At 38.5% G+C, this 288,358-nt stretch overlaps 6 protein-coding genes and 3 long non-coding RNA genes across 14 annotated transcripts; 4 read left to right on the top strand and 5 right to left on the bottom strand.

Annotated features, from left to right (window-relative positions):
• Positions 1-7,734: 7,734 nt before the first annotated feature.
• Positions 7,735-27,793, top strand: LOC127423198 (polycomb group RING finger protein 5-B). Of its 3 annotated transcripts, none has more exons than XM_051667341.1 (9): positions 7,735-7,885; positions 8,749-9,016; positions 12,847-12,943; positions 16,697-16,752; positions 16,874-16,933; positions 18,880-19,025; positions 20,045-20,143; positions 20,403-20,492; positions 25,365-27,793. In XM_051667341.1, the coding sequence occupies exons 2-9, from the start codon at positions 8,905-8,907 to the stop codon at positions 25,410-25,412; spliced, it is 708 nt and encodes a 235-aa protein (XP_051523301.1). In that variant the 5' UTR covers positions 7,735-7,885; positions 8,749-8,904; the 3' UTR covers positions 25,413-27,793. The 3 variants fall into 3 exon arrangements, with proteins under 3 accessions (XP_051523301.1, XP_051523302.1, XP_051523300.1); XM_051667342.1 differs by having other exon boundaries at positions 8,749-9,037; positions 20,407-20,492; XM_051667340.1 differs by having other exon boundaries at positions 8,749-9,037.
• A 14,416-nt stretch (positions 27,794-42,209) lies between these two features.
• On the top strand, positions 42,210-76,991 carry LOC127423401 (probable E3 ubiquitin-protein ligase HECTD2). The gene is made up of 21 exons (XM_051667660.1): positions 42,210-42,670; positions 44,963-45,086; positions 50,433-50,571; positions 50,661-50,763; positions 51,397-51,486; positions 51,596-51,660; positions 51,763-51,808; positions 53,069-53,178; positions 54,685-54,833; positions 54,969-55,092; positions 55,574-55,670; positions 56,802-56,909; positions 57,203-57,335; positions 57,990-58,078; positions 61,334-61,492; positions 66,130-66,204; positions 66,383-66,470; positions 66,590-66,696; positions 74,309-74,424; positions 74,512-74,655; positions 74,783-76,991. The coding sequence occupies exons 1-21, from the start codon at positions 42,593-42,595 to the stop codon at positions 74,901-74,903; spliced, it is 2,265 nt and encodes a 754-aa protein (XP_051523620.1). The 5' UTR covers positions 42,210-42,592; the 3' UTR covers positions 74,904-76,991.
• Positions 76,992-102,298: 25,307 nt separating this feature from the next.
• On the bottom strand, positions 102,299-108,895 carry ppp1r3cb (protein phosphatase 1, regulatory subunit 3Cb). Of its 2 annotated transcripts, none has more exons than XM_051667486.1 (2): positions 108,776-108,895; positions 102,299-105,348 (listed from the first exon to the last, which is right to left on the bottom strand). In XM_051667486.1, the coding sequence occupies exon 2, from the start codon at positions 105,318-105,320 to the stop codon at positions 104,406-104,408; it is 915 nt and encodes a 304-aa protein (XP_051523446.1). In that variant the 5' UTR covers positions 105,321-105,348; positions 108,776-108,895; the 3' UTR covers positions 102,299-104,405. The 2 variants fall into 2 exon arrangements, with proteins under 2 accessions (XP_051523446.1, XP_051523445.1); XM_051667485.1 differs by lacking the exon at positions 108,776-108,895 and adding an exon at positions 105,977-107,012.
• Positions 108,896-109,471: 576 nt separating this feature from the next.
• On the top strand, positions 109,472-143,501 carry LOC127423302 (uncharacterized). The gene is made up of 6 exons (XR_007894297.1): positions 109,472-109,697; positions 123,235-123,408; positions 123,716-124,315; positions 131,295-131,389; positions 132,549-132,665; positions 143,367-143,501. It is a non-coding gene; the product is annotated as an uncharacterized LOC127423302 (long non-coding RNA).
• Positions 115,733-143,373, bottom strand: mpp3b (MAGUK p55 scaffold protein 3b). Of its 3 annotated transcripts, none has more exons than XM_051667461.1 (20): positions 142,628-143,373; positions 138,854-138,980; positions 138,246-138,364; positions 137,538-137,615; positions 137,316-137,396; positions 132,508-132,645; positions 131,909-131,990; positions 128,530-128,615; positions 128,326-128,400; positions 127,521-127,717; positions 127,288-127,352; positions 126,840-126,860; positions 124,446-124,481; positions 123,957-124,022; positions 121,292-121,453; positions 121,107-121,187; positions 120,347-120,440; positions 119,005-119,113; positions 118,477-118,605; positions 115,733-118,154 (listed from the first exon to the last, which is right to left on the bottom strand). In XM_051667461.1, exons 2-20 carry the CDS (start codon positions 138,876-138,878, stop codon positions 117,975-117,977), a joined length of 1,824 nt encoding a protein of 607 aa, XP_051523421.1. In that variant the 5' UTR covers positions 138,879-138,980; positions 142,628-143,373; the 3' UTR covers positions 115,733-117,974. The 3 variants fall into 3 exon arrangements, with proteins under 3 accessions (XP_051523421.1, XP_051523420.1, XP_051523423.1); XM_051667460.1 differs by lacking the exon at positions 142,628-143,373 and adding an exon at positions 142,446-142,613; XM_051667463.1 differs by lacking the exons at positions 123,957-124,022; positions 142,628-143,373 and adding an exon at positions 142,446-142,612.
• A 675-nt stretch (positions 143,502-144,176) lies between the features above and the next one.
• Positions 144,177-213,939, bottom strand: lrp2b (low density lipoprotein receptor-related protein 2b). The gene is made up of 79 exons (XM_051667432.1): positions 213,873-213,939; positions 212,976-213,086; positions 212,706-212,828; positions 212,479-212,595; positions 211,688-211,807; positions 211,462-211,575; positions 210,350-210,466; positions 210,062-210,205; positions 208,919-209,035; positions 208,633-208,761; positions 202,293-202,462; positions 201,970-202,193; positions 201,512-201,718; positions 201,154-201,356; positions 200,532-200,672; positions 199,856-200,065; positions 199,156-199,348; positions 198,541-198,666; positions 198,217-198,347; positions 197,802-197,939; positions 195,732-196,010; positions 194,914-195,153; positions 193,280-193,402; positions 193,073-193,189; positions 191,448-191,825; positions 184,759-185,007; positions 184,362-184,570; positions 183,209-183,393; positions 182,824-183,052; positions 182,359-182,536; positions 182,135-182,263; positions 180,060-180,226; positions 179,645-179,788; positions 179,449-179,558; positions 179,182-179,359; positions 178,719-178,932; positions 178,185-178,421; positions 176,743-176,931; positions 175,450-176,370; positions 175,177-175,342; positions 174,486-174,644; positions 174,085-174,374; positions 173,450-173,653; positions 172,530-172,772; positions 171,055-171,180; positions 170,800-170,919; positions 170,431-170,562; positions 170,080-170,281; positions 169,252-169,547; positions 167,921-168,437; positions 166,988-167,140; positions 166,715-166,885; positions 166,288-166,511; positions 166,028-166,205; positions 164,651-164,847; positions 163,838-164,083; positions 163,606-163,734; positions 162,200-162,319; positions 161,962-162,078; positions 161,240-161,356; positions 161,013-161,150; positions 159,548-159,670; positions 158,804-158,932; positions 158,296-158,427; positions 157,226-157,351; positions 156,900-157,043; positions 156,602-156,767; positions 156,026-156,154; positions 155,714-155,934; positions 154,795-154,977; positions 154,475-154,594; positions 154,140-154,227; positions 153,011-153,075; positions 152,694-152,835; positions 152,511-152,586; positions 152,170-152,307; positions 151,414-151,536; positions 146,930-146,995; positions 144,177-145,137 (listed from the first exon to the last, which is right to left on the bottom strand). Exons 1-79 carry the CDS (start codon positions 213,937-213,939, stop codon positions 145,096-145,098), a joined length of 13,836 nt encoding a protein of 4,611 aa, XP_051523392.1. The 3' UTR covers positions 144,177-145,095.
• On the top strand, positions 158,326-161,191 carry LOC127423305 (uncharacterized). The gene is made up of 3 exons (XR_007894300.1): positions 158,326-158,371; positions 159,583-159,714; positions 161,005-161,191. It is a non-coding gene; the product is annotated as an uncharacterized LOC127423305 (long non-coding RNA).
• A 2,618-nt stretch (positions 213,940-216,557) lies between the features above and the next one.
• Positions 216,558-217,869, bottom strand: LOC127423304 (uncharacterized). The gene is made up of 3 exons (XR_007894299.1): positions 217,783-217,869; positions 217,572-217,675; positions 216,558-216,879 (listed from the first exon to the last, which is right to left on the bottom strand). It is a non-coding gene; the product is annotated as an uncharacterized LOC127423304 (long non-coding RNA).
• A 42,310-nt stretch (positions 217,870-260,179) lies between these two features.
• Positions 260,180-286,630, bottom strand: muc13b (mucin 13b, cell surface associated). Its single transcript, XM_051667455.1, has 12 exons — positions 286,465-286,630; positions 273,975-274,904; positions 273,449-273,568; positions 270,080-270,186; positions 269,833-269,888; positions 269,444-269,574; positions 269,197-269,319; positions 269,032-269,077; positions 268,768-268,805; positions 268,558-268,645; positions 268,256-268,448; positions 260,180-260,818 (listed from the first exon to the last, which is right to left on the bottom strand). Exons 1-12 carry the CDS (start codon positions 286,520-286,522, stop codon positions 260,663-260,665), a joined length of 2,046 nt encoding a protein of 681 aa, XP_051523415.1. The 5' UTR covers positions 286,523-286,630; the 3' UTR covers positions 260,180-260,662.
• Positions 286,631-288,358: the final 1,728 nt, after the last annotated feature.

The raw sequence follows: 288,358 nt of genomic DNA, 5'->3' as shown, positions 1-288,358 counted from the left end.
GTGAGGAAGACCAAATCTGCATGCATTAAATGAAAGTTTAGACTTTCTGATCATTTGGTTTTAATGTTCCTGAACAGAACCACATTGTTCCCCAAGCTGATGGCTCATAGTCATCACTCTGCACAGAGCATGCTTTAGATTTCTCAGGTTGGCTAGCTTATCACAATTTACAACTGTAATGGAAATGTTCATATTTTTTTTGCTATCTACAGTATATGGTTGTAATAGTATTTGCACAGTCTGATCATTGTGACTGATGTGAGGTACTGAGTGAGCAGCCAGCAGTGGGACTGGAATGTGTGGTATGCTTCCTAATGTGGTGAGCCGCTGAGAGGGAATCAGAACAGAACAGAACCTTCTCTGCATGACACTGGCAAAAAGTAGTTCAAAGTGCTCAAAAGTTACTTTTAGTTAACTTACATTCATTTTCACATCGGTTTTAACAGTTCAAGTTTATGCATCATTAAATTATAGTAGTTATTGTTTAAAAAATATTTGATTTGCAATAGGCTAATTCAAGTAGAATTGATCTTTCATAAATACACCTATTTGATTAAGGTCTTTAAGTTTGCATTGTGCATATTCTGCTCGTCATATTTAATTTTTAATAGTCAATCCTAGTGCATTTTTGTGTCATTTTATATATTGTTAGAATTGGATTTGTTCTTGGCAGCTCCATTTTTGGTGGTTTTAAGCAGCCATGTTGAGTCATGTCCTTCTTATCTAGTTCTTGTGAACTGTTTTCTGTTGGTCACCAACAGTGGGGAAATTACAACAGTCAGATTTGGGTGGTTCCTTTTGGTCCATGTGTCAGAATCTGTCCCACCCACCACTTGTCTTGAACTTGTCAAAGATGCCAAATACAGGAGTCATTAGCTTAAGACACTATTTGTCCAGTGATGTTCTATATATAAATCACAAATTGTAAAGTATTTTGCCAAGGCCCATTTACAAATACATTCACAAATACATCTATGTAGAGAAATCTATGTTAGATGTTAGATAGTGCTCTAATGAGTTTATGTTTTAAGCTACTTTTTCACATTTTGTCGTTCTTATCAAACAAAATATTTTCACAAACCAGTTACAACATATACTAAAAAGGATTAACTTCATAAGAGTATGTTTGTAATGTATTAATCATATCTCAGTTACCGTTGGTTTGATGATTACCCTGCTCTTCCAGAGCCCCAGATACATGAGGAATGGCATCTGAGTTAGAGACCCTGAAAAACACAGAGAATTATTTTTTGTTATGGTGTTTGCAATGCATTAAGGGGAATCCGCCATGTAAGACAGAGCCTTTATGTGAACAATTAAACAATGTAAACATATATTTACTTGTTCCACCATCAAGTGTCAGTATGAAACATTTCAAAGGTGTTGTTAATTACACACTATAAAAAGTTAATTACACATTCAAATTTTGACCCAATAACACAGAATGAATGAACTCTTTTGAGGTATTATTATTTTGTCAATAATAAACAAATGGTATTTTTGTATTTGTACTTCTTTGTGACTGAACACATGTACTGTATATAAATGTAGCAAGATTCCTGTCATAATGGATTTTTGATGGTTTGAGTTTACAATGATGCATCATGTTTCTCACCTTGCAATCAGACAACTGTGTGTATAATGTATAAGAGGCTCTGTGGTACCTCAAAAGTCTGTATGCAATGCCCGACAAAAGCCACTCTAAAATATGCCCTCTCTGACCCACCGTAGCCCCTAGTATCAGAGGTGCCTTAACAATCAGTCTTTGTCAGGGTGTGAATCAACCAGTGGTTGTCAAAACGAATAGCCTAATACGTCTCACTTTGTTTTCAGTAAGAAAATGTCTAGCAATAGGAGACACAATTGGTTTAACTTTTGTTTAAAAAGGAGAGAAATAAAAGAGCTTTTAATAAGAGCAGATAAAGAGCTGATTAACAGACAAATGGATGGAAATGTAAGAGACAACAATGGTTATCAGAATCAGAAGAATCAGAATCAGCTTTATTGCCAAGTATGCCTACACATACAAGGAATTTGTCTTGGTGACAGGAGCTTCCAGTGTACAACAATACAAAAACAATACAAAAACAGCAGCAAGACATAGATAATAATAAAAAATAAAAAATAGTTATACATATACGTACAGATACACACATACACACACATACATACATACAGACATACACATACGTAGTGCAATCTAATACAAATCTGTTATGTACAGTGTAAATGTTTTTTTTTTTTGTTGTTGTTTGTTTTTTCCAGAAGAATGAAATGGCAGAAGAGGTTGGATGTGTTGGAAAAATATAAAAAAAGACTAAGCTGTGTATTGCACATTAATTATTGCTCAAAGGGGCAGTTTTAACTGTTCATGAGATGGATAGCCTGAGGGGAAAAACTGTTCCTGTGCCTGACGGTTCTGGTGCTCAGAGCTCTGAAGCGTCGGCCAGAAGGCAACAGTTCAAAAAGGTAATGGGCAGGGTGAGTGGGGTCCAGAGTGATTTTTCCAGCCTTTTTCCTCACTCTGGAAATGTATAGTTCTTGAAGGGGGGGCAGGGGGCAACCAATAATCCTCTCAGCAGTCCGAACTGTCCTTTGTAGTCTTCTGATGTCTGATTTCGTAGCTGAACCAAACCAGACAGATATTTTTCAAGTGCAGAGGACAGACTCAATGACCGCTGAATAAAACTGTATCAGCAGCGCCTGTGGCAGGTTGAACTTCCTTAGCTGGTGAAGGAAGTACAACCTCTGCTGGGCCTTTTTCACAATGGAGTCAATGTGGGTCTCCCACTTCAGGTCCTGTGAGATGGTAGTGCCCAGGAAACTGAATGACTCCACTGCTGCCACAGTGCTGTTTAGAATGGTGAGGGGGGTCAGTGTTGGGGTGTTTCTCCTAAAGTCCACAATCATCTCCACTGTTTTGAGCATGTTCAGCTCAAGGTTGTTTTGACTGCACCAGACAGCTAGCTGTTCAACCTCCCTTCTGTATGCAGACTCATCGTCATCTCGGATGAGGCCGATGACAGTGGTGTCATCTGCAAACTTCAGGAGCTTGACAGAGGGGTCCTTGGCGATGCAGTCATTGGTGTAGAGGGAGAAGAGTAGTGGGGAGAGCACACATCCCTGGGGGGCACCAGTGCTGATTGTACAGTTGCTGGAAGTGAGTTTCCGCTGTCTCACAAGCTGCTGCCTGTCCGTCAGAAAGCTGGTAATCCACTGACAGATAGATGTGGGAACAGAGAGTTGGTGTAATTTAGTCCGGAGAATAGCTGGGATGATGGTGTTGAAAGCTGAACTGAAGTCCACAAAAAGGATCCTTGCATATGTCCCTGGTCTGTCCAGGTGTTGCAGGATATGATGCAATCCTATGTTGACTGCATCATCCACAGACCTGTTTGCTCGATAAGCAAATTGAAGGGGATCTAGAAAGGGTCCAGTGATGTTCTTCAGGTGGGCCAACACCAGTCTGTCAAATGATTTCATGACCTCAGGGCGACAGCTCTGTAGTCATTAAATCTTGTGATTTTTGGTTTGTTTGGGACAGGAATAATGATTGAGCATTTGAAGCAGCATGGGACTTCACACTGCTCCAGTGATTTATTGAAGATCTGTGTGAAGATGGGGGCCAGCTGGTTAGCACAGGATCTGAAGACATGCAGGTGAGATGCCATCTGGGCCTGAAGCCTTCCTTGTCTTTTGTTTCCGAAAGATGTGGCTCACATCATCTTCACAGATCTTAAGTGCAGGTTGAGTAGCAGGAGTGGGGAGGAGGGGGGTTGCAGGAGGTGCTGGTGTTTGTGTGAAGTGAAGGTAAGAGTGGGTGTGGGGTGTGAGATTGGGCCTTTCAAATCTGCAGTAGAACACATTCAGGTCATCAGCCAGTTGTTGGTCCACCACAGGGTTGGGGGTAGGAGTCCTGTAATTTGTAATTATGGTGCAATTACAGATAAATTTCAGCTTTACTGTGTACAGAGAGAAGAAATGCAAGGTGATGGCGAAGCTCAAAAGTCTAAGAAGTTTGTGTCAAAAAACAAAAGACCACAATGAGTGGAGTGACTCCAGAGTGATATATTTATTTATTTATTTTTAGGAAAATCTAATGGTCAGCCTGTAAATCATCATTTCTTTGAAGCATTTTTCCTACCTGAACAACACGAAAAACATGAAAATGATCAATGACACAGAAGGCAACATGCTGTCACAAATGTAACTGAGTGTATTATGAAGCACACACTGAACACTAATTTCAAATTTCAGATTTTGTATTCATCCTTCCATAATTTTACTGTCATGTTTAAAACATACACTGAAAAAAATATTTTGTGGTGAAGTAAATATAGCAGAAAATATTAAGTACTTTCTCAATTAAATAAGTTAAACCATGAACTTGAAAATATTAAGTAAATTCTACATTGGTACTTAAATTCAAAGCTCTAGCTTATGAGCATATATTATTCATGATTGTCTGTTATCTTTACAATGCGTCATCATGTATCAGTCTTAAAGTAGAAAACCATGTCATATTTATTTGCTAATTTGAGTAAGTTTCCCAGGTAAATATAATGAGTAAATTTTACTTAACTTTTCGAAGCTGGTGTTCCCAGCATGGTCCGGGCTTGAATCATTTATGAGTTTGCATTGTTTCACTGTTTGCAAGTTGATATACACCGTTTTTATTGTTGATTTTGCTGTTACATTTGGTAACTTCTTGTTTTGTGAAGTCTTTTTCATGATAAAAAGAATTACCTTATGATTGTTACCATCATCATGTTTTGCACACCAAATGTTGAAGTCTGCGTGTGCAGCCCTGCATCTTATTTCTGTTGCCTATAATGCAGGTTGGTGTTGTCTAATAGACTGCATAGCATGCATTAAACTTCCCCGTGGAAGACTTTTGTATGTCATGTGGTACATTGTTAAACATGTTTATAAGGAAAGTCCAAAATGTGAAATATTCCAATAAAATGTTCATTTAAAATTTTTCAGATTTGTAAGTAAATCGAAATGTTTAAAGGAATATTCCCTAGTTCAAAAAAAGTTAAGCTCAGTCGATAGCATTTGTGGTGTAATATTGATTACCACAAAAATTTATTTTTACTTGTCCCTTTTCTTTAAAGAGGCCCTATTATGCTTTTTGGGATTTTACCTTTCCTTTAGTGTGTAAAATAGCTCTTTGTGCATGTAAAAGGTCTGCAATGTTACAAAGCACAAAGTCCTCGCAAAAGGGGGTTATTGTCTCCCACAGACAACACGGCTCAAGAACTACAAGAAACGGGCTGTTTGTAGTCCAGCCATTTCTTTCGTAAAGTATCTACGTCACTATGTAACACATATGCATAATGCCCGCCTAAGGTCTACTTTGGCCCGCCCTCAAACCAACGTAGTTATAACAGAGGCCAGGATGAGTTGGGTTAGTGTTGTCGCCATGTCGAGAAGACGCTGTTTTCTTCACTGCAAAAGCAAAACCTCTTTGTTTGGACTTCCAAAGGTAGATGAATTAAAGTATCAATGGTTAAAATTTATTTTTACCACTATTCCTCAGCAGTACAACCACAACCAATGCCAGATTTTCAAGATGGTTACTCCTGAAAGACAGTGCAGTTCCCACTTTGTTGGGACAATCTGGTGCTTCAGGATCACAACCTGTAAGTATGCTTGATTATTTGTGGATTTATCTGCTACCGAGAGTTCATATGCAGAGTTTTGTGTTGTAGCTACGGTGTACACCCACTGCACAGCTGTAGACCTCTGCTAACCTGATAGCTATGTTATTGTGGTGAAATAGTTTTGCTAATCACTTTTACCTACAATTGTGTAGAATTATGCAGATTGTTTGTCATTCTTACTATCATGAATAGTGATCAAGTGTGGATATGGATTTATTTTTACAAAATAATCCACGGTAGTGCTCAGCTGACCTGCTATGTAACGTTTTTGTTTTGGTAAGGGTTTACTATTCAGCTGTGGGCTGGCTTTTACCTAAAACTGTGTAAAAAAATGGTCGATCTCAAGAGTCTTATATAATTATATAATTACAAGCTGTAACGTTACGGCCGCTATCCACGGTAGTCCACGGCTAACTTGCTCACTAACTCTCTAATATCCCTGTTCATATCTCGGGCGAAAAAAGTTCGGCTACACCTATTCCAGCAAAAGATGACTAACTTAGATGCACTACTTGTCTTTTACTTGAAGCTTTGTTAGGTTCACAATAATCAACAGTGTACCTGTAAAAAAGCTACTAAATTAAAACTTACCACTGTGAAACATCCTGCTCAAGTCGTGCTTGCGAATGTGTTTCAGGTCAATCAGCTTGTCCTTCCAAACTTTCATTATTTCATTCATTATCGGACTCGGGCTAGAGCTGGTATGGCAAAAACCGATGCCACTGTTACCATAGTTACAGTAGTGTTTACAAAGCTGCCCAGGAAGACTCGGGAGCTGAAACTCGGTTATGGTAAGGGCCGTTACATTTCCAACACACACTCTACGCGGTTGACCAATCACAACAGTCTAGGCCAGCTGACCAATCAGAGCAGACTGGGCTTTTCGGAACGGGGCTTTAAAGAGACAGGAGGTAAATCAGAGCGTTTGAGCCAGAGTATGAAGAGCGGGGAAAATAAATGTACAGTATGAGAAAAATAATGTGTTTTTTGAACATTAAAGCATGTAAACCTATTCTAGTAGACCCCCAAAATAAAATTATGAACCTGTAAATTAGCATAATATGGGCTCTTAAAAAAAAAAAGGAGCAGAAATTTAGGTTACAGGCACATACAATGGAAATGACCAGGGCAAATTTTTAGTGGGTTTAAAATCGTCTTTATTTACGGTCGTTTTAGGATTTATGACATTTCATCATCATGGCAACGAAGTTGTAAAATTGGATATAACTTTACACAGAAAAGGTTAGTAAGTGATTTCATCACACTAAAATCATGTTAACACGCATATTGTTTATGTCTTGTGGCTATACTTTTGAAACAGTGTTTCAGCGTTAACAGATTTACCCCATTTACTTCCTTTAAATGCCTCACTGTAACCTCGATTTTTGCTTTTTTAATGAAACAGAGGGACGAGTCCAAATGATTTTTTGTTGTATTCAACATTATGCCACAAATGCTGTCGATTGAGCTTAACTTGTATTGAACTAGGGAATATTCCTTTAAGTTACATTTACTCACTTTAATTAATATTATGTCATGAAGTTAAGTAGATTTGACTTAATGTTATACCAATAAAATCTACTTAAAAAAAAACTGTGCAAAAACTTGCAAAATAAACATTTTGTAAATCTTACTAGTCATTTTTGTCTTAAAACTATTTTCAGTTGTAAGTCTTATGTAAATGAATTTGTGCAGCATTAAACCGTCTGTGTTGATGCCTCTTATTATGGTATAGCCTCTATGCTGCTTCAGATGCAGCTTCTGCAAGAAATGCATCAGATATGCCAGTTGTACTTTTTTCATGATTCAAGAAATTCTCTCACAAGTGCAAACCTGTCTGCTGCTGTGCTACTGGCAAGTCTCGTGTTCATATCAGGTACCCAAATTCAAAAACTGAACCGGTCATAATCATATTAATGAACCAGAGCTGGCACATGCATGTGTCTTCATTGATAAAATGGTTCTACTGGGCTCTGTCATTCACATCTGAAAAACAACTGTTACTGGACTGGATGGTAATTGAAGGCTGCGCTCTAGTTTATGTCCAATCAGAGACTGTCTGCCATGGAATGAATAAAACAGCAATGCGTAAACAAGAACTGGAAAGACCTCCGCCCCCTTCCCCATATCATCTCAAATGAAACCAGTTCCGTATTCGTTCAACCCTCTGTTGTAAAAATCAATGCGCATCATCAACATGGACCCATGACATGTAGAAGGTAAGAGATGGTCGTTACTGTCTAGAGCGAGATCACGCAATGCAGCTGCGTATCGTTTTCACGCTCTCCCTTCATCGTAAACTTTCGGGTGGGATGGGAATGCGGTCTTGTGTCATATATCAAGTTCGTCAGCATGTCTGTGTCTCTAGGATTCTAGTTGTCAGGGTAGTGTTGGTTATTTAGTGCACACTGGTGAGCGCTGAAGTGACACTACAAATGGCAGGAAGTTGTAACGAGTGCGTTACGATGCTTTACGCAACGCTAACTAGCTAAACGCAACGATGCTTTTACAGGAAGATGTCGCATATAGATTGACGCTGACCATATAGACAAGTGCGGATAAACCAGATAACAGATAAACCCCCTCGCCCGGTAGTTTCGGTAGTACACTTCAAAAATAATTATATTTCCTTGAGAACTTCGTGATAAACGACGTAATGGGGATCCGTGGAGACATTTTTCTACAGTACAAAATGCCTCAGTTCCCCCACTTTCCACATGACTTTTTATAAGTTGCTATGTAAGGATAAAATAAGTTATATAATTAGACATGCAATGGGTGAGTCAGAAATGTCGTTTGAGAAGCGCCTCTGCACTTTAACCATCGCTTTCGATTTGATCAGGGGCGGGGCTTAATACTCACGCATCATGATGCACCTGTACACCAAACAAATCCAAGTTCATGCAGTTTCTGCTGCATTAGAAAGCAACCAAAGTTAGACACAAACATGTCCTGCTCAAAAAGCAATGAAATAAATTATTATTAAATTATTCTAATGTTTTATTAAAATAGAATATTTAGTAAAAGCTATTATAAATGATATGAAATCAGTTGCTCATAATTGTTTAATCCTCACTGACAGGTTTGTCTTAAGGACATGTAGTGCCAATGATGTCATGAAGGAAGAGGAAGCCAGGGGCCTTTCTGCAGAGTTGAACCTTGATTCATAAAGTGCTTGAATCTGCATCCTACTTCATCCTTGCATCATCTGTTGCCCCACCATTGGCCCTTTGTGACAATGACATCACAGAGGAAACACCTGGTGAGGGACTTCAACCATTTCATCACCTGTTTTGTCTGTAAAGGGTACCTGATCAAGCCCACCACCGTGACAGAGTGCCTGCACACCTGTGAGTACCTTGAGTCTCAATGTAAGTTTGGTGTCAAAACGCAGAACTGTAAGGATTTAAAGAACAGCATAGATTTGTTACATTGAGATGTAAGTATTGATAGTAAGCCCTGTCATCAGTCACCATGACAACAGATATCTTCCTCTATGCAAAAGCTATTTGTGCTCAATTTTCTTGATTAAGTTAGTTTCTTATCTGTTTTTTTATTTTTATGGCATGTCATATGTGAATTATATGTAAAATTGACCATGCTTGAGTATTATGTCTTCTGAAATATATGATTTGGAGAATGTGGCCGGTAGGATAAGTGTAAATAAGGATGAGACAATTAACTTGAATTTTTTGTAGACAGACTTGCTACATATTACAGAGCTCTTAAAGGGATAGTTCACCCAAAAATGAAAATTCTCTTTTCATTTACTCACCCTCATGCCATCCCAGATGTGCATGACTTTCTTTCTTCTGCTGAACACAAACAAAGATATTTAGAAGAATATCTCAGCTCTGCAGGTCCATACAATGCAAGTGAATGGCGATCAAGCCTTTGAAGCTCCAAAAAGCAAATAAAGTCAGCATAACAGTAATCCATACACCTCCAGTGGATTAATTAATGTCTTCTGAAGTGATTTAACTGATTTGGGGTAAGAACAGACCAAAGTGTAACTCATTTACTTTACATCTTGCCATTGCAGTCTCTAGGCAAGATCATGATGTCAAGCTCAGTTACACTTCCTAGTGCTTGAGGCATGCGCAGAGTGCTAGATGGAGCTATAGGAAGTGCAATCGAGCATGAAATCATGATTGCCAAAGAGACTGCTGATTTATAGTGAAAAAGGATATTTTGGTCTGTTCTCACCCAAAACCAGAGTTGGGTAGAGTAGCCAAAAACTGTACTCAAGTAAAAGTACTAAGTCTTTTAAAAATTAATTACTCAAGTAGAAGTAAAAGTACTAATGTTAATAATTACTTGAGTAAGAGTAAGAAAGTATCAAATTAAAAGATTATTCAAGTAGCAAGTAACTAGTTGCATTCCAAATTATACTGAAAATATCTGAATATTAATTTTAACACCTTGCGTGCATGAATCACGTGCCTATGTCATCCTTTATACCTACTGTTACAGTGATAGTTTAAAAATGAAAATGATGATGTCATTATAAACCCTCATGTTCTAAACCAGTATGACTTGGACACAATGAACACAATTTAGGAGAAGTTAGACAGAATTTTAGCCTCAGTCACCATTCACTTCCATTTGTTTGTAATTTTTGAAAGTGAATGGTGACTGAGGATGTCAGTCCCTAACATTCTGCCTAACACCTTGTTTTTGGTTCCAGAGAAGACAAAGACACAAAGGTTTGGAACATCGAGAGTGAGTCTAAATGATGACAGAATATTCATTTATGGGCGACCTATCACTTTTAGGATGCTTGACAGATCGGGTTTGAAAATTAGAAGAAAAGATTGGAAACATTCCTAGTAATGATTACAGAAAATATTATTATCAATTATATTATTCTGTATAATATTGTATATTCTTAGTTATGATTCACAGAAAGAACATGCATTATTAACGCCTAATGTCGCTATTTCACAACCTTTTTTGGGGAATTTTTCCACTTTTTCTCCCAATTTGGAATGGCCAATTCCCAATGTGCTTTTAAGTCCTCGTGGTCACATAGTGATTCGCCTCAGTCCAGGTGGCGGAGGACGAATCCCAGTTGCCTCCATGTCTGAGATTGTCAGCCCACGCATCTTATCACATGGCTTGTTGAGCGTGTTGCCACGGAGACATAGCGCGTGTGGAGGCTTCACGCCACCCATCGTGGCATCCGCACTCAACTCACCACGCGCCCCACCGAGAACGAACCACATTATAGCGATCATGAGGAGGTTACCCCATGTGACTCTACCCTCCCTAGCAACCGGGCCAATTTGGTTGCTTAGGAGACCTGGCTGGAGTCACTCAGCATGCCCTGGAATTCGAACTAGCGAACTAGCGAACTCCAGGGGTGGTAGCCAGTGTCTTTACCACTGAGCTACCCAGGCCCCCATTTCACAACTTTTTAAAGTCCTGCATGGATTCTTAGTTCAGTATATTCCGTAGCTTACAGTATATACACTGACAAAATAATTTAGATCATTAGTTTTGTGCAATAAAAAGTGAAGTTGCACCTAATCTCTGTGTTTAGAAGCACGTTTAGGCTTATTTAAGTTCAGAGCTTGATTTATAATGCATATGGTTGTATGCTTGTGCTGCATTATCAAGCATGCGACCAGCAGAGCAAAATACCATATGAGATGCGAGCAGCACGGCAGGATGCGACAAAAACAACTTGCTCCCATTATAATCAATGATGCAGTGGTTAGCACTGTCGCCTCACAGCAAGAACGTCCCGGGTTTGAGTCCCAGTGCTGTGCTGAAATCGGTGACCTATCGAAATCGGTTACTAGAGGTCGCTGTTCAGTAAGTTTTCGTGTGAGAACGTATCCGGTGCTTGTGCTCAGTGAGCGTCACCGTACGCTGACAAGTGATGAGAAAAACGTGCGTAGAGGTGGTGGGGCTGTTTAATGTGAACAGATTTCTTAAAGACTTATGCTACGCCAAGCAATCCATATACCATTGTGTGTTTTACTTTTAAAATTGATGTTCTTAATGACTTGTATTATTCCGTTTATTTATGCAAGAAATACATTTATTTGTAATATTTGTATTATTTGCTTTGTTATTCATCTTGCATCTATTCACCACACATACTCTGGTGATATATCCACATTGGTCTATGAAAAGCAGGTACATTTAGCATGTTTAATGATCACCAAACTCATTCAGGTGATGTCTAATCTCATTAGATTTAGACATTAGACATTAGATTTAGATTAGATTTCACTTGAGTAATAGTAAAAATTACCCATCATTAAATCTACTCTTAAAAGTACATTTTCTACAAAAAAGTTAATCAAGTAAATGTAACGGAGTAAATGTAGCGCATTACTATCCACCTCTGCCCAAAACTGATTGGATCACTTCAGAAGATATGGATTAAACCACTGGAGTCTTATGGATTACTTTTATGCTGCCTTTATGTGATTTCTGGGGGGTTGCTCTTTCTGAGAAAACATGCTCTTTTTCACAGTTCACTCATAACAGCAGATCAGCCATGAGGTAAGGCAGTTGGACACTGTTTATGTGTGTTGACAGCTATGTGTGTGTGTGTGTATGTTTGTGTGTGTGTGTGTGTATGCAGAGCAATAATGTAATGTTCACTGCTGCGGTTTTGCTGGTAGAAATTTGATAGCCGTTTCTCTGGCCAGACAGCATCAGCTAAAACTTTATCTAAATGCCAGTTTGTAGACTTTATTTTAATTGTAGTCTGTGGTTATTCTTGCAGAAAGTCTCAGTAACCTGCACAACGGAGGTTGGGATCAGAGAGATTGAGGGATAAAAAATATACCTTACCCTGGCAGTCATTCAAATGACCATAAGGCAGAGAGTTGATAGAGTGTGTGGTTACATTTACTTGTATGTACTGTATTTGGCAGGCACTTTTATCCAAAGCAGCTTACAGTGCAATAAAACTATACATACTATACATCACAATGTGAGTTCCCTGGGAACTGAACCCATGACCTTGGTGTTGCTAGCACCATGCTCTGCCATTTGAGCTACAGGTTGGGTTGGAGCCCATCATTATGTAATTACTGCACAGATACAGCTTGATAAGTTTCAAATAAATGTTCATTGAACAAGAAAGATTGTATGTTCCTTCACAACAATTTCTCCTTTTTTGTCCTCTTGATCTCTGTCCCACCCTTTCATTTCTGAACAGTTTGTAAAAGCTGTATAGTCCAGCATTTTGAGGACAGCAATGAGTGTCCAAAATGTGGTATCCAGGTTCATGAAACAAACCCCCTGGAGATGTTAAGGTAAACCACATTGATCCATTACAGCCGAGCCTACTACTAAAACAATTCCTCTTCTACTGGTTTGAGATCAGATGCAGCGCTGCATTGCAGAACAGGTCACAAAGATAAAGTAAAAACCATTCGACAGTTAATTAACAGGTTTAAATTTTGATAGAGAAGAGAAATAGAAGTGTAGGCCAGAACACAACTCTGCATACTTTGCATACAGTGGATGTGAACACTGCACATTTAAGTATGTTTCTCTTGTTTTCCTGTAAAAATATCTGAACATTCGTAAAACAAGATAACTTAACTTGAGAAGCAATATTGCATAAACTATGAGGATATTTTCAGAGAATAGGGGCCCTATTTTTAGAGCGCTAGCGCTAAGCGCAGCGCTATATGCTTAAGTCATACGTGCAAAGTCAGTGGGCAAACTAGGAAGTTTTGGTATTTTCGTGCAAACAGGCGCTAAGTCTTGGCACAAGTGGGTTTGGTGAAATTGCGGGCTGGGTCAAGTCCAACTTAATTCTATATAAAGGATCTGGCACCGTCTGTGTCCTATTATATAGTCCATTCCCTGTAAAGCACCAGCGATATAAACAAAGACAGCACATACATAAGAAGTCATTGTGTAAATGGACTCTATGCAGTTAATTAAAAGAATAGAAATATATACTTATGTTCTTTTGTGCATTAACTCCGTCCTTGTTGAATGTCAGGCAAATATTTATGACAGTGCCATGCTCCTTTTATAAAAATAGAAAATGTATATGCGTCAGGATTTCGATGCAGGTTCCATTAAATTATAGAGAATGTAAGTATTATTAATAATTTTTATCTACTGACACACAAATCATGGCTAGTAATAACAGTGATTGTATCAGCATGCACTTCACTTCTACTGGTCAATTTTGATTTTTAAAAATTAAATTAATTTATTGAAACATGAAAATATTAAACCAAATATATTTTCTAAATTCAAATTACACTTTAAACTAAACGAAAATGTTCGAAACATTGAAGTGGTCAGCAAAATCGTACCAAATCCAAACATTTTACTCTGTCCATCTTCTTCCACTGGCCCCTTGGACTTTTTTTTCAAATGACATTTTTCTCTGGAAAATAGCAAACTGCGCTTTGGGCCACTTAATTTACAAACAATACACTCCCAGTTTGCGTGCACACACCCACAGATAGTGTAAACACTCCCACCCACGGCCACTCACGCTTTGCACTAGCACAAAAATTGTGCTTAGAATCAGTGCTCTCACGAAAATTGGATAAGACATAGCACACAATCGTTGCACGTAGTGCTGCGCTTAGTGCGGTTATGAAAATAGAGCCCCTATCTTGAATTAAGTTTATTTTTCTTATTGCATTGTTGTAACCCAGTTTTTCTTGTTTTAAGTATAAATTTAACAAAATCAAGTGAGTCTGTGCTTAAAACAAGAAAATGAAAAAATGAAAAAAAAAATAAAAAAATTACTTTAAGATACAGTACTGTGCAAAAGTTTTAGGCACATAAGATGTTTCACAAAAACATTTGTCTTAAGATGGTTATTTATATCTTCAGCTTTAGTGTGTCAATAAGAAATATAAATGTTAGACTCCCCTAACATTACTTTTGCAAATAGAATAGAAGAACAGGGAGCCCTGCAACAGATGTCATGGCCCCCACAAAGCCCCCCACTGAACATCGTGTCAGTCTGATATTACATGAAGAGACAGAAGCAATTGAGACAGCCTAAATAGATAGAAGAACTGTGGTGAATTCTCCAAGAAGCTTGGAACATCCTATCTGCCAACAACCAAGAAAAACTGTATCAAGGTGTACCTAGGAGAATTGGTGCTGTTTTAAAGGCAAAGGTGGTCACACCAAATATTGATTTAGCTTTTTTATGTTTATTGGACTTTGTATGATGTTAATTGATTAATGAAAACTATTTATGTCATCATTGTTGAAGACATCCTCACTATGCAAAATTTTTCACAAGTGCCTAAAACTTTTGCACAGTACTGTACATTCTCTGAATACATGTCTTATTATTTTGCACAATTTTGCTTTTCAAGTAATTTTTCTTGTTTTAAAGGTGCACTCAGTAACTTTTGTCTTTGTGTCATCTTGGACTTACACTGACACCTAGCGGCTTGGATGCAACATCATTTAAAATCAGTAGTTTTCCGTTTCAGATGCTATTGTAGAAATTTAGTATTCACAGTCAGCCATGATTACTTAAATCAAGGAGTGAAAGTGTCAAATAACAGGATGGTTACTGAGATTAAAGGTGCAATATGTAACAATTTTCATGTAATATTCGCCTTTTTTTTTGCCAATGTGTGAACGGCTTGTAACGCAACTTAAAAAATTAGCCCTTCCCAGACTTCCTAGGTTGCCTATTAAAGCCTATTGACTGATTTTCATGCGAAGGGAGTGGGTCAATTTCGCCGGGAAAATCCAAAGGATGTGATGATTATGCGCGCTCCCGAGAGCCTTGCCTCAGTAATAGCTTCTCTTCCGCGTCAACAGACAGACTGCAACACTAGGTAACGATATCTTAGAGATGGAATCCAGCAAACGTCCGGCTCCCAGCACAACACTGACAACAAAAAAAAAACAACAACTTATGTTAGCTGATAAGTAGTTTTAGTTTAGTCTCAAAGTTTGTAGTAAAACAATCATAACTGTGTAATTTTAATTATGCTACCTCACCTGTCAGCATGATGCCAGTGAATCACGTTCAGTCTCTTTGTTCGTTACGTCATTGCTTTGGATGCTCGCTCGCTCACGTCCCTATGAAGTGTGTGCACGAGCGTGAGCACGAGCAACATGTAGCTGGCTGCAGTTCACTTAACGGCCACAGGTGTCGTTAATAACAAGGGTTTCTGAATCTTACATACTGCACCTTTAAGCGAGTAGTATTCGGCTGGTCATGTAATTCTAACATGGCAGCCCCATGTGTGGACCCTCTCGAAGTAGAATAAAAGTGCTTTTATAAGGTTACTGATATGACTGGAGTCTTCATTTTAATGTAAATGGTCATGATAGCCTACTGTGATGAGGAGGAGGGCGTGGCCGGTCCGTAACGATGGACGCCCGGTGCCGAATCAGCCCAACCAGCAGGAGAGGGATGAAGAGGAGCCAGGGACGCCAGTTCAAGAGAGTGAGAGACACATGTGGCTGCTATGCATGTATGTGTTTGTGTTTGTTTAAGTTCATTAAATTTTCGTTGACTGCTCAGCTGGTTCCCGCCTCCTGCTTGCCCATCTTCTACCCATTACACCTACATGTATTGCAACATTACAGTTCATGACTTTAGTAGTTAATCTTTTTTAACGAGAAAATAATTGCTGAGTGCACCTTTAAGAATGTTTAGATAAGTCAAAAATCCTGATCAGGAAAAGAGTTTTTGACCCACAGTTACATGGTTTAGGGTAGTGTGGGGTCGTAAAGTGGCAGTGAATTTGATCCTTGTTGGGAAGCATTCCAGGCAACAGCCAGACTGATTGCTGGAGCCAGAGTGTCAGCTGTGAGACTGACCCAGTGCAGTATTGCCTCTCCACACCTTTGATGCATCTCCACCCCAACACCAGACAGAATAATAACAAGATAACAAGAGCATATAGCAGTATCTAACAGATGTGACAGTTCTCAGTGTTGAAAGTATGTTAGTATGGCTCACATGTAAGGGCTCTGGTAGCTCACATTCCTGGGCTCTGCTATGGTACCATCTTTTCTTTCCCTGTATACTTAATTTGTCTTTTTCTTTAAAGGCTGGATAACACTTTAGAAGAAATCATTTTCAAACTTGTGCCTGGTCTTAGAGAAAGTAAGCATTTGCTTGATATGACACATTCTCAGTCAAGTAAACTTTGTCTCATACACAAATACAAAATATCCACAGAAATTTTAATTCATTTAATTTTTTCTCCCATTTTTCTTCTATCCAGAGGAACAGCAGCAAGAGATTGAATTCTGGAGAAGAAACAAGTCAAAGGAAAATGCTGATGGTATGTGACAGACTAGCCATCCTTCCTATTAAGCTGCTGTGCTATTTTTTTATTTTATTTTCTTATTTTTTTATTTTTGCCTTTGGCTCACCTGGCTTTGAGTTAGTCCTGTGTGGGCTCATGGGCCAGGTTACTTTAAACTTATCATGTCATTAGACTTCTAGTGTCAAGTTTGAAGCAATGTCTTCACAGCTAATACAAATCTATCACAGTCTGTAGCTCTGTTCCAAAACCTAATGAGCGGCCTACCTAGACAGAATTTTTAGGAATCATAGGTGCCATAATTTAATTTAAAACTGAAATGTATTGATAAATTTAGTTCCGTCTAATAAAACTTTACTAGTTCGTCCAATATTTCTGTGTGCAATTGAATTAGTAGAGTAGTATGGCTTGAGGTTAGCAGTGCTAATACCTGGAATCTGGAACTGCGAGTATAGTCAAGTCTTATGTGTGCTTCACGTGAATAACCAGTCACTGCCTATGTAGAATCCTTCAGATAAGTTACTTAGAAGATTCCATGATGGTTAGGATGCAGTCTTAGAAAGTAGCTGCGTATGTTGGCAGTAGACAGCAATTTAGCTCACTAGCTTTTAGAACAGAGCTTGTGCCTCTGACCTTGACTCACAGGTGGTAGAACTATGTGAGTCAGCTGGCATGGAAGTATCTAGTATGTTCCTTGCTTCCTTGTCTTTAGAGGAAACCACAGAGCTTTGACTAGACCCACACTGTAGAGCTATTTTATATACCAGAATAAGGAGAGTCAAAAATTGTTTTGGCCAGCAGAGGTTTATTCAAGAGCTGGGAGCTGGATGTAGTGTCCTCTTTTTTAAACAACATCTTACTTGTGGTGTGTTGCAAATGGTAAGGAGTGTATGACTTTCTTTTAGAAGAATATTTCAGCTCTGTATGTCCATACAATGCAAGTGAATGGTGACCAGACCTTTGAAGGTCCAAAAAGCACATAAAGGCAGCTTTAACGTAATCCATACAACTCCAGTGGTTAAATCTTTATCTTCAGAAGCGATATGATAAGTGTAGGTGAGAAACAGATACATTTTTAACTTCTTTTTTTATATAAATCTCCACCTTTGAGCAGCCCCAACCAGTAGATGGCTGAATGTGAAAGTGAAAGTGGAGATTTATCATAAAAAGGACTTATATATTGATCTGTTTCTCACCCACACCTATCATATCCCTTCTGAGGATATGGATTTAACCACTGGAGCCGTATGGATTATTTCTATGCTGCCTTTATGTGATTTTTGGACCTTCAAAGTTCTGTCACCATTCACTTGCATTGTATGGACCTACAGAGCTGAGATATTTTTCTAAAAGTCTTTGTTTCTGCTCTGCTAAAGAAAGAAAGTCATACACATCAGAGATGGCATGAGGGTGAGTAAAGGATGAGATAATTGTCATTTTTGGGTGAACTATCCCTTTAACCAACATGAATGACTTTCATAATGGTTGGAGTCTCCAAGGCAACTTGTGTCTGCAGTCCAGAAGTTCTTAATGATGAGATAATGACCACATTTTGTAATTTTCCCATGAGCATCTTTTTGAATATCATCTATTTTGTATAAAAGAAAGACTGGGCAAAGATGCAGATGCTGCTTTGCATTAGCTTATCTATTCAGCTTTGTCTAAAATGTTTTGCACCCTGTACTGTCAGAAGAGCATATAATGTAGCACATAATTATTTTTTTTATGCAATTTTCACAGGAAGTCCAATTGATGCCTGTTGAGCTTTTTGTCAAGGAAACATTCTCTATGTGCTTTTTAGCTGATATTATCATGATGTGCTACACATTTATATTGCTTAGTTACAGAGATTTTATGCTTTAACAAATTTGGAAGGAGTCAGAAATTGTTTTTTTAATGTAAAATCTACTATTTTTAAATTACATTTATTTAGCTTTTGCACCACTGGTTTTGTCTTATTCCAGAGGATGGCCATTTATGTAAGAGAGCCAAACTAGATGAAGAGGAGGATGATAAAGGTGATGGAGACTATCACAGGAGTGATCCGCAGATAGCCATCTGTCTAGACTGCTTGCGCAACAATGGCCAGATGGGAGAGAACATTGTTAAGGTCAGCCATGTTGAATTATACATCTCCCCTCCTCCTGTCTGTCTTTCTGGGTGTCACTTCATGTCTTCTGTTCTTTTTTCTTCTCTCTGTGTTGGTCTTGCCCTCTGTTCCCATCTAAGGCAGAGGTGATCTGGGATCAGATGTTTCCAATAAAACAAAACTCCAAATCTCAATCCTTTCTCAGCTCCAACCTTGTCATTCTCTCCCTGCTTCTTAAGAATCTTTCTTTCTTTCTTTCTTTCTTTCTTTCTTTCTTTCTTTCTTCCTCCAGATCAAATTCAGCTTAATTTCACTGTTTTATCTTTTGTATTCAACCCATTGCTGGAACCTTAGCGACACTACCAGTACACATTAATTTGGGCTGATGCTGTAAAAGTCAGTTGCACTTTTTGTATGGCTGAATATATTTATCATCAAAACTCAACAAGTATGAGATTTAAGTGTAACACCATCAATATTACATTATGTTTTCACTCAATGAATTGCTAGAAAGGCTTTGTTTTTACACAGTTTTTTGTTTTAGTCATTTTGTTTTGGTTTTAATCTTTTAATGTTTTGAAAAGAAAATTAGTCAATATTTCATCATGTCACATTTAATTAATTCATTTTAATCACTTTTACTCTGACTAAAATGCCATAGAGTTTTAGTCAACGAAAATAATATCTTTGAATATGTAAAAGGGGCAGTAGTATTGAATTTCGGTAAGCACAGACCGATTTAAGAAGCAGAGCTTTTGACCTACTATCTTTGAATTCATAGTATGATCAGTCTGGTGTGTGCGTGCTGTCACAGAACATCATAAAACAATGTTATATGGTCAAATTAGGGAAATACATTGACTGCATAAAACCTGTTGCCGTTAAACATTTTTCATGAATCTAATTTAATATGAATACAATTTAATTAACATATGAATTCCATTAATTGTATGAAAAATGTTTGACTGCTGACTAATGTTTAAAAGTTGTTGAGCAGGCCAAAAACCTCTGACAGTTTTTCTTTTTTCTTTGTTTTCCAGGGCTTAATGAAAAAATTTATTCGCTGCTCAACAAGGGTGACTGTTGGAACGATCAAAAAGTTCCTAAGTCTGAAGTTAAAGCTTCCGAGTTCTTATGAGGTAACACCTGAACATCTTTTAAACGCCTATTTCAGTGACCACTATTCCTTTACTGCACATTAAAAAGCATAGGCCTAATGTTACAACTGGGACATCAGATGTTGCTTTTTTTATTTTGTTTAAATCTCTTTAGCTTACATGTGCATGTAGATTTGTAGAGTTGGCATCGTGCTTATGTTTTGGTTGTGTGAGCTTTTAATCTTAGGCTTAATCTTCTCTTCAGTTAAATTAATCTGACAGTCATTAACTCTTTCTGCAGCTAGACGTTCTATGCAATGGTGAGATCATGGGCAAAGACCACACAATGGAGTTCATCTACATGACTCGCTGGAGGCTTCGGGGAGAAAATGTAAGCCATGAGAATACCAGTATCTCCTCCTCTCCACTCGTGTGTAGTCTAAAGCCTCTCAGTGGTCTGTTACAATGCTGTTGATTCTCAAGTGCAAAACCATTCTGTAATAGGCTGGCACAGCTATGGCCCTACCTCTGATGCAACACTGAACACCCACTCAACACAGACCACCCCAAAATACTATAAAAAATCATTTTAAATTACAAAAAAAAAACTGGCAAATATGGTTGCCAGAAATGCAAAAAAAAAAAAAAAAAAAATACAAATAATAATCATGGTGAAATTTATGTTGACTACTTAAATGTAAGAAGTACAGATGTTTCATACTGTAAATTTAGACAATTGTCCCTCATGGCTGCCTAAGATCCTTAGATAAACATCTGAATTACAAGAATAATTCACATAATCAACTGTGGGATTCATGTCCTCTAAGGCTGACAAAAAAATTGCAAAAATCTTTTTCTGACCTGCTCCTTCAGTTATGAAGTTAGCTAGGTGAGGTTAAAATGATTTAATTGTGGAATGAAATGGCACAGAACTGGGTCAGAAAGAGCCTGCACCTCATCTCAGGAGAGAAATCTCCTTCCCCTCCTTTGTAAAAATAAGTCTGTGATAGGGCCCAGCGTGTCGTGTGAGTGTACTTGTGAATAATTGTGTGTGTTTGTTCACGTGACTCACCTGGTACCGCTATGAAGATGTTCTCACATTCTAAAAGAAAGAAATAGAAATACGTTTTTTTTAACAAAGAGACGAAGACTGTCTTGCACAGTATTACCCATTTTCAGATTAGATGACAACTATTATAATTATCACCAGTTTACAATTTTCAATCAATAAATAACAATAACATACCATTGTTTTCTTGATGAAAGATACATTAAATAGGGATGTGCACAAGTAATCAATTAATCGAATACTCGTTCAGCTCTAAATATTCGACTTGTAAAAACACTACTTGAATATTACAATTTGATTTTCCTTTGTGCCTTGACCTGCTGCGGGAAACATTGAAACTGTTTCTTGCTGTTAGTTCTCCCAAAAAGAAAATTCTGCCATTATTTAAAGTGTTTGTATCACTTCAGAAGACTTGGAATGTATGTTTCTATGTGTGAGTGCAAATGTTTTTTTGTTTTTTTTCTTGTTTTTTTACTTATTTATCTAGATCTGGTTGTTAATGCATAGTGTTAAAAAAAAAAAAATATATATATATATGTAAGAAAAACAGGTTAAAAAGTTGAAGGTTGAACTTAAATTCAAAATTTCAAGTAATCGATTACTCGTTTTTTTGTGTGTGTGTAAGAGTACTTTATTACAAAATTACTAGAAATGCCCATCCCTAATATAAAAACCTAACATAATATGTCAGGGATCCCACATGGAAAACCCTTAAAAATTTAAGGAATATTAAAATTGTGGTTTCCAGGCCTGAAAAAGTTATGGAAATGAACAAAATCATAAAAAAGTTATGTATATTTTTATAACATACACACACACACACACACACACACACACATATGTATATATGTATATACTACCAGTCAAAAATGTTGTTTACATTTTTTTTTTTTTTTTTTTCACATTTTAAAATAATAGTAAAGTCATCACAACTATGGAATAATAGAAATGGGAATATGGGAATTATGTTGTTATTAAACAAAATCCAAAATAACTCAAAACTGTGTTATATTTTAGCATCTTCAAAGTAGTCACCCTTTACCTAGAATTTGCAGACATGTACTCTTGACATTTTCTCAACCAACTTCTTGAGGTATCACCCTGGGATGCTTTTTAAACAGTATTGAAGGAATTCCCATCTATTTGGCTTATTGGCAGCTTTTCTTTATTATTTGGTCCAAGTCATCAATTTCAAAAAAGTTTTTTTTATTTTTATTACATTTTAGTTTTATAATGAAATAAATTAATATGGTGGCACAATTATAATTTTGTCTACAAAACTAATTTCAAACATTTAATCATACGCCTTCAGGTCAAAAGATTTTTAAGATCATGAGAAACATTTCAGACAAGTGTTTCAAAACTTTTGACCGGTAGTGTATGTGTGTGTATATATATATATATATATATATATTCTAGTTATGCTAAACTTTTTTTAATTTTCACTGGCTACACTGTAAAAAAAAATCTCCAGTTAAATTTCCAATAAAATACTGACAGCTGTGGTTGCCAGAAATGTCCCATAAAAAACACTGTGAACACATTTCAGGCTTTATGAGATGTAATTTTGATGCCTGCCTATTTTACGGTTCACTACTGTTTATTAAGTGATATAATCTTGATATATTTACATTCTGGAACTATAAAAGTCTGCTTTTCACTTTAAAATGCATTGTTAATCCCTGTAGTAACTACAAAAGGCCACATGATGACTTAAAGTTTATCAAGAGTGGCACTTCCAGTAGCAATAACCAAACACGTGTAGAGACAGTTCACAGTGTTACTCTCACAAACACAAAACACCATCAGGGTAACACATGTGACATTGAAATAATGCAATAAGCGGTAACTAAACTGCATAAAATAGAACACAGAACACCCCAAGGTACATACTGTAAGAGATATTTGAAATAAGAAGGAACATAACTATTTGCTATAAAATATAATGAAATGTCATGGGTCACACGGGGACTTTTGGCACGCTCGACTATTGTTTTTCACCACAATTTTAACAATGGTTTACTGTAAAAAAAAAAATTTACTTTCTTGTTAAACATAAAACAAATTTTTAACGTTAATTATACAGTAAAATCATACCTTTTATATCTAAAATTTCTTTATTTTTTACAATATTGTTGCGAAAAAATTACATGTATTCTCTTGTTAAAAATATTAAAATTTTTACAGTATATGATAAGGTAACTACCCGTTAACCAATTAAAGTTTTTTTACTGTTGCATTTTTACATTCTTTTACCATTAAAATTACAAAACAAATTTTTTACAGTGTGAGTGCAATCTCTATAAGGCCGTGTGTCCACCAAAGCCTTTTTTGCAGCTGAAAATGCCAGGCACTCTTCTGAAAATGCCCAGCTGGGAGCGCTTGAGCATGCTTTGGTTGCTATGATACGGAATATCCGCAGAAGTAATGTGTTGCAAGTACCTTATTTCGCAGATAGTTTGTGTTATCAACAAGTACTGAATGTAAAAATGTCGGCATAAGGAAGAGTACTTGCTCTGGCCCTTGCTCTGGATGAAGGGAAGGCTGAAGCATTATTTTTCATATTAATATTGTGGTAGACCAGCAAACTTCTCCTCCATTGTTGTTCAGTCGTTGTACAAGTAGGATGTGACGGTTGGTTTGTGTGGTATTTGTCCTGCCCCTCCTCCACTGTGATTGCACGGCTGGGTAAAAAGTGACAGTGACGAGTGCTGCGTTTTAGCCAAAGTTAAAAAAATGTCAACTCTCCAGAAAAAAGCACCAAGCACGCAGCACTCTGCGTGGAATAGACGCTCAGTGCCTCGTCATGCTGCTGGCTTTTTAAATACACTGCGCTCCCATTGCAAACAATTTAAAAAATACGCTGGCCTCAGGAAAAATATGCTTTGGTGGACACACGGCCTAAAGGATTTGTATTATCCAGTAATCATGATTGATTGAAAATGTCATGGAAATGTATTTCCCAAGTGTGGGAAGCCAGATATGTAGAATATAACAATAATAGGTTCCTGATAGGGCTGTCAGTCGATTACAATTTTTAATCACGATTAATCGCATTTTTAAATTTTTTTTATTTTTTTTATTGTGATTAATAGCAGATGCTAATGCTAATGCTAATAGAAAATGCTGAAATTTGACACCATATATACTTATTTTCCTGTCAAAATGCATTTATTTCCATCTTAGGAATGAAAACAAAACAATATGTAACAATATAATGCTTTATTAACCTTTTATAAAGCCTTTCACAATATTAAGACAGAAATGCTCTAAAATAACTTTTCAAGTAACATTAAACGTTTCCCAAGTCTAATTGGGAGGTTGACTTTTTGAATGTATTAGTCCCCATAGGTTGAATATTCTTTCATATTTTCATTCATTTCATATTTCTATATACATACTTTTTTTTTACATTTAAAATATCTCATAACATTATTTATGCATTTGCAACTGCTGTGTAAAATGCATTTATTCCTGCTCTGTGAAAATACACTTTATTGCCACTTCAAATGCAGCTTCTGTGCCACCGCTGCTGTGTAAAGATGGCTTTAGTCCCCATAGGTTTAGTATTCATTGCAAAGGGCATTAAATCTCTTAAACTGTCATCCTCCACAATATTAATATGCCGGTAGACTGTGACTATTCACTTTTTTACAGCAATTGTGAAGCTGCTTTCATAATTCGTGTCAGAGTGTCAACACCAGCATCCAGCGCTGCTTTGAACTCCACAGGAAAAGTGGAGTGATAGTTAAGACTTGGCGTGCTTTAGTGGTACTTAAAATGTGCTGAAAATACTTGATTTCTGTCACAAGTCCCATCTGGGCTTGTTTTGTACATCAAATAATAGCGCTAAGAGCTCATTTCTCCATCATTTAATCATTGACAGAGAAGCGCTGTTGTGGTGTGTGTGTCAGTGTAATGACTCCGGGCGGACACATTACAAAGGTTCTGCCCTCCCAAGAAGTGTTTATGCTGGTTTATGCTGTATTAACGGTAAATGCGTTAATCGCGATTAAGAAAAATTAACGCTTTACACTTTTTAAATTAACGCATTAATCCTGACAGCTCTAGTTCCTGATTGTAAAATGTTTAATTGCAAACCTTGTCATTACAGACTTTGTATGTGCAATTATTCCCTGAATACTGTCATAAAGAAAAATTTCAATTTTAAATCTTATATGTCCCTTTCTCCAGGCCTACCCAATGGTACTTGAATATCGACCACGCATTGACTTTGGCTAGGCTGAAATAGCCTGCACTAATTCCAGCCTATCAACAGACAGCAAATTGAATGGACGTGTTCAGTTTGGAAGATGTACTCTTCCAGTCTCTTGTGTTCAATATCTCACAGTTGCTCTCTTTATTGGGATATCCAACAACATGTTCACTGTCCAACATAGAGACGAATACTGTTAGAAAGACCTGTTAGCTTAATGCAGCCTGTGAAATGATTGTCACTAACCACATATCAGTCTGTGATTCGTGTCTTATTCCATGCCGTAGTTTATTTACCAAATTGGCACAACAGTCATGTTTAAGGGCCTTCATCAGTTTGCACATGACAGGAGAATAGGATTTGAAAATGGATATGATTGTGCCTTTTCCAGTACTTACATTGTCTTATTAAGAGATTTTTTTTAAAATTTTTTTAATTGTTTTTTGGGCTGGATAGTTAAGAGAGACAGGAAGTTAAAGGAGAGATGGGGGGTTTGATCAGGGCATGACCCAGTCTGGACTTTAACCTGGGTTCCCGTGAGCCAGTGGCTCATATATGTCAAGAGCACCACACACTGCACCACAGCTCTGACTTATTAATAGCATTTATTGACAGATTTTGAGCATACAAAGAGTTGTTTTTTAAGTAAAAGATGTGCAGAGGTGTCCTGTTATATAGGCTTCATTATTCAACGTAGGCTCTTTGCTTCCATTTCGGATTTCTTTTACTGGCTTACCTGTTTGGGAACAAAGTATGTTGTTGGTTAGGAAAAGGGTTGGGGTTAAGGAAAGGGTAAGGTTAGGGGCTCACTACATGTTTGCTGCCGGTTTGGAGCTCCTGCACCTTTTTGGTGCTCTGTCTGCAGCTATATCCTTCTCCAGAATTCTGTAGTGTACCTTTAAGAGTATTAATATTAGTCTCCTGCTATAGAAGGTTCTTAGCTAGGATAGAACCAGTTGGCAGGAGTTTTGAAAGATAGTCTGTTTTTGATTATTTAAAGGGGTTTAAATTTATTATGGGCCATATCTCTGTGCTCACACAAATGCCTTTTTTCTTTTAAGGGTTTTGGTGACTTATCTCCACTTGTGCCTAATTTTTTCAAATCAGAGTTCATTGGTGAACCTAACTTAGAGGTTTTGTGATATGACTTAAGGGATCCTGATTGAAAAAGAGTTTAGCTTTATTGTCATTGTGTAATTGTTAGATTTTTGGTTGGCAATCAGTCTCTCAATTGTAATACTTTGGATTTTACTTTGCATGGCGAAATGGGTATAATGCTCAAAATTGCTGTCTTGAATCTAAGCTTTAAATGAGTCATTCTTGCCTGTAACATGTCAAAAATAAGTCCTCTGTGTTTAAGTAAATGTTAAAGTAAACAGGAAATAGTCATAGTATTCTCTTGAAAAGTAGAAATAAGGGATTTGGTTGACCACATAAAAAGACATCCTTACAGTACATTAGTCTTGTCATATTACACCAAAGACACTCTACAACATCTGACCACATGGAATAAATAGGCTAAAAACCTGTTGCGTTACAACTACAACACTCATAAAACAGAGGCCATGTGGATAAAGATAATGCTTGAATATTTGTACGTGGAAAAAACTACCTAACCTCTAAAACGGAGTGCAAAATAGACTATATGTTTTGCCAATATTCAGCTGCATATTTGTGCTTTTGTTTTGATTTTGGAAAGCTGGTAACACTTTATGATAAGGTTGTATTAGTTAACATGAACTAACAATGAACAAAACTTTAACAGCATTTATTAATCTTGGTTAATGTTAATCTCAACATATACTAATATATTTTTTTTAACATACTTTATATGTGAATGTAAGATGAACATGAACCAACAATGAACAGTCATATTATTTATAAATTAACATGAACCAAGATAAAAAAAAAAAAAATGCAGTTTAATGATACCTAATGCATTTACTAATGTGAACAAATAGAATCTTATTGTTAACTGTTTCCAAAAAAGTCTTCTCAAATCTCTCTGAAAATACAATCACAAGACATTTGATGGAACCCTGTTGGAAAAATACCTTTTTAATGTATTTTGGGATTGTGTTTGCAAAAAAGGTTATTTCAAAGAATATTGTTCTGTGGAAGCAGAACTTAATGTGTTTAGAATAGAAAACGTCCTTGTGCTGCAATGATCAACATGTATTTTTTTAAGAAGCCGTTGTAGGTATTTTATCTTTAAAAATGGAAATGTATGTTGTTTGTTTAACAAACACAAAAATGCTGCTTAAATAATCTATTCTATTTTTCAGTGTAATGTCCCTAAGGGGATTCCTATAGAGATTAGTCATGTATATATAACATATGCCAGTTATTGTACTGTATTTGTGTGTCTTTGTTCAGAAAAAAAATACACTTTTGAATTTTGATGAAATCTCTGTGTGTATTTTTTGATTTCATAGACATCTCATGGTGTTTAAAAGTGATACAACAATATTTGTTACATTAGATTTGTTACAGACACTTAAGTTCTCTCTCCCTGGTGTCATTACACTGCGGTGTGTGGTGCTCTGGGCTCGGCAACACAGCCTCATATTTTTTCAGTGATTTCATCTAAGGTTAATCTGCCAAGGGTAGAATTTCTCCCCTGCTAAAATCCATTTTACTGCTTTTGGTGAGGAGAAAATGCTGCCAAAAGTTTATTGGAAAATGATATAGCTGTTCTCACAAACACATACGCACACATTCAGTTTGAAAGTTGATGAGGGAATGTGACTATCTAGCTGGTATGTGTGTGTCCATCACTGTCTCTCATAAATGGGAAGGTTGAATTGCCAGCCAGCCGGCCTGACTGCGGCTCACACAGCCGGTGGTTAGCTGTGCTTTGTGTCAGTTGTAATCCTCTGAAAAAAACCACTGCCTGGGCTTTATGAAAAGTCCTCATCCCTCATGAAAGTGGATTTCCCCCTCTTTCTCAAACAGGTTGGTCACATCTTTGCCTAAGCCAGACAGTCAGTTTTTCCAAACATGCTCTATTCCATTCAGCTACTGGTGTAGGAAAGTGTCTCTCCTACCTGTGCCAAATTCATTCTCCATCTGGACAATAGAGAAATACTGTAACCTTTGTGTCTTTTATTCTTCAAGGCTCCCTTTTTCCATAAAGGAATAGTGACTTCAGGGCACCAGTAACTAAAAACACAATTCCATGCCCGGAGGGTCAATGCTGCACCATGTACTCTGCAAGTACTGTAGTTTTGCTTTTCAAATTGGCCTAATTAGTGTCTTTATTTGCACAGCTGTTTCAATTTATATGTCAGTGTTGGCTCTCCAAACTTTTAACCAAACATTTGTGTCACACTTTTAACTGAGGTGCTTTTCAGTATTTGACTGCATTGAATAAACATTTGGGAAAATTTCTCTAGATGGGATGGGTCTGAAAAAGATCAACCTCCATACAAAGCCAGAGATATTGTGCAACAGCAGTGTGTCTCCAAGATGTGCTGTGTAATCTATCATTAGGGTTCAGTGTTATGTCTCTCCTTGTCAGTTTTCATTACCAACAAACGGTAACATGTATGCATGCTGTGTGAAGTTTCAGCGGCTTGATATTTGCCAGTCATACATTCAGGATCCAGCTTGGAGAAAGGGCATACAGATCCATCTAACCCATTGGCACTTTGAAGTATAAGAGTATATCCAATCCCTCAGAGCCCTTAGTAGATTCATCCACCAAGTTTCTTGTCATGGGTAGATAATCGTGATAATGTTGACTGTTATCAGCAGTATAGTTTAACCTCTTAAACTCTGGTGCATTTTTGAGCTGCCGCCTGCCATATTTCACCCTCAAATTTAAAAGCTCACCATTTACACATACATATGTATGAAATCAAAATGTTATCATCAATAGTCGACAACAAATTTTTCAGATGACTTGTGTAGCATACTTTTCCCACAGGACTGCATATTTTGTTCTGGAAATCTTAGATATAAAATCCATTAAGAAAACAAGTGACAAGCCCAAGGGATGCAAGTAAATGGTTGCTGTTTATACAATCTTCCATCTGCATGATCTTGACGTGACTGGGAGCAGATTTCTTGGTTGGATGCCCAGTGAGCCCCAATGAACTTTCTATCTTATCTCAAATAAATAAATAAATAAAATGATTCTTCCACCTCCAAAGAGTCCCTTTATGAAATGATAGTGCAGTAAATTTTGAGAAAAAGAGGGCTCATATCTTTCTATAGTGACCAGACAGAAAGGACATTTTGTACTGGCCAGCAGTGGCTCATCATGCACTTGGTAGGTAGTCATTGCAGGCTTGTGACAGAGGACAACAGAGCATTTTATATAAATATTGAAAGCTGCAACATGGTTCTCAGATTAGTCTTACAGACTTTTTAGATAATGGTTCACATAATTATGGTTTGCATAAAATATGACAAAGTGTGCATTGCCTGAATGATTGCGAACAATTTGCTTTACAAACAACTTTACAAAAATATTACAACAGTACTATTAATTTTAAATGGTACAAAAGATCAAAAACCCATGGGAGAGTAAGCATCTTTGCTGATGGGCACTCCATTCTGTATCCAGTTTTTTTTTTTTTTGAGCCAATTACATAGGCTGTAAATGTCATGTGACTAATTACTCTGGTGCTGCAGAACAATGGTACCCTGAATTCATCGACAGAGGGTGCGTTCTATTCCGAAGTGCTCATGCCTATGCCCTAATCCCTTGAGAGGGTCCACCCTCCAGAGTGAGAGCTTCAGAGGGTTGACGGGTGTAGGGCTAAAAAATATCATTAATTCGGAACACACTTCACGCCATCTATCCAAGCCAAAGGAGCTGCTGCCGTTGCACAAAGGCTGACGCCAATGAACATCACTTGCACCTAATCGGAAAATATTTACACATGATTTCGCATCATTAACTGCTTTCAGAATAGAAACTTAAAAAAAAAAAAAAAAAAAGATTTAAATCTTTATGACTTAAATTTTTTTTTACATTTATTTTAATAAACGAAACCAATAAACAAATGTACGGTGCATTTATTAAATAAATAAAATGCCACTTTGTATTAATATTTTATTTAAACTCGAATTTACATTAAAATAACACATGCATTAACAAAAAGCCAGGGGTTCAAAATCATTTTTAAAAGTTCATTATAATAATTAGAAGCTTTTATAGACTATGGAGTTGAAGGGATGTCACATGTTTTTGTTTATAGTAAAAGACTGCATTTGTAGCTGGGTTAATTTACACTAAATTACACTTGACAAACCTCCATATTTGTGACGTATGCTCCGGTTCCGGTCCGCTTGACAGCGAAGTGTCCATCTGTTGAACCCTAAAAAATGCCCGTTTCGAAGGGCCCTTCGAAGCAGCTATTTATGAGCCCTTTGGTTTGGAATGACCAAGGCAGATTTATCCCATTTGGAATGCAGGGAGTAATGCTGCCTTCATGTGCTATCAGAATTTTCCTACTTCCCACTACTGAAGTGGTAATTACGAGAACGTTCTGTTCAAATGCTTTGTTGTCGGAAAGAACAGGAAACATGGATGACGCCAGGTTCATTCATTCATATTTCTTGAGGAACTTTTATTTTGACACCATAATACATATCACTCAGTTAGCTTGCTGATGATAATGGAATTTTTGTCAAATTCAAGCTATTTTCACAGTGTAAAAATATACAACATGCATAGAATGGTATACATAAATGAATATGACCAAAACGGCAAGCACTAACAATTAACAGCTAACAAAGCTGTATTTAGAAAAATTAACAAAACCTGTCATTCAATTCAGAAACTGAACATTCCTCTGCCATGTTGAAATTTCAGGACTCCTTCCATCTCGGCAACTCAGGTATCATCTAGAATTCCGAGTTTCCCACTTGAACTTCCGACTTCGCTGGGTCATTCATGTGCTCGGAACTCGTAATTATGATATATCTGTGTCCACTTGAAGGGTAAATATGTCAAAAGTTCTGCTGCTGAAATCATCTGTGCTTACTGAAATTTCAGCCACTGCCCCCAGTGAGTGAAGCTGGAAATGTTGCTAAATGTATGGGCACGTGTGAAGATGTCCACAGAGTGGTACCAAAAGTGAGTTGTATTTTTAGATGTAAATTGTGTAATACAGTAAACAGGAATGCATATTTTAATATCCCTATACTCTAACCCAACAACATGATCACACAGGAAGTCGGCATGTTTTGTCCGAGAGTTCAGTACCCTAGATCAGCCACATTATGTTGACTCACTGACATCTGCTCCAATGTGTTTATCCTCCGTTGTTGCGCAACCGGAAGCGCATTGCGTCAGCAGCGTAGACCTGAGTTCGGATCTTTTAGCTAAAGAATAGTCTTGTTTCTGATTTGTTAGCATCATGTTGATTTCCCGAGTGATCATGTTGGACAATGCTGACTGGCTGATGCCGCCACAAGAACATGCACATTTCCAAGCCCTACATATACTGTAAATTAAGCATTGAGCATTGCAGTAACTCTCAGCACTGTGTTATTTTTAGGTCTTTAGAAGAAACAATATGAATGCAGATGAAATGTTGTGCAACATAGCTTAAGTTGTTGTAAATGCTTACGGAATGAGTGAAATGTCAGTATTGTGTCCTTCTGTGCTAAATCGCCAAACAGATCTACTAACAAAAGCCATTAATGTAAGTGTCAAAAAGAGTGATCTCTGAACTGACCAGCTCAGCCATAACATTACAACCTCAAGGCAATTGATAGCTGTCAGCATGTTTTCTGGACAGGTGTCTCCTGCTGGGTTTGGCTCCCTCAGCCAGGGTCCAGCATGACTTTGGAATGGCATCCAGCCAAGCAGGATACCTCACATAATAAGGCCGATGAATGAGGCCTCTTGTCACTCTCTGGCCCTCATGACACACCCATTGTGTCATGTTAAAGGCATGTGAAACAGCTGTGTTGCATCATGCATGGTGTCAGTTCATGTATGTCAAGGATATACTATATGTCCTTTTTGGTGCTGTTTTCAAATGTTTAAATACAGAATATTGTGCAACAGTAACCGTTCACTTTTTCAGTGTCCTGGGTTCTAGACAACATGATCACATGTGAAATCAACATTTTAAAACATGAAAGTTCATGTACCCTGAAATCAACCCCATTCAGCCAATTTACATTTTACATTTACATTTATTCATTTGGCAGACACTTTTATCCAAAGCAACTTACAAGAGAGGAATAATACATCATACAATAATACATCAAGGAGACAGTGGTACGAAAAGTGCTGCATTACAAAGTTTCACTAGCATCAGAATAGTAGTATCCAAGACAGATTTTATTTTTTTTTATTTTATTTTTATGAGTGCATGGTTAAGTGCTCATGGAAAAGATGTGTTTTTAGCAATTTTTTGAAGACAGAGAGTGATTCTGCTTCACGGATGGAGTTGGGAAGGTCATTCCACCAACGTAGTACAGTGAAACCGAAAGTCCGGGAAAGTGTTTTGGTGCATCTTTGTGTTGGTTCAACAAGGCGCCGCTCATTAGCCAACCGCAGGCTTCTGGTGTGAACGTAGCTCTGCACAAATGATTTTAGGTATGCTGGAGCAGACCCAGTGACTGTTCTGTATGCCAGCATCAGAGCCTTGAATTTGATTCGTGCATCAACCAGCAGCCAGTGAAGAGAGACAAGGATTGGTGTAACATGCGCTCTATTTGGTTCATTAAAGACCAGACATGCTGCTGCATTCTGGATAATTTACAGGGGCCTAATTGCACATGCAGGGAGTCTAGTTATGACAAGCGACTGAACAAGAAGTTGTGTGGCATGTTTAGAGAGGAAGGGTCTAATTTTCTTGATACTGTATAGTGTAAATCTACATGATCATGCTGCCTTTGAGATGTGGTCTGTGAAATTGAGTTGGTTATTGATTGTTACCCCTAGATTTCTGGCCATTTTGGAAGGCGTTACAGTAGTTGAACCCAGCTGAATGGTGATGTTGTGTTCAACAGCAGGGTTGGCTGGAAAGACGAGGAGCTCAGTCTTCGCTGGGTTAAGTTGCAGGTGGTATTCCTTCATCCAGGCCGAGATGTCTGCCAAACAGGCCGAGATTCGAGCAGTCACCGTGGTGTCACTGGGCTGGAAAGACAAGTAGATCTGTGTGTCATCAGCATAGCAGTGGTAAAAGAACTCATGAGCCTGAATGATGGGTCTCAGTGATGTTGTGTATATAGAGAAGAGAAGTAGCCCAAGCACTGAGCCCTGAGGTACCCCAGTAAGTAGCTGATATGACTTGGACACCTCACCTCTCCAGGCTACCTTGAAGGACCTACCTGAGAGATAGGACTTAAACCAGTCAAGCACAGTTCCTGTGATGCCCAGAGTAAAGAGGGTGGAGAGTAGGATCTGATGGTTGACTGTGTCAAAGGCTGCAGAAAGGTCCGGTAGAATCAGGATGGATGATCTGGATCCAGCTCTTGCCTGTCTCAGTGACTCAGTGACAGACAGCATTGCAGTCTCGGTGGAATGTCCACCCTGACTGATTGTCATCCAGCAGCTTGTTCTGCAAGAGATAGGCAGAGATCTGACTGAAAACTGCCCTTTCAAGTGTTTTCGCCATGAATGGGATGAGAGAGACTGTCTGTAGTGTTCTACTTGTGTGGGGTTAAGTGCAGGTGTTTTAAGCAGTGGGGTTACTCAAGCCTCCTTAAATATAGTGGAAAAAATGCCTGTAAGTAGAGATGTGTTAATTATATGTGAGTGCAGGTAGGATAGATGGAGAGATGGCTTGGAGAAGGTTGGAAGGAACAGAGTCAAGGGGACAGGTGGTGGGGTGGTTGGAGAAGAGGAGTTTAGAGACCTCAGTGTCAGTCATCGGAGAGTGCATACGAGAGAACATATAGATAGAGATTTACTGACAAGCACCACCCCCATTAGACATTTCTGCATCCATTCAAATGCAATCACATATCCCTCTGACATTACTAACAGCCCGTTGCATGAGCAACCCTGAGACACAAGTTCTGGTCCCGTGGGAACCAGGAAGTAATCACGTTAACAAAGGTAAGCATAATTCAAAGGTTGCATTTTTGCTCTAAAATTTAATTTTGACTCTACTAATGATGGGGTTTGGGTTAGGGGTAGAGTTAATAAAATACACTCACTGAGAAATTTATTAGGAACATTATGGTCTTAATAACATTCAATAAGTGCCTGACTTGGTCTTCTGCTTTTGTAGCCCACTGGCTCAAGGTTCGACGTGTTGTGCATTCTTGGATGCTATTCTGCTCAATACAATTGTACAGAGGGGTTATCTGAGTTACCGTAGCCTTTCTGTCAGCTCAAACCAGTCTGGCCATTCTCCATTGACCTCTCTCATCAACAAGGTGTTGCCATCCGCAGAACTGTCACTCACTGGATGTTTTTTGTTTTAGGCACCATTCTGAGTAAACTCTGGAGACAGCTGTGCATGAAAATCCCAGGAGATCAGCAGTTACAGAAATACTCAAACCAGCCCGTCTGGCACCAACAATCATGCCACGGTTGAAATCACTGAGATCACATTCTTTCCCCATTCTAATGGTTGATGTGAACATTAACTGAAGCTCCTGACCCATATCTGCATGATTTTATGCATTGCACTGCTGCCAAACGATTGGCTGATTAAATAATTGCATAAATAAGTAGGGGGTGTTCCTAATAAAGTTCTCAGTGAGTGTATGTATTCCTGTTGACTATTACGCCATTTACAACAATAACAAAAACTTACTTTGGTGCTACTCTATGGACATTGCACTTGGAAACAAGAGCTCACACATGTCCATACGTTCAACAACACTTCCAGCTTCTACCGCTGGGGACAGCGATTCAAATTTCAGTAAGCACAAACCAATTTCAGCAGCAAAACTTTTGATCTGTTGTTGCTGATTCATTAATTTTCTCCACTGGCATTTTAGAAAACAATATTACAACATTTGTTTCAGATTTTGTTTTAAAGAAATTTTATTATTATTTTAAACAATAACAAAAGACAAAATTACAGGGCCTACAAACACTTTGATGTCATGAAAGGAGTCCTTGTTTCACGAAAGTACAAACCCTGCATTATAGAATGTAAATAGTTTGGATTTTGGAATTTATTTTTTACAAAGTTATCGTACTAAGTTATATTACACATCAAAGTTTATTCAAAGCCTCAGCTTTGTTGTGATTTTAAACTGATCCCGGACAGCACAGCAAATATGGGTGATTTGTATTGCTACAAAGCACCATATCTGACTGAAAGCCACATTACAGGTGGGTTATTTAAAGAGTCCAGATCACCTGAAAAGAATCTATAAAGGAAAAGTGCATTAAACACTAGTTCAAAAGAATGCTTATCTGGTATGCCTATCTGATGGGCTAATGCCACAATGGAGATTTTGAAAAGACTTCTGGAATTCTATTGACTCTGCAGAGATAGCAGCTGAGAGGATTTGAAGTCTTCACTCTTACTTGGCCAGTCACTTTATTTTAGCCTGGGATCATCTCTTTTTCTTGTTCTTCACACTTCTTATCTAATACAATGCCCGTAATCTTTTTAATATAATTTCCATCCATATATTTGTTTAAAAATTCAAGAAGTGACATGAACTTCTTAGAATCATGGGTTTCTGTGGTTAATGAAAATGATATATCCTGTATGTTCTTTTCTTTTCACAGTTGAGTCACGTGGATAGCTGTAACATGCTGTAAATGTAGAGGGGAAGTGGTGTAATGGAAGAAGTAACTGAAATTGTTTTTGGTAGTACAAGGCATACAACTTGGAACTGATGCTATCTGAGACACACAAGAGTAAATCATCACCTTTCAAACACGTATGCATGTTACATCACAAAGGTGAAGCATACTGCCAGGCAGCCTGAATAATTAAGGTTATGGGTGGTCAGGAATTAACAAAATAATAACTAGTATGAGGACTAATGTTTTTGTCCAGCAGACTCATTTTGCATCTCTAATGGCAGAATATATTGTGTTACCTATATACTTGAGTTTCTCGATAATGCAAAAGGCTGGCCATGCTTACGGAACCAAATCAATTGTGTCATAAGTGATTAATCACATTAAAATAGGATTTTAAGGGAAAGGCAAACTCCCTAAGATTGATTTCCTTAGTCTGCATGGTTGGTATCTTCATGGAAAAGCTTGTAAGGACCTGTCTTGTTAATTAAGATTTTACAATCTTGTTGCAGTCTGTTCCATCAATTTTTAAAATATGGTAAACTGAAGACATAAACAGATCAAACCGTAAAGCATGGTGTTAGTCTATGGCTTAATGTCTTGCTGACAGGGTCAGCTGTACGACAGGGTGTCTATCCAGTTCTAAGAGTTGCCAATGGCACCTGAGCCATATTTGTCAATGCCAACCGCAGAATCCAAGTCGTGTACTCAAATGCTCATGTTACTGTACAGGAATGCTTGTCTGAGTGGCAGGAGACAGTGTAGCCAGGGTGCCTGATATGGTCAAAACAAGCAGTGGATATCTATCACCAGGGACTAAAAACGAAATTTTTTTCATTTCGGTTCGTTCTGAGCAGAAACAATATTTTGTTCGTTACCGTTCCAGTGTTCCGCAGCCTCCTTTAAAATTGGTAACCGGATAAAACATAATAAAAGAATGGTTAATAATGTTCTTTTTAAAATGACAGTACCCTGTGCTAAGGAGTGGGTGATGTACAGTACCAGTTGCAGTGTAGCCAGATCTCACAAGAGAAACAAGTGACCTGGTCTGGAAAAAAAAAGCTCAAAATAAGGGACTTGCCTCACTCAAAATAAGCGAAAATATAAGCAATTTTATTTTTTTTTTCATGTGGGGGAATTATCAGCATAGCAAGCATAGTATACAGTAGCCTATTCAAAATCAAGTCTTTTCAATAAATGTATTCTTAATATTAAATATACCCACAAAACACATCTGACCATCTAAAATCAATTAATAGCCTAAATCTCTCTTTCCTCCATACACGCACACACTGTGTGGGCACGTTTGGACTAAACAACATCTAATGCAATTTATTTTAATTATTTAATAAATCTTTAATAATTTTATTTTATTAATTTGTTTTAATTACAGATCTGCTTCTCAGTCAAAACCCGGCAGCATCAAATCCGTATTAATGCATTATAGCTAACAATAATTCAGTGAAGAATCAACTGAGAAATGTACTTTTTACCTCAATATTTTTCCTTGCATCTGGATTAATCATGCATGTATATGCAGTAATTATATGTAGTTAAAAAAAAAGGTGTTCAGCATGTCACAGAAGGCTACATCCACAACGTGCAATTAGGCGAATAAATGTGTAATGCAGCAGTTTTCTTCAGAATCAGAGCACATGCTTATCATGTTCTACTAAAAAGAGTGAAGCCCCGTTTTTTTGGGCAACAGGAAGTGGTGTAATTTGGAAAATGTCTTTGGTTTCAGGAAAAAAACAGATATCAGAACAGAATTAACCAGTTATTAACTGGTTAGCAGTTACCAGCATTTAACAATTTCACTCTGGAACAATCGAAAGGGACTTTGTTCCCATTTTCAGTTACTTTCTGCAAAACATATGTTCGTTTTCGGTTTCGTTCCTTTTATCAGTCCCTGTCTATCACATGTAGGAATAGTGTGATTGTTTAGTTGAATGTTGGAAATCGGTTAAATATACTCTTGTATAGTTTGAGTAATGAGAAATGGACTTTGCTTTTACTTTGAAATAGATAACTGTAACCATTGAGAAAAAAAACTTAAATGTTGCCATGTAAAGGTTATTAAGGCCATTAATACATTTGGTTATATTTTAGTTCTAAAGAATGTTTTTTTTTTTTTTTTTTTTTTTTTCCGTCCTTGTCTTAATACTTTTTTATTTAAATAGCAGGGTTGTTCACCATTCAGAATTTTATAAAGAATGCCAATTCAATTCCTGAATTTGGACTGAATTTGAATTGAGGTAGCAAAAAGGATGTAGAATTGCTATTCGAATTTGAATTTAAGGAAGTAGAATTAAATCTGAATGAAATTCAAATAAATTCTTGCTGTTTTTTCAGACTGTTTTTTTAGTTTATTTTTTAATAATACATTTGATGTTTCAATATAACATGAAACATGTTATCATATTACCATATGCATAAAAAAATTGCATATTTCCAGAAACATTACACTGTAAAAATATTTCTTTTTGTATCAAATAATGCTAAAAAAAAAAAAAAAAAAAAACTGAAAGATTTACTTGAATATTGTAATTTGTTTTTTTGTTTTGGCAATTTTCAGGAACGCATAACAGGGAGTTGGATTAATGCATTTATTTGAGTTTAAATTGGCATACACAAAATGTTTATGTGGTTCAGTCCAATTTACCTTCTTCCCAGCATGCACTGGGGCATGAATAAAATGGTTGCATTGTTTGGCCATTTGCATGTTTTTATTTACATTGTTGTTGTTGATTCTGTTGTCATGGTAGGTAACTTGTTTTCTTTCTTTTTTTTTTTTTTTTTTTCCGCAATGTCAGGATGAGTTTGTTTCTCTAATAAAATGATCAATTTGTTGATTGTTACCCTTGTCGTGTTTAATGTACCAAGTGTTGAGGTCAGTGCATGCCATTTTAAAATACTTTATATGTTTGTGTGTTATGATTAAAAGTGTTAATGTGATGAGTAAAACTGATATAATTGTTTTAAGACAGCAAGCACATTTCTTTCCATTAAATATATGTTTATAGAAATGTCCATGAGATGTTCAAAATATTGAACAGTTTAAAACCATGTAAATAAAGGAAGCAAATTTCATCAGACTGTAAGTTGGCAGAGTTAAAGAAATCTTAAAGTTACTTAATTTAAATTTGTATTTATTAAATATATAATATGTACAGCTAATATGTCAAAGTCATGGCAGGTTGACATTTTAAGTTCAATTAATTTACTTAAAAAGAGGTAGATGTATTCAACTTAATAAAAAATCAATGCAAACTTAATTTACAGACAGCCACTAAAGAAAATCCCTTTAGAACACTTTTAAATACTATATGAAGATTAACGGTTACTAAAATGATTTTGTGCATTTCACATCTTTCAAATGTCTTTTGTTCTATTTTAATGAATTAATTTAATGAATTTGGGGGGAATTTTCAAGGAAGATTTTTCGATTAATGTTAATAACATTGTGAAATGTCATAGACATAATATTTCCCTGTGTATTGTACACTTCAAGTGCATTGCAGACTATTTGTACCTTCACATTTTCCAAGGACAGATCTCTCCCTCCACCTACTGGCTGAAAGTTAAAATTAGCATTACAATATGAAGAGAAATAAAGCCTAGATAGAGTTAATTATGAAACATTTCCTCTTGTTTTGTTTAGTAAGGTATAACAAAGCAAAAGGTATGTTGAGGTAAGTTGATTTAACATGTGATTATTTTTAAATGCTTTAAAAAAATAAAAAGATTTATGTAGTAAATGTGAATCCCTAAAATTATCACTTGTATTTTGAGTCATAACATTTGTTTAGGATTATTAATTTCATCCAAGTTATTAAATCAACAGTTTTTCAGCTAAATAAGTCAAAGGACAGTATTTTGGGGGGAAATCCCACTTGATGTTGTGGCTTAAGAATATACCTGTGGCTAGAAAGGCACCCAAAACACAGTTAGGTTGGCAGAGGGGGGACATGTATAATAAAATAGAATGCCTGTCTTGCAATGAATTATTTTACATGATGAACGTATGTGTTAAAAAAGGATGTGCAGAGTGAGCCCACGCTGACTGTTCCAGTCACAATGGAGATTTGTTTGTTAAATATTCTATAACATTGTGTCTCGAAGATGTAGCCTACACTGTTTGATTACTAAAAGCAGAACAATACAGAAATTGTTATAAAACACTTGATAGAAATGCCAAAAGTAACTGACATAGGTATACTGTAATCAGGACATTTACATAATCCCCATGCCATAATGATTATTTTGAGTAATTTATATGGTTTAAAGTGTTTTATATGGTCTTGCAAGTATTTACTTAAAGATATTTTTGAGCACCATTTAAAGGGATAGTTCATCCAAAAATGAAAACTCTCTCATAATTTACTCACCCTCATGTCATCCCAGATGTGTTTGACTTTCTCTCTATACAGAAAACAAAGCTGTTTAGAAGAATATCTCAGCTCTGTTTCTCCTTTCAGTGCAAGTGAATGGTGGCCAGAACTTTGACGCTCAAAAAAGCACATAAAGGCAGCATAAAAGTAATCCATATGACTCCAGTAGTTAAATTAATATATTCAGAAGTGATATGATAAGTGTGGGTGAGAAACAGATCAATATTTAAGTCCTTTTTTTTTTACTATAAATCTCCACTTTCACACTCTTCTTATTTTGTTTTTTTGCGATTCACATTCTTGTGCATATCGCCACCTACTGGAAAGGGAGGAGAATTTATAGTAAAACAGGTCTTAAATATTGATCTGTTTCTCATCCACACCTATCATATCACTTCTGAAGACATGGATTAAACCACTGGAGTCATATGGATTATGTTTTAAGCTGCCTTTATGTGCTTTTTGGACCTTAAAAGGTCTGGTCACCATTCACTTGCATTGTATGGACCTTCAGAGCTGAAATATTCTTCTAAAAATCATAATTTGTGTTCAGCAGAAGAAAGAAAGTCATCCACATCTGGGATGGCATGAGGGTGAGTAAATTATGAGAGAGTTATAATTCTTTGGTGAACTATCCCTTTAAATGTTGCTCAAAAATATCTTGGTAAATCAAAAGTATTTGCAAATTGTGCTGGTTTTTGCCCTATTGCAGATAAATATTCACTACAGTTTCCCCAGGGACCTTTCTAACCCATTTCCCTTGCTAACTTTATATTTACATGATTTTTAATTAAGCTAATTTTGCTTAACAGGGACTCCACTCGCCACTGTAAATGTTGTTTTATTAAACATAAGGATTTACTTTATTAATATTTTAAGACATTTATTAGTGTTATCTATTTAAAATCTGTTATATGTTCAGAATGCATCCAATCTGATCTAGTGAATATGAATTTAAAGCCTTAAAAAAAAAAATTTCTCATAATCATTGTTGATTATTTATATTATTTTTCAGTTTTCTTCAAAAACTCATTCAATGGCACATGTCATATTTGCCTAAAGAGTAGTTCAGTAGCTGGAGATTTTCATATTTGCACTAAGACAAAGTATTAATTTGTATAATTCTATATTACATAGCCTATATTTTATTAACATATGACTTTTATTTTATTTTAAATATAAAAGTAAAACGATAGCCTATTTATATTCCTATTACATTATATTATAGCTACTGTAAATATTACATATTGGCTACAAACCCAAACATTTGGTGTAACAGAAAAGCTCAGAATGTCCTACAATAGGACATTACACATACAGAGATATTAACAAAACATACAGAATATGAATTGTTAAGTCTCAATTACATCCTTCTGACTTTTGCACGTGCTGGGACAATCTCAAGCAGGGCCATAGCTAGTGGGGTGAAAAGTGGTAATGATTCTAGGGGCCCAAAGGTCCAGGGGGGCCCACAACATATTCTAAACTGTATTTTTTAATAGGAAAGGGGCCCAGAGCAAGATACAGCCAGGGGGCCCAGATTACCTTGCTATGGCCCTGATCTCAAGTATTTTATTCCACAAACAAATGCTCGTTTTATGCTACATACAAACAGACTTTTTGCTGGGTGTATGTTTAATTCCAGGAAAGATCTTAATTCGAGGTGTGCAATAAATCTGACTCGGCACAGCAGGACTCCTCTCTTCTTACGTAGAGGCAGTGGCCGTCTCCAAGTCCGTAACTACAGACCTCATCATCCTCAACAACATGGCGCCAGCATACAGCTGGATCGCACATACACGCCAGGGCATTTTTTCACCAAGTTAGCCAACTAACTAAACGCGGCGTCGCGAAGATTTCTTCTAGTCTTTCTTTATACTGTTAATGTAGCCTAGTTCGTTTCTATCTTTTGAAAGCGAAAATCGTCAGTTTTTGGTCATCGTTGGTCACCAAACTCACCTGCTTACCAGAAAGAACAGACCGTTCTGAGTCTGAACTGGACTCACGTACTGTTGCTGTATTTCAAAAAGTGAAAAGAAAGAGAAGACTGAGATTACGCAGACGCGGAAAGTATTTTTTCCCAGAGAAATAAGCCATGTAACTGCTCGAAAGTTACATTTCAGAGGAGATGCTTCTAAACATGAGTGAAAATAACTGTCCACTAGAAGAAAGGGATAGAGACAGACTTCCTCCAATACTAAGTCATGTGAGTATTCTTCTCTCCTTTTTATACATTATGAATATATTGATGCACATGGTTGTTATTGTTGTATATACAGTACATATATAAGTATCTTTTCTATTGGCTATTGTTTTTGTTGCTTTTGTGATTTTCTATATGGTTGTTATTGCTGTATATGCATATAGAAGTAGATATTTGCTGTTTTTGTTTTGTTTTTGTTTTTTTAATAATTTATGGTTTAGCCTAATGGATTGTTGCTTTTATTTTTCCATTAATCTTTGCTTTGACTTTGGCTACTGGTGTGATTAATCTAATGTATATTATTAAGACTGGTTGTGACTGGTCAGCCCACCGCTGAGACAACACACATTTTCTACTATAAAATAAATCACTTGGTCATAGTGAAAGCTCAGTGTGAGTCATGGAATATTTTGCTCAACTCACTGCACATAGCCTATATTTCCCTCTTAAAGTAACTTTGAATTTGTTTGTGTTGAGGTAAAGCACACAGCCATTGATGTTGTTTCTGAAAAACCAAAAAAACCAAATGTTAATGATGACGTAATGAACGAGACGACTTAATTAACTTTGTATTATCCACTTCTGTTGAAGGCAAAACAGTTTTGGCTTTTTTTCTTTTCCTTTTTGGTTATACACTGTTAAACATATTTCAGCCTGCTTGACTTTTTTTTTCTGGTTCTTGTTGTTATTCAGCTTTTTTTTATTTTTATTATTGTGCAACTTACACAAGTGCAAATAGCAACAAAATGCATCTTTGCACTAAGTGCAAATAGTGTTAGATGCTATTTGCACCCTTAATTAAATATTAACATACAGTATCACTGCAGCGTGTTCATTGTGTTTATTTAGAGTCCCACAGACACTCTATATCAACCCTTTCTCCTAAACCTTACCCTAACCTCCCCTTACAAAAATTAACCATGGTTTTACTACAGTAACCAGAGTATCACTATGGTATTGTGTAGTAAAATCATAGTAACCACAAAATTTAACATGGTTACTCTATTAACACCATATTACTGTAGTAATACCATGATTAACTGGATTAAAATTATGGCTTCCGCAAAAAAACATGGTTACAACAGTATTACTATAGTGAAACCATGGTTCATTTTACCCAGATCAGACCTTTCTTGCAACTCCCCGATCTTCACCTTGGACAAATCACTGCAAGGCAATCAATCTTTATATTCATTTTTATTTATTATTGTAGTGTTAAAGGAAATATTAATAGTGGAGACAGGAAACAGGATGGGAAAAAGTGGGACAAAAGGCAGAATCGAACCCGGGTTGTCCACACGAGAAGCTCATCCATACCGTTGTTACACCCCATATGCACCACTGCTGCGACACTGGGGGTGCAGTTTGTTGTAAATTTCTCTATTTCTCTATTGTAGTGCAAATAGCAGCTCTGTGTGGCAGGTGCTTTTTACACCTAGTGCATATAGTCACTCCATTTATTTTATTTTTCATTGTTACATTATATCTAATGTAACGATAATTTACATTGTAGCTAATCTACTATGAGGCAACTAATTTAAAGTTTTCAGTTTAGTATAGTAAGTATAGTATAGTTTATTCATTTATTGTAGTATATTAAACACTCACTGAGCACTTTATTAGGAACACTATGGTCCTAATAACTTTCACTAAGTGCCTGATGTGGTCTTCTGCTCTTGTAGCCCATCTGCCTGAAGGTTCGATGTGTTGTGCATTCAGAGATGCTATTCTGCTCACTACAATTGTACAGAGTGTTTATCTGAGTTACCGTAGCCTTTCTGTCAGCTCGAACCAATCCAGCCATTCTCCGTTGACCTCTCTCATCAACAAGGCATTTTCGTCTGCAGAACTGCCGCTCACTGGATGTTTGTTGTTACTGGCATCATTCTGAGTAAATTCTAGAGACTGTTGTGTGTGAAAATCCCAGGAGATCAGCAGTTACAGAAATACTCAAACCAGCCCATCTGGCACCAACAATCATGCCACGGTCGAAATCAATGAGATCACGTCCCCCCCCCCCCCCGTTCTGATGGTTGATGTGAACATTAACCAAAGCTCCTGACCCGTATCTGCAAGATTTTACGCTTTGCACTGCTGCTACACGATTGAATAAGTACGTGTACAGATCTTCCTAATAAAGTGCTCAGTGAGTGTAGTTTATTATCTTTTTTCTAATGTATAATGTGCACAATTTTCACAGCAACATACAGGTATATTGCAGTCACTGTGTATTTTCTATAGAAATGTTTGTATAATTGTTTCTGTTAATGGATATGTGGATTGTTTCATTGACAGGGCCTGTATCGTGGTCCGAAGCTCCCTTTCCCCTCTTACGGAAGCTTCATCTCCACCCTGAATCACAAGAGAGAATCTGGAAGCCACAGTTTCTCCTCACCACTCCTGTTACCGGCAGTTAAAGGTCAGGCCCCCTCCAGTGCCACCACTTTTGGCTAATTTTTTTTAGATGTGAATATCTTGCTTCTGTTTGAATTATCAAACAAGCCCAAGAGTTGAAATGTATCCATCTGCAGTCTTTGCTTTAGGTTTACAAGCAAGCAACCCAAGCAAATCCTCCAAAGGTTACTGTGTCCTTAAAATGATATTCATTGTTGATATGAAGGTAAATCCTTTTTAAATTGAAGGCAAAAAAGAAAAAAAACTCATTGCATTTCAAAGCAGTTCATTCGGCTGCTTTGAATTAATAACCACTTCACTGTTTCTAGCAGATGTGTTTTCCTTTCTTTGTCTTGGAGATCAAAGATTTTGTCAGAAGATGAATGCATCACATAGACAAGGCAGAGGAGTGTTCACGCCCAGCATGTCTTTAGAAGAGATAAATTGGGGACTTGTAATGAAGATACTACTTGGGCTGGGGCATGACGCTGTTTTGAAGCTTGTTAAATCTTCTCACTTTTCCTTGTAAATTCAGAAGGCTAACAGTGAAATATCAGTTGTTACTACACTAGACCACAAGTCTCTGTGAATTTTAAGTAATCAGCCCTAATCAGTAGTTTTGTTGCGAATTAGAGAACTATGGTACCAACTTTAAATACACTCACTGAGCACTTTATTAGGAACACTATGGTCCTAATAAAGTGTCCTACGTGGTTGATGTAAACATTAACTGAAGCTCCTGACCCTTATCTGCATAACTGTATGCATTGCACTGCTGCCACACGATTGACTGATTAGATAAGATTGCCAAAATCTCCCTGGAAAACATGATGAATGGCACGCTGTATATTTTTCTAATATTTCCTAATATTTTCCTAAAATTGGTTAATATTAAACCAAAGGTTGTAGGTTGGGTTTAGTTGTGACATTTTAAGGGTAGGGATGTTTTAAAACAAATTCGATGCACCTTGTTTTCACCTACACTGTGAAATGTGTGCCTGTGACAGCTGATCAGTTGCTCATGTGTGCTCCTTTTGTACACTGCATAAAATTGCCCAAACAATACAATGAAGATTGTTTTTATTTTATAAGGTGTGTACTCCGTCAGTGCTGGTTCGTGTGTGAGCAAATGCCTCAAGCATAAACATGGCATAGTTTGCGCACAAGAATTTCCTGTAGTCTAGTCTTAACTAGATCGTAACTGTTTATATAATTTATAAAGGGGAGTAAAATATTTTATTTTACAAATGGAAACATGAGAAACTTACAGTACTTAAACGGAGTGACTATTTGCACCTGCCACACAGCGCGGCTACTTGCACTCCAATAGTCTGGTGGAAATGCAGAAAATGAAGACAAACTGTGCCCCTAGTGTCGCTAAAGTGGCGTGGGGTATAATGACAGTGTGTATGTGCTTTTTCATGTAGGCGACCTGGGTTCGATTCCGCCTTTAGTCCCACTTTTCCTATCCTGTTTCCTGTCTCTTAATTCAGTATTTCCTTTAATACTACTACTACTACTACTACTATTAAAAAATGAATATAAAGGTTGATTTCCTTGCAGTGATTTGGTCATGGTGAATGTCGGGGAGTTGAGAGGAAGGTTTGATCCGGGTAAAATTAACCATGGTTTTACTATAGTAACCATGTTTTTTTTTTTTTTTTTTTTTTTTTTTGCGGAAGCCATAGTTTTAATGAAATTATCCATGGTGTTACTAGTGTAATATGGTGAAGCCCTGGGGCCTGTGGCTGCAGGGGGGCCCCAAACTCCCAGGGGGGCTGGTTGCGGCATCCGCCACTGTATTCTCCCCAGTCTACGCTCACAGGAGGACGTGTATGTAAATGTGTTCAGCGGAAGTCGCTGATGTAAACACAGAGACGGTGTGCAAAAGCTAAACCCGTCTGTGTAGTACATGGTCATAGAGTGACAACGTTCTGCCTCAACACCCCAAGATTTGGTGCATAATGTGGGACTTTTAACTGTAAACAGGCCCAAAACACACAAGGGAATCTATATTTAAGTATTTACCAAATTAAGCTTTTTATACCCTATATATTAACCAAATTAAGAGTTTGTATATATATTTCACCAGATGAGGTTTAATGAGGAATAAGGTTTAGTATTATTCACAAGATATGAAGTTGGAGACACAATGTACTGTATGTATGTGCTGACAGGGCATGTTTTCATATAGTCACATTTTTCTTTGCCTTTTAACTTAGATTACTTGATTATCTAATCAAAGTAGCGCTGGCCACGGAGAAATAATCATAATAAAAAAACGGCAATACTTTCTATGAAGCCCATATTTATAATGCATTTTAAAGGCATTATAAATGCATTATACTGCATTCATAATGTCTCATAGTACACTTTATAATAAGTTATAATTTCTCATAAATAATTATAACTACAGTTATAATACATTATAAGACTTCTGTTCATAGTTAGAGTATAATGCATTATAACACAAGCAACATCTAATTTTAACGCAGCAGAATCTAATAAAGTTAATCGTATAAGTGCTGTATTGTGTAAACAGTCAAAAGGCTTTATGAAGTGATCATATTATGTTAAAGTGGTCTTTGCCTGCTTAAAGTAAAGTTATAAAAGCAATATCTTCTTATAAACAGCCATAACATAAACTTGTATCATACAATACATAATAAGTCAAAGTTATATAATGGAAGTTACAGTTGAAGTCAGAAGCTTACATACACATTGGCCAAATACATTTAAACTCAGTTTTTCACGATTCCTGACATTTAATCGTCGAAAACATTCCCTGTCTTACGTCAGTTAGGATCACTACTTTATTTTAAGAATGTGAAATTTCAGAATAATAGTAGAGAGAATTATTTATTTCAGCTTTTATTTCTTTCATCGCATTGGGTCAGAAGCTTACGTACAATTTGTTGGTATTTGGAAGCATTGCCTTTATATTGTTTAACTTGGGTCAAACATTTTGGGTAGCCTTCCACAAGCTTCTCACAATAAGTTGCTGGAATTTTTGACCATTCCTCCAGACAGAACTGGTGTAACTGAGTCAGGTTTGTAGGCCTCCTTGCTCACACACGCTTTTTCAGTTCTGCCCACAAATGTTCTATCGGACTGAGGTCAGGGCTTTGTGATGGCCACTCCAATACCTTGACTTTGTTGTCCTTAAGCCATTTTGCCACAGCTTTGGAGGTATTCTTGGAGTCATTGTCCATTTGGAAGACCTATTTGCGACCAAGCTTTAACTTCATGGCTGATGTCTTGAGATGTTGCTTTAATATATAAACAAAATTTTCCTTCCTCATGATGCCATCTATTTTGTGAAGTGCACCAGTCCCTCCTGCAGCAAAGCACCCCCACAACATGATGCTGCCACCCCCATGCTTCACAGTTGGGATGGTGTTCTTTGGCTTGCAAGCCTCAACCTTTTTCCTCCAAACATAACGACGGTCATTATGGCCAAAAATGTCCATTTTTGTTTCATCAGACCAGAGAAAATTTCTTCAAAAAAATAAGATCTTTGTCCTCATGTGCACTGGCAAACTGTAGTCTGGCTTTTTTATGGTGGTTATGGAGCATTGGCTTCTTCCTTGCTGAGCAGCCTTTCAGTTTATGTCGATATAGGGCTCGTTTTACTGTGGATATAGATACTTGTCTACCTATTTCCTCCAGCATCTTCACAAAGTCCTTTGCTGCTGTTCTGGGATTGATTTGCACTTTTCGCACCAAACTACGTTCATCTCTAGGAGACAGAGTGCGTACCTTCCTGAGCGGTATGATGGCTACGTGATCCCATGGTGTTTATACTTGCGCACTATTGTTTGTACAGATGAACGTGGTACCTTCAGGCGTTTGGAAATTGCTCCCAAGGATGAACCAGACTTGTGGAGATCCACAGTTTTATTTTCTGAGGTCTTGGCTGATTTCTTTTGATTTTCCCATGATGTCAAGCAAAGAGGCACTGAGTTTGAAGGTAGGCCTTAAAATACATCCATAGGTACATCTCCAATTCAGTACACCTCCTGTCAGAAGCTAATTGCCTAAAGGCTTGACATCATTTTCTGGAATTTGGAGCAAAGCTTTTTGCCACTCCTGGTGCAGAAATGTAAGCATCTCAGCTTTGTTTGATGGCTTGTGACCATCCATCTTCCTCTTGATCACATTCCAGAGGTTTTCAATGGGGTTCAGGTCTGGAGATTGGGCTGGCCATGACATGGTCTTGATCTGGTGCTCCTCCATCCACACCTTGATTGACCTGGCTTGTGGCATGTAGCATTGTCCTGCTGGAAAAACCAGTCATCAGAGTCGGAGAACATTGTCAGAGCAGAAGGAAGAAAGTTATCTTCCAGGATAACCTTGTAAGTGGCTTGATTCATGCGTCCTTTACAAAGATGAATCTGCCCTATTCTAGCCTTGCTGAAGCACCCCCAGATCATCACCGATCCTCCACCTGGTCGTGTAATGGTTTTCCACAGTGTCACGCACCCACTGTGAAATTTGGTGGAGGATGTGATGATCTGTGGGTGCTTCAGTCACCCAACAGCAATGTGAAAGACTGGTAGAGAGCATGCCAAGACCCATGAAAACTGTGATTGGAAATCAAGGTTATTCCACTAAATATTGATTTCTGAACTCTTCCTAAGTTAAAACATTAGTATTGTGTTGTTTAAAAATGAATATGAACTTTTTTCTTTGCAGTATTCGAGGTCTGAAAACACAGCATCTTTTTTGTTATTCTGATCAGTTGTCAATTTCTGCAAATAAATGCTCTAAATGACAATATTTGTCTTTGGAATTTGGGAGAAATGTTGTCAGTACTTTATAGAATAAAACAAAAATATAATTTTACTTAAACACATACATATAAATAGTAAATCCAGAGAAACTGATAATTTTGCAGTGGTCTCTTAATTTTTTCCAGAGCTGTATATATAATACATTATAACTGCAGATGAAATTGGATGTTGCTTGTGTTATAATGCATTAATACTCTAAGATATAACTATGAATAGTTAAGTATTATAATTATAATTGTGGTTACATTTATTTATGAGAAGTTTTAACATATTATAAGGTGTGTTATGAGACATTACTAATGCAGTATAATGCCTTTACAATGCATTATAAATATGGGCTTCATAGAAAGTGTTATCAAAAAAACTTTTGGCAAATATAGGCATAGATTTTTGCCAGTAAATGATAGTACCAAAAACAGCTATCTGCACTGTTTAATCAGTAAAACCATCAGACTACCTCTACTTTTAACTTTGGTTTGGTAGGAACATGTTCCTACCATCCATACCCAAACCTAAGCCCCTGATTGTAGCTGCTATGTAATCCATTCTGTTTGTGCGTTTGACTCTTTTTTTTTCAGTGAGAGTGCTTCCCCCAATATGTCCAGATGTGAGACAGAAGCATCGTATCTCTATTGATGTTCTCCCTCCAGAAGTGAAAGCTCGTTTCGTCTCAGAACCCATTATTCCCATTCGGACCAAAACTGCCAAAGAGTTTCAGTACTTACTCCTCTTTCACTCAGTTACACTGCAGTATTGTCTTTCCAGGCCAATTACATTATGTTTAACAGTGTCTTTATCTGCTATAGGGACGATGTTGAAAGGGCAACTATCTCAGGGGATTGGAAGCAAGTCCATGAATTCTACTTGACCACATTTGACTCCTTTTTGGAACTCAATGCTGCCTTTAAGGTGTGTTGACGCTCCTAATGCAGTTTTAAGTACTTATGATAAAAATACAGTGTTTTGTTCATGTTTGAAGCCTTTTTTTAAATAGCTTTTGATTGTTTTCGTATTGCTTGAAGTCTCATTTATAAGCATAAGCTTACTTTTCCTTACCACAACCCGCTGTAAATTATCAGTTCATTTAGCGTGTGTAAAATTTAAAAACAATCAGTTATAATGTAATTGTGTTTTGAATATTTCTGTAGTTATGCAATTGATAATGACTTATAATACTTGTCTACAGGTTTTTTGTTATTTGCTTTTGAATAATGTTAATTTTATGAGTGACTGTTTGTTTAAAGTGAAGCCAATATTTTAACGATAACTCTTGGAATTCTGTGGAAAAAGTGACCATAAACGTCTGGAAAAGAGGAAAACTGAACATTTTGGTCTCCTAATGAATCAGTGAGCTCATTCAGGGAGTTATTAAAAACAACATCTGCATATGGTTTCATCAGAAAATGTTATTCTTAAATGAGGTGAATGTTTTACCATCCATTTTATATGGAGGTGTTATATAAAATGGACCTTAGAAAAAGGATGGTAAAAAGTGTTCTTGATACATGAATCATTTGTTTCGTGTTATTATATTCTCCTCAGAAAGAAGCAAATGCTCCCTTCAATACGATTGAAGACTCAGGAATAAACATCAAATTTGTCAACATTGTTTATGATGCCTTGCTCCACATGGTATGTAACTCCCCATTGCAAGAAATTACCAAAGTCCTCTTACAGTGAATTTACACAATAAGCCATTGTCTGTTGTTTTAAAAATCAGTTTAATCTGGCAAATTTACAGCCCCCGGACACACAGAAATCTGTCCTAAAGGGAATCATTAATAGCTTATTAAGAGAATGGAAAGGGTGAGTACTGCATTGTATTCTCTCAGTGAACCACTAAAAGAGGACATTAAGTCATTAGAGGGAACTGTGTTCAAACTGTCAGCTTTGTTTATGTATTTTTAGGCCTCGCACAAAGGATGACCTTCGAGCATATTTTGTTCTTGTGCAGGTAATATTTATTTTTATTTTTTATTTTTTTGAGTGCATGATTATTTGTATTGTTTTGTTTATTCTCTAAGGAACCAATGTTCTCTTTTACCACTCGCCTTACTAATGACCAAACCCAGGACATTAATACAAAACTACCTTCATTATAGGGACCCCAAAGACATGAGATACTTTTCTGTAATACCTGTAATTTCCCCTCCCAAACCAAGGTGGTTATCTGAATGCGAGCCTATAGATGTGCAGTTACACAGTAAAATTGCTCTAATCTGTCTTCGAGTTGCCCTTTGTGTTGGCAGCCATGTTAAACACCCCGGGCTGAGTAAGAGGTGAATTGGAGTTACAGTAAACTGTTGATCTCCTCTCTCACCACATGGTCCATTGACTCCAGCCATAGCTCTGCTCTGCTGCAGATAGATTGTGAGCTAAGTGTTTACCTCTCACATGATGAGTGCAGACTGGCCTGGGACTCTCCAAATAAGGGCACAGCCACTGGATTTAAGTCTGGGAAGCCCTGGGCAGTTTCTTAGGGATAATTAATCCAAAACCCTTATGTTGATCCAAACCTATGGCACACATAAAGTGATATCTTGAAGAATATCCTTGCCACTTTTCTTATGATGAAAGTGAATGAGAGTTGGAGTTATCAAACTACAAATTGACAACCATAAAAGTATCACAAAAGTGGCCCAATCTACTCTATTTCTGTCTTTTTCTCACTCAATTGCTATCATATGGCTTTAGATGACTCGAATATAGAGCACAATTTGTATGGACCAGTTTTATGATACTTTTAAGGCACTTTTTGTTGTAATTCTGGAGCTTAGCAGCCCCAGTCCTCATTCACTTTATATGGAAAAGAGTTTAAGATATGTCTTTTTTTCCCTCCCTTAATGGGGATCTGTGGTGGTGGGAGTTAGACATTTTCATAAACAGAAGCATGTACAGTACTGAGGTTTTTCTTTTTCAAAGTTAGCATATAATGTTGATGGGCTCCCTGACCTACATTTCTCTTGAGGACATGGTGAAATTGAAAAGAAGAGGCAATTATTGGGCTGATCTGCGTGCCACTAATGTCAGACGGCCTCTGTATTATTTGCCTTCACTGTGTATAAAGGAAGGGATGAGGTCATACTGGAGAGGAAAAGAGCTGGTTTCCGCTGCAATGCCACTCTTTATTAAAAGCCAGACTTCTTTCTCTGCTCCTAAGCGAAAAGTTATATTTCCTTTTTGAAGTATGCTGAAGTGCTTCTCTGTGTCGCAGAACCCTCAGTATACCAGCCCAGCCACATATGTCATCTATGCACACTTACTGAGGCAAATAGCAGCCCTGGCTGAAGCGGACCACTATTTCCTGATGTACTGGTTTAAAAAGTGAGTCTGGCTGCACTGCAGTCTGCATAAGGGAGCAAATCACGAAGGACAAGTTTAGCTTTCTTTGGCCTTTTTGTATTTCATTTGAAAGATGTAATAAATTAGTTATTTGGCTTATTGTTTTTTTAAAACAATAGTTCTCAACTGGTGGGATGCAGATCTGTTCTAAAAAGGTCAAAGACATCAATGCAAAATAGAAGTAATAAAATAACTAGGCTTATCAGCTTTTAAAAGGGAGGATGAATCTCTTTCTATATCTTTTGTTGTTGACATCATGTTGCTGACTACAAAAGGTAAAATAAAATATGACCCAGACTACAGTTATTGTGAGAATAAACATAGTTTGTACTGACCACAACATGATTAGTGCATTAAACAATTTGATTTTTGCTGCTTGTTCAGTTTACTTAATTAAAATGAACTAAGGCAACACATTTCTTGAACATTTTGTCACAACTTGATTTCATTGCGTTCTATCCATTTAAATTTGTAAAACAGAAGTTTACTGAATCCTTTCGGGTTGGGACTACATGAACACTTTTTGTGGTGTTGAAAGGTGCTGTAAGGGATTTTAGCCATTCTGGAATTTCCACAAGTTTAGCTGTTGGATTAGCCACACCCCCTCTTTCCAAAACACCACACTCCAAAGATACCAAATAAGCTTTATTGGGACACAGAGCAGAAGCAGATGTAAAAAACAACAGCAGCAAAACAGCACCCTCAGCTGACAATTGTTATGAACAACATGGAATAAAAATGGCATTAAGCCTCAATAATTTTGCTATAACTACAACACTATGAGAATGCGCAAAATTATTGACAGGCAGAAAGAATCAGAGACAACGGCCCGCAGACATATTTTTGTTTGCTGTTTTCAGAGTCTAGTGCTGTCACAGAGACTGGTGAGATATCTCAGGACACTTATTTCATTAATATCTTTCAGGCAGTAGGAAAATGTTTTGCATACCTTTAAATGAAAAAAATCACTTACAGCACCTTTAATGTAGTATTGATGAATGTAGTTGAGTTACAACTGCTAGTACATTAATTTGACCTATTCTGAATGAAAGAGACATTTAATTTTGTGTAAAAACTTTCTATAAGTTAATTATATTTTTTGTGTGTGTTAAGTGTGCTAAGGTGAATTATTGGCTTACAAAATATTCAAATAAATAAAATAACATTTTTATTATTTTTGCACGATAAATATACAGGTATGTGGTACTGTGTAGCATTGCAGCTTGAAATCCAATATAAAATCTGGGTCCTGAAGCAAAACCAGATGAGATCCATTGTATTAAAACATTGTGAAATTGTGAAAGTCATTTATTGTGAAAGGTTCTTTTTGGGCACTTTTGCACAAACCTCAGTGGACTATAAAACAGGCAAGCAGACCTTTATGTCAGGGCATTACATAAAATGACAGTAAAAGGAAAGCAATGGTTTCTCACAAAAAGGCATGTATACAGATTTACTTTTTTTGCTTATGAGATGTTTCATTTTCAGGCTGCCTCAGAAGCGTTTCAAACAGCTGGTGGAGCGCTTGCAGCTCTTCATCACAACCCGCCTATTTCCTGCTAAGCCAGAAGAGTTGCCGCCCATGGCCAAATGCTCCTGGTGGATTCCCTCAGCCACCAAAGTCCTCTCGCTGCTCAGTGAGTACTACTGTGCTGGACTGTAAGATCACTAGAGAAGGGTTGGAGAAAGTCAGAATGCTTCATGTAGTCCTTTCAAACTGATTTAGAAAAAATATCTTCACATGGATCTTGGTGTGCCCTTTATTTTAACAGATGCGGCAAACAGCATTTCTTCTTCCCCTATCGTACCTTTCTCTGATTTCTACAACCTAACGTTGGACCATATTGATTTTATGGAGGATTACCAGACATGGCAAGCTCATGGAAATTCAAACAGGTGCGACAGCAAAAATATAATTCAGAACATTTTCATAATGAGTCTCAGACAACACAAACCACTTAAGCTTTGTTCACACTGCACAAAAACCAAATCTTTAGGACTGACTTATTCTGAATGAAAGACATTCCATCTATATGGGTTGCTTTAGTATTGATGTAAGTGTCAGGGCATTGCCAAGTGACTTCCTCTTACAAAAACTGAGAGTAGCTGTCAGTGTGGTGAGAGATAATGGAAAACCAGAATAATGACATCTTACTGTGGCGTTGAACTCATGAGGCAGTAACAGAGCATTTTACTGTGTTTAAAACTATGCAATCTAAAACAGTATTGTTTAAAAAAAAATAATAATTTTTTAATAGGGATCAGGTTTTTAAAAATCAGATTTTTGTGTTTTCTGCTGTTCAGACATGAGTTGGATATGCCCAAAAATAGTTTTTTTGCTTCCTGTCCACAGCATTTTTGACTTAAATCTTCTCAGGTTCAGCTTCTGTCAGTTCCCCTTCATCCTGTCTACGGTGGTGAAGAAGGCCATCATCCAGAGAGACTCTGAGCAGCAGATGATCAGCATGGCCAGGGTGAGAATTCACCTGCCCCAGAATCAAACACAATCACATAAATTAACTCTACTAAAGACTAAACCCACTTAAGATTCATTCAGCTACATCAAGTTTAATCAGAATGTCTCTGTTTGGGAGAATATGTCTTCTAGTATGTTCTGATAGCAATCCTTGGATGGGTGGAGCAGAATTTAATCGGTCATTCCTATGGCTCCCTCCCAAACATATGTGTCCAGACTGTAGAATAAACAGACACGTGGCCGGCAAATAAATGTAGTGTCCTGAAAGCAATGGGAAAGTGTTGCCGGTCTGAGTTTTCATCATTTACTAAAATAGAAGGACATCTAGGCCTATCTAAGATGTTAACAGGATAGTTCACCCAAAAATGAAAATTCCCTCATTTACTCAACCTCATGACATCCCAGATGTGTATGACTTTCTTTGTTCTGCAGAACACAAACAAAGATTTTTAGAAGAATATTTCAGCTCTGTAGGTCCATACAATGCAAGTGAATAGTAACCAAAAATGTGAAGCTTCAAAAAACACATAAAGGAAGCATAAAAGTAAACCATAAGACTATAGTGTTTAAATCCATGTCTTCAGAAGCGATATGATAGGTGTGGGAGAGAAACAGATCAATATTTTTTTATTATAAATTCTCCTCCCTGCCCAGTAGGTGGTGATATGCATGAAGCATGCAAATTGCCAAAAACAAAAGAAGAAGAATGTGAAAGTGGGGAGTGATTGTAAAAAAAAAGGACTGAAATATTGATTTGTTTCTCACCCACACTTATCATATCTCTTCTGAAGACATGATTAAACCTCTGGAGTCATATATATTACTTTTACTCTGCCTTTATCTGCTTTTTGGTACCTTTTGGTACCTATTCACTTGCATTTTATGGATCTACAGAGCTGAGATATTCTTCTAAATATCTTCGTTTGTGTTCAGCAGAAGAAAGAAAGTCCACATCTGGGATAGCATGAGGGTGAGTAAATGATGAGAGAATTTTCATTTTTGGGTGAACTATTCCTTAAACAAGAAATCTAGAGGCACAGAATAAAACCTAGATAGGATTGTTATATAAGCATCTTTCTAGCATGGGAATGTTGACTGATAAATGCATTCCTCTCCATTTTTGATGCAGCAAACACTGGTGGACAAGGTCTCTCGAAGGCAAAGGGTGGATATGAGTCTGCTGTTTCTCAACATTAAAGTTAGGCGTCTGCAGCTGGTCAGTGACTCACTGGATGAGGTAATAGTGTGGTCCAAATCTGTGAACGTTAAAAATTGTCTGTTCCTGGAGACGTTACCAAGCACTCCACGGAGCCGCTGAAAACTATTTGAAGTTCTATAGGAGGGAATGTGTAGGGATTTATTGGTGCTACAATGCTCTGTACAAAGTAACACCATCTACATTTTGTTTTCCTATGCTTAGAGTGCTTTCAGTCGAAAAGCATGTACAATCTGTTCTGGAAAGTTCTAAGTCTGGCTAAGGCGTAATTTGGAAAAACTGCCCCACCATAAATGTGTTCCTTTTTTTAATAGCTTTCGAGAAAGCGAGCAGACCTGAAGAAAAAACTGAAAGTGACGTTTGTTGGAGAAGCTGGATTGGACATGGGTGGACTAACAAAAGAGTGGTTTCTTCTCCTGATTCGGCAGATTTTTCACACTGATTATGGTAAGACAGTCTGGAGAAATAGTGCCAGTCTTGTGCCAGAGCTTTCTCAATATATAGCTGCTGTATGAACTAAGCCATGATTAGTCTTTTCATACACCGTATCTTAACCAGACACAATGTGATAAAGCACTGAGCGACTGGACATTTTGTTAAAAACTCTGTTTTCTATTTCTGACTGGGTAGCCCCACCCACCACGAAATCTTATTGGTCCAAAATCCCATGCCACAGAACTGTACATTACACATCACATATGTTCTGATTGGCTGTAATTGTGTCACTTCATGCAGCAGTTTTGAGTTTAGTGTGAAAAAACAAATTGCTTGGGGCTGTAAACAAAAGCACTCCCTTATATATTGTGTTATTCATCACTATACAGTGTCAATCTTGCTATTAACCCAAATGGATTGAATTTCTCTAATAATGTTATATGCTTAAAAATGTAACTTTAGTTGCTTTATATAGTTTCTATACTCTTCTATAGTTTATATGCTCATTGGTTCGTACAGTCAATGGGGCTTCCATCGTGATATTACAAATACATTACCCTTTATTCTAATAGGATACAATTTGAGATTTAACCACTGATGTTGCAATGATTTTACTTACAGTATGTGTTGTCTCATTAAATGTTAGTGTCTATGTGTCATTTACAGGCATGTTCACATATGTAAAGGAGTCCCAGTGTCATTGGTTCAGCAGCTTGAAATGTGACAACTACTCTGAGTTTCGATTGGTTGGAGCCGTATCCTTTCATTTGCCTGCATGTTTTACAGTATAGGTGGTCACGTGTGGGTGTGACGAACTTAAAATAGCTCATAAATATATAGTCAGCTCCCATTTGGTTCATTCTTGTCCTCCCATTTCTAAACAGTGGTGAGAAATGGATTTTCTGCTACCAATCTGTGCTATTTGTATCGCTGATGATGCGAAAATGGAGCATGAGCTATTTTTTCATACTAAGTAATTTGCAAATGCCAAGTACACAGGCTTAAAATGCAATATGACACTAATGAAAGATGCAAAGATGTAGTTATTGTTCTGAGAGTCACTTGGTGATTAGTGTGCAAGACTTGGCGGTGTGAGTGGGCATGTGTCAGCAGGGTTGTTATAGTTTAAATCCCAGTAAAAATCCCATAAATTTTCTCCATAGGAAAATGGATTCTTAACGATAACTTATAAAACTTTAAAAACTGACCTACCATGATCTCCAAGGTTGTAAATCGATGGTATATTCTTCTGTTAAAGCCAGCAATCTGCATAAAGTGTAACTTAATAATACAAAAATCATATTTAATAGCAGAATTCCTGGTTAGGATCTACACTACGCATGCTGCTGTAGAGAAAAGCTCCACCAATCAGAGAAGTGCGTCAAAACAGCTCTGCAGCAACCACTCTCTTCCATGATGCACTGTGAATGACGCAATAGAGTTGGTGTTCCTAAACTGTCAAACTACTTATACATTTGTATAAATCTGAATATCTTTCTATAAAATTAAAATATATTGTTTCTATGCTTATATTAAACTTTTATATTTGCCATTGTTTATACAGTATTTTGATTGTCATTCGCAATGCTTCATGGGATTTTAGTTTATTCCCTCACTAAAGACGTTAAGCAGAGTTCTGCACGGGTCCTATTTAGTAAACCTGCACTAGCAGTTCTTAACAGAACACCCGACCTGTTATCTGAGAGCAGCACTAATTTAATTCCGTACCCGACCCATTAAAAAATAAAGACTGCGATCGGAACCGCATCTGCATTCAAATAAATCGACTACATCAGGTGGACAAAAACTTTTATTTGCTCATGTCACACAAGCAATCAAACTAACATTAAGCACTCAGAGTTGGAACATTTAAGAAAAATAGACACGTAGCCTAACATTGTGGTGACAATTAACAGAAAAAAGATGAAAAAGATGAACATAGCGTTGGCTACTTGACCTGCAGTCCACTATGACTATTGTTTCCCGACCCACACCCGCATAGCAAATGTCAATGTAAATATTTTTCCACCCGTTACATCAAATATTAGCGGTTTACTTGTCAGGTACCTGCCCATGTGCAGGACTCTGATGTTAAGCTCACAGTCTTGTACCTTTGTTTTTTTGTTTCAATTTTTAAATACTTCTCTGCTTCAAATCAAAGTTTTTAATTGTGTGATTCACCTCGGAGCTGGTTGTTTCGGTTCATGGCTCAGCATTCTTTTATGAAGAATTTTATGAGATCCCTATGGAAAAAATTAATGGTAAAAATACTTCCGGAACCAAGATGAATGAAAAAGTGGGTGGGCACTATTGCACTCTATTTTAATGGATAATGTGTAACAAAATCTAAAACGCAGTTTTTGTTAATTTTTATTTTAAATAAATAAATTCCTTTTGGAGTCCTGAAAATGTACTGTATTTTAGTTTCGTTTTCAATTTTTCCAATTAAATTAGTTGTTAAATTATTTCAGTTAATGAAAATGTTTTCATTTAGTTTTCATTATAGTTTTTGTTGAAAATAAACCGCTTCATGTCAGCTGTGAACTGCTCTATACGATGCTCTCTGGGATGTGTGGGGAGAGACACGGTGGCAGCCAAAACCTGCCATGTCCTGCCGTTACCCCTCTAATTGTCCCCTCTGGCTCTGTCTTCTCAACGCAGATGGCTGCCAGTCCAGCACTTGGCCACTGTGTATGCCCTTTGCCTTGAACACTGAGAGCCCTGTGCCTGAGCGCTCTGCTCTCCCCTTCTTTCCAGCTGTGCTGCAAAGAAGTGCTGTGTCACATCAGTGAAAAATTATGAAATAAAGATTCTTTTGTTTTGTCTCGTTAGGAACAGCCTGGGCCCGGTTTGTGTTGTCTCATTGCTGCAGTCCTCATGGAAACTGTCTGCTCTGTCTCCTCTCTCTCTCGCTCTCTCTCACTTGCTCTCTCTTTCTCTCTCTCCTGTGTGGAGGACTTTTTCCATCGCCCTCACTACACATATGGAGAGCACATGGAGCTGAATTGTCTGTTACAGCTGAAAGCACTTATGAGCAGGGCTCTTCACATTTTCCTCTAAATATATTGTACACCTGTTGGGTGTTCTTCCATGCATCTTGGAGTGCTACTATAGGCGACGGGTTGCAATACTAGCAAATATCAAATTGGAAGAACATTAAAGACCCCAAGAAGTAGGCTGGCTTGACAAGCACAGTTTTCCTTCCTGTGTTGATATATTTTCCATTGAAACAGGAAATTGGTGCAGGACATATCGAAGGGCTTCCTTTTTAAAAATAGCCAATAACTTTTAGTTTATGTCACAGAATCAGGATTTGTCACTTGCTATAGAGCGCAACAGTGCCCTCCCACTTTTTCATCCATCTTGGTTCCGGAAGTATTTTTCATATAATTTTTTCTTCAGGAATTTCATAAAATCCTTCATAAAAGAGTTCTAAGCCATGAACCAAACCAACCAGCTCTGAGTTGAATCACAACATTACAAACTTTGATTTGAGGCAAAAATTATTTGAAAGTCAGTGAACTACAATCCCATTGCGAATTATTTAATCAAATTAAAAACTATGGGAAAATATAAAAAACAGATTTTAAGTTGTTGTTTAATAGTCTATACTGTAAACAATATATTTTAAGTTTATTGCAAGATATTCAGATATGAACATGCAAATAAATAAGTAGTTTGAGAATATAGGGAGACCAACTCTGTTGCGTTGTTCACAGTTCGTCATATGGGAGTGGGCGGACGCTGCAGAGCTTGTTTGGCGCGCTTTGTTGGCCATAAATCTAATGGAAGTTGAAAGAAGTGAACTTCAGTATATGTAATGATATGATGCCTTGTAAGTCTCTTTGAAATACTTTTTTTTTTTAAGATGCCTTCTCACATAAACAAAGCCTGTGAAGTCATTGACTGTCTGGGCAACAAGGCAGCTGGCTTCAGTTGGAGGTGTGTGTCAGGTCTGTGTATAGACTCAGTGAATCTCCACAGCTGTGTACACTTAACTCCTCTGTCAGCTCATGGGCTTGGCTGTGTACAACAGCATCACACTGGACATTCGCTTTCCCCCCTGCGTCTACAAGAAGCTGCTGACCCCGCCCATTGTGCCGTGTGACTTTGACACTCCCGTCGGCATGGCGACCCTCACCCTGGACGACCTCCAGCAGATAATGCCTGTATGTACACAAGCTGTGACACACTACATGGCGTAATATTCCATCAGCTTTCTTACATCTGCGTGACTATGCTTTTGTCAATCACAGATACATTTGATGGGCAAACCAACAGCTGTCATTTGGAAACACATTATGCTCATACACTGCACTTTTTTAATCAGTAAGCAAGATTGCATAAAATGAAAAGACTTGTTTTCCTAAGAATATTACAGACCCCTTAGAGGACTGGGCAGAATTATGTTTGTTTTCTGAAAGTTTTCACAATAAGTTTTGCGTTCCATCACAATTAGTTTTGCATTCACAATAGTTTGTGCTTACTTGCTATAGTTCGTGCTTCCTCGCAATACGTTTTGCATTCCCTCACAATAGTTTGCGTTTCCTCGCAATAAGTTTTGCGTTCCCTCGCAATACATTTTGCATTCCCTCGCAATAGTTTGCGTTTCCTTGCAATTAGTTTTACGTTCCCTCTGCAAAAAATTTTGTTCCCTCGCAATAGTTTGCGTTCCCTCGCAATATGTTTTACGTTCCCTCGGAATAGTTTGCATTCCCTCACAATAAGTTTTGCATTGCCTCGCAATAGTTTGCATTCCCTCCAATAAGTTTTGCGTTTCCTCGCAATAAGATTTGCATTCCCTTGCAATAGTTTGCATTCCCTCGCAATAGGTTTTGCATTACCTCGCAATACATTTTACGTTCCCTCTGCAAAAGTTTTCGTTCCCTCGCAGTAGTTTGTGTTCCCTCGCAATACGTTTTTTGTTCCTTCAGAAAAAGTTTTTGCGTTCTCTCGCAGTAGTTTGCGTTTCCTCACATTAGTTTGCGTTCTCTCGCAATACGTTTTGCATTCCCTCGCAGTAGTTTGTGTTCCCTCGCAATAAGATTTGCGTTCCCTCGCAATACATTTTACGTTCCTTCGGAAAAAGTTTTTCATTCCCTTGCAATAGTTCGTGTTCCCTCGCAACAAGTTTTGCATTCCCTTGCAGTAGTTTGCGTTCCCTCGCAGTAGTTTGCGTTCCCTCGCAATAAGTTTTGCGTTCTCTCGCAATACGTTTTGCGTTCCCTCGCAGTAGTTTGCGTTCCTCGCAGTAGTTTGCGTTCCCTCGCAATAAGTTTTGCGTTCCCTCGCAGTAGTTTGCGTTCCCTCGCAGTAGTTTGCGTTCTCTCGCAATACGTTTTGCATTTCCTCGCAGTAGTTTGCGTTCCCTCACAGTAGTTTGCGTTCTCTCGCAATACGTTTTGCGTTTCCTCGCAATAAATTTTGCGTTCCCTGGCAATAGTTTGCTTTTCCACGCAATAGTTTGCTTTCCCTCTCAATATTTTTGCGTTCCCTGGCAATAGTTTGCTTTTCCATGCAATAGTCTGCTTTCCCTCTCAATAGTTTTGCGTTCCCTGGCAATAGTTTGCTTTTCCATGCAATAGTCTGCTTTCCCTCTCAATAGTTTTGCGTTCTCTTACAATAAGTTCCCTTAAGTTGGTCATTTAAATACTGCGTCACTGCATCAGCAATGACGCAGCATTTCATTCCCTCCTTTCAGGGAACCGTGGTTACAGTCGTAACCTTATTGTTTTACTTTCCCTCGGAATATGTTTTTCGTTCCCTCACAATAGTTTGTGTTCCCTTGCAATAATCTAGCATTCTCTCTTAATGTTTTGCGTTCCCTTGCTATAGTTTTCGCGTTCCCTCACCTTTTGTGTTCCCTTGCAATAGTTTAGCATTCCCTCTTAATGTTTTGCATTCCCTTGCTATAGTTTTGTGTTCCCTCACCTTTTGCTATAGTTTTGCATTCCCTCACAATAGTTTGCGTTCCCTCACAATGCTTTGCGTTCCTTTGCTATAGTTTTGTGTTCCCTCACCTTTTGTGTTCCCTTGCAATAGTTTTGCATTCCCTCACAATAGTTTGCGTTCCCTCTCAATGTTTTGCATTCCTTTGCTATAGTTTTGTGTTCCCTCACCTTTTGTGTTCCCTTGCTATAGTTTTGCATTCCCTCGCAATAGTTTGCATTCCCTCTCAATGTTTTGCATTCCTTTGCAATAGTTTGCGTTCCGTTACAAATATGTTTTGTGTTCCCTCTCAATAGTTTGATTTCCCTCGCAATAAGTTTTGTGTTCCCTCGCAATAGTTTGAGTTCCCTCACATTAATTTTTGCGTTACCTTGCAAAAATGTTTGCGTGCACTCGCAATAGTTTTGTGTTCCCTCGCAATAAATTTACCATGGTTTTACTACAGTAACCATACTTTAACCTTGATATTCATAGTGAAAACATAGTAACCACAAGATTAACCATGGTTAATCTATAGTAAAGCCATGGTTACTATATGGATACAGTATACTGTATTAAAACCATGGTACATAACTTAATTTTCATAGTTACTACAATATTACTATAGTAAAACCATGATGTCTTCCAAAAACTATGGTTATTACAGTCTACAATATTACTATAGTAAAACATTGTTAAACTATGGTATTTGTATAGTAAAACCACACAATTATGATTTTTATTACCATAGTTTTTGTCCATGGTTTCACTACAAATATAATGGTTAAAGTATGGTTACTGTAGTGACACCATGGTAAATTTATTGTGAGGCAATGCAAACTATTGCAGTGGAACACAAAAATATTTCAGAAAAAAAAAAAATCCAGCCCTGTCCTCTAAGGGGCTCTGTAGAATATACTGTATATCTCAAATTAAGTTTATTTTTTAAACCCCATTGGCAGATTTTGTTCTCGTTTTAATCATAAATGAATAGGGGACAAATGGGTTTTTGGCATTAGATAATGTGATTTTCTTTAAATTATATTTCTATCCACATTTTTCGTTTTGAAATGTTTCTGTATAGAACAGTTCACAATGTGAATAGTTAATTTTGTGTTAATCGACCAAATCTGTGTTCTTTTCCTGTCCAGCCAAATGATGAAAATAAAAGAGATCAAATGAATTGTTTTTTGTTTGTGGACGGTGAAACTACACATCACTAAAACTGTCTGTATGTCCTTTTTTTTTTGTGCAATTTTTATTACGTTTAGTAAGATCACAGATAGAGAGACATTTTTAACTGTACTTAAAGGGATAGTTCACCCCACAATTGAAATTCTTTCATCGTTTACTCACCCTCATGCCATCACAGATGTGTATGATTTTTTTTTTCTTCTGCTGAACACAAATGAAGATTTTTTGAAGAATATTTCAGCTCGGTTGGTCCATACAATGCAAGTGAATGGTGACCAAAATTTATAAGCACCGAAAGGACTTAAAGGCAGCATAAAAGTCATCCAGATGACTACAGTGGTTAAATCAATATTTAAGTCCCTTTTTACTATAAATCTCCACTTACACATTCGTTTGTTTTTGCCAATTAACATTCTTTGTGCATATCGCCACATACTGGGCAGGGAGGAGAATTTATACAAAAAAATGTATACGTACTTAAATATTGGTCTGTTTCTCACCCACACTTATCATATCACTTCTGAATATATAGATTTAACCACTGGAGTCTTATAGATTACCTTTATGTGCATTTTGGAGTTTCAACATTTTGATACCCATTCACTTGCATTTTATGGACCTACAGAGCTAAAATATTCTTCTAAACATCTTCGTTTGTGTTCTGCAGGAGAAAGTAAGTCATGCACATCTGGGATGCCATGAGGGTGAGTAAATGATGAGAGAATTTTAATTTTTTGGTGAACTATTCCTTTAAGTAACGATATGTGCATATTCCAAAATCTTTTGTCCACTTTTGTTCAGCAGAGGGCGCCCAATATTAGCTATTACCTCTGCAGGAACTCTGTCATAAGAAAGACTATATGTATGCTGAAATATAATGTTCATTAGGTTGAGTGTATCTTTGAAATAAGTCTTCATCTAGTTAAGATCAGCTTTCTTGTTTATTTCCTTTCATTTTCGTGTTATTGCAGAGTCTGATTTAAATGAGCCAAATGTTCTGTTATAATGGTCTTTGGCTTCCTCTAAACTTACATAACTGCCTCTGGGCATTTTTTGCTTTCTTGTTTCAAACTTTTTCCAAAGGTAATGTGGACGTGGTAGCTCTAAGCTACTTTCTTAAATTGGAAAAAAGAAAAAAAAAGCAAGGTTTCCACAGCCTGTGTCAAACAGCACAGACATCTCTTTCAAATCTCATCTGCTATTATTTTAGCAGAAGCACAAATATTTGCACTAAAATGAAATGCTGTCTGTAAAGTGCAGCCCTTATCATAAAACAGTGGTAAGTCAGTAGAGTAATTTGATGCTCTTACATTATAGATGTTTATTTACATATCTTGGGACACTAGAAACCTACTTGGGGGATTGGGGTAGAAAAGTCTGAGGCCACGAGTAAAAATGCTTCTATTTTACATGTTTCTAAATTAGATTTTTTTTTTCATTACTAATTATGTTTGTAATTACTATTTATATCTAAAATATTACTTATCACTTTTACATCATACATTTTATTTGTTCTAAATCATTAAAAATCTTAAAACTTTCTGTTTATTTGCTGGTTTGATTGGGATTTGCATTTAAAGAGTCCCTAATACTGCAGTGTTGCCCTAATTAGAAATGTATAGTATGCAGCATAAACAAAGCTAGAAATAGCTGTCAGATGTTAACACTTCTGTGTACTTTTCAGGACCTTGCTCATGGACTTGGGGAGCTCCTCAGTTATGAAGAAAATGTTGAAGAGGACTTCTATACCACCTTTCAGGTGTGTGACATTCTCAGACTACCTTCTACACTAAACTTGACCTATACAGTGTTTGCCCTTATAGATTTCTCACTCATTCTATATTATCTCGTAAATAATAAGGTTTGTCTGATTGAACTAGAAGATAAACCTTGCAGAAGGTGGAAGCTGAGGTCATTTCTGGAAGTTTTGTTTCTAGGTTTTTCAGGAAGAACTTGGAGTGGTCAAGTCATATAACCTGAAACCAGGAGGGGACAAGATTCCTGTTACCAACCTAAACAGAAAAGGTGAGCACGAGTCACAGTTAAAATAAATGTATGTGCATGACTGGACTTTCCCTTTCAACACGAATTGCCTCTTGTCTTATTCTCACTTCTGAATGATCAATCTGTATGTCTCTGCACAGAATACGTTCAGCTCTACATTGATTTCCTGCTGAATAAGTCCATCTACAGGCAGTTTGCTGCTTTTTATCATGGTTTTCACAGTGTATGTGCCTCCAATGCCCTGATGGTGAGTTATAGTTTTTGATCCACTTGCAATGACAAAATCCTCATTGAACTGGTTGGTTGCTAGGGAGTTGCCAGGTTGTAGGCCATTGGCAAGCAGTTGCTAGAGTATACTGGATGGTTGCCAGGGTGTTACCCTTTTCAATGGAAGTCTATGGGATTTTAAATATATTTAAAAAATGGTCGCAATTGCTTAATTTAATACAATGGCTGTTGTTAATTACTCATTTCAAAGCTTAAACAGAGCACCCTAAAAGGTCTGTTTCGAGGAGGAGGGCGAGGGGAGAGGGATAAACCTTGCAAGGGGCAGAGACAGAGAGCGCCCCCTAGCAGTTGGCAGCGGTTCCTCCGCAACCCGGTAGACGGCAGTGACCCCTCCATCCCCTGGCAGATGGCAACGGCTCCTCCGCCCTCTGGCGGATGGCAGCGGCGAGTTTTCCCGGACAGCGTGCTCTTCCTCTTTCCCGGGTTTCGGCACCAGTGTAACGAGGTTCTTACGTTGGGCAAGGAGGAGGCGGGAACGAGCTGAACATTCAACGTAAAACTTTAATAACAAACTGAACTCAAACATAAAATAAACTGCAAATAGGGTTGCAACGGTATGACATTTTCACGGTACGATAACCGTCTCAGAAAATATCATGGTTTCACGGTATCATGGTATACGGTATTACACAATTATTATTATCAGTTACAATGACCCTTAAAGGAGTGAAAACAGAAGGTTTTTTTGGGGGGGTTGAACAAACACTTTATTATAATTTAAATTTGAAACCATTTTTTTTTTTAATGGAAGTATGTGTAAAAAAAGTCTCCCTTTTGAAAATAAATAAAATAAATAGAGTAAATAAGAAAGCTAACAGAATTATAATAATAAACCAAATTATAAACATGTAACTATAACATGTTATATAACTAAAGCATAGCATGTTAAATTAACTACTAAATGAAAAATAACATCAGCTGTGTGAGCTTTTAAAGTAATGTCCTATGATTATTAATAATTAACATATACTGTAGGTGCACAACAGCGCAGCCAGACTGCTCCTGTCTGTACCTTTAACTCAGTGGTTCTCAACTGGTTTTGCTTCAGGACCCAAATTTTACATTAGAAATCAAGTGGCAACCCATCATAGTAAAAAAGTAACTTGTATTTAATGTATCCTGGGTCGCATTTCCTTTTATGTTGCATAGTTTTGTTCATGGTTTTCAAGGACAAGGGCATGCATCAAGTGACATTATTTTTTCTATTGATGTCAACAACAAAAGTGACAGGAATTTTTCTCTCCCCCCTTTTAAAAGTTGAAGAGCATATTTACTTACATGAGCCCATTATTATCCCATTTGTTTCCTAATTTCAAACATTATTCAAACAGAATTACACCGGTGGAAAGGCTCTTCGTTACCATGGTTAGGTCAGTGTAGCTAGTCTTAAATAATAGTAATTATAATAATAGTAAATTATAGTATTTATGAAACAATAAATACTAGCTGAAACACATTTTGAAACTTTAACTACAACTGCCACTGTTGATATAAAAATGAGGTCTAATAGATTCTACCTTTAGATTATTTCATAAGAAAATATTACCTTTTGTCAAAATATAACAGTTACTTTTACTCATGTAAAATCGTGAAACAATTTTGTAAAGGTGATGATGTATAATAAAACATAAAAAAAAATGTGCGCATAGCACAGTGTTGCTCTTTTCCTCCTCAGTGCTGTTTGGCATGTCAGCCTACTGTTTGAGAGGTTCGACTTGACTTTCTCCGTAATGCTTTAAACTAGAAAAATCTCACTAGAATTGAAATTGGTCACATCAGTTTTGAGGTCTGCCCTCCGCAATATCGAGGGAAGCCCGGTAGTTGCACGCGTGCGCCAGAGAGAGGAGTAGGCTATATCTTGATCGCGAGCTGGTTCCGTTACACTTGTGCGAAAGTGCAGATGAGAAGCCTTTAGCAGATTGCGAGATTATCATTAAATCTGCCTCGGCAGTCCTAAATAGGCTATCACTTGGGTGGCCGCAGAAATATCTTCAATGGGAGAACCATGGCATTGTTATTTCCCTGCTGTCCACGACCCAGTCCGAATAGACCTGCGACCCACCAGTTGAGAAACACTGCTTTAACTCACACACACACACACACACACACACACTCACTCACTTATGTCAGACCCCCTCGCCTCGTTTCTCTTTTACATTTTCTCCACTGCATGTGTGTGTGTGTGTGTGGGGCAAGTTGACGAGTCTGAAAGGCAGACGAGGAGGAAAGGAGATGCGCACGCGCAGGTGAGATTCTCTGTCCAGTTGCATTTTTTTTCTCAATACCGTAGATAAGCAAATGTACATGATATGATAACCGTCAATTTTCATACCGTGTTATACCGTGAAACCGGTATACCGCTGCAACCCTAACTGCAAAACAAACAAAGACACACACACACACACAGCTTCGTGCGTCTCGCTCTCACTGGCGTCTCCGGCTTGTCCTTATCCCCCTCCCTGCTGATTAGGACGATTCAGCACCGAGCATGCGTCCTCACGGCCCGGACACACCCTTCTCCTTGTCACAGAGTCAAAAAAGTTGTCCATACAACTTATGCACTATATTACAAGTCTTCTGAAGGCATACGATCACTTTGCTTGATGAACAGACCAAAATTTAAGTCATTATTCACAATCAAGTCAAACTACATTAATTACCAAACCTAACTGGTTCTTGGACTTCGTGACCAATCATGATGATGTCGTGACTCAAGAACCAGTGAGGTTTGATGGGACTCTATTGATGTAGTCGCCATATTTGAATTGGGCTCTGTATACAGGAGTTATTCAAAGATTTTATTTTATTTGATTTCGACTTTCAGTCACTCTCTCACACAAAGGGATGGTATGCCTTTCAGAAGACTTGTAAAATAGTGCATGAGACATATCGACTACTTCTACTGTGGTTTTTTCCTTAATGGGACTTGAGAGCCTGGAGTCACTACTCATTTTAATTATGTAACGAAAAGATATTTGTTTTCCTTGGAAGAAAGTCATACAGGTTTGAAACAATGTGAGGGTGAGTAAATAATGTAAGAACTTTCTTTATTGAATGAACTATCCCTTAAAGGGATAGTTCCCTTAAAGGGATAGTTCACCCAAAAATGAAAATTCTCTCATCATTTACTCACCCTCATGCCATCCCAGATGTGTATGACTTTCTTTCTTCAGCAGAACACAAACAAAGATGTTTAGAAGAATATCTCAGCTATGTCGGTCCATACAATGCAAGTGAATGGTGGCAAGAATTTTGAAGATCCAAAAAGCACATGAAGGCAGGATAAAGGTAATCCATATGACTCCAGTGATTAAATCCATGTCTTTAAAAGTGATATGATAGGTGTGTGTAAGAAACAGATCAATTTTTAAGTCCTTTAACTATAAATTCTCTTCCCTGCCCAGTAGGTGGTGATATGCACAAAGAATGCGAATCGCCAAAAACAAAGAATATGAAAGTGAAAGTGGAGATTTATAGTAAAAAAGGATTTAAATATTGATTTTGTTTTCTCAACCACACTTATTGCTTCTGAAGACATGGATTGAACAACTTTATATGCTTTTTGATCCTTCAAAGTTCTGGCCACCATTCACTTGCATTGTAAGGATGTACAGGGCTGAGATATTCTTCTAAAAATCTTTGTTTGTATTCAGAAAGAAAGCCATACAAATCCTGGATGGCATGAGGGTGAGTAAATGATGAGAGAATTTAAATTTTTGGGTGAACTATCCCTTTAAGTACAGTTAAAAATGTCTCTCTATCTGTGATCTTACTAAACGTAATAAAAATTGCAAAAACAAAAAAAACAAGGACATACAGACAGTTTTAGTGATGTGTAGTTTCACTGTCCACAAACAAAAAACAATTCATTTGATCTCTTTTATTTTCATCATTTGGCTGGACAGGAAAAGAACACAGATTTGGTCGATTAACACAAAATTAACTATTCACATTGTGAACTGTTCTATACAGAAACGTTTCAAAACAAAAAATGTGGATAGAAATATAATTTAAAGAAAATTACATTATCTAATGCCAAAAACCCATTTGTCCCCTATTCATTCATGATTATGGTTTTTAAACGTGCCTAATTTAGTTTTAAAGGTCTCATACAATAGATTTACATGCATCCAAGGTCAAAAAACACTTTAATTTCCTCATAATTTAAATTGCAGCATTACCTTTTTTCCCCCAGTGTCAAAAACGACTCGTTCAATGATCCGTTCTAAAGGATTCATTCTAAACTCCTCCTTTCAGAGAGCCTACTCTGCTCTGATTGGTCAGATGTCCCAGTCTGTTGTGATTGGTCTACCGCTTAGTGTAGTGTTTGAGGGCGGGTCAAAGCTTTTCGCGAGCAGCCAATGAAGACCAGAGGCGTTTTTTTTTTTTTTTCAAATTATGTAGGTTATTACAGGAAGTAAGTCTGGAATTACTAACGACTCGTTTCAGGTGTTCAGAATCGTTTTTTTCTTTTGGGAGTCAATAACTCCATTTGTCGTGCACTTTGGTTTTTGAAACTTTGCAGAATTTTTTACATTGACAAACAGCTATATAACACACTACATCAAAGGTAATATTTGAAAAACCATAATGGTGCTCTTTAAAGTCAGATCGCTTAGAAAAGTGAAGGCACACTTCTTCCTCAACAAGCTGCACGATTTGAGCCACATTCACAGCCATATCTCAAAAGGTGTGGTGCAAGTTACATGCCTATGGTTTTGTCTGGGAAATGCAACAAGTATGACAAATTGTAATAGTGATGTTTGCCTAAGCAAGCACCACTAATGAGGAATTCTAGGGGAAGGTATTTGGAAGCAAGTGAGTAGAAGATCTCTGTGTCAAGAAACAGCTCAACATATAACTACAGCTTGTAATTTCTAACAGTTGCAGCCCTAGAATATTCTACAAGTGGCTTTCGAACAGAGAGAGTTTCACAGGCAAGGGAGAGGGCAGGGTCTGTGGGCCATTTTGTATGTGTTTGTGAAGGCTGCGTCTGTGTATAGGCTGTCCCTTCCCCCTCTGTTGGCAGGCTGCCTTGTAACTGGGCCTGCTTTGTTTGTTCAATCTCCATACCATATAGAGGCTCTTCAGCTACTGACTAGGAGAGAACCCCCGACTTCAGGGTCGCATAGATTTAATACATAGAGGCCCTCAGAAAATTGCAAGTCTCTTGCTCTGCTTAGCATGTCAGTTGGATTCTAAACAAAGATATAGTTGTCTTGCAGACTTTGCACAGCTCATGATGAGTATGTCACTTTACATCCTCATCCATTGTTTAAACACAGCCAAAGCTAAGTCAAATAACAGAGTTTATAGGACTTAATGAATCTTATCTTTTTAAGGAAATAGTTCACCCAAAAGTGAAAATTCTGTCATTATTTACTTAGCCTCAGGTTGGTTCATGCTATTTTTCAGTGAAACACAAAAGAAGTTGTGAAGAATCTTTATGCAGGTCTTTTCACTACAACAGAAGTTCATAGTGGCAATGTCTGTGAAGTTCCAAATATCACAAAAAAAAAAACAACAAAAGATCCTCTGAATGACTTTAGAACACTTGGAATATAATGCATTAGTTACAGTATATGGATTACTTTTATGGACTTTACCACAGCTTTTTTAACCTTTTTGGAAATTGACAGCCCATGGTCACTATTAACTCTCATTATGTGGAAAAGACCTGCATTGAGATTTATCAAAATTTATCTTTTTGATTTCCCTGGAAAAAAATAAGTGCATTTGTGGTTGGAACCACGTGGGGGTGAGTAAATAATGACAGAATTTTCATTTTTGGGTGAACTATTCCTTTAATGCAAAACTCCACTGTTTTATTGCTTTAACGTGGGGAAAATTTGACTACTGTGATTTTGAAAAACAAAATATATATAGTTCAGTATCAGCAGAAGACAGAAGTTGAAGGACTTTATTGTTGCTTTTTTGGGAGTTTTTTTAATGGTTCTTGATTAACATTCCTGTGTTTTTTTTAACACAGGCTAAGGCTACAGTATTTCAAATTGTGTACTGGAATAGTCCCCATAAGCAACCACATTTACCAATCTTGTTTTTTTTTCTTCTTGCAAAACTTTGTAAGAATAACAGTAGTTTTCAAAAATGGTTGAAAGAGTGGTCAGTGTGATTGTGATCATTGTTTAATGTTGCTCGCCATGCACCAGGAAATATCTAAAATTGCACTTCTGTTTGTCTCCCTGATGATCCAGTCTTGATTTTCACTTCCCAATATGGTGATATCTAAGACTGCTCTCTTAATCAAAATACATGTGAAGAAAAAAAGAACAGCAGTGATTTTCATCTGACCATTTTAAGGAATTTTCAGGCTCAGAGTCATTCGTCATGTTGGTGAAATGGTGCCATGATGGTGAAAAAAGATCAATACGATTTCAGACCTCTTTTGGCTGGATTCCAGTGGTCAGGATCAGCTTTAGACCCTTCTCCCTGTCTTTGGTGGTTATGCAACCATTGACTGTGTCCCTGGCTGCTTATGTAAGAGGCTTGGTAATGACAATATCTCACTCGCTGTTTCTGGTGTGGTGTAAAACAGGGAGGGGCGATTGGGGGGTTAGGGCAAAGGAAGGATGTAGCAGGTCAGTTTGGTTCATAACTACTTATTCTGCAGGCTTATAGGCCTATCTTTGTCTTTCTGACTCTCACACACACTGTCTATCTCTTTCTCTACATATTGCAAAGCGTAGGTGTAGGTGTATGTGCGGCAATCAGGGGGTGTGGCAAAATTTGGATTTTGATAAGATGGTAGCTTGAGTTTAACAGTGCAGATGGCAGGTGCAGCACAAACAGACATCCATTTTTTGGAGTCCATTTTAAATAAGGAATCAGAAATGTGTGCTAATATAAAACCTGACAAGCACAAATGCAAAACAAACAACATTTCCTGCAAAACACTCATCATTTCATTTAATCCATTAAAGGGATAGTTCTCCCAAAAATACTCTATATCATTATTTACTCACCCACATTTCATTTCTCATTTCAATTCATTCAGAACTTTTTCTATGCAGAAAAAAAGACATTTTGAGGAATGTACTGGTCGCTCTTTTCCATGCTATTACAATGAATAGGGACTGGAGCGTTCAAGTCTCCAAAAGATTGCAAAAGCACACACACACAAAGTAGAAAGTAGTCCATATGTATTTTTGTGCTATATACCAAGTCCTCTGAAGCCATATGACTTTAAGTGGGGAACAGACCGAAATTTTAGTTGTTATTCACTGAAAATCTCGGCATCCATCCTAAATCCTAGGCATTGTTCTTTTTAGTCAACAAAACCATTCTGAAAGAATGGGTCTGATTTGACTCACCTTTGTGTTCAAAAGTCATACTGGTTTGGAATGGCATGTGAGTGAGTATATAATGATAGAATTTAAATTTTTAGGTGAACTGTCCCTTTAAATCATTATATTTTCATATGCAAATCTGACTGCTGCTTCTGTATAATGTTTTTTTTATTTTTTTTATGCATCTTACAACCATGGCAGCACTGTATCTTACAACCATGGCGGCACTGTAAGGACTCATTCATCTTTGTCATTTCACTGTAGCTCTTGAGGCCAGAGGAGGTTGAGATCCTGGTTTGTGGAAGTCCTAATCTAGACATGAGCTCTCTGCAGCGAGTGGTACAGTATGAGGGCTACAGCAAGACTGACCCCACCATCCGGTACATGTTCTGTTTACAATATTTAATGGTCCTACTCTCATATGAATACAAACGGTGGGAGTGTTATTATATGGTCTGGCATTACAGGGCCTTCTGGGACGTGGTCCTGGCCTTTCCTTTGGAATTACAGAAGAAACTTCTCCACTTTACAACAGGAAGTGACCGTGTTCCTGTGGGAGGAATGGCTGACCTTGACTTCAAGATCTCCAAGATTGATGTATCCACTGACTGGTAATCATCAACCTGGATGATTCAAACAAAATTAGTGTGCATGCATGAGTGTTTTCATTAGCCTTTGTGAGCATGTTTATTTTCTGTTGTCTTCAGTTTAATCACGTTTTCTGTGTTTTCTCTACAGGCTGCCAGTGTCTCACACATGCTTCAACCAGATCTGTCTACCTCCATACAAGAGCAAGAAAGAACTAAGGCAAAAGTTAACAATTGCCATTTCAAATGCAGAAGGCTTTGGATTGGAGTAGATTATAGTTGTCTCAATATCAGGCTGATCTCATGAAAATTATATTAAGTGGCTCCTTATGTGTATTGCAGCAGTTCTGACATGAAATGTCCACTGAGTGGCGCTAAAAGTGAGTTACATTTTACCCAAACAGATAAGGTTTTGAAGGTTTATGCTCTATCAAGTTTTAAATCAACAAAACCTAAACCTTAAACCTAAACCTAGCTGATAGTGTCATAAAAAGCAAACGTGACATGAAAGATGAAATGCTGAAACAACCATGTAATTTTGTGGCGCTTCTATGACACTTTTGACTCACGTGTTGACTCGCATGCTCTTCAGGACTCGTTCTCTGGTACTTTACATCGCAGAACAAACATGTAAATGTAGTTGTTCATGTAATGCAAACATTAAAATGTATCGCCTATCAAGTCATGCACTATAATAAAATGTGTTGATGTCATAAGATAGCATTGTGTGAGGAACAGGGTGAAAGTAGCTGTTTTTGAACAGATAATCTGTCATTTTACTCATTGTTTTAGTGCTTTTAGTGTTCATTTCACTAGGAAACTGCCGTGATACATACAATAAGCCACAGTAAAATAATTTAGCAAAACTGTAGCAAGAAAGACCAAGTTGCTCTATAGATATTAGGGTTGCGCACAATTAAGAAATGAATTTGCACTGAGGTTGCAAACAGAATGGAGAATTTTAATTTGAACTTGAAGTAGAATTAAAATGGAATTTCATTGAAAGAAGTTCACGTAACTGCCATAAGTGTAATTTTTTTTTTAATAATAAATGTAATTTTTTATGTATCAATTTTTTAAAATTATTTATGAAAATTAACTTGGAAGAACACTTAATTTCCCAGAATGCCATTATTGCCTGCGTTGAATTTCTTTGAATTGCAATTCAGTATCCCAAATCAACATCCTTTGGTCAGTTCAGTTCAAATTCTCATGAACTGATATAACCCAAGTTCTCAGTATGCGTTTGGTGAAAGACATTTTAAAATGTGTTAACCATATCAGGTAAGCATGAGGATTATGCACAGCAATAAAAATGTAAGCTCTAGATGTAAAATTTCAGAAGTAGCCAATCTAATTGTATTGTATTGTGGATTGTGTGAACTGTGTTGTAATTTTTTGGTGAACCAGGATTCTATGAGGAATCCAGTTAAGCTGTTTGTCAGTAATTTGGACTCATCAGAGTTGACTGCTTTGTCTGAGTGATGGACCAAACATTTTATGTTGTATTAGAATATTTGGACTATATGAATAATACAGAATGGTGATCATGGAGTTTATTTTAACTGCATATTGCTGACATATGAATTTAAAACTAATATGTTAAGGATTTTCTCTTTAACATGAGCCTGGTTTTATGTCCCATGCTCCCCTATTTAAATGGTGGTGTAAGTAGGTCAGTAAGGGGCTTGGTCTCAGCTAAAATAGCTGGGCAAACAGTCTGTCAAACCAGCCCTGCATTCTTAAAGAGACAGCACTCTGTCTCCCGGGTTACAAGAGTCCACAGTTAATAAAAGCTTCTGTGTGAAACGTTACCGAACTCAAAGCATGTATTCCGTTTCAAATGTTGCAGTTTGGTAATCATTGACAATCCTTTCTTAACCTCTCTTGGGCATGAAGGGAATATTGCTAAAGTGACTGTTGTGAATTATTTGTGTGTCAGTGAATGTTGTCATGTTTGACAGACTTGTAGGCAGCAGTATTAGACAAAACAAACAATTAAAGATTTATTTATTTTATGACTCATGCTCTGCCTTGTGAAAGTAGTATGAACTAATCTTTGAGGTTCCTTGGTCATTCTCGCCTTCTAGCTTGGCTCCTGTTGATGCTAATAGGTGTCATGTTTTCACATATTTCTGCCTTATCATTGGTCACTGCCAGGAGTGTTGGATTATGTTATATGATTTGTATTGGACTCATGCAGTGGCTTAAATTGTATTTATCTCATCTATGAACCTGAATCACTCCAGTGTTCATGCTATGGTTTTATGTTCTTTAATGACTGAATACAAATGTATTTACCATGTATTTATTTCAACTTTGCTCATTTGTTAATGAATAAAGTTATACAGTAAAGTGTTTTTTATGCACCAGAGCATTTATTACAGTATGTAATACTGAAAGAGGGATCCCATGGACTACAATACTTTTTGTTGTTGTTGAAAGCTTAAGGTTATTGCCAATTCCTGAATGAAATTTGAGGCACTTTAAAAGTCATTAGAAGAATCTGAAGGTCAAATGAAGAGCTGCAGAGAGCATAGCTTGAGTCAGCCTATATTTGACCTATTTATGTTTAAACATCTAGGATTTGATTTGAGAATAAACTAATTGTTTTTGCTTTTATAATTTGTGCTATTTCACAGGTTTCTACATATAAAATTATAATCACATGACTCAAAATGAAATAGTAGATTACTTACTTTTGGGGAGTTGATATGTCCAGAGGTGTGACTTGATATACTCCATCACTAACTATTTTTAACAGTATCATGTTAAATAATTATGCTGTTTTTATGACTATTTTAACCAAGAAACTATATGGAATATTTGTAATAATACTTTTAAAAATGCATTTTTCATACTGCAGGATCATTTAAAAACTAGTGTAGACAAAAAGTTCAGTGAAATGGTGACCAGGTAATAGCACCTAAAACATACATTTTCCCTTCTAAATTTATGTAAATTTTATCTTAAAATCTTTATGTTGCTTGAAGGGAAACTTCTCTTATTATTTACTCACCCTAATAATGCTATCCCTGATGTGTGACTTTCTTTCTTCTGCTAAACACAAAGATTTTTAGAAGAATATTTCAGCTCTGTAGGTTCATACAATGCAAGTGAATGGTGACCAGACTTTTGAAGCTCCAAAAATCAAATAAAGGCACCATAAAAGTAATCCATAAGACTCCTGTGGTTAAATCTATATATTCAGAAACTATATGATAGGTGTGGGTGAGAAACATCAATATTTAAGTCCTTTTGTTAATATCAATCTCCACTTTAACTTTCACATTCTTCATTTTTTTTCACGATTTGCATTCTTTGTGCATATCGCCACCTATTGGGCAGGAGGATAATTTAGTAAAAACGGACTTAAATATTGATCTGTTTCTTACCCACATCTACTGTATCATATCGCTTCAGAAGACAGATTAACCACTCGTATGGATTACTTTAACGCTGCATTTAATTGCATTTTGGAGCTTTAAAATTTTGGCACCATTCAGCTGCATTGGACCTACAGAGCTGAAATATTCTTCCAAAAATCTTCATTTGTGTTCAGCAGAAGAAAGAATCTGGGATGCCATGAGGGTGAGTAAATAATGAGAGAATTTTCATTTTTGGTTGAACCATCAATTTAACACTCAGAGATTCAGTGTAGCAAATAACAACGTTTGTTTACAGCAATTAAACAATACTTAAATTTGATTAAAAATGGTCAAATAAATAAAATAAAAAAAAAAACACATAAAAGTTCAGTAGGTGACACTTTGAACTATATCACAAGTACAGTTTTGGTGGGCAAAAATGCATATTGAATGTGCAGAATGCTAAGTCACACGATAGTCCCCTCAAAGCAAAATGTGTTTAGAAATCAACACTTTCCTGTAGATTGCCATTGCCTTTATATGATATATACCAAAAATGTTGTTTCTTGTGCTGAAATGGCGCTTGTTTCACAAAACCAGAGTAGATTATTTTCACAGTTGTTATTACATCATATATTTGGGTCACAGGTCAAAATCCATGTCCCTGAATAAAGTATGTCCAAAATCTATTCATACTACTCTCATGCGTACCTAAAGAACGTTCTGTTTTACCGGACGAGAAGTGCATACTTCATCAAATACTGTACATACTGGCAGTGTCTCATTTCAAAGGCTGTGTGCTCCGGAGGTCGCATTTGTCGGCCGCATATGTCATCGAGGCTGTCTCATTTCAGAAAAGTGAGTAGGACACTCCGAATCCAGCCTTCTTTCACGGGAATTCGGAGGATGCATGAGGTGTATCCTTCGTTGGCACTCACAACCCACAATTCTTTGCTTCAATGGAAACTTACAGTTTCTCTGAAAAAATTATGCAGATTTAACTGAAAATATGATGTTCAAATGCAAGTAATTTTAATGTCCAAGTTGAACTACCTATATTTGGAAGTAAAATATATCATATGTAAAATTATAGTAATAATGTAAATAAAGAATTATGAAGTAAATACAAAAGTACAGCCGCAAAATCCATATTCTTTTTTCTCTCCGTTGTTATAACTCTCCTAAAGTTCTCCCTTCTCACCCAGAGCACTCATGCAGGTTGAGAGCGATGGATGCTGTTGTCACCAGTCCTACTCGACCCACCCTGAGCTGGATTTAAACCAGCGAACCCCAGCATGGGAGTCAGACACGCTAGCAAGGAGGCTATAAAAGCCATGGCCTCTAGCCTAGGTCTCTAGTTTGTCTCTTAAGGCCAGGAGAGTGAGGTTTACACACTGCACAGCTACGTACCAGCTGGCTACCATACACTGTCATAGCAAACATGATACGTTCTGTTTCAGTTTGTCCTACAAAGGCCATCTCATTTAAACGAAGCTAGTCTCGCATAGCCAGAACTATGACTACGGCATAGGTCTGGGTTCTATAGCCATTTCAATTGGCCAAGAACTGCCCATTTAGACAGGAAAAGCCATCTAACTGACATGTAAAGCAAACAATCACAGTCATAGTCACAGTTTTGTCATTACGGGCTTTTTAGGTGGGGGGTTTATGGAGATGTATAATAAAAGGTCGATATGGAGAAAATATTATTTTTATAATAGCGTGTGAGTCTCCGCGAATCTCCATGAAAAGATTTGATGCCAGAAACCTGGCAAACTTGGGCAAATGCTGTGATTATTTAGTCCTCAAAAGTGCTCATTCTATCAACGCGGAAACTTGTGAACACAACTCGGCTTCAAGGCGGACTTATAAAACATCTTGTGTCTGTCTTCTCACAAATGTTCCATCAAACCAGACAATCAGATTTGCACTGAGTTGATCGAGAAAGCGTTTTCCAGTTTTGTGTGCTATAAACATCTGACGGTTAGTGCACAGACTGTGGGCAGTCCGTGGGCGTGCCGTCTGAGGCTGAGGCAAAAACGAAACTAAGTCGAAGTTGAGGATGCTCGGTATACCACTGCGTACAGAGCGCGCGTCCTACCTAGCACCAACCTTCGAAAAAAGACACAGCCACTAGCAACCGCTAGACCGGAACTTCAAAGACAACATTTTCAAGATAGCTGCATGCTATTTTCACTGGTGAATATGGTCATTTGGTTTACAGCATCACCAACTAATACTGAAAAAAAACAAAAATGCCATTAGAAAATAATAAACCATGAGATAGCAAAGTAGCATTAGAAAGGAATGCAAAAATAATGAGATAACTGTTGAGACTATCGCTGAAACATAAATGGAGTAATGTTTTACTCCAGTAGTTTTACTAGTAGTGTTTTGCTCTGTAACCCCTAGTGAGTTCACTTCATGTTCTGCAGCTGCTGTTGTCTAATGGGGCTTTAGGGCTGTATTTGTTTGAGCACCAGACACTTTTTGGGCAAAGATTTGAGAGATAAAGGGATAGTTCTCCCAAAAATGAAAATTCTCACCCTCATGTTGCTCCAAAAACTGTATGACTTTCTTTATTCTGTCTAATATAAAAGGCGATGTTACCAGAATGTTAGTCTGTCATCACCCTTTACAAAAAATGCAATGAAATTAAATGACATTCGGCCTAACTTCTCCTTTTGTGGTCCATGGAAGACAGAAAGTCATATGGGTTAAGAACAACATTAGGGTGAGTAATTGATAACAGAATTTTCATTTTTGGGTGAACTATCCCTTTAAGGTGCCACACAGACAGGCATCAGGCCAATCTTCAGTTCAGCTAAGTTCAACAGCAGTTCAGATCAGAGGGCTCCAACTGCCCTCACCTAAAGGTGAGAGCACCTGGTGAACAAAACAACTCCCGAAATTTGATTGAGATTTTACAAAGGTCAAGGGCAGCCATTTAGAAGGCCTTATCAGAGGTTGCCGATTTAGTTTGACAGATCATCACATCACGAATCTAAATGGTGGGTAAGAATATAACTTGCCAGCATATTCCAGAAATCTACTCTATGTGGGGCCTGGCTTTTGTCCAGGCTGGTTTGATGAGCTGACATTCAAGGGGGAAATAGATCCCCATAGTGTGGAGCTGAGGGATGGGATGGGCAGGTGATAAGCTGGATTAACAGGTGTTCTCTGTGTGCCTTTGCTGTGTGGTGAGTTGTTAAAAAAGGTGAACTGACAGGTTTCAACCAAGGTCACAGACAGCAAGTGTGTATACATTTATCTGACTTGTCCCCTAGAACAGTAATTCCCAAGTGGGGTAGGCCTATGTAAGCAGGTTCCAGGTGTACGTGAAAAGAACTGATTCTTGCTATATTGAACCTACCAAAATCACATGTATGGCTTAAAATAGAAATAATAAGGATTAGGGATGGGTAAAAATATTGATTTTCCAAATAATCACGACCTTCATATGAAAAATCTCGATATCAGTCTTTTACTTTATGCGAAGTTTGTCACCGAGATCTTTTCACTGCGTGTTGAGAGAAAAAGTTCGGTTTGACTCGTTCCGTGTAACGTGTATCCAAAGATGAGATTCACACAATTCATTTGTTATAAATATTCTCTTTTAAAACCCTTTCTGTTCTTTACAAAAACTACAAAAAAGAAACCATGCACGTTATCTCTCATTAATATGTGCTCAATGGCTGAACTGCCGGTAGTCTTAAAGAGACATCATTTTTATTGATGGAATACATGGAATATGAATTTCTAAAAAGCTAAAATGTGACCAAAATTATGAAAAAAATAGTGATAAAATAAAATTGGTAAAATTAATATTCTGTAATGTAACAAGTTAGAAGGACCACTGTTTTATAAACAGCATTAGCTGAAAGAGAATATCTTTCATATGTAAACAAAATGGAAAGTATTTCTACACTGGGCGTGTCTGTTGAAGCTATGCGATGCAATGGCTTGAGGCGGTCTACACTGGACGCATTGACACGAATGTTCTAAACCGTTTTTTTGTGTTGTTGGCAGTTGTAGCACCAGCAAGTGCAGCGCAAAATGGAACTAGACACCTGTTTACTGTCGACGTGATGGACGTGCAGAAATTGATGCTTCTAGTGTAGACAGCATCATTGATTACAATAAGGGTGTATTATGACGTGACTGTTGTAGACTGGGTGTAACTGAAATATGCCCAAATTATTCTGAATATAATCCGAATAAAATCAGTATGGGAAATCTTATACTCAACCCTAATGAGTATTTATAAAGGTATGTCAATAAATAAAACCAATACTGGTTGATCAATAATTATCAACGTTAATGATAGTGTTAAATTATATTTAGGCATTGGTACACATCTTTGGTTCAGGGGTACTTCAGCCTTACTAATGGTTCTTTGTGGGTACTTATGGCAAAAAAGGTTGGGAAACACTGCTCTTGAATGATTTTAAAGAAACAATGCTGTAAAAAGCAATCATTTAGATTTACAACAGATTATAACAGCTCTACACTGTTTATTGTGTCTATTTAATTATTTCCCCTAATTTGTAGTGTTTAAACTTTGACAGGCATTATCTATTTTGAGCTTATCCCCCAAAACACTTTTAACTTGCCCCCCATAATAAATGTTTAAAAAGTGTTAAAATCAGGGAAATTCTTATTTGATTTTTTTTTTATAAAAAAAAATATTTTTTTGTTAATTCATCAATGTATCACCACAAATTAATCTCAGAGAATGCATCACAACTTAACTGTATCCTTTTATAATATTTTATGATATTTAATTTTTTTCTCCAATGTGCAATGTGTTATGACTGTTGTTGCTGTCAAATTTTAATTGTGCTTTCCATACGTATCTGCGATATCACCAGGGGATTACTGTTGTCATATACAGGCACAATCTTTGCTTAGTAGGTGATCACTAAGGAATCTACAATGAAGTGAGTTGGACTTCGGTTACAGGAGACCATGTAAAACAGACTGTGAAGGAAATTACTACAATTTCCCTGTTCTCCCTGTGGAGGACAGTCTACCATAGGCTGCAAGCTCTGTAAATGAGGCAAATAGAATACATTCAGAAAACAAAAAAATGTTATGGTCATATTTAATTTAAGGAACAAACGATTTTAACTGCATTTGAACTCTTAATTTAACTCAAATTATGTTTAGACTATTGTTGCTAACAAAAATACCCCATCATTTGAAATTGCCCAATAATATTATATTCTAGGGTCAGTTTTGCACAGTATTGCATACAATTATTTATGTAGATAACATTTCATATAGTAACAGCTTATTTATTCAGATTTAAAAAAATATTTTTTTTTAATAAATGGATCAATTAAATTGTTTGACGTGAAATAATGTATATTTTATATGGTTAGAAAAATATGCCCTAAAAAATATGCCATCTTAAAGTTACAAATGCCCCTGAAAAACAAACCCTGGGAACAAATAATGGCCCTTAATGGGAAAGTTAATTAATGAACAGTGCTGGGTAGATTACTTCTCAGTTGTTATCTGGTACATATTACAAATTACATTGCTAAAATTGTAGTCAGTAACATAATCTCTTGGATTACATTTTTAAAGTAAAATAATCTGATTGCTTTTGGATTACTTTTGGATTACTTCTGACCTAATTCTTGCTTAATTTATGTCACTTTCATTTGAGCAGAATAAGATTGTACTATTTTGACAATGTTGGCAAATGCATTAATGGATCAAAATATGAAAATTGCTAAGATTTTTTTGTGTGTGTTTACATGCTATTTGTCTGTTTCTGAGTGAAATAAAAAAGGCACTTAAAATGTTCTTACCCCGGCAATTTGTGCATTACAAACGCCATCCATGTGTGGTAACAGATTAGACCAGTTATATTTGTGAATCTTCGAAAACAGTGTCACAAAAGCAAAAGCACATTAATGTCCATTTGTTAAACTGAGTAAAAAAGCAATTTGCAAAACAAAAACTAACTTCAACTCACTAAGATGTGAAACTCACGAATGAAGCATTTTAAATATATATATATATAAAAAGAACTACAGGGATCAATAAATTATAAACATGTAATCATGTAATCCATGAAAAAGTAACTGTAATCTGATGAGTATTTTCAAATGTAATTTAATCTTCTAACATGTACTTGATTTGTGTAATCTGATAACATAATACAGATTACATGTAATCCATTACTACCCAACACTGTTTATGACATTTCAGGGTTTAAACTACAGAGATCCAAGGCAAGACATGTACATCCAGTCTGCACAACTCTGTACTGATCAAACCCATTAAAGTACGTTTGTTTGACATTGAATGAAACAACAGTCTCTCTTTCATTGCCTTTCAACAGCACAGCTGAAATGCATAGATTGATTTTCCATGACAACACATTGATCAAATAGCAGATTCTGTGATGACTTCATCTTTTGCTTTTAATCAAAAAGCATTCATCAAGCTCAACTGCCCTCTTATTTTAAAAGAATAATCCTCATCGTTACAGGCTTATTCACTGCTTCTGAGGTGTGAAATATTGCTGACATCCCTGCTTTAAATAACCAGCACTGCTTTCGCAGGCAGAGCTCTGTGACTGTGACACAGCATGGCAGAGGAATAGAAAGCCAAGTTCTGCTCTCTCCCTCTGTGATTCAGAGGCACTGTGGGGTGGGTAAAAGAGACATAGCCCTTAAGAATAGAGATTGTGTTCAGCACATTATGAGAAACAGGTGCCCCTTCCTTCAGTTGAGATGGCTTTATATCAAATACATCAGATTTTCGGTTCCCCTGTTCTTGAGGTTGTACTTAGCTTTTTGTTCGGGGGTGGTATTAAAGGTAAACTCTCTTGCAGATATGAATGCTCTTCAAAAATATTAGTCATTCTAGCCAAGTCAGAATAGTGCTCTAGAAGTCTGGATAAGTCTGGTTTGCACTTCTGACCCTAAAGTTTACTGTCATAACATCATTACATTTGCGCATTCTATGGTTCATATTCTGCACATAGTTGCACAACTGTACAGCTCCTTTATTAAAACCAGTCAGTTTACTTTTTTCTCTATATATTGTATCTCAAATAAAGTTTATTATTTATCTTACTATGTTTATTGTTATTGTATGCATCAAACACCAAAGCAAATTCCTTATATGTGAAAACTTACTTGGCAATAAAATCAATTCTGATTCTGATTCTGATAAAATAAATCATATTAAAAATAAATTATGTTAATAGCACTCATTATTGCATATGACTTATTTTCAGTTGTAAAATGAGTTTACCATAACTACATGATTTACGGTGGTCATTATAATCAGGGTTAATAGTGTGCAGCTACTCATCACATGATTGTTCTATGAGATTATGGAACAGTGTGAAAACTGCTTCTGCGTCCCAACAATATACTTATGATGAATTGAGCGCATGTGAATGTCATGCGTTAACAAGACAAAACAATTATATCTATAATCTGTTTTTCGAAATAGGTTGTGATTTAACATACAGAACATAAAAAATGATTGTAGAATTTTTTTGTTCTGAAATTTTTGATGTGAGGAGTTCCCTACTTTGCCAGGAACAAATCCTGTATACAAATATTATAAGGTAATGTACTTTTAATTTGCTAGTAGTCTGAATCGGACCATGTGTTCAGGGCATGTACTGTATGTATAGATAATTTGTGGAGAGTCTCAGAATGTTCTGGATAACTTAAGTTTAATAAGCCACTATTCTGGAACAATTCAGAATTCTATCAATATAAACTTTTCTCTCATTCTAAAGTATTGCTCTGTAATTAAACAATAGCCCTATAGATTATAGCAACCACATTACGTGTTGACAGATCACCTTACCCAACCCTGTCCGGGACTAAGATTAGACCAAAATCTGATACCCTTTCTCTGCAACAAGCCAGCCCCAGTCTGATATGCTGCTATTGCTATATGTAAGCACATTCAGAGCCTCATGTTGGAAATGTTGTTGCACATCATGGTCTTTCTATTTAAGGTCAACACCACAATTACATCAGTACATCCATATGAACTAATTAATTATTGCATATGCTTAATGATATCCTAACTAATAAAATAGATTGTGCGAATACCCACAACCTTATTTAATATACATCTTTACTAGTTTTTAATATTTTTGTTGAATGAATGTTATGGTGCACTTGCTGAGTTGCAAAATCTATTTGAGACTCCTGGGTAACCCATGATGTTAATTCATAAGGTAATTGCTTGAACTCTGAAATTCTATTCATTCATTAATTCATTAGGAGTTTTCTCAAAAACTGCATGGCCTGAAATCACTACACCATTTCTATGTTTCAGTCTGCATACTATAAACTGCAATATTTACATGGCCTTCTCTAGCATCAGGCATCAACACATGCTGCCCAAGCATTAATCATGATTTCACATGGTTATAGATGCGACCACAGATGCGTTTCAATAGAAAGTCATGCATGAACTGTGAATTGCATTCCTTCAAAGCAATGTCCTTTACAAATCATCTTTGTCATTTGCCTGTGGCAAGGTCGGGATTTTGAACACATTTCCTGCTCATGTGGAATTTGTGCCAAAGATTTTATATTATGGTTGAATAAAAAAAGCAAGATATTGAAAGAAGCATTTAGAAAAGATTCTATATGCATTATTGTTTTATATATTATTCGTGCTTGATGAGCAATGTACATTTTCTGCAGTCAATCAACAAATAGCAATGATACAGAGTAAAATATGTTGAAGTTTTAAGAAGTTACTGTCAAAGATGTATATTCGCATCAATGCTCAGATCTTCAGGAGTCTAATTAACACATTGTCTATTTAATGCAAAATAATCACAATTTAGGAGGAGGAATCACTGTCGACAGTGGTGTCACCCCTCATTCATCAGCTCTTTTGAGCTGGGTCCTGCCTCATTGCTGAAGTCAGATTCAATCATGTACTGATGTTCTGTGAAGCAGCAGATTTTTGGCTGTGCCAGCCTCAATCACTGAGGTGCTGTTTCTAAACCCTCCCTAAATTAGTCTTTTTCTGTAGCTCTCTCTCTCTGTAAACATAGGGAGAGGCTGCCTATCCTGTTTTTTTATGTCAACATGTAGTCTACATGACAAGTAGTGTTTATAGTCACGATTATCACTAAAATCTGAACTGTGGAAATGAATACTGCATTGCAGCGCAAATGAATGTTTCTACACTAATTCAAGCATTTGACTGGAGGTTTGTTACTAAAATGGATAATCATGCCAGGTTTTTGGGCGAAATTGTGTGAGCACAAACTCGTATGTGTTTTTTTCTCTATCCTCTTGGGCCAGCCACCATAGACATAGATGGGGACATGTACCCCCAATTTTGTGCCAATTTCATTATAACAGGCTCGAGGAATGAGGAAGCGGGAGACGGCAAATCCAACTCAAAGGTAAGTTTATTCTTCACACAAACACGTTCGCTTGACCGCATGGTAAAGCTTCATGTAAACACTCAAAACGCTCTATTTCATGGGACTGGCAGCTTCCAACACACTCAAAGCTTCAGCTGGGCTCTCTCCCCTCACTCTGAGGTCTGGCCCCTTTTATTTCCTCTGTCTCTCACTGTGAACAGCAATTACCAGCAATTCATCTCAGGTGAAAACCCTTACCGCTTTCTCTCTACCCAGACGAATGCTCGACAACGCCCTCGCTTCCACATACCCCCAATGCCCAATTCAGTCTCAGGGAACTGTCCAGTCTGCGACAGCCATCTGCGCCCCCAGCCTGTTGACCACCTCGAAATTAAATGGCTGGAGTGCCAGATACCAACGAGTGATCTGGGCGTTGGCATCCTTCATGTGGTGTAGCCATTGGAGCGGGGCATGGTCTGAACAGAGGGTGAATGCTCATCCCAACAAATAGTAGCGGAGAGTGAGGACCGCCCACTTGATGGCCAAGCACTCCTTCTCTATGGTGCTGTACTTCATCCCTCTCATAGAGAGCTTCCGGCTAATGTACTGCACTGGGCACTCCACCCTCTCCACAACTTGGGCCAGTACAGCACCCAGCCCCCTGTCCGATGTGTCCATCTGCAAAGCAAAATGGAGAAAGAAGTCAGGGGAATGTAGAAGGCTTTCCACAAAGTGCAGCTTTTACCTGCGTGAATGCTTGTTGGAATGGATCCGTTCACTGGACCATGTCTGGAGCTCCCTTTTCAGTGAGATCAGTCAGCGGGCTGGTGACGTCCGAATAATTAGGCACAAACCTTCGATAATAGCCAACCAGCCCCAAGAATTGTCTCACCTCCTTTTTGGTCTTGGGTCTCGGGTAATCGCTGCGGTTTTACCAATTTGGGGCTGCACCTGACCAGGACCCAAGTGGAACCCCAGATACCTTACCTTCACCCACCTAATTGCACACTTTTTGGGTTTGCTGTGAGCCCCGCTCATCGCAGCGATCTCAGAACGGCCCCCAGATGCAGATACCCCAAATAGGCAGCGGCATATGAAGCGTGTGGTCTTTGTCCATAAGACTCTGAAACATAGCCAGGGCCCAAAACAAACCGAACAGAAGGGTCACAAATTGGTGTAAGCCAAACGATGTGAAGAAGGCAGTTTTTCACAGGACATTGGCATTAAGGGGATCTGCCAATATCCCTTTGTTAAATCCAGTGTCGAATAAAAGCGAGCTGTGCCCATCCAACCGAGCAGTTCGTCAATACGAGGCATTGGATAAGCATAAAATTTCGACACCGCATTAAATTTTCTATAATCCACTCAGAACTGGACTGAGCCGTCGCTCTTCGGTACCAACACCACCGGGCTGTCCCAGTCACTGTGGGATTCTTCTATTAACCCCATATCGATCATAGCCTTTAATTCTTCCAGTACTACCTGTTTTTTGTGTTGGGTAAGCGGTGTGGACGACCACGTACCACTACCCCTGGGGTTGTCTCAGTGTGGTGTTTTATGAGATTAGTGTGGCTGGGGAGAGGCCAGAACACATCAGAGTAATTATTTTGCAACCTGCCAACCTCTGTACATTGTGATGGTGAGAGGTAGATGTACAGAGGTAGAGAGTGATTGGCTTTTAGATTCACCTCTGGTCCGAGCTCCTCCCTCTCCGGAACTACCATCTCTCCATGGTTTTAATAGGCTGAGATGATAAATCTGACATGCCCCTTCCCTATCCATATGTACTACCTCATAATCGAATTCTCCAACTTGCCGTGTGACCTCAAATGGCCCTTGCCACTTTGCGAGTAATTTTGAGCTCGATGTGGACAGTAATACAAGTACTTTATCTCCCTGTGCAAACTCCCATAGCCAAAATCCCCTGTTATACAGCCGAGACTGACATTCTTGCTCCTGTAGCAAATTCTCCTGTGATAGTTGCCCCAATGTGTGGAGTTTTGCTCTCAGGTCAAGAATGTATTGAATTTCAGTTTTGCTCTGTGAAGGTCCCTCATCCCAATTTTCCTTCATGTCATCTAACATGCCACGGGGGTTACGCCTATATAACAGTTCAAATGGGGAAAACCTCGTGGTGGCTTTCGGGACCTTTTGCAATGCAGATAACAGGGGTTTGAGCCACTTATCCCAGTTCCAAGCATCTTTGTGCATGAACTTACGAATCATATTCTTTAAGGTCTTATTAAATCGTTCGACCAAGCCATCCATTTGTGAATGGTACACGCTTGTCCGAATTGATTTAATACCCAATAATTTGTACAGCTCACGTAGTGTACATGACATGAAAGCCGTGCCCTGATTAGTGAGGGTTTCTTTCGGAATCCCCACTCAGGAGATAATTTTGAAGAGTGCCTTCCCAACACTACATGCTGAGATATTGTACAACAGCACTGCTTCTGGATATCGCGTTACGTAATCTGCCCACGTGCTGTCCGTTCTAATGGCCCAACGAGGTCCATGCCAATTAGTTCGAAAGGAACCTTGATCAATGGAAGGGGGTGCAATGGTGCTTTTGGAGCTGCCGGTGGATTCACCAGCTGACATTCATGGCTGCACACCACTGGCAAACGCCCAGCCAATAGAAATGGGCCCTGAGATGACTTAGTGTTTTCCCCTGTCCCAAGTGGCCTGCCATTGGATTATGATGAGCCGCCTGGAATAACATTTCCCGACGGCTCTTTGGTATCAACAACTGGGTTGTATTTTCATTTGTCCGGGTGTCCTGTGTCACTCTATACAACCTATCTTTTATAATTGAAAAATATGGATATGTGAGTGCGATGCCCAGCTGGAGACATTGACCACAAGTACTTTCACTTGGTCAAACACGTGCTTCAGGGTTTCGTCTCGTGACACACCTCCCCTTCCCAAGCATCAGCCTGACGCAGAGCAGCCATAGATGGCACAGGCCACACCTCCCCAGCCAGAGCTTCGCACATCCCACGCCAGTTTACTTCTCACAGGACCCATCCACACACAGCCCCTTCAATAATGATCGAAAAGCCGGCCAATTAGTTCCCAAAATTAGTGGATGGGTGAGGCGAGGACTAATCACCGCCTCAATATTATGCTTTTGTCCTCTGAATATTACCGTGACGGTCACTACAGGACAATCATGAATATCCCTGTGCACACACCTCACCTTCACCTGATTATTTGCCTCCAATGCCCCCTCCAATGAGGTTTGATTACAACCTGAATCCACCAAGGCTTGGCATGTACCCCAATACTCACGGGTATTTGGTATGCCCTGCACACTCAGGGGCAGTCTGTGGGGTGTCGGGGATCCAGATCATGGCCTCCACCTCCATTATTGGGCACTGCTCTCGAACATGACCCAGCTCCCTGCAATTCCAGCAGACCGGCCCAAGCCCTCCGCCCACACTCATGGCAGCAGACTCCTCCACCTGGGATGGGAAGAGACGGGGTTTGTGGAAGCAAAGAACCCCCTTGACCGGGGAGCCAGTCTTAGGGGAATGTTCACCCATTTCCAGGGAAACGGAACAGGATGGAAGGAAGGAGAGAAAACAGGGGAGGATACATTAGAGGGGGGAAGGGTGTGTGGCGCGCTGGCCTCTGAATATGCTGCTAGATGGTCTTTCACCAGCTGGATCGCTGGACCCACTCGGCTGTCCCCTTCAGCAACCGGGAGACGAATTGCTCCAGCACCACCAGGTTGATGACATCCTCGGCGTCGCTGTCCTCCTTTGCTTGCACTCAGCACCAGCAGGCGTCACGGAGCTGCTGGGCAAAGGCAAACGGGTGGCCGGCCTCGCTCAGCGTTAAGAAGCGTAAATGCTGGCGATGTTCTTCTGGGCTGCAGCTGACCCGCTGCAATATGGACTTCTTCAGCACCAAGTTTGGCAACCGGAAGCTGTTGTGCCATGATCTGGGCTTCCCTGGACAGCAGCGACAGAAGATCGGCCACCCACTCTTCTGACGGCCATTTCAGAGCTTCGGCAGTGTGCTCAAAAAGCACAAGGTAGGCCTCCGGATCATCTTGAGGCCCCATCTAGGTGAGCAATACATGGGGGTGTGCTGCTGCCAGTCCTCCTCCTGGGCCAGGAGGAGCTCCATGAGGGCCTGGTGTTGGCCCTGGTGGATGCTGGCAAGGGACCGGAAGACTTCCTCCAGCGGTGACGACTCCATGACAGCGTATCCTTCTTCCTCTAATCCCAGGTTTCGGCACCAGTGTAACAGGTTCTAGGAATGAGGAAGCGGGAGATGGCAAAACAAAAACAAAACAAAACCAGACCAAGACAAGTCAAGACAAGACAATACAAGATAAGACAAGACCAGAACACAACAGAACAACACAAAATAAAATAAAACAAAACAAGACAGGACAAGACAAGACAAGACAAGACAAGACCACAACACAACACAAAACAACACAACACAGCACAACATAACAAAAAACAGCAGGACAAGACAAGACAAGACAAGACAAGAACACAACAAAACACAACAAAATAGAACAGAACAGAACAAAACAGAACAAAACACAACAGAACAGAACAGAACAGAACAGAACAGAACAGAACAGAACAGAACAAAACAAAACAAAACAAAACAAAACAACAAAACACAACAAAACAGAACAGGGCAGGGCAGGGCAGGACGAGATGCGACACGACAGAACACAACAGAACAAAACACAACACAAAATAACACTTGTCAGGTCAGTTGTTTAATGTTTATAAATAACTAATTTAATGTTAAGCCACCAAAATGTATTATTTTACAAATAACCAAAGTATGTTTAGCCAGCCAGAAAAGCAGAGAATCTATGCAACCCCAAATAAAGGCCAAACAAAGTAAAGCAAAGCAAAAAAAATAAAAAATAAAAAATAAAAAATAAAAAACTGTCAGGTTACTTTTTTTAGTGTTTAGCCATCCAGAAAAGCAGAGAAACTATGGACACAAAATAAATGCCTTGTGTACAATGGCAAGCCATTTTTGTGCAGCTAAACCCTGCACAGCTGTTTTGTGATTACTTTAGTGAGGGTGGGGAACATGCATTGCAATGCATGTGTTCTTCTTAATCTTTATTCATACACAAGGAAAAAGATACTGAAAATGAAAATGAATTAGTAAACTACAGCAATGTACTTTAACATTACACCTTTGTTATGTCTCAGCAGGTTAGGTCTGGCCAGCTCCGCATTGACTGGACTGGATTGTGACCACTGGATTGTGTTGTCCTGGGCCTGGGAAAAAATACCATGACCTTTCTGGTCGACTCAACACTTCAGAATACATAGGGGAAATGTTCTCAAACAAATCATCTCGATGTCAAAACATAACGTCTGTCACATGTGATGTGGTTTGGCATTTACACATGATCCCCTCCACCAGTGCTATATGCAGAAGGTGTGTAAAGAGAAGAGCAGTGTCTTTTGACATTTGCCCCTTTTAACAGCCTTTTCCAGCCTGCAATCCAGAGCCAATGTCACTTTACCTCCCTTTGTTTTGTTTTGGTCAAGTTCTTCAGCTTCCTGTGTTCTCATGCTTTATCTCCTGGCTAGGTCGCAGTGTCCTTGATTTGCTCAAAGAAACAAAGGAGGGAGGTTTCCAAGGCATGTTTTATGTTGCAAAATGTAATACAACACTTTTTTGGGGTGGTTTACAACCACAGCAAATTTTGGAACAGGTGTGGAAAGTTTTGACCTCTGTGTGCCCTGTCATCTTTGTGTCTGCCAGGTGCTTTTCTTTGGCATAGCTTTTCTGGTTTACTTTTTGTAAATACCAGGGTGACAGAGAGGTGTTTGCAATCCTAAAGTAAGGATCTGAAAACCCTCTGTGGAGCGTGCCACTAAAAAGACAAGAATTTAGAAAAGACTTTGACTACTGAACTTTTCAATTTCCGTCTCATCTCCAAAAGATTACTGTGGCTCACGATTTTCAAGACCATTTGTTTGTGATGGTAAAAGTATGATCTGTTTTCTATTGAAGCCATACAGTTATTGTTATGAACTCTGTTTGCAAGCTGCAGTATTACCTCCCCACTACAAGGAAAAGAAATAAAATAATATTAAAGCACTTTGGTAGGGTTCCAAGTAGAAATAGTACAACAAAACTGCCCAGAGCATTTCAATGTTTTAGATTATATTTTAGAAGTCCAATTTTATAAAGGTTTCATAAAGGTTTTACAGAGATTCAAAGAGCGAGTGATGCTGATATAGGTTGAGTTTAAGGGATTTTCTCTTATCATTGCTCTGTAATTGTACCTCCATAGCTTGGTTGGTCAGTATTTCTGGTAAGACCAACCGTGAGGTTATTTTAACTACAAATAGTAGTAAAAAAACAAACAAAAATAGATTCAGATTTTAATTAGATTTCAACCACATAAAGGATCAGATCGTGTATGAAGTCAAAAAGTGCTATAAGTCTTTTATGAATAAAGTCTTCAGTGAGCTGCTTTATAAAACGATATTCACATATAGGCCTACAATAAACTTCTCAATAAATGCAATCTCAAATCTGCTTATGTGAGGCACAGATGACAAAGAGACCAGATTTGATGTATTCTTGTATAGCCTTGAATTGTGCTGGTTTATTTGCACTTGTGTCTCTGACAATGGTGAACTACTGAGCATGTAGCCTTCATACTAGTGAGATAAACACTGGCCATGATAATCCTTGTATGTGTCCTACTTAACAGGCCCTGCCCACTGTCATGGGTTACATTTTAATCTCTTACTTTACACAGAGTAGCTGATCTCTTGATTTCTCACAGACTCATTTTGCATGTATAAAACAGCTCAGTGAATAGGTCCAAGAAGACATAAATATATATTTTTGTTTTTCAGAAATATGGTGACATTTGTCCTGACAGGTCTAAGTTATGTTGATCTAAAGCACTTGATTTATAGTATTCCATTCTCTGTATCATTGACAGGAATTTGATTTATATCTATTACTCTACAGTAACCTTTCAAGATTAGAAATCACGGTGTGGAAAATTCTATTCGATTTAAAAGGACAGTACCATAAATGCAAAATAATAATGTAAACTTTCAAACGTAAAAGTTGTTTTTTGCCTTATTTTAGTATCATATGTGTAACCCAATGGTGTTTTGTCTTTGTTTCTGTAATATGTGCACACTACATATGTTTAGTAGCCACGGTTCTTTGAAAGGACAATTTTGATTAATTTGATTAATAAAAGTCATCATTTGGCCTTTTATTTTACCACTTGTGTTATTAAGGTTATCATTATACATAAATTATTTTGAATTGAAGTAAATATAGCAGAAAAGATTAAGTACTTCCTACATTGAATAAGTTAAAGCGTGAACTTGAAAATATGAAGTAAATTCTACATTTCTATTCAATTCAAAGATGCAAAAATGAATGCTTTAGCGTAAACGTTATTTATGATCATTTGTTATTTTTACAATGCGTCATCATGTATCAGTCTTAAAGCAGAAAACCTTGTCATATTTATTTACTAATTTGAGTACATTTCAGAGGTAAATAAAATAAACAAATTTTACTTGACTTTTCAGAGCTGGTGTTCTCTGCATTCACCAGGCTTTAATAAATAATGAGTTTGCATTCATAAGTTTTCACTGTTTGCACGTTTATTTACACCTGTTTAATTGTTGATTTTGCATTTAAGGTTTGTAACTTCTTGTTTTGTGATGTCTGAATTTTTTTTTTTTTTTACTTAAAATTACCCGTTCATGATTAAAATAATTACCTTTGAATTGTTACCATCATCGTGTTTTGCGCACCAAGTGTTCTTATTTCTACTGATGCAAGATGATGTTGTCCAAAAGACTGCGTTACATGCATTACGTTTTCCTGTGGAAGGCTTCTGTATGTCATGTGGTACATTATTAAACATGTATACATAAAGAAAGTTCAAAATGTGAAATGTTCCAATAAAATTTTAATTTCAATTTAACTAAATGTACATCAGATTTGTAAGTGAAAGTTACTAAATTGCCTGTTTAAGATAATATTTAAGTTAAATTTACTCACTCACTTTAATCAATATTATGTCCTGAAGTTAAGTACATTTTACCATTAAAAACTTGCAAAATAAAAATTAAATAAATCTTTCTAGTCATTTTTTCAGTGCAGGTACAAAGCACATTTTAGTTGTCCAAGCAGGTTGGTTTATTAACATTATGTCAGTTAATGAAATATATATTCATGCATAGAGCAACTGTAAAATACAACCACAGCTGTCATTTTTTAATTTTTAATTTAGTTTTTTATTTATCTGGATTGTTTGTAGTGTACAGAGAAATTCACTTTTCAGATATTTTCTGGTATGCAGAATTTGGATACTGTCTGAGAAAAAAAAATCCAGCTGATGCAATTTGTGTGAGATTCTTGGTATGTGTTTGCAGATATGCCTGACTGAAAAAAAAAAAAAAAAAAATCAGCACCTCAGCATTCAAGCTAACAAGACTGGTTATGCCTGTCCATCCATCTTCTATAGCTGCTTGTCCTATGGAGGGTCGCGGGTAGTGCTGGAGCCTATCCCAGCTGTCTCGGGACGAAAGCAGGGAAACACCCAGGACATGTGGCCAGTTTCATGCCTGTCATCTCTGTTAAATTAAATATAGATTTACAGTAATAGTTATGGCATCTATCACTGTGGCTACCACCTCCCTTTATTCACTGAATCATCATTCCAGTGTAGGTACATTACACAACTGCAAATTTAATAGACATTGACTAAAAACCTGTATAGGATCGGCTCAGTACTACTGTACATAAAAATTGTAGTAATCAGTATTTTGCCTTGTTTCCAGTAAAACTATTTAAACAAACTAAAACAAAATTCTTTATTTTAATAGGACTTGTTTTCAGATTATATAGTTTGGAATAAATTTATAATTCTTTTTTTTTTTTTTACCCAATTTGGAATGCCCAATTCCCAGTGCGCTTTTAAGTCCTCGTGGTCGCGTAATGATTCGCCTCAATCCAGGTGGCAGAGGATGAATCCCAGTTGCCTCCGCATCTGAGACCATCAACCCACGCATCTTATCGCGTGGCTTGTTGAGCGCGTTACCACGGAGACATAGCGCGTGTGGAGGCTTCACGCCATCTACCGCGGCATCCACGCTCAACTCACCACGCGCCCCATCGAGAACGAACCACATTATAGTGACCACGAGGAGGTTACCCCATGTGACTCTACCCTCCCTAGCAACCAGGCCAATTTGGTTGCTTAGGAGACCTGGCTGGAGTCACTCGCCCTGGGATTCGAATTAGCGAACTAGTGAAATTTATAATTCTTAACCCATTGGCGTTTTTTCTTGTTTTATTTCTTTTCACTAAATTTTGTACGAAAGAAAGAAAAAATAATCCTAATTTGGATAATTCAAGATATTATAGAATCTCTGAAAACAAGTCTTAATATCTTATGTAGTTTTGTCTTAGTTTATTATAGTTTTATTGGAAAACAAGACAATTTATTTATTTTTTTGCAGTGAGTTGTTTGTTTTATTGAGTTTGTTCTTGAGGTTCACTCATCCTAGATTTGTATTTAGAAGCCACAATAATCTCATCTGAGATACTATTATAAAACTCTCAGGTAGTTGATAAGATTATAACCATTTAACTGTTCATTACAGGTTAATATTTTGTCTTAACTTGCATAAACAAAGCTTATTTTCAGATAACTGGGTTAATTTTTCTTAGACACTAACTAAATCTAGGGCATGTGTGTCAGCGCTCAGTTTATGGTTGTTTTGGTGGGTACATGCAGTATAGTGTGCTACATTCATTGAAAGTATCTCTATTTTGATGCCTATAGTATATCGTAAAAGATGCTTGACATTTAGTGCAACTGCCAGCATGTGAAGCAGAAGAGGAATGAGCTTTTGAGCTAAGAATAGAATTTAGGGAGGACAAGGAGAAAGTTTCCAGCTCCACCACGCAAACACTTACCCTGGCCAATCAGTGAGTGAGACACGTATGAGACTTTAAGTGCTGAGTAATATTGGCTTCAGTGACCTCAGTTGGGCTTTTAAGCCTGAGCTTGACCAATGAAGTCATTTAAGGGATTGGAAACTTGTCACTGCTTCTCAAAGATCCTGTGCTACTTAATTGTGATAAAAGTTCAAATATTCTAGATCACTGATGAGGCAAAGCTTAAGAGGTGTTTGATTTAGAATCCCCAGACAAACCTCCCTGGCTGAAAACACCAGCATTTCTGCATGGTCACCAGCATATGTTGAGTTTTGAATCCGGGTATGCTGGTGTGCCTTCCAGGCTTCTTAACTAGCTTAACCAGCAAGCCTAAGGACAGACCATACTGGTTAACTGGCATTTTTTGCTGGTAAACAACATGGCTATGCTGGTCCACCAGCTAGACCAGAACAGCACCAGCATAAACCATCTTGGAGCAGCAAGGAAATTCATGCTGATCTAAACTTTTCAGCAGGGTCTTGACACAAAACTACCAATTATTTAAACATATCGATTTTTGTGTAAGTTTACACAAGTATTTCTTCTCATTAATAGATTTTTAAAATAAAAGTAGTAGTTATAAACTGGCCAGGTCATTGTGTACTGCTATTGACCTAAAATTGAAGTTGACTCAAATTTTTTATCATCATTATTTTACACATACTTGAAATGATTTGTGGTAGACAATTTTTATAACCGCATGATAAAAGCTGGAATTTTAATCAGTTACTTGTTTGCCAATGTGTCGTGTTCAATCAGAGGGCCACAATACTTTCAATTTAAAACATGAATACTCCTGAAAGCTCTCTATATTAAGGTTTCAGACCTACTACAACTGTTTGATTATAGAGACTGTGGGAGAGGTCAGGCATCAATTAGCACTTGCTGTGTTATTTGGATCAGTTTTCTATGCAGACCAAACATGTACGTTAATAATGAGAGAGTCTCAAATACACATAAATGCTTAAGGTGGTATGAAATTATAGTAAGATATAACAAAGTCTTTCTAGCAAGTCAGTCAACTGGCAGCCATTTTTGGAACGCTCTCGGGAAGCTATTTCCAGTCATGAAAGTGCAGCTCCTATCTAGTTGAATTACTAAAGTGATGTTAATTTAGTAAGTGGTTGGATAGCACACTTGTTCTTTTTTTTTTTACAAAGTGACTTTTGTATTATACTAGGGATAATACCCTTTGAGCAGTCTGGGGTTACATCAGACTTAGCACACTGTGAATTCGGTAACAGTAGGTCGAAAGTTCTGCTGCTAAAATTGTCCCGTGTTTGAGAAGGGTGTGTCTGTGTCCTGCAAGACTACTAGAAGACATGCCCACTGCAAGACATGTGCACTACACTGCACGACCACTACAAGTTACACCCCCTTCAAATAACCAGCAAAATTCTTGCAACAGTTTGATGTCATATTCATACAGTGTTACTGTGTTTAATTGCAGTTCCGCAGCAACCCTTCACCCCTAAACCTAACCCTAAACACAAAGATTAAAAAATGAAAAGTTTGAAAAGTTATTAAATATACCGCAATTTAGAGGCTGTATTGAATACAATCATACCGCTGTATCACTAGGTGGCAAACATGAGGAGAAATGTGATGAAAATGAAGAGGAGAAGAAGCTAGCGGTATGCTAAGCTAATAGGCTAACCTGTGAGCTTGTGAGTTAACAGGAGAAAACAAGAAGATAAATGTTTAATTTTACAATTTATATCTTCAGTTTCATGACTTGATATGTGGAGTACTGTATAATTTAAAAGTTATTCTTTGTTAAATTTACACAGTTAAGACAACAAGAATCACGTTTTTATGCACCATGGTGACTCTAAGACGTTACAGATATTACAGCTTAATTTTCTGTTATTGCATAATTTTTGTAAAGCTGCTTTGAAACAATGTGTGTTGTGAAAAGCGCTATACAAATAAAAATGACTTGACTTGAATCGTACAGCGATTGCATAGGATTTTAAAAGTTCTTTCAGACAATAGAGCGCAACAGTGCCTGGGAATATCTAAAACTATTGATTTTAGGTTGTTGATTATAAGTATAGAAACAATATATTTTAAGTTTATTGCTAAATATTCCGATATGTACAAATATAAGTTGCTTTAGGGTGAAGGGAGACAGACCCAGTTACGTCATTCACAGTGCATCATGGGAGTGCGCGGTAGCTCCGAGGCACTTTCGCGGGGTTCTCTGATTATTGGATCTTTTACTGCTGTACCATGGGTAATGTAGTTGTTTACCATGGATTCCACTATCAAACACGATTTTTAAACAATGAAGTTGAAATAACGCAGTATACAGTATACCATGGATGAACAACCTCGTAGCTCACGGTAGGTCTGTCTTTAAAGATTTCTAAGTTATCATTGTAAATCAATTTGTCTATGGGATAATTATTGGGATTTTTACTTCTGGAACTAGACTGTTGCACTCTGTAGAATCTCTTTATGATCCAAGGGGAATGTTACTTGGAGTGGGCGTGTCATGTAGTGGGTGTTCCTTGTCATCTTGCAGGACGCAGACAGAGACACTTGGAGTGTTTACCAAAATTTGAATCACTGCCCCCAGTGGCCGAATGTATGGGCACGTGTCAGCTCTGGTTTCTGGGAAAAAATTGGTCACAGAGTTTAGAGTGAAAATGCAACCTCTAGTCTAAATCAAGCTCACCATTGTTTATGTAAATGCAATTACTTCCTGGTTTCCACGTGACCAGAACCCATATCTCAGAAGATGCTCACTCAACATTAGTAGCACTAGATGGAAAAGCATTCATGGTTGAATTTATTGCAAAATGTCTGACGGGGGATGGCGCTTGTCAGTAATTCCGCTGAATGGGGTTGATTTCAGGGCACATTAACTTCTGAAGTACTATGCTGATTTGTTGTGCAGTCAACGATTGTTGTTACTCATGGCTTGCTAGCCCTAATCTTTAACCTTGAGTGACCTTTTATAGATGTATGTTCAGTAAACTATGACTACCAAAGTGGGATTGTTCTCTTCTTACATAAGGTGACATTGATGTGTGGGTTTAAACGAGCTTTTCAGCATTCACTGTGTCTGCATCATTCAGGGACCATATATTAGTGCCACTCCTGCTTATCAAAGTAGACTAAAACATGGCACAACTGAAAATTGACATTTAATAAGCACTTTTCCATTCTATGCTAACAAAAGTTTAATTATTCTGAATCAGGAGTTCCAACAGCTTTTATTTAATGTCTAAAGACTTGTTAGCAGTGGTGCTTCTATGGAAGAAGCCTGTAATGCAACACTTTCTGCCAGTTCTTGACTGAGAGGGTCTTTTGAGATTTCCACACAAATTGCCTCTCTCTGAGCTTCTTTTTATTGTAAGCCACCAACACACGATTTGAATAACTTGCATCACCTTCATTACACTAAACACAATATTATGATTGTGGAATATTGGTTTGCTTCTCATTTTTAATTTAGTTCAGTCCAGTTTTATAATAGTATCTCTTCTTGGATGGTGACTTTGCCAGTATCAAGAAAGTCAATAGAACGATTTATTGGAGATTAATCTTGACATCACATATGTTGTTTATGGATTACATTGTGTTTCCTCACAGAGATGTACTGGATGTGCATGGAGCACATGTCCTGTCCTGGAATATTTCCACAAGGTATATCTTTTTGGATGTTCAAAGGGCAAGGACAAGCTTGTAAACATTTGCCTGTGTGCTACCTTAGATAGTTTTTGAAATAATTTTATATAATCTCTCCCTTTCTTTTAAAATGTTTAATCTCTTAAAAAGATTAAATTTTTAGTAGAATTAGTAAGCAAATCATATCCGAATGAGAGGAAGTAGATTACTGAACACCAACAGAACAAACAGGCAGGAAACTTTGTTAATCAGCATACAGGCTACAACTGTACATTGGCAGCAGATTAAAATTTCCAAAACACTCTCACGGCGAAATCGTCAGGATTCGTATGAAAATTTGGCTAATTCATATGATACCGTGCGACTGCACTCGTTTGAATTCCTATGATTTTCACTACAGCCAATGATGACGCTAGACATCCTTTCCATCTATAATATGCAACAATTACTTGCTTCTGTCACACACAACAGCTTCCTATCATGTTTACACACTCTACTGATTGGTTAAGTTTAGATAATGGGTTTGGGTTAGGGCATAATATTAATAAGTATGTCCTTAACGCATCGTGTGTGGAACTTGTGCATATTTCCACATTAGACATCCGGGAATTTGCACGTGATGAAGTCATACAAGTGCGAACAACATTGTGCGAGACCATATGAAATATCCAACTCGTAAATTATGTATGACTTTTCATTTGAAAATTTCCCAAAATAAATGACACAACACTAAATTACACCACACCTGGTAAGTGACTGTTTACGTCGAGAGTAAAGAATTGATTTATTTTAAATTCCCCTTGGAGGCAATTATATGTCAGCAATCTTAAAATATTAACCGTACACCCAAAATGCTTCTTTTCATTCATTTCAATGTATTTTTTGTACTCACTGGCCTGCAACATTTGCTCCCAATGAGGAGATGCATTTTTCAGTTTGTCTGTTACCAGGCTATTATTCCACCACCCCACCTGCTCTCATTCAGGACTGATAGGCCCCAAAAGAGGATTACCAGGTCAGTCTAATTATAAAAACTTGCAGATACGAACAACCAAAACACACCGTTTACAATAAATTATATATATAGTGGAGGTCTGCACAAAATTCATCTTATATGGTGAATAAATTCACTTTATACATAACTTTGAAATTGAGGTGACAATATTAATGTGAAACATAACAAGGTTCTCATTAAACATGACAAAACACAAATGAGGCTCTCATAGAGCAAATGAGCCAAAGAGTGAAATCAACACACATCATCTATAAACAAAAAAGCACCACGAGTCTCTCATCATAGAAACATTAAGTTTTATTTCTAAAAGGGACAGAGAGTACAACATTAAACATCTTTCTTTGCAGTAGAAAAAATATTTAGGCTTGTGCACGCTTTTTTACATTCAACCTGCATGATCTCTCTCGCAATTACAGCAGCTATAGCATAGCTCATCTCTGTTCACAATCACTTTCGTTCAAGGCGTCCACCTCACCATACTGACCTGTTTTTATATTGCAGCAGAACGGGGGAAAAACAAGCATTAAAAAAAGGCAACAATTAATCTCATTCAATATTATCTTTCTCCTTAGCCACTTTCCTCACTTATTATGCCTTCCTTAAAGTTACATCCAAAGTCCCTCCAAATAACACTGGAAAGTTTCCATACGCACACCACAAAATACAATGCAGAAAACACAGGTACACACAAAACCATAGCAGCAAAAATGTTGTAGGAAAGAAGTGTGAATGACACTGCAGCTTTAAAAAAGTAGAAAAGACGTAGGAAAAATCGGAGGTGCAGGAGTTTGGATTTAGCGCTTAATGAACCTTATTATCTCTCATGGACCTCCTTATAATGCATCATGCTTATTGGATTTGTTAAAAGGTGAAATGAGATACAACAACTTCAATATGAAGCAATCCGATATTGTACCAGATTTCCACTTTCACAATCTGAGATTTAAAGGGATAGTTAACCCAAAAATGAAAATTCTCTCATTACTTACCCTCATGCCAGCCCAGATGTGTATGACTTTCTTTTTTCAGCAGAACACAAACAAAGATATTATCAATATAAATATTGATATGTTTCTCACCCAAAGTGAGAGGACGACATATATTAAACCACCGGAGTCTGAAGCAATGAGTTCTGGCCACCATTCACTTGCATTATGTGGACCTACAGAAGTGAGATATTCTTCTAAAACTCTTTTGTGTTCAGCAGAAAAGTCATACACATCTGGGATGGCATGAAGGTGTGTAAATAATGAGAGCATTTTCATTTTTGGGTGAACTATCCCTTTAAAGGTATTACATGCAGTGCTGGTTCCTCTGATCCAAAGGGCGACCAGTCACATTTCAAAAGCAGGATTCCCACAATTCAGTGACTTCACAGTGCATAAAGACTGATGCTTTCAATCAAAATCATTACCCTTCAAGCTAACAAAATAGCACATTGAAGAATCTATTGTGGGGGGGTAATGAAGCCATTGTTTTACAGTTGTAATATTGCATTAAAGAATCACAAAGGAAGGCATCTATGTTATGAGAATTATTGATTTACCCAATGTCAGATCAAGAAAATGTCGTAGTGTAAATTTGAATGACTGCCGTCATATAGTGTTAACATGGTTAGTATCAAATTGTTATAATTTCAGAGCCCAATATCATATTAATTTGGACAGTCTGAATAGACAAAACATGGCCAAAAGGGGGCTTTCTTTTGCGGAAGTCATTGCTAATTTCTACTCTTTAGACTTTTTAACTGAGCATTCTCATTGTTTAAGTCAACTTCTAATATGAACACGGTGCTCCACTTGCATTTGTCCTTTAAAGAGCAACTATTATGGTTTTTAAACGTGCCTAATTTAGTTTTAAAGGTCTCATACAATAGATTTACATGCATCCAAGGACAAAAAACACTTTAATTTCCTCATAATTTAAATTGCAGCATTACCTTTTTTCCCCAGTGTCAAAAACGACTCGTTCAATGATCCGTTCTAATGGATTCATTCTAAACTCCTCCTTTCAGAGAGCCTACTCTGCTCTGATTGGTCAGATGTCCCAGTCTGTTGTGATTGGTCTACCGCTTAGTGTAGTGTTTGAGGGCGGATCAAAGCTATTCGCGAGCAGCCAATGAAGACCAGAGACGGGTTTTTTTGTAACCAAATTACATAGGTTAGTACAGGAAGTAAGTCTGGAATTACTAACGACTTGTTTCAGGTGTTCAGAATCGGTTCTTTCTTTTGGGAGTCAATAACTCCATTTGTCGTGCACTTTGATTTTTGAAACTTTGCAGAATTTTTTACATTGACAAACAGCTATATAACACACTACATCAAAGGTAATATTTGAAAAACCATAATAGGTGCTCTTTAACCACTGCCATGGGGCCCTTGAACTGTCACCAGTAGGGTGTGTTGTTTTCAATACGCCCCCAGCTCTGCCACTCGGGAAAGAAGCCACTGGATGTTCTCGGGCTCCCAAATTGATCAAAGTCCATCTCTGGCCGTTTGCCTTGATTCTTGAAATCTGTCGTGGTCTTCTGAATGATATGGTTGGCCTGACTGAGGTTGTATTCTGTATGTACCAACTTGTAATTTTTCCCATCGTTATTGTCCCAGTGTGTCATATTGTGAGTTTTGTACGATATGCAGAACTCCACCTGCTCATCTTGGGGCACAAAACTTGGAAGGTCGATGGAAAATGAGAAGATGTCAACATCCTCGCAGCCATAAACATTATTCATGTACGTACAGGGAATGTCAGTGTAGCTTTTCCATGAATCAAACGTTATTCGCACATGGACAACCTTCTCAAAACTTACATTGCTAACTTTAACTGTGCCAGTGAGCGATGTCTCTTGAATTATACAGTTTTCCAAGCATACCAGGTTCTTCTTTAGACGGTTTCGGAACTCCAAATAGTCTGCGGAGGGCTGAGGGAAGTCCAAAACAAAATTCTTCTCTTTCTCGACTTTCAGGCCACCAATAGCTTCCTCCAGGTCTGATAATTCAAACTGCAGGTCTATCATGGGGTCTTCCTCAAATTCGTTGAACACGTGGACTGCCGTTAGAGACATGCCTTTGGAGTCTGCAAAAATCACTTTCTTCTTAGCTTTTGTTTTGGGACTCTTCCAGCCCAAGTTGGCTGTGTCCTTTTTTGTCTTAGAGCTGATGCAGGATCTTAGGGGTTTGTATTGGTTGACTAGGTTTCTGGACTTGCAATCTTCATATGAACTGAGGAAACAGTGAAGAGGTGGCGAGTGTGCCAAACAGATTCTCATAGCTACATCCACAGGCATAATTGGACTTGGCATCGGCCTGGGGTTCAGGATATGCAGAACCCTGTAATAAAGAGAATAATGAACAACACTAGTGACCAATTAAGCAGAGATACAGGAAAGAGAGGTGACGTTTGAATTTACAGAATGAATTAACAAAACCCCTAAAGCTATCTAGTTGTACAAAACCAATGTTGCTGTAATCAAATTATCATTATAATTATAATTCATACAAAATGTAATACATGACAATATATATATATATATATATATATATATATATATATATATATATATATATATATATTAAATAAATGTATATGCAGATAAAAAGCAACAAAGCAAAAGTCGAAATGTCATCTACAGAACTCAAAAGACCTTTACAAACCATTTGAAGTCTATATAAAAATGGTTAGTAATGCAGACGCTCTCATTACATTATATAAACAGACACAAAATCCCTTCCCAAAGAGCTGTAAGGATTTCAATTCTGTTATGTTGCTTATCAAGCAAATACTTTCATCCACTATCTAAATAATAGTTTAAAAAAGCCACAATAGTCGTTTAAATCGAATATATAAATAATTACTGACATTAATATGTCATCTATTACACTTTTCAAACGCGTACTAAGCAGTAATAAACCTAACTGACCCTCTCTCGCTGGACTGTGACGCACTCTGTATTCTTACCTGGTGCAGTTCATTGGACAAACGTGGTATATTTCCAAAACGACAGATACGAATTGCTCTGCAGTAGTTGGAACAAGTTCAGGACTTTCCTACGTGCTTTTAAACTTCATTTAAACACGTTTTAAGCATCATAACGAAAATCCAGTTGAAGCACAGTCTATTGCTGCGGCACGCCCCCCTCGCAGTCCACTGCACTGCAAAAGTCAAGCGCTTTAAGCGGTACATGAAGCCCCCGTGAGCATTGGCTCAGGCGAGACTCATCCTGACAGCCAATGGGAGATCAGGAAAGAGAGGGGCTCGAGCAATCAGCGCGCAGGAATGTATCATTCGGGGCGCGCGTGCAAGCCAGATCGTAAGGAGAGAGAGAGGCGGGAGAAACGCGTCACCCAAATTTAGAGGGCTTGTAGAACTCTACCGGAGCTGCGACTCCCGACAGCACGATTATCTATTTACCATGGCTTGAAAGAGACATGGAGTCATTTCTACAGACCGAGACGTGTGAGTCTCTCATTTTGGGACCAGAATTATGATTATTGTACTATTATAAATATAGTTTTTATTTTCTTCTCACATTCAGATAATATGGCACAACAAAGCAACCCTTGTGGCACAGTGGTAGTCAGTCAGTGCATGTGCTAAAAACAAAAACAAAGGATAAAGGGCTGGGGCTGGATTGATGAAACATTCAGTTCTTCCTAACAGCTATTTTCTTCTTATTTTCAAACTTAATATAAAAAGTTAAGAATGGTTTATACTCCCACAACCTAAGAATGTCCTTAAAGGGATAGTTCACCCCAAAATGAAAAGTCTCCCACTCATCCTGATGCCATCCCAGATGTGTATGACTTTCTTTCTTCTGCAGGACACAAAGATTTTTAGAAGAATATTATGCAAGTGAATGGTGGCCAGAATTTTGAAGCTCCAAAAAGCATATAAAGGCAGCATAAAAGTAATCCATATGACTCCAGTGGTTTAATCCATATCTTCAGAAATGATCTAATCGATTTTGGGTGAGAACCTAGAGACTGCAATTGCAAGATTTACAGTAAAAAAGGATTTATATTTTGGTTTGTTCTCACCCAAAACCAAATGGATCGCTTCTGAAGACATGGATTAAACCACTTGTGGATTACTTTTATGATGCCTTTATACGCTTTTTAGAGCTTCAAAGTTTTGGACCATATACTCGCAATGCATGGACCTACAGAGCTTAAATATTCTTCAGACAGTCTTCGTTTGTGTTCAGCAGAAGGAAGTCATACACATCTGGGATGGCATGAGGGTGAGGAAATGATGAGAGAATTTTCATTTTTGGGTGAACTATCACTTTAAGAGTTTGTTAAACTGTCAATGTTTAGTTAGATACCTTCTAAAAACTTTTTATAATTTATCCCAATAACTTTTAAATAATAAATTTAAATAGAAATTTTTTTTTCTAAAGAAGATTTTTGTGAATCTGGCACCTGTTGTGCTCATGAGGAACCTGGCCTGTGTCATATCCAAAACCCAATTCTCCCACCTCTTTTTTCCTGTCAGGTCAACACTGTCCTATGATGACAAAAGGCCATGAACAGAAATAAAAAGAGAAATAAATATTCATTAGCGTGCTCAGAAATGAGTTGGAAGACATACTGTAGGTGTTCATTTGCAAGCTGTCATTGGTGGGTGTTAAATATTTATGAAGTTTGTCATTCCCCACTGCTGTTGCAATTCAGACGGTCAATATACTGTATGTTGCAATGACAGGAGCCCATTGACTAATGTGTCCTACATTAGTCAGTTCCACATTGCAACATTTTGTTAGCAAAGTGTATAATGCAATTAGTCACTGCAAACAGTAATTTTTGAAAAGAATTTAAAGGTGCACTTAGTAATTTTTCCCTCATTTAAAATGCTTTACACTTAAATAAATACATTTTATTTCTACTTAGCAGGCCTACTTCACGTGAGAAGACCCCAGTCATATGAGTATGCTAATAAAAGATGTTATAGCTTTTTCTTAATCCCTGTTTTGTACACTTTCACTTGCAGTATAAATTAATAATTGCTGACTGCAAATTGTGCATTTCTACAATGGCATAGTAACTGAATGCTTTTGTGTGAGGTTGCATCTGTGCCACTAGGTGTGAATATAAACCCAAGACAACTGTCATGTCCGCCAACGCAACATACATTTTTTAAAAAAAATACTGAGTGCACATAAAAAAATCAAAAATCAAAATCAAAAAATCAAAAGCTAAATACATCATACTATATCTCAAGATGATTGTGCTTGAGACAGATAATTCCTTCTTGGACTATTGATTCACAATCTGATGAATTAGTTCAGCATTAGCAAACCACAGTGTATTTTTTTATCAGTTAATCTAGAATAACAGAACAGATCATGCTAAAATACTGTATTGTCGCTTCTAAATGACTCGCATTGCCTTACAAGTTAGATAACCTTTTGAGATGGTCCCTTGACTGTTCTGCAAATCATCATAAAACAAGCATGAAATATCTAAGACAATACAGAAAGTTTGGGGATAAGATTATGGTTAGGTAATTTTTACATGCAAAAATAATTTTCTTACAAATATCTTCCCATAAACAGATTCTCACATGTAAATGAACCTCTCCTTCCCATCTCTTATGAAACATTCAAAACACACATATGAGCACAAAATAATTCAACTTAAAGGGCATTCATTTAAGCAGCACAGTATACAGAATTTATTGCCATAGATTGAATTGATAAGATTACAGAATAAGATACTTCATTCATAAAATCTGTCTGGACAAAACATAATTTTTTACCTTTTAATAAAGTTTTCTTCTTTTTAGGATGTCTGAGATAGTTTTGCTAATGTCAAAATCTAAACCTTGCTATACACTTTAGTGTCTATGCCAACAGTGGAAATTTCAAGTAACAATTGGTCCATTAACCACACTTGCAAAACAGGAAGCGTACAGGCATCCTGCACAATTAGTTTGGCCAGCTGCAGAATGCCAAAATACACTTATCAAATCATATTTTGTCTGCATTAATAATTAGTTAATAATGACCGTCTGTAAAAAGGGTCAGCAGGAATTCGGGTTAGGGTTAGGTCTAACCTGTATAATTTTAAATTGTGGAAAGTGCTTGATTTTCCGTAAAACTATGGTACTGTATTTTGCATCACCTATGCTATAGTTCATTTTCTGATCCATAAAAAGTATTCAATTTAACACATAAGCAAGACTTATGTGTCTGAGATTTTGTAAATACTTAAGAGTCTACTTTGTAATGAACTTTGAGAACTTTGAGATGGTAACTTGAGGTAGGTTGAACAATACAGGGTGTGTGTTTTGCTTAATACCAGCAGATATTGTAACATGTATTAAGGGAAATAGAGTGCAAAACAAGTCAGAGCTAGCAAAGATTTCTTAATTTTTCCAGCCACATCAGCCAACAGCAATATTTGGTATGCCAGCCATGACAGTAAAAAAGTACACTAGACTCAGTACACTCTTTATTGAGAGCTTTAACCTTGTGCGACCCCGCGTGGATGTTGTTTTTGGGCTTTGCCATATGCAACACCAAATTCTAATTCATTTAAACTGACTGATCTCAGTTCAGAAGACTCTGGGCTGTCAGTAAAGGGTTAAAATTTCACATACAGAGTCATGTGACAAAACAACATGGTGGTGATCACAGCGGAGTTTGTCTTTTGAGGAAACACCAACAAAACTACATCTTGTAAGAAACCTAATAACATTTTTACATTGAAACCTGTTTGAGTCAAAAGATTAGAGTTTCTAGTTTCATCCGATATGCATTTTTTAATTTTGAGTAATTATGAAATGCCACACTGCTAAACACAATGTACACTAATGTGTACTTAAGTGCATTATTTTACTTAGAAATCCTATATTTACTGTGCATTATCACATTGAGAATCAATGGGTTCATCCAAAAGATGAAAAATGTTGCTTTCAGAGGCTTTATATGGATTTAGGATGAAAATAAGGTGCATTTTGAACTGTTCTGAGACCAGTTTTGACAAACAACACACTGGAGGTTAACTCATTCACTAAATAGGGAGCGAGGGATCAAGGAAGTTTCCTATAGCTCTCTATGCAGCTAAGTGCATTAACTCCTAAAATCCAACCAAAAGTTCAGTTTCAGGCCACAGATGATGTTTGAACCACTCAACATGTTTGGCAGACATGGGACAATGATAATCAGCATATAGATTCAGAATTTATAATGTATAATTTTATTTTAACCTGGTTGGCAATAGGGCTGCAACTAATGATTATTTTGATAATCGATTAATCTAACGATTATTAGAGCGATTATTCGACTATTCGGCGATTATTGCAACAATTAATCATTAGCTCTTAACCGATTATTCAGCTTGTGCCCGACTTCAAAGGTTGTATTAGACATGCTTACTAACAATAAAGAGGACAAAATCATCTTTTAAAAATACCTCTAAATGACATTTGATGCATTAAAGTGGAAAAAAATACTTTTTATTAAGTTTAATTCACTGCAAAAAATCCTATTGTTATCAAGTGTTTTTGTCTTGTTTTGTTTTAATGTGCATCAGCCAGGTGCAGTTTCAATCGCTCCCCCTTAGATCGGGACGTTTGTGCAACTCATAGAAGAGGCGCTGACCGTATAGAGAAATGCCAGTTTCGGAGTTTGTAGTTATTTACATGATCTGCTTCTGTATTATTTGAATTTTAATTAAGCTATAATGCATTAAATATAACTGCATTTAAGATGTAACGCTGGGGTGTTTCTTTAAAGAGCTCCGGCTCTGCTTATTCCACAATGAGAGTGCTTCTGTATTGACTTATTTTGTATTTTTGCATTATAATTCCCTCATACTTTGCGATCTACATCACCTGAAGCTGTTTGGAAAGTTTAGAGTGCATCTGGACTGTGAGATGTGTTTTCATCCTCTCCTCAGTCAGGTGTGAGCTGCAGTGCTGCTCTCACGTGTCATCATTACAGTTTAATGTGATCTCATGTTACGTTAAATGAGATCAAATGACTATTCGACAACAAAAAATTTTGTCGACATTTTTTTATTGTCGATAACATCGACTAATTGTTTCAGCCCTAGTTGGCAGTTATTGGATGATGCTGGCCACTTTCAATCAGAATTAATTTGCTAATTTCTGATGTAATGTCTGTAACGTCTCAAAAACATTTCTATAGCTTGGTATTATTTAAAATGTCACAACTTGTCCACATGTAACTTGTCCCACTGTCCTCATATGTTGCCATTAATTTTTAGGAAAACTATTTGCTCTAGAATTATTTTTACTATTATTACTATTTTTTTTTTTTTATGTGCTACTATTTACAAATCAAACTGGGAAATGGAAAATACACACAGCAGTCACGCTCGGGTCTCAGGAATGCTTTCTCAGATGTGGTCAGTTAGGTTGTGACCAAATAATCTTCCCCTTCCTTTAACTATTTGTACTTCCTGTGTTTAAAACACCCTTACATGTTTGTATTCTCTGTAGTGCTTTGAAGCCTGACCAGCCTGATACAGCATAAAAATTACACACTTCACCATTAAGTTTCAGTCCAGAAACATACTTTCTGGTATGTTCGCGGATGTAGATGCGAGCGCTTGGCCAGCGCATTGTGAACGTTTGTTCATCCGGACCGCACGAACAAACCTAATGTGCGTTCTTTGGTTAAAGGTGCTCTTAGTAACTTTTTTTGTTCGTGTCATCTTGGACTTACAGTGACACCTAGGGGTGTGGATGCAGCATCATTCAAAATCAATTGTTTTCAGTTACAGATGCCAGTGTAGATATTCACAGTCAGCTATGATTTATTTAAGAGTGAAAGTGTCCAATAACAGGGTGTTTACTGAGATTAAATGAGTAGTATTCTGCTGGTCATATGATCCTAACATGGCAGCCCCCATGAGTGGACCCTCTCCATGTAGGAATAAAAAGCTTTTATAAGATTACTGATATGACTGGAGTCTTCATATGAGTATTCACGATTTTATACACGTTTCAAAATAACAAATAATTTCTTTAGGAGAAAATCTTTATTAATTAGGAAAAATTTCTGAGTGTGCCAGCAAAGATAAAGGGAGCTCCTACCCTAACTTTTACAGTGTGTAGAAGTGACGCCCCCTACTGGAGTAACCCCGCCCCCTTCTGGAGTAACTCTGTCCTCTTTTGGAGATTCCACCCCTATCTGGAGATCTCTGGATCTCTGAGATCTTCAGCTGTTGCAGAGCAATTCACAATCATTAAGCCATATCGGAAATTTATGACAAGCGATCACTAATGATCAACTGTTTGATGATGATGATAAAATGTTGATGAAATATAACAATGTTTACTTTTAACTGTTTATATTGTAATAATAATAATATTAAATGAGAAATTGGTGCAAGACACTTGGCGTGTGCTCACGCATATCACATCGCCCGGGTTCAGAGTGAATGTGAACAAGAGCAATTTTACACCTGCTCGGAATGTTATATTCCTGGGTCTGGAGCTGAATTCAATTTCACAAGAGCGCATTCTCTCTCTAATGAATTGTCTATCACAATTCAAGGAGGGGGCGAAAGTGCAATTTCGCACATGTCTCAGATTACAAGGTCTTATGGCATCAGCTATTCAGGTTTTGCCTTTGGGCCTTCTGCGTATGAGGGCATTCATGAAGTGGGTTTTATCCCTCCACTTCAGCCTGTTACATGATCTCTGTCGCTCTGTTACAGTGACACACTAGTGCACAGCAGCCTTGCGCCACTGGAGGAGCGCAGATTTTTACGCACGTGGGACCCCTCTTGTGGCTGTTATGTTGCGAAAAGTGGTAACGACAGATGCATCTTTAACAGGGTGGGGAGCCACTCAGAGGTGAATGGTTCGTGGCCGAGCGAACTTCGTTCAGCCCACATAAATTATTTGGAGCTCATGACTGTATGGATAGCTCTGAATCATTTTCTGCCCTGCGTGATGGGGCATCATGTGCTTGTTCGCTGCGACAATACCACAGCAGTGGCACATATCAATCACCAGGGCGGAATGCGCTCACCCAAGCTTCATGCTCTAGCTCACAGGCATTTAGTGTGGAGCAGGCAGCACTTCCTGTCGTTATGGTCAACCCATTTTCCAGGCATTTTGAACAGGGGCGCGGACCTTCTGTCGAGGGGAACCCGCTTTACGGAGACTGTTGCCTCCTCAGATAGTGGGCATGATATGGGAGAGATTCGGACAGGCGACCTTAGATCTCTTCGCCTCACGCGAAAACTCCCATTGTCCTATGTTCTTCTCGCTAAAGGACGAGGATGCGCCCCACGGCATGGACGCACTAGCCCACCCATGGCCCAAAGTGCTGCTCTACGCATTCCCTCCCCTGTGCCTGTTAATACCTACCTTGGCCAGGGTGAGAGAGCAGGGCCTGTCCCTCAATTTGATAGCACCCAGGTGGCCCAAAGCACCATGGCTGGCAGAGATAATTACTCTTCTGCATGCCCAGCCGTGGCCCCTCCCTCTACGCACAGACCTGTTGTCTCAAGTGAACGGGGAGATACATCACCCCCACCCGGACAGGGTGGCTCTTTGGGCTTGGCCCGTGAGAGGACAAACTTAAGCTCGATGGGGCTCCCCCCACGTGTGATTGCCACTATACAGAATGCTAGGGTCTCCTCCAGAAGGTCCTTATATGACTGTAAGTGGCAAGTGTTTGAAGGGTGGTGTGATGGGCGCTGTCCCAAGACCTTATGGATAAGGGCAGGTCTTATTCCACTATTAAGGTCTACCTGGCAGCTATTTCTGCTTGTCATTTTGGGTTTGACGGCTCAACGGCAGGGCAGCACCCCCTCATTTGTAGATTTATGAATAGCACCCGCTGTTCTCTCCCAGTTACTAGGAGAACTGTTCCTGAGTGGGATCTCTCTATGGTGCTGGAGGCTTTATCTCAGCAGCATTTTAAGCCCCTGGGAAGCATTTCCCTAAAATTGCTGTCTTTCAAGACAGCTTTGCTCCTGGCCTTAGCATTTGCTAAACGTGTTAGTGACTTGCATGCACTCTCTGTTCATTCCTCTTGCACTAAATTCTCTCTTAGTGGAGATAAGATTTTCCTTAGGCCCAACCCGGCCTTTGTGCCTAAATGCTTCCCGGCATTCTCATGTGAGGTAATGGGGCTTTCCGCTTTTCACCCTCCTCCTTTTTCCTCTGCGGAGGATCAGAGGCTGAATGCTCTGTGTCCTGTCCATGGCCTGCAGGCGTACTTGGATAGGACCAGTGCTTTTCGGAAGAGCGATCAGCTCTTCATTTCTTGGGCCCCCCCTCACACAGGGAATCCCATTTCTAAGCAACGCCTCTCGCATTTGCTAGTGGAAGCTATAATTTTGGCATATGAATCTAGGGGAGTGGAGCCTCCAGAAGGCCTCAGATCCCACTCCACGAGGGGCATGACCGCCTCTTGGGCTCTGTTTAGGGGAGTTTCATTGCAGGACATCTGTTCTGCTGCCAGCTGGGCTTCTCCTCATACTTTTGTACGTTACTACCGGCTGGATGTTACCAGGACCCTGGTAGCTCATTCTGTCTTGGGGTTGGGTTCTTCATAGCCCTTCCCCTGTTAGCTCCTTTTCTTTCTTTTGTATTTATATATATAAAGAGTAAGAAAAAGGGGTTATGGGCTGGTTGGCTGTGCACATTCATGTCACCAAGCATGCGTTTACATTCCTGCCTGGGTGCTATTTTCACTTTATATATGCTTCTGGGCTGATTTGTATGTTTGTGCCACTAACATGTTATTCATGCTCTGCCTGTGCACAGTTCTCACTTGTGTGCTTCAGGGTTGCCAGGTGTGTGATTATGGGACCATTCCCTTAACTGGCTTGCAGGGCCTCACTGTGAGTGTATTGGGCAATCGGGGAGCTGTCAGTGTCTCCCATAGGTGGATCTCGAACATGAGATGATGAAAGAGAACAATAGGTTACTAGCGTAACCCCGGTTCTCTGAAACATAGAGTGGAGAGATCCACCAAGCTTGCCCCGCTTGCTGCACAAGAAGCGAATATACTTACTGAGGAACAGCCGCGTGTGTAAGTCCTTATATGCTCTTAGGGGGCGGGTCCTTACCGGGCATAGGTCACGCACTTCTGTCTGTCTAGCCAGACTTGGTGCAATTGGATGCTTCTGCATAGGTCAGGTACGGATGCCCTTCCCATAGGTGGATCTCTCCACTCGATGTTTCAGAGAACCGGGGTTATGCTAGTAACCTATTGTTGTACTCCAGACTCTCATGAACCCAGATTTGAACCCCAAGTATTTTGAACTGCAGTATATGTTTTCATATATGGTTTCTCTTATTTCTGTCCATTTATAAAAATCCCTTTTCTTACCAAAGATGATATCAAACAGTAAATGAACAATCTTTTTGACTCCCTATTTTGTGATTTGATTAATGTTAAAAAAATAAATACAAAATTCTACATGTGTTTTTGCAAGGTTTAAACTCTAACAGGTCCTATAAAACCTACTACCATCTGGTGGTTCAGATAGTACCAGTTGGGTGAATATATTAGCAAGAGTGCTCTAAAAACACACAAAGGGAACAAGATGCTTAGCTCAATGTTTGTTGGCTTGAATACATTTATCATTCAATTGCAGTCACAAAGTTCTACCATTAATATTTAATTACATTTTTAAAATATTTTTATGCTTTTCTCTATTATTGTTGAAATTTGTTCTCTCTAGTAAAACTCAATAAACAATAGAAAGAAAAATAAGATAATATAAGCTTAGTGTATTTTTATTATAACAATTTACATTCAAAAATACTCCATATATTTTAAAGGGAACATATTCATAACATTTTGGACAGTACTATATGGCCCTAAAGATGTTAACATGCCTTAATGCTCTTTGACTTCAATGTATCATTTGCCTAATCAACTGCATACAGTAGACATTGTTCAGAAATGCATCAGTCATCAGTTTGATATAGTGTACAAAAAAACATTGACAATTACATCCAAATTACAGGCAGATTTTGGCCAAAGACGAAATATTGCCTTTTGATTTACACAGATATAAACACTGAAATAATTAGCAAATATACAATATGCTGTCTTACAACATTCTCATTTACATTCGACTAAATATACACAGCCAGCGTAAGACGAAGATGACAAACCAAGAGACCTTCTGAGATGGGACTAAGTCACTGTTTTACAAGTAGCAGTATGTCTCAAGTCTTTGCATTCAAGTCTCAAGTCAAGTCGTAAGTCAAGCCCCAAGTCACAAGTCCTCAAATTCAAGCTTGAAGTCTTAAACAAGTAATTAGTATTCTTTGCACAAATTAGTGTCCGAGTATTCATTACTATAGTAAATTTATACTAATTTATATCTGGAAGGCTTTTAAAGTATGTTTATCACTTCCCAGTTCAATTTCATGTTAGATGAGGTATAGACTATTTTCACTTAGGGCACTGATCTATCTCAGTTCAATATCAATATCTTCAGCCTAAGGATGTGTTTGAAAGTTATAAATGTGTCTTAAAGGAATATTCCTGGTTCAGTACAAGTTAAGCTCAATCGACAGCATTTGTGGCATAATGTTGATTACCACAAAAATTTATTTCTTTAAAAAAAAAAAAAAAAAAAAAAGCAAAACTCAAGGTTGAAACAGAGTATTTTAACATTTACAGATTGGCCCCACTGACTTCCATTGTAAGTGACTGTAACCCAGATTTTTGCTTTTTTTTTTTTTTTTTTTGAGAAAGCAGGGGCAAGTCAAAATTAGTTTTTGTGGTAATCAACATTATGCCACAAATGCTGGCAATTGAGCTTAACTTGTATTGAACCCGGAATATTCCTTTAAAAAGTGCAAAAATGGCACTGCCACTTTAAGAGAGCACCGAGCATAGACTCGTGCAGGTGTCCCGGTTTATTAACGAGAGAGAAATCTCTTTTTTTAGTGTATCCATGCTAATTGGGATTAAAATTAACATTTCTTTTTTATCTGACTGTAAAGAACAGAAAGGATATTAAAAGACACATTATTCAATGAAAGTGGAGTGTGGGTTCTCATCTTTGATGGACACATTACAAGGAAGAAATGTTCTGTTTTAATCTCAAGCACTTTTCAACAAAACAAGGCGATTTTCCAGGTATTCAAGTACTAACATTTCTAAAAGCTAACTTTAAGCACTTCAAGGACCTTGTGCAAACCCTGTAAAAAGTGTAGAAAAAAGTGCAGTAAGGGTTAAGCCAAGCAATAAAAACAGTATGATGTTTGATGTTTGTTGCAAATTTGGAAAAATAAATAAATAAAAATGACGAACCATATCGAGCCTAGATGATCTACTATTTCCGGTGAGATTCAGAAGTGCAGATCGACTGGACGCTTTACGATCCCATAATCCCTCAGAAGCTGATGCGACGTCACATTCAAAACATTGGATTTAAAAGAGCGCCGTGAATCGCGAGTTGGACGGCTCTTCTCAACTATGTACTACTTTGATCTTTTGTTTTAGAAGATATAAAGTCTTTCCAAGTCAGAGGGCTCAAGTCCTAGTCAAGTCGCAAGTCATTGTTGTCTAAGTCGAGTTGCAAGTCATCAAATTTGTGACTCAAGTCCGAGTCATGTGACTCAAGTCTGCTTCACACTATACATTTGCCTGACATAAACATAGCTTTGACACAGTGAGTAAACCTAAGGGCAATTTTGTCCTCAAGTGGTACTATCCTCAATTTCTCTTCATCATGATATTTATATGTGCAGTTTAATCAACAGAAACATCCGTCAGATATGGGGGATTTTAGTGATACATTTATGTCAATGCTACTTCCATGCAAAATCTTATAAATAGAAGTCTTCATTACTACAGCAGAACAACAGGCCTCCAGGACTTTCAACAATTTATTTGTATTACTTCAGTCAAATGGGATGACACGGAAACAGCAGACTCAGATAGAGGCAGAGAGGTCTGTTTTCATTACATCATATGCAAGTGTTTGAATATAAGGAAGGATCAGGACCGGACCCAACTGACAGGCACCCACTGTGGCTCCCTCTCGAGTCGTTCCAGAATATTTATCAGCTCCGCACAGGCACTGGCAGTGTCCTCTTTTATTAGGACCCTGTCCACTAGGTGGCCATATTGTTGGTCCATCTGCTCGGCTGACTGCCTCATATCCTGCAGGTCTTCATCCTTTTCCCAACGGGATAGAGGCCAATTTAAAAATAAAAAAATAAATAAAAATAGATTTGCTTTTACTGCGTACAGTTTTTTGAATAAGATGAATTACTAGAGAACGTAGTATGAGCCAGATTCAGAAGGCAATATTTAACCCATGGAACTGACTTTTAAAGATTATTTTTTTTTTACCTGGATAGCAGATTAAAAAAAGGAATTCAATACTGTGAATTTCTTCCCCCACAATTTATGTCTAGGGTGTTTTTGTCACAGTTGGTGGCATTTTTGCACTGAGCCCTGGTTAATTTCTGACTCCAGTGATATAAATAAGTCTCACCGTGATGTGTCCATTATCACCTCTTACTGGTGATCTGCTAGTACTACGCAGCCGACGACTCTCAGGGATGCGTGGCTTTACGAAGATCACATAGGGCTTGAACTCTGCTGTGCGAAGGATTTTAATGGCCTGGGAATTAGAGTGGAGTAAAGAGAGAACTGTCATGAGTTATCAGTTGTGTGCACAGCAAAAATTCAAGACCAAAACGCTAGGCTGGTAACATATATTGCAGATTCAAATCTGCAATAAAAAAAAAGCCACTGCTGCTTTAAGTGAAAAGTAAAAGTCGTACTTGATTTCAGGGTTGTAAACACCAAAGACATTGAGGGGGGACATGTGCCCCCCATATTCAGATTAATAGTAAACCAGAATTTTTCAGTGACTGATTCTACAATCTTCACATGTACTGTAGTCCCCCTTAAAATGGAAGATGTAGTTACATACAGGGTCTGAAATGCAGAGAAAAGCAACTATAATTTCAAGAACATTTTATGTTAAACATGAATTAAAATGAAAAAAAAAATGTACCTCAGGCTGAACATCTACCAAACACACTTTATTTCTCGCCAGGACGCTACGAATTGACTCCAGACTCGTCCCATATTGGTTACTCTTGTATTCACCATATTCAATAAACCTAGATAAGTACAGTAAGTAGTTGTTAAGTGTACATCTTTTTAAAACAGCAATAAAAAAGTATAATATATCATGCATGTAACACTATTAACAAATGTGTTAATATTGACCAAATGTGAATCAGACATTCTGTAGGTCTACATAAATAAAATATCTAGTCTCTTGTGCCCAACCGATATATCGGCCGGCCGATATTATCGGTCGATATTAGCCTTTCACCAATATATTGTATCGGCATATATTCCGATATGCGCCGATATGAAAACTTTTTTTCAGAACATATGCAGAAAACAATGCTTTAGAATTGGTGTCATTACATAGTTTGTCCAGCAGAGCGCGCTCTGAGTCCACTGTTTACAGAGCTGACTCTGAACTAACGGTGGTTCTGCAGACAGGGCGGAGTTAAGCTGTGGGTGTTCACGGTAAGTTGCTAACTAGTTTGTGAAATACATACTGGAAAGTTAATAAACAATGACCCCATCATTTTCCCTTTTCTTGCTAATGTGTAAACATGTATTCACCAAACTGTTTTGTTTAGGATTCACAGCTTGGTACCCACTTCAACTGAACAATTCCAGTCATTGCATTTATAAAATGTAATATTTAAAAGTCTGGTTTTCTACCATTGAAAGTTTCCGCTGAACTTGTATAGCAGAATACTGCCGCTGTTGATCTCTTGTCTCGGCAGTATTAATATAGTCAGCATTTGACTGATACTAAACAGTACTACTGATGCTTATTTAGCTATTTATTTTATTTGTATTTATTCTTTATTTTAATGGTCAGCATTTGACTGATACTAAACAGTAATACTGATGTTTATTTAGCTATTTGTTGTATTTTTATTTATTCTTTATTTAAATGGTCAGCAATTGACTTGTACTAAACATACAGTACTGAAGTTTATTTAGCTATTTATTGTATTTTTATTTATTCTTTATTGTCTCAGTGTTCATTTCTAGAATTTGTTGACAATGTATAATAATAATGTCAAATATTCTTTAAAAAATATTTGTTTAAGAAAGCAGCCTTCTGAATACCTTTGCATGTTCATATCGGTGCAAAATCGGTGAACAATCCACATAGAAAAGGTCTGTTTTCATTCCAGCTCAAAAATTAACTATATCGATCACCATATCGGTAATCGGTGAATTTTCCATCTCTAAAATCGGTATCGGTCTCAAAAATCCCATTTCGGTCGGGCTCTTCTTGTCTCATACTATATGTAACATACTTGTTAGATTGGATGTCAGTCTCAAAGGCCTGCTTGGAGATGAAGTGGTATTCTATGCCCTCCTTCTCATGGCTCTTCTTGGGTCTTGTTGTGTCTGTTAGAAAGGGATAGTTCAGAAAATTCTGTCATAATGTTTTACCATGTTGTACCTAACCAATATGACAATCACAGCCCATAGCAGTGGATAGTGCCTAATTTTAAAGCTTAAAAAAGGACCCAAAAGTATCATAAAAGTAATCCATGTAATTTGTGCTTCACATTCAACAAATTCATGATGTCTGTTGCACTAAATGAGCGCTATGAGAGAAGCTCGTACACAGTTGCTTGGGTGTTCATGGGAGAACCTTAGTTGTATTTAGCATTAAATAATCCAAGTTCTCGCATGAACAAGCATGACACTGTGAACAAGCTTCTCCTTTACAGTGTTTGTGAACATGCAATGGATGTCAAGATTTTTGTTGAAAAATAACTTACATTTCAGGTTGTTTCTCACTAAACCCTATTTTATGCCTTCAGTATACTTGGAATAAGATGTACAAGCTGCATGGACTACTTTGAGGATACTTTTGGGTTTAAGTTATATCAATAAACATCACATGGAGATTTCTAATACATGAAATACAATTTATAGTTATTGAGATAAGAAGTTCTTCAACTTAAGGTCATAAATCATAAGAAAGAGTAGGTTCTGCTTTGGTTCAGCTCCAAGATGTGCCAACCAAAATCTTCTCTAATGTTGCAGTGGAAAAAGCAAACTCACGTGGCACAGCGACGCCATACCGCTGAGGATTCTCAGCAATCACCTTCTGCTTCAGCTCATTGATCCGTGCACCAAGAGAGCCTAGAAAGAAAACAGAGGAAGCAAATGAGCGGCAGCAGGACACATTCTAAAGGCAAACAAAAGTTTATATAACTTAGATTGCATTGAAATCCCTTGGATCTTACCTATCAGCAGCACAAGTCTTGGTTTATCTTGGGGTTTTATCTGATGGAGAGTCACCTCTTCATATATGAGGAACTCCGTCTCGGCAGACTCCGCAGGGTGAGACTCTGTGGTTGAACCCTGATGATCTTTGCGGCTCAGCCTGAAGCTCCTCCTAAGACCAGCTGGGAGCCAGAAAGATTTGGTAATAGATCAACATAAGAGCAGGGAAATTTTTTTAAAGAAATGACAGAATTACAGGGACACAAAGCTTTGACAAAATGACAAGGGGGAAATAGGTGCTTCCTCCAATCTAGAAATCTCCTGTCACACAGCAATCACCAGGAGATTTTTGGTTGCTGAATTTATGTAACTTCTGCATATTTCAGGGGCAAATAGCAGCACGCTGTAAACGCTACACCTGCTTTGTACAGTTTAAAGGGATATTTCACCCTAAGCTGAAAATTATGTCATCATTTACTCACCCCCATGTCCTTCCAAAACCGTATGACATTCTTTCTTTCATGGAACAGAAAAAATGTTAGGTAGAATGCCTCAGTCACCATTTACTTTCATTGTATGGAGAAAAAAAAGAAGAAGATGCAATTAAAGTACATGGTGATTGAGGCTAATATTCTGTCTACATTTTTAGTTCCATGCAAGAAAGAAAGTCATACCATTTAATAGGGCTGGGTGTTGATACAGATTTCCTGATTCGATTCCGATTCACAAGCCCTCGATTCAGTTCGATATAGGTTTTTAAGGGTATATTTCAGTTTTAATTTCCAGTTTGCTTATATATGAATGAAATTCTCTGTCAGCTAATGCTGTTAATTATACAGGGGACCTTCTAACTAGGTAAATTATGAAAACAAAAAATGTACAAATCCATGTATTCCATCAATAAATAAGATATTATATTGCATATAAAGCTGTCAGAATGAACACATTAACGCATGCTTTTGATTAAAAAAAATTATGCGAACATTTTTCTTAGTAGCGATTAACGCATTTACCGTTAATACAGAATAAACCAACATAAACACTTGTTGGGAGGGCAGAACATTTGTAATGTGTTCGCCCGGAGGAGTGATAATACTAACGCGCACACCAGCGGTTCCATGTCAGTGATAAAACGATGGAGAAAGGACCTCTTAGCACTATTTGATGTATAAAACAAGCCCAGATGAAACTTGTGATAGAAATCAAGTATTTTTCAGCCTATTTAAGGTGCATTTTAATTACCACTTTTAAGTCTTAACTATCACTAAAACGCAGAGATGTTTTTGTCTGCAAGCAGTTTTCATGTAGAGTTCAAAGCGATGCTGGATGCTGGCACTGATGCCCTGACGCAAATCATGAATGCAGCTTCAAGATTGCTGTAGCAAAGTGGATAGCATCAGTCTGCTGGCAAATTAATGTTGTGGAGGATGAGAGTTTAAGAGATTTAATGCCCATTGCAATGCATATGCAGCCTATTTGGAACTAGTTCTTTCAATTATTCAACCTCCCAATTAGACTTTTGGAAACGTTTAATTTTACTTGAATTGGTGCTATTTTAGTGCATTTCTATCTTTAAACTGTGCAAGGCTTTGTTTGGAAATTTTTTATAAAGCATTACAGTGTTACACATTGTTTTTTATTTCTTTTTAAGATGGAAATAAATGCATTTTGACAGGAAACGAAGTATATATGGTGTCATATTTCAGCATTTAAAAAAAAATGATGCGATTAATCTTGATTCAAAATTTTTATCGACTGACAGCACTAATTGCATATATTATATTTTGTTACATGTTTACTGTTTAATGCATAATTTATACTTTTTACAAGTTATACGTTTTACAATATCGGTACTGTCTCTTTAAGAAACCCATAAATAAACACATTCGAATGGCTTCTTTAACTAATCCATGTTTTTCGTGATCAGAATTAAATGTTTATTTTTTTATGTTTTGATTAACAGTTGACTGTAAAGAACAGAAAGGGTATTAAAAGAGACATTACTCAATGACATATGGATTGTGTGAATCTCGTCAGTTTGGACACAAAAGAAAGAGTCAAACCAAACTTTACTCTCAACACACAGTGAAAGGATCTCGCTGCTGAACTTCTACATCACTATACTACTAAATCACTGGTGAGTGAAATCTAAACATTTTATTTGGTCTCATATGCTTGAATTGTAGAGAGTTGTGCATTGATCGATCTTGGGATTTAAGAATTGATACTGAGAGCGTTCAAAAGAAGGATGCATCTCAATGCATGTTTTTACCCAGTCCTACAGTTTAAAACAACATGAGGGTAAATAATAACAGAATTTTCATTTTTGGGTAAACTATTGCTTTAATATGCAATGAATAAGGTGAAGTGTGAAATTTCTGCACCACTAGTGGCACCAAACATAACTGTAAAAGTTTCCTAAATGCTCTGCTTGTCTGCCATAGGTCACCCCAAACCCAGGCCATTAGTTGATTCAATGTTGCTTCAAACAAACAGAGCAATGTGCCTCTGAGCCACAGTGTTTACACTTATTGGAGAAATGAAACTACGAATGGCTTACTTTTAAAGCTGTCCCTGCACATTAAACAAGGATAGACAAATGTATATTGTCAAAAACGTTACACACATCATCTTTAAAGCAGCAATGAAACTATTCAACTTACAAGTATGAAAGAAATGTGGTACCTGAATAAAAATCCCAGGAAAAGGCCTGGCCACAGGACGGTGCCACCGCCTTACACTTTGGAGAAACTACAACTAATGTTAGACCATCAAACATCCAGCATAATTCTATGGAGACCAGCACAAGCTATCAGCCATGCCAGAGCTTTTGTAAGCCATTTGCCTAAAGCAACAATCCCCTCTGTAGTTCAAGCTTAAGCAGTATAAGATCTACAAACATGAATTGTCCCTCCTCTTTGCAAACAGAAAAAGGCCTCAAACTTGCACAAAGAGGGTTTGTCCAAAGCCAGCAGCAGAGCAGTGGGCTGTCATGATGTGACCAACAGCTGGGATCTTAGGATGTGCCAAGTGCATGAGCTGAGGTGCAGTATACCAAATAACTCAAAAAGAAACTGGGTGACATTTAAAGCGTTTCACACCACACAACAAAGCACCATCCAGAGCCAAAGCCATGTGGAGTGCATTACAGTGTGTAGGGGTGCATGCTCTCACCTACGTGCTGTCCACTGCCCTCACTGTCACAGTCCTCTAAAGGGTGAGTGGGTCAGGGTAAACAGCAGAGATGGCAGGAGAGGGTACAGGGAGGAGAGAATAATCAGTGGGGTGGAAGGATATACTGTATTTTACAGGTCAAAGAAGGGGCCGGAAACTCAGAGGTCAGAATTGTAGGAGAGGACAAAGGATCCACAACAGCGAAATAAAGCGGCAAGCACTGAGCAAACATAGGGATTTTAGAAACAAGGTTGTCTGCTTCAGCATCTCTATTGGGTATTCAAATATTCACATGAGTCTTGTAATTGGTTGATTCTTCAATTTATGACACTTTTTAATAGCTGAAATGTTTAAAAATTAAACTTCTATCAATTATGTTTCATTTTAAACAATTGCATATTCTGAAGATCACTTCTGATATCTATGATAATCAAATATAAACTGTTTTTGAAAAAAACTCAAATGTTCTCTAAAATTCTTGGTGTGATGGTAATGGCAGCAGTATTGGGGACAGCAATTCATTGTTAAATATATATACATATATATAAAAATGCACACAAAAATACCAAGTGAGGTACAATTTCCTTGGTTTTAGCACTTTTTATAAATTTATCATAGAGGGGAATTTAAAAATCTGTGTAGGGTACAAGGCCAAAATGGAAAAATTTTAGAAAAATTAACATTTCAACGCTCCTAGGGATAGTTCACCCAAAAATTTAAATTCTCTCATTATTTACTCACCCTCATGCCATCCCAGAGGTGTATGACATACTTTCTTCTGCTGAACACACACACAAAGAGTTTTAGAAGAATATTTCAGCTCTGTAGGTCCATATATTGCAAGAGATTGGTGGCCAGAACTTAGAAGGTCCAAAAAGCAGATAAAGACAGCATAAAAGTAATCCATAAGACTCCAGTAGTTAAATCCATGTCTTCAGAAGTGATATGATAGGTGTGGGTGAGAAACAGATCAATATTTAAGTATTTTGTTTCACTTTTAACATTCTTCTTCTTTTCTTTTTGGTGATTCACATTTTTGTGCATATCGCCACCTACTAGGAAAAGGGGAGAATTTATATTAAAAAAGGACTTAAAATGTATCTGTGTATCACCCACAACCTGCAGGACCTACAGAGCTGAGATATTTTCTAAAAATCTTCGCTTGTGTTCATACACATCCGAGATGGCATGAGGGTGAGTAAATGATGAGAGAATATTCATTTTTGGGTGAACTATTCCTTTAAAGAGAGAAGAGAAAAAGATTAAAGCTGCTTGAAACTTTTTCTTTAAAACTATAGTTATTGTTTTTTAATTATTTAAACATATAATTTTGTTTTTATAATTATTATTATTTTATTTTTTTTAAAGCATTTGTCCTTTAAAATCCAAAAGGGACAGCTAGGTTCCTTTACTTAAAGAATACAAATATATATATTGTATATACACCGATCAGCCACAACTTTAAAACCACCTGCCTAATATTGTGCAGGTCCCCCTCGTGCCACCAAAATAGCACCAAACCGCATCTCAGAATAGTATTCTGAGATGCTGTTCTTCTCACCACAATTGTACAGAGTGAATATCAGAGTTACTGTAGACTTTGTCAGTTCGAACCAGTCTGGCCATTCTCTGTTGATTTCTCTCATCAACAAGTTGTTTCTGTCCACAGAACTGCCGCTCACTGGATGTTTTCTGTTTTTGGCACCATTCTGAGTAAACTCTAGAGACTGTTGTGTGTGAAAATCCCAGGAGATCAGCAGTTACAGAAATACTCAAACCAGCCCATCTGGCACCAACAATCATCCATGCGATTATCTTATCAGCCAATCATGTGGCAGCAGTACAGTGCATAAAATCATGCAGATACAGGTCAGGAGCTTCTGTTAATGTTCACATCAACCATCAGAATGGGGGAAAAATGTGATCTCAGTGATTTGGACTGTGGCATGTTTGTTGGTGCCAGATGGGCTGGTTTGAGTATTTCTGTAACTGCTGATCTCCTGGGATTTTCACACACAACAGTCTCTAGAATTTACTCAGAATGGTGCCAAAAACAAAAATAAATCCAGATAACCGCTCTATACAATTGTGGTGAGAAGAATAGCATCTCAGAATGCGGGTTAGAGCTGTTTTGGCAGCACGAGGGGGACCTACACAATATTAGGCAGGTGATTTTAATGTTGTGGCTGATCAGTGTATATATACTGTGTGTGTGTATATATATATATATATATATATATATATATATATATATATATATATATATATATATATATATATATATATATGCAAGCAGTCTGTTCTGTCCATCTGTCCATTTTACAGATTTACAGTGCAAATCAATGTGAGAAGATTCTTGATTTAATATAATTACATTTTGTCAAATTCACTTGCCTTTTTCACAATTCTGGTCACCTGGGGTAAGCAGAATGAGGAAACAAACACAATAGCTGATACATTAATAAATATGAAATAAATATTAATATTGCAACTAGCATTGTCATTGATGGTTACAGTAAAATGACAGTATTTGAATATAGATAGAATTTGTCCTGGCAAATAACACTAGGTCATATAAGAAAAAAGGAGGTTAACAAATTCTGATTGGACAGAAGGGGATTAAACTGAATAAATTTACCATCTGCATATGGCTTTAACTGGTACACTTCTATATTTTCCTGTTTTCTCTAAGGTTAATCAATCGGCGCACTTTAAAATTGCTGTCTGGTAAATACTGCTTCATTTGCATGTGCATGTTGTAATGTCAGACACAAAAACTCACATTAGTTAAGGAGTAGATGCCCTACTTTTGTTAGCTAATCAGTAGCTTCTGAGAACTTACATGGTGCTGCTCTAGGTGATTTAGGGCTATGGTATGTTCCCATTTTTATCCTATACAACAGTCGTCTGCAGATTTGAGAGGAAAAGACAAGATAGTTATAGTAAGCAAGAAACGTATACATATAACAATTTATGTCAGTTCCCATTCTTCTAGATTAGAATAATTGAAATGCCTGTTTAGAGACTGGTAACAGTAAATGAAGGGTAACTGCTGGCATGGTCTTTGTTGTGTACCTCTCCTGGAACTGTCTTGAGGGAATGAGGCCAGCACGCAGGTTGCTGTCTCCTACTCGTTTGGCCTGCCACCATGTGGGGTCATCCTGGCTGACCACCTGCAGGATGTCTCCACATGTAAAAGGAAGTCCTGCCTCCTGACAGGGTGTGGCCTTGTCCTCAAATGGTGTGTAATCAAACAAGGCTCTTAAATAGACCTTAAACAGAAATAAGAGAACCATTCACAAAAGTAGGAATAGAGCTGTTCAGTCATGATGTCAATCTGTAGGCCAATTCGGAAGACTAATTTACTATGGGTTAACTTGGGAATTTCTAAATTTGGATTTATGAGTAAAAAAAAAGGCCTGTGATTAACATTACTTCAAGACACTTTCCTGATTTGTTCTACAACATGAATACACAAAATTATACATCGTTACTTTTTAAAGACTACAATCACTGTCTGCTTAATTACACGTCATTGGTCAAGCAAATGTGAGTTACCTATGGAATAAGTGCTTGACAATTTAAATGTATTTATTGGACTGAAGCTTTGTAGTCCTCACATACTGTAGCAGTCTGTTAGCAACTTACATTTTTAAATCCCAAAGAAGTTGTTGAACAAAGCAGAAAGGTTTCTTCATGTTAACCTTATTTCACTTAGAACCATGTAGAAATCCTGTAGTATTTAAAATTCTGATTCTCTTCAATGTTTTAGGACTATAACCAGAACAGCTCTATTGTACAGTACATGCACAGTACATTACATAAATGCTTTATGTTCTGTTTCATGTCAAGTTTAGTCACCCAGCAAAATTTCATTCACCTTACTCTCCTTGAATCTGTCCTCCTCCTTAATGGCAGGAATTATCTTCAGAGTGATCGAGCCCTGAGACTGAGACTGCAGTCCAATGAGACAATAAACATCAAGGACACTAAATCACATATGCACTTCTTTGTTTTAAGATAAGGAATCTAGGAATGAATCAGGTGTTTTGTTAAATAGGAAAAAAGCTAATAGTGCACTCACCAGAATCTGACTGATCTCCTCAGGACGTTTGTGTATGATGAGATTTCCATTGACCTCTCTCAGCTCATCTCCAACATGCACCAGACCTGAAGAACATTCAAACAACAACAGACACACAGTGCATTCAAAATATATCAACATACCATTAAGAAGATGGCATATTATTATCTATAAGGATTTCTCAATATTTGTTGATGAGGACCCTGGGCTTATGTTTTATTAGTTTTATACATTATACAAATTCCGGTAACACTTTATAAGAAGGTTACATTTGTTAACATTAGTTAATGCATTAAGTATCATGAACTAACAATGAACGATTAATTTTTTTAAAGTATTTATTAATGTTTGTGAATGCTAGTTAATAAAAATCCAATTGTTCATTGTTCATGTTAGTTCATAATCCATTAACCCTTTAAGCTCTGATGGGCCAGGCCCGCCAGAAAAAAATAATTAACAAAATATTAATAACTACTAAGTAACACAAAATAGGTATTGTTTTAAAGCTTAGAAGCAGTATTTTACAATGCATGTAGGCATTATGACCAAAACTGAACAAGAGCTTTGAAATTTGTATAATTTGAAATTATTTTGCATGGCACATTTTATTGTAATTGGTAAAAACATCAAAATGATCAAATAGTCATGCATCTTCTGTAATTGGAAAGCTCTCAAAGAGTAGAATACAACCAGCCTATTTGTTTTACTCACAGACAAAAATATACAGAGTAATATCTAAATATATTTCTTTGACATACATGTTACATGTAAACAGGTGTTGCTTATATGCCTTGTTTTCGCTTATAACTTCACGAAAAATAAACAGAACATAAAATATCACATACCATTACTTAGTGAAGGTGATTATCTTTCAAATGAGCCCAAATACAACATGCATAGATCATTAGATAATCCACACGAAGCACAATATGCACACATATTGCACATCTGGCTAAAAACATAAGTTTTCCTGGATAATATGACTTAATCGGAAATTATATAGTACATTGTCCAGCCTCATGGAATGCTAAACTAGTCATATTTGGATTCAGATCACTGCAACCAGAGGTGGAAGTCATCCAAATATGGGCAGAGAGGATCATTGACTCTAATTATATATTGCCACCAGGAGATGGTGCCAAGTACATGACACAGACTCAATGATGGCTCAAAAGACACAGAATGGAACTGAATGAGATCTCGTTACTCATGCCTGCATGCTTTGGAGAGAGAGCTTACCTTTAGTCATTGTTGTATTTGCATGTGTAATTAGTTCTTATGTATATTATTATGTTTTATTTGTGTGGAGATGCTTTTGGACACTAGGATAAATTATTTTTGTAATACTATAACGTTTGATTGCTTTGTCGTATCAACACAAAATTGTACTCAGTTACAGGTGACATGATTGAAAAAACAAAACAAAAGCAGTTTTTTGGAGCTACCTTATTTACATCCTGGGTTATATAATGTCAAATCAGAAAAATAAGAAAAAAAAGAAATTGTTTGGCTAATTGTTTTTCTTTTTCTTTTCTTTTTTTTTTTTTTTTTGTGATTGTTCAGCAATTTCTTAGGCTGAGAGTCGCCGAATTTATCATAATCTATGTCATAAAAAAATGTGAATTGTTTTCTTTAAAATGATACTGAACACTTGACCCTCTTGGTTTTTTGTTGTTTTTTTGTTTTTTTGTAGAGTTATAAGCCTTTAATTTTGGGTGTGCCACTGAAACAGGAAATCTTTAAAACACCCTCAGAGCTTAAAGGGTTAACTAAAGTAAACATATACAACTTTTGATTTAAAAAAATGTTTGCTATATGTTGAAATTAACATTAACCAAAATTAATACATGCTGTAAATGTTAGATTATGTTAACTAATGTTGTTAACTAATGTTAACAAATTGAACCTTATTGTAGTGTAGTGTTACCCGAATTTCATTATAAACTATGTTGCCGAAATTACGTGGACAGCCCCTTTTAATTAACAGGTTTGGTTATTTTCAGGCTACATCCAAATCACAACATCAAGAATATAGCCATACAATCTCCTTAGACAAACATTTACATTCAATGTTGCACATAGGATAGCTTCAGAGAAATGGTGTACTGAGTCTGGTGTGGAAGAACTTGACTGGCCTCACAAAGTCCAGAGCTGAACCCCTTTGAACACTGAATGCAATTCAGGCCCCATCGCCCTACATCAAGGTCTGACCTCACTGATGCTATTGTGTCTGAATGGAAGCAAATTCCTGCAGCAATGCTTCAACATTTAGTGGAAAGCCTTTCCTGATTTGTGGAAACTGTTAAAGCAGAAAAGGGAGTGCTAACTCCCTTTTAATTAAAAATCCTTAGTAATTTGCAATTAAATGTTATCAAGCTCATATATGAGTGTGGGGTTCGGATGTCTTCATCATTTTGGTCATATGATGTGTACATTAGGAAACATAGCACAAACACAGATGCAAATCATATTTCATTTTCATAAGAAGCTGAATTTCCATGGCAACCATGAAATCCGGCTCTGTATGTTTCCAATGTAATCTGTAAACCCAAAGCAATGCATAATCTCATGGATTTTAGTCAATATTTTGCTTGTGATCAGAAAAATCCGTTGCCCAGAATTAATATCAACAAAATCATGATTCTGCTGTGATTACAATCTTCTCTAGATGTTGACATATCATTTTCAAAATGTATTTTTTTCTTTGATTCTTAAGCACTCAAAAGATGAGAGATTCACAGTAAAATACTTTTGTGTATCACCAGAGACTATTTAGCAGAGATGGGCCACTTCAATTAAAATCAATGGTTAAAATTGGAACGCCGAACAGTCAACGGATGTGGAAAGTCCCACCTTTCAGGTAAAAGAGCCAATCACCTTTTAAATACAGACATTGCCTGTTAATCAACTTGAGAATGCACATGTGCATTAGCTATAAAAGCCGGGAAAATTTTGTTTTTTTAGCGTAATCTGAGGTAAAGAAGCACAAATTTTGTTACCAGTGCTTGTCAGATTTTACTGCTGATTTGAAATGTTCTTTGATCGTAATCTTGAACAACCGTTTTGGAGATTTCGGTATTTCCCCATTAAAGTAGATAGGAGCTGCTCATGTATGCCGCATGTTTACATAGAAAAATAGCTGCCTGAGAGAGTTTCAAAGATGGCCACCAGTGGACTGACTTGCTAGAAGACTTTGTTATCACTTAAATGAGTGACGTTCCTTCTCCATATAGAATTGAGTCATCAGATTTTTATTTATCTGCTATCTGACCACGTCATTGCAGATTTTGTTAAACCATCTGCTGAGAGAGATTTTGGTGTTGTGTAGCCGCAGTAAAAAAGTACTCGTTGATAGGGGAGAGACCAGACTGTCACTCACCACTGCGGTCTGCAGCCCCGCCCCTCATGATCCTAGCAACCACCACTGCCCCAGTTACCTCGTCTCTGCGGATAGTCGCACCCTAAAGAGACAGGGCCATATTTTGTCACAATCAACTGCTGAATATAAATGTATAAATCAGTATCTAATATCACATATCATTATGATGATTCTGATGAAGATATTAGTCAATGCAATAGGAATATCCAATGTTCTCTGTCATTAACTGCTGTCATGAATTTAATTTAACATAGTCTTACCTAAAATCTTATGTCTAATATTGGCTCTAATGCAAAATACATAGAATAATAATTAAACAACAAAACAAGAGACCCACACTTTTAGCCAATGAACAACTCTTTCTGCCTGTGAATCATTTAACATGTTCAGGTTTGCTGACATCAGATTGGCTTACATGTCTTTGGATGGCAGGATTTTGGAGAGAGGCTGTGTGGTTATCAAAACTAGCAAAATGGCGGAAGTTAGCAAAGCACCTAAAACCACTTACAGCACCTTCAACACAACTATTCTCACACACATTTCCAGTAACATTACACAACCTGATGCATAAACTACTGTTGTCATTTGCTAAAACTCACCAGAGGCTCTTTGTTCTTCACCAAACGCACAATCTTCACAGATTCCTCCTCCAGTTCATCATCCAGGTCATCCGGCAGAGGGGGAAGCACAGGGTCAAAGTTCTTCTGCGCCACCATGTCATGTACTGCTAGCACTGCCTGATGGATCATGCGGAGAGGTGAGAAAAATCACAACAAAAGTTAGCAAGCTGTTCCAGTGGTGCTGTGGAAGACAGAATGGATGTGTCTGTGTGTGAGAGATAGAGAGAGAATATAGGCATAACTGAGTTGAAAGAATAGAAATAAAAGAAGAGAGAGAGAGAGAGAGAGAGAGAGAACAGAGGGAACTGATTCCTGGGGCTCTTGGAGTCTAATTAGAAGGTTTTGAAAATGTCATCTGATTCTGTTTGGTCATGGCACACTCTATCAAACAAAAATTAATTAAGTCTAATCAAACAAAGCATCTTTTAATGACTGGTTTATTGGGGCTGTTTAGCTAAAAAACTGCCCACTTTTGGGTAAAGAAAAAATCCAAGCACTAAAAACAGTGTGTGAAAGTTCTCGCGTGAACATGTCTGACACTGTAAACGAGTTTCTATCATTGCTGAAAAAATCACAGATAAATTACTTAAATATTGGGTCTCCTACCAAAACCTTGGAATATGATGCACAAGCCGCATGGATTCTAATGATACTTTTGGGTCCTTTTTAAAGGGATAGTTTAATTCTCTCTTCATTCACTCACCCTTATGCCATCTCAGATGTGTATGACTTTCTTTCTTCTGCTGAACACAAACTAAGATTTTTAGAAGACTATCTCAGCTCTGTAGGTCCTTACAATGCAAGTGAATCGTGGCCAGAACTTTGAAGGTCCAAAAAGCATGTAAAGGCAGCATAATAATAGTTCATAAGACTTCAGTGGTTAAATCTATGACTTCAGAAGTAATATGATAGGTGTGGGTTAGAAACAGTAATATTTTAAGTAATATTTTTTTACTATAAATCTCCTCTTTCAATTTCACTTCTTTTGTTTTTGGTGAGTCGCATTCTTTGTACATTTTGCCACCAACTGGGCAGGGAGGAGAACTTGTAGTAAAAAAGGACTTAAATATTGATCTGTTTCTCACCCACACCTATCATATATCTTCTGAAGGTAAAGACTTAAACACTGGAGTTGTATGGATTGCTTTTATGCTGCTTTTATGTAATTTTTGAGCTTGAAAGTTCTGGCCACCATTCACTTGCATTGTATGGACCTACAGAGCTGAAATATTCTTCTGAAAATCTTTGTTTGTGTTCTGCAGAAGAAAGTCATACAAATCTGGGATGGCATGAGGGTCAGTAAATTATGAGAGAATTTTTGGGTGAACTATCCCTTTAAGTAAGTTTTCTTAAATGCATTTAAGCAACATTATGTCAAAATAGTATAGATTATCCTACTCATATGCATATGACATCAAATTAAGAAGAGGTCAGAGGTAATACAAAAGCAATCCAAAAGTAATCAGATTAGATTACCCAAAAAATATAATCCAAGAGATTACATTACTGATTGCAATTTGAGTCATGTATTTTGTAATCCAGATCCGGATTACAATCCAGAAGTAATCTACTCAGCCCTAATTATTGGCATTACTTCCGTGGCTGGAACAGTATCAGAATCAGAATCAGCTTTATTGCCAAGTATGCTTACACATACAAGGAATTTGTCTTGGTGACAGGAGCTTCCAGTGTACAACAATACAAAAACAATACAAAAACAGCAGCAAGACATAGATAATAATAAAAAATAAAAAATAAAACTAATTATACACATACATACAGACACACACATGGGTAGTGCAAATCTAATACAATCTGTTATGTACAGTGCAAATACAAATCTGTTATGTACAGTGCAAATGTTTTTTTTGTTTTTTTTTCAAAGGAATGAAATGACAGAAGAAGTTGGATGTGTTGGATAAATATAAAAAAGTTATTGCTCAATGGGGCAATTTAACTGTTCATGAGATGGATAGCCTGAGGGAAAAAACTGTTCCTGTGCCTGACGGTTCTGGTGCTCAGAGCTCTGAAGCGTCAGCCAGAAGGAAATAGTTCGAAAAGGTAGTGGGCAGGGTGAGTGGGGTCCAGAGTGATTTTTCCACCTTTTTCCTCACTCTGGAAGTGTATAGTTCTTGACTACAAGAACTAGGGGGCAGTGGGCAACCAATAATCATCTCAGCAGTCCGAACTGTCCTTTGTAGTCTTCTGATGTCTGATTTCGTAGCTGAACCAAACCAGACAGTTATTGAAGTGCAGAGGACAGACTCAATGACTGCTGAGTAAAACTGTATCAGCAGCGCCTGTGGCAGGTTGAACTTCCTCAGCTGGCGAAGGAAGTACAACCTCTGCTGGGCCTTTTTCACAATGCAGTCAATGTGGGTCTCCCACTTCAGGTGCTGTGAGATGGTAGTGCCCAGGAAACTGAATGACTCCACTGCTGCCACAGTGCTGTTTAGAATGGTGAGGGGGGACAGTGTTGGGGTGTTTCTCCTAAAGTCCACAATGATCTCCACCGTTTTGAGCATGTTCAGCTCAAGGTTGTTTTGACTGCACCAGACAGCCAGCTATTCAACCTCCCTTCTGTATGCAGACTCATCATCATCTCGGATGAGGCCGATGACAGTGGTGTCGTCTTCAAACTTCAGGAGCTTGACAGAGGGGTCCTTGGCGATGCAGTCATTGGTGTAGAGGGAGAAGAGTAGTGGGGAGAGCACACATCCCTGGGGGGCACCAGTGCTGATTGTACAGGTGCTGGAAGTGAGTTTCCCCTGTCTCACAAGCTGCTGCCTGTCCGTCAGAAAGCTGGTAATCCACTGACAGATAGATGTGGGAACAGAGAGTTGGTGTAATTTAGTCCGGAGAATAGCTGGGTTGATGGTGTTGAAAGCTGAACTGAAGTCCACAAAAAGGATCCTTGCATATGTCCCTGGTCTGTCCAGATGTTGCAGGATATGATGCAATCCTATGTTGACTGCATCATCCACAGACCTGTTTGCTCAATAAGCAAATTGAAGGGGATCTAGAAAGTGTCCAGTGATGTTCTTCAGGTGGGCCAACACCAGTCTCTCAAATGATTTCATGACCACAGACGTCAGGGCGACAGCTCTGTAGTCATTAAATCTTGTGATTTTTGGTTTGTTTGGGACAGGAATAATGATTGAGCATTTGAAGCAGCATGGGACTTCACACTGCTCCAGTGATCTATTGAAGATCTGTGTGAAGATGGGGGCCAGCTGGTTAGCACAGGATCTAAGACATGCAGGTGAGTTGCAATCTGGGCCTGAAGCCTTCCTCGTCTTTTGTTTCCGAAAGACGCGGCCCACATCATCTTCACAGATCTTAAGTGCAGGTTGAGTAGCAGGAGTGGGGAGGAGGGGGGTTGCAGGAGGTGCTGGTGTTTGTGTGAAGTGAAGGTCAGAGTGGGTGTGGGGTGTGAGATTGGGCCTTTCAGATCTGCAGTAGAACACATTCAGGTCGTCAGCCAGTTGTTGGTCCACCACAGGGTTGGGGGTAGGAGTCCTGTAATTTGTGAGTTGTTTCATGCCACTCCACACTGATGCAGTGTCGTTAGCTGAAAACTTGTTTTTCAGCTTCTCAGAGTATCTTCTTTTAGCCACTCTGATTTCACTGTTCAGTGTGTTCCTGGCCTGATTGTACAAGACTTTATCCCCACTCCTGTAAGCATCCTCTTTGGCCTGATTAAGCTGCCTGAGCTCTGCTGTAAAACACGGTTTGTCGTTGTTGAACTTTAAATAAGTCCTAGTAGGAATGCACATATCCTCACAGAAACTGATATATGATGTTACAGTATCTGTGAGCTCATCCAGGTCTGTGGCTGCAGCCTCAAAAACACTCCAATCCAGGCAATCGAAGCAGGCTTGTAATTCACGCTCTGCTTCATTGGTCCATCTCTTTAAAGTCCTTACTACTGGCTTGGATGATTTTAATTTCTACCTGTAGGTTGGAAGAAGATGAACCAGACAGTGATCAGAGAGTCCCAAAGCTGTTCTAGGGACAGAGCGATATGCATCCTTTATTGTTGTGTAACAATGATCCAGTATGTTCCTGTCTCTGGTGGGGCATGTGATGTGCTGTTTGTATTTGGGCAGTTCACGTGTGAGATTTGCTTTGTTAAAATCCCCAAGAATAATAATACTGAGTCTGGGTATTGTTGTTCTGTGTCTGTGATTTGATCAATCAGCTGTTGCAGCGCTGTGTTCACACGCGTGTTTGGCACGATATACACACTCACCAGAATAAACGAGAAAAACTCCGGCGGCGAGTAGAAAGGCATACAGTTAATAAAAAGCGCTTCCAAATTAGGACAGCACATCCTCTATAATGTTGTTACATCTGTACACCAACTTTCATTGATGTAAAAGCATGTTCCACCGTCTCTCGTTTTCCCCGTTAACTCCGCGATGCAATCCGCTCTGATAATGTTAAACACTGTGATGTCACCCTCAACAATCTAAATTTAAAATGACGCAGCATGTAGTATAAACGGCAGCTTCGTTTGACTAGGCCATGGTGCTTTAGTTGATCCAGGAGTTAAAAGTTTGGCTTCTTCCAAAGTATAAATTTGTCTTAAAAAAGAATGTCATTTTGGTTAGGAATGAGGTAAACCTTTAAGGGTTAGGAGAAGGTTTATGGTTAGAGTTAGGAAAGTCCCTAGATTTGAATACACAAATATATGAATACACAGTTAGGGTTAGGTTTAGGGGTTAGTTTTACAGTTCAGGTTAGGGAAGTCCCTACAAATAAGAAAAGACTTCTATGTTTTGAACCTTCACATGTGGAGCGGTCAGAAGTGTCATTAGCTCTCTCTCATCATCTTCCAGTGGTCCATTCTGCAGCTCCTCTGCAACCTGCCAATCCAAACCACAAGACCAATGTAGTCATAACAACATTCAGTGTATTTTGATGTCCATCAAAACCCTTTATAATCAAAAACCCAAGAACATCTGGCAACATTTGATTGTCGGAGTGTAAAAAGGAAACACACTTACGTCCTCTGCCAGACAGGAGGCGCTGTGGAGCACTGGGATCGGGCTCTGGCCCTGAAATTGCCTCAGTCGTTCATGAATCTGCAGAAATGGGCCGAACATAGGAATTACATAATTATTCACAAAACAACACTATTAGGAGATTAGAAGTGCGGAATAGAATATTGTAGGAGCACACTACTTACTGCATATTGCACATTATAGACTATATTCTGCCTACTATTTTAAAATAGTAAGTGAAACAGCAGACATTATTTCACAATAAAGTTTTCAAACAGTAGTATGCTACATTGTGTGATGTATTGCATACTGTAGTATGCAAACAGTAGTCTGCTACAAGTGTGTGACGTCCAGTTATCATCTTGGACATAAAAAATTATTAATTCCGTTTTTTTATTCAATTTTGTATAAAAAATGACTTAACTTTTGGCAGTCTGATTAAATAATGAGTCTAAAAAGACATTTATTAATTTTGTCTCACTCATCACACTGGTAATGAAAAGTCAAGTTAAGCACAATGCATTGTAGGATACATTATTCCTTGCCATGTGCTCTGTTGTATGCTGCACATTTTAGCAAATGTAGTACTGTAGGTCATCAGGGTATTCCATGCATACAGAAATACATTCTATATACAGCAACAATAGAGCAGTAGGAGTATTATGTTAGCCTGCTATTTCAAACATAGGCATTATTTCCAGCATGACACACTTTCATAAGATAGCTGAGGCCCCTCTCACTGAAGACCTCTCTGAGGAAGACCAAGTCCTCTTTATGGTTGGCTTCTGGATGCAGTTGTGAGGTGAGGAGGGCTAGCATCTCATGTAAACCTGCAGCAAGCAAAAAAAATAAAAATAATAAAAAAAATATATATATTTGTGAAACATGAGTAATTACATGACATCAGTTACTTCAGTGAGGTTGTAGTGTAATGTAAAATTAGATTTTTAAAACCAGGGGGTTGTGATGGAATTTCAGGGGGGTTCGTGAGATTGTGATAGAAATGCCATTAGAAAATTAAATTGAATAAAAATGAATAATTAGAAAAAATATTTATGCACTGTATGACATGTATAAAATTATATTTTTGAAAAATAGAACACTTCAGAATGATATTTTAAGTTGTTTTAATTATTTTTAAATAACAACATGTGAAGATGTTGTGAAATTCATTATATTTATGGGATTAAATTAGCAATACTTAAAATGGCAGGGGGTTCTTAAGATAAATAATTTATGTAATAGGATTTTGGCTCATAAAAACGTTGTGTAGACTACTGGATTAGATGAGTGTCACACCTGCTGTATGAAGTAATTACCTGTGGTAGGAGAGAGAACATGCATGGCTACTCATGAGACGGACAGAGATGCAGGAAAAATGGTTCTCCTCTTTTCTCGGTTCACTCACAGTGCGAGCTCACCTGAAAAGTCTGTTGTCTACAAAACCTTAAAAAACAAATATATAAAAAACAGAAAAATGTTTTGGTGCAAGCCAACTTTGGGAAACCTTAAAGTTCACCAAAAAATGAAAATTGTCTCATAATTTTCTCATGCCATCCCAGAAGTGTATTCATTCTTCTGCAGAACACAAACAAAGATTTTTTTAGATCTCAGCTCTGTAGGTCCATACAGTGAAAGTGAATGGGGTCAAAAACTTTGAAGGTCCAAAAAGCATGTAAAGGCAGCATAAAAATAATCCATATGACTCCAGTGGTTAGGTGTGGGTGAGAAACAGATCAATATTTAAGTCCTTTTTTACTATTAAAGGAAGAGTTCACCCAAAAATGAAAATTCAACCAATCAATATTTTAGTCAATTTTTATTATAAATTCTCCTTCCCGCTTAGTCAATCTCTACTTTAACTTTCATTTTCACATTCTTCTCCATGTGTTTTTGATGATTCATATTTTTCATGCATACGCACCTTACTGGGCAGGGAGAAGAATTTCTAGCAAAAAGTGACTTAAATATTGATCTGTTTCTCACCCACACTTGTCATATCACTTCTGAAGATATTAATTTAACAACTTGAGTCTTATGGATTATTTTATGTTGCCTTTATGTGCTTTTTGAAGCGTCAACATTTTGGCACTTGCATTGTATGGACCTACAGAGCTGAAATATTCTTCTAAAAATTTAAATTTGTGTTCTGCAGAAGAAAGTCATACACATCTGGGATTTTTAGGTGAATTATTTCTTAAAATTTCCACTATCAGTTCCGCATTCTTTTTCTTTTGTTTTTGGCCATTCACATTCTTCTTGCATATCGCCACCTACTGGGCAGGGAGGAGAATTTGTAGTTAAAAAGGACTTAGATATTGATCTGTTTCTCACTCACACTTATCATTTCCCTTCTGAAGACATGGATTTAACCACAGGAGTCATATATGTAACTTTTATGCTGCATTTATATGCTTTTTAGAACTTCAAAGTTCTGGCCACCATTCACTTGCATTGTATGGACCTACAGAGCTGAAATATTCTTCAAAAAACTTTGTTTGTGTTCTGCAGAAGAAAGAAAGTCATAGACATCTGGGATGGCATGAGGGTGTGAGAACCCAAGAATAAAAATTCTCTCATCATGTACTCACCCTTATGCCATCCCAGATGTGTATAAATGTATTTCTTCTGCTGAACACACAGAAGGATTTTTAGAAGAATATTTCAGGTCCATACAATAAAAGAGAATGGTGGCCAGAACTTTGAAGCTCAAAAAATCACTAAAAGGCATCTTAAAAGTAATCCATATGACTCCAGTGGTTTAATATATGTTTTCTGAAGTGATCCAATCGGGTTTGGGTGAGAACAGACCAAAATATAACTCCTTTTTCACTATAAATATTCACTTTCACTTTCAGAATGTAAAAGAAAGTGAAAGTAGAGATTTATAGTAAAACATTTTTTATATCAATCTGTTTCTCACCCAAAGCAATGATATAGCTTTAGAAATCATCCATTCATTCAGACAGACATTTAACCACTGGAGTCGTATGGACTACTTTTATGCTGCCTTTATGTGCTTTTTGGAGAATCAAGGGCCTGATCACCATTTTCTTGCATTGTATGGGCCTACATAGCTGAATATTTTTATAAAAATCTTTGTTTGTGTTCAGCAGAAGAAAGAAAGTCATACACATCTGGGATGGCAGCACCCATTAGGGGACCTTCTCTATGTAGAATAAAACAGCTTTTTATAAGGTTACTGATATGACTGGAGTCTTCATCTCATGTGGGTGCTCATGAATTTAAACATGTTTTATAATTACAATTCATGGGAAAAAAAAGTGCACCTTTACAGTAAGTGCCAGCCCCACAAGTAAAAATAGAAGAGATTGTGGAAAATTGTTGCAACTGTTTCTCAGTCATAAAATGTCTTGACTGATGTATTGTGGTTTTCTCTATTAGATCCCAGCATCTAGCAAAAATTCAGTTGGTTTCTAACAATAAAAGGCTAAGTGCAGTGTTTTCAATCATAAAAATGTAAACCAAAATAGACCTACAGTTTCAAAAATGAAATCCCAAGGATTATCATTCAAGATTCAGTATGATCTGCAAAACTCAGAGGCATTTTGAATTTTGTATATGGAGCTCAAACCCTCAATACGAGAGGTGAAATATTAAGGAGTGTCATAATGTGAAAATTTTGTACGGCTTGTACCAGATTGCAGCCTTACAACAGACTTTCTGTTTTCTGAAAGCCCTCTAATCCAAGCTGATTCTCTCAAAACACCCAGAAGTATCTCTCTTTCTGGCCCCCCTCACGCTTGTTTGCATCATCTATCTATCTATCTATCTATCTATCTATCTATCTATCTATCTATCTATCTATTTACAAAATTCCAAATGTCATTGGACTTCACCAGCCAGTTGTCACCTTGAGAATCTCTAAATTTATTGGTTCACCTTTCTCCACAATTTGACACGTAGCATTTTTGTTTTCACGCAGTCTGAAGACCTAGGGCCAGCTGTCTGACCTTACATCATCTTCTTTTTCTCCAGCAGAACAGGGGGGTCTTTTGCCCAGTCCTCGCCCTTACAGTGTGATTCATGTGAGGCTGAAAACATGCCCTACTGGGGCACAAGGTCATTCCGCCACCCTTCTGCCACCATCTGTCCCCTCCACTATCATGCACTGCTAAAGGCCACCACTGATGTTGAAAACTCTTTGTGTTTGCCTGTACAGAATACATAGATGCTTGTATGATACAAGCATGGATATCGAACACATCAAATTAAATCTCTTTGGAGCAGATTATTTGCAAATTACATCAGCAGGAGACACTGAGTGCTATGGGATAGAGCTGAATTCATTCAAATTCAGCAGATTATCAGAAAATAAAAAGTCTGGACATCACAACGAAACACATTGCAACAATCAGCCACAATATATGCACCTGGAAAATGTCTGTTACAACAGATCAATAGTTTACAGGTTGTCAAAGAAGCCTACTGCATAGAAGAATGCATGCCTGTACTCATGTACATTGACATTTATAAAAAACACACATGCACACACACTGTCCCCTAACCTTACCCCTAAACCTAACAGAAACCTTTCTACATTTCTGTCAAGACGTTATTTAGTATATTTATTAAGTTGATTTCCTCGTAGGGAACATTGCAAACCCACAATGTAGACAAAATCGGACCCAAACACATAAACTTAGATGCACACAGTAATGACGTGACACACATCACAGGTGCAAGGGAATATGTTAAAGGCTGCTCAAAGCAATCTAAGAAAGCAAAAGCTGAAGAGCAACAAAAAAGGCTCTAAACTACAACATCTACTACATCACTCTTTTTCTGTTCACCCTCTCCAATAAATCTCTGAATACATTCATATGCCCATCACTTTAAAAATCTAAAGAGAATCTGATAAATATTCAGGGATACCCAGAATCCCTCTACCTCATTCCAGTGTATATGCATCCCAGAAACTGTGCGACAGCGAACGTGGCCAGCAAAAAATACATCGCTGGATGCTGAGATCTTTTTAAGTGCTGAATCCTTCCCCCCTGCTGTTCACTCTGTCTGTAGAGCGGATTATACATCCAGCCATGCAAAAGGGAGAATGCCCCCGTATCTCTTACCTTTCACTGTCTCTCTCTCTCTCTCTCTCTCTCTCTCTCTCTCTCTCTCTCTGTGTGTGTGAGGGTATTTCCGCTTTCATGGAAAGACCCTCAGCATCACTGTGGCAATTTCTGCTACACTGGCTCGATTCTATGTTAGTGTGTTGGTTGCTCGCTTTCTACCCCCCCTCCCTTTCTCTTCTTCTCTATCTCTCTTACACACACAATCTTCAGCCCTCCCTTTTCAATCTCTTGCTTTATCACCATCCCCCCTCTGCTCCTCTTCCTCTCTCTCTCTCTCCTCTAATGATGCTCGCTGTGATATGGCAAGAGCTGATAAGCACTGCCTGAAACTGGACAATGTAGCATACTTGCATATTGTGAGCTTATCAAAGTCCTTGGTCAAACACACATCAGTCATGTCTCTTGCCCTCTGGTTTTCATAACTTTTCATAAGATAATATAGGCTGGCTGTCTCAGGGGACATGAAAAAAAAAACAACAATACAAATGGTTGTAACTTTATCATGTTACTTCACTCTGGGAAAATGCAAAGATACTTGAGGCAGCATTTGGGGTTTACTGCCACACTGGTGGAAACATCTGAAAATTGTGTATATATTTCAAATTCCTCAGAGCCCTTCTTTTATAATAGGGAATGGAGGTGAGGGCGTGGTCAAGTGCCCATCTGGGGTGAGAGAAAGCAGTAAGGACATCCACCTGAGATGAATTGTGACTAATTACCGTTTCCATGTTCACAGTGAGAGTTGGAGGAGATAAAGGACGGCCCAGTCCACCGAAAGTGGGAGAGAGAGCCCAGCTGAAAAGCTATTTGTGTGTTGGACACTGCCGTGTTTCAACGTTTGAGTGTTTAAATTGAAGCTTCACCATTGCGCTTTAAGCGAACGTGTTTATTTTCTGTTAATAAAAAGTGACATTCCTGAGTTGGAATCGCCATGTCCCGCTTCCTCCTTTTGATCCAAATACGAACATCTGTTACATAGGGTTACTGGAGAGACCATTGACAGTCTTGCTGGAACTTACGGGTTCCATTTTTGCAAATTCCTCAGAAAACTGGCCTTTTTGAAAGGGTGTCTATTGGTTCTTCAGAAAGTGCATATCCACCATCGGGCCAAATCAGGCAGGCTATGATTACAAACCATTCCTGACACGGATTTCTCAGCATGGTTAGCTAACCGTACTCATGCTGGTGGAACGCCTTTAGTAGATGGCGACCATTCTACTCCTGATTTTTTCAGCACAACAGAAGAAAAAGAAACCAGTACGGAATGGGATAGGTCCGAAACGAGAACCATTCAGCCCAAAGGTGGAAAAGTGGCTAAAGTGTTCTGCCAGTGTGGCTACCTGAGGAACCTTAAATGGTGCCTTATCATCCTTTTCACTTCTAGAGTGTATCACTGCAAAAAATAAAAAATTCTTAGAATGTACGTCTTGTTTCCAGTAAAAATATCTTAACATCCTTTAAACAAGATACAGTATATTTTGTTATATTTGAAAATATGTTATATCTTGTTTTCAGAGAAATCTAACCAAATTTAGTCATGTTTATTCTTAAAACAAGAACAAAATTGCCAATGGGGTGAGAAATGTTTTTCTTTGATTTTCTTGTTTTCTTTGAAAACAAGCCTTAATATCTTGTGATTTTGCTCTTCAAGAAAATGTTTTATGAATATTTAGATATATTTAGTGGGGGGTATATACTGAGAAAGAAAAATATTTTTTGTAGTTATTAAATTATTGTTGCTGTTATTTTTTTTTTTCAATTATATTTTACTCCTCAAGGATATGTTTTAAGGATGCTTGGATATTTTATTATTTATTTTTTTGGAAGATACAAATTCTAAGTTGGCAGTTATATAATTTTTTTTGCTGTTATTTTTTGCAATTATATTTTGTTCTTCAAGGAAAAGTTTTAAGGATGCTTAGAATGGAAAACAAGCCAAAAAATAAAATAAAATAAAATAAATAAATAAAATACTGAGTAAGAAAAGAAAAGTTCGACAATTCATCAAAAACCTTTTGCAAGACATAATTACATTTTATTAATATCTTAACAAAATAATACAAACAGCATTATATTCTGATCCCATACATTCTAGACTTTGTCAGGCAGACAATGCATCAGTAATTTGATGAAAATCATTACATCAATTTACAGACAAGGCAATATATCTAAAGTACCACAGGGCAAAGCTTTATCTATAAAAATACATTAAAAGGTATGTGTAATCAACAATACTAACCTATCCCATTGCAAAGCTTTATATATAAAAATACATCAAAAGTAATGTGTAATCAAAGAGTTTACTGAGTGTTTGTCATCCAAAACTTTGTTGTAACTCCCTGCATACTGCATTCAGACCTAAATCACATTGATGGATAGTATACTGCAGCCATAATTTAGCAGCCATAAGTCTTAGCTGCCACAGTGACTGAGAACCAGTCATGCAAGATGATATCAAATTGTCTTCAGATTGTAGACTCTCCCTGGCTGCTTGTGAATGGTGAATCCTACCAAGACACAATGCAAGAAATCTGTATCAGTTTCCTTTCCTCAAATTTAGTCACAAGAGGTAGCACAGAAACCTCTACATCTTTGCATTCATCACTATATATCTTTATCTACCAAGATATTTGGTGCCATCAGGTGCCTTTGCCTTTTGCTGAGGGGAAGGAATCAGCATGTTGCGGTACATGGAAGGAATGATAATTGAGTGGAAACCGAGGATAAAGAGCTGAATACATTTGCATTAGTAGAGATCAATCTCAATCTAAGAATGCAGCACAGCTATATCTGTCATGTTTGTATTTTAAGGATCTGAGGGGCTGACTTTTTATTAATCTAATTCGAATTTATATAGAATATATACAGTACTGTGCAAAAGTCTTAGGCACATAAGATGTTTCACAAAAACATTTGTATTAAGATGGTTATTTATATCTTCAGCTTTAGTGTGTCAATAGGAAATATAAATGTTAGACTCCCAAACATTACTTTTGCAAATAGAAAAGATTAGAATAGAAGAACAGGGAGCCCTGCAACAGATGACATGGCCACCACAGAGCCCCTACTGAGCATCAAGTCAGTCTGAGATTACATAAAGAGACAGAAGCAATTGAGACAGCCTAAATATATAGAAGAACTGTGGTGAATTGAATTCTCCAAGATGCTTGGAACATCCTATCTGCCAACAACCAAGAAAAACTGTGTCCAGGCATACCTAGGCGAATTGGTGCTGTTTTGAAGGCTAGACCTCAGTTTATTTTTCATTAACGAATGGCTGCCTGTACATTATCCAACTTATTACATGACTGCTTACCAAATTAAATAATTAAACATGAAATATTGAAATTATTTAATTATGTAAGAAGAAAGAGATTGCAGAGTGATACGAGAGACATGGAATTAGACCAGTACAGGAGACTGGCTGTCAAGGAAAACTGTCAAATATACAGTTTAGTGATCATCATACAAAAATATTTGACCTCAGAATGCAAGGATTGACCAATCAGAATAGAGTATTCCAGACAGCTGTGCAGTAAGTTGCAGGAAAATTCTGATGGCTATTATCTAAGAATATATTCAGAGAACATTACCACAGCAATTTACAGTAAAACAAATTTAGTGCACAGATTAAACACCTTTACATCTAATATTTCCTTTTTGTCTATAGATGTTTTCCACTCAGACAAACACAATTCCCTTCACGCCTCCAGTTTGCTCAAGCACAGATACTTGCAGCTGAATCAATGCCTCCACCTCTCCAAATCACTTTGTCATTTCAAGGACACTCCAAGGTCTTTCTCTTCCTTTATACCCTGTTTTCATCTGCAAGGGAAATTCTTTTCCATCCAAGGCCTTGACATGCCATCATTGTATTATATATTATATACTGTATCATTTATCTTCCTGCTATTTTCATGATAAGGACACAGAGAGAGAGAGACACCTCCATTATTAAAAAAACAAAAAACAAAAACAAACTCATAGCCTCCTACAGATTAGTTGAGGAGAGAAGCATCATGCCCATAATTTAAGGGTGAGTGTGCAATCAATTGCAATTTTGCTTGGTTTCTAAAAAAAAAAAAAAAAAAAAAAAAAAAAAAATACTAATATATATATATATATATATATATATATATATATATATAGAAAGGTGGCACATTTGTGCTGAAATGACTGAATAATTTTAATACGATGCAGTGCTATTTCTGCACATTTAGATTGTTTATGATTAGTCAATAACATGCAGGTTTTTGCACTGAAATTCTGTGGCACAACAGGTTAATGAATTTATCTCACCATATACAATGGGTTGGCGAACATATCATCTGTATCCACCTCGGTCTGCAGCTGTGACGTATCAGCCTATGTAATAGAGGAAAACAGAAGTCAGACACAGTCTAATGACACTCAGAACTGATTGGTTTAACACAGCTGAGACACAGATCTTTCCTGTGCTACCATGCAGTGTGGTATGAAGGTCGCCTGTGGGTTTTTTCTGTTACTTATTTATGTCTCTCTAGCTCCTCTGTGTCTTCCTCTCCCACACAATCACTTTTCCTTGTCAAATCATCAGCAGTGAGGAATAACTCCTGCTGTGTGAGTGTGTTTATGGTGATTTTGATTTATTTTTTATTTATTTTTACAGGGCTTGCAAGGTGGCACAGTATTATTGATTCATCAAATGTTCTGTTTAGGGTTTGTTCTAAACCCCTAATCCTAAGTATTAAGGCCAAAACATACTTCACGCAAGTACGCATACGCAGACACGAGCGCTTGGCCAATGTGTGGTCCCATTGTACATACATTACGTGCGCTCTTGCGTTGCTCTGGCGGTTACAAACCTTAGACCACAACGGGGCAATAGATTTTTAGGCATGACCATGAAACCGGATGTGGTAGATGAGTCGATAGTTGAGGAGTGGGTAGAGACACAGAGAAAAAACAAGTTCGTTTGAATGGACTGGGGACAAAAAGTCTTATTTATTTTTCGAAAAGATTTAACTCAAATTGCTGCTCGAGTCCGCCATGGCAGTTGTTGATTGAAAGAATAAAGTACGCTCAAGTGCCATTTGCGGCAACGCCGAAAATGCAGCGCGTACTTGCGTTGTGTTATGAATTGTGCGCTGACAACGTAACGACGCGTGAAATCGAGCTTGCGTAGCAAGGTGCGTCTGCGTTCACGTACTTGCGTAGGGTATGTCTGGGCCTTTACTTTTCTGCAGAACTGCTTTAAGGAATATTCTGGGTTCCATACAAGTTAAGCTTAATCAACAGCATTTTTGTCATAATTTTGATAACACAAAAAAATTATTTCGACATGTCCCTCCTTTTTTTAATTTTTTTTTTTATGCTGAAATCAAGGTTACACAGAGGCACATACAATGGAAGTGAATGGGGTCAATCAGCAAATGTTAAAACACACTGTTTCAAAAGTATAGCCAAAAGACATAAACAATATGCATGTTAACATGATTTTAGTTTCATAAAATAATTTACTAACCTTTTCTGTATAAAGTTATATCCAATTTTAAACTTTGTTGCCTTTACGACAATAGCACTGCAAACCCTACAATGACTGTAAAAATGGTGATTTGACCCTTTAAGCTCTGAAGATGTTTTTAAAGATTTCCTGTTTCAGTGGCATACCCCAAATTAAAGGATTATAACTAGAGTTGGGGTCCTCGAGTTCGGACTCGGACTCAAGTCCGAGTCACGAGTTCAATTTTAATGGACTTGGACTTGTCACGGACTCGGATGCATTTTTACTTGGACTTGACTCGGACTTGAGCCTTTTGGACTTGGGATTTTTTTCCGAGTCCATGGCATCTGTGATGCAATGAAAAACAAACAAACTAAAAAATAATGTAACACAGGATGACCATACGTCCTCTTTTCCCCAGACATGTCCTCTTTTTCAGACCTGAAAAAAGCATCCGGCCGGGATTTCAAAATTGCCTCTAAATGTCTGTGATTTGGCTTTGTCTTCATATTGATGTGCTCTCTACAGTAAGTACTATCATACATTCTGTGTATTTGATACTGCATCAGTTTTCACATGTATATGTCCTTAAGTGTGATTATTCTGGCTGAGAGCAGCAGCGCGCACTCTTTCAAAATACTTTTTTAACTCTCTCGCCCGTGCGCCCGTTGCTGTATGTGTGTGCGGGAAAGAGATCGCCAGTCGCCACACGTGCTCTGCCGCTCTCATCCAGAAATATCAATAACGTAAGTACACTTTAAAAAGTACGTTCCCCAACTCTGCAAATTATTAAATAGAACACGTTTTATCAGACTCACGCTTACTACGCAAAGTAATTTCTAACTGAAAATGTTGACTATATCGAGACAAAATCAAATTTACTACATATCAGGGACATTTAAACTAATATGATGAAATAGACCATGATGGAAATTGTACAACTCAGTCCATCACATATTTGTAGCGCAACCTCTGTGTGTTACCGTAAAGCTAGCAATTGCGTTTCAATTTCATAAAAGTCAGAAAATACAAGGAAGAACCCAAGTGAGGGGAGAAGTCTCTATTCACCTATTATCCATAATAAATATAATGTGAAAAGAAGGAAACATCAGCCCAAGGTGAATTTGTCAAAAATCTGTTCTTGACTTTAGGGAAGTAGGCTACACCTGGACACAGCAGGAGGACTGAAAAGTGTGAAGTCTAGTACTGTAGTATATAAATATTTTTTTAATGGTATCTGATATTTTCTGTTTTTATTTTCTGTTGTTGTTATGAGCATGATTAAATGTTTTAATATTACCATTTATTAAATGTATTAAATACATTAAATGTATTTCACCCATAATTTTAGAAAAAAACTAAACTAAACTGAATGGACAAATTGAAAATGTAGTAGAAATAAAAACTAAATTAAAATTTGAAACATAATAACATTGGTTGTAATGACAAACACAGCTTTCACATTCTTTAGTCTATGTTTGAGTGGAGGGGAAAAAGCAACAAATAATTGAAATGTCAACAGAACACAGTAAGAAGTCTGTTGAAGGACAGTTTTGTCTTCATACACCTAAAGCATATGCTTTCATTCTGAAACCACTTTGAAGTTTGTTCAGCAGGATACTAATCATTTGTTTTTTTTTGCATTTATATTGACAAATTGTTTTTCTTAGTTGTGAAGGTTAAAATAAGCTTAAATTATTGATGTCGAGTTTATGGTTACAATTTTAATTCAGATTCTTGAACATATTCATTCAGACTCAACTCGGACTCGGCCTGTTATGGACTCGGACTCAATTGTTTAAAGACTCGGACTTGACTCGGACTCGACTAAGGTGGACTTGAACCCAACACTACTTATAACTTGGCAAAAGAAACAAGGAGGGTCATGTTTTTGGTATCATTGTAAAGAAAACTTTTCAACATTTTTAATGATAGATAGATTATGATACATTCTGAGACTCTCAGCCAAAGAAACTGCTAAACAAAATCACAAAAACAATTGAGCAATAAATTTACTTATTTTCTTATTTGACATTATATATCTCTGGGTGTAAATAAGGTAGCTCCAAGAAACTTTTGTTTTGTTCCCAATTATGTCAAATGTATCTGAGAAAAAAATTGTGTTGATATGACAAAGCAATCAAAAGTTAAGAAATAAATTTGTCATAGTGTTCAAAAATGTCTCCATGTATCCAAAAGCCTTCCAAACAAATAAAACATAATAACTGTTAATAAAAACTAATTACACATGCAAACACAACAATGACTAAAGGTATGAATAGCATGGAGACATGATTTTAGTAATGAGATTTCACAGAATGAGTGCCTTATGACTCAATGAGTCTGCATCGAGTCTGTCATTTACATGGCGCCATCTCCTGGTGGCCATATGTAACATTGTGCTTCGTGTGGATTATCTAATGATCTATGCATCCGATTTCTTCGTGTTATCGGGCTCATTTGAAAGATAATCACCTCTTCTAAGTAATGGTATGTGATATTTTATGTTCTGTTATAAGCGAAAGCACGGCATATAAGCAACACCAATATGATTGTCAAAGACAAATACTTAGCTATTACTCATCAGTAAAACAAATACTCTGGTTGTATTTGATGTTTTTACTGATTGCAATATGTACAGTGCACATTTTTTTTAAATGTTTTTTTTTATATATATATATATAAATTATCAAAACAGAACACTTCTGATTTGTCTGCAAATTTCAAAACACTTGTTCAGTTTTGGTCATAGTGCCTACATGCTTTTGAAAGTACAGCTTCTAAGCTTTAAAACAATACCTATTTTGTGTTGGTCAGTACTATAGTTATTAATATTTTGATGATTTTTTTTTTCATCTGAGCTTAAAGGGTTAAACAACTTTACAGCTCAAATAATACATGAATTTTAACAGATGAATTAATGTAAGTGCTTTTATTAAATTATAAGCTTCACATGTCTGCCTTTAAACCCTCCATAAAATTGGCCCCATTGACTTCCATTGTAAGTGCCTTACTGTAACCTCGATTTTTTTTTAATTTTAAATTTTTTTTATTTATTTATTTATTTATTTATTTTTTTTACAGAAATAGAAGGATGAGTTGAAATAATTTTTTGTGGTAATCAATATTATGCCAGAAATGCTTTCGGTTGAGCTTAATTTGTATGAAACACAGCCTTGCTATACAGATAATTTCAGCCTTAGCAGTGTTAACTAATTTTTTGTTTTTGTAAACATTATACTTTTTACTTCAATCATACATCCAAACAAAGTGAGATAATTTCCAGAAAAATAAATCATACCTTGCTACCCTTGTCAGGCTCAGTGTTGGCTGGAATGGCGTCTGTTTTGATGGGGGTTACAGCATCATTTGGCTGGGTCACAGGGCTCATCTCAGAGGCATAGACTGGGTTTTCAATACTCTCCTGAAAGTCATAAGATTTAAAGATAACACTGAGCCTGAAAAGTGTTTTTTGTTTTTTGTTTTTTTGTCAACTTTAAAGGAATAGTTCACACTTAAAAATGAAAACTTTACTACTCGCTGTTAGGTCATTGCGAACATGCATACTTTCTTCGGTAGAACATAAAAGGAGTATATTTGTATATAAAGCTGCTCTTTACCATATAAAATACAGTGACCAGAGGCTAACAAGCTTCAGCAATAACAAAAAAGCACCATTAAAAAAGTCCATATGACTCATACGCTATAGTCCAAGACTTATAAACAGATCAAATGTAGTTTTTCGATTAAAAATCTTCCCCTCACATAAAGCTATTGTATTATTGTAGAAAACTTGGAATATAGCACATTAAGACATAAAAACTCATTTTAAATGCTGTATTTTGTCCTTTTTGGAGCTTGACAGCCTTGTCACTTTCTACTTTTGTTGTATTTAAAAGAGCAGTGTGTTCCATAAAGAAAAGTCACACAGGTTTTGAACGTCATGAGGATGAGTAAATAATTACAGAATTTTCAGTTTTGGGTGAACTATCCCTTTAAACACAGAGACACAAAGCAGTACACTGTTTCTTCCACTAGAGGGCAGTAACAAACATACTATGGCAGGCACGCTGATGACTGTAGTTGCTACAGTAGTAGGGGCAGCGGGAGAGCCTTGTGCTTCTCCCTCAGCACTGTATGCTGGGTTTTCAAAACTTTTCCCTGTTCCCTCCACTTCTATTGATGTGTTGGACTCCTGTTGTTGACCAGAGTGCAAAAGATGTCGATATTAACAAGGTAAACAAACTTAGACATTCCAATTAGCAGGAGACTGTTCGATTCTGCCATAATAATATGGATATTGTCATATTTTTTCAACCAAGACACAATTAATTTTGCAAATAATTATGCAATCACAGAATATGTTTAAAATGCATGGATAGCAGGTTAAGTACAAACCTCTTTGGGAATGTTTTTGTTGTCATTATCTTCTCTGGATTCTGGTGGGTTGTTAGATGATTCAGAGGAACCACCCCTAATTATGTTAAACAATATGTTTAATAAGGTATGTGTACTGTAACTGTATTTATCTGCAAAGTTTGTTCTCTGTTTCATTAATGAGACACTATTATTCATTCTCACCAGAAACTGCTGAAGATAGATATGCTGATGGGTAGATTGATGTTATGCAGAGCATCCATGATTTTTGATTTCTTATGGGCAGAATATATCAGACATCCCAGGAAAAGAGCCACAACCACTGTAACTCCAAGAGCAATTGCAACTGTGGATGTAAAAAGAGCGACAGAGACAGACAGGATGTGGGTAACATACTATTGTTTGCTAAGAGATCTGTTTTGCATTAGAGGACAAATCCCATAATAGCTACAATATAACTGCAATGCTGAGGTTTAATAACAGGTGAGAGAAGGCTGTTAAGTACCACCATAAAATTTTACCTGAGGTTGTGACTACACCATAAACACTAGTCTGGCAGAAATCTCCTTTCCAATCAGGAGGACAGCTGTGAGGGAAATTAACAGTCAACATAAATTCATCCATCCATCCTTCCACCCACCAACACACCCATGTACCCTTTTTTTTAAAGACCCTTTGTGGTCACATATATATATATATGCAGATATATAAATTAAAAATGTCCTAAAAGAGTGATGATCTTTTGCACTACACATATTTTTGTACACTCAAATGCTCTCTAAAATGAGAACGTCCCTCCTGTTAAAGGGATAGTTCACCCAAAAATTAAAATTCTCTCTATTACTCACCCTCATGCCATCCAGATGTGTATGACCTTCTTTCTTCTACAGAATACAAATTAAGATTTTTAGACTAATATTTCAGCTCTGTAGGTCCATACAATGCAAATGAATGGTGACCAGAACTTTTATGCTGCCTTTATGTGATTTTTGGAGCTTCAAAGTAATTTGACTCCCGTGGTTTAATATGTCTTCTGAAGTGATATGATAGGTTTGGGTGAGGGTGTTTTCACATCCTGAAAATGAAAGTGGAGATTTATAGTAAAAAAGGATTTAAATATTGATCTGTTTCTCACCCAAAGCGATCACATCGCTTCAGAAGACATATTGAACCATGGGAGTAATATGGATTAATTTTATGCTGCCTTTATGTGCTTTTTGGAGCTTCAAAGGTCTGGCCACCATTCACTTGCAATGAAAGGAGTTAGAGAGCTGAAATATTCTTCTAAAAATCTTCGTTTGTCTTCAGAAGAAAAAAGAAAGTCATACACATGTGGGATGGCATGAGGGTGAGTAAATGATCGGAGAATTTTCATTTTTGGGTGAACTATCCCTTTAATACCACCTGCAATCGACTAGCAAGTAGCACATCACGGTTCATGGCTGTGACGTAACTAAAGCCTATTGGCTATTTTAAAAAAGGGACACACTCTTCAATATGTCCCACCCAAACTTCTTGTTTCAGTAGGAAATTCGTCAACACAGGACAGAAAACAGTGGTCGTCAAGCAATTTCATGGGGTCTTAAAGTGCTTTGTAGTTATTAAACATTAACAAAGTGTCAAATTCTTCACAAATCGTCATAAGCTTACATGCAGAGCGCCTTATTGTCATCAAAGTAGCAGGTTCCACCATTCATGCACTGGCATGGAGGGGGCATGGTGGGTTCAGGATCAATTCCTAGCAAAAATCATACAGCAAAACACAATCGGCAGTCAATGGCTTGCATTAACTAGAGCTGAGATATACAGTAAATGGATGTGGACCACATTATCACATTGAGTGTAAGCATCAAACTGCCACCTTATATCCTGTATTATTACTGAAACCCACAGGCTAACTTCAGCAATGTCAGTTTTAACAACTACAATGTATTACTTTGTCACATCATTAAGATAAAGACAGAGATAACAACTATTAAAGGCACCTGCGTCACACTCCGTGCTGCTGCCAGGGAAGAAGCTGGTGCCCTCTGGGCAGGCACAGGTGTAGCCTCCAGGTCTTAACAGACACAGGTGACTGCATGTGCCCCTACAAGGGTTCTTCACTGGGGGGAGTTAATTGTCAGACAAATTCATCTCATCTATAAAATCACTTTTATGGGTTACTTATTACTGGCTACCAACAAAATCCACACTATCATCACTATATATATACCACAACAATAAAAAGTGAAATAAAGCTTAAACATTGGTTGGATTTATATAGAGGACATTATGCTAACTTTGGTCTATTGAGGTTACTCACTGGCTATAGAGTTGTATTTCTGCTGCTGGTAAACGTTGATCTGGGTGAGCCAGGGCCCTGCTGTCAAGAGTCTGGTTTTGGCGCCTTTGCCAAACTTGTCCTGTCTGAAAACTTCACCCTTCTCCTGCGTGCTCCAGTACACATGGTCCTCAAACACATCCACACTGAAAGGATTTCTCACATCTGAGAGAAAAAGGTACTGAAGATAAATGTTTGCAAATGATAAAAATCATCGAAATAAACGTCTTAACTACATCATTCTGCAGGAAACAAGCATCTTTCTTTATATATTTTGTGTATTTTGACAAAACAAAATTTTCGCAAGCAACTTATAAAGCGCAAGTATCATTAGAAGATGTTTTACCAGCGACAAATTTCTCTTAAAAGCGTGAAATTGATTTCTTCCTGTCTACTATTTTTGACGTCACAGCTCAGGATAGTCGCTACAATAGTGAAGGGCTTGGAAATGTGTGTGTTCTTGTGGTGCCATCAGCGAATCAGCATTGTCAGAAAGTAATATTTTTTTCCATTCCAGAGTAATAGTTAGCATAGCGCCCGCCCACATTTTCGAGAAGGACATAGCTGCAGGCACAGCTCCAAATAGGTGCAGGAGCTCCAAACCGCCAGCAAAGACAAAGGGAGCCCCTAACCTTACACTTTCCCTATCCCTAACTGTGAATGGAAGTGACACCCCCTTTTGGAGTTGGCACAACCCACTTTTGGAGCAACCCCCCCCCACCCGAGTAACCCCAACCTCTTTTGGAGATTCCACCCCCATGTGAGATCAGTGGAAATGCTAGTGACTGGTTTTACACTATACTATACTACAAGGAATTTAAGGGACTTTTAAACTGTCCCATTAAAAATAATGCTGATTGGATCAGCCATTTTCGCAGAACCAGTCAAACCCTTACTGTACCTATGAAAACTGCTGTGCGTCTGTCTTGTCCATCTGGCAGAATGGACTCAATGCGACTCTCCTTTGCATCTGACCAATAGATTCGGTCATTGTTAGTGAAGTCGATGGACAGGCCTGTAGGCCATCCCAAAGCACTGTCCACCAGAACCCTCCTCTCTTGACCATCCAACCAGGAGGCCTCGATGCGAGGTGTGGGGCCATTGTCACTCCAGTAAAGCATCCTGCACCACAGCATGAGCAAACCAAATTCAAAGATCTGCATTTTAAGTAGGCCAACATAAACAGACCACAATTTTGAGACATTTGTCTCACCCCAAGCGAGGATTAAGAGCTACAGAATTTGGTTGTCCTAGGTCAGTCTTAATCAGATGCTTCCTGTAACGTCCATCCAGCATGGCAACCTCCAGGCGTTTGAGCTGGGCATCAGCCCAGTACAAATTCCTACAAGAATATTAGAAGCACATGAGCTGTTACAGAGTGATTAATTTACCGTTGTTGCCAAAAGCCTATAAATGACTCCATTCCACCTAGTTTATTCGTACTTACAGTATGAACTGCTATAATAAACATGGCATTAGGACAAATATTGTAAGCGTGTAATTAAGTAGAACAGTGTTTACAAATATTAAAAAGTGCTTTATATATAAATATTTATATAAGAAAATCTTGAAATCCATTCTGTAAGACACATTTGTATGTAATTCCTTAGTGTTATATGAGTCAGCCTTCTGAAGCAGCTGCATTCTGAACTCTTTGTAAGTGCCTGGACAAGCTCTTTAGTAAGCCAGCCAAAACACTATTACAGTAGTCACATCTAGATATAAAAAAATCCATGAATTAGTTTCTCACTGCCAGAAACAGATAGGCATCAATAAGAGAATGCTTTACCTGCCAACCCAGTCCACTGCAATCCCATATGGCTTGGTGATATACTTGATGTCCAGGTCAACGGCAGCAGCAATGTTATTACTGTGATCATCGACATCAGGCAGATAAGCTCTTTTAATGGCACCAGGCAGTGCACCCTTCCCTTCTACTGTAAAATACACCATACCTGAAACACAGAGACAGGTAATGTACCATATAAAGCACAAAATATGCAACATTGGAACTTTTAAAGTGATTATTTATCATGTTTGGTGCTATTATCATAACTGGTTGTGCATATTTTATAAACGGTACACACTAAATCCAGTGTTGTTGTGGTCCCAGTCATAGTCCAGGGCCACAATGCGCTCCTCTTCCTGCAGGAAGTTGTGGTACTCCTCTGTCTGGAGGTTGAAGCGGCGGATGCGGATGTTCTCCGGCAGCAGGAGCAGCGGCCCTGGACCTAAGAGAGAGAAGACAGAAATGGACATACATACTTAAGACTTCATCTCCACACAGACAGCTTTAAAGGAATACTATTCCTTAAAGACTTGTGCTATGCATGCTCTGCATTTATTGTCTATTGTTCCTCATAATTTATTCTTTCTTTTTTTTTTTTTTTTACATCACAAATTGCGTTCATACCTTTAGCCACACACTCATTGCCTGTGCCCACTTTCCTGTACCCCTGGGCACACTCACAATCATAGCTTCCTTTAGAGTTCTTGCAGACCTGTGGGCAAGTGGCATACCCTAAACACTCATTTATATCTGCAGGGAGACAGAGACACACAGGATAAGCTGAGGCATAGCAAGATAACACCCAACGTTCATGGGTGAAATGCAGAACTTTTCTATTTACATCCTAGATATTCATTTTGAAGGTGTAAGACTGATTGAAAATGACAAAATAGTGAAGAGAATTGTGTTAAGATGTTTAAAGGGATAGTTCACCCAAAAATTATTTACTTACCCTCATGCCATCCCAGATGTGTCTGACTTTCTTTCTTCTGCTGAACACAAAGATTTTCAGAAGAATATCTCAGCTCTGTAGGTCCATACAATGCAAGTGAATGGTAATCAAAACTCTGAAGCTCCAAAAAACACATAAAGGCAGCACAGAAGTAATCCATAAGACTTCAGTGGTTTAATCCATGTCTTCTGAAGCGATCTATTCAATTTTGGGTGAGAACAGACCAAAATGTAACTACATTTTCATTATAAATCTTGATATCAACAGTCTCCTTGGTGATCATGATTTCAAGCTCGATTACACTCCATCTAGCACTCTGTGCATGCATCAAACAATAGGAAGTGTAATCGAGCTAGAAATATGATCATTTCTAGAGACTGCAATGGCAAGATATACAGTGAAAAATGAGTTCTATTTTGGTCTGTTCTCACATAAAATCGATTTTATTGCTTCAAAAGACATGGATTAAACCACTGGAGTAATATGGATTACTTTTATGCTGCCAATATGTGTTTTTTGGAGCTTCAACTTTTTGGTCACCATTCACTTGCATTATATGGACCTTTGAGCTAAAATATCCTTCTAAAAATCTTCCTTTGTGTTCTGCAGAAGAAATAAAATCATACACATGTGGGATGGCATGAGGGTGAGTAAATGATGAGAGAATTACAATTTTTGGTTGAACTATCCCTTTAAATGTGTGTGTCTGTCTTTCTTTCTGCTCATGTGTGTATGTGTGTACCACTGCAGCGGAAGGTGTTGTCTGGATCTACAGCATAGCCTGGCCTACAAGAACAGATGAAGCCAGTGCCATTCAGGTTTGTACACTCATGCTGACATAATTTCTCATCACAGGTGCGGTCGTGACCAAAATCTGAAAAAGAATTACTCATCAGCTACCTGACAGATAAAATTAATTGTAATTCACCAATTTCAATTTCATGATGAATACAGTACAGCTATCTCATGAATAATAGAAGAATTACCAAATATACAGTGGGGTTCAAAAGTCTGAGTATCACTAATGAAAATGTTTCTATTTTGCAGTCACAAATTTTCTTACACGTGACCTAGAGATAGTGCAGATTCTTAAATATCTCTTCTTACAACTTTACTTATTTCCAGGTTTAAACGTAATAATAATAATAATAATAATAATACCATATTTTGAATGTGGTCTGAGACTTTTGGACCACACTGTCCTTGCAACACTTATCATATATGGCCTTTTAATTGTTATAATGACTTACTGCAGCCCAATTCATCAGTAAGGTCTCCACAGTTGTCATTGTGGTCACACACATAGGGCAGAGCCACACAGTGTCCATTAGTGCATTTAAACTCATTGGGTGTACAAGGAGCGAGAGTGGGCTCTTTACCTGATGGTAAAACACAATTCATACTGCCATCACTGACCATAACAACAGTTTGCATGTAATTTACTCATGTAGTCATAGAACATAAACTGAATGCTTAAAGGTGCTGTAAGTTATTTTTTCATGGAAAGGTATTCAAAAAATTGTCCTACTCCCCAAAAGATATTAATAAAATAAGTGTCTTGAGATATCTCACCAGTCTCTGTGACAGCTCTAGCAAACAAAATGTGTCCAGCGGTCTCTGACGCTTTCTGCCTGACAATAATTTTGCGCATTCTCATAGTGTTGTAGTTGCAGCGAATTATTGAGGCTTAATGCCATTATCAAGCCATGTTGTTCATAACAGTCGTCTGTTGAGGGCGCTATTTTGCTGTTGTTTTAAACAACTGTTTCGGCAGGATGTCAGTCTCAATAAAGCTTATTTGTTACCTTTGGAGTGCAGGGATTTGGAAAGAGGGGGTGTGGCTAATCCAATGGCTCAGTCTTGTGGAAGTAGAATGGCTAAAATTGTTTACAGCACCTTTAAGTCCTATCATTCATTCTAGGTATATACTGTAAGACTTTGGGGTGGATTTACAGAGTTGGATTTTATTTGTAGTGTATGTGTGAATGTCTTACAGAGGTCTTCTTTTTCGTCACTGCCATCCCCACAGTCGTCTTTTTGGTTGCACATGAGACCACTATAAATGCAGAAGCCATTGTCACAGCGGAACTTGACTGGCATTTCACAAGTGATGTTCCCTGATGACAAAACAGTTGTACATTGATACACATGGAGTTTTTAAGTAGGAAACTTATATCATTCAGTACATTTTTTAATAATGTATCAAAAAGAGTCAAATGTAATTATTAATCAGGGTTCCCACTCTTTGCTTTGCCATTTTTATGACTAGATTCTGTGATTCTGTCCGTGTTTTCCGCATACTGCATGTGGTAACAGCAGTATAAGCAGACTCTTATCCTTGAATTACTGAAAATTAATTCACATCCTGAGGTGTGAAGGCCGAATCACCACGCTGTCAACTCAGGGTGTGAATTCATTGTTTTTTTTAAACTAGTGGTCTGACCGTCATGTTGTCTAAGGTTTATAACTCTAATGTTTTTTTGGTTAACACCACAGCAATGTTGGGATGAAAAAATCTTAGTTTGTACTATATCAATAATTAAGCTATTTAGTCTGAGCAAAGTAGAGAGGAAAGCAGATGAGCAGAGAAAGTATGTGACAGGGATTCATTCATGACAGTTAACTGTCGACGTTGTTTCAAAATGTGCAGCCGCCTGCAGTGACAAAACGATACTAATTTGTATATTTGACTCATATTCTGAGTCCTGATCATTACCATGTTTTTGTGCATGTAACAAAAACCTTGTTAGCAGCAACACAGTCAAATAGTCAAACAGTTCTATTATACTAAAATATTTTCCTGGACAAATAATTTTTTGCCAGGACATTTAGGTATTTTCCTAATTTTCCATGACTGGAAAACTGCATTGCAAAATTCCATGTTTTCCAGGGTGCATGGGAACCCTGATTAATGTTTTTTTGGACACTCAAATCACTCTTATTCCATAGACAGCAAAATACCAAACCAAGAGGCATATGAAACAAATGACACTAAGTTCAGAACTATACATCTTCAATTTCGAATATATTTTTGGAATTACTTTAACTGGTCATAAGGTGATTTTTAGTGGATTTATGAAGTCAGTTCCCCTCAAGTTTACCCAGGTGTCCTAGCAGACTAAACACATATGTAGTTCATCACATGAACTATGGACATATTCCACTAACATTTGACAATCAGAAGGTGTCCAAATACTTTTTTCTAAATTTCTTACAACATATCTATTGTTTTATCGTTTTAAACCTGATACACTTTTCTCATGAAATGTTTTATTTTAAAAGTGTGTTTTTGCTAGATTTATTTTAAATAAATGCCTCTTGGTTTCATATTTGTTATATAATGCAGACATTTTATACAAGTGTGGCTAAGGGTCAAAATACTTCTTGCGGCCACTGTAAACGTACGGATTAGAATTATAAATAATAATATAATTTCAGTTTTTTCTAAAAGCATCTTACAGCAGAAGATAAGTTGTTCATCTGAGCTGTCTCTGCAGTCATTGAAGCCATCACACACCCACTGCTGGTTCACACACACCTTGTTGTCACACTGGAACTGATGTGCTGGACACCATCGTCCTCCAGGATAGCGAGTTGCTGTTGGGGAGACAAACATTGAGCAACAAATTCAACACTTCTAGTATTTACAATAAAAAGATTTTATAGTTCCAGCTCAGCAGACTCACGGCATGTGGACTCATCAGAAAAGTCCATGCAGTCGGGACGGCCATCACATTTAAGAGCTTCTGGAATGCAGTGTCCAGATGAACACTGGAATGTTCCAGGACGACAGGTCAGCAGCTCTACAAGGAAAAGAATATACTTTGTAAATTACATAGAAGTCTCAAAGAAGTTAAATCAGCTTAAAGCTGGTTTGCTTGTCTTAGCTTGTCTCCCAACCTAGTCAGGCTGGTCTTTTTGCTGGGTTTAGAGGGTTTTGGACACATCTAAGCAAGTTCTTGTTGTTTACAGTGCCAAACCTGTTGAACAGACCAGCATTGCTGGTCTCCAGCTTATGTTGTGTTTTAGGTGCTGGACCCTCAGTAAGGGATGCTGGTCAGCCAGCTTCACCAGCTAGCACCAAACCAGCACTAACCAGCCTAAACCAGCATGGGAACTGCATGCTGGTTAAGCTGGTCACAGGGAAGGGCACCTATTTAACTGTCAATTAGAGACATTTCATGTATGGTATTACAAAAAATAAAAATAAGAAAAATAAGAGAGCTTCATGACAACAGCCGAAAAGGACATTAGTATCAGAGGCGGAACAAGTTTTTACATTTTGATGAGAGACAAACATTATTTTCTTCAGAATAATTATACTTATGAATTACGTACAATAAGATCAGAAATGTGTATTGAAAAAGTAAAAAGAGACAATTTTGAATTCATGCTGACTTGAACTTACCACAGTCCCTCTCATCGGAATTGTCCCCACAGTCATTGTCATGGTCACAAACCCATGCTCCTGGAATGCACTGCTGGTTGTCACAGCGATACTCACTCTCAGAGCAAGGTCTGGGTTCTGTGAGCACACAGACAAAAACTGTTAGCAACAAAAAACTCCACTAAATATATCTAGCTCTACAATAAGCAGAGGCCCAGACATCCCTGAGAGTCACTGGATAGCCAAATGCATAACTCACCACAGTTTCTCTCATCAGATCCATCTCCACAGTCATTGTTCCCATCACAACGCCAGCGAATGGGCACACAGCGATGGTTATCACAGCGGAAATCTCCCAGAGGTTCACAGGTCAACTCATCTGCATGCAGCAAAAAGTGGGGGGTTAGTTCATTTATTTCATTTAAAGTGCAATTAGTTCAAAGTAAATTAAAGTATAAAGCCTTTTATGAAATCCATTTGTAATCAATATGAAACATTTTCTTATTTAAAGTTTTGCTTAAATAATTGAAATTTCTTTTGTTGACAAATATAATTGTACCTACATGTGAGTTTCTTTACAAAATTAACATTTTAATTCATTATTTTTTTTTTTTAAATGGATGAATTGGAACTGTATAGTGAAGGAAAAGCAGCATACAATGGCCAACATACATGGGAACCCCTTCAATACTGTTTAAAAATCATCCCAGGTTCTGATTTGTTAAAAATTTCTGGTCACTACATAATAAAGCAATATGATAAATAAAGCAAGCAAGTAAATAAATAAGTAGGGAAAACTAAGGAATGTCCTGAAAAAAACGCTCTTTTGTGTGGAACTGCTTCTTATACCACAAGATCTGCCGTTGCTAGTTCAAAAGATGCGCTCAAGCCTCCATTACTACCACACTTCAGAACTAGTAATGACAGCCTGGGCTATTTCTTGCAAGTTACTGGAGAAACAAAAATACCTTGCAGTGATTAAAAGTAATGCTGCAGCTGTTAGTTTAACTCTATTCCTCAGCTGAAGTGTGATAGTAATCCGCTCCATTCGTGGAGTGATCGCGCCATCTGAATTATCCTATGAGTATTTTAGTCACGTTCAAGTGTTTTTTTTTTTTGTTTTTTTTTGCGGAACTCTTATTTTGACACTGACACAGAAACCAGAATCGTCTCCGCCATGTTAAAAGTTGACATCTTCTCCCAACTCACAGCGCAGTCAGCTGTGATCGGAAGTAATGCTGAAGCTGTTTTTTATTTTGTTTTTTTTTAACTCTGTTTCAAATATTCAATGTCACAGGGATGAATGAAAATTCACACATCTGCACTGCTCTTACACATCTGCACTGCTCTTACTTCGAAATGCCACAAACACAATCTGATTCGAGGATTCGAACTGTTGTATAATTCCCAATAATACTCAAGTTTGTGTTATTTCATAGTTTTGATAAATTTACTATTATTCTAAAATGTTGAAAACATCAATAATAAAAAATGCGTAGGTGTGTCCAAACTTTTGACTGGTAATGTAGCTATATTTGCCTTTATGCTGCCTAACATCTGATAATGAAATACTGTATTGTGACATAGGGGAGTACTTTTTTGTTTTGAGTTATCCCTTCTCATATTAATCTTTTAGATCACAGCATTACAGTATATGGGACTTACGGCAGCCCTGCTCATCACTGTTGTCTATGCAGTCATTGGTGCCATCACAGACTGCCCACTGAGGTATACAGCGATAGTTTGTCTTGCAGGAGAACTCTGTATCTGCATCACACTTATGATCAGGACCCACTACAAAAACAGATGGAGAAAGAAGAAAGAGAAGGTCAGCTAACTCTGGGGAGAGTTAAAGATGGAGAATGCAGATTCCTGAGATTCCCAGAGGGACACTCACTACATATATCATATGGCTCATCTGAGTTGTCTCCACAGTCGTCTTGCGCATCGCATACATAACTTGGTGGTATACAACGTCCATTTTTGCATTGGAACTGTCCAGGTTTGCAAGTCTTCTGTGCACAGCTCTCTGCTTCCTCATCGCTGCCATCAGAACAGTCCTGCACACCATCACAGTGCCAAGATATCGGGATACAGAGCTTGTTTGTACACTGAAACTGATTCTCTGAGCAACGGTGGTCACCTGGGTTACAAAAGAGGTTTTTAAAACATATGCCTTTCTAGTGGGATGTAAAAATGCCAGGAAAAAAAACATGTTCCAACATGAAAAGAATTGTTTGATACTAATTAATTTGTCTCTGTCTGTTGAGATATACCAGAACAGTGGTTCTCAGCTGGTTTTGCTTCAGGACCTAGATTTACATTGATCATCAAGTGGCGACCCAAACACAATACCGAAATTGTTTGATTTTATGGAAAAAAATTTGCATGGTAAACATTGATTTGTATTAATATTACCATAAACTGCATAGGCCCGGCAATTTGCAATAACTATTGTAATGATTAATAAAAAAAATAAATTAGATGCACAAATTTGACAACAACAAAAGAAATGGGAAATTAGAATTTTCTCCTTCCTTTAAAAAGTTGGTAAGCTTATTTATTTAGCTGTATAAGGTTAGTTGTATTTTATTATTTACATTCAGCATTGTTCTTTTTCCTGCTTTCAAGACATGTGACCAATCTTTGGTTTGCAACCCATCAGTTGAGAACCACTGTACTTTAATATATTGTAAGTGTTCCTGCATACTGCATAGTGCTGCGTCTTCATCAGATCCATCAGGGCAGTCCTTGTGGCCATCACACAGAAAAAATGGGTAGGTGCAGTTTTTGTCTTGGCACTGGAATCGTCCAATCGGACAGTAACGTGGAGGACAAGTCTGAGGTTCATCTGAGCCATCCCCACAGTCTGACTGACCATCGCACTTCCACCATATGGGAATACACCTGAAGATCAGAAGAAAAGAGCCTTCAAGCAATCACATGGTTTTTACACTTTCATTAAAGCTGCACTACATAACTTTGTGCTCTCTTGCGACATCTGTGGTTGAAACTTAAATTACAAGCAATTTGCAAAAGAAGACTTTATTATTTTTATATTATATTGGACAGCCATAGCTGATTATGCAAGTGAACCATAATACTAAATAGTATGTCTATGCAATGCACATAATAACACCATAAACAATTAAATTCGATTTACTTCGATTTTGCGCCAAATCCGACCCGACTGCTCAAAATACAAATCATTTTTATAGGCTTACCATAGTGAATCAGGGTAAGGTAAGGACATTGTTTTGAACACTGATTGTTTATGTACTCAATCAATAATGGTAATTTGTTATTTTTTAATCAAATAATAGTAGTGCAGCTTTAACAAGTTCATTTCTACTTCTGCTCCCTGCCAGTCTCTTTTCACCTTGCACTTTTGGATCCAAAACGTGGTATGTTCGCATCATCAGTTTGCGTATCACTGTGAGCCCTAACGGCAGCTGTTTACCAGTGATGTGTAATGGGTTATTTTGGTTTATTTTCACCCAAACAAACCCTGTTATAGTACCAAGCAAAGTAACAACTCAGGACGAGAAGATGACAGTTTCTCTGTTTTATTCAGTAGCGGTTCTAGATTGTATGGCAACGTGGACGAAACCCGCTTCAACACGCCCCCAAAGTTGTTGACTTGGTGGGGGGGGGGGGGGGGTCTGTGTGGGTGCCTCGTGCACTGCCCATGTCGCCCATGCCTAAATCCGCCACTGGTTTTATTCATGTTTTCTGCTGTCCGAAGACAGGTTATTCTGAGACAAGCAACTGCAGTAAGAGAAATGCTTTATACTACAAAAAAGAGTGACCGGGAGCATGCAAAGATGTTAATTATACGTCATAATTAGCAGTTCACTGATGCAATTTGGGACGGATTGCTTTCATTCAAACTGCAAACCATTCTAGAATTCACATAAACCGAATCTTTTTGATTCAGACAACCACTTTCACACCAATAAAACGAACCACACTCTGAAGTCCAACAGACTTGGATACGCACAAAAAGCTCTAGTGTGAAAGCAACCTAAAATGTACAGTAGTCCACATAAAAATAAAAAAACCATCGCAAGTGAACGGATTAACTTACTTTTCATTGTCGCCACAGCGGAACTGAGTGCTGGAGCAGTCTGCCACACACTGGATCTTAAAGCCAATAGCCAGACCAATAAAGTGATCCGGACACACGCATGAGGCAGATGTGCCACCCGGCCCAATCAGACACAGATGACTACAGATTAGGAAATGATCATTGCAGGGATTCTCACCTAAGTAAACATTAAGAAAACATTCAGATAACTATAATATAATTTTCTGAAGTAAACTAAAACGAATGACATATAGTCTCACTGCGTGGCTGTCTGTAAGGATGGTAGATGTGGATGTCATTTGGGCGGTGTGTGTTGTTGCCCATGACAACACGGTCAGCACCGGTGTACTTGTGGGCCCTCTCTATGGTGTGGGTGTTCCAGTCTGTCCAGAATACAGAGTCTTCAAACAGGGTCAAAGCATAAGCATGAGGCAAAGAGCCAGCTATAGCCCTGTGTCTGTTCTGTCCATCCATATCAGCATAACTGTTTGGATCGGAAAATTGTTATATGAGTTATATATAAAAAAAAAAAAATTAAAAAAAATTAAAATCAAGCCTTATAGCATGAATTAGGTGTATGTGTTGCGCAAATACTGTCTTGAGATACCAATTATTTTGCAATCGCCAATGGTTGGTTTAGGTATAATATTATTAGAAAAGTTTAGAGATAATAGTATTTGATCTTACTCAAGGAAATTGAGGTGAGCATCAGCAAAAAATATTTTGTTATTGGTGTAGTCAATGGTCAGGCCATTTGGCCACACCAGCTTTGAAGTGATGATTGCTGATGCACTGGATCCATCCATGCCAGCTCTGCCAATGAAGGCTGTCCTTCCCCAGTCTGTCCAATATAGCCATCTGACCGGGAACACAAAGGAGAACATTTGGGAATTGCACACATAAAAATACTAAATGTTCAACTACAAACAAACAAATATTATAAATTGTAATTTTTCTCACCCATATTTAGGGTTGACAGCAACAGCCCGAGGATTGGCAAAGCAGTATGTAGAGTTGGCGTCAACACATCCTTGGAGGAGCTTCTTCCGGTAACGTCCATCAAGTTCAGATACGTGAATGGCTCCCATGGTGGCATCAGTCCAGTACAGCTTCCTACAAGGAAAGGGACACCCAGCATATATTAACCCTTATTAACCCTGTGTTTAGAGAGCACTGCCCAGTTGTTTTTAGAATATATTTAATATACTGAAGTTAAAGGGTAAATCAAGCTTTGAACACGTAAGAAGCCTAATCACACACCAAATTTAAAGGGATAGTTCACCCAAAAATTAACAATTTGTCCTCATGTTTTTACAAACCAGCATGACTTTCTTTCTTCCACTGAACACAATAGGAGAATTTTTGAAGAATGTACTGTTCATTTTTTTCATGCAATTACAAAGAATGTTGACTGGATTTTTCAAGCTTCAAAAAATGACTCAAAAGCATCACGGTCCATAATTCATTGAAAATTTCGAAATATGTCTTTGCTCTCCACAAGTGAGAAGTAACAATGTCCGATCATAAAACAAAAACAATTAAATAAAAAAACAAATTGTCAGGCTTCTTGAGTCTGATCTTTTCACTGAATCACTTGATCAGCTGTCTGGAGGTGAAGATTATCAGTGAATATCGACTTCAATTTCGGTCTGCTCTTCACACAAAGCTATTTGCTTTTACAATATGTTCATGATACATTTATGGTTCAGCTTCAATCTCTATTCTTTGTAATTTCATGGAAATAAAAACAGTCAGTACATTCTTTAAAATGTATCCATTTGTCTTCCACGCAAGAAAGAAAGTCACTAGTTTAAAGCAAATTAAGGGTCAATAAATAATAACAGAATTTTTTATTTTAGGGTGAACTAAGTCTAATTAGCCTTATTAACTTACCGGCCCACCCAGTCCACAGCCAGGCCCTCTGTTCCAACCAGATCATGCTGCAATACAACCTCCCTCCCTGTCCCATCTAAATTCATCCTTTCAATACGCATTATGCCAACATCCACCCAGTACAAACGTTTCTCAGAGTTATCAAAGTCGAGAGCCACAGCGTTAGACAGGCCCTGCAGAACCACTGAGAGTGAAGATCCATCAGCAGTCAGGTTACGGATGTAGTAACGGTTGCTATAGAGGAGATATGGAGAGATCCCACTGTTCTGCCTGCAGGTGCGGCCATCGGGCTCCCGTAAATATCCTGGGGCACACTTACAGTGGAAGGTGCCCACAGCATTCTCGCAAACCTGACTGCACACTCCTGGCATCTCCTTGCACTCATCTATGTCCTCACAGGCCTTGCCATCTGCCATGAGTTTGTAGCCTTCCCTGCAGGAGCAGTAGTAACCCGTGGGAGTGTCTGTGCAGTTGTGTGCACACTGATGGACGGCTGGGTTAATGCATTCATTTATGCCTGGGGATGGCAGAATTGCAGAGTGCAGGTGAGAGAAAGAGATTAGATCATTGTCATTTCTTTGAACAAATATCAAACTTGTCAAGTAGAGTAACTTCATACATACAGCTAAAACTTGGAATTTTAAGCAAGATATTAAAAAATCTGAATATTATTGTATTATGTTAGAAAACATCAAACTAAGTGGCATTTATTTTAAAGAAATATAGCACATATAACACGTCGAAATATAACACTTTTCAAACAAAGTAAATCCATGAAAAGAAGCGTGTTGGGTTTCAAAATATATAACAATGGATATATTGTTGAAAATTAAGACAAAAGGTATTTGGACACTTTCAGGTTGTCAAACTTTGAGGAACACGTCTATAGTAGAGGTTGACCGATGTTGGATTTTGCTGATATCGATAACTAAGGTGGTGGGAAAGGCCGATAAACAATTAATTGGCCGCTAGTTTTTAAAACCGATTTATTGAATGTCAGCAAAAAAAAAAAAAAAAAAAAAATCTTCCTCTATTCCATAGTTAATGTAATTCAATTTAAATGTGGTTCTCTCCTAGGACACCTGTGTGAATGCTTTTTGACTTTATATAGCAACTAAAAGTCACCTTTGGTTAAGTAATTCTAAAAATAACTAAGAAAAGTAAAGTTGGTCTAGGATCTTTTGTTTGCAGATGCCATTTGTTTTAATATTTTGTTATCAAATGCAATAAAATACCAACATTTTAAAGCATGACTTCAGAGTCTAAAAATGTCCAAATGCTTTTTAGGGCCACTATAAATGGTAAAGCCTTTCCCAAATATGGTATCTTACCACACCCCTTCTCATCACTATTGTCAGAGCAGTCCCTCTGCTGGTTGCAGACCTTGTGATTGTCAATGCATTCACCAGAATTGCACAGAAATTGTCCAGGTGCACAGGTGGGTTCTGGGCTCCTGCACAACCCCACCAGCTCATCAGAGCCGTCCCGACAGTCAGCTTCTCCATCGCATACAAACGTAGACAGGATACACATTCCATTCTGACAGGTGAACTCACGACTGGAGCAGGTGTCGTACACACACCCAATCTCATCACTGCCATCCCCACAGTCATTCACACGGTCACAGCTGAGTAGCACAGTTTCACATGCAAAGTCAATGGCTATGCAATGCAAGTCAGTGGTATTATTAATCGTGAAGTGTGTAATCCCAGCTTAATATGCAGAGATAGCTATAAGTAAGCCATTCGTAGGCTGATTCCCCCAAAAGTGCCAACACTGTGGCTCTGTTTCACCATCAAAACATTGCTCCTTTTGAGTCTCTTGATCAGCTCAGTGAGTTTGTGGCAGTACTATCTTTCTTTTTTTTTCTTTTTTTTTTTTTTGACTAATGGCAGACAGAGGGAGAGTTCAGGAAACCTGTTTGAAAACAGTCCTAATTTTTGCAATTCCGTTTGTTGACGCTAGTGGCACAGAAATTACACACTTCACCTTCAAAATAACACAAATGTCCGTGGCACATTCCACTCTAAAACTAACCCAGGATAATCAGAAAGTTTGATAGACTGGTATGGCATTGAATAACAATACATTTATAATTTATTTGAGATGTATTCTATGTGATTTGCATTGTTATGTATTGCTTGAAAGGTACAACGCACTGGAAAGGCACCAGAATGCAGCGACCGTTGGCACAGGCAAACTCGTTCATGTGGCAGGTGCGGTTGGGGCAGTTCTGCAGCTCATCTGCGGCGTCTGAGCAGTCCTTCTCACCATCACACAGAAAACTCAATGGAATACATCGCGGAGAGCCCGGTAACCAAGTTGGACATGTGAAATCACTTGGGCTGCAAGTCCTTGATCCTGATATACAAAATGATGTCAGACTGGCAAATAATTGCACAAAAATGAGCATTACCTTTTAATTGGTATGTTTGTTTCTATTAGGAAAAAAGTATGGTTCTCAGCATGCATACTACCATACACATCTTGAAATAAATGTTAGCTCTCACCGCACTGCAGTTCTGGGGCCTCATCACTGTTGTCTCCACAGTCATTGTTGCCATCACATATGAAAGATCCCTGAATGCAGTTTCCATTCGCACAACTGAACTGCTGTGGGCTACAGGTCACAACATGATCCTCTGTGGAAAGAGGAAAAAGGAAAGTAGTAGATAATGATTGGATTCCAAGCAATGCTAAATAGATAGCCCTAAAATGATTTACTCAGCCTCATGTTATTCCAAACTCATATGCTGTTATTTATTCCATTGAACCCAACATATGGGTATGGAATGACATGAGGGTGAGTAAAGGTGACAGAATTTTCATTTTTGGGTGAACTATCCTTTTAACAGACAGGTGAGGGATTTGATACCTACCGCAGGTGGGGGGCTCATCTGTGCCATCCAAACAATCTGGGATGCGATCACACACCCATGTCTGGGGAATACATTTCCCATTATCACAGCGGAACTCCTCTGCAGAACACGTCCGACTAGCTGTTGAACATAAGCAGTGCAGAATATGCATTAAAGGACATGCGCTCTTTCACAATTTGAGGATTTTTCATTTGAAATATCACTATTATTCCATTGCAAATGAAGCAAATCTGCAGGTACCAGCCTGTAACTCACCACAGAAGAGTGGATTTTCATCACTGTTGTCCCCACAGTTGTTAAAGCCATCACACAAGCTATTCGGAGAGATGCAGATGTTGGTATTGTCACATTTTATTAAGCCAGGTGCGCAGGTTCTGTCCGCTAGAAATAAAAAATATATGTAAAACATATTTGAATTGCAGCAGGTTTTGAGAATAAGAACAAAACTATACACACTGTCCATTAGAAAACTACAATATATTACCTGCTGATAGCATTTAACAGGATTTAAAGGTATAGTTCACTCAAAAATGAAAATTCTCATCATTTACTCACCTTCATGCCATCTCAGGTGTGTATGAATTTCTTTCTTTTGCAGAACACAAGCAAAGATTTTTAGAAGAATATTTCAGCTCTGTAGGTCCATACAATGCAAGTAAATGGTGACAAGAACTTTGAAGGTCTCCAGTGGTTTAATCCATGTCTTCTGAAGCGATATGATAGGTTTGAGTGAGAAACACATCAATATTTAAGTCCTTTTTTTTTATTTTATTTTTTTTTTACAATAAATCACTTTCACTTTCACATTCTTCTTTTGTTTTTGCCGATTCACATTGTTCGTGCACATTGCCACCTAGGCGGGAAGGAAAATGTATAGAACAAAAGGACTTAAATATCGATCTGTTTCTCACCCACACTTATCATTTTGCTTCTGAAGATATGGATTTAACCATTGGCCTTTATGTGATTTTTAGTGCTTCAAAATTCTGGGCCGCATTGTATGGACCTACAGAGCTGAGATATTCTTCTAAAAATATTCCTTTGTGTTCAGCAGAGGAAAGAAATTCATACACATCTGGGATGGCATTGGAGTGAGTAAATGACAGAGAATTTTCATTTTTGGGTGAACTAAATGTGAAGTGTGTGACTTCTGTGCCACTAGTGGCACCAACCAGAATTGCAATCAGTTTTTTTGAGTGGCCCTGGGTCATAACAACATTGGCTCAATCAATGGCGTAAGTTTGGGGAAGGGCTTGTTTTAGACCTGTCATTATTTTTGTAATTCTGCTTGGTGCTGCTAGTGCCGCAGAGATTACACATTTCACTTATAATACCACACCAAGCATTGGTATGAAATCTTGTTCAGGGCTAAACATCAATGCTTGTTTTAGTTTACCTAAAAATGAAAAATTTACTAACCCTCATGTTACTCCAAACCTGTATGATTTTCTTTCTTGCGTGCAACACAAAATGCAATGCTAGGCAGTATGTTAGTCTCAGTCACCATCCACTTTCATTACATCTTTTTTCCATACAGTGAAAGTTAATAGCTGTCATTATGCCTAACATCTCCTTTTGTGTTACACAGAAGACATAAATTCATATGGGTTTTAAACAACATGAGGGTGAATAAATTATTACAGAATTTTAATTTTTGGGTGAACTATCCCTTTAAAAGGGACAAAGAAGGTAGAGATTTCCATGCAAATCTTGATGTTGATGTCACTCACGGCAGTTAATCTCATCTGTGGTGCCATTATCTCGGCAGTCATTGAATCCATCACACACAAAAGCAGCACTGATGCAGCGTCCGTTGGCACAAGTAAACTCTGTTGTAGGGTTACAGGTTGGGAAGGGACAGCCATTTTCGTCGCTGTTATCGCCACAGTCATTTGTGTAGTCACACACATAGTACAGCAGCACACAGCCCCCATTATCACAGGTGAATTCAGTGGGTGAGCAGGTATGGAAGGCTATAGAGGGCACATAAAAGACTAATTAGCAGTTAGTTTTATGAGCATTGTGTAATCTGGAGTGTCTCAGAACTACAATGTGACTAGATGTCCGCAAAACCACATATTATCAAAAATGACTAGTCGACTAATCAGTCTTGAGGAAGCCCAGAACAATTAGGCTGGTTTTGGGTGTACTGGACCCCGATCAAATGCGGACAGAGCACCACGGAATGGAACAGAGTGAAAGAGTCTCGAATCGTGTGTGACAAAAGTTGGACTATATTTAACTTGACACAGCATCTAAAAAATGCAATGCATGTGTCAGGATGCTAAAAACATGGCACAAGGGCTAAAGACGTCCATCTTAATGCATATGGCTGTAGCGGCTGCACTTTAAAGGGGATACATTTAAAGATTCAACTTTCCAAAAGAGTTTTTTTACTGTGCAAACTGTCTAACAGCTGAAGTGCACTGTCAGCATTAAAGTACAGGGGCTTAAAAATATGAACACACACACACACACACACACACACACACACACACACACACAAACTAGATAAACAAGTCAGTTGTTGGATGAGTAGTTGACTAGCTGGGCATTGTGTTCCATCTGTCATCATTCATTTAGGTATAAAGCAATAAAATGTATGCAAAACTAAATGAAACGTAATTGTTTAATTGCGATGGTCACTTACCACACACTCTCTCAAGCTCATCGGAGCCATCTTTACAGTCCTTGTAGCCATCACACTTCCAGCGCTGAGACAAACAGCTTCCATCAAGACAGGTGAACTGATCTGGATGGCACCGCTGCCCATTGTCGTGGATACAGTCTTTCCCATTGTTGGCCAGATACCAGTTACCAGTGCTGGGACACTGACACTCTGGACCAGCTGGACCTGCGATAAAGTGATAAACGAACAGTACGAGCGATGTAAACACTTTTCTCTAAACTTGCTTCACTTTTCTAAGCCATTTCTAATATTACTTTTAACAAACTAATCCCAAGTTCATTTGTAATGGATGTACTGTAAGTCAGGATGTAAGCCAGTTCTCACAGGTGCTCTAGCAGAGGAACATCACATTAACAATGGACAAGTTTCAAAAGGCTGAAAACCAGAAAGTGTCCAAAAACTTTTATTTTTCCTTAATTTCTAACAGTATATCTGTCGTTTTATTTTTTTGAATATTTAATGTATAATACATTTCTTTCTGAGTAATATTTGTATGTTGAACACTTTTTTGAACACCAGCAACCTTGCTTTTCAGATCTACAGTATTTCCATTATTAGGTACCCTTTGTACATTTGACATGGGACACTAGACCAACCTGGGACACAGACATGGCTGCAGCCTCCGTTGAACAGCTGGCAGGGACTCAAGCAGCTCTCCTGCTTGCTGGCAGAGAAGACATGCACGTCATTGGGTCTATATTGCAGCTCATTGGCCATTATAGTCAGTCCAGAACCATCGTCCTTGCTGGCACGATACACAGTCCGAGTGTTCCAGTCAGTCCAGTATATGTCCTGCTGGAACACGGTCACAGAAAATGGGTACTGTGTCTGACTAAGAATGACTTCCCTATTCTCTCCAGTCAAAGAGGCACGCTCGATCATATCCCTGTGGAAGAGAGAGTGATGCATACATTTTTGTCCATTAAATACTTGTTGTCTGTCTATAATAAAATTACTTAGTAAAATGACTAGTTAAATACAGTTAGAATAAACTCACAGTGCTGAATCAGCCCAGTACAACAGTCTTTCCTCATAATCCAAAGACAGAGCATTAGGCTGAGAAAGGCTTGTGTTTATTATAGGGATCCGGAAGTTTCCACCAAGCGTGGCTCGTTCAATTTTAGCAGGGTATCCCCAGTCAGTCCAGTACAGGTATCTGAGTGAGAAAAATTTGTTTTTAAAGTAATTCCTGAAATGCATTTTAAACTTAAAGGGATAGTTCACCCCAAAATAAAAAAATTTCCATCGTTTATTTGTTCCAAACAAAGTATGACTTTCTTTCTTCCAGATGTTAGGCAGAATGACAACCTTTGTCACCATTCACTGTCAATGTATGGAAAAAAATATTCAATAAAAGCAAATAAAATTAATGGTGACTTAGACTAACATACAGCCTATAACATCTCTTTTTGTGTTCCACAGAAGAAAGAAAGTCGAATGGGATTAAGGAGCCATTAAGACCAAGCTAAATTCAGATTTAGCTAGACTAGCTAGCATGTTCTTTTAAATGGACAGTGTCTTAAAAAGGCGGCGGTAGTGCACAAGACAAAAAAAAAAACAATAACGCAATGGTCAGATACATCCATCTAGCACATGTTGACATAGAAAAACAATTCAAAAACAGCACAGACAGACACAAAAACTTTTTCTGTGTGAATGGCCCCTTAATGATAACAGAATGTTTTTACCCATAGCAGGGATCCACTACAATGGCTCTGGGGCGGTTGGTGTGTGCGATGAAGGAACGGTTTTGGCCATCTACTCCCATAGCCTGCACACTTCGATTATAATAATCTGTAAAATAAAGACGTTTGTGGATCCAGTCATAGGCCAGACCTTCAGGATCATCCAGATCTAACATAGACGAACAGGGAGCAAAAAAAGCAGAAAACTCATTAACATTTTGTTACTGGCAGATTTTTGCTTATTCATTCAGAGAATGATAAAGCATCAGACTGTACCGCTGGCTATGATGATTGGAGGGCTGGTGCTACTTGTGGTTGTGATGTATCCTATTTTACTCCTTCCTAAACCCAGGTACTGTGTAAAGAACACTCTCTTGTCCTGAAAGTCAAACTCCAAAGCCATTACACCATAGCCCAGATTAAAAGTGGGAAATGGGAAACTGTGGTCATCTGGGTTCAGCCTGATACTGTTCAGTGAGTAATCCGTGGTGAAGATAAGGTACTCATCAAGGCCAAATCCACAAGAGACTCCATTGCTGAGCAGAGAGCCATGGGCACAGCCGCATTTGGGCTGCTGCTGCTCAGGCATCGCAAAGCAAAACTGTTGGCAGCGCCCATTGTCCTCTTGGCAGGGGTTGAAACCTACCTGGTTGGCGGCAGTGGGCTGAACATGGGGGTCAAACACTGCAACATCTGTCAGATCCTCAATGCCATCTCGGATGACCTCAGGAGTGTCTGTATTCCCAGGGAGCTTGCTGGCCTGAAAGAGTTTGCCCAGTTTGCGATCCACCCAGAGCATGTAGTTGCCAAAGATGGCAACGCTGTACGGGGAGGGGTAACGACTACCGTATCGTACAATCTGTCGCTGAGAACCGTCAGCTGCCATACATGAGATCATATCTAGTGCATCATCAACCCAGAAGAGGAAGTCATTGGTGTAGTCAATTGTAAGGCCTCGGGGAGATGATAGGCTTTCAGACGCAAGAATAGTCCGATTGGTACCATCTAAAAGAGCGCTCTCGATCTTAGGTGACTGGCCAGCATCAGTCCAGAAGAGCAGACGCAATTTGGGGCTGATGGCGAGATCTTGGGGACGATCCACAGAACTCTTTAACAGGATCAGTCGATCACTTGAGTTCAGACGTAACACCTCTAAGTAAGTCTGAGTGGTATATGCGATAGTAAAGTACAAGTTTCCTGAAAAAAATAAAATAAGGATCAGGATTTCATGTTGTTTTCACAACATATATTAATGAAATTGTATTGCATTTCTGTATGTGTATAAGAGTATAGATATCTTTAGAAATGTATATGTACAGTATATCTGGGTACATATTTATTTTCAAAGATATCCATACTCTATACACATACAGAACAATGTGTATGTATCTGTGTGTTTATGTGTTTAAACCATGTTTATGGTTTGTGTTCCATGTTAGAAAGATGCGAATGGTCATTGACACAGTCAATGGTCATTGTTCATATGTTATATCAAAGTGTATGATTGAAATCAAAATCTAAAGATAACAATAAAATGCTGATCACACACACAAAAAAATTGTAATTTACCTGCTATCCAATCTACAGCCAAGCCTTGAATCCTTCCAGTGCCTAACTGAGTGATGACAGAAGAATAGCGGGAGCCATCTGTCTTGGCCCTGTAAAGACCTCTGTAGGATGAGTAGGTGCTGTTATCAATCCAGTACAGGAAGCCAGAGGCGATGTGCATGTCCAACTTGTCAATAATAGAGTAAGTACCTTAAGAACAAAAGCACAGCATAAATTATGGTAGTGCAGTATTACATCACAAGGCTAAATTACAGTGCAATTATTATTAATATTTATATGTTTTTTATTTTGCAGCTATTTGCACTCCAGTAGTCTGATGGAAACACAGAAATTAAAGACAAACTGCACCCTCAAGTGTTGATGCAATGGTTTAGTGTGTTGGGACAATGTAGATATGATTTTTACATGTGGATGACCCGGGTTCGACTTCCCATTTTGTCCCACTTTTCCCAATCCAGTTTTATGTCTCCACTATTAATATTTCCCATATATTTATTATTATAGGTAATATTTATTTAATACTACTTATAACAATAAAATGAATTAATATAAATGTGATTTGGTCACTGTGAAGGTCAGAAGTTCAGAGAAAGATTTGATTCGGGTAAAATTAACCATGGTTTTACTATAGTAATATTGTTGTAACCATGTTTTTTGGCAGAAGCCATTTTAATGCAGTTAACAATAGTGTTATTATAGTAATATGGTGTTAATATAGTAACCACGTTTAATGTTGTGGTAACTATGATTTTACTTCAAAATACCATAATGATACTATGATTACTGTAGTAAAACCATGGTTATTTTTTGTAAGGGAATGTTAGGGTTAGGTTTAGGGGTTGGTGTAGGGTGTCTGTAGGATTCTAAATAAACACACTGCAGTGGTACAGTATGTTAGTATTTAATTAGTGGTGCAAATAGCATCTAACACTATTTGCACTTAGTGCAAAGAAGATATTTTTTGTTGCTATTTAAACTTAGTGTGGAATAGCCTCTATTTACACTTATGCAAATAGCCTCTGCCTTATTATTATAATTGGTTTACACAACCACTACTTCAAAAGTTCTTTAAGGTGCTAATACGAAAGACAAAACATGAATCACCGAATCAATTGATTGGTAATCAAATATTACCATTCCCTTTCTAAAACAAATTGCCTTTCTAAACTCTTTATACTCCATGCTATAAAATGTGACCTTCTGCATAATTAAAGCCACGTTGACATAGAAACCAAGGTAAAAAGGTCTCAGTTTTCTAATGATATAGTTGTTATGTTTCTAATCCAAACCATTGCAAAGATTTAACCAATTAAATGCTGTCTGAGACTTTTCTTTTTACTTTAGTGCATAAAAGTCAAAATGTTTTACTGAGTCAAAGTGATGCAAAAAGATGGAGTAGGTCACAAATATTCAAAAAGTCTAACATTATTATTAATACTCACTAGCTCCCACAGGAACCATGGCCTCAGAGTGGTCTGAACTGTTGATGTGGAATCCTCTAATAAATCTGGGAGAGGACACTACAGCATAAGAGTCGTACTGCTCACAGCGGGAGCCATCCTGAGATGGGATGAAACCTGTGGTGCAGGCGCAAGTCTTCTGTCCATCAGGTTTTGGCAGACACAGGTGAGGACATCCACCATTGTTGGTGCTGCAAGTGTTGGTGGTTCCAGCAGAGTCTGGATGCAGTGGATTGATGGTGAACAGAACATGATGAATCATTTAAAAAAAGGGAATAATGCAGAGCATGGTCTTATATTGTGCCTAATAAGGTATTCAGATAAAGTTCTTGAATTATTTTAATTAAAGGGATATTTCACCTAACATGAAAATCCTATCATCCATTACTCACTCTTATGTTGTTTCAGTTTTGGGCTATCACTTTAATTGCCTATTCTTATATTATTATATTTTGTTAGTTGCTTGGGTAAAAGCATTGGCTAAATAAATAAATGTAAATTCTATAATTCACTCACTGTCTCTGGCATACACTTTTAGTGCCCGCACCCCAGCCATGCCACTCCTCATCACCACCATGTCTGCGCCCGTGTTCTTGTCGACTCTCTCAATGACCTCGTAGTCAAGGTCAGTGTAGTAGAGGTAATTTTGGTAGACAGTGATGCCCCAGGGATGAGATAAGCCACTAACAATAGTCACCCTGCTCACACCATCCATTGTTCCACACTCAATCTGCCACAATCACAGATTAATTGACAAAAAACTGTACTAGTTGCTATATTAGAAAATGTAGGAAACAATAGTGAATCTACACACATTGATATTAATGCTCCAAATTTTTATCAAGCTTGATGAAGGCCTAGAGGTCGAAACTTTCATTTTTGCGTTCTCATTTGCTCTAACAACAGAATAAAAATTCCACTAATATGTGTTTCCATGATTTAAAAAAAAAAATGTTTTTTAGATTGTTATGCTTCTCACCATCCCAGTTTGAGGGACACCCCAGTAGAGCTTCCTGGCTTCAATGTCTGTGGCGATAAACTCAATGTTGCCCAGGTTACCTGTGTAGAGGTTTTTGAGATTACCACCATCCATGTCTGCACTGGCCACCTTTGGTGGAACTCCACTGTCTGTCCCTCGGTCTGTCCAGAACAGTTTCCTGTAGAGTGGATGATGACATAAATATCCAAACACTGACACATACAGTAGCACATGAAAAATGTGTTCTTGTCAGAATAAAGTATTTACCCCCTGGCTGGATCAAGAGCTATTCCTATTGGCTGTCCAGCTCCCTCTGGTTTCCCTGTGTTTGTGATGATAGTCTTCCTGTAATGTTGAGATCCATCAACCCTAATAACCTATGGAAAAGAGTATGTAATTAAATACACTCATATATAAAATATCATATTTTGTAACATGGTGTTAATTATCTTATTTTGCTCACCTCAATGGCCTTATTGGAGGGATTGGTGTAGTACATGATTCGTGTTATCCAATCAAATGCCAGACCAGAGGGAGAACCAATGATCGCAGCTGGTGCAAACTGAGTTCGATTGGCCCCGTCAGTCTTACTTCTATAAATAGAGCCCTGAGAAAAATATCTAACTTTAGTTTTATGCTAAACAAAAGCATTAGTTCTGTTTTTCTTTTTCTTAAACAGGTTCATTAATACTTTGAAACAACTGTATACCACTATAAAGGAAATGGACATTGACATAAATTCTGGACACTAAATAAAACCTAAAAGAATGTTAAAAACGTTAGGAATTGGTTCTAAAAAATAACCAAATGGGAACCATATACTAACGTTAGAAGGACATTCTGTATTTGTGGGGTAAGAACTTGAGTGAGTTACTCACAGAGCCTTGCACCCAGTAGACAAACTGCTCTTGGTCATCAAAATCAATGTCTCTGCCCTGTGTGATGCCTGAAATTGGGGCCATGGCATTGTTGGATGTGTCACTGGGGTTGAGAGGAATTCCCATTATCACTGTATCCCTGACAACCATCAGGAATGGTGTGTCATCTAAGAAAAAAATTAAAAGTGAAAAAGTGAAGTAAAAGGCCATAAAAACATTCCACAAGTTCACTTGTTCATATACGTAATCCTTTAAGTTCCTGTAAATTGGCTTGCAGTTTTCTTTCCTGTGTTGACGGAAATTGGGGTGGAATATATCGAAGGGATTTTTTTATTTTTTTATTAATTTACTAAAAGTGAATGATTGACAAGACAAGCTACTCCCAAATTTTCATTGGACCTACTTTATATTAGGTGTCTTTAACTACTAAGTACTTAAGAATTTGAAACAATGTACTTATTTTGTACATACATGTTGTTGCATTGTACTAAAGTACCTGTATTTAACCCTTCTATTGCGTTCAGAGTCTGCATACACCTTTTGCATTCACGGATCAGTTTTGACCCGGTGGAATTCAAGCTTATAAATCATTAATAACCCAATGGTTTTCATCTAAAACTATATTGTAAGTCATTAATAGGTTCTTAACTGTTCATACATATAATTATATGTTAACTGACAACTATAAAATGTATTAATGAATGTGCCATATTTTTTTAAATAATAAAATGTAGAACTTCTTTGACATTTCAAAATATATATTAACTACAGCAAAACCAGTGTGATACATGTGAAGACATATTTTTATCAAGATTTCTGTGAAATTGTGAGAGGCTAAATGTAAGTGAAGTGTTTATGTAAAAAATATACTTAAAAGATGTGCAAAAAATATTTATACATAATATCATGTGTAAAGCCTCAATTGATGCCCAGGTCAAAATTGACCCGCAAACACAAAATAATTTTTTTTATATATCTCAAACGATTTTATTAAAAAATATGAAGAAAATGTATTATGTGTATTTTGATGGTCTTGACAAAGTCCCAATGTTTATTTGAGGTTCCCGTACTTAAAACTATGAGGTATTTAAAAATGATTATCAACCTCTCTTGTGTCAAAAACAGCCTGATCTCACATAAAAATCCGCAAGTGTGTGCCAATTTTTCTTTAGCCAAAATCTGTAAACACTGACCGAATTTGAAAACACTGCCCCCAGAGGCTAAAGCGGTAAGTATTTCAGAGCATATTAACAATTGTGACATCCATTTATATCCAGGAGAGGTAGCCAGAAGCCAGTTGTAAAAATAATTGTTTTCAGCTGAACAGGGTGTAAAACAGTGAAGAGAAATGCTTATTTTATTTTATCTACACCCAACCAAAACCCAAATCTAACCCTAACCATTAGTAGAGACAAAATGCAATTTTAGGGATAAAAATGCAACCTCCTTATAACGCTTGTGATCGTTTATACAAGCGTGATTACTTCCTCATTGGAATGGAGACTGAACTGTGGTCTTCCATGCAACTGACGCAACATGCTACCAGTCATGACACGAGGGAGAGTAATTATTGTTGAGCCATTCCAAATATCTCAGATGGGAGATAGGGCATGTCAGTGAGTTGGCATACTGTTGCCGATCCTAGGGTACTGGAACTTTCAGAAATAGCATGCCGATTTCCTGTGTGATCATGTTGGTCAAAAATGACCCGAACGCAGTAGGAGGGCTAATTACATCTGTAGTTATACTGTTAACCTTAACCCCTTATCCTAAACCTAAACCTAAACCACCCCAACCCTTACCCTAAACCCTAAGCCTAATCTAAACCCTAAACCTACCCATACCTCAACCTCAGTAGCAGCAAATTTGAATCTTGTGAGAATTTTGTAGAACAACATGTAGTTACACAATAAGTACATTGTATTGTATGTATTTTAATTTTAGTACATAGTAGATAAAGACACCAAATATAAAGTGGGACCCTTTAGTTTGGAACTTCATAAAATATCAGTTTGAGAACTCAAATGACACACTACCATTATATATTACATTTCAAGCTTTGTCAAGACTCTGACCTTTAATACAAGTACGGCCATCATTGTCAAGGTTCCAACCAGACTGACAGGCACATGTGTAGTATCGAGGTCTTAAGCTCGATAGCAAGCATAACTGACTGCACGTATGGATCGCACAGGGGTTAAGCGCTGTATGGAAGCCAACAGACACTACGTTATTCACATTAAAAAAACATCCAGAAATAATGTAGATCTTCTATCAATAATCTCTATGAAAGTCTGACCTAAAGGCTGCTTTACAGGGTGATCCATGACGATACCCATGGCCTGATATACACCAGACAGAAGGATGGTGATGTTTCCTCCATGAAATTTGTTAGTCCTCATGATTTGACCATTGTACCGGTCACTCCAGTAGATGTTGTCCTCAAAGATGGTTATACCATGGGGTTGCTGAAGAACCTGCAGTGTGTGATGACAGGGAGTAAAACATGGATCCAGAAAAACTTATGGCTGTGAACAGTCTCAGTCACCATTCACTTTCATTGTATCAAAAAAAAAAAAATTCAAAATAAGTGAATAGTGACCAAGACTAACATACTGCTTAACATCTCCTTTTGTGTTTCACGGAACAAAGAAAGTCATAAGGGTTTGTAACAAAATGAGAGTGAGTAAATGATGACAGATTGTAATTTTTTTTGCCAACTATACCTTTTGCACCAGATTTTAGCCTGGGGACTAACTCTTACCATGTCACTTGCAAAGACTTGATGCCGGTTTTTGCCATCGTAGTCACAGTAGTCAATATATTTTAGGTAGGCATCAGCAAAGTATACTCTTCTGGTTGTGTAATCCAGGGTTAGTCCATTAGGCCAATATACCTTACTGGTCACAATTGCTCTTCTTGCCAAGCCATCCATGCTTGCCTGTTCTATACGGGGGTTCTGACCCCAGTCTGACCAGAACAATATATTGGTACTAAGAAGAGAACAGAAGAAATTTTGCTTTAAGGAAACAAGACAGTATCTTTAAGATTTAGTCATCTTAAACAGCAAAACTATTTTTGCAGTTCCTCAAAGAGTATTTTAAGATTATAATAAAGTTAAAGCAAATGAGAATGTCCAATATGCCTACTGGTTGCGGGGATCTAGAGCCAGTCCACGAGGGCTGGTGACATTCTTGGTAATCAGAATCTTCCGGAAGCGGCCATCAAGAGTGGATACTTCAATATTCTCCATGACATAGTCAGTCCAGTAAAGGTTTCTACCCACCCAATCCACTGCTATACTTTCAGGTACCATCAGGCCTGAGGAGAACACCTAACATACCAAAATCATGGAATGAGCTTGTCCCAAACAGTAGCAGATGAATACAGAAGTCAAATATATTTGGATGAATCTCAAAAAGAGGTGTCTACATAGGTCACATTTTACCAAAAAAAAAAAAAAAAAAAGAAGAAGAAAAAAAGAAAAGAAAATTAGACCTTAGAAAATGTAGCCTACTATACGGACCCTTAAGATGTGATGTATTGTGCCCTTATTTTCAAGACAATTAAGCTTATTTTACTTTTATTTACAACGTCTCATAAATTACTGTATCATGAAAAAAAGATTAATATAATATGAATAAATGTAGTATTATCTCTATAAAATAAAGTAAAATGTATTTTAAAATGTATATTTTTATATGTAATAATATAAAATGTATTAAAACTAATAATAATACAGTTTAATACAGTTAATACTATAAATATCAAAACATGTTAATATAAATAACAATTTTAATAAAAAATATGTTAATATTAATAATAATATTAAAAATATCAATACTAATATTTTAAGATTCATATTTAATTTAATATTTAATTTTAATATAATTTTTTGATTTGTATTTGTTTTTTTATTGATTTTCCTTTATATTTTTATATTTCATACTTTTATACTTTATTTGTTGTACTGCCTCTATTTAAAATTTAATTATTTAAAAAAAAAAAATCATTGCAAAACAGTATTTATTTTTCCTGTAATATGGTAAAAAATGACTAATACAGTATGAGAATCATCACTAAAAAATAATGAGAAAGACAGTAACAGTGCAAAAATTCTAAGGGCTCTTAAAGTAAACTACATACTGTATTCTTTTTGCAAAATATGATTTCATATTTATTTTCTTTTGATTTTGGAGTGAAATGTGACCTGGAGATTTCTTGTCAGGTTTCCTGAGCTGCAATGAAAGGCTACACCCAAAAACACAACTAGAAGAATCTTTATTTCCTTGCATTACTTACCTGGCGTTGGTCTGTGCCATTCTGGAATGAACTGAAGATCATTTTCTGAGAGTTATCACCCCAGTAGATTCTTTTGTTGACATTATCAAAGTCTACAGTGACGATGCTTTGGCCACTGACTATGGGTTGGATGATGGGTGGCCTGAAGTTGATGCGGTTAGATACAATCTCGTAGCGTTTGGCCACCAGAAGTGAGGCTTCACCTGGGGCTGTAGCAGATTCAGTTTCATTACACAAGGATGACAAAGAATTATAACTTTCAGCACTTGGGCTCAGTAGAGTAAAACCATTATGTTCTTGACCATTTGCCTACAAATGCAATACAGCATCATATTTATCCTCACAACAACCCAATCATGGTTAAAATGTAAGGGTAAGTGATAGAGATGTTGCTTACAGTTGGCTTTGCATATGCGGCCATCAGGCTCCAGCTGGTAACCATCCTGGCAGTAGCATCGGAAGGACCCTCGCTCATTGAAGCATGCCTGGCTGCAGAAGCCAGGGATCAGACACTCGTTTATGTCATCACAGGTCTTCGAGTCATTCAACAGCTGGAATCCTGGGTCACAGATGCACTGAGCTCCAAATGGGCCCTGAATACAACCATCACTGCAGCCCCCATTATTCACTTGACAGTCATCTTCATCTAAAAGGAAAAAGTGAAAGAGAGAAGAATTTAGAGAAGAAGAAAAACAAAGATTCTTTGTTAAAGAATCGGTTTACATCAGGGTGCCAAGAGGGTGAGGGGAGACAACAGGACCCAAAAGCAGAGAAGAACAGTCAATGAGTTTATTAAATAACAGAAAAGGGTTTTCAGCAAGTAATGACTGGCGAACCCGGCACTGGCTGCAGTGGCGAGATGAGTTGAAGCAGTAGTCACTCAGTGGGCTAAGGGAGGATTGTGTTCGTAGGATGAGTGCGTGCGTTGTGGAAGTCAGGAGCAATCCGAAGGATGTCTGTAGAAGCTGGTGTGTTGCAAGCAATGCCCAGGCTAAGGCCTCTTTCCCAACACGTGGACAGAGAATGAGGAATCCTACTCCAAGGGTACTGGGCAGCAAAGACAGGCAAAGGCGACTAGAAGATAACCACACTTCCCAATACACGGGCAGAGACAAGCAACCAACAGACACAGGAGATATCCCCAACTAAACAGAGAGCATGGTTAACACTTGACAGTTGTTGGGCCTCATGTATTCAGATAGAGGACAAAGGCAGGCCTAACACAGTCGTAAAAATCTAACTCAAGCCCCCACATTCCAAGTCGTAAATTATACTGATAAAAATCGCGCCAAAATCAAACAAAGGGAGTCCAAAACAGACTACAAATCCCATGAAGCCTTGCTCACTAAAGGATCGAACTCTCAACTCCTATTGGATGAGGCACACAACAGAACGTCCCTCAACCATGTCATCATCAGGAGTAGAAATACCTCTGAAATGCTTCTGGGATTTGCTTCCAGGAACTTTGTTTGCAGTGTGTAGATGCAGCTCATCGCTGCTCTCAGGTGCAACCTCGTGGCACAAGGAAGTAACGTCCGACTTGAAACTGTGGCCATACAATCTCCATCTCACTGGACGAGTTGAGATTACTATAATGGATCCGAAGGAGACCGCTGAGCATCTTCATCCGTTTGCCTGCAGAAGTGAAGAGATTAAAGATTTCTCTTCCATCTTCAATCAAGTCGACATTTCTGAGTTCTCCGCCAGCCTGCCGAGAATCAACAGCCGTACCGCCCACCAGCAGAGCGAGGAAACGGCCTCCCGTCATCACACAAGCCTCAAGGAACTGGGTCGGATGAACACACATTTTGCATCCTCATGCGATTCAAGTAAGAGGTTACGTCTGGGCAGAGATAGAATATTATAGTGTGTTATTCTTGTGTTTCAAGGTTTTTGCTTGTACAGTTTACGGACTGCCATGTCCGCTCCTTATTAATACTCAGGGTATTAATTATCACAAATTTGTTTTGCTGTATTGTGGTCCAACCAAATTGGACTGTTGTGCATTTTCGCCATCGCGAGTGAAACCGGTAAACTGAGTTATGCATTAAAGAGTCAAAGAACGCAGGACTGTTTACGAGCCGTCCACCTCATCTCTGAGCGATAAACTAACAGCTGCTTTCTCTCCCACGATCGTGAAATCGGCTTTAGGGCCATCACTTTATTCTCTCTCTCTCTCTTACTAACCACACACACACACGCGCACACGTGACCCCTCACAAACATTCTGGCACACATTTTTGGCTCGTAGATAGCTTAATGCTAAAGCCCAGCTTTGTCCCTAAGCTATTGTACAAGTGGATACACGCGGTAACTGGTAGACGCCATTGACTGGTTTCTCTCCGCCCCAATTTGCGTCATATTCCCTGGCCGGAAGTCTCCGCCATTTTGTGCGTGTCCCTCCTTACACACACACACACACACACCTTATGTGTTATAGGATTATTTTAGTTTCCATATCTAATCATATCACTGTTTAGTTTGTAGTTGTAAGTCGGGAGTTTATTGACTGCATTGTATTAATTATTAATTGATATTACTGCATAAATAAACTTTGTTTATATTACAAAGAGAAGTGTTTTGGTTTGTTTTGCATACGCTTGTGTCATGCTGACGGGATGTCAGTGCTCGGATTCAAGCCTTCATTCATTGTTTTTTTTTCCCGAAAATCGATATTCTTCGGATGTCGATTTTCCTAAGAAAACAATCTAATATTGAGACTGTTTTACTATCTGGTTATTAGTCCCTGATTCCAGGGTGGTGCCCCGTCAATGTTAATCCTTATTAATATTCTGTTGATTTTTGATAATTGATAATTATCTTTGATGATTGTTGAATTTGAATGATCAATAAGGTAGTGTTAATTTTAAAGTAGGTAGTGTTTCTTTGATAATTATTAATTATTGCTAATAACCAAACTTGCTCCTAAACGTAGCACACTACATTTACTGGAGCCCCATATGAGGTTTTAATGAGTTAGATTCAATTAATTAATTTAAACATTAATTAATAACTAAAGAAATAATTATTAATTATTTCTGGTAGTAACACTGATCTAAACAACCAGTAAAGCCCTACACAGTGCAAACAATAAACTGGCAAAGAAAGAGAGGAAACACAAGGAATAAGTAGGGAGTGCAATCAGAGTGAAGCAGGTGTAGCGTGCGAGTAAATCAATGGCATTATCAGCACCTCACCGGAAACGCTGATCATGCATGCCGGCTCCACCTGTGAGACACGAGGGAGTTAGAAAAACAAACAACAGAATGAGCCGGCACAGATGCCGGAACCGTGACACAGGGACTACAGACCTCATGAAATAGCTTGAGGACAACAGTTTTCTGTCTTATGTTGACATATTTCCTATTGAAACAGGAAGTTTGGGTGGGAAATATCAAAGGAATGAATTGGAATGAAAGACAGGTTTCATTTTGGAGATACGAAAGACTGGTTGAATATGACAGAGGTGAGGTTGTAATTTGAGGCTGACCACCACCGGACTAATGACCTTGATGATGGGAAACAGTCCAATAAACTTGGGACCCAGCTTATGTGAGGGGAGACAGAGTGGAATGTCCTTGGAGGACAACCAAACCCTCTGCCTGCATACGTATGTTGGGGCTTAGATCGGTGTCAGTCCGCTGACCTCTTAACGTGAGCACCAGTCCATAAGAGGGCTTCTCTTGTGGCTTTCCAGGTGCGTCGGCACCTCTGGAAAAAGGCGAGAACGGACGAGGCCTGGGCAGCAGGCTCTTGGGTGGGAAACAAAGGGGACTGGTAGCCGAGGCTACACTGAAAGGGTGATAACCCCATAGATGATGACAGCAACGAGTTGTGGGCATACTTGACCCAAACTAAACTATCACTCCAAGAAGAAGGGTTACGGGAGACCATACATTGCAGGGTTTTTTCCAGTTCTTGATTAGCTTGCTCCGCTTGCCCATTTGTCTGGGGGTGAAACCCAGAGGACAAACTCACTGTAGCCCCCAGCTGTAGATAGAAATCTGCCCAAAAACGTTTAACAAATTGGGGGCCATGTCTTCCACTCATCCCCCTTCCTTATACAGACCAGGTGATAAGCATTGCGTAGGTCCAACTTTGTAAAGACGGACGCCCCCTGCAAGAGTTTGAAGGCTGAGGACTTCAATGGCAAAGGATAACGTTTCTTTCAACGTGATGTCATTCAGCCCCTGATAATCTATGCAGGGTCTAAGCGAGCCATCCTTCTTCTCCACGAAGAATACCCATGCCCCTGCGGGCGATGAGGAAGGGTGGATGAGACCGGCTGTCAGAGAATCATTTAAACACCTGTTCATAGCCTCCCTCTCGGGAGCTGAGAGCCAATACAGCCATCCTTGAGGAGGAGAGGTGCCAGGAAGCAATTCAATAGCACAGTCGTACGGGCGATGAGGAGGGAGGGTCACGGTGCAGGACCGGCTGAACACCACCCTCAAGTCATGGTATACTAATGGCACTGCAGACAAATCCACCAGCTCATCCTACAACAAAACACAAGACTGGACAGGGGAGACAGCAGAGTTAAGACAATGTGAATAACAAAAAGTGCTCCAAGCAAGAACAGTGTTGGTTGCCCAATCTATGTGTGGGTTGTGCGTTACCAATCAGGGATGTCCCAATACTGCTGCAGTCGATGGGGACCGGATGAGGTAGAAGAACAATTGTTCAGAATGTTTACCTGAGATGAAGGTGACTGACTTAGTGGAATGGGTGATGACTAACAGGGGCGTGCCACTAAGTGTATGAGCGATGATGGGCTTGTCCAATTGGACCCTGGGAAGTCGCCAATTGGAAGCCAAGTCGATGTCAATGAAGTTCCCTTCGGCACCGGAATCCACCAAAGTCGAAACAGTGTGACTATCAGTACCATTCTGCAGCTGGGCTGGGAGAAGTGTGCGAAGTCCGGTGACCTTGTCCAATGGTGTCGCGGTTGCCAGTATCCCCCTTTGCTATTGACGAGTGGTGTTTTAACAGGCATGTAGCAGAGAGGTGGCCTGATCGAGCACAAGAGAAGCAAAACCCCTTAAGAAGTCGCCGCTGCCTTTCTTTATGTGACATCGGAAGCCTACCCACTTGCATGGGCTCAGTGTCGAGGTGAGAGCCAGGTGACCTGGTAAAAGGAGTGGGTTGTGGGTGATGATCAGCTGCCTGAGAGGGTGAAGAGTGGTGTCAATGATGATCACAACGCTTAGTCAGGTGTTGATCGACTTGGATTGCCAGGTCCACCAGATCGTCAAAGCAAGGGGGAATGTCCAAAGGATAAATCTCATCCTGAATACTGTCAGAAAGTCCCCGAAAGAACAGGTACCACATAGTGTGATCATTCCAGTCGTTGGAAGCGGCCAGGGTGCGAAACTGTATCGCATAGTCTGCAATTACTTGTTGATTAACCTGGGACAGTCCGGATAAAATCCTCCCAGCCCCCCGACCTTGAGCCACACGGTCAAACACTGGCAAAGTTCAGAAGAGAAAGCTTCATAGGTGGAGCAGCACGGATGTCGGTTATCCCACATTGCATTCCCTGTTCTTCATCGTGTCTGAGGCAAACGTAGAGGGCTGCAAGAAAAAGAACAGTGAGGATCGTGAGAGAAAAACGCTAACAGGTCCCTCAACTGAGAACAGAGCTGGAGGGAGGATGCATGCCTCAGGGCGCCATGGGGCGTGGGAAGCTGTAGAAGAAGAAGTGGGTGTGTCCTGAGAGGGACTGGGATCAGGAGGTGGGCGGAGCTGCTGGATCACTGCGGTGAGTTCTGCAAGCTGCAATACCATCATCTCTGGCACACTGTTAGAGGCTGATATTTGATCTTGGTGTCATCCAAGCAGGGCTCCTTGTAGCGAGAGGGTGCAGCGAAGAGTAGACTCCCCCACTGGGTCCATGAAGTCCATGTAGGGTGAGGGGAGACAAAGCGACCCAAATGCAGAGGAGAACAGTCAGTGAGTTTATTAAATAACAGAAAAGGGCTTTCAGCAAGTAATGACTGGCGAACCCGGCACTGGTTGCAGTGGCAAGATGAGTTGAAGCAGTAGCTGCTCAGTGGGCTAAGGGAGGAGTGTGTTTGTAGGATGAGTGCATGCGTAGTGGAAGTCAGGAGCAATCCGAAGGATGTCTGTAGAAGCTGGTGTGGTGCGAGCAAAGCCCAGGCTAATGTCTCTCCCCAACACGCGGGCAGAGAATGAGGAATCCTCCTCCAAGGTTACTGGGCGGCGAAGACAGGCGAAGGCGAACTAGAAGATAACCACACTTTCTGATACGCGGGCAGAGACAGGCAACCAACAGACACATGAGAGATCTCCAGCAAAACAGAGAGTGAACACTTGACAGTGCAAACAATAAACTGGCAAAGAAAGAGAGGAAACACAAGGAATAAGTAGGGAGTGCAATCAGAGTGAAGCAGGTGTAGCGAGCGAGTAAATCATTGGCATGATCAGCGCCTCCCATGGAAACACTGATCATGTGTGCCGGCTCCACCTGTGAGACACGAGGGAGGGAGAAAAACAAACAACAGAATGAGTCGGCACAGATGCCGGAACTGTGACACAGGGACTACAGCCCTCATGAAATTAAAATGAGGACAACAGTTTTCTGTCTTGTGTTGACATTTTTCCTATTGAAACAGGAAGTTTGGGTGGGAAATATCAAAGGGCTCATCCTTTTTTTTAAATAGCAAATATGTTTTAGTTACAGCCATTAAACACGATTTACTAGCTACAAGTCAGTTGCGGGTTGAATAAGGGGGAGGGATTCTCATTCTAGAGAGAATTTGATTGGACAATTAATCTGTGTAGTGCAGGTTGAGTCATGAATATTTTTGGTCTGTTTTCCTGGAAGAGAAAAATTGTAAAAATTTGAAATGTGCATGTCTACTAAAGGTTAATTTTGCCAACTTTTAGGAGTACATTACAATGCTGATTAGACCATCTTAGACCAGCAACTGCATTTTTTTTTATTATTATTATTAGGGTGGCAAATAGATGGCTTGAAAGCAAACAGACTAAGACAAACTCCAGTTTTGATTTCATGGGGTCTTTAAGGCATAATTATGTTGTTCCAGCAGCATAAATACTCACTGCAGAGGGGAGACTCATCCGCTCCATTGGGACAGTCTCTCTGGCCATCACACACCTGAGACTCTGTGATGCACACCTGGTCTGTGGGACACAACCACTGGCCTGATGGGCAGCTGAATGGTGGAGTGGGACAGTTCATCTCATCACTCATATCCCTGCAGTCATTGTCACCATCACAAACCCAGCTCTGAGGCACACAGTTGCCATTAGCACACTGGAAGTCTCCAGATCTGCAGGTTCGGGGTGGGCAGCCGTTGTGCTCGTCAGAGCCATCCTCACAGTCCAGATGGCCATCACATTCCCACACCTTTGGAATACAGAATCCGTCGACCTGACACTGGAACTCATTGTCATGGCACAGGCCTGGCCCACGTGTGGCTGCAAATAAAATAAGTTAGCAGTCATCATTGGCATTATGTTCTTAACACAAACTGCTAACTATATTAATCCAAATATCAAAAAAGTTAAGTGGCCCATATTAACATGGATGGACTTCACTATCAATAAAACAGATACAACAGATACAGTATGGGTAGTTGATGCATAATGTGCCCATGGCCTTTTTTACCTACATAAATATTTTAGGTTAACATTTAAATGAATGTATAAGAGAAAATGTATATCTTATATCCTGTAACTAGTAACTTTTTTTTTATTCACTAGTTTATTTTAAAGGTCATGCAGTGTGACAAATGAATATTTAAAAGAACAAATTTTTCATGTAGTCTCTGAATTAAAATGGGGTCATAAAAGTTGCATGCATAATAATTATAAATTATATTATGTTAATTATTCATATTATACATTTCATAATTGTTGTGTCCAATTTAGGTGGAGGACATGAGTTTGATTCTGTCTTTTGTCCCACTTTTCCCATCCTATTTCCTTTATCCTCTATTAATATTTCCTTTAAAACGACTTATAATAATAAATAAAAATGAATATAAAGGTGATTTGGTCATAGTGAAGGTCGGGGAGTAAAAAGAAAGGTTTGATTCAGGTAAAATGAACCATGGTTTTACTATAGTATTATTATTTTAACCATGTTTTTTTTTTTGGCACAAACCATAGTTTTAATGCAATTAACCATGGTGTTACTACATTAATATGGTTTTAATATAGTGACCATGTTTAATGTTGTGGTTACTATGATTTTACTACACAATACCATGGTAACACTATTGTTACTGTAGTAAAACCATGGTTAATTTTTGTAAGGTTAAGGTTAGATTTTGTGGTAGGGGTTGGTGTAGGGTGTCTACGGGACTCTAAATAAACACAATAAGCACACTGCAGTGATGCCCCTATACTGAATGTTAGTATTTAATTAGGGTGTAAATAGTATCTGCCATTATTTGCACCAGAGTGCAAATATCATCGTACACTCTTTGCGCTTAGTGCAAAGAAGATGCTTTTGGTTGCAATTAACACAAATTTACACTAAGTGTAAATAGCATGTATAGCTATCTATCTGCTTTTTAATATTCATTAAAAGTTATACAGTTAACAACATTGTGAAAACATTTTACTTAAAAGCTGCATTTCTTGTTTTGCTGATCTGAGTCCATAAAACCAGACTTGAAGAGGACATATAATGTAAACGCATTGTAAACAACACAACTTACGACAGCCACTCTCGTCTGAGTGATCCCTGCAGTCATAAACTCCATCACAGCGGTAGCTCTGACTCACACACTGGTCTCCACTGGCACAAGCAAACTCGTACATTCCACAGGAGAAGTCTAGACAAAACATCCATGTCATTCATGTTAATTAAATAGATCCCTAGAGTGGATTCTGGCACCTAAAAGGAGCGAGTAACTGTGCCTTACCACAGTCCTTCTCATCAGAGCCATCCAAACAGTCCTGGTCTCCATCACAGACATATGAGCCATAAATACAGCGGTGATCTGGACACAGGAAGTAGCCCGGCCTGCAGGTGCTAATAGTGGAATCTAGAAACGGATAAACGAGGAGGACAATGGTTATTAACTTATTAACTAAAATACACTTGAAGGGTTTGATTTTAGATCCCCACACCCATCTAAAAAAGGGGGAGATGAAGGGGTGAAAATTCGAATATCCTTTTATTCTTACAAGTAATATCTCATCTTTTATCATCCTCATTTATTCTTATTATATTAATCAATTTTCTATTTTCCTTTTACAATAAGGTGCAAGTAACATGTATGTCATCTGTGGTGTGACTGAGGGTCTGATTTATATCAGGAATACAATAACAGTGATTATTTATTTAGCCCGGCTCCTGGAGGATATGCATTTATATTGTACTGCATTTATTTACAAAAATATATATCTGTTATAATTATTTCATAATCAATCAACTATTCTATAACCATTCTTGATTCTATTTTAATGTAATAATTAGTAATTGTATGAGAGAGAGAGAGATTTTAGTTATGATATGATATGATTTTATTGTCATATTAGGTAACTATGTGCTGTGTTTGGCCTTGTGTGTGTGTTTTCTTTGTTTTTCTCCTGGCTCGGTCCTAATTTTCCACAAATGGCGAGAGGCCCTACATTCCATCAAAGATAAGGGAAAAAGACTCCCGTCCTAGGGAGATAGCGCCTACCTATTGCAATGTCTAAATCATTTAGTGTTTGGATTGTTTATGGTGCCCTATGACTACTACTACTGCCATAGTAGTAGTCATAACTTATTGCTATCCCTTGATATCTGCACATAAGTTCTGTAAAGCAATGATGGGAACTGATTAATGTTATGGCTACCTAATGATTGTTTACACGAAGGTGGAAACAGACCATATTTGTAAAGTGCTGATGTTTGAAGTAAGTGAATTATCAGAATCTCAGAAAGTGTTGTACTGTGACACATCTAATTCAATTTGTACATGACTATAATTGCTTGTGAATGTTTTTTAAAGTAAGTTTCTTCTTTTTCTTCTATATTACTGACCTACTGGATACCATTGATTTAAATGATGATGTAAATTGGAACTGCAGAGAACAATCAGTAAACTCTCTCTCAATTGATTGCAAACCTGAGTCTGAGTTTTTATTCCTCAATATTCATATTGGGGACCCAACTGTTACCCCCAACACACTAAAGAGATGACAATTCTGTCATTATTTACTCATCCTGATGTAGTTTATAACCATTATTACTTACTTCCATGGAACACAAAATGAGATGTTTGCAGAATGTTATTCACCATTTACTTTCATTGTATGGAAACCAAAAAATGCAATGAAAGTAAATGGTGACTGGGGCTAGCGTTTTGTCTAACATCTCCTTTTGTTTTTCCAAGGAACAAAGAAAGTCATAAGGGTTTGGATCAGGGTGGGTAAATTATGACAGAATTGTCATTTTTGGATTAACTCTGCCTTTAATATTAATGGCCATGACTAGAAAATTGGTAAGGATATGTTGTGTTATATTACATAAAATTCCTGAAGTTGCTCCAGTATCTTAAATACTCACTGCACTCTCTCTCATCAGAACCATCACCACAGTCATTGAAGGCATCACACACCCATGGTTTTGGGATACAGTTTCCATTGGTGCAAGGGAAGTGGTGGGATGCGCAGGTGGTTGGACCACGTGTGGGACAGTTATTCTCATCTGTCCCGTCACCACAGTCATCGTGCCCATCACAGCGCCATCTAGCAGGGATGCAGTGCTTGTTCCCACAGGTGAAGGCATATGGAGAGCAAGTTGTCCCTGATTAAAAATGTGAAAGGGAGTAACAGCATTTTCAGAGATGTTTATAGACTCACATGTACATACACATCAAGTCTGACAGGGTACACCCACAGGCTGTCCATTTGTGTTGACTGATACATATTGCACTCAACAATGGAAAACTGCCTTCTCAATCTGGAAAGCTGTAATCTGATTGGCTGACTTAATGCAACTTTCTGGAATAAGGGCAAATAGAGTTTTCTTAACAGTCCGCCTGGAAACAAAGTCTTTACAAAATACCGGCTTGAGCACTTTTGAGGATGAAATAATTTGCCAAAGTTTGTCAGGTTGGTGGCATCAGATCTTTAAAAGATATTCAGAGTTTCTTTCGAGGCAAGTGGTAGCAAGTTAAATCCACAAGCAGGAGCATAAACCTCAATCATAAGCATAAAACTTTCCCTAAACAGCATGAACAAACAGAACAAACTGTGGTTGGACACTTCACAGGTCTCTTCCTGTCTAAGTGGGCAGTTCTTAGCTAGAATAAGATGCAATATAGACCAGAACTAATGCTGTTTACTGTTTAGTCAAAGGTCTAGCTACATGAGACTACGAACCTGGCTCTGTACAGTTAGCTTCATCTGTCTTGTCGATGCAGTCGCTCACACCATCACAGCGGTATGAATTAGGTACACAGCGACCCTCATCACATGGAAAAGCGTAGTCTCCGCAGCTATTATCTGGTGGGGGCTCAGAGTCATCCTTCACACAGTCCCTCTGGTTCTCCTGCAACTTCATGCCATAGGGACAGCCGCACACCCGGTTGGACGCAGGTATAGGGAAACAGAAGTGACTGCAGCGGCCGTTTGAAATCAGGTTGCATCTGCTTTTGAATACTGATGCAACAGAAGTAAACAACAATAAGTGGATTGTCACCTACATTGTATTTTGAGAATATCACCATGGACAGGACAGGAGAGAATAGAACAGGATTGGACATTATTAATAATTCCCTCGGGGAAATTGAGTTGTTAATCAGGTTAGGGTTAGGGTTAGGGTAACTGTTTAGATCAAGCAGTAGAAGTTAACTACAGTGTTGTTATAGTTAACGAAAACTAAAGTGAAAACTAACTAAAACCATTTTCGTTAACTAAAATAAAAATGAAAAATGAAATTATTTGAAAAATCTAAAACTAAACTAAAATACTTTTTCTTAACTCCAAAACTAACTAAAATAAAAATAAAAATGATCTTGGATTCATTTCAGTTTTAGTTTAGTTTTAGTTTTGGGCAAATTAGGACACTTTTCAAAATGTTACATTTCTTGGCACTTTTAATTATGATCCAAACACACATAACCTGACATTATACCTTTGAAGAAAGCTAAGGATGTCTTCTACCTTAGACAAAAGCAAAAATGAAGAAATTCTTAATACTGAGGAGTAAAACCTTTGAAGAAAAAGATTCTCTAGAATCTAAAATTTTTTTTTATATATATATATATATTTGTAACATTTTGACATTGTAAACCATTATGTAACATTTACAAATATTACACCTAAAATTTCTGTTATTTTCTTTACTATTGCTTTTCCCATCGGTGGTCATGAAATGAGCTCTGCCAACACATACCGATGTAAAAATCATCAATTTAAAACCTCAAAAAGGTAAAAAAACCCAAAAACAATTAAGAGCGAGAGAGAGAGAGAGAGAGAGAGAGAGAGAGAGAGAGAGAGAGAGAGATTTTGCCCAAAAATGACAATTCTCTTATTTACTCACCTTCATGCCATCCCAGATGTGTTTGACTTTCTTCTGCTGATATTATAGAAATATCTCAGCTCTGTAGGTCTATACAACACGAGTTAACCAGTTCTAAAGCTTTGAAGCTCTAAAAAGCACATATAGGTAACATAAAGTAATCCTTAAGTGGTTTAATTCATGTCTTCTGAAGAAATCTAATCAGTTTTGGGTGAGAACTGACCAAAATGTAACTCCTTTTTCACTATAAATCTTGCAGTTGCAGTCTGCAGGAAAGATCGCCAATGAGACTGCTGATGTCAAGATATATAGTAAAAAAGGATGCTACCTTTATGTGCTTTTTGGAGCTTCAAGGTTTTGTACCGTGATGACTTGCATTGTATGGAACTACAGTGCTGAGGTATTCTTCTAAAAATCTTACTATGTGTTCAGCAGAAGACAGAAAGTCAGACACATCTGGGATGGCATGAATGTGAGTAAATGATGAGAGAATTTTCATTTTTGGGTGAACTATCCCTTTAATTGTTTACTTCCCAAAGATTAGTTAAGAAATGATTTATAATCATCTAAGGAAATTAATATGGATACAATGGGGATCAAGTTTAAATGTCCTTTGTCACTTTACCCATATTCACGCTATGTTATAAAATTTGCAACATTTACAATCCAAATTAAACATGATAGTACAAATAGATAGAAGTAACAACAAGACTGCCCTGAGAAATGTAAAGATGCCATGAAAAATACTAAAACTAAAATTAAAAAATAACTGAAACTGAGAAAACTAAAACTAAACTAAAACTAACAGACAAACTGTGAAAACTATCTAATTTGGAATGACAGATTGATATAAAATAGAATTAAAAAATAAATCAAAATCCAAAACTATAATAACACTGGTTAACTATGAACATTTCTGTGCCACTCACAGTCCTGAAAATCAGATGAATAGGCCTTGACATTCATTATGCCAAAGATGCCCTTTCTGAGTATTATATTTTCTCCACCATCCCTCTTCCTCATTCGGAACACTGAATTTGTTCTCCAGTCTGACACAAAAAGATGATCTAACAAAGAGTAGAGACAAATCAATCAGTGACAAGTGGAACTTATTGTTGGAACCATAAAATGCATTGAATATCTGCACATTGTTTTTTGTAGTTAAACATCATCTCATGCATTTTTTATACAAGACTTTGCAGAGTGACGTTTACAGTCTATTTAAATGTTTCAGTTTCCAGAGCATCACAATGAGGCCAACATTTGAAAGAATCACGATTTTATTTTAACTTGAAGAATGAAGAAAGACTGACAAAACACAAAAGCACTGTCACTAAGACCAACCTGAGTGTAAGGTAAGCGAGAATGGATGAGTGATTTGTCCGATACTGGAAAAAGCCTGTCGATCCAGCCCATCAATGCTCACATGCTCAATCCGGTCAAGCTGTGCATCTACCCAGTACAGCCGATCCATTCTGTAGAACACAAATAAAACTTTCCAAGAACCATTTCACAGTCTTATTAGCTCTTTATTAAGTCCAAACAGAAATGTTGGATATGTTAGGATCAAATTACAATGCAAAGTGGATAAAGCCATCCCATTCAGAAACAGAGCTCATTATCAAATTGAAGATACAGAAAACTGCTACTGTAAGAGGACTTCCTTACAGATAGTCCACGGCGAGTCCATTAGGCCAGCCAAGTGTGGTGTTAATTAGAGGAATAGCATTGCTTCCATCTGTGTATGCTCTGGTGATTACAGCTGGCCGGTACCAATCGGACCAGAAGAGGTGCCTAAGGGTACAAAATAAAGCTGTGTAGTATGATTCAGCAAATACCACACAAATGCTTGCTAATTGTAATAAATATGAAGAACAGTTAAAAGTTGTATGTTATTAGGGTCTTATATGAATTTTTTTATGTACAGGACATTTTATTTATAGCACAAAATGTTTTTAAAGGGATAGTTCACCTAAAAATGAAAATTCTTTCATCTATTCACCCTAAAGTTTTTACAAACCCGTTTGAATTTCTTTCTTCTATGGAACACAAAATGAGAATGTTAACCTAGGTCACTCTTTGCTTTCATTGCATCTCTTTTTCCATACACTGATATAAAGTCATACGGGTTTGAAAAAAAAACAAGTTTATGTTTATGATGACAGAATTACAGTTTTTTTGTTGAACTATCCCTTTAAGAATTTGCATAATTGACTGTTTATTGTATGAACAGAATAGAGAGAATATGTTTGGTTGAACTAAGAATATGTCCTTTTCTCATACCCTGCACTGGGGTGCACAGCAATACCCCGGGGGTACTTCAAATTCTTAACAATGTCCCGTCTGGATCCATCCGTTACTTTAAAAGCTGAGACAGTACGATATGAGCTGGATGTCCAGAAGAGTATCTTAGAGGTCCAGTCATATGCCATAGACTCCACAGAGCCCACTCTGTAACCTGTCAAGATCTCCTGTGCTGAGATATAACAACAATATTTTTTATGTATTTATTGAATGTATTTTACATCAGTGGTTCTCAACCTGGGGGCCAGGGTCCACTAGGGGCCTCAGAAAACTTCCAGGGGGGCATCAAGATGACTACAAATTTTTCAAAATAAGTATTATTAAAATATGATAACTTCATTTAAATGCTGAAATTATTTAAAATCATGATGTAGGCCTACAACATAAACTGACAGTTCGTGAAATGTCTAGAATCACGTAATTAATCATGATAAGCATTTTAAACTATATACTCCTAGATTCTGGGCCTTTGAAAATGGTCTTGGTTTGCAGGTCTTAGCTGTTTTGAACTAGTTTAGCTGGTCTCCCAGCTTGGTCAAGCAGATGTTTAAGTGGTTTAGCTGGTCCTGACCAGCTAGAAAATGCCTATACCCCCTCTTAAATCAACAAAACCAGCTTGGTTTAAGCAGGGTTTTTTTTTTTTTTTTCCATTAGGGATAACAGTGAGTTTTCCACTTACAGGTGCCATTGATGGGTGATTTGTAAATGAGCTGCCATGTGCGGTCATTGTAGAACACAGTCTCCACTGAGCTGTCATACTCTACTGCAGTGCCAGAGAAGGTTTCGGCCAGGCCAGCGAGCGGTAGGGTGACATCTTCCTGGGAGGACACGTTCAGGGGAATCCCCCTGACTGCTTTCGCATAAGCTACCAGTAAATAATCTTTAATCTCTGAAATAGAGAGACAGGTATGTGTCAGAGGATCTGATGTAATTGAAAAGGAGAATAAAGCCTGACATCAGGTGGTGGTATGTGTAAATTTTTTATGTTAAAATACTTTCTCCTATGCCAGTTTAATGTGCAGAGACCACTATAAGTAACCCATTTGTAGGCTGATTTCCCCTAAAGGTGTAAATTGGCTCTGTGGCACTTTCAGCATTGCTCTGTTTGTTTGAGCAGCCTGGCATGGTAACACTGGCTCAAGCAATTTAGTATGTTTGGGGTGGAGCTACCTGTTTGTCCAAATAATGAAAGATGGAAAGAATGTTTTAGATCACTTTTTTAAAATAGTAATTATTTTTGCAATTCCGTTTGGTTAATTACAAACTTCACCTTAAACAATTTTAAAATGTAGTTGTGTTTATCATTATCAAATTCAGCAAATAAGAAGCAATGAAATTCATCTCCTGTCACTCACTAAAGCAGGTGTGGCCATCCGGCTGGAGGTCATATCCTAGGCGACACTTGCAGCGGTAACCCAGCCCATCGTTGTCAGTGCGGTGACTCAGAAGGCAGATTTGCTGACACCCTCCATTGTGTCTGCCGCATGGATTTATCACTGCAGTGAAAAAATCAAGAGTGTATACTCCAGTTAATACTACCAAGAATCAATTAATTTAATCAAGATGGATGCTTAGTATACACATGTATTATGGCAATAAACAAATAAATAAATAAATTGTAACATTTTGGCCTTGATATTATGTGAGTATTATATTGTTTAATATGAACAGTCTTTCTCTTCCCGACAAATGGAGCAAAAATATGTATTTTTAATGTTGCACAACACTGATTTTTGTCCAGTCAGATGCTCTCTAGATTCAGACTGTCCCTCACCCTAATGTTATCTGCAATTGACTAGCATGTAGTAAATCAGTGTTCATGACTATGACATAACTAAATCCTATTGACTATTTAAAAAAGGGGGCAAGCCCTTCAATATATCCCTCACCAACTTATTTCAGTAGCATATACTAGAACACAGGACAGAACACTGCACTTCTCAAGTGATTTCATGTTGTCTTTAAACTTTGTCTCACCGATGGGCTGAAGGACTGGATGGGAGACCACAATTTGTCCAGGTCTGTTAGTAGAGCGGTAGAGAAAAGTTGGGTCACTGCCATTAAAGCGGTTGGTCCGAATGACACCCATCTTGACCCAGTCGGTGAAATAGGCGTGATTCTCAAACACTGCAATCCCAAATGGGTGAGGAACCTGATGACCTCCATTGAGCACTGTTTTCCTAATGGCACATTTGAGAGCATGAATATGAATTGGGGGATATCATTGACATAAATTCAACACAGTCTCTATCCAAAATCTTTTAGTAATCCTAAAACAACAGATTTGGGTTTATACATCAAAATACATTGGTTTCCAATTTGCAGAGTGTAATACCTGTCCAAGCCACTGTAAGTGACTGTTTCAACAAGGTTAAAATGGCTGTCTGTCCAGTAAACCCTTTGGGTGACCAAATCCAGGGTGATACCAGTAGGGGAACCAAGTCTGGTCTTAATCAACTCAAACCTGTTACTACCATCCATGAAGGCCCGCTCCAGTTTAACATCATCTGTGTTAAAGCCAGAGTCTGTGAAGAACATATATCTGTAAAAGAATACAGGTTAAAGCCATCAGACCACAAGCAGGCAAGCTGCCAAACACAATAAAATAACTTTTCAGATTGTCCTTTGCCATAGCTAAAGGAAAAGGCCAGGCAGCAAAAGAATGCTGACCAACTAGCTCCTTGTGAAGCTGCTTGACCAAGGAAGTATTTCTGATTAAGCTAGTTGAGAAGAACACCAGCATCCCCTGCTAGGGACCAGAATGTTGGTCTTTTCAAAAGGACACATACTCACCCTACTATTGGGTCCAGAGCAAGCCCATGAGGGGTCACTAGATTTTCTGCAATTAGGGTGACACGGTTCCCCCCATCATAATCACATGCTTCAATCCTCTCCACGCGTTCCTCCACAAAGTAAAGCTTTAAGTTGATCCAGTCCACAGCCACATTCTGGGCATAGTGCACTGCTTCAGACAGCACCACTGTCTTATCCCCACCATCAAAGTTTATGGCGTATACCTGGATAAAAATGATTTCTCAAGCAGTGATCTTATTTGTGTATATCATTTTGTTCATTTGCACTTTTGTAGTGATTTCATACTATAAGCCATGAGTCACCTTCTGAGAATTGGTGTCTGTCCAGAAGATCCGTTGAGAGTGCCAGTTGTAGCCAACGCCCACCGCGTAACCTTTACCATCTGATTGGACCAGAGTTCTAACAAACCGCCCATGTATGTCTGCCATCTTAATATCCCGTCCATCTGTGAAGATCAGCTGTGGTAAACCCCCTATGAGAACCAAGAATAAAGACATGTCAGACATGTTACAACATACTATTAAGAAAACAGCTAATACTGTGCAAAACCAAAAATGTCAAATTACAGAAAATATCTAGCTCCTTATCTGTCACTCACTCAATGTTGTGTCGATGTAGTGACACTAGGGGTCGCCCTTGGGAGCCCCAAACACCTCTGATCTTTGAGAAAAGGCCAATGGGAATTGGTGAGTGGAATTTGCATGCCACCCCCCCCCCCCCCGGACATACGGGTATAAAAGGTGCTGGCTCGCAACCACTCATTCAGATTTTTTCTTCGGAGCCGAGCGGTTGTGTTCAGCAAACTGAATCCTCTGCCGTTCCATTCACCTCTAGAAAACTGCTGGATTTACGCCGCATTACAGCGGCTTCTCCCCCTCATGCACCGGTGGAGTGCAGAGAACGCCCCTGGGCACTTCGACAGTCTAAAAGAGTATATATTCTTGCGATAAAAGAGTATATTTTCACTACTAAAAGAGTGGCACTGACAGAGAGCATCTTTTTAAAGACGACTTTCCGTCTGTGTTTATTTCCTGGTTGCGGTCGTTACCCTTGCTTCCGATGGCCACGATCGCTGTCTTACATGCTTGGGCGCTGCCCACGTGGAGACAGCGTTCGTGGATGGGCCATGTTTTCACTGCGAGAACATGACCATGGCAATGTTGCGGCTCCCCGCCTCGGTCCTTCTACCCATGGTTTGAGGCCACGTCAGTTAGCACTGGGGGAGATTTGGGGATCCCAATGGGAGTCACTCTGCCTGGTAACTCCCCACGGACCTCCCACCCCCCAATAAGCTTGTTACCCCGTCGAGTTCTGGGATGAAACCGCCGGCTCGTCTCAGGGTGAGTTCACAATCTCATTCAGCGCTCGCGAAGTGGATGAGCTCTCAATTACAGCATCGGAGAGCGGTCTGGTCCAGTCTGATGCTGAGGACTCGACTGGTCTCCCACCTTCGGGTGTCGTCGCCCGGTCGCAGGCCGACGCGGAGCTGGCGGCCATGCTTGCCTGGGTGGCTGTGAGCGTCAGGCTGGAGTGGAACCTTCCACTCCCCCCTGAACTCTCGCGGCTTGACGATTGGTTCCTGGGCTCGGAGCGCCACTCACGGCCGCGCCACTCACGGCCGCGCCCCGCCCGGTCCCTTTCTTCCCGGAGGTGCGTGAGGAGCTCACGAGTTCATGGTGGGCACCTTTCACTGCCCAGACCCGGTCTCTGAGCTCCTCCACTCTCACTTCCCTCGACGTTGGGGCTTCCAGGGGGTACTCTGCGATTCCCCAGGTGGATAAGGCGGTTGCAGTGCACCTGTGCCCGTAAAATGCCGCCACCTGGCGGAACCACCTGAGACACCCTTCCAGTGCCTGTAGGTTTACATCATCTCTGGCGACTAAGGCCTATGGTGCTGCTGGACAGGCCGCCTCCACCCTGCACACCATGGCTCTCCTGCAGGTGCACCAAGCCAAGGTGCTAATAAAACTGCACGAGGGTAGTTCTGACCCAGGATTGATTCAGGAGCTGTGCTTGGCGACCGATCTCACCCTCTGGGTGACTAAGGTCACGGCGTGGACTCTCAGCCAGGTAATGTCCACCCTAGTGGTCCAGGAGTACCACCTGTGGCTCAACTTGGTTGAGATGAGGGAGGCTGACAAGATGCGGTTCCTTGATGCTCCCGTCTCCCAGGTCAGCCTATTCGGCGGTTAAGAAGCAGACATAGGCTATTCAGCATATCCTGCCCTGGCGCGGATCAAGATCCCATCCCCCGTCTGCTCGTTGCCAGGGGCGTCCCCCTGCGGTGACAACACCAGCTCCGCCGCAGCCCACACATTCAGAAAAGGAGCGGTTTCCTCATCTCCTGGGTCACACACCCAGTGTTTATGGCCATCATTATTGTGATCGCCGGACACCGCACATTTATGCACCTGCGTGCCCAGCTGCGGCACAACACACAAGCCCCGGCGGTTGTGATGGATTACGAGGACGGTTCCCTCCTCCCCAACCCATCGCGATGGCTGACCGGGACCGTCCGACTCGGCTATGCGATTCAGTTTGCCAGGCACGCCGCTGCCCTCCCTGCGGAGATTGCGTGCCTTCTGCGGAAGGACGCAGTAGAGCCTGTCCCTCCAGCCGAGATGAAGAAGGGGTTCTACAGCCCCTACTTCATCGTACCAAGGAAAGGCGGTGGGTTGTGGCCAATCCTGGACCTGCGAGTTCTGAACTGGGCCTTGCACAGACTCCCGTTCAAGATGCTGACGCGGAAATGCATTTTAGTGAGCGTCCGGCATCAGGATTATTTCGCGGCGGTAGACCTGAAGGACACGTACTTCAGCATCTTGGTTTCTCCTCTAACAGGCCCTTTCTTCGGTTCGCCTTTCTTCGGTTCGCCTCCCCTTCGGTCGGTCCCTGTCGCCTCATGTCTTCACAGAAGTTGCAGAGGCAGCCCTTGCCCCGCTAAGGGAAGTGGGCATCTGCATCCTCAACAGTCTTGATGACTGGCTGGCTCTAGCTCACTCTCGAGACTTGTTGTGTGTGCACAGGGACCTGATGCTCAGGCACCTCAGCCGGTTGGGTCTTCGGGTCAACTGGGGAAAGAGCAGCTCTCCCCGGTACAGAGCATCTCTTTTCTTGGGTTGGAGTTAGACTCAGTCTCTATGATGAGCACACGCAGTTAGTGCTGAACTGCCTGAAGTTGTTCAGGCAGACCACGGTGGTCCCACTGAAGCATTTTCAGAGGCTCATGGGGCATATGGCATCCTTGATGGCGGTCACACTGCTTGGGTCGATGAGTATGAGACCGCTTCAGCACTAGTGTCAGACTTGAGTCGCGAGGTGGGCATGGCACTGCAAGTACCCCAGGTGTGTTGCGGTTACAACAGACGCTTACAACAGACGCTTCCGAGCATGGCTGGGGCATTGTGTGCAATTTTGTGTGCATTGGCATGTCAACTGCCTCGAGTTGCTCGCAATGTTGCTCGCCCTGCGGAGGCTTCGGCCATTGATCCAGGGCAAGCATGTGTTGGTCCGGATGGACAACATGTTGATGGTAGCATACAGTAGCTGCCAAGGCGGCTTGCGCTTTCGTAGCATGTCGCAACTCGCCTGCCACCTCCTCCTCTGGAGTCAGCATCGACTCAAGTCGTTACGAGCTACTCACATCCCACGCAACCTCGACAGCGTGGCGGATGCGCTGTCGCAACAGGTCACGCTCAGGGGAGAGTGGAGACTCCAACCCCAGGTGGTCCAGCTGGTTTGGAGTCGATTCGGTCCAGCGAATCCTCCCACTGCCCGCTCTGGTACACCCTGACCGAGGCTTCCCTCGGCACAGATGCGCTGGCACACAGCTGGCCCCGGGGGACACGCTAGTATGTGTTCCACCAAGTGAGCCTACTTGCACAGACCCTGTGCAAGGTCAGGGAGGACAAGGAGCAGGTCATCCTAGTGGCACCCTACTGGCCCACCCAGACTTGGGTCTCGGACCTCACACTCCTCGTGACAGCCCATCCCTGGCAAATTCCCCTGAGGAGGGTTCTCCTCTCTCAGGGATGGGGCACCATCTGGCACCCGTGATCAGACCTCTGGAATGTTCATGTCTGGTCCTTGGATGGGACGCGGAAGACCAAAGTGGCCTACCACCTGCGGTGGTAGACACGATCACTCAGTCTAGGGCTCCCTCTACAAGGCACCTGTATGTCTTGCAGTGGCGTCTGTTCACTAAGCGGTGTTCTTCCTGACGCGAAGACCCACAGAGATGCAGACGGGTCAGTGCTTTCCTTCCTGCAGGAGAGGCTGGTGGGGCAGCTGTCCCCCCCACCTTGAGGGTGTACATGGCTGCTATGGTGGCGCACCACAATGCAGTTGACGGTAAGTATTTAGGGAAGCACGACCTGATCATCAGGTTCCTTAGAGGCACAAGGAGGTTGAATCCTCTCAGACCGCGCCTCATTCCCTCATAGGATCTCTCCGTGGTCCTGCGAGGAGCCCTGTTTGAGCCCTGGAATCAATTGAGTTAGAGGCAGTCTCTTGAAGACTGCTCTCCTGACTGAGCTCACGTCCATCAAGAGGGCAGGGACCTGCAGGCATTCTCTGTCAGCGACACGTGCCTGGAGTTCAGTCTGGAATGCTCTCACGTGGTCCTGAGGCCCCGACCAAGCTATATGCCCAAGGTTCCCACGACCCTGTTTAAGAATCAGGTGGTGAACCTGCAAGCGAAGCTGCCCCAGGAGGAGGCAGACCCAGCCTTTTCATTGCTGTGTCCGGTGCGTGCTTTGCACATCTACTTGGATCGCACGCAGAGTTTTAGAGGCTCTGAGCAGCTCTTTGTCTGCTTCGGAGGACAGCGGAATGGGAGCGCTGCCTCCAAACAGAGGATCACCCACTGGGTCGTTGATGCCATCGCTTTGGCATACAATGCCCAGGACGTGCCGCCCCCCTTGGGACGTTGGGCACACCCCACCAGGAGTGTGGCGGCCTCCTGGGCCCTGACCAATGGCACCCCTTTGGCAGACATCGGTAGAGCAGCGGGCTGGGCAACACCCAATACCTTCGTGAGGTTCCTCAATCTCCAGGCTGAGCCAGTTCATCCCGTGTGTTGTCAGGTACGAACAGGTAAGTTGGCAGGACAACTGGCCAGGTGTACCGCTTGCATATAGCGCCTTTCCCCTCCTGGAGGGGGAGATGTGCACTTATTACCCCCCAGTCCTGTTCATGAGGTCGTGGACCTTGGATGTCCTTCCTCCTTAGTTCTGTGGCAGGCAAGTTCATGGAGAAACTCAATGCCGGGCCAGTATATGTGCTATTAGGCCCTGTACTGGGGTAGGTGCTCCACATGCACTGGTTGCCTTTTTGTAACCCTGTGTGATGTATCTTCTGTGAGATGGTTTCCTTGTTGGTAAACCCACGTCTTCCTTGGGCAGAGTTTCCCTCTGCCACCGGTCGCCATGTTTTGTAGAGCTCTGTCCCCTCTGGGTAGGACCTACCACAGGGACTTCTCCACATGCGACACTGCTGACAAGACTCAGTAAGACCATGTGATGTATTTCCACACAATTGCCTCCCCTTCAGGCAGGATGTGGTCTCCACAGTGTCTTCCCCTTGGGAATGGACACCCCCCCCAACGCGGACATTTATGGCCCCCAGCTGAATGATTTCCATTCTTTTTTGTGGAGGAAAAAGAAGAGAAGAGGCCACGGCTGGGGCAGCATGTCCCCATTTTGAGCAGTCGACTTGTCCCCGAGGTGCGGGGGACCGTACGACGCTTATAGGAGCATTGGGAGAGGTTACGTGACAGCCAGGTGCACTGGCTACAAGGCACGCAATGGTTTGCCTGTCTCGCACCGCCAGTCCATGTAACACAGTTCAGCTAGTTGTGGTGTTTCGTATAGGGAACCCTAGTGTCACTACATCGACACAACATCGAGTGAGTGACAGATAGGGAACGTCCTGGTTAATTTCGTAACCTCCGTTCCCTGATGGAGGGAACGAGATGTTGTGTCCCTCCTGCCACAACCCTGAACTACCTGCTGAAAATGCCGGGACCCTGTCTTGACTCCTCAGCACAAAACCTGAATGAGTGGTTGCGAGCCAGCTCCTTTTATACATGTATGTCCAGGGGAGTGGCATGCAAATTCCACTCGCCAATTCCCATTGGCCTTTTCTCAAAGATCAGAGGTGTTTGGGGCTCCCAAGAGTGACCCCTAGTGTCACTACATCGACACAACTCCGTCAGGGAACGGAGGTTACGAAAGTAACCAGGACGTTTTCTTTGTATTCTCTACATACAAGATATTCTGTTCAAGAAAGCTCAAAGGACTGATGGTGATTTCTGAAATACAAGCAAATCTTTCGAAGCTCTTAAAACACACTGACTTGTTTGAGAAAATTAAATTCCTCTTAAGCGCTAGTAAAGTTTCATTCTTTGTACTTACCGTGACCATACTTTTCCTTTCTTGTTTGGAAATAACAATTTCTCCAAATACTGTCTTCAATTTAGTCTTTAGCAATGTATAAAGACCTGCTGTGAGCCTAACCATTTGGTGCACTAAAATACTGTACATTCAGATACATTTCATACAAAGTTACGAATACCTCTGTTTGACAAGATTCAGCCCTGCATGTAACACATTAAAAGCATTTTGAGTTCTATTTTCCCTTTACCTGAAATATTGGCCTTGCAGACATGACCATGCTCCAGGAAGTATCCGTTTGCACAACTGCAATGATGTGTGCCTGGTCGATCCTCACAGAACTGATCACAGATTCCCCAAATTTTACAGTCATCATAGTCTGAGGATAGAACACATACATGCTAAATCAGTCATAACCTGCTAATCTAATAAATTAAGGTTACTTTTGATACACAATCTGGATTGTTTAATCTTACACAGGCATTGTAAGATGGAGCAAGATGTTTAAAGTTTCAAAAGAACTTCTCTCCACTCACCCACACAGGAACGGCTGTCATTGGCAACAGTGAAGCCATCGGGACAGTAGCAGGCTCCGCCCTGAGGACTGGAATGACATTGGTATTCACAGCTTAGAGCAGAACACTGGTGTAAACCTACAGGTGAGGCAATAAAGAGAAGCAATTAGGTATCTGGTGCACTTAAAAATGTTCTTTACTGAGCACAGCCTGTCTGTCACATGTATAACGTGATATGTGAGTTTCATCAGATATCATCTAGACATAATTGGTGCTAAAATAAAATGTGAATTGCACCCATACACGTGGTTAGAATTTAACACATTGAAAACTCAGTAAAATACATTAAATTGTTACTGTAATGCTTAGGGTATCAAGGTATATCCGTTAATTATGGTTATACTGGCACCTATCTAGGAAATACTTTGTGACTGTTGTTTTGATTGATATGATACCACATGATCATCATCATCAAAATTTAGAACAAAGTACTGTGCTCCTGCAGCTCAACTGGTGGGGCATGACACTAGTAAGGCCAAGGTTGTGGCACTGAATGCCCTGTAAAGTCATTTTGGATAAAAGTAGAAATGTCATAAATTATCTAAATATAAATTATTAAAAGAAGTGAAGTTTGGAGTCATTTCAGATATTGGGTTGATAAAGCATGCCAACATCGAATATGAACAGAAATCATGGCAAATGGCAGGTATGTGCAGCAAAAGGCAATAAGCAGGTACAACCTTCAATTGCAAAATCTTAGATTGTACCATAGGAAAAAATTATCAATTGATTCGCCACAGGCCAAGAACCTAACAAATTGTGTAGCTAAGTTTATAGTCTGCGATATGCAGCTGTTTAACATGGTGAAGAGTCCCTTTTTGAAAAATGCTAGAGGAAATTAAACCAGAGTCTGCTGCTCACACTTTACTAACATTGTGTTGAGAAATATGTATGAAGAGACACAGAGTATTATATGATGAGAAACTCTATTTGTATCTGAAAAAAAAAAAATGCGGATTTAGATAAATAATCATCGGGAACATTTTCTGATTATCGATGTGTGAAATAGACATAAATCCAAAGCCTAGAATAAAGCATCTGCCAAAATATGTTTATTGTTTTGAATTTGAATTTAATTCTATTTAAAGTATTTAAGGTATTTACCACAGGTTAGCTGTGCTGTAGTGTTGGTCTCATCTGTTCCACTGGGACAATCGGGGTGATTGTCACACACTTTGTTTATGGGGACACACACTGAAGAGCCCGGACAGGGCCACTCGCCAGGGTAACAGTCGCGGGTTCCTGGGTCTGAAAGTTTGAAATCCTCAGCATTTAAGAGGTTTACTATTATTGCCATACAATTTTTCTGAATATAGAAGGCCGACATATTTTCTCAATAGCTATTTGGAGTGTAAACATATTGACTGGAGAGAGATGGTGTCAATATCTCACCACATCCATTCTCGTCACTGAAGTCCCCACAGTCGTTGATGCCATCACACACCCACTGCTGAGGCATACAGCGTCCATTACTGCAGGAGAACTCTGACCCACTACAGGTCTGATACTCTGGGAGAGAAGACAACATAGTGTTCTGTGTGGCTGGTATTAAAACAAATATGTATACTTAAACATTTTAAAAAGCATACACACTGTAGGACTCTCTTAAGACAAGTGTTGGTCGGTATGTACACCAGTGTCTCAGTACTACAAGCTTCAAAATACCAGCAGTACCATGTTTCTTAATGTATTTACATTAGCCTAATACCGTAATGACGATTGTATAGTATTTACTGAAGTACTATCAGAGCCCCTCTCCCCGGAGGAGAGAAAGATATAGATGCAGGCAGAGCTTCAAAAAGGGGCGGGAGCTCCAAAGTGCCAGCAAAGATATAAGGAGCCTCTAATCAAACCCTTTCCCTAACCCTTTCCCTAACCGTGTGTGGAAATGATGTCCCCTTTTGGAGTAACCCGCCCTCTTTTGGAGATTCTGCCCCCATGTGGAGATCTCCAGTCTGCGGCTATACCTACTTGCAGTAGGAGCCTTCAAGTTTAGCAAAACAAAGAGTAACGTGACGGTACACTGGCGAGTAGACCTGAGACGGTTATATAAAAGGATCTGTGGTGGTATTCGGTTCAACTTGGATATGAAGCCGCATTTGAGGCTCAGACTCTACCTCAACATTGAAACAGCATGTAACTGAGCCCATTCAACCAGGATGCTAGAAGAAGCGCAACAGAATGACAGAACGAAGGGATGTTAAGACAAGCTTTTCAAAAATAAATAGGTTTTAAAATGACTAGCTTATGCTGCGAGACACCAAAAGCCTTCATCTGACACATGTACATAGAAAGACAATTTAAAAATATTGCAGATGAAATATCTGTTGTCTTCCTTCAGTTTTCTTTGAAAGGTTTTAAACGGACTTTCAAGGCTGCAAGTAAGTTAATAAATTAAGAAGTACAGAACTACATACATTCACTTTCCTGACACACGATTAATCTTCTTGAAATACTGCACATGTATCTTTGGTAGAATAGGTGAGATGTATTGTGGGACCCACCACAGTTTTGCTCATCACTGTTGTCCCCACAGTCATCCCAGTGATCACAGAGAAAGGGCATTGGGATGCAGTATCCATTAGTGCATTCAAACTGATGTGGCTGACAATGCCTTGCTGTTTTAGGAATGAAAGTCATAGAATTTCACTGGACATTTTGGGGGGTTACAGTTAAAAGTTAAAGACTGTTGTAGAACATTAGTCTGAACATGCTTTACTGATAAATTACTACACTCACTGCAGTTGAATTCATCTGATCCATCTCGACAGTCTAGTATCCCATTGCAGTGTTGAGTGTTGTTGTAGCATGCTCCATTAGTGCATGTCTTCTCAGTGCAGGCTGGGTAGTCTGGATTCAATGCAAGGAAATTTGATACAATTAAAATGTTTTATTGGCGTTCCAAAATCAAAACATGATGATAATATAACGTTTACACTACTGTACACACCAGCTGTCCCCTGTAATTTTGGTAACTGATTCATCCTGAGATATTTATGTGTATTGGACTATTCAAAGTGGGAGTCATAACCTTTTTTGTCTTGTAAAGATAAGATTGCTTAAAGACCTTTGTGACATTCGTTACTGACATGTGTGCAATAATTTCCTTTTTGAAGGTTTCGATTCTGGTTCTAATAATATCGGTAGCAGATGAAAATAAGTAGTTTACTTGATGAAATTTCTGAAATTTCTTTGCTTCAGTTGAAACTTGAAAATTGCTTCAAATGCTTATAATGCTAGATAAGCTGGATCATCAGGTTTTAGACAACTTTTGAGGTCAATGGCAGTTTGAATGTATGCTGTTATTAAAACAAAAGGGGCTTAGTGTTATTTTACTTAGTGGAAATTCATGTACAATTCTCGACCTTTTTTCTCAAATTGTTGCTGAAAATAGCATTTGTAATGATTTTTAAATTTTATTATTAAATTATAAAAAAAATGAAATTAAAGCATTGTCACCAGTGGACTCAGACTTTACACCCCACCATTCTTTTGATGTGCAGTAAAAGAGATGTTCTTACTACAGTTGTTTTCATCAGAGTTGTCAACACAGTCTGATACATGATCACATTGGTATTGTTTGGGAATGCACTGCCCTTCTCGACAGGTGAACTGCTCTGTGCTGCATGTCTGACCACCTTGAGGGAAAAAAGTAGGGCCATGCATTATCCCTAAAAATGCTTTCCTACTAACATCTGTCTGACATTTGTATTCTTTCCATATTACATTAAAGCACTTATAAACATACCACATGCCCTTTGCTCATCAGAGCCATCTGTGCAGTCTGGCTCCCCATCACATACAAATGCTAAAGGAATGCACTCTCCTCCAGTCAAGCACTTGAACTGCTGAGAGCTACAGGAGGGTGATGCTGAAAATTCAATTCAAAGAAGAATGGAGTAATTGTATATAAAGGTTTTCTTTGTCTCATGACTACAAATAAATAGCCTTTTAGTGAGTTTATATGGTAAATTGGATCAATGGTCAATCCAGTAAGTGTTCACCCAGAGATACGTACGACAGTTCAATTCATCAGAGTCGTCTGGGCAGTCCTTCGTTCCATCACACCTCCAGTCTTGATCTATGCATTGACCATTATTACACTGAAACTGACCACTGGTGCACTGACCTGCTCAGAGAATTACGAGTTAGTTTTGTCTGGCCAGTCTGTTTCTCTTTCAAACTGACAAAACCTTACTGAATATCTTTTGTTGTATTTTGCTAATTTGAAAATAGTATGTGTCCATATACAGTAGTCAAACAAGTACATTGTTAGATATTTTAGAGGTTGGCATCACTGTTTAATTCCCAGAGGAACTCTGGGACATTTCATTTCGATATTGTGGAAACGTGATTGTGGAAAAATGACAGATAACAGTCAAATATTGGTATATGGTTGGTTGACAAAGTAATTGACCTTAAGGATCTGTGTTTATTAGATAGTTTAGGAATAAATCTTACTTTGCAAGGAATAACGTATCAATGAGTAACTTTGTTTATGGCTTTTGGAGCTACTGTGCAGAACATCTGAACCCTACCTCATGTGATGCCTAATAAAATGTGAAGTATTACAATTTTTATTGAAATTTTTTACCTGAATTTATTTCCATTCTACAGAATTACAGTATATTTAGTTTTATAGTTTAGTTTTACTCCTTAGATGTTAATGTATGCCAACATGTTAATTTACTTGATTTGTGTGAAATGTATAAGTGTGCTTTAAAATCAATAGGCAATATGCAACTGTTCTTACAAAAAAAAAAAAAAAAAAATCTTGCATTTAGATAATCCCTCTCATTTCTATTGTTTACATAACATTAAAATCTAATCATAACATCAAATTTAGCTATGACTACACTAATTTTTCCAAATACAGTTTTTGAATAGCAAAATAGATTAATATATTAGTTCATACCTTGTATGATATGGGGTCCATGGATTAAAAATAACACGGCTAAAACATAAAGACCTAATCGGTCCATCGTTTTTTGGTTTGTTTTTTTGGTTAAAACTCATGCAAAATTAAAGAGAGTGGTCCATGGAATGAGAATATCTTCTGTAGTCCTTTCAGGTATCCATCCAAGGCTTGTCTCTGGATTCAAAAGGTCTTTGATGAGCTTCTCTCTTAAAATAAGCCAGGAGTGGAGTTGGGAGACAAAGGTGCAGCCCTTTATGACCCTGCCTCTGTATGACTTTCATCTAAGATTAACTTTTTCCAGTTAAATATGTTGTCAGCATCAGCTAGAATTTTTTCAGTGTCATTTCTATGTAACAGACAAAAAGGTGAGGTTTTGTAACTATTGCAATAATATACACAATAGAGTGTATTGACTTGCTAATTCTGAATTAAACAGGGTACAACAGGGATAAAGGCACTTTTAATTTTATTTTCTCCCAAAACACTAAACAACAATAAAACTACCACAGTACTTGTACATGTTTTATATTTAATATTTTTTTAAATGTTGCAAATGTCTGTAGCTTGTGAGAATCCCAGAAATTATCACATTTATTTGAATTCTTTTTTTTTTCTGTTTTGTTCAAGGTGATTAAATTATTTAATAACTGTCCAGTAAGTGAAATTATTGATTTGGGGTAAAACGTCCCCCTCTTGCAGGGGCTAAAGGTCCCTATAAAACACATTGTTTTTAATAAGTGGGGTGAACAAATTTGTTATGAAAAATGTTCAAAGTGGACTCACATTGACTGATCCAATCAAAATGGAGATTAATTTGTTTATAGAATACTTGAGATGTTATGAAAAGTTAAATGTGATTGAAATTAACAGATAATGGCACACCCTTTTCTGATTTTTTTTTTCTTTTTCTTTTCTTTTTTTTTTTTTTTTTAAATAAGCATTATCTTAATTTGTTACTCAAAAAAGCATCTTGCTGTCTCAAAGTATTTGGCTAAATTGACAAATTTTGGCCCATTATTATTGTATATATTTACATGATATCATGATAACCCCTCTGAGGGCCTTTTATCCCAAGTGTGTGATGTAAAAGGCTCCCTCACCACCTTTTTTTTTTTTTTTTTTTAGAAAATTAACTTTAATCAAAACAACCTTCTGTTATTATTTCTTTTCACACAAATGATGTTGCTCCATCAATATTCAGTAAAAATAAAATAAAAATTACAATCTTGATACACTTTGTAACCAGATAAAAATAAAATTTTCCTCAAGGTGTGCCTTTAGCCCCATTACCCTTTGCATCAATATTAAGAGCTCAAAATTATTAATATTGTCAAATACAGAAGGAACAGAAATATGCCTTCACTGATCTACAAATCAAAATTTATTTGAACTTTTAAAATTTTACATAACAAACTTGTTTTAAAGATAAAATATTGTAGGTTTAGTTTTCACGGTGTGATAGTTAAAATTTAGGTTTACATGTACACTGATAAAATGAATGGCAGTTTTGAGAGACTAATACAATGAGGTTTTTTCACTCTAATTTTCCTCATCACTAATGAATTCGATTTGATATTTATATTTTGTATATATTTTGTATATTCATATTTTGTATATCTCTATGCACACCAGCATACTACAGCCCTTTTTGTTTATAATATTTACTTCTTGATTTATTACACAATATAAACCTGGGCAAAAATGTGTAGTCTCTACTTACACGCAGTACTTTTAAATTCATGTGTCAAGAAAAGGTTATAAAAACAACCTGCTCAGTAAAAAACTCTGTTCCTAGAATGCTGTAAATTAATAAAATAGTCTAATAATACCATAACTATGGATCAGAATTCATGCAGAATTGTGTTTTTTTTTTTTTTTTTTTTTTTTTTTTGCACAATGATGTGTTTTTGTAATAATAAGAGTAATAACTGGTAAAGTTTTATAATACCTCATTGCTATATTTATCCCTGTTCACCTAGTGTCTCCTATTAAATCAAGCATTTAAAGAGCCGTTTAATCCCTGACACAGACTGACAGAGAACATATGCTCATCTGCATGTACAGAACTATATAATAATTGGATGGACAAAGAATACATTATTAAAGGTTTTAATTTCATATGTTATTTAAATACAAAAAAATGCTTAAAAATCATTAATAATATGATATATCACTTGGCATAGACAAAATACATCATAGTTAAAGATTGAACTGTTACAGACCCAATTTGAACATTGAATATTTCTCTCTCTCTGAATAAATTAGATTTATTGCTAATTCTGCATCTAGAAATAATCAGTGGTTATGAGAAAATATTCTGATTATGAAAAATAAGATGCATTTATTATACCTAGGTTCCAGCAGAAGCATTAACAGCATTAAAACCATAATACAGTATGTCATAAACATGAAAAACATTAAAATATTTGACTCCACAACAATAACCGAATAATAAGCATTAATATGTTTTAGTGTTGCTAGAAAAAAATAAACAATAAAAAATAAATCTATAAATGTGAAAGACATAACTTGCATTCAAGAAGAATCTTTTATTTTATCCAAATACTTCTTTAAAACAAAAAGCATATACTGTATACAAGAAAAAAAAAAAGAAAAAAAAATGTAATTCCACAAAATATAAAAATGGAGGAATTCTGTTTTTAAGATTAAGGTATGTATATAATACTCTAATGTCTGTTTGTTATAGCTGTATTTAATTATTCTCTGCCTTGAAACCTTTGACGTTTTGGCCATAAAGAAGTAAAAAAAAAAAAAAAAAAGTGATACAGTCCAAGTGAAGAAGAAACAAAATCATCCAAATGCGGGGAATTGTCTTGATCATGTGATGCTAATATCTGCGCATTCTGTCATCATCTTGCCGATAGTATGAGTTTTGCAATCCCCTTGAGCCATTTTCCACTCCCTTCACACCATAGCCAGAATATGCTGGAGGAACTTGACTCTTGTAGCTCACCTCGTCATAGTCATCATAATCAGCGTAACGCTAAAAAAACACAAACAATGTTAATTAACTAGCAGATACTTTTATCAATCGATGAGATTAAATCTATGATATATTTGAAATATTTTATAGTTTGCAATCAATACAATAAGACAAAATTGTTGACACCAATAAACTTAAAAGATTCAGAATTTTGAGTAAGCCACCATTCAAATTCAGAGTAATAAAGGCATATTGCAACATTCAGAGACGAATTCACCAAACAGTTCCGTCATTGTACAATTTACACTGTAAAATGTGGTAACCTGCAACTGATCTGTTACTGATCTAACCCTTAAAATGACTGTTGTTGGTGTAACGTAATGTATTCAGGTTGATTCAGGGATGTTAAATAATATTTTTGACATTAATAAAACCAGTTTATTCAGATGTTAACACATAACGCATTTATTTATTTATTTATTTATTTATTTATTGGTGTGATTGTTCCTTATCAGCAAAAGTCAGCACAATTTGCTTGCTGCACTGAGTGTTGCACTGTTACCGCCCACAGAAATCAGGCTGTAAACTGAATGTTGTTTAAAATATAAATGTGTGTACATTTCCAAGCAATTATGGCAGCAGTAATTCATCAAATGATGATCAAATGATGGAAAACAGTGTTGTAAAATAATTGATTCTTTGTTAATTTCCCCTTGTGTCTGTGTTCAGTAGTGTTTTAGCTGTGGTCTTACTGCTTTGTTCTCCGAGGGATTTTTGGTCACCCGCAGGTTTGTGCATTTCCATATCATTATATGAACTTAAGTCTTCTTTGGAGGAGGATCTTTCCTTTGGATTCCTGCAATGGTGAATGAAAACACAGACAAAAACATGTCTCATGTATCCGCAGTGTGTTTGTGTAGATGGGTCTCATTTGACATGAATAAGCTGTCATTGAAACCTTACCTGCAGCTTACAACTATCAGGGACACCATAAAGATGATCAGCAATCCAACCAACACACAGGACACCATGACCACGACCAGAAGATATGCTGTAATGACAGTGAATATGAATTACTGTATACACAGACCGAACTGTAAATGTTCCCGGCCACTCTCACCTCAAAGTAAAATGATGATGGAAACTATACGTATGTTATCAGCACTGACTTACGATCATTGCAGTTGAATCCAGAGAAGCCAAATGGACACTTTAAATAAACAAAACCCCTGTTAGTGATGCTGTGATTAAACCATCAAAGTACAATAAGATCCTTATTACGCTGCTGTTCACTGTGTACAAATACATATTTCAAAAAACATCACGCAGCCATACAGTACATTTTCATGACATACATTCTAATACATTTCATTTATTTATTTTATATATGAAAAAAACTTTAAATGACTTGATGCAAGTGTCTACGTTTCACAGCGTTCTGAATCAATCGCCTGTTTCCCACTGGGACAAGCTGTAAAGAGACAGGAGCAAAATAATACAATTATGAGAACCCAAATTATTTGAACTTCTGCTACAAAACAGTGAGGAGCAACTGAAGGAAACAAAGATACATGCTTAAAGACACTCACAAATGCAGGCCTGAGATGTGAATTGGGATCTGATGTACCCTTCTTTGCAACTGCACGTCGCAATACCATCACCCGTACAGTCTGTGGTGGTATTGTCACAGAATCCAATAGTACACAATTTTTTTTTTTCTGTGAAATGAGCATGATCAAATTTACAATAGTGAGTTATAATGATTCTTTCTTATGCTTGAAATTGTTAAATTGTTTAATATTCCTGCAGTAAAACAGGTGAAAAGAAGCTTTAGGCACATATCATTAAATGTATTGCCATTTGTAATTACTTTTTTGTCAATTGCTTCACCAATCTTGATTGTAACTGAATTTGTTGTGGCATTGGATGAAAGTTCATAGAAATTCTGCACTTCTGCAATTATACTACCAGCACTGTAATGGTGGGTAAAGGAAATTATCATGAAAAACACATACATGGTGCAACAAAAACTTATTTCATATGAAATAACACCTGTGAGAAGCAAGACTTTTGATTATTAGCTGCCCAAACCAAAGTTTCTACTTCAAGTCATAATGGCAAGATCAATGTGGAAAATGTTATCTGCAACAATATTCAAAGGGGTAAAAGACACATTAATCATGCCTCCACAAGTTAATTTTACTTACAGAATATAAAAATCTTGTATTTACAAAAAGTGGTACTCACCTTAGACTCAAAATGATAGTAATGTAGCCATCACCTTTGAGAGCTTGTGCCAGCTGTATTTGGGTTGAGAATATAGAAAGAAACACTTTTTGACATCAACTGTTACCTATTTACAAACATGTACTGTATTTACATCACAAATTTTTGGCAAAGCAGGAAAATTTGATTATCTCTACATAGACTTGTTTGGCCTTGTTTCTACCTGGTATTAAGATGCGTTTCGGGTGATCAGATCACATATGGTCAGCCCTAAATACAGGTCTTAACAGGGTCTAAACCTTTCCCTATCGATTCAATTCACTCAACATTGCAGTGAAACACTTTGGGGAATTCCTTTTCCATGACCTAGTTGAAGCCCTTGTATCATAATGCTAATCTTGTGATTGGCAATGGTGTTTGAGCCCCACCCTTTTAGGCATGCATTTGCCCTATATAAGCGGCCGCTCAATCACCATTTCTTCTGTATTTTCTTCCTTCATGACCGACATCGTCTCATCTTGACTACAACAATCATCTCGTCTTGATCAGCCCTCTCTTCGCAGTTGACGGACACCTTCCAGTGGACGGGATTTCCCTGCAGATGCATCAGGACGTTCTTCGCCTGATTCTCAGCTCCTGCAGCGAAATCTTCACCTGCCTCCTCTAATGTTTCAGCAAAAAGTTTCTCCGCTTCGGGTCAGGTGGTTCTTCACCTCCACGTCATGCATTTAAAATCTTGTAACGCACACCTAGCCGCGGATTTTCCCTTACATATGTAATATTCCATCCAAGTGATGTAAAACACTCTATAAAAGAGCCGTGTGTACGTGTCTTTTTAAAGATGTTGTAATGCAAGTGTTCCTGTGAGCGACACATCTCTCCGGCTGACAAACATTAGAGCTACGTTCGCTGCCTGGGCCACACCCACGTCGAAGCAGCTCTCATGGGGATAGACTGCCCTCAGAGTGGGGACATGAGTGTCAAGACGCTCTGCTCTAGGGTCGCCTTATTCTGAGGGACGATTCTGCCTCCCGCGCCCTCCCGACCGCTTCCTCTGTGTTAAGTCTCGAGGGACCACATGAGGAAGCAAGGCAGGGCTGTGAGATAGAGATGGAAGAACCCGAGGAAGCTCTTGTGCCAGCCCAACCTCAAACTGGGGAAAGCATTTACACTGAAGTCTTGTAAGAAAATGCTGGGTTTTATAGCGGCAGTAGCCACGTCATACCATTTTACACATGAGACCTCTCTAGTGCTGGCTCAAACACCATGTACCGTGTCACACCTGGTGAGAGGGGCATGTCACCATGACTTGCATCTGTCAGGGGCATGTCACAGTGACTTGCAGCTGTCTGGCTGCTCTAGCACCATGGACAGCTCCCAACCTTTATAAGCATGGTGTTATGCTGGGTCCGGTTTTCAGATGGAAAGTGGTGACTACGGATGCATCTAACATCTCCCCTCCCTGCGCACAACATGTGTTCCAGGCCATCTGACCTGTGGAGCGGACATGCTGTCGTGTCAGGGACCGATGGCAAGGGAATGGAGACTTAATTCCCAGACAGTTCTGAGGATTTGGGAAATGTTCAACAAAGCGGAAGTCGACCTATTCACCTCCGCGGAGACAACCCACTGCCCTATTTGTTGCACCACGTCCATAAGCCCCACTGGAGGTGGATGCTATGGCCCACAAATGGCCGACAAAATGCAAATATGCGTTTCACCCGGTATGTCTCCTTCACTCTGTCATCAGCAAAGTCCGAGAGGACAAGATTCTGTTTGGTTCTGTTGGCTGCACCAAAATGGTCCAACCAGCCATGGTTTCCGGAAATGATGGAGATATTAGACGGCCCCCCCATGGGAAATACAGCTGAGGAGGGATCTACTCTCTCAAGTGCAGGGCATGATTTGGCATCCCCAGCCGGAGCTGTGGAACGGAGCACAGCGAACAAGCCTGAACTGGCTCAGTCTGTAATGAAAACCATTTTTCAGGCTAGAGCACCATCTATGAGATGCCTTTATGCACTAAAATGGCATGTGAATTGCTCCATAATGGAGATCCTTACATTCCTTCAAGAGCGGTTCGAAGCAGGTCTTACTCCATCAACGCTTAAGGTTTATGTAGCGACCATCTCAGCATTTCAAGCCAGAGAGGCTGCTCCTCTATAGGCAGACATGATCTGATCATAAAGTTCCTTAGGGGAGCGAGGCACTTGAACCCCCTCACTCTGCAACGGTTCCAACATGGGACTTAAATCTGGTGCTGAGGGTGCTCATGAGGCCCCCGTTCGAACCATTGGAATCTGTTGAGTTGTGTGTGCTCTCTCTAAAGACTGCACTGCTGTAGCCTCTGGCCTAAGACAAACGGGTTGGTGATGTACAGGTGCTGTCGGTTGACAGTTTATGTCTGGAATTCGGTCTGTGGTTTTCGAAAGCCACCATCAAACCCAAAAAAGGCTATGTGCCTAAGATGCTTTCTACATCCTTTAGGGCTCAGATAGTCCACCTACAAGTTTTCTCCACCACCTCATTCGGATGAGGAGCAGTTAGCGTATTTATTATGCCCCATGCGGGCATTGTGCATGAGAGTTTAGACTGTCAGATCAGCTTTTTGTTTGTTATGCTGGAAACAGAAAAGGCATGTCCATTTCCAAACAAAGGCTCTCTCACTGGATCGTTGATGCGATCGCCCTCGCTTATGAATCACAGGGCGTGAGATGCCCTATTGGCGTAAAAGCGCATTTATCTAGAGACATGGCCTCCTCATGAGCATGGACAAACAGTGTATCCCTACTAGTGGTCGACCGATATATCACTGAAGCCGATAAATCAGCTGATATTCTGACATTTTTAATTATTGCATCGGCTGATAAATTTTTTCTTGAGGGCACCGAAAAACGCCTGCTTGCATGTGAAGCGACTGAGACATGTAAACGACCAGTCACGGTTCGTTTTGTTGTTACGTGCATCGTGTTACTACAATAATAGACCAGTGTGCAACACAGTGTCATTTAAACGGTCTGCATATCAGAGCCGCGGCACATACGTTTCAGCTCATAATGTTAAAGTGCTCATCTGTTTCATTCTCCCTCTCTCTCAACAGTTCCCTGTAACTTTAACTGTCTTGGCCAATGATAAAAAGGCAAATATCTATAAAACTAATATCATATATACCATCTGCAAATATGCACATATCTCGTTCAAACAGATGTAATTCACGAACCTCACGAAAATCCAGCGTTTTCTTCCCATCAAGTGCTCATCTAATATCTTCCTCTGAAGCACGTATTCTATCAGCCAGAATCAAAAACTCCAGGATCAGCATCAAAAGTTCCTCTGATTCACAAATCACGACGGTCTATCTGTAACAATCCAAGCAGGTGATCCAGGCTGTTTAAACTGTCAGGAGATTGAGGCTCGAGCTTGATGCGCACGAACGCGTGAGCGCAACTTCAAGGCTACATCCGAAACCAGGAAAATGCTGCCTCCGAAGGCTGTATATGGAGGTAGGATGAAAATAATCATGCTCAAGATGGCGCCGAGTATGGCTGCTGCATTGCGAGCTCCGACCCAATGTTGCAGTTTTTTGTTTGTTTTGTCTACAATTCTTATGTTTTTTTGTCTTGGATATTGTCTGCCTTATTGTCTACGATACACAAACACTTTTGGACATTGGTTCTGCAATAGCACACCGAAAACCGGACATTAAATACCTCAATGCCGACCTGCTGTTTACAAACCGGACAGCGGAGCCCTTTGTCTGGGCAGCCAGACAAGGGAAGGGAAGGAGAGCCAGCATTCTCGTCAGACTAAGACATTGCACAAATCGACCCATGCTACCCAGTATTCTACTGGCAAATGTTCAGTCTCTGGACAACAATCTGTGCAAGCTGAGAGCGCGGATCTCTTTCCAATGAGAGATGAGGGATTGCAGCATTATCTGCCTTACAGAAACTTAGATGTCTACAGAGATTCCAGACTCAGCCATCAAACCCGTAGGGTTCTCCGTGCACCGAGCGGACAGAGCGAAAGACCTCTCAGGTAAAAGCAGAGGTGGTGGTGTATGTTTTATGATCAACAAATTCTGGTGTGATCAGAGGAGTGTATATTCTATCAAGTCTTTCTGCTCTCCTGATCTGGAATTTCTCATGCTTCTGTGTCGACCATTCTGGCTACCGAGGGAGTTCACAGCGGTCATTATCACAGCTTTGTACATCCCGCCACAAGCCGCCACAGACCGGGCACTCAAGGAACTGTATGGGAGTATAAGTGAGCAGAAAACCATGCACCCTGAGGCCGAGTTCATTGTGATTTAACAAAGCCAACTTCAAGACAATAGCACTGAAATACTTCCAACACATCAGTTTCAACACACGAGGGGACCGGGTTTTGGACCATTGCTACTCTCCCTTCTGGGATGGCTACAAATCCCTCCCCTGCCCACCATTTGGCAAATTGGACCACTCTTCCTTTCTGCTTCTGCCCGCTTACTGGCAGAAACTGAAACAGGAAGCACCCGCCCCTCAGAACGATCCAGTGCTGTTCAGACCAGTCAGATTCTATGCTACAAGATTGTTTTGATCACATGGACTGGGAGATGTTCCGGTCAACCTCTGATGATGACATTGAGGTCTATGCTGATACTGTAACGTGTTTCATCAGGAAGTGCATAGATGATGTAGTGCCGACCAAAACTATACGGATCTACCCTAACCAGAAATCATGGATTAATAGCGATGTTCGTGCGGCACTTAATGCGCGTACCTCCACTTTTAATTCCGGGAATGTGGAGGAGCATAAACAAGCCAGTCAGAACTATCAGAGCAGCCAAACGCCAGTACAGGGACAAGATTGAAGGACAGTTCAACATCACCGACTCTAGAAGCATGTGGCAGGGAATTAATATCATCACAGACTTCAAAGGGAATAAAAACTCCGCCGTGAACACCACTGCCTCTCTCCCGGATGAGCTAAATACTTCTTATGCTCATTTCGAGGGAAATAACACTGCCCTCGCGGAGAGAGCTCTCTCAGCCAAAGCTACAGAGACTAGTTCACTCTCCGTTTCTGTAGCGGATGTAACCCGATGAAACCGGATGGGTGAATATCCGTAAAGCCACAGGTCCAGACGGCATTCCGGGCCGCGTCATCAAAGCATGCGCGAACCAACTGGCTGGTGTTTTTATGGACATTTTCAACCTTTCGCTCTCCTTGTCTGTAGTCCCCACATGCTTTAAAACATCCACCATTGTGCCTGTACCAAAGCAATCCAAAATCACTTGCTTAAATGACTGGCGTCCTGTTGCTCTGACCCCCATCATCAGCAAATGCTTTAAGAGACTAATCAGAGCTTACATCTGCTCTGTGCTGCCTGCCTCACTGGACTCACTGCAGTTTGCATACCACAACAACCGCTCCACTGATGATGCCATTGCATCTACACTACACACTGCTCTTTCCCACCTGGAAAAAAGGAACACATACAGTACGTGAGAATGCTGTTTGTAGACTACAGCTCAGTATTCAACACCATAGTGCCCTCCAAGATTGATGAGAAACTCCGGGCTCTGGCTAAAACAGCTTGCTGTGCAGCTGGATCCTGGACTTCCTGTCAAGCAGATGCCAGATGGTTAGAATGGGCAGCAACATCTCATCACTGACCTTCAACACTGGAGCTCCACAGGACTGTGTTCTCAGACCACTCCTGTATTCCCTGTACACACATGACTGTGTGGCAACACATAGCTCCAATGCCATCATTAAGTTTGCTGATGATACGATGGTGGTAGGTCTGATCACTGACAATGATGAAACAGCCTACAGAGAGGAGGTGCACACTCTGACACTGGTGTCAGGAGCACAACCTCTCCCTCAGTGTCAGCAAGACCAAGGAGCTTGTGGTGGACTTCAGGAGAATAGACACAGCCCCATCATCATCAATGGAGCACCGGTGGAGAGAGTCAGCAGCTTCAAGTTGCTAGGTGTCCACATTACTGAGGAACTCACATGGTCTGTCCACACTGAGGCTGTTGTGAAGAAGGCTCAACAGTGCCTCTTCTTCCTGAGACAGCGGAGGAAGTTTGGAATGAACCACCACATCCTCACACGGTTCTACATCAGCACTGTAGAGAGCATCCTGACTGGATGCATCACTGCATGGTATGGCAACAGCACCGCCCTCAACCGCAAAGCCCAGCAAAGGGTGGTGCAAACTGCCAGACACATCATCGGAGGTGAGCTTCCCTCCCTCCAGGACATCTATACCAGGCGGTGTGTGAAAAAATCTTGGAGGATCATCAGAGACTCCAGCCACCCAAGCCATAGGCTGCTCTCACTGCTACCATCAGGCTACCATCAGGCAGGCAGTATCGCAGCATCAAGACCCGCACCAGCCGACTTCATGACAGCTTCTTCCCCCAAGCAATCAGACTTTTGAACTCTTGATCAATCATTATACATATATCAGCACCGCACTTTATTAGCCTCAGACTGAACTCACATTTTATACTTCTCGAATAACACACTGGCAACTGAAAATCAACCGTCAGCTGAATGTCAACACAACACTTCATATTTATTTCCACTGATTACAGTGGATTTTTATTGTATACAGTTTTCTTATTTTGTGTATACTGTATATTATTATTATTTATTTATTTTTTGTATACAGTCTTCTTATTTTGTGTATACTGTATATTATTAGGTGTACAGTGCATCTGGACAGTATTCACAGCGCTTCACTTTTTCCACATTTTGTTATGTTACAGCCTTATTCCAAAATGGATTAAATTCATTATTTTCCTCAAAATTCTACAAACAATACCCCATAATGACAACATGAAAGAAGTTTGTTTGAAATCTTTGCAAATTTATTAAAAATAAAAAACGAAAAACAAATCACATGTACATAAGTATTCACAGCCTTTGCTCAATACTTTGTTGAAGCACCTTTGGCACCAATTACAGCCTCAAGTCTTTTTGAGTATGATGCTACAAGCTTGGCACACATATTTTTGGGCAGTTTCTCCCATTCTTCTTTGCAGCACCTCTCAAGCTCCATCAGGTTGGATGGGGAGCGTCGGTGCACAGCCATTTTCAGATCTCTCCAGTGATGTTCAATCAGGTTCAAGTCTGGGCTCTGGCTGGGCCACTCAAGGACATTCACAGAGTTGTCCCAGAGCCACTCTTTTGTTATCTTGGCTGTGTGCTTAGGGTCGTTGTCCTGTTGGAAGATGAACCTTCGTCCCAGTCTGAGGTCCAGAGCACTCTGGAGCAGGTTTTCATCAAGGATGTCTCTGTACATTGCTGCATTCATCTTTCCCTCGATCCTGACTAGTCTCCCAGTTCCTGCCACTGAAAAACATCCCCACAGCATGATGCTGCCACCACCATGCTTCACTGTAGGGATGGTATTGGCCAGGTGATGAGCGGTGCCTGGTTTCCTCCAGACATGATGCTTGCCATTCAGGCCAAAGAGTTCAATCTTTGTTTCTCATGGTCTGAGAGTCCTTCAGGTGCCTTTTGGCAAATTCCAGGCAGGCTGTCATGTGCCTTTTACTGAGGAGTGGCTTCCGTCTGGCCACTCTACCATACAGGCCTGATTGGTGGAGTGCTGCAGAGATGGTTGTTCTTCTGGAAGGTTCTCCTCTCTCCACAGAGAAATGCTGGAGCTCTGTCAGAGTGACCATCGGGTTCTTGGTCACCTCCCTGACAAAGGCCCTTCTCCCCGATAGCTCAGTTTGGCCAGGCGGCCAGCTCTAGGAAGAGTCTTGGTGGTTCCAAACTTCTTCCATTTACGGATGATGGAGGCCACTGTGCTAATTGGGACCTTCAATGCTGCAGAAATTTTTCTGTACCCTTCCCCAGATCTGTGCCTCGATACAATCCTGTCTCGGAGGTCTACAGACAATTCCTTGGACTTCATGGCTTGGTTTGTGCTCTGACATGCACTGTTAACTGTGGGACCTTATATAGACAGGTGTGTGCCTTTCCAAATCATGTCCAATCAACTGAATTTACCACAGGTGGACTCCAATCAAGTTGTAGAAACATCTCAAGGATGATCGGTGGAAACAGGATGCACCTGAGCTCAATTTTGAGTGTCATGGCAAAGGCTGTGAATACTTACGTACAAGTGATTTTTTTCATTTTTTATTTTTAATAAATTTGCAAAGATTTCAAACAAACTTCTTTCACATTGTCATTATGGGGTATTGTTTGTAGAATTTTGAGGAAAATAATGAATTTAATCCATTTTGGATTAAGGCTGTAACATAACAAAATGTGGAAAAAGTGAAGCCCTGTGAATACTTTCCGGATGCACTGTATATTATGTTGTGTAACAGATGTGTAAACTGTGTTATGTGTAAATCAGATGTTTATTGTAATTGTCATACTGCTATGTTGCTTGGAACTGCACCCAAGACTTTCACCCACTGTTGCACTTGTGTATATGGTTGAGTGACAATAAAGGAATTTGATTTGATTTGAAATAAGGTGATTTACAAACTGTTCGGAGATCAGTTTCCTTAAGAGTTCCATTCATTCAAAACAGATGTCAGTTGATTAGGCAGAAAGGTAGCAAGTCAGCTGTCTACGTTTTCGGATGCAGTCCAAGGTAAAAGCGCTTCACGTGTGCTAGGTAAAAATATCTTTCACTGTATGTACAATTGGTTTGATTCTGTATTTTTTGAGTAAATGTGATTGCTAACGTGGACATGCCATCCATGGTTGCTGGACTACTGTGTGTACTGTTATTTCCTTCTTTCTTATATATAACAATTTGATAACTAAGCAAAAATCTGAAGAAACTGCTATCTACCATTTAAAAATACAATATTATTGTTTAGTTTTGTGTGAAATTGAGTAAATATAGTGCTAAATAAGAGTTGTTGTTGTTGTTGTTGTTGTTGTTTTATTTATTTATTTTTAGCAATTTTATGTTATTTACTATATTAAATTGTGTGATATATCATCATTGTATCGGCCTATCGGCCACCCTGGTCTCTGGATATCGGCATCGGGCATTAAAAAACCCATATTGGTGGACCACTAATCCCTACAGGATAAATACTTTGCAGCAGGATGGTCTTCGCAGAGCATGTTCACAAGGTTTTATAACCTAGACATTTTCATACACACATATTATATTAAGTCACTGACCGATGGGCCCGTGACTTTATATACATATTCTTCTAAATGTTTATACTCTGGTGCATCTAAGGGTATGACGCTACGTAGTGCGGCATGATAGGACTCCGTTCCCCAAAGCGTTTCACTGCAATGTCGAGTGAACTGAATTGATAGGGAACGTTTCCGGTTACACATGTAACCTCTGTTCCCTGTGATGAAGGGAACAAGACATTGCAAAACTCGGCCGCACTACTACTTCAGAGTTTCGAGGTACGAGCGATGCATTCTTGTCTTTCAGTCAGGAGAAGGAATTCCCCAAAGCATTTCACTGCAATGTCTCGTTCCCTACATCTCAGGGATCCGAGGTTACATGTGTATCTGGATACGTTTTGTGATCGGATCACAAAAATAAATGTGGTCAAAAACGCATGTGACCAGACCGCATTTGAGGTGTTAATGCTAAATCAGTCCTGGCAGCAGTGAAGCACCACCCCTCACAGGGCTCCAGACTAAAAAAATGACTTAGGAGCCATTGGCTCCAAAACCGAAACATTAAGGAACCAAATGGCTGTTTTTAGTAGCCAAATCACAGATTTTCTCAATTTAGATTGCTGTTCAGAAACAAGATAGAAAGCCAAAGAAAATGAAGTCAGCTGATAACCCATTCATCGAAGGTTTATTAATAAACAGTATATATAGTTGAGAAGATAAGTTTGCATTCCCTTTTGTCTCATAATGCCCTTTCATAATTTATACAAATATAAGAGATTTTTTATTTTATTTAGTACTGCCCTTCAGAATCTACATAAGCAGATATTTACATAATATTATGCATATAGTAGTGTGTTGCCTTCTTGAGCATCAGTGAATGTTTGCACCTTGTGTAATAGTAGTGTACAAATCCCTCAATTGTCCTAAGTGTCAAAAGCTTGATTATATATATGTATGTATATATATATATACATATATATTCATATTACATTCATTTTCATATAACATCACACATCTGAACTGTATATACCATATTGAAGAGAAGAACTAGGGCTTTCAAATGATATAAATATATGTATGATTATTTAAGGATAATCATCCTTTATCAATACAATTTCACAGCACTTTTTACAAAAATATTCTCTGGCCACCATACTTCATCAGACAACTGCATTTTCAACCATTTTAATTACAAGCTAGAGGGAAACTTAGAGTGTATGAAATATACATAATTTTGTGGGCAATGTAGAATAGCAGACTGATTGGAAATATAATATAATGTTTAAAAGTTATGACCATTCTAGTGATTAGTGGGAAATCTGAATAACACAAACATTTAGAATGTTAAGATACATTTCACATGACCACTCCTCAAATACTCCTTTTGAGCACCTGCAATAATAAATTGAGATTGCATCTGAAATTGAAGGACACAAACACTGAAATATATGTTTTATGTGTTCAGTAAAATTAATTTGAACATTAGAATTACACACGAATTACACAACAAAACATACAAAATCAAACTTTCGAACTATCTACAGTAAATACATTTTTAATAAAGAGTGCAGGAACAGATTATATATAAATTAATAAATACTCAACAACTGCAATTCCTGTGGAGAGAAGAGAGGGAGAAAAGAGGGGAGGGGGAGGACAACAACACCAGGTAAACATGACTGGGGATCAGGTTCCATCTCATCCTCCATCTCCTCGTGGTCCAGGTATTCCTGCAGTAGTTCCTGGTCCAGCAGATCTTCCTCCTGTGTGCTCATGCCCACATGAGCCATGTCCTCTTCTGCTATGAACCTAAGCTCATCAGCAGTCAGCTGCCTCCTCCTCTTGAGGGTGCTGAGCAGGGAGCCATAGTCTCTATCCATCTCTACAACTGAAAAAAGTAATTGGTAGTCAGCAGTGTGTTCTTCACAAATCCATACACTGAATAGTCACCAAAGGCTCGCAGACTAACCAGAATGTCCAACTGCAGACAGCCCTCTCACACTTTCCTTATGAACAGGAAGCTACACACAACCTAAAATCATGTCTGTGTGATGGATGGGTAAGGCTATCTGCTAAATTATAGAAAGATATCTAACCATTTTTTTTAAATATTACATCAGAAAATCAACAAGCTAGATAACTTATCTAACTAGCAGGCCAGTTTCCAGGCAGGTCTGAACAGCGTCTGCTCTCTGCCTCACATTACTTCAGGTGGATTTTTCATGAGCGAAAAAAATTGGCCAAGACAATTATTGATATTTAGCTAAAATGTAACATAGTATTGCTAGCTAATGTTTATTTAGCAAGTTTCACAGAAACTGCCAAAAATGTTTATATAAAAAGAAGAGGCTCACCAATGACAATCATGTCAATTTTTCCAGAAAAAAAACTAGCTATTGCTACTCCTACAAATAAATGTTTCGTAACTAAAAAGGTTTGACTATCTTCCACAAGCGACAAAACTGGCCAAAAAAGTTATTGATATTTAGCTAAAAATGTACATAGTATTGCTAGCTAATGTTTATTTAGCAAGTTTCACAAAAATTTGCTTAAAAACAGAGGCTAGCTGCCTGTCCGATGAACACCGACAGTCATGTCATTTTTTCCAGAAATAACTAGCGTTAATCCTACAAATAAATGCTTTGTAACTAAAACGTTTTGACTTTCAATTGACAATATTGACAATACATGTTAAATAACTTGTCTTACCTCGAAAGGTCCCCTCAGTTTTCAGTTTGAAGTAGTAAGTCCAACACTGGAGGTAATCTCCCGGCATATCCTCTCTGGCTCCGCTCAGGCAAATGGAGGATGACGCTGATGATGATACATTTATTATTCATGCCCAGTAACCCCTTAACCAATCAGATGTGCTTTTAGCTTATATTGTCATGAGTATCTGGCAGTTTTCAGAAATAAAATCAGTGATTGGACGGCGAAGATATTGAGACAGGAACCATGGGAATAATTGCTCCCAAATTTGAACGCTTTGAATGCTTTCTTTGTCTTTTCTGACTTTGTTGCACTTTATTATCATGCAGTAACACACTGACATAGTGACTGATGTATGTCGTCATAAAACAGAGACGCTCCCCTCCAAATCAAAACACAAGTGGTCACAGGAGATGCATTTAAGTGACCAGGTGTAAATAGCAATGTATCTCATCTGACCACATGTGATCGGATCACTCGAGACACGTCGTAATACCAGGTGGAAACGGGGCCGTTAAGATTGAATCCCTCAACAGAAGAAAAAAAACAAAAAAACAATCAGTATCTTACTTGTCTCTGGATTCTTTCTACTGTGGTTTTGAACACTTCAGCTGTATTGTAAGACATTTCCTAAATTATCGATGTGTATTGCAAGACAATTTTTCCTAAATTCATCTTTCAAAATTAAAGTACCGGGGAAGACTTTTGCTGCAATTTATATAAAATAAAATAAAATAAGTGAATATTCATTGATACCAAACATGATGTTATAGTGGGGTCCAAAAATCTGAGACCACTAGTAAAATGCTTCTATTTTGAGTACTCTAATTTAATTAAATTGTTTTAACTACAAATTATATTAGTAGAATACAAATTTGAGTGAGATGTTTAAATAAAAAATGTACATGAATATAATAATTTCTTAGTTTTCAGTACGTATGTCCCCTGTTGCTTTAATGGCAGCAGGCACTTGAGCTGTCATGGACTCTACAAGTTTGTGCAAATACTGATGATTCATGTTATTCAGCATGATTTGAGAATGTTCCAAAGAGCAATTACTGTACCACTTCAATGGAAATCTTTTGTTCAGAGTGCTTAACAAGATCAGTGTCACATTTTTGCTCATTTGATTAGTGACCTAGAAAAAGTGTAAAATATTAAATTTATCTTTTTCAATTTAACAAAATAATGCTTTTTTCTTTTAAACTTTTTTAATTTCTTAAACTTTCTATTAATTTGTATAATGGTCAGTCATGTCAATTTCAAATAAATTTTCATTAATTTGTTAACCAAGTTCTTGAATAACTAAGCTTAATTGCTAACCCACACGCTGCTATTCTTGCTTTAGGAATATTACAAGACAGAGGATTTCATAATTCTGCACTGATGAATGATGACTCAGATGTGGACCAGTCATAACTTGACAACAGCCTCTTATGTTATCGTAAACCAGCCTAGGCTGGCAGATACAAACAAACAAGCCACCATGACGTTCTTGACATGTACTGTCTCCGATACGAGGACTTGGAAAACAGGAACCTTGACAATGAATAAACAGAAAATGGTTATTCTAAGAGGACATTTCTAACCTAAAAACTATGGAACCACAGTATCTTCTTCAGGAGTAGTTTGAGGTTCGAAGATTGTAGTTCAAATATGGTCAAATTTAGAAATGAAAAAAAAAATTAAAGAAGAGAAAACCATAGGAAATAAAATGTGGCAAAGAATCCAATATAAGGGTTGAAGTCAGAAGTTTACATACACCTTAGCCAAATACATTTAAACTCAGTTTTTCACAATTCCTGACATTTAATCGTAGAAGACATTCCTATCTTAGGTCAGTTAGGATCACTACTTTATTTTAAGAATGTGAAATGTCAGAAGAATAGAAGAGAGAATTATTTATTTCAGCTTTTATGTCTTTCATCACATTCCCAGTGGGTCAGAAGTTTACATACAATTTGTTAGTATTTGGTAGCATTGCCTTTATATTGTTTAACTTGGGTCTAATGTTTTGGGTAGCCTTCCACAAGCTTCTCACAATAAGTTACTGGAATTTTGGCCCATTCCTCCAGACAGAACTGGTGTAACTGAGTCAGGTTTGTAAGCCTCCTTGCTCGCACACGCTTTTTCAGTTCTGCCCACAAATCGGATTGAGGTCAGGGCTTTGTGATGGGCACTCCAATACCTTGAATTAAGCCATATTGCCACAGCTTTGGAGGAATGCTTGGCGTCACTGTCCATTTGGAAAACCCATTTACGAATGAGCTTTAACTTCCTGTCTGATGTCTTGAGATGTTGCTTCAATATATCCATATAATGTTTCTTCCTCATGATGCCATCTATTCTGTGAAGCGCACCAATCCCTCCTGCAGCAAAGCACCCCCACAACATGATGCTGCCACCCCCGTGCTTCACGGTTGGGATGGTGTTCTTCAGCTTGCAAGCCTCACCCTTTTTCCTCCAAACATAATGATGGTCATTATGGCCAATTAGTTAAATTTTTGTTTCATCAGACCAGAGGACATTTCTCCAAAAAGTAAGATCTTTGTCCCCATGTGCACTTGCGAACTGTAGTCTGGCTTTTTTATGGTGGTTGTGGAGCAGTGGCTTCTTCCTTGCTGAGCAGCCTTTCTGGTTATGTTGATATAGGACTTGTTTTACTGTGGATATAGATACTTGTCTACCTGCTTCCTCCAGCATCTTCACAAGGTCCTTTGCTGTTGTTCTGGGATTGATTTGCACTTTGTGTGTTGATGGCTGCGTGGTCCCATCATGTTTATACTTGCATATTACTGTTTGTACAGATGAACGTGGAACCTTCAGGCATTTCTAAATTGCTCCCAAGGATGAACCAGACTTGTGGAGGTCCACAGTTTTTTTCTGAGGTCTTAGCTGATTTCTTTTGATTTTCCCATGATGTCAAGCAAAGAGGTGCTGAGTTTGAAGGTAGGCCTTAAAATGCATCCACAGGTACACTCCAATTGACTCCAATTAGTCAATTAGCCTATCAGAAGCTAATTGGCTAATTGCCTAAAGGTGTGACATCATTTTCTGGAATTTTACAAGCTGCTTAAAGGCACAGTAAACTTAGTGTTTGTAAACTTCTGACCCACTGGAATTGTGAAATAGTCAATTTAAAGTAAAACAATCTGTAAACAATTGTTTGAAAAATTACTTGTGTCTTGCACAAATGTCCTAAACGACTTACCGAAACTATGCTAATATGAAATCTGTGGAGTGGTTAAAAAATTAGGTTTAATGACATCAACCTAAGTGTATGTAAGCTTCTGGCTTCAACTGTACAATATTTTGATGGTATTATCATGTTCTCAGCAACTTGGGTATAAAGTAGTTCTTAGCTACTTTTTCTACTTTCTGTAAATTATTAAATGACCATGGAGGAGGGAGCACCTTGTGTGGCAATGATTGTGGTGGCCATAGTCATGTTGCTAGTCATGTTGTCTGTGGTATCAGGTGGAATACCAGTCATGTTAGCTGTGGCATCAGGTGAACCAATGGTAGTGTTGCCTGTGGTATCAAGAAAACCACTACTAGTGTTGCCTGTAATATTAGGTGAAGCACAGGTAGTGTTGCTTGTGGAATAATGTGAAGCCTTAGTTGTGTTGCCTGTGGTATCATGTGGAATACCTGTTGTATTGCTTGGAATTTCAGTGGTGTATCCTGTGTGGGAAGATTCTATGTTAGGAAGATGGTTGCAGAAAGACCATAATGCATGTCTGACCATAGATCAGACAATAAATAAGTATCAATCTTGATTTGTTTTCAAATAAAAAAATATTGTCATAAAGAAAACTATTGCAACTACAATAATGTGTGGCATTAGACAGTGGAAGAAAAACTGCAAGTTTGTTACCTGGGTTAGAACAGTCTCACATTAGCATACAACTGTACTATTCTATCACTCACACAGCAGGGAAAAATCATACTGCAACCACTAAATAAAATAAATAAATAATAATAAATACCAAACACCACCTTTATCTATTCTTTTAATCTTCTCCATTTAATCTTTTAATCTGCTTGGCAACTATTATACACACTTAAGAAGCCTAGAGTTGCTTTAAGAATCTTACTGCTAATTACACAATTACTGTAAGTTGCTTTGAATAAAATGTCTGCTAAGTGACAAGTAACCTTACAGTGCAGTGTGTAAAGAGACCAAATTAAGACACAATATTAGGTATAATGTGTATATCTGACTTTGTGCAGGATGATAAATATGTTGGAGAGAGAAAAAAGACAAACTAAAGACAGAAGACAAACTGTTTTGTCTTCAATCTTTTTTAGTCTAGTAAATTCTGGAGTCTGAGGCCATTATAATGCCATATTTACTCATATCATGAGCAATAATCATTGAAAAGCCAATGAAGTAAATAGAAAAATGTTAAGGACGTTGAAAGCATAAAAGTTCAAAAGTTACTCAGGCGCCTCAAGGTTAACTACAACTCTCAGTTAATCAAGAATAGAATACAACTTGCCACAATAACACAATCCAAAAATATATCTGCATATTCTTTAACTACAATGTCACTAATTTGTCATGTTTTTCCACATCTTTGAATGTGTAAATAAATACAACACAATAAATACTTTGAAATTTCTTCAAAGCAATGACAGTTATTTGTTAGTCTATCTTTAGGTTTTTGTTTGGTGAATGCAATGCATTAAAACAGGGAGTATAATATGTTAGTAAAATATATCATATATAACTATCATATCATATATTTAACCAACACATATTTAGTTGTTTCTAATAAAAGAATAACATTCTAAAGCAGATTCTTTCATTTAGCACCATAGACACTATTGCAAAGTTGTCTTTTCCCTAAAATTGTTTTATCACTGTTCCAAAATAGCCCCCCTCTGAATTTTATGACTTAAGTAAGCACAATATATTAATTTATGCCTCCATAAAAAAGAAAGAAAAAGACATGGATAAAGTTGAGGAGTTCTGCTAGAAGTTTGTGTTTATTTGTGAGTGGATGGGACTGTTTACTATGTGTTTCTTGATGGCTTTCTCCAACCTTTTCTTAATTATCATTCTTCCAAATCCTTTTACTAGAATGCCAAATCTTCCATATTATCATATAAAAATAATCATTGTTATAGCGAATTATAAATCATTATTCTTCTAAAATATAAACCTAAGCAAATTTGCCATATTAAAGCATGATTTAACAATCAAGAAAAGTTTACAGTAATGAAACTTTACATTTCTGTATAGCTAAATATAACATTCCTTCCAAAGCTCTCTATTCCAACATTTGTTACAGAAAAGAGAAACACTCACATTTTTGTGCAGCCGTTACAGCCACTAAGCAAAAATTTAAAAGTCTCTTAAGTGGCAAATTGATCTTTATATTTTCAAATAGTCTTTCGATTAATTTTAAAAGCATCAATACAATACGTATGACAAAAAAAAAAAAAAGATGAGGCTGTAAATAAAAAAAGTAGATCTCCAGGTGAGTGGTGGCTTTGCTCTGCCCTCTATGGAGTTATCAGAGGCTGTTTTAGGTAGTTTAAACAATTATTGATGCAGATTTGTCTAGCTGGCAAAGAAACACCTCCAAGGGTGAAGCAGGTGAGCTACAGTAATATTTTGAAGGAATATTTCCTTATTGCCCTCAATCTAGAATATAAAAAGAGATATGCAAGACGTAATGAAGTGAGCAAGTGAAACATCAATTACACATTGATGTCCAGAGGTTAACCCTTAAATTCATACCTTGGGTCTTTAGAGACCTGGGACCTTATTTCACGCCCTGTACCTCATCCATTTTTTGGAGTTGTGCCCAACTCTTTCGTATTCCTCGATCAATCTCTTATAAATAATGTAACACACAAAAAAGTAAAAATTGCACACAAAAAAAAAACACACACACACACACACACACAAAAAAAAAAATGGTTTAAGTACCAAAAGTATAGTGGTGCAATGCTGCCACATACTTAGTTTTTTTCACTCAGTTATGCCATAAAAATATCTTTTCTCGTAATAACGAGATATTACGTCATAATATTATATAAATGACATATTTTCTTGTAATTACGACACAGTTATTGCATACAAACGACATCTTCTCTCTTAATAATAGTTCCTACAGTAATTTTCCACTTTGTCCACTTATCAACAGTAGATACAGCATTGCTCTGAAAATAACAGTAAATGAATTCAACATATGGTAGGCCTAACCATGGTAGAGTTATTTGAAATTATTTATCTTTATTTTCTTCTCGGTTTAAGCCATAAATAAATGTTAGGAAGCTTTAAACCATCTTGACAGGATCGTCATAAGTATGCGGACACTACGTCGGCATCTTTAACATCCAAGATTGTATAGACGAAAGAATCAATCGGATCTATTGGAAGTGGCATTATTCCTTGTGGATGAACTGAACTGTTATGGGAATCTTCATGGATACAAACTGCAACATCTAAAATGTATACAAGCTGGGTTTATTGTGAGTCCAAGTGTAGTTTGAAAACTCTGTGGACCCGCCGGCGGGTCCAAAGGGGGGCGCTATATCGCAAAAAAAGTTTACGCTTTAAATGTTAAAGTCTACATATACGTAAATCAGGCATATGAGGTATCATTTGAAAGCTTAGAATCTGACCTTTTCATAGATAACCATCACTTCACTGCATTTATGTTACTTAAAATAACAAAATAAGGCATCAAATCAATCTCAAGAGTTAATGGAGTAGAAATATATATATAAAATAAAAGTCCTTCACATAGCACATAAATGGACACGTCATATATCAAATGAAAGCGCTCACTCTCAGGGATGTGTTCGTTAATTTTGTTGCCCTAATACCACAGTTTGAAAGATTTCCAAAACAATCACAAAGTGAAATATGATTTCATGAAGTCATCAAATACAAATGTCTCGTTTATTCTCAGACAATTGCTGCTGTAAGCCCCAAACAACCAACAGCTTTATATCTGCTTTTACCTTAGGAAGTAAAAAATGTGCTATTGTTTACATTGTCTGTGAGCTTGCTTGGCTGAATAATCAAATGTTATATCTTAGATGTCCAGAAAAAAATATACCATCCATCAGGAAAAGCATGCAAAACAAATCATCAGAAAATATGTTTTTGACTATTAATAATAAAATGTTTTATATCATCTTTTTTCACCTTTCTAATGACACCTAGATTGAGCTTCTAGTCCTCTCAGAGGCTAAAGCCCAAAGTATACTTCGATTTTGAGTGTTCATGTAAAGTCGAACATGAGCCTGTCAAAGTGAACTTCATACAGACAATGCCCACAAACACAGGTGGTCGATGCATGCGCACATCAATAGCTTGGCTATCAGCCAGGTTAGCTATAAAGTTTATGATCTAGGCACTCTATAAATGGGCAATTTTCAGCTGTCGAAATTTAACAAGACACTATACATTTTTATAACTGAGAGAAAATTATACGAACCTGAAGTCACAGTATTCCTCTGATGGCGTCTGTTTCTTTAAAAGTTTGCGGCCTTGGAGCTTATCTGTATGTGCTTGATTCCATGCTCATGAGAGTGCTGTAACTCTAGTCCCGCCCTGATAGAGAAACGAAGCATGTTTTGTTGAAGATAGACCGTGCTACGGCTGGTCTGAGTAATGTGGCCGTTATCTGATTGGCTTGAGCAGACGATGGGTGGAGTCCACCTATTTGTGGATTGCCTGCAGCTCTTATACAAGAAATGTTTCAGAATTCACACGTGAGCTGCCATCCACAAATGCACAGCAAGAGATCCACAAATAAATGCGCGCGATTCACAAATGAATGCTGGACAGAGTTGTGTTTGTGAGTTCAAAAATATATTTGAAAATAATTTTTTTATTTGCAAATCTCATTTTATTTATTTGTGAATTCACTTTATTTTTATGAAAGTCCTAACATATATTTGCAAATCTCATTTTATTTATTTGTGAACCAACTTTCTATTTGTGAATCTCTTTCCATTTGTCTCTGAATTAGGAACAAATCTATGTCCATACAATATGCTTGTCTCTGTGTATGTACTCGAATGCTGTCTGTTTCCTCAGCACGCATATACATGCCAACAAAATGAAAGAAGTGCGACCATTTTGATCGATTTAAAATCATGTTTACACCACAAGTAGTGACAGAGAAGAAACTATAAATAGGATTACTGAAAAATTAAGACTCGCTTATACTCATTTTAAAACTGTAGAAGTAACACGTCAGACCCAATAACACTACTCAGCACCAGATCTGTGCATGCCGACACTGAGTGGACTTGATAGAGAAAACGAAAATCAGTCAAAGGCAGTAAAAGTAACAGAAGCTCTTTGTTTCACATAAAAATGGCTAAAATATATACAGTATCAGTTTACTAATATGATTACATTATCACTTACCTAATAAATTAGACTTTGTATAAAAAAACTTAGAACACAACTTTTAATGATGTCTTGATTATCAACTATAGTGTCCTGTATTTTATGTTATTAATAATGAAGTTCTTGAAAACATTTAAAATATTAAATCATCAACCCCACTGTACTCAGTGTTGGGGAGTAACGGAATACATGTAACTGGATTACGTATTTAAAATACAAAATAAAAGTAACTGTATTCCACTACAGTTACAATTTAAATCATTGGTCATTAGAATACAGTTACATTCAAAAAGTATTTTGACTACTGAAGAGATTACTTTGCATTTTATTGTCATTTGTTTCATTTAATATTTAGTCCTTTCAGATGGAAAACATTTATACATATAAATGATGCGATCCAAAGTGCATTTGAACAGCGGTGAAACACTTTCTTATGATGTGTTACATTCATACGAGCAGACAGAGAAGTACGTTTGAAGTAAGTTTGGAGAAGAAATAGAAATAAACCTTGTGTAAATTGTCAGCTTTATGTTAAGCTAAAATGCTATTTCTTGCCATTTTACATGCACACGTTACCAGCACGATCATATTTTTTATCAAGAAAGTTCACATTGGATCATAATTTCTTTTTTTCTAGTAAGACCTTTGATATTAGGGCAAAAATCTTATTCTTGATAATAATTTTTTATTGTTTTCCTGTAGAAATATCTAAAAATCGTTAAAACAAGATCAATTTGATTTATCTTGTTTTAGAAACAACACTGCATAAGATATTTAGGTTTTTCAGAGAATGTATTTTTAACATGTGTATTTTGTCTTACTGTACTGGCAGAGTTTTTATAGTCAAAACAAGTGAAAAAATCTACCAGTGCTGAAGAAGTAATCCAAAGTATTTAGAATATGTTACTGACCTTGAGTAATCTAACGAAATACGATACAAATTAAATTTTACAACATGTATTCTGTAATCTGTAGTGGAATACATTTCAAAAGTAACCCTCCCAACCCCACTGTACTGTACTGGAAAATTACAACATTACTAAAAAGAGGTATCAGTGAGTACCAAACAGAAAGAATTGGTACTCATACTCTCTAAAAAATGGTATCGGTGCATCTCTAGTATGATTTATATTTGAATGAAATGTTTGAATGAAATATTGAATATTTTGCTTTATCCATTTTATATTCTACCAAAGGTGGGACTGTCTGCTAAGGTGTTTGACATTGACAGAGATTTTCATGAGTGATCTGTTGGGAGACTGGCTTGATAATGTAATTTAAAACTGCAGCCATTTTCACTTCCATGGTAACAGATTAGCAGATTATGGATTGAATTTGTAATTAACATTTTTTTTTTTTTTTTTTTGATAAAATTAAATAGTTCATGTAAATCATGACACCTACAGAAGCATTTGCCACTGATTTCATCCCCAGAGTTCAAAAGTATGTCTTGAAAAGTGTATATTAGATTTAAATAGACCTATTTATGACAAAATTATATTTCTCAAATGAGTGTTTATTTTCGGAATTGTAATTGTGTGCTCTGTAGGCCTAAAAAAAAAGTGTATTAGGTACTGGAGTGGCATAATTTGATTTCTGATATTGGGCTAGTTTTAATTGGCCATTGGGCTATTTTTTTCATGCAGACCTGGCAACCCTGGCACCAACAGATTGTGAGAAGTATCATCTTAAAGGTGCACTAAATTTTTCTTACACTGACACCTAGTGGTGTGGATGCAGCATTATTCAAACACAATAGCTTTTAGTTACAAATGCCATTGTAAAAATTTCACTATTCACAGTCAGCCAGCATTAATTTGATCCCTGGGAGAAAGTGTCCAATAACAGAGCAGTTACTGAGATTAAGCTAGTAGTATTTGGCTGGTCATGTGATTCTAACATGGCTGCCCCCACGAGGGGACCCTCTCCATGTAGAGTAAAACAGCTTTTATAAGGTTACTGATATGACTGAAGTCTTCATTTTCATGTGAGTGGTCATGATTTTATACATATGTTTCAAAATTACAATTAATTTCTTTAGAAGTAATAATTTTTAAACGTGGATAAAAATTACTGCTCCTTAATGCTCCTTTAACGGATGTATTCAGACCCCATATATTGAAGTGCTTATGCATAATGACATTCATGAATATTGGAGCCTGATTCCCCAAAGGATGTGCGCATACGCATGAGTGAAAACAACGAGGCATTACTGAGATATGAAAGGCAGCTGTGTGAATATATAAAGCAGAATGGATGACATGCCTGATTGAATGAAAGTGTAACGATCCCAACCCTAAATCTTCCTACTAGAACTACCACTTACACTTCCATTTACAAATCTGTGAACAACCATGTTAACATGACATTTTGCTGTTATATTTTATTAGTTTTCTTATGCCTTTGTTTGACATGTTAACCTGATTTGAGGAGGGCTGATTGTTTATTGCAAAAAAATGATCCATTTAAAAATCTGAATACTTTACATTTTATGAATGTCCTACAAGTGTAAATATCTAATTTAAGAAATAATTTTATGTATATTATAGTTTTTAATACCTGTCTAACAACCATATTAATAATCAATCATACTGACTGAATCACTTATTGATGGATGAATGAGGTATTCCCAGTAATCTCAGAACCTCTTCTTAATATTATAAACTCCTCGCTATCCTTAGGACATGTCCCAAGAAACTTTAAAATGGCTGTTATCAAACCGCTTATTAAGAATCCACAGCTTGATCCTAGAGAATTGGCTGATTACAGACCAATTTCAAATCTATAATTTATGTTGAAAATACTAGAAAAGGTAGTGTCCTACCAACTATGTTCATTTCTCTAGAGAAATAGTATGTAATTTCAGTCAGGATTTAGGCCCCATCACAGTAAAGAGCCTGCACTTATCAGTTACATATGACTTGCTCTTATCATCTGATCGCGGCTGCATTTCTCTTCTAGTGCTTTTATATCTTAGTGCTGCCTTTGACATGATAGATCACGACATTCTCTTGAATAGGCTGGAGAATTATGTTGGCATTAATGGATTTGCATTAGTATGGTTTAGGTCCTATTTATCAGACCGCTACCACTTTGGGTTTACCTAAGTTTGGACCTATTATGACTTCAGATGAGTCAGATAGACAGGTACTGTCGATTTATTCCACAGAATTGACAATGCACTGCTCTTGTGGTTCATGAATTTCTGCCTGTATCCCTGCATCACTTGGTAGTTCCACCTCAGGTTCATCTTCATCTGGAATGTGCTTTGTGCTCAAGTAAAGTCTTAGCACTCCCATTTTATTGAGTAGAGCTCTCACACTGATAGCATCTTCAAGCACTGTTTGTTGAAAGTCAGAAATGTTGTGACTGAACTTCTCCCATGGTCCTTTTTTAGATACACCTTTTGCGGAATTCTACAATTCTAGTCCCTCCACCTGAGCGCTTGTTTAACCATCCTAAACCATCCTATCTCAATTTCTTTGTCATTTTCTCGGCCATTTTGTTGTCTCTCAAATGTAGTCTGCTTTTTGGCTGAAAATCCTGTGCAGAATCCTCATCAGCTTCTGTTCTTCTACCTCACATCTTCTGTCTTGGTTTTTTTCTTGGAGTCTGTCTCATGCCATGTGATTCCCCCCCAAAGTAAGCCTATCACCATGTCTTTATTCTGCACATTAACACTTTTATATGATGAACTTTGCAGCAGTATCAGTGTCATCATAAATTACAATAACGGAGTGGAACCGGCACATATTATGGCTGCGTAAAGCGCATTAGCGCCATACATTCAAAATGTAAACAAGACAAATTAAACATTTTCTACTGCATATATATTACTTTCAATCATCATCGAGTGGTTAAAACAGCTTCTTATACTGACCTCTTGTGAATTCTACTCATAGAATGAGGCATAAAGTTATTGATAAAACATTTTAATGTCACATTAGTTAAGGTTTTACATGTAGCGTCCTCATATTTAAATGATCCTCTAAACGTCTCCCACAGTGGTGTGGCAGGTGTCTGAATGTTCACAAACACTATACTGTTGCTCGGCTGTTTAGAAATTATTTTTACCTCTGAACGAAGAACGAATAAGAACTTCTCCAGAAGTATATTGAGGCCTTTAGGAAAACTTCAATGGCATGTAGAGTTATTAGCAAATTTACCTACATCTGTAAGATCTTTCATGTAGAGAAATTTTCCAAGACCATGTCATGCGATTTTTTTGTTTTGTTTAATTAGTCAAAAGAAATCAAATCTACTCAAATACTCTCAAGTGCCCATTCACTCATGTGCCATCTGCAGTGAAAGCCAATCATATATCTGCCCAAAGTGAGCCTGCACAGTAACACTTTTATACAGTGATCTTTTGAACAGTATCAGCGTCATCATAAATTACAATAACAGAGTGTAAACGGCGCATATTATCGCATGTTATGTCATTCAACTTTTGGCGGCAAGTTATTTGATTTGAGTTCATAAAATCTCCAATCGCTCTCCACACATTTGTCGTGGCCATGTTGTCTTTGTGGAGTTTGTGCTGCAAATAAAATATAAATGTATATTTCTGCACAATCTCTGAGAGATGGGTTTCAAAGTTATCAGTTTTAGTAACCTAGGTATCTCCTCAGCTGACATGCGTGATTGTAAATTTAAAGCGTCATGTCCAAACCACACCCACGAATAGTTTTAACCAATCATCAGCGCTCTTTGACCAGCCAAGTTCTCCTGGTCAAGAATTTCAAAGATGTATGCGAACAGGAGAAATCTCACCAAACGAACACCTTGGGAGAACAAAAACGTCACTGCACTTCGTCATCATTTGTAGGTGGACCAAGCGAATCCTTTTCGCCCAGTAAGTATCCACCTTATTTTGCAATGTGGAAGTAAGCAGCGGGTGCATTTCCTGTGAAAGTGACAAAGTTCCGCTGTCACTGACCGCAATGTAAATAACTAGAAGGATAATAATATCAGAATTTAGTGATATTAGTTTATAAACTATCACCCAACCACAGGATGTACAGCAGAATAATGTGCCAACGTTGGATAACTTTCTAACGTCAGCATTTATGTAAAAGAGTAAGTAAATCATTCACTTGTTGCTGTGTGTTGTTGTATTGAGGAGATGGTAATAAAATCTGCTTCTTTACCGAGATCGTGACGATACAGTGTTTCTTGTCTCCATGTAAACCTCCATTCATATGTACCTGCATACCTCCGATGATGCCTTTATTTATTTATTTATTTATTTCCAAAGGTTTAATATGCTGAATGTTTGATCTGCGTGTCTGTTTACTATACATCGCTAAGAAAAAGATAATGCTCTCTGATGATAATGGAGAGTAAAATACATTTATTAATTTGCCAAGATGAAACAAGATGCAGTTTTCTCCTCTCTGCTGGTTGTGTAAAGTTTGTGGAGCCGTGTCAGAAGGTGTGGAGAAATGTCCATGTATTCTGCTTGAGCAACAGTGTGATAAAACGATGGCAAAATGCGATAAATGGAAAAACTATATGTGCCCAAAACCAATGAGTTTATGAAAATTGTAATTAATGATAATAATATGATGACATATATTGCCAGCCTGTAATATAAAGCAGCATAATGTAGTATTTTTTTTAGCTAAAATAGCTGGAAGTGGCTTATACCGGAAGTGGTCCACATTCAAAGTTGATAATGGTGGTGCCCTAGTTATGTTGAAAAATAAGGTGGATAAATTAGCCTTTAGTTATCACCAGATGGTGATAATCAGTTGCTGGTATCCTAGCAACGATGTGACGTTATGCTGCCTCAGTCATACACTGCCTGGCCAAAAAAAAGTTGCATACTCTAATATTTCGTTGGACCGCATTTAGCTTTGATTACGTCACACATTCATTGTGGCATTGTTTCGAAAACCTTATGCAACGTCACAGCATTTATTTCCATACAGAGATGCATTAATTTTTGGTCGAGATTGTAGGATATGAGATGCAGAAGTATTGCAGCAATATGATTTGATTCTAGGGAAATCCGACTTTTAATCCTGAAATTCCTCGACATCATAAATTAAAGGACCAGGCACCAACAATCCTAGTGAAGGCCTGCCTTTGGACAATAAAATGGTCAAAAAGACTGAAACGGCATGATTTAAAGGAAAAAAGGTCATTGGTCAGAGAAGCCCCTCAGCATGACCTTCTGAACTACCACACAGAGATAAAACAGGATTCACTTTAAAAGGTTTCCTTGCAAAGACCCTCAGATTTGCACGATTCTAATACTAAGACATTTCATCTTAATCCAGGAACATTTCACACAAAGTCACAGTACGTTGCTGAAGTTAACCTTCTATAATGTACAGAATGCATTTGGACCGAAATATACACCATACCTAGCCTTGCTAGATAATCTGAAAATTACTTTGACCTGTGATTACTTTTATAACTGTCAAATTAATGATTATAGCCTGATGTACCTTTTTAAAATATATGTAGTGATTTGTAATCACTTCTAACTAACAAATCGATGATTATTATCGTCAATCTTGTATGATTCATCTCATTCTACTAAGAATGGTAACTATTCAAGGTATATTATATATGAAAGTGTGTCCTGTTTGGTTTGTAAATGTTTGATTGTTTACGTAAAGAATTTTGATGACAACTAATGTCATGTTTCTTGCAACGTTTTCAAGATATAAAAGTTCATGATTAAACATTCACTATTTTGAGCAGGATTTCTCCACACAAAGGACCGTAAATCACTTTTGAAAAGGACAGACCAGTTCACCATGTGACTTTGAACAGCCACTTTTGATTGGCTCAGAACACCTTTTGGGGTGCAGCCAATTTCAGTTCAAAAGTCCTAAACAGGAAGAACACGCTCTCTCTTCCTCTTGCCACTCTTGCCCTTCTTCTTCCTCCTTCTTCGGCCCTCGTGCTTCTTCCAGATCCTCCGTGCCATGTAGAGTCCAAGGAAAACTCAGGACACATACGTCCCGAGGAAGCCTCTCACTGTCTCCTCTACGGTTCACACACCCAACAGGAGTCGCGAGTCTTCCTTGCAGAAGGCCTCGTTTCAAAGCCCACTTCATCATCCAATGAGACAACAGCTATCAGCGTTCATAACAGAGGTCCAAAGCATCGACGGAACGAACTTTCTACAAAGAGCTAAAGAACCAAGCAACACAAAGTAACGCAACGCAAGGAAATGCAACGACACGCAAGTATCTCCAGACTTTTGCTCAAAGTGCTGGTGTATTAGTTAAATACTTTGGGTAATCCGACTGCAAATCGATGTAGACTCAAAGAAGGGTAAATGGTTCTTAAAGCATTGTCAACAGACTCCATAAAGTTCATTTTCTTTGTATTGATCATTTATTTCACATTCTGTCACTACCCACCAACATGTTTCATGTTATATGTGTTAGATTAGTTTTATGTTTAAAATAGCAATAAAATTTGTCTGTGTTCAAAGATAATTTGACTGTGGTATATTTTGATAAATAATCTCATCCCTGTTTTTAAAAGATTTCGCTTCAAAGCCATACCTAAATATGTGTAATATTATTTTCAATAAGCCATGAAAATAATATTACTCCAATAAGAGAATTAATCATAATAAATAGAAATTGTGAGCAGATACAACGAGACATTGTATTACCATTTTAATGGTGGAGAATTTTATTCAGACATAATAATAATATATAATAATAATAATCTAGTTATTTGTCATTTATCAAATTTATAATAGTTGTCGAACGCGACTAATTCCATTATAAATTTCCTTACATATTAAAGTACAATAAGAACAGTTTAAATTAATTCCTAGCTCACACATACTGTTTCCCTACATATAATGGTGGGGGTACACGGGCATTTTAACCCATCCCATGTCATTAATTTCTTTGAAAATTCCTACATATATTGGTGAAGGTACGTGGGCATTTTAACCTATTCCGTGTACACTTACACATACCAAAATTCCATACAAGATCTTGTATTGATGACGGGAGAGTCGAACCACTCTGTAAAGTCTTCTCCAGCACATCCCAAAGACTTTCAATGGGGTTAAGGTCAGGACTCTGTGGTGGCCAATTCATGCGTGTAAATGATTCCTCATGCTCCCTGAACCACTCTTTCACAATATGAGCCCAATAAATCTAGGCATTGTCATCCTGGAATATGCCCGTGCCAACAGGGAAGAAAAAATCCATTGATGGGATAACCTGGTCATCAAGTACATTCAGGTAGTTAGTTCCCTATCTGTCACTCACTCGATGTTGTGTCGATGTAGTGACACTAGTGGTCACACTTGGGAGCCTGAGACACCTCTAGTCTTTGATAAAAGGCCAATGAAAATTGGCGAGTGGTATTTGCATGCCACTCCCCCAGACATAGGGGTATAAAAGGAGCTGGTATGCAACCACTCATTCAGATTTTCATGCTCACTGAGCTGAATTTCTACTGTTCATTCACCTCTGCTGGATCTGACGGCGCATTTCAGTGGCTTCTCCCTCCTCTGCACTGGTGCACTGCAGAGAACGCCCCTGGGCGCTTCGGCAGAAAAAAAGAGAGTATATTTTCTGAAAGAGTTTTTTCCTCTAAAAGAATATATTTCTCTAAAAGAGCGGCACACACGGAACGTCTTTTTAAAGACGCGTCTTTTTAAAGATGCCTTTCCGATTGTATGTTATTCCTGGTTGCGGTCGTTATCTCTCAACTTCGGATGGTCATGATCGCTGTCTTTCGTGTCTGGGCGCGACCCACATGGAGACAGCGTTTGTGGATGGTTCATGTTCTCACTGCGAGAACATGACCATGGCAACGTTGCGGTCACAGCTTGCTTTCGTAAGCGGCTCCCCGCCTCAGTCCTTCTACCTACGGGTATGATGCCAGCGTGGCTAGCACTGGGGGTGATTTGGGGACCCCAATGGGATCGCCTCCGCCGGGTATCCCCCCGCGGACCTCCCATTCCCCAGCACGCTCCTCTGCCCCAGTCGGGCTTCCGGATGAGTCCGCCGGCTCATCTCACAGCGAGTCTGGCCTCTTGTTTGGAGCCCATGTAGATGATGAGCTCTCGAGCACAGCATCGGAGAGCGGGCTTGTCCAGTCGGATGCAGAAGCCTCAGCTGGGCTCCCCCCCTCGGGAACGATTGCCCAGTCACAGGCTGATGCTGAAATGATGGACATGCTTTCCTGGGTGGCCGCAAGCATTGGGCTAGAGTGGAACCCTCCGCTCTCCCCTGAATCCTCGCGGCTTGATGATTGGTTCCTGGGATCGCGGCGCCGCTCAAAACAGCCATGCCCCGCTCCAGTGCCTTTCTTCCCGGAAGTGCACGAGGAGCTGACAAAATCGTGGGAGGCACCTTTTACTGCCCGGCCCAGATACCGCAGTTCCCCCGCCCTCACTACCCTCAATGGCGGGGCGGCCAGGGGCTATATGGCGATTCCCCCGGTGGATAAGGCGCTCGCGGTGCACCTATGCCCGCAGAGCGCCGCCACCTGGCACGGATGCCCTAAGCTCCCGTCCAAGCCCTGTAGGTTCACGTCGTCCCTGATGGCTAAAGCTTACAGTGCTGCTGGACAAGCCGCCTCTGCCCTGCACACCATGGCTCTCCTGCAAGTCCACCAAGTCAAGGCGTTGGAAGAACTGCACGAGGGTAGTTCCACCCTAGATTTGATGCAGGAACTGCGCTCGGCGACCGACCTCGCTCTCCGAGCGACGAAGATCACGGCGTGGTCTCTCGGGCAGACGATGTCCACATTAGTGGTCCCGAAGTGCCACCTTTGGCTCAACCTGAATAAGCCTATAAGTAATTATACAATTATAATTAGAACTTTTTTTTTTTTTTTGTATTTTAATTTGGTTAATAAGCACAAAAAGAAAAAACATAGTCTAACTAAAAAAAAAAAAATATTAGTAGGCTACTTCATCTCAGTGCATTGAGATTGTTTCATTAGTTTATATGTTAGAAACTCAAAAAATATTATTTTATCTGAACAACATTGACAAATTGATTTGACAAAAAAAAAACAAAAAAAAAAACAATTGTGATAACAAATCAAGGACAATTTTTATAACATTTAAATAATGTTTCACTAATGAATAACATTGATAACCGTAACAACCTTTAGCTCCCCATCCTCGCCACCTGAGGGAGCCCTCACCTGAGTACTGAGAGCTACAGTAGCATGTCACATCCTGTTTTAACCTTATAAATAGAGCCTCATTGTGTGATAACGCTTGCGAAGTCTTGCCAGCATTCTAGTCTGCAATTCTAAACCCTTCTATTTATGCCTGTTGTTTAATGGTTTTGACCCTTGTTACGGCCAGCTTGTTAAAAATCGCAACATCAAGGGGAGGATTAAGAAAATAGATTTATTATAAATTAGTTTAAATGAATATCAGAATTTGTCTAGGGGTTTAAACAAAACAAACATCATATGGAGCTGATAGTTGCAGGTGAGCATCAAGCAGCGAGCTGTACAGGTGTCTCCTCTGGAGAGGGGATCCTACCCCAAAGAGAGAGCAGAGAATATAAGCAAAAAGGTTAACTTATATACACAACCCTAATTAAATCAATTAAACAAATGACTCCCCCAGCCATCCCTCTGGGACAGAGAGAAAATGACCAGGGTTGTAACACTGTTTAACTCAAGTTTTGTATTCTGCCTCACATTTTGGATTTGTTTGTATGTTTCAGACTGCCCTTGTGATCATGGAACTAAAATATGCTAAACTAAGTTTATCCAGTTGCTGCTGTCCCACCAAAAGCCACCATCTTCTTTCTCATTAGTAATCCCCATCCTCTCTCATCAGTCATGGCTGGCCTTACCAGAAAAGTTTTATAGCTCTCCCTACAAATGTAAGGATTTTTTGAGACAGTGCTCCATTTATCTTTCCCAGCAACAAAGTGTATATTCTGATGAGGAATCTAAGGTTTCATTTCTTATGTCGCTCCTCATCGGTGATGCACTATACTGGGCCACGGTGGTGTGGAAAAATGACTTGGAGATTTGACAATCGCATTCACAAGTTTCCAGCAGCTCAAAGAAGTTTTTGAATATCCAGTGAAAGGCCGCGACGTGGGTGTGCAGCTATAACATCTACAGCAATGTAAGCGATCAGCAGCTGATTATGCTTTAAAGTTTTGCACAATGGCTGCGCAGAGTGACTAGGATGAGACTGCTCTCAAGACCGTATATAGAGAGGGACTAACTTCAAGCAGAGCTTGCCTGCCGAGATGAGTCATTGAGTCTAAGAAAATTAATTAATTTGTCCATCCGTATAAACAACCTAATCTGTAATAGCCCACAAAATCAGATGTACTTCTAAGGTGTTGAGGAAACTAAAACCTCTGCCTCAGTAGCTTGCTCAGAAGAGCCCATGCAACTTGGAGCAATGAAACTCACATCGGCGAGAGATCTCGAAGGCTTCATGAGGGGTTATGTTTTTATTGTGGTGAGTCATTACACTGTTGTGCTGGGTGCCCAAGGAAACCATCTTCCTCATCTGAAAAGTCTAAGATGGTGAGTGATCATTTATTCCTTCACTAGTCAACAAAAACCTGATCGTAAATGTTACCGTCACTTATCAAGATTATGACTTCTCTACCACAGCACTAATTGATGCTGGAGCAGCTGCTAATTTTATTGACTTTTACATTTGTTCAAGAACAGAACATGTGGCTCATGTGAGACAAGCATTGCAACGGCTGCTGGATAATCATTATATGTTAAGGTGGAGAAGTGTGAGTTTAACGTGAGGATCATCGCCTTCCTAGGGTATGTGGTGAGTGAGATGGGACTCATACTAATGATGGACAACACCAAAGTTGATGCTGTGAGTAACTGACTGTGATAACATCCATCAAACTCCTGAGCCCATCCTACCCCCTTCCTTGATTGTGGCACCCATCGGATGAAAGATCATAAGGGAAATTCAACAGGCTCCACAAACTGACCCACCACCAGCAGAAAGGAAAGCTTTATGTGCCTGAATCCATGAGAGGACAAGTGATTCATTGGGTGCACACTTCCCTCAGTTCTGGTCATTCAGGCATCCATAGAACTGCTTCCCTAATTGGAAACAAATTTTGGTGGGCCACCCTTAACCACGATGTTATGAACTATGTCAAGACATGTGTTTGTGATCAGCCTAGGACCCCTCGTCCGTTGCCTGCCTGACTCCTGGAGTCCCTACCCCTACCACAACGCCCATGGTCTCAAATCGCCTTAGACTTCATCACCGACCTTCCCCGGTCAGACAAACACTCTACAGTAATGATAATTATTGACAGATTCTCCAAGACTTGCTGTCTTATCCCTTTAAATGGACATCCCACTGCAATGTAAACTGCAAAACCCAACCCATTTCCTTACAAATAAGGAATAAGAAAGTTTAACCACTGAACCGGGTCTGTTTTGATTCAGATCCACAGACAACCTTGATATTTAATAAGTTTAAGTCTCTAATATTTAGTTTCACATAATAAATGTTTACAGAAATAGCAAGATAATAAAAAGAATTGATTTGGATAAATTATTTATGTCCAATAAGTATCATTCTTTGTTTCCCAGCAACATAAAAAAATAAAATAAAAACATATTAATATTAAACAAAGCCCATTGTACTGTAATTTATGTTAGATGTTAAAACTTTTTTCTACACTGGAAACTACAGTAAATGATGTGTCATTGTGGAAATATGAACAGGTCACAATAATTAGTCACAGAGTAGTATGTTCATAACACCAGTTGAGAGCATGAGCTGCTGTAAATTTGTGTGAAGTACATTTTAATAACTTCCATAAAACTTTTAACAAGGCAATTATTGATTTTGATTTGTCATCACCCTGTTATTATCCCAATTTCTTACTTCTGAGATTTCATTATTGGAGGCCATCTCTGATTCAGTGGAAATAGTCTGGTTAATATTTATAATAGTATATGTACTCTTAATGCCCTTTCCACTCAATAACACGTATTATTAATTTCTCCTGCTGTGGCGTTCCTATCTCAATACTCAACTCAAAAACACCAAATGTTTCAAAATATCATTCATTTTGATGTTGTCACATTCTTTCTTTGATTGGTCACTGAGTTCCCTTTCAAAGGCACTTCTACATTGTGTAATGACGCAATGGGGAAGACGTCCGTGGTCACATGGTCTGAAGCCCTATACAATCACACCAGTTCATTGGCTGATGGCGCTAAAGCAACATCCATAAAGAGTGTCCTTATAGGCGCCCGCTTCTGCGTCATTTCCTCAGATTTTCTTTACTTCAGTGCACAAATGTTGTCTCTGTGTTGTTTCTGGCGACTCATTGAAGCGAGAATGAACTTTTCTCCCTTTTTGAGTGGCAACACATAAGGACGTCATTAAAAACAGCATAAATTTCAGAGCAAATTTCCTATGCGGCTTAAGAAAATCCGCATGGCAAAGGACCAATGAGGACAACGATGCTTCATCAAGACTCGCATTTCCTTGCCTCGAGGCACTATCCCCAGTTTTTCTAGTTCTACGGCCTCAGAATATAGAGCTCCATGAGCTTGGAGCCATTTAGGATTTCGGCTCTGAAAGTGCCACTCTCATCCATCAGACATGCTCTTGATTGCTGCCCTTCGGCCAGGTCGGCAGCCATTTTCTGGTGAAAATGCATGCAAAAGCCACACACTTCACGAGCCACTGCCACTAAGAAACGCTGTAAAAAAACGGTAAGAAAACAAAATAAGCCCCATTGCCCCTATTGTTTTTTTGTTTTGTTTTTTCTGTGTAGTTCTGAGAGAGCTCGCATGGAAGCAGAGGAGCGACTTTGGCCTCTCTTTCTATTTCTCCCCTATTCAGAGAGTTGTCTCAAGGTGGATGAGATCCCGCATGGACTGTGCCGCGGAATAAGGAAACCAACGTGCGTAGTGCTTCTTCGGTGCCATTATTCTCTCTGGATTCTATCAGGAGATGCGAGGTATTTAAAATTTTTTTTTGCCCGTTTCATGGATTACGCAGGCATTCTTGCGAGAGAAGAGGCGCTCACTGCTATATCACTGCTAAGGTTTTGCAGTCCAACCAAGCGCATCACATTAAGGAATGTCTCTTTGAATTCACAGACTCCGTTTGGACATTTCCTCAATCTCCCCCCCGCGCTGGGGAATGAGTCAATGAAGGTGATGCTTTTGTTTGTGAGGGTGATGGACAATGGACTTTCTGCCTCCTTCTACTAATTGAGGTTAGCAAACGCTTCCCCCCCTACATGTATCGTGTCTCACACGAGCGCTTGGAGTTCAGATCGACGCCGTTCAGAGGACCACATTCTTCCAGTCAGTTACACTCTCCAGTGTACAAGCACTACACATTGTTCCCTCACTGATTATGCTGGGAACGGTTTAGTGTCCAACTCATTCTCAGTACCCAATTTAGCTCCGTTTCCCTACGTAATTTAATATTTTCAGCTTGAGTTTTGCCTCTGCCTCCATGACCAAGGTCTTGGGACATTCGTAATAAAACTCAATGTACAACAATCATAAGTGTATACAAAGCACACTGTTATAAACACCACACTTTGTCCCCCCATAAAGAATGCTGGGGCTGTTGTGATAAACCAGCTTGTTCCAAGAAAGCATTTCCCCAATGTTCATACATTCTTTCCCAATCAAAATGCCAGGACAGAGAATTTTTGACAACTGGTTGGTGTTAGCTCACTCAGAGAGTCTGGCTGCCCAACAGCAAGATGTCATTCTCAGTCATTTGAAGAATCTGGAGCAGTGAGTCAACCTAGACAAGAGCATTTGTTGCCAAGGCAAGAGACTCTGTTTCTAGTTATAGAGCTAGACTCGTGAATGATGCAGGCGCGCCTGTCTCTAGATCGTGTTCCGTCATTACACCAGTGTCAAGCGATGTTCACAGTGGGACATGTCCTCTCTGCGAGAACATTTCACAGGCTATTGGGACTCATGATCGCAGCGTCCGCTGTCATTCCCCTAGGCTTGTTGAATGCGAGAGCTTTTCAGTGCTGGATGAACTCTATAAAGGGACTTCAATCACTGAAGCCTGTGTATCTAGCTTATGAAGTGTGGACGGTCCAGCAGCTGAATAGGCACATAAATTGTCTGGAAATGTTAGCGGTGCTGTTGGCATTGAGGTTTTTACTTCCAGAGATTCAGGACAGTCATGTCCTCATCCAGTAAGACAACAAGACGGTGGTGGTCTACATCAACCATCAGGGAGGAATGTGCTCTCATGCCATGCTGAAGCTGGCACATTGAATTCTTCTGTGGGAACAGAACAATGTATAGTCACATTACATCCTCAGATTGTGGAACAAATTTGGGGGTTCGGCAGAGCGGAAGTGGACCTTTTCGCGTCGAGCGAGACATCACACTGTCCCCTCTGGTTTTCTTTCTCGCCCCCGGCACAGCTGGGCATCAATGTGCTGGCACATCAGTGGCCGATAGCGTATCTTTACTCATTTCCTTCGATTAGCCTGCTGAATGCAGTTCTGCAGAGGGTTTGGTTGGATCAGATTCGGCTTCTGTTAGCTAGGGTTATCAAAGGTCATATTGAGACCTCATTTAGGCTATTTGCCTAATGTTATCACTACATCCTTTTGCTCGCAGACTATTAATTTGCAGTCCATAATAATTCATAATTTTCAGTATGAAAAGTTGCATTTGCTTTGCCCTGTATGGGCTCTGCAGGTTTATGCTGACCGCACTAGCCAGTGGTGTAAATCAGGGCAGTTGTTTGTGTGCTTTGGTGGCCTCAACAGAGGTGTTTGGGGGTCCAAGCAAAGACGCTATGAGGCACGTGGTTTGCTTTCGCCTCAGGGTATTCGGGCCCATTCTACGAGGAGCGTGGCATCCTCTTGGGCTTTGGCTAGAGGTGCGTCCTTGGAGGACATTTGTATGGTGGCAGGGTGGTCCTATCCATATACTTTTGTTAGATTTAATAATCTGGACGAGAGTTTGACTCCTGCTTCCCAGGCTCTTCTGTTAGAATAGGAGTAAATTCATAATTTTTATATACTTTAGCTTGCTTATGCGCCACTGTAGGCTTGCCATACGGGCTTAGTCTAATGGCAGCTTCTGTTCGCATGGTGTAAATGTATATTGTTCCACATTGCGTCATTACGCAACATAGAAGTTCCTTTGAAAGGGAATGTCTCAGTTACATACATAACCTTGGTTCCCTGAGAGGGAACGAGACATTGCGGAGTTGGCCATACTCACTAGTTGCTGCATTGGCTCGTGGCATTTTGCAGAAAATCTGAGTAAATGGCGCCGAAGCGGGCCTCTTTAAGTAGCCCATGACGTAGCTCCTTTTGGGTGTCGCTTAAGCACCATCAGCCAATGAACTGGTGTAACTGTTTAGGGCTTCAGACCACGTGACCACTGACGTATTTCCTATTGCGTCATTATGCAACATCTCATTGCCTCTCAGGGAACCAAGGTTATGTATGCAACCAAGACATTAAGAATACTTTAAATAAATCATTCCAATTGCTGCTATTCTTTCCACGTTAAAGATAAAATTGACAGCTGCCCTACAAACTTGCAACTGAGCTCATTGCAATTGAAAAATTTTAACAGAAGGTTTTCATTGGCTTACCTATTTATTTATAAAGTCATCTGGCATGTACAGCCCTGTCACAGAAATGAGACTGAATTTGGAGACACATATGCTACAAAAATTTGGTGCAATGTTGATGATCAGAGGAAAGACATAAAAAAAACATGCATATCAGAAACAAAAAGAAAACACATTTTTTTTTTTTGTGTTTTTTAAACACAATTATTGTGAACATCTTTCTAGAAATCATATCAAAACACATGGCAAGTAACAAAAACAAATGGATAAAGGGAGACAAAATCATAAAATTCTAGGGATTATTCTTCAGTGAAACACTGCTTGGCAACACTGCTTAAAACAACAACAACATACTACAATATTTCCAATTCATGAAACACATGTCCCTGCTTCTCATTTTTACAATGATATGAGGTATATTAAGGTCAATCCTATTCTCCACTCTTTTTTCTTACTTTCTATAAACTGTGGAACAAGTTTGGAGTACAGCATTCAGGACAGAGCAAAGTCTTGCTGCATGGGTCAACAACAACAAACAGTGAAAGACAAAGCAGCCCACCAATCTTTCCAAGCGCTTCACACATTGCATTCTAAAGGAAACACCTTGTCTCATTTTTTTTTTTTTTTTTTTTTTTCAGTAATCAGCTTTATTCTTAATATAATGCTCAATCAAACACACACACACACACACACACACACACACTTTGGTGCGGCTATCCTTATGAGGACTCTCCATAGACATAATGATTTTTTATACTGTACGAACTATAGATTCTATCCCCTAAGCCAAACCCTCACAGAAAAAACTTTCTACATTTTTACATTTTCAAAAAAGTATTGTTTATTTATTTATTTATTTATTTATTGCAAGTTGAATTATGGGGACACTAGAAATGTCCTCATAAACCACATTTATAACATAATACCCTTGTAATTACCAGTTTGTAACATAAAACACACACACACACACACACACAGGTTTGTTTTACTATATAAGTAAGTACATCTCATAGACTTCCATCATTAGCAAACTAATTATATTTTCTATCCCCTCACCTAACCCTCACAGAAACCTGTGCACATCAGTGGTTTAAAGCGAAACATGATTTGGGTGATTTATGAGCCTTTTTTACTAGTGAGGACCTAAAATGTCCTAAAATGTCCTCACTAGTGGGTTTTAACAAGTTTCACTATATTAGTGATGACATTTTCAAAAATGTGGCACTCACAAATATATTGAAACTTGTACACACACACACACACACACACACACACACACACATATATATATGTGTGTGTGTGTGTGTGTGTGTACTGTATATAATTGCTGCAGAACTAAAAATATCTTCTCCAGCCCAAGCAGCATTACTGTTTCCACCCTGCAAAAATCACTTGTTTTGAAATCGCCCCCCTAGAGGCATAGAATATTATTTGCATAGTCCCTGCCTCCACAACATATGTTTTTCATTGCGGTCGGTGAGTTGACAGAAAGAGAAAGCAGCTGGGATACTGCATCACTGAAAGTAGTAGTAACACGCTACATTTACTCCATTACATTTACTTGAGTAACTTTTTGGAAAACAATTTACTTTTAGAGTAGATTTAAAAGTGGTTAATTTTTACTCTCACTCATGTAAATTTCTAATTAAAATTTTTTTACGTTTATGACGAAGAGAGTGGCTGTGTCCGAAAATGTTCACTCATTCACTCATTCACTCATTCACTATTTCCTATATAGGGTTTAGAACAACAACATGGTGTATGATTCCCCAGCCGGCAAACATAGCTTATTTCCTGACACAGGATGCGTATTGAAGCTGGGAGATCAAACAGGGGAATCCCCAGGCTGACATCTCTTATAACACTCAACCTACAGCTGGACAGGGTTGGGGGGTAACGGAATACATGTAACGGGATTACGTATTTAAAATACAAAATATAAGTAACTGTATTCCACTACAGTTACAATTTAAATCATTGGTAATTAGAATACAGTTACATTCAAAAAGTATTTTGATTACTGAAGAGATTACTTTGCATTTTATTGTCATTTGTTTCATTTAATATTTAGTCCTTTCAGATGGAAAACATTTATACAAATAAATGATGCGATCCAAAGTGCATTTGAACAGCGGTGAAACACTTTCTTATAATGTGTTACATTCATACAAGCAGAAAAAGAAGTAAGTTTGAAGTAAGTTTGGAGCAGAAGAAATAGAAATAAATCTTGTGTAAATTGTCAGCTTTACGCTAAGCTAAAATGCTATTTCTAACCATTTTACATGCTCACATTACCAGGCACGATCATATTTTTTATCAAGAAAATTCACGTTGGATCATAATTTCTTTTCTTTCTAGTAAGACCTTTGATATTAGCGCAAAAATCATATTCTTGATAATAATTTTTGTATTGTTTTCCTGTAAAAATATCTAAAAATCCTTAAAACAAGATCAATTTGATTGATCTTGTTTTAGAAACAACACTGCATAAGATATTTAGGTTTTTCAGAGAATGTATTTTTAACATGTGTATTTTGTCTTACTGTACTGGCAGAGTTTTTATAGTCAAAACAAGTGAAAAAAATCTACCAGTGCTGAAGAAGTAATCCAAAGTATTTAGATTACGTTACTGACTTTGAGTAATCTAATGGAATATGTTACAAATTACATTTTTCAGCATATATTCTGTAATCTGTAGTGGAATACATTTCAAAAGTAACCCTCCCAACCCTGCAGCTGGATACACATTAATTAACCCTTCACATTCGCAGCTTGTGTTGGACTATTTCTGCTGTTTAAATAGCGTTATTTTATAACCATATCTTGAATGCCTAATAAGATTTGGGAAATTTAAATTTTGTTCAGTTTTCAATTGTTATTTAAGTCGAACAACTGTTGTAGTTTGATTGTGTGCTTTAAATAAATTTGGACATATGATCATATTAATATCAATGATTGCCTGGACTGAGTGCTTTAGGGGATTTTGTAAATCACTTGCATGTTTTAATTTTTTCATTCTTGTTAAATACAGTTCCACACTGGTAATGGCAGGAGAGTGTCAGCTTTTCAAAGATGTTCCAATCAAAACAGGGGGTGTCTTAAAGGTAAAGTACACAGATAACCGAATGTTTCAGACAGAGGGCCTAAGACAGGGTAGAAAAAGGTTACGCAATACTACATTATGACTGTTTTTTGTGCAAAAAACTTTACTAACATTATAAGTGAACCTCAAGGAAGAAAAAAAAAAATATGCATGACATAACTCATTTAAAGTTTTACTCTGTGAGAAGAGGGAAGAAAAGGAGAAAGTCCTCATCCCACATAACAGGGTTAGGTGAGCAACCTCAACCCTTACCTGTAGATTTGGCAAGTGAAGGTTTTGGATCCTGAGCTAGATGGCTCTTTGATATCTGCTAACAGACTAGTAAACCCTGAGAATTCTGACACGGGAGTCCTCTGTATTCTGTGGCCGACTTCCCCTACACCTACCCACGGGTCACTGCAATAACCTAGCGGGGTCCGGCAACCAGACTTGAACTGTGAGCCGAAGGCTTGGGCGAAGTTCCCGATCTGGTAGTTGGAACACATGTCCACCACTTCCTTGGAGGATTCCAGTGTAGCAAGGTCTCCACACAAGATGTAAGGTGTTTTTAAAATCAAGTCAAGAAATGCTCTGCTGATCCTTGGATATTTAAGAGTCGATATCTTAACCTTATGACTGTCAGCACCTGATAGCACATGATAATTAAGGTCTTTGATTTGAATAACATATCTACAATATGGCTTGAATTACACAGGTTTAAAGGTTTTCCTAAAATATATTTTCTTCTATAATCAGTCTCTTGAAGGTTGTGTAAAATAAAGCAGAATTAAAAATCAATTGACGGTGACTACTCAGTCTTAAACTCCTTGGAGATGGAGAACAATTCAAAGGAATTCAACATTAAAAGGAACTACTTGTATAAGACATTGGGACCAGAGAGCCAGTCCAATTCAATGAACGGTTAGCTAGCATTAGTATTAATAGACTGTTGGTACTTGCTAAAAAATTACTATTTTGCTTTTGAAAACACAGGTATTTGTTTACATTAAGTAATTTAAAATCCCTATAAAATGCAGTTTATATACTTTTCACTGAATAAACACTTTTTGAGTCCTGGCTTTGTGAGTGCCACATCATTGTTCTCTATTGTGATCAGCTAACATTAATGGAAAGCTGCTTAATCTTGTTGATATGACTTCATCTTTCCATACCTGTAGTTCTGCGATTTTAAGAAAACCTATGTAGAAAATCTCGTTCTGCTAACGCATACACAAGATAGAACTAAAGTGTACAAGCAAAGTAAAGTGTTTTATTGAACTGAGTGATGAACAGTGCTAACATTAACATTTAACAGCATTAAAACCATTATATGTCATAAACATGAAAAACATAAAAATATTTGACTTCACAACAACTGCTGAATTATAAGCATGAATATGTTTTGATTATTGCTGGAAAAACAAACAAACAAAAAAAAAATCTATAAATGTTAAGGACATAACTTGCATTCAAGAAGAATCTTTTATTTTATCCAAATACTTCTTTAAAACAAAAAGCATATTAAAAAAAAAAAAAAAAAAAAAAAAAAAACTTAATGTAATACCACAAAATGTAAAAATGGAGGAATTCTGTTTGTTATAGCTGTATTTAATTATTCTCTGCCTTGAAACTGATTTTAACCTTTGAAGTTTTGGCCATAAAGAAGTAAAAAAATAAAAATAAAATACAAAGTAATACAGTCCAAGTGAAGAAGAAACAAAATCATCCAAATGCAGGGATTTGTCCTGAACATGTGATGCTAATATCTGCGCATTCTGTCATCATCTTGCCGATAGTATGAGTTTTGCAATCCCCTTGAGCCATTTTCCACTCCCTTCACACCATAGCCAGAGTATGCTGGAGGAACTTGACTCTTGTAGCTCACCTCGTCATAGTCATCATAATCAGTGTAACGCTAAAAAAACACAAACAATGTTAATTAACTAGCAGATACTTTTATCAATCAATGAGATTAAATCTACAATATATATGAAATATTTTATAGTTTGCAATCAACTCAATAAGACAAAATTGTTGACACCAATAAACTTAAAAGATTCAGAATTTTGAGTAAGCCACCACTCAAATTCAGAGTAAAAAAAGGCATATTGCAACATTCAGAGGCGAATTCACCAAACAGTTCCGTCATTGTACAATTTACACTGTAAAATGTGATAACCTGCAACTGATCTGTTACTGATCTAACCCTTAAAATGACTTTTGTTGGTGTAACCTAATGTATTCAGGTTGATTCAGGGATGTTAAATAGTATTTTTGACTGGAATAAAACAGGTTAATTTAGACATTAACACATGAAGCACATTTTTAACATTGTACATTTTTCCTTATTCACAAAAGTCAGCACTATTTGCCTGTTGCAATGAATGGTGCGCTTTGACCACCCAAAGAACGCTACGGAGCCCCCAAGAGGACAGGCCGGGAATTGTTTGTCTGAAATAGTTTTGCATGACCTCGGAATAAGCTTTGCATCCCCTTGCAATAGTTTTTCGTTCCTTCGCAATAAGTTTTGCATGCCCTTGCAATAGTTTTGCGTTCCCTTACAATAAGTTTTGCATGCCCTCGCTATAGATTTGCATTCCCTTGCAATAAATTTACCATGGTTTTACTACAGTAACCATATTTTAATCATGATATGAAACTATAGTGATAATACAGGAAAATGAAACTATGGTACTAAAAATCATAATTTTGTGGGTATAATAGTTTTTTGTTTGCAAATACCATAGTTAAACTATAGTTATTGTACCATGAACTAACATTAACAATGACATTTTTTTTATTAACTAACATTAACAAAGATTAATAAATACCATAAAAAATACATTGTTAGTTAATGACACCTAATGCATTTGCTAATGTTAACAAATGTAACTTTATAATAAAGTGCCTCCAGTACTGTAGACTGTAGTAACCATAGTTTTTGGTGGAAAACATCCTGGTTACTTGCGTAACCTCCGTTCCCTGATGGAGGGAATGAGATGTTGTGTCGATGTAGTGACACTAGGGGTCACTCTTGGGAGCCCAAAACACCTCTGGTCTTTGATAAAAGGCCAATGAAAATTGGTGAGTGGTATTTGCATCGAACGGCCCTTTGGCGAAAGATAGAGACAGGCTAGCCCAGTCGTGGGAACCTTGGGCACATAGCCCGGTCGGTGTCTCAGGATCATGTGAGAGTAGCCCGGACCGAACTCCAGGCACGTTTCACTGACAGAGAACGCTTGCAGTTCTCCTACCCTCTTGATGGAAGTGAGCGCAGTCAGGAGGGCAGTCTTCAAAGAGAGTGCCTTAAGCTCAGCTGACTGCAAGGGCTCAAAGGGGGCTCCCCGTAGACCCTGAAGAACTACAGAGAGGTCCCATGAGGGAATGAGGCATGGTCTGAAGGGATTCAACCTCCTGGAGCCTCTCAGGAACCTGATGATCAGGTCGTGCTTCCCAAGGACATACCATCCACTGTGTCATGGTGTGCCGCTATAGCACCGATCCGACTGCGCATCTCTGGGGGTCTTCGCGTCGGGAAGAACACCACGTAGCAAACAGACGCCTAAGCATACAGGCGCCTCATAGAGGGGGCCCTAGCCTGAGTAATCGTGTCTACCACCACGGGTGGTAGGCCGCTTAAGTCTTCCGCGTCCCATCCAGGGGCCAGACATGGAGATTCCCGAGGTCTGGTCACGGGTGCCAGATGGTGCCCCATCCCTGAGAAAGAAGGTCCTTCCTCAGGGGAATTTGCCAGGGGGGGGCTGTCGCGAGGAGCGTGAGTTCCGAGAACCATGTCTGGGTTGGCCAGTAGGGTGCTACCAAGACGACCTGCTCCTTGTCCTCCCTGACCTTGCACAGGGTCTGTGCAAGTAGGCTCACTGGGGGAAACGCATATTTGCGAAGTCCAGGGGGTCAGCTGTGTGCCAGCGTGTCTATACCGAGAGGTGCCTCGGTCAGGGCATACCAGAGTGGACAGTGGGCCTGTGCCTGCCCGAATCGACTGAAAATCAGCTGGACCACCTGAGAGTGGAGTCTCCACTCTCCCCTGAGGGTAACCTACCTTGACAGCACATCCGCTGCAGTGTTGAGGTCGCAGCGACTTGAGATGCGCAGGGGCTCCAGAGGAGGAGATGGCGGATGAGTTGTGACATACAGCGGGAGCACAGACCACCTTGATGGTTGACATATGCTACTGTTGTCATGTTGTCTGTCCAAACTAACACATGCTTGCCCTGGATCAACGGCCGAAATCTCCGCAGGGCGAGCAGAATTGCCAGCAACTCGAGGCAGTTGATGTGCCAACGTAGCAGCGGGCCCGTCCAGGAGCTGACGGTTGCGTGCCCATTGCATACAGTGCCCCAGCCTGTTTTGGAAGCGTCTGTCATAACCACGATGTGCCTGGAGACCTGCTCTAGGGGAATGCCTGCCCGTAGAAATGTGAGGTCGGTCCAAGGGCTGAAGAGGTGGTGACAGACTGCCGTGATGACCACGCAATGTGTCCCGTGGCACCATGCCCATCTCGGGACTTGAGTCTGGAGCCAGTGCTGAAGCGGTCTCATATGCATCAACCCGAGCGGAGTGGCCACCACTGAGGATGCCAAATGCCCCAGGAGCCTCTGAAACAGTTTCAGTGGAACCGCTGTCTTCTGTCTGAATGCCTTCAAACAGGTCAGCACCGACTGTGCGTGCTCATTCGTGAGGCGTGCCGTCAACGAGACTGAGTCCAACTCCAAGCCGAGAAAAGAGATGCTCTGAACCGGGAGGAGCTTGCACTTTTCCCAGTTGACCCAAAGCCCTAGTTGGCTGAGGTGCAAGAGCACCATGTCCCTGTGTGCACACAACACATCCCGAAAGTGAGCTAGGATTAGCCAATCATCGAGATAGTTGAGGATGTGAATGCCCACTTCCCTTAGTGGGGCAAGGGCTGCCTCTGTGACCTTGGTGAAGACACGAGGGGACAAGGACAGGCCAAAAGGGAGGACCTTGTACTGATACGCCCGACCCTCGAATGCAAACTGCAGGAAAGGTCTGTGTCGAGGTAGAATCGAGACGTGGAAGTACGCGTCCTTCAGATCTACCACCGCGAACCAATCTTGATGCCGGACACTCGCTAGAATGTGTTTTTGCGTCAGCATCTTGAATGGGAGTCTGTGTAAAACCTGGTTCAGTACTCGCAGGTCCAAGATTGGCTGCAACCCACCGCCTTTTTTCGGTACAGTGAAGTAGGGGCTGTAAAACCCTTTCTTTATCTTGGCCGGAGGGACAGGCTCTATCGCATCCTTCCATAGGAGGGTAGAGATCTCCGCGCGCAAGGTAGCGGTGTTCTCTCCCTTCACCGAGGTGAAGTGGATGCCGCTGAACCTGGGCGGACGCCTTGCGAACTGAATCGTGTAGCCGAGTCGGACGGTCCGGACCAAACATCGCGACGGGTTGGAAAGCGCAAGCCACACGTCCAAACTCCGGGCAAGGAGGACCAAGGGGACAATCTCCTCAGACGTACCTGTGGGTGGGACCTTGCGGCGGGGTGAAGCCTGAGGTGCCACACCATGTCGTGGCCGTGCTGAGTTCAGGGACATCGAAGCACTTACCTGGCTCCTTGTGACCACCCCCAGAACAGCCTGGGACAGGGGAGGAAGAGGCCTGTCCTCGTGACCCGTGGAGACTGTCACATCGGGGCGGATTTTTGCCACAGCTGGGCACACAGGGGCGGGGAGACCGCCGCTGGAATGCCAAACCTGCCAAAATGGAATGGTGGACGGTGGTCGTGATGATGGCTGTGCACACTGGATATGTGACCCAGGGAACAAGGAAACCACTCTTGCTGAACTCTTGGGTACCGCAGCCACTTGGGCATGCGGCGCAATTAAATGCAAAGGTAACAAAAGATTCTCCTCCCGGCCCTCCACCGGGGAATGGAGTGGTCTGCTTACCAGCTCCAGAGCAGCGTGTTTTGTCGTCCTTGGGTCGCCCGTCTCAGGGGCGCTTCGAAGCCTTTCGTGGGTTCTTGGCAGCCGACCGTGAGATGGGTGGCATCTGCTTCTTGCGGTGGGCGGTGGGCTGTGGCAGAGCCGGTGAAGTCACCGCAGGGGAACGCCCTTGGCGACGAGCAGACGGGGTGCGGGATCTTGAGCTGCGCCGGGGCAGGATGTGCCGGATAGCCTCCATCTGTTGCTTCACCACTGAGAACTGCTGGGTAAAGTCCTCGACGGTGTCGCCGAACAGGCCAACCTGGGAAAGGGGGTGCCAAGGAACCATGCCTTGTCGGCCTCTCCCATCTCGACCAGGTTGAGCCAAAGGTGGTGCTCCTGGACCATCAAGGTGGACATCGCCCGCCCGAGAGACCACACTGTGACCTTAGTCGCCTGGAGAGCGAGGTCGGTTGCCAAGGGGGGAGAAGCCACTGAAATGCGCCTTCAGATCCAGCAGATTTGAATGAACAGTTGTGGGAATTCAGCTCAGTGAGCATCGACCGTTCGGCTCCGAAGAGAAAATCTGAATGAGTGGTTGCATACCAGCTCCTTTTATACCCGTATGTCCAGGGAGTGGTATTCAAATACCACTCGCCAATTTTCATTGGCCTTTTATCAAAGAACAGAGGTGTTTCGGGCTCCCAAAAGTGACCCCTAGTGTCACTACATCGACACAACATCGAGTGAGTGACAGATAGGGAACATGTTTTTTTCTATAGTAACACTGTAGTAACCATGATTGTTTTATTATTATTGATTTAATTTTTTGGACGAAAATTTTATGTTACTTTCGTAACCTCCATTCCCTGATGGAGGGAACGAGACGTTGTGTCAATGTAGTGACACTAGGAGTCACTCTTGGGAGCCCCAAACACCTCTGATCTTTTTTTTAAAAGGCCAATGAGAATTGGCGAATGGAATTTGCATGCCACTCCCCGGACATACTGGTATAAAAGGAGCTGGTATGCAACCACTCATTCAGGTTTTGTGCTGAGGAGCCGAGATAAGGTCCCGGCCATTTCAGCAGGTAGTTCAGCGTTGTGGCAAGAGGGACACAACATCTCGTTCCCTCCATCAGGGAATGGAGGTTACGAAAGTAACCATGACGTTCCCTATCTGTCACTCACTCGACGTTGTGTCGATGTAGTGACACTGGGGGTCCCTATACAAAACGCCACAACTAACTGAACTGTGTTACGTGAACTGGCGGTGTGTGACGGGCAGACTGCTGTATGCCTCGTAGCCAGCACACCAGGCCATCACGTAACCTCCCCCAACATTCTTTATGAGCGTCGAACAGTCCTTCAGGAACAAATTGACTGCCAAACGAATAGGTGGACAGGCTAGCCCAGCCGAGGCCTCTTTTCCTTCTCTTTTCTCCCCAAAAAGAGTGGAATTTGTTAACTGACTGGGAGCCCTATGTGTCTACATTGGGGGGGGTGTCACTCCCAAGGGGAAGACACCGCGGAGACCACACCTCACCCAAAAAAGGGGGGGAGGTGTATTTTGAGTGGAAATACCGAGCCTTGTCGGAAGTATGTCATGTGGAGAGGTCCCTTGGTAGGTCCTACCCAAAGGGGGAGGAGTTTCTACAAAGCATGGTGACCGGGGCCAGAGGGGCCCCTGCCCAAGGAGGATGCAGTTTACCGACAGGGAAATGATTTTGCGGAAAATTCACATGGGGTTGACTTCGGGGGAACCAGCACATGCAGAGCACCTACCTCAGTACAGGGCCTCATTAGCACACTTACTGAGTGGCAGCGAGTTTCTCCACAAACTCAACTGCCACAGGGCTAAGGAGCATAGTCATCCAGGGATCACAGTCTGTGAACACTACTGAGAGTCAAGAGCACACATCTTCCCCTGAAGGGAGGGGAAAGGCGCTATATGCAAGCAGTACACCCGGCCAGTTGTCCCGGAACTTACCTGCTCGTGCCTGCCAATACTCGGGATGAGACCGGCTCAACCCGGAGATTGTAGAACCATGCAAAGGTGTTGGGTGCTGCCCAGCCTGCTGCTCTGCAGATGTCTGCCAAAGAGGTGCCACTGGTCAGGGTCCAGGAGGCCACCACACTCCTGGTAGAGTGGGCTCCTAACCCCGCAGGGGGTGGCATATCCTGAGCCTGATATGCCATTGTGATGGCGTCAATGACCCAGTGGGCGATCTTCTGTTTGGAGACAGCGCTTCCTTTCCGCTGTCCACCAAAGCAGACAAAGAGCTGCTCTGAGCTTCTAAAGCTCTGCGTGCAATCCAAATAGATGCGTAAAGCTTGCACCAGACACAGCAATGCCAAGGCTGGGTCTGCCTCCTCCTGAGGCAGCGCTTGCAGGTTCACCACCTGATCTAAAAGGGGTCGTGGTAACCTTGGGCACATAGCCCGGTCGGGGTCTCAAGATCACGTGAGAGTAACCCAGACCGAACTCCAGGCACGATTTGCTGACAGAGAATGACTGCAGGTCCCCTACCCTCTTGATGGAAGTGAGCGCAGTCAGGAGGGCAGTCTTCAAAGAGAGTGCCTTAAGCTCAGCTGACTCCAAGGGCTCAAAGGGAGCTTTGGAATCAAACGACCGCAACCAGGAATAACACACAAACGGAAAGGCATCTTTAAAAAGACGCATCTTTAAAAAGACGTTCCGTATGTGCCACTCTTTCAGAAAGAAAATATACTCTATTAGAATATACTCTTTTTAAATGTTCTGCCGAAGCACCCAAGGGCATTCTCTGCAAACCACAGATGCAGAGGGGAGAAGCCGCTGAAATGCGCTGTAAGATCCAGCAGAGAGAGGTGAATGAACTCGGCAGATGAATGCAGCTCAATGAATAGAACCGCTCGGCTCCGAAGAGAAAATCTGAATGAGTGGTTGCATACCAGCTCCTTTTATAGCATGCAAATTACACTCGCCAATTCTCATTGTCCTTTTAAAAAAAAGATCAGAGGTGTTTGGAGCTCCCAAGAGTGACCCCTAGTGTCACTACATCGACACAACATCGAGTGAGTGACAGATAGGGAACCACGGTTTTACTTTTGTAGTAACTATGAAAAGTAAGTTAAGTAACCTTTTTTTAATTTTTTATTGGCAGAAACCATGGTTTCAATACAGTATACAGTATACACATAGTAACCATGGTTTTACTATAGATTACCCAAGGTTAATCTTGTGGTTACTATAGATTTACTACAAATAACTACAAATACCATTGTATTTGTAGTAAAATCAAAATAACCACAACATTATGATTTGTATAACTATTGTGATGGAACGCAAAACTATCGCAAGGGAACGCATATCTATTTTAGAAGAAAAAAAAAATCCTGCCCTGTCCTCTTAGGGGCTTTGAGGCTGTTAACTGAATGTTGTTTAAAATATAAATTTGTGCATACTGCTTTGTTCTCTGAGTGATCTTTGGTCACCAGTGCCTGAGTGCTCCCACTATTGGTTGTCTCCAGATTGGCAGGCTGCCAGCCGGCAGTAGGGTTTGCCCGGGGGATCCTGGGAACTCCCGCAGGTTTGCGCATTTCAATATCCTTATATGGACTTAATTCTTCTTTGGATGAGGATTTTTCCTTTGGATTCCTGCAATGGTAAATGTAAACACAGAAAAAAATGTGTGTTTCATGTATCTGCAGAGTGTTTGTGTAAATGATTCTCATTTGACATGAATAAGCTGTCATTGAAACCTTACCTGCAGCTTACAACTATCAGGGACACCATAAAGATGATCAGAAATCCACCCAACACACAGGACTCCACGACCACGACCAGAAGATATGCTGTAATGGCAGTGAATATGAATTACTGTATTCACAGACTGAAATGTAAATGTTCCCGGCCACTCTCACCTTAAAGTAAAATGATGATGGAAACTATACGTATGTTATCAGCACTGACTTACGATCATTGCAGTTGAATCCAGAGAAGCCAAATGGACACCTTAAATAAACAAAACCCCTGTTAGTGATGCTGTGCTAAAACCATCAAAGTACAATATGATCCTAATTATGCCACTATTCATTATGTACAAATACATATTTTTTTTAAAAAACTTCACACTACATTCTTATGACATTTTTCATGAAATAATCCTGAAATATTTAATGTAAGACATTTATTTCACATATTGATGTAAAAAAAAAAAAATCTTGATGCAAGTGCCTACGTTTCACAGCGTTGTGAATCAATTGCCTGTTCCCCACTGGGACAAGCTGTAAAGAGAGAGGAGCAAAATAATACAATTATGAGAACCTGAATGATTTGAACTTCAGCTTACAAAACAGTGAGGAGCAACTGAAGGAAACAAAGATACATGCTTAAAGACACTCACAAATGCAGGCCTGAGATGTGATTTGGGATCTGATGTACCCTTCTTTGCAACTGCACGTCGCAATACCATCACCCGTACAGTCTGTGGTGGTATTGTCACAGAAAGCAGTACACACATTTTCTTCTGTGAAATGAGCATGATCAAATTTACAATAGTGAGTTATTATGCTTCTTTCTTATGCTTGAAATGGTTAAATTGTTTAATATTCTTGCAGTAAAACAGGTGAAAAAAAGCTTTAGGCACATACGAGTAAATGAATCGGCATTTGTAATGACTTTTTTGTCAATTGCTTCATCAATCTTGGCTTTAACTGAATCCGTTGTGGCATTGGATGAAAGTTCATAGAAATTCTGCACTTCTGCAATTATACTACCAGCACTGTAATGGTGGGTACAAGGAAATTATCATGAAAAACACATACATGGTGCAATTTATATGAAATAATACCTGTGAGAAGACACTGCTAACTGTAGCGGCCAAATCAAAACTTTTACTTCAAGTCATAGACTAATGGTAAATGGAAATTATTACTTGCAACAACATTCAAAGGGGTAAAAGACACATGAATCATGCCTCTACTGCTTAATGTTACTTACAGAAAACAAAAGTCTTGTACTTATAAAAAGTGGTACTCACCTTAGTTTCAAAACGATGGAATTAATGTAGCCATCACCATTAAGAGCTTGTGCCAGCTGTATTTGGGTTGAAAATATAGAAAGAAAAACTATTTGAGATCAACTATTTCGTACTTTCAAACAAATAATTATATCACCTTTTTTTTTTTTTTTTTTTTTTTTTGCAAAGCAGGAAAATTGGATTATCTCTAAATTGACCCATTAGGATTGAATCCCTCAACAGATAAAAAAGAAATTCAGTCTCTGACCTCATTTTGAATTCTTTCAGCTGTTTCTCTAAACAGTTGTGACGTTTCATCAAACATTTCCATTTGAAAATCATCTTTCAAAGTTAAAGAACCAGGGAAGACTTTTGCTGCAATTGAAAAAAAAAAAAAAATATATATATATATATATATATATATATATATATATATATATATATATATATACAATTGTTTTAGTTGCAAAGTATAATATCGGAATTAAAATTTGAGTGAGACGTTTAATTAAAAAATGTAAATGAATATCAGAATTTCTTAGTTTTTGGTATGTCCCCTTTTGCTTTAATGGCAGCAGGCGCTGGAGCTATCATGGACTCCACAAGTTTGTGCAAATATTGATGATTCATGTTATTCAGCATGATTTGAGAATGTTCCAAAGAGCAATTACTGTACCACTTCAATGGAAATCTTTTGTTCAAAGGACTTAACATGGTCAATGTAAAAAAAAATTCTCATTTGATTAGTTACCTAGAAATTATATAAGTCATAATGTATTTATTTATTTATTTATTTATTACTTTTCAAATTCCTAAAACTTTCTGTTAATATGTATAATAGTCAATCATTTCCCTGGAAGTTGCTCTTTCAATTATATTTTCAGGTCACATGATAGCAGATGAAGTCTGATTAATTTGTTAATCAGGGCCTCATTTCTAAAATGTAAGAATGATTAGGTTTGATCCTAAATTCCATGGATTTGATCCTACATCAAAAGCGAAGAACAAATCAGGATTTATAAAGGCAGAAACTAACAAACTTTTTGAAAGTTTTTTGTGCTTACGTTCCGGTGGGCCAGTGCGCACTGACTTGATTTATGTTTTTATTTGTAGTGATGCAAATTTGAGTCAGTGACTGACTGAATTTATTAATAAATGAGTGAGCATGTTTACGTGTACAAGGCAAGTGTAAGATACGGTATTACTGTATGCAATATGTCAAGCCCATTTTTGGAGTGAGGAGGATAGATGTACTTAGACATAGCTAAATCAATATACAGATGGTTATAAAGCACCGTAAACATCTCATATTTAAAGCTCTCCTAAATTTTTATTTTTTTATCAATTCATCCTTCAGCCTCTTGTCTGTTGTTGTTGAGGACATAAATAAAAACGAATGATTTGATTAAAAAGCAACGTAATCAATGGCAGGAGCGAGCAGAAGAGAACAGTGGGAAAAGAACGCTCATGTAGTTTATACAAAACACGATTGCTGTGTAGACCAATGTTTACCAACCATTTTTCAGTCACTGCACCCTTCGAGAAGTTACAAAATCTTGTGGCACTCCGCTCCCCCCTTAGATGACGGATTCTGTCATGATTACTCAACCATATATTGTTCCAAGCACATAAAAATTTCTCTCTTCTATGGAACACAAGAGGACATGTTAGGCTGAATGTTTTTATAATAATATGTTTATATAATAATTAAATAATTTTCTTTCCATACAATATAAGTGAATGGTGACTGAGACTAACACTTTGCTTAACATCTCATTATGAGTTCCACAGATGACAGGAAGTCATATGGGTTTGTAAAAACATGAAGGTGAGTAAGTGATGACAGAATTTTGAATCTGAGGTCAACTATTCACTGTATTTAACACCGCCTTAACACAATAGGTAAATTACTTGAGAAGATGACCAGAAGTTTCGTACAGAGATATTTTAATGACTTTGTGTTGTCTCTTAGATTTTCATGAGCACAGAGGCATATCAGTATGTTCACAACGTGACGGTAAGATCTTGTGGATTTATTAATGAAGTACACTTGTATTAAAATCTCCCCCCTCTGCTTCCAGTTGTTATGAAATCCAACAACATTTTAAAATACTCATGATCATTTTTGGCAATAACCTATAAATCCACTCCGCTAGCTAATTACACTTTGACATCAACACCATAGATATCTATATAGCAACCGCTTGAACAGAAGTTCCCAAAAAAAAATTTCAAGATGGCTTAGCACTAGTTTCTTTGGCACATAAGGTGAATAACCTTTAAGAGTTCAGTGGTATCCCTTTTAATAAGTCAATGCCCTCAAGTTTAAAGTTGACAGAATGCACTGAAAATCAACAGATGAAATCCTGAAAGAGGGGACCTCGCTGCTAAATTAGTTTATGTTTATTGAAAATAAATAATAGTATGTATATTAAAGATAGTTAATAAGATTATATTTTGAAAATTATATTATTAATATTAAAGTATTTATATTATATAAATTGGTACACAGGCCTGCTTATTATTAAAAATGATCACAAGGCAGAAGATGAGAAATGAGATGAGAAATATACCAGGTGTTTAACAGGATGATGAAGTATTGTTTTAAGGGTTACTCTTCACCCTGCTGCATTCTGGTAGCATTATACACAAAGCACTTTTGCTATTTCTGCCTTTGTTGTCAAAGGTGCTGTAATATGAGCGAGCACCATGATGTGATGAGACAAAACTAGACTGCTCCAGTGTCGTGCGCTTGCAGTGTAGACAGTTTCATTGGTTATAAACAGGAGTTGTATCATCACACCACTCGCTTGCAGAGTCACGGTATAGCAACTCACTTCTTTGGCTTACTACGCGCTCGTCAAGCATCCAATGAGCTGCGGAATGCTGTGCGTGAGAGAGTTAAACATTTTTTAGAATGTTTTTATGCATTTTTGAATTTTAGAAATGTTTGAAGGATTTTTACACTGCACCCCTGATCTTGCAAGATGACACTCCAGTTGAGAAATGCTGATGTAAACTATGCATATTTCATTATATGTAAAAGAGCATGTTAACCTCTTTTTGGAACTAGTTTAGCAAGAATATGGACATTGGTTGAAGAATGGATTTATTTTTGATAATGAAAATGAACAACTGATGATGAGTTGCTGAATATGCTGCATTATATGAGCAGACAGCGGTAGCTGCACTCACTTTTTTAGAAAATCTTGCCAACCGGCCACACAAGAACATTATATATGAATGAATGAATGAATGAATTATTAATGAAGAAATGAATACCTGCGCATATGCTTTTATTGTATTCTCTGTCATCAAATTAGAATATTTGTGTTTGCTGTTCTGTAGATCATGCACTCGTTCATGTGTGCATATTTTTTAAATGAATTGCAATTTATAATGTGGGATACATTTAGATGTTTTATAAATCATTCATAGGAACATTTATGAAATTGTTGTATGTTCACATTTAAGATCATTTTACAAATGTCTTAAATGAGGCCCCAAGTTCTTGAATAACTAAGCTTAATTGCTACCCACCACACTGCTTTATGCTTGATTTAGGCATATTACTGTAGTCACAGGGTTTCATACTTCTGCACTGATGAATGATGACTCAGATGTGGACCAGTCATACCTTGAGAACAGCCTCTTACGTTGTCGTAAACCAGCCCAGTCCGGCAGATGCAAACAAAGAAGCCACCATGACGTTCATGACAGATACTGTCTCCGATACAAGGACTTGAGGAACAGGGACCTTGTTAATAAATAAATAAATATGGTTATTTTATGAGGATTACTTCTAATCTGAAAACTGAGGGGCCAAGTACAGGATCTTCATTAAAGGTAGTTTGAAATTTTAAGATTAGAGTTCAATTATAGTCAAATTCAGAAATGAACAAGTAAGTAAATCAGAGAAAGTTCCAAAATTTAAACAATGTTACAAAATATAAAGTGGAAAAGATTTAGATATACAAGCAAGCTAGTGGAAAGCTTTTCTTTCTACAGTGTTTGTGCAGGCCTACATCTAGTTGCTATAATCCTGTTCTTAACTCCATAAGTGTAAAATAGTTCTTCACTACTTTTTCTGTAAATTATTATTAAAAATGACTATGTAGCCTTTGGCCTGCTGCAGGAGTTTCTGACCATGGAGGTGGGAGTACCTTGTGTGGTAGTGGTTGTGGTGGCCTCAGTTGTGATGGTGAGTGTCCCAGGTGTAGTACCAGATGGAGCAACAGTCATGGTAGGACCAGGTGGAGCGACAGTTGTGGTGGGACCAGATGGAGCAACAGTCGTGGTGGGACCTGGTGGAGCGACAGTCGTGGTGGGAGCAGGTGGAGCGACAGTTGTGGTGGGAGCAGGTGGAGCGACAGTCGTGGTGGGAGCAGGTGGAGTAACGGTCGTGGTTGGAGCAGGTGGAGTAACGGTCGTGGTTGGAGCAGGTGGAGTAACGGTCGTGGTGGGACCAGATAGAGCAACAGTCGTGCTGGGACCTGGTGGAGCGACGGTCGTGGTGGGACCTGGTGGAGCAACAGTCGTGGTGGGACCTGGTGGAGCGACAGTTGTGGTGGGAGCAGGTGGAGTGACGGTCGTGGTGGGAGCAGGTGGAGTGACTGTTGTGGTGGGAGCAGGTGGAGTAACGGTCGTGGTTGGAGCAGGTGGAGTGACGGTCGTGGTGGGAGCAGGTGGAGTGACGGTCGTGGTGGGAGCAGGTGGAGTGACTGTTGTGGTGGGAGCAGGTGGAGTAACGGTCGTGGTTGGAGCAGGTGGAGTAACAGTCGTGGATGGAGCAGGTGGAGTTACGGTCGTGGTGGAACCAGATGGAGCGACAGTCATGGTGGGACCTGGTGGAGGGACATTCGTGGTGGGAGCAGGTGGAGTGACGGTCGTGGTGGGAGCAGGTGGAGTGACAGTTGTGGTGGGAGCAGGTGGAGTGACAGTCGTGGTGGGAGCAGGTGGAGTGACAGTTGTGGTGGGAGCAGGTGGAGTGACAGTCGTGGTGGGAGCAGGTGGAGTGACAGTTGTGGTGGGAGCAGGTGGAGTGACAGTCGTGGCGGATTCAGGGGTATCAGCAGCTGTCGTCATACCAAGCACTGTCCAAGCAATAGATCAAACAATACATAAGTATCTATCTTAATTCAAAACTATTGTCAAAAAGAAAACTATTGCAGTTAGAAGAATATGTGGCACAAGACATTTGAAGGTGAGCTGCAAGTATGTCACCTGGGTTGCAAAACATATGTCTCAAATAAGCATTCAGCTGTACTATTCTATCACTCACACAGCTGGTAAAATTCTCACTACACCCACTGCCAAATCCAGACAAAAATATCAAACAACACATCTTTGTTTTCTCTTATTTTTCTTCACAGTACACATTTTGTCTTTTGTTTAGGCTCATTCTAAATTTCTCACCATCCTAATCTTTCCATTGAAAAACAGAGATTAGTCGAAAAGAAGTGGAACCCACAAGAACATGATCAGCTATTGACAGAAACAACAGGGATGCTGTAGCTGATTTAACAATTATATAAGGCAGCCAGCCCGAGGTTGCTTTACGAATCTTGCTGCCAATTACGCTATTACTGTCAGTTGCTTCAGATACAAATGTCTGCTGAGTATGGCATGTTAAAAGACCAAATTAAGACAATAATAGGTGTAATGTGTATAGGCAGGGTTGGGGAGTAACGAAATACATGTAACGGGATTACGTATTTAAAATACAAAATATAAGTAACTGTATTCCACTACAGTTACAATTTAAATCATTGGTAATTAGAATGCAGTTACATTCAAAAAGTATTTTGATTACTGAAGAGATTACTTTGCATTTTATTGTCATTTGTTTCATTTAATATTTAGTCCTTTCAGATGGAAAACATTTATACATATAATGATGCGATCCAAAGTGCATTTGAACAGCGGTGAAACACTTTCTTATAATGTGTTACATTCATACAAGCAGAAACAGAAGTAATTTTGAAGTAAGTTTGGAGCAGAAGAAATAGAAATAAACCTTGTGTAAATTGTCAGCTTTACGCTAAGCTAAAATGCTAAAATGTAAAACCTTTGATATTAGTGCAAAAATCCTATTCTTGATAATAATTTTTGTATTGTTTTCCCGTAAAAATATCTAAAAATCCTTAAAACAAGATCAATTTGATTTATCTTGTTTTAGAAACAACACTGCATAAGATATTTAGGTTTTTCAGAGAATGTCTTTTTTGTCTTACTGTACTGGCAGAGTTTTTATAGTCAAAACAAGTGAAAAAATCTACCAGTGCTGAAGAAGTAATCCAAAGTATTTATAATACGTTACTGACCTTGAGTAATCTAATGGAATATGTTACAAATTACATTTTTCAGCATGTATTCTGTAATCTGTAGTGGAATACATTTCAAAAGTAACCCTCCTAACCCTGTGTATAGGTGGCTATGCAGGATAACAAAAATGTTGGAGGAATTTAAATCTAAGGATGGTGGTGTGCTTCATGAAAAAACTGCTTTGCAATCAAGCATATTTAAGTCCAGTAAATTCTAGAGTCTGAGGCAATTAGCATGCCATATCTAGTCATATCAGTAAGCAATAATAATTGAAAAGCCCATAAAGCAAAAAAAAAGAAAAATGGTAAAATGTTAAGGACTTTGAAAGCAATAAAAGTTACTCAAGTACTGCGGGATGAAGATAACAGCACAAGGTTAACTACCACACTCAGTTAATCAAGAATAGAATATAACTTGCCAAAATAACACAATCCAAAAATATACTAATATATGTTTTTCCACACCTTTAAATGTATAAATAGATACAACACTATAAATACATTTATTTTTTAATAAATGCAATGTATCATCATCATTTACTGTACTCAAAATATACAAAAAAGCACTTAATGCAGACCCTTGATGGCTTCCTGAAAGCTGTATTGGCTTTAAAACTTTTTTTTAATGAAATGACGAATTTCAAAAGGGAAGATGTGTATATGAAAGTTTACCACCATTAAAATAGGGACTTTAATATGTTACTTTGTTGTTTATATGTTAAGAAACTCAGTGGTGATAGCACACACAACTGATTTTCTAAGTGTCAGCACACTGAGAACTGCTCAGAGGTTAATGTTTAATAAACTAAAGCTTATCACTGAAATGTTCTTCTAAATCCCTTAACTGATATTGACTGTTAACGAAGAAAATACAACACATTTAACCATCATATCATATTTTTAAACATTATATAATATATTTAGTTGTATACCAGAAGAACAATCTGCAGCAGATTGTTTCTTTTAAGCAAAACTCCATCCTTTTTATCACCATAGACTCTACTGCAAAGTAGGCTTTAAGTTAATAGTGTGTTTCCTGGTGGATTTTTGCCAGAAAACCTCAACATAAGCTGGGAAGGACCACACATTCCATATATCGCGGACATTGTTTTATATGTTATTCTCTTAAAATAGACATAATGAAAAGGCAATATTCTGTAAGTGAAAAAGGGGCCATATATCACTTGTCTAACATTGTCCAAAAAAAAAAAAAGTAATAGGGGGTTCTAAAATGTTAGCACTGTGGATAAACAGACAGGTTTCATCAGAGACTCATAAAAACAGGACAGCCCACTCATTCTTACAAGTGCATTGTTACACCCCTTACTATTATCTCCCTCTCACAAATATGATTTAGACGTATGAAATGGCATGCCATGGTTTTTCTCGTATAGCCTTAAAAGATGTCAAAGCATTACAAAAAATAGAGGTCAAATTCAGGATTCTATATCAAGCCCAGCTTCGAATATCTTTTCAAAATGAAATCACATTTGATAATCCATCAGAAGTACAGGCATTCTATGAGCGACAAGTTATGAATGTAGCGGGACCCTCTGAATCCACCGAGTGAGCAGATTCTCCTAATCAGGTCTCCTAATCAGCAGACTTCCGAGTGAATATAAGATCAAACATGCAGCATTTAATTTTACTTACTCTTATTAATATATCTTTTTTCTCTCTCATTATATACTTTTTCTTATGAAATACAATTGCATCGGACTGTATGAGGGAGATGGATACTCGCCGTCTTGACAGCCACATGGACTTTATAGGTCTGAGTATATGAAAATAAGCTATTATAAACTGAGTTTTCAACTTAAGCGTGAGACAGTACAAGAATTACTGGTTTGAGTTAAACATTCAAATTTCTCCATGTATTAATGATAGGATGTACAAACAGGAGATATGTGTCGGAATTCATATTCTGCTGCATGTCCTGGTTGAGGAGGCAAATAAAGAAGAAACTGTGAAACAAAATATGGCATTCTTTATTGGGAACTTGGAAATGTAAAGAGTTTAACAGTACTTGATATGGTTCATGCTATTTGTTTTATGTGTTTTTGTTATTTGTTACTTTCTATATATCAGTGCTTAAAGGGAAGCTGTCATTTCATATGTTAAAGAGCAGTATTTATATTGATTATCAATGTATTTATGCATTAAAAAAACTTCAATTGAATATGTACAGTATACAAGATAATAGAACAAACAGTAATGAGTATACCATCTGATTAACCTCCTGGAATTTAAAAGTTAATGGACCAGTGAAAATGGCTAAAATATTTTCACACCTTAAATGTCTCAACACAGATATTGCTCTTTTACAAGAGACACACTTAACTATTACAGATCATTTTAGACATAAGAAACCCTGTGTAAGACATGTATTCACTCAAATTTCAGTGCAAAAACTAAAAGAACTGCTATTTTAATTCACAAATCATACAATTTACTGCTACTGATATTATTCCAGATACATTTGGTCGTTTTGTCATAGTTTCTGGCACTCATTATCATACACGTGTTGTAATCACGAGTATATATACTCCAAACAAATAAGATCCACATTTTGTACAAAAGCTTAATGCATCTATACCTATTATAAACTAACAATATCTAATACTATCAGGGGATTTTAACTGTGCAATTAATCCAAATCTTGGTCGTTCTAATAATCCATCTAAGATGGCTACAGCTCTATCTGTTTTTATGAATCATATGGGCTTTGTAGACCACTGGCGCTTTCTCTTTCCTACCTCTAAACAATACAACAAACAAAATGTTTTTTCATCATACATATTCCAGAATAGATTATTTTTATAGACAAATCCATTATCCCTTCAGCCAGAGAACTTGAATATTCTACAATAGTAGAATCTGACCATGCACCTGTATTACTGGTCCTCTATTTTGCCACTACATATAATGGACTTACTTCCTGGAGGTTAAACACATTGCTGCTTGTAGATAAAGATATTTTATTTTTGTTTTCAAATTTAGCAAAGGCAATTGACACTTTTCTTGAAATAAATACAACTCCCTTGATATCCCCATATTTGGTTTTGGGAACATTAAAAGCTGTTATAAGAGGGAAATTTATATCCTACTCTTCACAGTTAGAAAAGTTAAGAAAAGAAGAAGAGTGAACACTTATATCAGCTATAAAACAAGTTAGATAAGAAGAACTCTATATACCCCATGCCAGAATTACAGGTGCATCTCAATAAATTAGAGTGTCATGGAAAAGTTCATTTATTTCAGTAATTCAACTCAAATTGTGAAACTCGTGTATTAAATAAATTCAATGCACACAGACTGAAGTAGTTTAAGTCTTTGGTTCTTTTAATTGTGATGATTTTGGCTCACATTTAACAAAAACCCACCAATTCACTATCTCAAAAAATTAGAATATGGTGACATGCCAATCAGCTAATCAACTCAAAACACCTGCAAAGGTTTCCTGAGCCTTCAAAATGGTCTCTCAGTTTGGTTCACTAGGCTACACAATCATGGGGAAGACTGCTGATCTGACAGTTGTCCAGAAGACAATCATTGACACTCTTCACAAGGAGGGTAAGCCACAAACATTCATTGCCAAAGAAGCTGGCTGTTCACAGAGTGCTGTATCCAAGCATGTTAACAGAAAGTTGAGTGGAAGGAAAAAGTGTGGAAGAAAAAGATGCACAACCAACCGAGAGAACCGCAGCCTTATGATTGTCAAGCAAAATCGATTCAAGAATTTGGGTGAACTTCACAAGGAATGGACTGAGGCTGGGGTCAAGGCATCAAGAGCCACCACACACAGACATGTCAAGGAATTTGGCTACAGTTGTCGTATTCCTCTTGTTAAGCCACTCCTGAACTACAGACAACGTCAGAGGCGTGTTACCTGGGCTAAGGAGAAGAAGAACTGGACTGTTGCCCAGTGTTCCAAAGTCCTCTTTTCAGATGAGAGCAAGTTTTGTATTTCATTTGGAAACCAAGGTCCTAGAGTCTGGAGGAAGGGTGAAGAAGCTCATAGCCCAAGTTGCTTGAAGTCCAGTGTTAAGTTTCCACAGTCTGTGATGATTTGGGGTGCAATGTCATCTGCTGGTGTTGGTCCATTGTGTTTTTTGAAAACCAAAGTCACTGCACCCGTTTACCAAGAAATTTTGGAGCACTTCATGCTTCCTTCTGCTGACCAGCTTTTTAAAGATGCTGATTTCATTTTCCAGCAGGATTTGGCACCTGCCCACACTGCCAAAAGCACCAAAAGTTGGTTAAATGACCATGGTGTTGGTGTGCTTGACTGGCCAGCAAACTCACCAGACCTGAACCCCATAGAGAATCTATGGGGTATTGTCAAGAGGAAAATGAGAAACAAGAGACCAAAAAATGCAGATGAGCTGAAGACCACTGTCAAAGAAACCTGGGCTTCCATACCACCTCAGCAGTGCCACAAACTGATCACCTCCATGCCACGCCGAATTGAGGCAGTAATTAAAGCAAAAGGAGCCCCTACCAAGTATTGAGTACATATACAGTAAATGAACATACTTTCCAGAAGGCCAAAAATTCACTAAAACATTTTTTTTTTATTGGTCTTATGATGTATTCTAATTTTTTGAGATAGTGAATTGGTGGGTTTTTGTTAAATGTGAGCCAAAATCATCACAATTAAAAGAACCAAAGACTTAAACTACTTCAGTCTGTGTGCATTGAATTTATTTAATACACAAGTTTCACAATTTGAGTTGAATTACTGAAATAAATGAACTTTTCCACGACATTCTAATTTATTGAGATGCACCTGTATATAAGAAGAGACTGAGCCTTCAAGCAAAGCTCAACTTGCTTTCAACAAAGAAAGGCAGAAATACAACTGCTTCATACACATACCACGGTTTATGAACACTGAAAAAAGGAGATTTTGGCCCATTAATTGAAATGTAGATCTTCATCACAGCTTATATCTAAATTTCAAAATAGTTAGCAGGAGTTTATCAATGACTCTATGCAAATTAATAACATTTTTTAATATATTTTTATTCAGAATTAGATTCATCAGTGTCACCTCTAAGTATACATCTAACTTAGCTCTACCTGAAATGTAAAAGGAGTCACTAGACCTTGGAACCTTAACAGAGGCCACCATTAGTTTGAAACCTAAACCAGTGAAGGATATAACAGAATTTGGCTCTAACCACCCAATATCTCTTTTAAATGTCGATGCAAAAATACTAGCTAAAGTACTTTCATCTCGGCTGGAGAGTATTATAATGGATTTAATATCCCCTAACCAAACAGGATTCATGCAGGGTCGCCACTCTTTCTCTAATATCCATCGCCTTCTTGGAGTGATCTAATGATGTTCCTGAGGTTGTTATTTCCTTGGACACTGAGAAGACATTTGACAATATGGAGTGGTACTATTTGTTTGAAACACTGAAAATATTGGGTTTTGTGTCTCATTTTATTAAATGGATTATGTTGTTATATTCTTCTCCAGAAGCATCAGTTACAAAAAATAGATGTCGCTCTCAATACTTTACGTTAACTCGAGGAACAAGACAAGGTTGCCCATTGAGTCCACTATTATTTACCCTTGCAATAGAATCTCTCTCAGCTGTACTTAAAATGTCTACAGAAATACAGTGCATAAACCGCTGGGATACTGAACACAAATTGTCACTTTACGCAGATGATCTTCTTCTTTATGTTTCCAGTCCAATACAATGCACCCCAGTAATTGTGGACCTACTTCAAAGATTTGGCTCATTCTCTGGTTATAGGTTAAACTTGGCTAAAAGTGATTGTATCTCAGCATATCAGCTCTCCTACTTCCTCTAAAAGAATTTCCATTTAGGATAAACAATTCTGGTTAAGTACTTGGGGATAGTGGCGGACAGGGCCAATTTCTCTTCCCAGTCCACCCCTGCCTGGTAATTTCATTAACTGGCAAAAGCTGAGACTCACTAAACGTAAACACTTTTATATAGAGTGTTTGCATCATTTTCTGATCTCTCCAGAAAATGTAATTTACCTAGCTCTAGTTTATTTAGTTATTTTCAAGTTCACCAATTCATTCGTAACAGTTGTTCAAACTTCCCCAATATGCCACCACTCTCAGGAGTAGATATTATTTTATGAATAGCTCCTGCATTGAAAAGGCTTATATCGTGGATTATGTAAACCATAAAAATAAAAAAAATGCAAAGAAGTGTCATTAACCAAAATAAGGGCAAATTGGGAAAAGGAGTTGAGGGACAGTATAACAGACCACGTATGGGAAAATGCTGCGAACTGGGTAAATGCTAGCTCATCTTGTGCTTGTTTGGGAGTGGTGCAAATTAAGTACTGAACCGTGTTCATCTATCTAAAGTTAGACTTTCCCAAATGTATTCTGATGTAAATGAGACCTGCAGTAGATGTCACAGAGCTGCTGCTTACCTAACTCGTATGTTTTGGGCATGTCCTGTACTCAAATACTACTGGACCACAATATTTGCCACACTTAAAGAAATAGTTCACCCAGCCTTATTTTTTTGAACGAAGTACTCAGAAATCAAACAGAAACATAGAGGAGGCAACAGGCAGCCATAGTCACACCATGTCCTAACCTGATGGCAAACGACATGCGATGTTAGTCTATGTTAACCAGAGTTTTTGTCCTAACTAGCCCTGACAAGCGACGGTACATTCTATTGATCGCTTGATTTCTATTTTCAGCACTGTCCACTGTGAACTGCCACCGGTCCAAAAACTTTCAAAAAATAAGGCTGGGCATAAAAATGAAGTAATTTCTCGACTACAAACTCTTCAGACATGTTTAGTAAGTTCTGTTCTCTGTTTTGTGTGCAGCTGTGTTGTGTTCTGTTGTCACTATCGCTGTGGCAGACCTGTTTTTAGATAAACAAAATGAGTTTTCGCTTGAATGGCCCAATGTCATAAGGGGGCTGCATGAACTGTTGCTTTCATGCCCTATCATGAACGTGCACAGGATCAACGGTCGGACAAACTTTTCACTAAATAATACATTCGATTTCGGATTGTTTCTCACAAAACCTTATTGTATGGTCTCATAACAGTCATGAGCCTCATGGAATAATTTATTAGACTTCTGAATTATACTTTTATGTTCTTTTGAAGCTTGAAGAGGTGGTCACCATAAACTGCCATTGTATGACATTACAATTTCTCCCTTTGTGATTAGAAAAAGAAAGAAAGTCATATAGGGCTATAACAACACAGGTGTGAGTAAACAATGACTACATTTTAATTTTTGTGTGAACTATCCCTTTAAGAATTTAGTATTATATTAACAGTATTGCATTAACAGCTATTTTTTGGAGTCGTTGAATGCACTGAACCTAAGCAACGTATATATAAAGATGAAATTGTCTTTGCTTCCTTATTAGCTAGACGAAGCATTTTATTGGACTGAAAAACTTCTTAGTACCCACCTAAAACATCCTTATGGCTCAATGACCTTATGATGTTTTTGAGCTTGAAGAAAATAAAATACACAATTAGAAGCTTCTCATTTGATTTGGATCAAATGGAGCTGTGCATTCTCATATGTAGATGGTCTTAAAAGTCTTCTGTTAAGCAGTGGCCATTGCTGTCTGTTATCTCAAGGAATGAAACTGCATAGCATTTGAGCTTTTTTTATTCATATTATTATTGTTAATTTATTTATTTATTTATTGTTATCTTATTATAGAAAGCTTTCATTTATTTGAAGTTGTATTTAGTTTATTTTTTTGTATGAGCAATTTGTGCAGAGGGATGGGTAGTGGGCTGCGCAGTGGCGATTTTAGGGGGTGGCCTGTGGTGGCCTGGGCCACCCCTGAAATCTCATTGGCCACCCTGTGGCCACCCCAGAACTGATTGGTAGTTCATCATGTTCATCAACACAAGAACAAAGAACCAATAGAAACACCTGTCAATCAAAGATGACATCTCAAGTCATTTGTTGATTTAGAGCCACACTGACCCAGGGTCAGTTTTATATTTCTGACCATTATAGTAGTGGTGGGACTGAAGCTGTGTGAGCTGATCTTTGATCAGTGGGGGGAGGGGCAGGCCGTGGGTGGCCAGGCAGGTGCCGCAGGTCACGGGCAGCGGGCGCCAGGTCTGGAGTATAACGGTCGGTCAGAAGCACGAAGCTGACATGAGCTAGCGTCCACCTCCAACTTCCAATGAGTTGATGACGTCGATTTGTGGTCAAAAAGAAAGCTGTTATTTGAGAGGTATGTTCATCTAATCCAACGTTTAATTTATCCTGAATTTCCATGTGAATGTGAAAATATTTTTTCATTGTTACAGTAGCTAGGTTAAAGAGTAAGCTAGACCCTACACCACATTTAGCATGTTATCTTTATATTGACATGAAATATGAAATGCCATGTTTTCTGATTTAATGACGGAGGTGTGTAAAGCGTTTTACAGATGTATATGTTCAATAGCTAAAGTTATATATATGGCTAACCTGTGTGTGAAATGGAAGGGTTTGTGCTGTGACTGTACTTTAAATCTTTACATTAGTTATTTATGAGCTCTTTATGTGTATTATTGGTCAGTCAGACCAATAAAATCTTCAAAGTTTTTATACCTTATTTGACATTTTAAATATGCAGAGGCAGAGCAAATTGCACTTAAATGCCGCAAATGATTTGACTAACTATTTTATTTGGTAATATTCAAAGTAATTGAAGCTATCAGAACATGTGGAAAATAAACCTGAGTAGACACTGTAAATAGAGTTTTGTTTTTTACTGTATTCAGAGCTCAATCTGCAATTTTGGGGTTTCCAGACAGACACCTATAAGTCCTCGTACCCAATTTAACAATATTTCTGCTGGACAGTGCAGTTATAGCTAATAAATGAATGAATAATTGATTGAATGATTGATTGAATTGCGCCTCAACCTGTACTTGTATCTTTATATGATTATACACTATACCTGATGTTATACGCAGATTAATTCTCTACAATGAGAATAGCTCTTAAAAATGTGACTGACTTTTCCTAAACAATTACTGATTTAAAAATAACCAGAGATTCCCAGAAACTGTAATAGGTTGAAATAGAACAGAAATAGAAAACTGTCGTCAAATGTCAAAACAACAGTCTGATACTGAATACAAACAATTCAGTGAATGCTAACATGAGTTTAAGAATTCATTTATTCTACATGTGTAGATGTTGAAGCAAAGCAATGCGATATTTACACATTTTGATCATGTGCCACTCATAAAGGTTCTCCCGGTATCGCCACCCCACACTAGGTCTGTGCCACATCTTGGCCACCCCAGTAAAAATGTCCTGGATACGCCACTGGGGCTGGGATGTAGTGGGAATATAGTGTCTGAGAATTGTTGGATATGTACTGATAATTGATAATTAATAAAAAATGATAATAAAAAGAAATAAAGAAAAAAATAAAGTAGGAAACTGTCAGCAAATTTCTCTACAATGATTATATTATAGTCAATTGCTGTAGTAAAGGAGGAAAAAAATTTAATCAGTGCTCAGATATTTCTGTCCAGAGGAAACATCAAAATGCTTTTGTGGATTATCTCTGTTCAAGGCAAGCTTCAATTAAAACCAAGAGAATTAAAATGAAACCTTGATTTGCACATTTAGTTGGACCATTTAGAAAGAATGAGGGAAAACACACCCTGTGTAGTTTTGTAAGAGTAAAGTTAAGCTTTAGATTTTCAAGGCACACCCTCACCGAAAACTCAAATAAATGGCTTACCAAGTTGGGCTGCCTATCTACAGATAAATAACAGAAACCCCCAGTGTTCTTCTTTATACATAATAATACAAAGGAAAAGGCCAAGACAGGAAAGTCCTTAATTGATTTAGAACTATATAAATTATTTCATAATGGCAAAAGTTGACAATTCTACTTCTACTAATATATGTCTGAGTATTCTTTAAAAATAAAGACACAATGCAGAAAATTAAAAAAAAAAACATCAAAGAAACTCAGTGGTGATAGCACACACAACTGATTTTCTAAGTGTCAGCACACTGAGAACTGCTCAGAGGTTAATGTTTAATAAACTAAAGCTTATCACTGAAATGTTCTTCTAAATCCCTTAACTGATATTCATTGTTAACATAGAAAATAATTAATAATTATTAATAATGATTCTGCTAAAAATAAATAAATAAATAAACGTTAGCAGATTTGACATCTAAAATCACGATTTAATTATCAAGAAAATGATGTCCATAGAAAAGAATCTAAACGAGTTTTTGTATGGTTATTGGCTAAATACAACATTCCTTCCAAGACTCTCAATTCTAGCATTGATAATAGACGAAAGAAACACTCACTTTCTTCTGCAACAGCCACTAAGCAAAAAATCAAAAGCCTCTTGAGTGGTAAATTCATCTTCAGATGTTCAAATAGTTCTTCAGTTATTTTGAAAGAGTAAATACAATACGTATGAAAAAAGAAAAGAAAAGATGATCTAGATCTCCAAGTGAGATGTGGCTTTGCTCTGCCCTCTTTTGAGTTATCAGTTGGTTTAGGTTGTTTAAACGGGGCGATAATAATGACGTAGGCTGGCACAGCAGACTAAGACACGCCCCCTGGTATATAGCAGGTGAGTTAGACAAGCTAGCTTGCTGAAGATGTTTAAATATATATAGGCTAAAAGTGTGTGTGTATATATATATATATATATATATATATATATATATATATATATATATATATATATATATATATATTTTATTTATTTATTTATTTTTTAAATAGAAAATTATTTTAAAATATTGCCTATTTTATTATGTTGCTACCAAATGTTAATATATACGTAAGCAGTATATAGTTGATTTATAGTGTGGGAATAGTTCCTTATTTCCCTTTATCTATAGATTCCAAAAAGAGATTTGGAAGAGGTATGTCCAGAGGTTGATCGTTTTGTTCTTTAGTTTCGTGACACGATCCACGTCATCTTTGTGCTGATCTATCCTTCGTCATGCACTTCGGAGGCGCATATAAGTTTCCGTTAGAACTCTTAGAACTGAGTTCCATTTATTCAAACACGCTGGATAAACTGTAGGCGAGCGGCGCGTGGCGTCGCGTCAAAAGCGAAGTGAACATTCAAAATGACGAGCAATCAGCTGTGAGCTCCAGTAAACTTCAGCAAATGTTAGACAGGGAAAATGACCTTTATTTTAAACGGAAATTAACTGGTATAAACATTTAACTAAATCTTATTGTAATGTAATTGTTGCTAAAGCTGCGTAAACATGTGGTTAGACACAACATGTTATTTTAAAAGTAGACCAGAGACTAGAAACATCACGAGCTGGCTTAATATAGCAGTCAGAAATTATTTAAATATCAACAAACAAAATAGATTAAAACGTATTATATTTGTTAAGTAAAATCATTTTTCAGACGGACGGTGATAAATTGGCAGGAGTAGCTCTGCAGCACGTTTGCAATAGAACGGGGCGTCCGTTTGCTCCGCAGTGGACTGTTTCATTGATTATAATGGGATCTATTTGCTTTTGACATGCTGCGACGTGACGGACTGTTTAATGGAGGGCGTCTACACACTAGAGTTAACGCTGCAAACGCACTGATGGTGCGTTGTAAGGACGAAGAGGGAAAACGCAAGGGTTTCTAATAGGGATGGGCGGATCGATACTAAAGTATCGATACTTCAGATACTGATGTGGTATCGAGAATATCGATCCTCACATAAAAATACAAAGAGGGAGCAGTGTTTTCCTGAGGTAATGACAGAAAAACAGCATCAAATGATACCCTTATGAAAACTTACCATGGCTTTACTGTAGTAATATTGTATTAATCATGACTGTAATAACCACGACTGTAGTAACCATGTTTTTTTTTTTTGTTTGTTTTTTCTTTTTCTTTTTGGCAGTAACCAAGGTTTTGATACAATTAACTATGGTTTTACTACAGCATTACTGTAGTATCCATATGGTAACTTGGTTTTAGTAATAGTAGCCATATAATAATATCTAATTTTTAAAGGGTAAACAAATCAGCCTAATAATTTTCTGTTTAGGCCCATAAATATATAAAAAATGTAAGTAATAATAAAGTTACTAATTTTATCCAAATAATTAATAAAAATTCAGTTTAATAGAGGTATTGGTATCGATATCGATATCTGCGATATTGGCCTAAAAGTACTTGGTATCGGATCGAAAAGAAAATAAGTGGTGTCGCCCATCCCTTGTTTCT

This window comes from Myxocyprinus asiaticus, chromosome 32 (genome assembly GCF_019703515.2).
Source record: "Myxocyprinus asiaticus isolate MX2 ecotype Aquarium Trade chromosome 32, UBuf_Myxa_2, whole genome shotgun sequence".
Classification (NCBI taxonomy): domain Eukaryota; kingdom Metazoa; phylum Chordata; class Actinopteri; order Cypriniformes; family Catostomidae; genus Myxocyprinus; species Myxocyprinus asiaticus.
Note: the sequence above shows the minus strand (reverse complement) of the source record. Positions and strands in the feature narration are given on the sequence as shown.

Bases quoted from the DNA above. Each gene is read 5' to 3' on its own strand.
- LOC127423198 (XM_051667340.1), top strand. From the start codon at position 8,905: ATGACATCACAGAGGAAACACCTGGTGAGGGACTTCAACCATTTCATC. The intron at 9,038-12,846 runs GTAAGTTTGGTG...ATTTCTGAACAG, and splicing joins TGAGTACCTTGAGTCTCAAT to TTTGTAAAAGCTGTATAGTC. The intron at 16,934-18,879 runs GTATGTGACAGA...GTCTTATTCCAG, and splicing joins GTCAAAGGAAAATGCTGATG to AGGATGGCCATTTATGTAAG.
- LOC127423401 (XM_051667660.1), top strand. From the start codon at position 42,593: ATGCTTCTAAACATGAGTGAAAATAACTGTCCACTAGAAGAAAGGGAT. The intron at 45,087-50,432 runs GTCAGGCCCCCT...TTTTTTTTTCAG, and splicing joins CCTGTTACCGGCAGTTAAAG to TGAGAGTGCTTCCCCCAATA. The intron at 66,471-66,589 runs GTGAGCACGAGT...GTCTCTGCACAG, and splicing joins TACCAACCTAAACAGAAAAG to AATACGTTCAGCTCTACATT.
- mpp3b (XM_051667461.1), bottom strand. From the start codon at position 138,878: ATGCATGTTCTCTCTCCTACCACAG. The intron at 127,718-128,325 runs GTGAATGAAATT...TTTCTGTTTAAG, and splicing joins ACAGATTCAAGGAGAGTAAG to GTCTATTTAAGAGCCTTGTT. The intron at 121,454-123,956 runs GTACCACATTTC...TCTGGCTCCCAG, and splicing joins TTCCTGGGATTTTTATTCAG to CTGGTCTTAGGAGGAGCTTC.
- lrp2b (XM_051667432.1), bottom strand. From the start codon at position 213,939: ATGGACCGATTAGGTCTTTATGTTTTAGCCGTGTTATTTTTAATCCAT. The intron at 168,438-169,251 runs GTAAGATACCAT...TGCCATCCCCAG, and splicing joins TAGTGATGAGAAGGGGTGTG to GCATAAATGAATGCATTAAC. The intron at 167,141-167,920 runs GTAAGTTAATAA...CTTTCCTTGTAG, and splicing joins GCTGTGGACTGGGTGGGCCG to GAAGCTGTACTGGACTGATG.
- muc13b (XM_051667455.1), bottom strand. From the start codon at position 286,522: ATGAATTTACCACTCAAGAGGCTTTTGATTTTTTGCTTAGTGGCTGTT. The intron at 269,889-270,079 runs GTCAGAGACTGA...ACCCAAATACAG, and splicing joins CTGAAAGAATTCAAAATGAG to CTGGCACAAGCTCTTAATGG. The intron at 268,449-268,557 runs GTAAGGTTTCAA...TTACCATTGCAG, and splicing joins CTGATAGTTGTAAGCTGCAG to GAATCCAAAGGAAAAATCCT.